Raw genomic sequence first — 288,358 nt, 5'->3', positions numbered from 1 at the left:
AAGATTCTTCCATCTTTAAAGTGCTTTTCTTTTATTTCTATGTAATAATCTATTTCAATATTAACAGGGTTGTCTTATCTTAATACATTTGGACAAGATTGTGACAGTTAATTTCCAGTTAATTCAATTGTAATCAAAATGTGGTCTCAGACCTATCTATTCAATTATAACTGGATCAGAACTAATTTTCAGCAAAATCAAGATATACTAGTCAAGAAAACACCGATGGCCATTTGATTCCATAACTTATTCACCAGCTCATCCTGACCACATTGCATTTTTTAGACATAAACCCCATTTAGAAGATGAATTTTGTCCTGAAAGGAGAAATTAAGCACTCTTGGCTCTTTCTCAGTCAGTAAAATCCTAAAGCAAACACTAATTTTTTTCCTGGTCTCCAATTGCTTTACTCCACCCCAGCCACCACAAACACTGTCTGACCATGTGGTCTGACTGGTTGTTGTTGGTGGTGGCAATTTTAATTCTGCTCCACTGCCTCCAAAAGGGAGTTTGGGATTCCAAGTGAATTTATTAACAAGTTCATGTTTAGCTCATAGAGTGTTTCTAACTCTGTTTGAGGAACTGAGGGATGGCGTTGCAAAGAAATATAACACACAGCCTATAGCCTTATAGGTGCTCCAAATAGTGACGGCACAAATGAAGCAGATAGAAATATAGAACAGTGTAAAATAAAGGGTAAATGATGTTAGGAACTCATAACTGTCATGGTAGAAATGAAGGGGGAAAATGGTAATCAAGGGCTGGGGTGGGGAAGAGAAAGACATTGGGCCAAGGTATATGCAAGACTTCGATCCATTGGAGAGAAGGGGCTTTCCACATAAGACAACTTTGATTAAGGTGACAGATGTTAACAAAACTTACTGTGGTAATCATCTTGCAATATACATGTATGCCAAGTCATTATGCTGTACACCTTTAACTTATACAGTGTTGTATGTCAATTATATCTCATTAAAACTGGAAGGAAAAATAAATAAATAAAATTAAGAAAAGAACCATGATGAGGCACAAGGAGGGAAATGAACATGACAGGCTATAGCACTGTGAAGAGACTTTCTGTGCTGAGAAGACTTCTAATCAAAACCTCTAGTTAAAAACTGGAAAATTCCATCAGAAAGGGTCATCGAGGGCAGAAACCACATTTTTTTTCACCCATTACCATGTCCTTGTGCCTATAACAATGCTCGACAGTATAAGTATTCAACAGTACTTATTAAATGAATAAATAAATTATTAATCTGCTTTCATTACCTGAATGTTGTATTTCATATAGACCTGCTGCTCTCAAAGTGTGGTCCCTGGACCAGCATCACTGACATCTTTGTATTTTAAAGAACCCAACTGTCTAAATTCAAATAAATAAAACTTAGATTTATCCATTTATTCTGACTGCTACTTTACTGTATGGGAGTGTCTCTGACAAGAAGAGGAAGTAGCACCTTAGACCTTGGTAAGGCAATGTTACTCAAAAATCAAATGATGAGGTACCAGTTTAAGATGGCCGCCTGACCCAAACATTTTCCCTGCCTTACAAAAGCCCAATAAAATGATGGCAAAAGGGTAACTGATGAGAGCCAAGAGAATGGGAGGAACACCAAGACAATACCAAAGATTTCAAGTAGTGTCTAAAAAATTGAACAGGACAGAAGACTATGGGACCTTCTTGGACCATCTCGAGGGTACTTGTGCTGAAGGCAGATTCCTGAGGAGCTGGGCCCAAACGATTAGCAAGGCTCCCTCTATTCCAGAAGTAAAACAGCATCATTCACAATATTTCACAGAATTTGAGAAATGGAAGAGACCTTAGAAAATGCAATCCTACAGCTGTTATCAAAAAAACAACAAATTACAAGTGTTGGTGAGGGTGTGGAGAGAAGGGAACCCTCTTGCACTGTTGGTGGGAATGTAAATTGATACAGCCACTATGGAGGAAGGTATGGAGGTTCCTCAAAAAACTAAAAATAGAACTATCATACAATCCAGCAATTCCATTTCTGGATATTTTTCCAAAGAAAACAAAAACACTAATTTGAAAAGATCTATGCACCTTTATGTTCATTGAAGCATTATTTATAATAGCCAGGATATGGAAGCAACCTAAGTATCCATCAATAGATGAATGGATAAAGATATGAGATATATATATATATATATATATATATATATATATATATATATTCACACACACACACACAATGGAATATTACTCAGCCATAAAAAAGAATGGAATCTTGCCACTTGTGACAACATGGATGGACCTAGAGGGTATTATGCTAAGTGAAATAAGTCACACAAAGAAATACAAATGCCATATGATTTCACTTATATGTGGAATCTAAAAAACAAAACAAATGAACAAGCAAAACAAAACAAAACAGAAACAGACTCATAGATATAGAGAACAAACAGGTGGTTGCCAGAGGGGAGCGGGTTGAGGGGGGTGGGCAAAATAGGTGAAGGGGATTAATAGGTACAAACTTCCAGTTACACAATAAATGAGTCATGGGGACGAAATGTACAGTATAGGGAATATAGTCAATAATACTGTAATAAATTTGTATGGTGACAGATGGTAACTAGACTCATTGTGGTGACTGTTTGGTAATGTATAGAAATATCAAATCACCATGTTGTGCACCTAAAACAAACACAGTGTTGTAGGTCAATCATACGTCAAATAAATAAAAATAAACATAAATAAAAAGCAAATGCAATTCTAACCTCTGCATTGAACAGGTGAAGAAACTGAGGCATAAGGAAGTTAAGAGATTGCGCCCAGACACACGTGAGTAACTAGCAGACCTAAGACAATAAACCACATCTATTTCCCACTATGCTTTCCACCATATCCCACTGCCTAGGTCAGATAATCAGGATTGTCAAGGCCTTCCATGACTAAATCCACTTCACCTTTCCAGTCACAGGCATCTCTCTAGAAAGTTCCCAGGTGATTGCTAACGCAAATACTTCTAAACATTTGGCTAAAACCACAATTCTACCATAATAAATTATCTTTAGCATTTAAACACTTAAGAAGAAGACATTTATACTATCAACAAGGTAAAAAGCTGATCTGTAACCTGAAACAAAAACTAGTTTCCCAAATGTTAATACCTTAGACTTAAATAACATTATGTTATTTGCATTTCTTCCCAGGTTTGCCTTCCTAAAGTTTCAGTAATTTTAGTATTTTTATATCTCATCTTACCAAAGGATAAGGACCAGCCTCAGAACCAGTCCTGATTATGGTACTGCGTAATCAAAGAATTGATATTTGACCTGTTGCAGTATCTAAGGTAGCTCTCATTCTTTGGTTATTCAACCAAGTTCCTTTTTATAACCACATTTTACTTGTTACATCATTGGACTTTTAATTTTCTGTCTTTCATCCAGATTTAAGATTTTCAAACCTAGTGCCTTTCTGAAAATGATTTATTCTTTAATTGGGCATGGCTGGTAGTACCTAACACATTGTCTTTGGCCTATTAGCATTACTGAAAACTAATATAAACCCTATTGGTATTTTATTTAATATAAGCCTAAGTGGTATGTTATTATACTTATGAGAGCAGAACTTTGCAACCAGTACACTGTGCCATTCCCTATTGTTACACATGAATCCCAGAGGTGCTGAGACAGAGACCCCCTGTCGCTCAAGCCACTGGGAGCCTGCGTGTCCAAGAGCCCCAGGGGGAGGGGAGGGGAGGGCAGGAAAGGGACACCAAACACAGCCTTTGTGTGTTATGAGTTAATGTGTCATTAGGTAAATGTTATCACTTTCTACATGTGCCATGAAATGCAACGTTTGGGAAGCACTGGTCCAGACAATTCATCTCCATGGAGTGGAGGGGTTGAGTCTGTGGTCAACACTCTTTTCTAGGACAGGAAGCTAATTCATCCTTTCGTAACACACTGTGACACGCCTTTTCCACTTGGTTATTTTGTGTGACCACCGGTGCTGATGAACCGTGGGACCCTGTTTTGCTAGTTCTGATTGGTCTTGTTCTGTTTACAGCACCTGCTTTCCTTGGAATTACCCTCAGTTCCCATTGTTTATTCTTTCCTGCTAATACAGAAAATAAAGGGTACTTAACTATAAAGAATAGAATGATTTTTTTCAGAGAAGAAACAAAATGTTCATTTATAATTATACTCCCTTAATTTACAAAATCAATAGGAAATGAAATATGACTTATTATATTAATCCTCTTTGTATTACAATTATGTTTTCATACCACTTTATATCAATTTTCCTTTTTTTGAATCATTAGGAAGAGTAATTTTTCCTAGACAGCTGCAACCTATTTTGATCACTGTTATTTATTTTATTTTATCTATTTTGTGGTGTTCAGCTTGGCTAAGGGAAGCCCCTTTAGGTGGTTCTTTTGTCCTTTGAACATTGCCTCTGGCATTTTATAAAAGTATGCATGCTGTCTGGCAGCACAGGCGGTCCCAGACCCATCCTGACTTTCCCTTGACTCCAAGATCTGGAATCAGCTATCTCCCAAAGGATCTTGGTGCTCTTTAGTGGAGAAAAGTAAGAGAGCCCCAAATCTGAGCGTTAGCAATGCACAATGAGAACAGCTGGTGGGAGTACTGACTAACAGAACTGGAAAATACATGTGCATTTTTAAAGAAGGCCATGAGTTTACACAGAATTTTGCACTTTGGTGTAGTATGTTTCCACATGCTTCTTTTCATACAGTATGTGGTTTTATCAGCCACTAATACTCCCTATAATAGCGGCAACAATAGTGGCAACAATATTCTATGATCCCATTATCATACCCCCCACCAAAAATTAATGTCTTGTTGTAGGTCCTGTGGGCTTTTTTTTTTTCTTTAACAAGTCATTTAGTATTTTCATCTTTAAAATAGGATTGATTCTCTTATTCTCCTAGTAGTTGAAACGATCAAGTGAAATGTTGCAAAAGGCCATGAAAATGAAAACTATTTGTCCTACCTACTCCTACGTATTCTAGTACTCATACACGATCTTCCCTGGGCTCCTAGAACACACCTATGTTTTCCCATTTCCTTATCTTTGCTCACAATGTGCCCTCTTGCTAAAATGCCCTTTCTCCACTTCTCTGGGCTCAGTTTAAATGGTGCCTCATCTGGGAGCATTCTAAGGCTTCGAGGCAGGATGAATTCTTCCTCTTCTGTGCTTCAGGAGTACCTCAATAATTCTGTTTTTTAAAAGCATTGGATTTTGTGATTTGTGTACACATTCATCTCCTCTAAAAAGATGAGTTTGTGGAGGGCAGAGATCATATTTTATATACCCAGAGCCTTGTGTGAAGTAAAGAGATGTCTGCTGAATTGAATATTGGTTGGGTTAAATCACTCACTGATTCTTCTATTCTTGTGCAATTAAACAAACCCAAAGAGTTACTGATGAGCAGAACAAATAATTATTTAGAACACTACTTACTCTGATAACATTACAGGCTCTCAGGATTGAAGTGTGGGCCTCTTAAACTGTGCAACAGAACCACCTAAGAGGCCTGTTAAAAATGCAGATACTCAGGCTCTACCCAAGATCTAGTGATTGAATCTGATGATGGAGCCAGGCGATCTGCATTTCTGGCATATGCTCAGATGGTTATTATCCACATCAATGTTTGAGAACCACTGTCTTCAAGAAATTCAGGCCCTCGTCTCATCCAAGGCAAGAATCCTACCCAGAGACTCTTGACAACTATCTTGCCCTCATTCACATATCTTTTAGTAGCTGTTTGCAAGGGCCTTGAAACAAGGTCTTTCTGATGCTACAATAGATTCATCTCCCAGGAAGGGAATCAAGGTGTGTGTGATAAAGAGAGGAAGAAGATCCTTTTGAATTTGTAATATTATCTCATACCGACTAGTGAGATTTTAGAATAAGCCCCCAGTGGAGCAGCAGTTCTCTCCATGTGACTGAGGTGTACTGAAATGTATGTGGGATTCTGCACCAGAATAGGTAGATTTAAAAAAAAAGTTTTTATTGGAGTATAGTTGATTTACAATGTTGTGTTAGTTTCTGCTGTACAGCAAAGTGAGTCAGTTACACATATACATATATGCACTCTTTTTTAGATTCTTTTCCCATATAGATCATTACAGAGTATTGAGAAGAGTTCCCTGTGCTATACAGTAGATCCTTATTAGTTATCTCTTTTATACAGAATAAGCAGATTTGATTCCTAGCATTATTGCTTGCTAGCTGTGTGAGCAACGGCAGGTTAGTAAGTCTCTCTTTTTATTTTGTTTTCCATAAAATGGAGATGTGATAGCCTCCTTTGCTCTCAAGATTGTAAAGAGGACTTTGTGAGAGGCAATGACATGTGTAAAAATGCTTTATTAAATCTCAAAGTGGTCTTTGTTTATTGTTATGTTCAATGCATAAGTCGATTTTAAAAGCATTCAGAGCATTTCTTTGACTTCTCCCAAGCTCTCCTGGCTGGTAAAGTGGACCCTGGGTGCAGCATCACTGTAGACACAAATGTAATCCATGGTGCACATGGTGACCCACCCCAACACTAGTCACAGTGCCCACTAGGAGTGACGGCTTGGTCCCGCTAGCTTTCGGCCATAAACGGGAGTTAAGTTACCCATTTACACAGATGAAAATGCTTTATACAAACCATGCCACGGACTGTGTTCCCGTTGTTTGCTAACATTGCCCTGCTTTGAAGGGTGTTGAGCTCTGCTTTTTTCAAATGTCTGACCTAATGCTCAGTTTGATTTAGAAGTGAAATGGGGCTGGGCCATACAGCTCAAAACAAACACTTTAGAAATTAGAGTAAAGGAGGTCATGTCATCTGTGGAATTAGAACCAGCCCTTTGTGATGGCTTAGCTCCTCTCTCTCCTGCAGGAAGCAGTTTTATCCCACTTAGTCACCTCAGTTACTGCCTTCTGTAAGCCCAGAGTCCCCAAGTGCCTTGCACAGATGGTCACTCAATATTTCTTGAATTGCATATATACTTTTTATTCAAGGTAGATCTTGGTGTAAGACATGCTGCATTGGTCAATGTGGTGGTGATCACTTAATACCTCTCTGTAGAACTCAAAGTTCCATATACAGCTTAGATAGTATCTCTTATTTGGAAGGGTCCTTGACAATCCAGCCTTTTCCAAAATGTGCTCCCATGGAGCACTAATTCTGTGAGACACTCCTTGAAGAAGTTGGAGCGGGATTCCATTGTTAACTAACTTTAGGAAACACTGCCCATTCCCTCTTGGGAGGTCTGAATGCACACGGCATATTGAACGCTGAGAAGTCCTGCAGTAGTTTCCCCTTTTGTTTTGTTGTTTGATAATATGTGACACGATTTGGGAAATTTTGCCCTCTTCTTACCTCAGCTTCCTACACCCTTAGTGGTGTGACACAGGCTGTATACACAGTAAGGGGAACCATCTCTTTTTAGGCTTTTAACTGCCACTCACTGCCTGTGAAAATTTGTCTCTAGACTAACCCAGCTCCTGACTGAATGATCTTGTGATGATATTGCAGCCTCTGATTACCTTCGAGGTAAAAGTTAAGAGCATTTGTTTTCTTCAGCATTATTTTTGAGTAGTCAGTAAGTTCTCATATTTCAAACACCAGAAAGGAAGAAAAGGCGCTGAGTGAGAGTCCTCCTTCCCACCTCAACCCCCATCTGCTCAGCTCCCATTCTCCATCACCACCACCACCAGAAGTAACTGCTGCTTTTAACTTCTTATTTAACCTTCCGGACAATCAATGCTTAAGCATATCAGTGCCAATTCATATATATATATGAACCTCTTTTTTAGAAATACTAGCTTATTTTACACATTTTTCAAAGAGCAAAAATTGTTCACCATCATTCTAAGGGCATAAATATCACAAAACTGGATTCTGCTTTGAAGCCTTAACTTGCTCACATGAAGAAGAGATAAGAAATATGCTTGTGGAGGGCCTAGAAATCTTGCGGTTGGCAAACCAGAGATTTCTACATGGCAGGAGGTCCCATTAGGATTTGCAGTGTGTGTCAAGTTCACAAGCAAACCAAAATGCAAAGCCTCCTTCCAACTTTGCCATGCAGAGATCTCTCCTGGATATTTCATTGCTGATATGAAATATGCATCATTCAAATGCAAAGAAAAAGAGGTAAAATACAAAAGGAAGATTTGAGAAATGAAAATTTTAAGTACCATTTGAAGACTAGCAATTAGAAGGCCAGAGGGAGGAAAAGGGTAGCCACAGATGACACACTGAGTGAAATATTCAGTAGTAACTGCTACTTTTCTTTGAGTTTTAAAAAAATTTTATTTATTTATTTTTATTTTTGGCTGCATTGGGTCTCCGTTGCTGCGTGAGGGCTTTCTCTAGTTGCGGTGAGTGGGGGCTACTCTTCATTGCAGTGCGTGGGTTTCAGTAGTTGTGGCACGCAGGCTCAGTAGTTGTGGCTCACAGGCTCTAGAGCACAGGCTCAGTAGCTGTGGCGCACGGGCTTAGTTGCTCCGCGGCATGTGGGATCTTCCCAGACCAGGGCTCAAACCCGTGTCCCATGCATTGGCAGGCAGATTCTTAACCACTGCGCCACCAGGGAAGTCCCTCTTTTTCAGTTTTAAACCACTGAGACAGGGTGTTTGCCCAATCATCAAGGCAGTGTAACAGAATGGCTAAGAGGATTTAAAGTCAATCAGGACCCTTTTCATGTCCAGCTCTGACACTTACTTTCTGCGTGATGGTGGGCAAGTCACCTAACTTCTCTGTGCCTTCATCTCATCATCTGTAAAATGGGCCAGTAAGAGTATCTACCTATCAGGACTATTGTGAAGGTTATCGGAGATGGTGCCTATAAAGAACTTAACCAAGAGCTTGACTCAGCTGTATTAGCATTTGCTGAACAGAGGTGACTTTTAAGGGGACTTTATTAGTAGATGAACTATTTAGGTTGTATCCTTCCCCATCCAAGTAGTGATCCATTCACTAAAAAGTTCAGACCAAGAGCAGGTCGTTGCTACATAGATTGGTTAGTTTGTACCTGAGTACTCTGATTTTTTGTCGTTAGTGATGCTTGTGATTTCCTTTTGCTACTGCCTTAGAAAGTTCTAATTTATCCAAGAGATTTGGAGCTAACTGGGTGTATTAACGACTGAAAGACAATTTCAGTTCCAATGAATGACAGAGTCAGATTCTTAGACTTTATCTTAGTCCCTGGAAATGGGTTAGTGGACCAGAGACATTTCACTAATTTGTAGGAATGGCTGAGAGAAAGATTCATTTCAAATCTTATCCATTAACTCAACAGAAACTGCATTAAATCCATGTTCTTTACATACAGTAGAGATGATACTTGAAAAAGATCACAGTCTGAAACCCAGCTGTATAATAAGAACCACATTGCTGATGTCAGCAACTAGGAAGCTGTAGCTTGTTGAAAGTCTTTGGGACTCTAGCATCCACTCATATTTATAACATTTTTGCTTTTTTACCCTTGAAATGACACATCATCTTAGAGTTTCAAAGAGAGTTCCAAGTCAGAGAGGGCTGAGCCTATTTTAGAGCTGATGGGAGAGTCATGGCATGAAAGTAGCTGTCACCCAACAAATGAGGAACAGAGTTACTTCAGAAACTACAAATTCACAAATTTCTTTAGAACTAAGATTTCCAGACAGCTCTCAGACACTGGAGGAAGACTAAGTCTTTGGAACCCACCACAATATAAGTGAAGCAGGGTAATTAACATATGGCCAGTGAAATAATGGCTAGCTGCACTTGACAAAATATCCAAGCATTTCCAGGGAATACGCAAGTTATGGATCATGGGTTATTAAATGTAGGTGTACATGTCTCATTGGGGCCCTCAAGATAAATAGTATGAAAAACAGTACTTAATATCTCTTGATGATTCTGCTCTAGAATCAGCTAAATGACAGGAAAATTGTCATCTGTTATAGATGAGAATAATAAACTCACAAAGTAATTTTTATCCTGAATTCAGATAACTGTCTGTTTCTCCCTCCCCTCCCTTTCCACATGCTGTAATGGGATAAATGATGCTTTCAATCAGGGAGGGATGGGAGAAATTAAGAGGCTTTAGGAAAAGTATATCCTGAATTTCCAAAAAGCTGTCTAGGTCAGTCTAGAGTCTAGTCAGAAAGTGTATTCATCCTGCCTGGATATTTCCATTGACAGTGGAAGCAAGGCAGGGACAGCTGAAAAGGATTACATTTGTGACCCTTCCCAGGGAAATCCTAAAGTTGAAGATACTTAGAGGCTCACAGCTTGTTACCATTTTCCCTTAATTTCTCTGGGTAAGCAGTCATGCTGAATGAATTTGTGATTCACTTAATAAATGCTTGGGGGAATGATTTCTTGCTTCCCTGAGCCATGTTTTTTAATCTGGTCTACACCACCCTTCAAAATATGAAAGGAAAAAAAAAGCCTTAGAAAACCAAATGACTGGCTTTTCTCAACATGGGTGAAGAATGTTTCCATTCTGTTTGTGTTATTATGGAAAGGAGTGGGATGGGCACTAAATTAGGTGTCAGCCCTACCTGCCAGTGGGGTGGCTGAGAGAATTACTACAAGTGGCTTAGAAAGTATAATAACGTCTAGAACTATAAAGTCATATTATTCTTTTCTGTTTGGTGAGCCTATCAGACTTCAAAATGCTACCTGACTAGCTTCCCCAGAACATTACTGTATAGTTAAGAAAATACTCAACAAGGCTATCTAAAGTGTTCACCTTAGATATGTGGTTTTTTTCTCATTCGAAAATTGTTACACAAAGCCATGTGGTCTAACCATTGCACGGTCTCTTTAAAAACCAAAACAAACAGAAAACATATATTCTACTTACACTGAACTGAAGGATTTGCTTGGCCCAGTCAGCTGACGTGTTATGCTCAGGTGGACCTCGGCCAAGTTGATCTGGCTGCTCTTCAGGTGAAACATCCAGATGGTCCAAATAACCAGCTTCTCCTGAAGTTGTTCGACTGTTCTGCATGGACAGGCTTAGCTTTAAGCAAATCATATAGCATATTAGTTTTAACATTTTATTAATGTTCAACAGGAAAATAAATTTCTGAGAACATAGTTTTAGTTTACAAAGAGGGGCAAAGTGCAAAGTCTTTCCAATGCTCTGTGGAGCACAACTTAATAGAGATCATTCTGTTGACAGAGCATACGTTGGTATGTAAAACATAGGTTCAAGTTCAAATGCAGTGTTGCCACTTTCAGGGTATCATTCTCTGTATATTTATATACTGGTATACATCACTAATCCTGGAGTAAACCGGTTGTTCAAGGATACTATAGCATTGCCAAATAGCCAATGTTTCACTTTAAGTTATAGCCCCTGAACTTTCTGCCAAAAATTCCTTATACATATCTCATACCTATTTCACTTAAGTCAGTAGGAAAGAAAAATTAGAATGTTCCCATGTCACAAGGTTCCTATGTGAAAAATGTATCTTTGTATCTGCAATAAGGTGTTGTGGACATGGCCTTCCTGTACAGGGAATGTTGTTGGCCTGCTTCATAGATACCTGTGTCAGTTCTGCAACTACAAACGTATGGTGCTGAGAGCATACAACATGCTTTGCATAGCCATTAAAGCACTATTTAAACAACCACAGTGAGGTGGTTTCAGTTTGGCAACTACAAAATGGATTACACATTGCTATTTAGATCACTTTTTAAAAAATTTTTAATTAATTTATTTTTTAAACATCTTTATTGGAGTTTAATTGCTTTACAATGGTTAGTTTCTGCTTTATAACAAAGTGAATCAGCTATACGTATACATATATCCCCATATCTCCTCCCTCTTGTGTCTCCCTCTCACCCTCCCTATCCCACCCCTCTAGGTGGTCACACAGCACCGAGCTGATCTCCCTGTGCTATGCAGCTGCTTCCCACTAGCTATCTATTTTACGTTTGGTAGTGTGTATATGTCCATGCCACTCTCTCACTTCATCCCAGCTTACCCTTCCTCCTCCCCGTGTCCTCAAGTCCATTCTCTACGTCTGTGTCTTTATTCCTGTCCTGCCCCTAGGTTCTTCAGAACCTTTTTTTTTTTTTTTAGATTCCATATATATGTGTTAGCATACGGTATTTGTTTTTCTCTTTCTGACTTACTTCACTCTGTATGACAGACTCTGGTCCATCCACCTCACTACAAATAACTCAATTTCATTTCTTTTTATGGCTGAGTAATATTCCACTGTATATATGTGCCACATCTTCTTTATCCATTCATCTGTCGATGGACACTTAGGTTGCTTCCATGTCCTGGCTATTGTAAATAGAGCTGCAATGAACATTGTGGTACATGATTCTTTTTGAATTATGGTTTTCTCAGGGTATATGCCCAGTAGTGGGATTGCTGGGTCGTATGGTAGTTCTATTTTTAGTTTTTTAAGGAACCTCCATACTGTTCTCCATAGTGGCTCTATCAATTTACATTCCCACCAACAGTGCAAGAGGGTTCCCTTTTCTCCACACCCTCTCCAGCATTTATTGTTTGTAGGTTTTTTGATGATGGCCATTCTGACAGGTGTGAGGTGATACCTCATGGTAGTTTGCATTTCTCTAATGATTAGTGATGTTGAGCATCCTTCCATGTGTTTGTTGGCAATCTGTGTATCTTCTTTGGAGAAATGTCTATTTAGCTCTTCTGCCCATTTTTGGATTGGGTTGTTTGTTTTTTTGATATTGAGCTGCATGAGCTGCTTGTAAATTTTGGAGATTAATCCTTTGTCAGTTGCTTCATTTGCAAATATTTTCTCCCATTCTGAGGGTTGTCTTTTCATCTTGTTTATGGTTTCCTTTGCTGTGCAAAAGCTTTTAAGTTTTATTAGGTCCCATTTGTTTATTTTTGTTTTTATTTCCATTTCTCTAGGAGGTGGGTCAAAAAGGATCTTACTGTGATTTATGTCATAGTGTTCTGCCTATGTTTTCCTCTAAGAGTTTTAGAGTGTCTGGCCTTACATTTAGGTCTTTAATCCATTTTGAGTTTATTTTTGTGTATGGTGTTAGGGAGTGTTCTCATTTCATTCTTTTACATGTAGCTGTCCAGTTTTCCCAGCACCACTTATTGAAGAGGCTGTCCTTTCTCCATTGGATATTCTTGCCTCCTTTATCAAAAATAAGGTGACCATATGTGCATGGGTTTATCTCTGGGCTTTCTATCCTGTTCCATTGATCTATATTTCTGTTTTCGTAGATCACTTTTGTTTTTGAAAGATGCTTACACGATCCCCTAGAACTCACCATTTCAGGCTTTGCTTTAACTTCACGTTTCATCCACTGCTAAAAGCTCTTTCATTTTGTTTCCTTCTATTCAGGATCCTTTTTCTCCCATAATAGCTTCCTATGATTTTCCCTTTTCCCTGGCTGTTAACCAAGTTGTTCACTAAATATTCCTCCAAGTTTTTGTACTAGCTGTACAGTGTAGTAGTAGTGGGGATAGTGGAAGTGCTAGTAGTAAATAATAAATAGTAAATAGTAATAATAATAGAACAATAGCTGCTGTAGTGGAAATAGTTTGTTTTTGCCTTCTTAACATCCATTCCTCCTTCTGAAAACAGCTCCGCCGTTTCCTTTTGGAGAACTGACTTCTCTTACTCTCAGCCTACATGGGCACACGACCTAGGCTTGGCCGACTGGAGCTGTCCATCCACCCTTTGGTCCCAGTGACTAACTCACTGCTGGACATGTGATCCAAAGAGGCCAATGAAACCCCATTCCAGGGACTTCAGGAGACTCTTGGAATCTCTTTTTCCTGTGGTTGCCCAGAAAGGAGGATGTCTCAGCAACCACCCTGCCATCTCACGGGGGACAGTCTGCCTGAGGGTGAAATTAATCAGAGGAATATAGAGAAAACCCAGAGTGAGGACCTTGGATAAACTCCTAGATCCAGACTGGGCTTCTATCACTTAAACTAGAAGAATCCTGACCAATACAGGATATAGTATTTATTGAGCACTGCTTGTGTATCAGGCACAGAGATAAATGCTTTTACTAGCTGTTCTCTCATTTAAGCCACACAACAGGCCTGTGTTTGTTCTTATTGTACAGATGAGGAAACAGAGATTTAAACAGGCTAAGTAACTTGTCTGAATTCATACAGCTGGTTAGGAACACCAAAACCTCTGAACTGATACTATTGATAAGGCTGATTTTAGCAAGATAGGCCTGTGACATCAACTCAGAGAAATACCCAGATTGGAGGGCTGCTGTTACCTAGGCACTGAGGCACTAAATTGAAAGCATCAATTTATGCACATTGGGGCTTAGAGTCTTTATCAAGCTGATCTTGTCAGAACTGACCACAGATGAAATGAAAGCCAGACAAAATTCTACTCACTTGACCATGGGGCGGGTTAGATCCTGGGATTCTCCACAGGGAACAGGAGTGAGGACAGTCAGTTCCAATGCCTCTGTGAAGAGACAGTATGTATGTCAGGCTATGTGTGTTATAGTTACTTCTAGTTACTTAAGAATTAAGGAGCCTCCTGAAAAGGGTCTTGGGATAGCCCCAAATGGGGTTAAGTAGCTGGTGAGAGGATGAGGTAGTGGTTGACCCCAGAGCCCATTCCAGCCAGCACTTGTGTTTGCAACTGATTTGTCATGGTCTGGCCCAGGACGAGGTGAAGTCATTGTGGTTGAAGGTAAAAAATGATCCAAGCATGCTCCAGGAGAGGCTTGTTTGCCCCCCAATCCATTCCTTGCCCTTCCCCTGCCCTTCTATGCTTCTCAGGGGGACTGACCCCTGCAGGTTATCTTTCGCAGGCCCGTATGTTAGTTGGCTTCTGCCTGGGTGCAGTCGATGGTAGGCACTGGTGAGGTATTGGCAGGGGGAACAAGGGTAAGTTAGGGTGTTTCTCTCCCTCATTCTCTGCCTCAAACTCATTCTCTGGCAACAGCTGCATCTCCTCCACAGCTCCAGCCCCAAGACAGACCCACCTTGGTTCCACTTGTGCCTCCTAACCCTTGCCCATGGACCTCTGGAAAGGCTGCCTTACTCCCTCCAGCCTGGGGGCTGGTAGAGGCTTCCTGCTAGCACTATCCTCTGCCGGTGTCTCAGCTCCTCCATCACCTGTAACCAATTCCCTGTTGTAAATGCCTGTAGTGTTTCCTGTTTTCCTGATTAGCCAAATGTCCAAAATACAACTACTTCCTGAGGACAGTGACCCTGCATTTGTGTACCCTCATGTAAACAGTATGTGCTTAAAAATAAGTTGGTTGCTTAGTTGGTTGGTTTGGACTCTCTTGCCAGCCTAACCCATCATTTGTACCTTCTGCTTTCACAGGACTGCTGTGCAGAATCAAAGATCCCATTTCTAGGCCTCATTTTAATGGGCTGGCTGGTCCCTTCGACTTCCTACTTACTCCTTTACAGGCTGTTAGGAGCTGAGCAACAGGAGTCTTTCCTGAAAACCTTTTCCATCTTCTCAGTAATCATATTAAATATCCGATTTTGTGTGGGCTGGTCAGAGAAAACATACTTCCCTTTTCACTAAAGACAAGGCATCTCAGCATGACTCGCTGCAATTTTTTTTTTTTTTAATTTAAGAGACAAGTCTGATTTCCTTTGAAAACAGTGGTTAATGGACTTAGCATACTAATTCCCATCTAATGCAGCAAACTTCAAGAGTAGGCTTTCATCTGAGCGCAGGTAAATCACAGAATTCTTATACCACGGTATTAAAAAACTCCCATAATTAAATAAAAACCATTTCTTTTAAGCCATTCTACAAAGTAAAGTCAACCTGAATTCCTTGTTTATACCTGAAAGAGTCCGGAAATTTATCTTCAGCTGCAGCTTATAAATGCCTACCCTTGCTTCCAGAATGCCACATTTCTGATACAAATCTTTCTTGTTGGTTTGTTTGACCATCCCCTGCCTCAGGAAGAAACCTAGAAGGTCCTGCATGGGCAAGTAGGGTCAATGGTGCAGCTGACTGGAGCCGACTGAGCCAATAGTGCCGTTTTGGTACAGTGTTTTGTTGGCTATATCATCTGCAGTGGAGTTGGCCAGAGTGGGAGGACTTGGGAGTATCCACAGGAAGTGGATATTTCCTGACCAGCTCATCCCTTTCTGACTCTCCAGCATTTTCTTGTCTACAACTAAAATGTTTTGCCTTGTATGTTCCTAAGACCTCTTGAGACAGTGGGCATTTTTTTCTTTCATTTTTCAACTTGTGCCAAATGTGTCAGGAGTTAAGTCCATAATGCATAGATCTTGGCCCCAGATCTTTTAAGGATGTGGCCTCTTTGTCTCTGGCTTCATAGTAATCAAATGTATCTGCAAATCTGACCCTTTAAGAAATTTTGGCTCAGTGCTTCTGGAGAAATGAGAACCCTGTTAAGAGGAGACTGAGAAGATAGGCCTGACAAACTCTCCCCTTCCAATGACCCAAATAAGAATAAAAGAGAGTGCAAGCCATTTGGATTGGCTGTCCAAGAAGAGGACTAAGATGAAGCACCCTCAGTCTCTTCCTTAGTACACAGCACCGGCTTGCACTTCACCTCAGGCTAGGTCCTAGACTAAGCAGGGCCACCACATCTGGCCAAAGAGGTCAACTCCACAAGGCGTCATCCTCATAAACTCTGAAGTTATGCAGTATGCAATCTGCCCAACTGTTCATGGTGGCCCTATTGTGGGAGTGAGGCTTCCCCGGTTTCTCTTGCTACACCTAGACCTAGACCTAGACGGTCTGCTTTTAGCCCCAACTCTCTCTATATATAAACTATTCCTGTTAGGCCTCAGTTTCCTTGCCTTAAAAAAGACGGGTGATTCCTACCTCAGAAAGCTTTTATGAGACTGAATGAGCTGGCAATAGGCAGATGAATTGCATTTCATCTGTGGTCAGTTCTGACAAGATCAGCTTGATAAAGACTCTAAGCCCCAATGTGCATAAATTGATGCTTTCAATTTAGTGCCTCAGTGCCTAGAGACTTAACATTACTTGGGAAAAGTCTTTCCCAAAGACAGTATAGCATTATTTTCAAGTTGGCACTAACAAAATAACTCTTTGGGAATGAAAAATTTACCCATATGAGCTAAACTAACTTATTCCATGTGCTGGGACAACCACAGAAATTAGCAAGGGCTAATGTGCTCAGGGTCCCCAAGAAGTGAGGTTGACTTCAAATCAACCATGCTTTCGGAAAATTATGGACCGTAGGTGGCCTTGAATTATTATTACCCCTTTGTACTGATACGATTCTTGAGTTGACTGAAACTTTCATTATTGTTAGAGTCAGCCTCATTAGGAAACACTGTAGGCTATAAGAGAAGGCTGTCTTCAAGTACCAGATGGGTTCAGAGAGCAGGGATGGAGGAGCAACTCAAAGAAAAGGAAGTTCATGGGACCAATGATAGTTCCTTGGGGAGGAGTAACTGGATTGGCTTTGAAGGGAAGATTCTGAGAGCTCAGAAGCAGATAAGACAGACATGAGAGATTGCACAGCAGAGTAAAAGTTTGGTATGTTAGTGGGATAAACAGTTGATTGGAATGGAGACCATGCATTTGGGGAGTGAGAGATTCTGGCTAGTGGGGTGGAGTCGTCACAGACCACAGAGGGCTAGGAAAGAACGATGGGGCCTGCTTGGCGCTCAGACACCACTGAATGTGTACTTTCCACGGTCATCAAACCAAGTATGCGGGGAAGAGCCTGTTCCTTCACCTAGAGAATCTTAAAACTTTTTTTTCTGCATGGTCTGGTGCTTCTCTCTCTCTATAATTTCCCATGTGGGGACACACACTGCTTTGTCAAATAAACAGTCCCTTCCTCAAGGGGTGTTCAGACTGGAACTTGTTTTCAAAAATGTGTTTGTCTCCCAGCAAAAAAAAAAAAAAAAATTGACCATCCTAAAACTGGCATCCTTCAAATTAGAAACCAAAGCAAGTTGCTGCAAAGTATGTCATTGATAATTCACACTGACACCAAAGTTTGGTTTCTTTAAAAGTTCAAGTTCTTAAACTCTCTTTTCAAGTGGCGTTGAACATTTAGTTAGAAGACAGACCTCCCTGAGGTGAGGTGGTTAATTTTCTGATGCAGCACCTGTCTCAGGAACACACCAGTGCAACCTCAGCAGCATGGACTTCATAGTGGCCGTGGACCAGTCCTCAAAGGGCGAGACCACTACATCTTTCCAAAGTTGCCTCCTCAGGAGAGGTAATGTATGGAGTATGAGTTTCAGCCAAAACTTTGTTGGTTGCAAGGAGAGGAAACTCAACCAAGCTTATATAAAAGTTGTAAAGATACTGAGATGCCACTGAATAAATTTCAGCCAGTCCTCAATGGAACTGAGCTTGAAACTGGGAGCCACCAGAGAGAAGGTAGCTTCTCCGTCTCTCTGGAGCAGCACAATCCCTCACCTGCTTTCCTCTGTGCTTGCTTCATTCTTTACCCCTCAACATACTTGATTCTCATTGCTCACAGCAGTTACATTCTCTAAAATTGACACAAACATCGAAGTAGCAAATAGAGAACCATTACTCCTAGGGGAAATACAGGATTAGGTTCCTGCAAGCCTCTGGTCGCAACACTTTTGCCAACCGATCAATCCATAACCTTGCTTTATGTGTATTTCTGTTTTAAGGCACCCTATTGTTGATTCATTAACACTGAACTCACAACCAACAGCACTACAACCTGAAGGAAGCTTATCTAATACATGTATTTTCTCTGGAAGGAGCCTCACAGCCTTCTTGAGCTTAGGAACGCTAGACAGCACTTTAGGACTACACTACACTTGGGGGTCATTTTTAACAGTGAAGTCACCAACAAAAAGTATGAAAACGTGAAAAACATGGTACTAAAGAAACCGTGGAAAGGACACTTGTTTATAGCACGAGAGCTGAAACAAGAAGGCAGAGTACCTCCTTGTTCGACCTCAGCTGGGAATGCGGCGTTGGATGACTCAAATTTTTCACCATTTTGCTCATGTCTGCAAATGACTGCAAAAGCACCGCAAGTACTGATTTGGGGGTTACAAATACATTTTAGCAAGTAAGCAAATGCACAAATAGAGAACAAGCGGATGATAAGGATCGATGGACTGCAGCCTCTTCTGGCTCAGGGTTTCTGCTTCCCCATACCTTCATCTTTCTCTGTGCCTTTCACGCCCCAACCTTCGGCTTCAGCCCTGACCTACATGGTCTTTCCACTGTTCCCACGGCTAAATGTCTCAGTCGCTTCACATGTCCTTGCCAAATCCCCTCGGAAAGAATCTGTGTGGCCTAGCCTTGCTTTTGAATTAGTTTCATTTGGCTTCATTAGTTTCATCTGTGGTCCAATCATCTATTGTACCGGCAGGGGTAGTGGAAGTGTTTTAAGGAAGTCATACGGTACACAGACTCCTTCAGGCCCGCGCGTGGGGCATATTAACGTGTCACTGGCAAAGCCCACTGGGGTGCCCGGAGCGGGGTGAGGGCGTGAGGGGTGGAAGGGTGCGGAGTGGGGAATAAGATGGAATCTACGTGGTAAGAGAAGGTCTAACCTCTTCTGTGCCTTGTCTAGTTTCACTTGCCTATAGGGTGTTGCGTTGCAGAAGCCTTGCCCCTGGCGCTTCAGACCGGAGTTACTAGCGCGGCCGTGCTGACACCTCAGCTCCGTGGGCCGGCGTGTGGAGAAGCGCTGCGCCGGGGACTCCATTCAAGATGGCGGCGGCGGTGGGCCGTGTGCAGAGACCGCTGTGCCCCGCGCTTAAGGCTGCAGTGCCGTGCGCAGCTCGCCTGTGCCCATGGCAAGAACTCCGCCCCCTCCCTGCTGACGAGACCCCTATACAGCAGCCCCGCCCACAGCCTGTGGGGAGGGCGTGGACTCTAGAACACCTGCTCGCGCCTCTCCATCTTTGATCAAAGAATAAAACTTTCCTTTGCTTCTGAACAGAACTTGGTCTCCTTCTATTGGCACGAGTGACACGGGGCAGCAGGACCCTTGCTGGGGCCTGACTCGAAAGGGTAAGTAACAAAACCAAAAAGAGAAGGTGGAGATAAAGTGGCTACTTTCCCCGTATATTTTAACCTCAGGAGTACCAGGAAATATCCCTTTTCCCTTTCTTTCTGAATTTTCCCCAAATTCTTACTGATGTCTAAAATTTCCTTCACAAGGACAAGGACTGTCCTTTCGTGGTTGGAGATAGGTCTTAAAGTGCAAAAATACAGTGGAAGTGTTAAGGAAGATAACGTTGATTCTCACAAAGGTATATAAATGGCTAATAAGTCATTTTTCTGAAATCAGGAATTGCAGAAGATAGGAGAGGAAGATGCACTTCGGAGCAGAAAGCAGCACAGAAAGGGTAAGCAGAGAGCTCTCAGGGGAAATGGCATCCGGATCCCAATTTTACCTGGGCCAGAATTTGCTTGCTTGTTTGTCTTGTTTTTGTCTTCTTGCCCCAACCCCCCAAGAGTGCCTCAGTGAGGGGGAAACCCCTGCAGCATCTAGTGGTCCATTACTATGCCTGTAGGAAGCTTTGAATGAAACCCCAGAGCAGTCAGGTCTGAACTTTTCCAAACATCACCAACTATCTCAGCAAAAACTCCAGACTCACATATCCAGCGATCATGGAGCTAGACAGAAATCCAGTTAACAGGACTCTGCCTCTTTAAATGCAATTTAGCAACTATCTTTCTCCTTTCATTTGAGCTTTCTCTTATAATCTTATTCCAACTACAGTGTATGAAAGTACTTCTTGTAAACAAACACAAATAAACCTAATAACAGATCTCTTTCAAAGATGCCAAAAGACTAAAAATTTTCTATATCTCATGACTCCAGAAAAGGAGGAAGGGAGAACAGCAAGATAGAGAAATCACCCTCATGGAGGCAAGGAGATAGGAAGTTAAAGCTACACAAGTGAAAATGGCACATGGATGGTCCTGGCTGGAAGAGAGGGCAAGCCATGGGGAGGTGAGGTGACTGGAGTTCAGGGAGGTGGGTCGGAGTCAAAGGGATGGAGGCAGGGGAGTCTGGTAAACGATTCCTGTTCTACCGGGTAGTTGTTTAACGGTAGCCTTTGATAAGAAGAATGATATAGGAGAACCAATGTCGAAGAAAATTTATTCCTAGAGAAGTGGGGAAGTTCAGGCTATGACTTCAAGAACTGGAGAGATTTGGAAGCCACTACAACCGAGAATTAACCGAGGTTTAAAATCCAGTGCCTGACAACAGGTCAGGCTGAGAAGGGCTCATAACATTATAAAGAGGTCTCATAGACTTTAGGGCTAGAACAACGATAATGGAAAAACCTGTTTCCTGGTATCAGTCAGTATTTGGGATTGCTTTACCCAATGTAAGTGACGGAACATTAATGTCAGAAAAGCATATGCCTTCTTCCTACAACACATCATGCGTCCCCACCAAAAACTTTTCTTCCCTATTCTCCTGGTGTCATATCCTGGCATCCTAAAAGGGTGGGAGGGGGGGAGAGTATATAACTGTCTGAAGTATCACAGAACATAAAACAATAAATAAGCTATGTAAATTGTGAAACATGAGTCATGACTCTCTTTGTTCTGCATCTTTATAACTGCATTTAAAAAATTACATTTTTTCCTTTCATGATAGAAATCTAAAACAAAACAAAATTTCGAAAAAACCTCTAAGTGCCCTCTCACAGAGAAACCTATTTTATCACATCAGATTATGCCTTGGCAACTGCTATTGAAATAATAGGCAACATTTTTGAGAGTCTGTTGTGTGTCAGGCACTCAAAACCTCCTACTTCTACACCTATTTTAGAGATGAGGAAAACAAAAATAGAGAGGTTAAGTGACTTATCCATGGTCACCCAATTACTAATTGTCAGAGCCAAGACTCGAACTTAGGGCTACTTCTGTCCAAAGTCCATGCTCTTACGCATTACTTGATACCATCTCCCCAGTCTCCCCTAAGAGCAGGATTCTCAAGAGACCAACAAAAGCAAGCCTGAGGTTGGCTACGTGCCCTATAACCGGCTGCCACTCATGTTACAAATGGAAACTTCCTGCTACAAATCTCCAGGCGTTACCAGTGTCTTTCTTCTGCTCACATCCTGATGACTGAAGAACAGACTTTGAAGCTCCTAGGCACAACCGACAACCTACTCTTGATAAGGAAAGAGAGATATTAAAATATAAAATAGCAGCAGGTCTTAGGGGAGAGTATTTGTACTCACATTGACTTTATTAAAAAATCTGTCTCTAAGAATAGGTTTGGAGCAAAAAGAATGAAGCCAAAACTTTGATAGAGATATAGATGACTAAACAGGCTGAAACTAATCTTGAAACTAAGGATTTAAAAGTATTAGGGGAGAAGAGATCTTCCGAGCCTTCAGATAAGAGTTAAGTTTTAGGGATAAATATTTTGTTTAAATCAGACCTGGGATAAGTGATAGAGATACAGTGACAAAAAGACAAAGTCCGTGCCCCTTAGGAGATTACAGATTGATTAGAGAAGGAACACAAGAATATAAAAGGTCAGCTCTGAAGTTTGATTGAAAATAAATATTTTTGGTTAAAAGATAAAATGATATGATTTCAATAGATTCAGAAAAAAACATTCAGCCAAAAAAAATCTGCTATTCATTACTAACAAAAAAGAAATAACTCTTGGGAAATAGGAATAAAAACAAACTTCCTTTAGGACTTCCCTGGTGGCACAGTGGTTAAGAATCTGCCCGCCAATGCAGGGGACACAGATTCGAGCCCTGGTCCGGGAAGATCCCACATACCGCAGAGCAACTAAGCCTGTGTGCCACAACTACTGAGCCTGCGCTCTAGAGCCTGCAAGCCACAACTACTGAGCCCGCATGCTACAACTACTGAAGCCTGTGCGCCTAGAGCCCGTGCTCCACAACAAGAGAAGCCACCGCAATGAGAAGCTCACGCACTGCAACGAAGAGTAGCCCCCACTTGCCGCAACTAGAGAAAGCCTGCACGCAGCAACAAAGACCCAACGCAGCCATAAATAAATAAATAAATAAATAAATAAATAAATAAATAAATGTATGTGACATTAAGCCTGCTACTTAAAAAAAAAAGAAAAAGAAACTTCCTTCATTTGAGAAAGGATATCTACTAAATCCATCCAAAATCATATTTAATTCTGAAATTTTATATACATCCTTATTTAGTTTAAGAATAAAACAAGAATGTCTACTACCACAACTACTATTCAACATTGACTTGGCAGTCTTTACCAATATAAGAAAATAAGAAAAGAAGCTATGAAATAAGATATAAGACTGCAAAGGAAGAGATTGTCATTATTTATATTGATAGTTTATTGCAAAAAGCTGAAAGAATCAATGTACAAACTTTCATAAATAACAAAAGAGTTTAGCAGGGTAGCTGAATACAAAAGCAAAACAGAAAAATCTAGTAATAATATTTGGCAGTTGTATAGCACTTCATGCATTCAAAGCACTCAGACATGTTCTCATTTACAAAAGGTATCCAAAACCCTGTGCTTGATGTATCATCATCATCATTATCAGCAGAAGAAGCTGCATCATTCCATTTGATAAATGTGTAACTGAGGCAGAGAGATTGCATTTTTCCCTTTTTTAAAACTGAGAAGTAATTTATATACGATAATATTCACACATTTTGATGTTATAGTTCTATGAGTTTTGATGAACATATAGTTACATAAGAACTACCACAGTCAAGTTACAGACTAGATCCGTTACCCAAAAATGTTTTCTGATGCTCATTTGTAGTCAAGCCCTCTGCTCATGCCTGGCCCCTGATACTCATTGATCTCTTTTCAATCCTATAGTTTTTCCTCCCTTCCTTCCTCCCTTCCTCCCTCCCTCCCTTCCTTCCTTTCCTTCCTTCCTTCCTTTTTAAGTTTAACCTATATATAAATGAAATCATACAATATGTAGCCTTTTACATCTGATTTCTATCACTTAGCATAGTACATTTGAGATTCATCTTTGTGGTAGCATGTAACAATAGTTCCCTTTTGTTACTGAGTAGTGAGTATTCCACTGAGTAGGTGCCCCAGAGCTTGTTTATCCATTCACCCATTGAAGGATATTTGATTGTTTCCAATTTTTGGTGATTATGAACAAAGTCACTTAAACATTTGTATCCAGGTTTTTATGTGAACATAACTTTCCATTTCTCTTAAGTAAATGCCTAGGAAGGGGATAATTGGGTCAAATGGTAAGAGTATGTTTATCTTTATAAAAAACTGCCAAAATGTTTTCCAAATTGGCTGTATCATTCTGCATTCCCACCAACAATGTGTGAGAGTTCCAGTTGCTCTGCATCTTTGTCAACACTTGCTATTGTCAGATATTTTTAACTTTAGCCATTCTAATAGGTGTGTAGTAGTATCTCATTATGGTTTTAATTTCCACTTTCCTAATGGCTAAGGATGTTGAGCACCTTTTCGTGTGCTTACTTGCCATATGTATATCTTGTTTAGTAAAGAAAGAAGAGATGGTGGGAAAATATCTGTTCAGTTTTTTTGCCCATTTTTAAAAAGTGGGTTGTTTTCTTAATGAGTCATAAGAGTTCTTTCTATATTCTATATACAAGGCCTTTATCAGATATGTGCTTCACAAATATTTCTTCCAGTCTGTGGCTTGTGTTTTCATTTTGTTAAGTGTCTTTTATAGAGCAGAAGCTTTTGATTTTGATGAAGTTCAATTTGTGATTTTTTCTTTTATGAACTGTGCTTTTGATGCTGCATTTAAGAACTGTGTCTAATGTCACGAAGATTTTCTCCTAAGAACTTATAGCTGGTTCCTGATGAAACCAGTCCTAAAAATTAGATTCTCAGTGCCTTCACTCATTATTCTACTTTACCACATCATGATCATATAAGGAAAGTTTCGTAGATTAAGAAATAAAAGAATAATTACAATGTGGCTTTTGAACATATAGACAGGGCTATGTCATCTAGCAATTAATTTTTCTCTAAATTTCTCATATGTGTTGCTTTGCCTCAACTACTCAAGTGAATTTCTTGAGAGTAAGGACCAGGGTCTGTAATGACTACCATGCCCAGCACTTTGGGCCCAAGGGGAGACACACAAACATATTATGTACCCAGTGATGCAGCAGACTTCATTCACTGACTGAAGGTAACATTCTGGACTCTTCTCACTCTGCTAACCCAGAAGTCAAATCAGTCCTTCAGCTGGATCGGGCACTAGACCAGAGTCACCCTACTCTCTGGATGGGGCCACCCTCTGAGTGACTGCATAGAGGAGTTAGCACCTCTTAGATGACACTAAGCACCCAGTAGTCACAGGCTCTCAAATCAACTTATTCATTGTAGCCAAAGACAAACAAAAACAGGTTTATTAATAACTTGAAGAATTTGAGACACTGGAAAGAAAAACAACAAAAATTGTGAGGAATCTGATAAATAGGCCAAGCCTGCTAGAAACAAAAGTAGGTAAATAAGAGTTTCCATGTAAGTATTATGGGAATAAATGGCCGAATTGAAAGTTCAATAAATTGTCCTAAAAGTATTCCAGGAGTCACTGTCATAACTTGGATTAGAACTCAAAACTCCTCATTCTGAGCCTGATGACAAATCACCAGAGCCAGGAACATCTGCTCTGGGGCTAACAAATCCTTCCATGATGTAATTTCTCAGAAAGTGAGCTCCAACATTACACTCTTTGGTGCTGTTGGATTGTTATCTCACTCAGCAAAGAAAAGGTGAGTTAATATTATCTTCATTTTCAGTTAGAGAGTGGAAACAAAAGGCAAATAGAGTAATAATGGTATGTGTGACTAGGGAGAGGGAGTGGGTAGAATGAAGGCCCATATTCCTCTTGAGAAGCATAATATATCACAAAAATCAACTAGATAAAACAGAATAGAGCAAACTCCTCCATTAAAAAAATTAAATCCTGGGAGAAGGCAGAATTGGGAAGCTTATTAAAAATGGCTTTTTCTATTTAAAACAGCCTTGTATTTCATCAATGAGAAAGTATGGTTTCAAAAATGTTTCGAAGAGCAGGGTTTACTGAGAAAGGATTTCTAAATAGACATACACTTGTAAGAGTACAGACTTTCTAAAAAGATAGACACCTTGTAAGGTAAAATTTAAGGTACTTCATAGTTGACATTCTATTATTACTAAAATGGTTATGGTTTGCCGTGTGAAAATAAAATTTCAAGCCAAGTGGAATTAGAACCATCGTGTTGACACATCCAGGAAGGAAATGAGAACTAGGCAGTCAACCTTATGGGTGTTACTATTAGGATGAAATTGTTTTGTAGTTTAAAAATGACTAAAGATCATCAATTTTATACGGTTCAACCTAATTCTGAACCACAGTTCAATTCCAGTGATCCATTTTCTAGCTATGGTATATTTCTGGTTGATATTCATTTTCCTGGTTGAAGCCTTTCCTGATGGGCCCAGTCATAGACCACGATTCATGGGTAACTTGAGGGTTCCTTCCTTCCAGTCCAGCTGAGGGACTACACTGACACCTTCCCCTGTCAACCACCATCATCATCTACTTAAAATAATGACAGCAAAAATATAGCCATGATGGCATATGGCATTAGCACCTCATTTAAGCTGAGATTTTTGGAAATGTTCAATTGTATTACTTCCTTTACTCTAAAGAGACCAAGGTGTCAGGTTTGAGCTGCCAAATGTTTTCAGTTTGTTAAGTAAGATATCTCTTATGGGGGCAGCCAAAGAATAGAAACCTCAAAATGCATATGTGACATTTTATAGGTCACATATGCAGAGGTCTATCCATTGCCTTTAATTGACTCATTTAATAGAGACTCGAGCAACTATCGCACGCCCAGCACTGTCAGGTACACTCTGGGGATTCCAAAGCTGCTGAATTCCCATGCAGGTAAACAGACAAGATATATATCTGCATGGGCTAAATCACATGAGTTGAAACTTTTTTTTTTTTTTTTTGGCTACACTGTGCAGCTTGCAGGATCTTAGTTCCCCAACCAGGGATAGAACCCGCGCCCTCGGCAGTGAAAGTGCGAAGTCCTAACCACTGGACCACCAGGAAATTCCTTTTTTTTTTTTTTTTTAACACGAGTTGAAACTTAAATAGCAAAGCAATGCTTTGGGAAGTCATGGTGTAATAAACGCACACATGCCAAGAGATTTGTGTAGATAGTGTTTTGAATTTAGGAGAAGGAGGATGGCTCTGTGGCTAGAGAAGTCTAGAGGTAGAATTTTAGCAGAGTTTGAAGAAAGGGTAGCATTTAGAGAGGAGGAGACCAGAGAAAAGACAGTCTACATCAAAGCTACAAGATTAAAAAAAAAAAAAAAAAAAGCATGGTACCAGGATGGTTTATGGGGATGATGAATAACAGTGTCCATTATTTATTATGTGGGCAGCCAGGTGTCATCCACCTGGAGCAGTCAGGTGTAAGTGATGGGTACCCTTATCATTTATTAGTGGAAAAATCCACAATTTCAGAAAAAAAGCAAAGCTTCCTTTGTTCTTTTTCCACCTCCCCCGCTCTCATCTCCTGACTCTCCCTTGGAGCCTGAGTCTGGGTAATTAATACTGAACCAAGTTGGGAACTCCTCAATATTTCTGGCAGTGATTCCAGGTTGAAAAGCAGAAGCCGCAACTAACTTTGCTGCGTTTATTATCTTTTTAAAGTACTAGATTTTAAGCATTAAAAATGTTGTATTCATGATTGATAACTTCTTTGGTGAATTAAACTTAAAATAAATGCAAGCTATTAAATAGTTTCAGAGAAGATTACGAAACACTAAGCTGGTCATCGCTTCCCTGTTCAACTCAGAAGCCGTACCCACAGGTGGTTAGCGACTTCACAGGGGAATCCTACCCCCCCCCCCAGGGTATTTCTATTTTAAGAGAAGTCATAGAGGAGAGGACAATGCTTACTCAAACGAATGAATTTCTCATGGCAGAATTTTAGACCCTGGGGCACCTAAGTGGGAGAGACAGTTTAGGACAGGAAATCTTTCAAATACCACCATATTCCAAATAACTACTTGAAGGGAGGTTAGCCTTCTTCTGCCTTCTCACATGTAAAGGACTAGTGCCAGAACCTCCATTTGACCCTGGACAAGTTTGGGGGCCTATTAAGATATAATTCTGAGACCCAGATTCCTCCAAGAGAAAAAATAATTCTGGCAGGTGAGCAAATGATAGTCACAGTGTAAGCACTGCTTCACAATGGCCAGTATCCATGAGAAGATGCTGCGACCCTTGGAGAGGCAAGGTGGCCCAAGCCTGACTTCAGTGAGCTGCTGCCCCAGCCTCCCTCACACCGATGCAGATTCACCTGGACCTGAAACATAGTTATTTGTGCCAGGCCAGGAGTGGCTGGGCTGCCATCATCAGACAACAGGACACTAAACAGGACTTTTCCTGTTGTCCCAGAATTGTCCCAAACAGCAGGCACTCAGTACCCTTCCTTCTAGAGACAGCGGACAAAAATGGGAGTTAGACATTCCCCCACCGACTTACTAAACGTCTGTAGAACCAGCCCTATCATCATCAATGCCAGTCATTCCCCCCACCCCACCCCACCCTGCAGTCCACTCCTCACAGGCAGAGTCCTTGCAGGGGTGAGGGAATCAACAAGGGCCTCCATCAGCCTTGGGAGAATCCGAGGGGCTTGCTACACAGCCTTGCAGGGACAGCACCCGTGTGAGAGGCTATTCCCGTCACCCCTTGGGATTCACCTAAGATATTATTAAAGGTCAGGAAATGGAATTGAAGGGAGTGCAGTTAATTGCAGCGATTGGGGAAAGTATATACTATTGTCCCATGTTAATACGTTGTTAAGATTTAGGTGGTTCAATAAACTGGTTATAGGCATAAATCCATCACTGCACACTTTATTACATCCATATCACATTCCATCTAAATAACATGCCTGAAACAACTCAAATGCAATGTCTGCTCAGGGCACTATGCAGAAACCTCTTTAACAATAATCATTTAGGGTTCTCCTGATCTCTTTCCCCTTAACAAACCTACCTTGGGTTCCTTCATTTATGCTAAAGTATAAAAGACTTTAAAAGTTAATATTAATGCTTTAAGCAATCAGGGGAGGATTACTAGAGCCTTCTAGTTGTCTGTGAATCCCTAATTATAGGCTCTCACTGACATCCCGGTGGTCATCCCCGACCTTGAAGGCTGTCAGCAAGTCTAAGTAATGCTTGTCAGAGCCACTGGGTGGCACTGGCAGGCCTGAGATGTGGGCAAGAGAAAGGACGAAAGAAAGGAAAACAGGCAAGGAGAGAGTCAAGGTGAAAGGGTGGGGACAGAGGGGGGAACAAGAGAGGGAGAGAGATGAAAGAGAGAAAAGAGAAGGACAGTGAGAAATGAAACACTAGGCCACAGGCAGCAACTGCCTTGTGTGGCTTCTCCCTGACACAGAACAATGAGTTGAGCACCTTCTATTCATCTTTATGTTCCCAGGACCTAGCTTGGTGCCTGGCACTCAGCTGATGCTCTGGGTCTGTCGACTGGTGGAATGAACGGTTCTGCACCCCCAGGAAGAGGTCCTCAAATGCGGAGGTTGAGGCAGTGTGTGTCTGAACGCTCCACTTATTGTTCCAGGATACTCAGTTGAAAATTCAAGGAGTAGTAGAACCCTCAGTGGGGTTCTCAACCAATGGTAAATCTTTGCCTTGTAAAGAGACAAAGCAGGGATATTGGCACACACAGAGGTAAGATTATCCAGGAGTTGACAAACTTACTCTGTAAAGGGCTGGAAGTAAATATTTCAGTCCTTGTAAGCCATGCAGTCTCTGTCATAGCTACTCAACTCTGTCACTGTAGCATAAAAGCAGCCACTCAAAATATAAATGAATGGGTGTGGCTGTGTGCCAATAAAACTTTATTCATAAAAACAGGCAGCAGGTCAGATTTGGCCCATGTTTTCCCAACCCTTCAGTGCTTTGGGTTCTAAGATAATCTTTCTGATTTCTCCAACCTTGCCCTTACATCCTATTTGATCCAATACCACTCTTTTGGTACACGACTGTTCACTGTTTTCTCTCTGAATCTCTGTTTTGCTGTATGATTTTAGATGATAAACACCTTGGGGAAAACTAAGACCCCATACTTTGATGCACCATAAGTATTCCTGTCTTCCTGTCTGATCACACTCAAGGGCTGTCTCAGGGGGTATTCATAGAGAAGACTCTTAGCTTTGAAATTCTCATGACATGTAGCTTCTGAAGATTCCGCAGAGGCATAGGTGAAGCAATGTGATTAAAAGTTGCAGAACATGAAGTCTTGGGGAATTATACTGCTCGGGCTACTGTGAATCAGACTCAAACCAGTCTGAGAAAGGTCAGTCCCAGCTCAAACTGTGAAGTAACTAGAGTTTGTCTTTAGAAACTTCTAGCCACATATTCTCTACCCCTCCTTTACCAATATGCAGTGCCCTCATTCATTCCCTTCCCCTCACTCCCAGCAAGAACTTGATTCTTCACTTTACTAAAGTGAAAATAACTAATGACAGATTAACTTGCTTCCCATTGAGGGATATTCACATTTTCATAAGGTTGAGAGCACTACAATTAAGGAATGCAGTACTAATCCTGGGACGTCTTACCCCCTGGTGGTGATGTTTTATTTGAACATGGATTCTACTTTGACCATGGTCAGTGGGAAAATCCAGGAGAAATATTAAGGCCACTGCATATAGCCTTGTGGCTCTGAAGAATTCCATGGAATGGGATGTGAGTGGCATCTTTTGAAATTGTGCACACAAGTGACAGCCCAGATGATGGGTTATTTGGTGTGTGTGGTGGGGCGGGGCAGTTCCTAAGAGAGAGACCAAGTTCCCTAAGGAACAGATAGCTGAAGTATGGCTTGTACTTTTGAGTTTTCTTCCTGGGGAAATGAAGGAAATTGGTATGGGTGAGAGTTTTGCATGCCAAATGGAATTAAACACTCTGGATCAGATAAAATCGTACTTTCCCAAGAGACAGATCGCTCATACAGTCGATCGTGACTAGATGTGCTGGAGGTCTCTCATGTATTTCAGAATCTCTGTGGCCCCACCTCTTACTCCAGGCACTAAAGCAGAAACCAGTTCCCTGAAGGCTTGGGCCAGCACCCTGCAGCTGCAAGCAAAGAGCACTGTGGTTATACTTCTCACCGCCCCTCTGACCTGCAGGTAGAAGCAGCTCTGCACTCACGCATGGGTTACATGAAACTGTGGAGCCCCCTTGACCAATAGGGGATGAGATCCAGTGGATAAATGCTCCTCCTTCACTCCCCTCATGCAGATGGTTCTGAGACCACATTCTACAAGGTTCCTCAAAAGACCCTGGAGAGATCAAGCACCAGTCACTCCTAGCAGGGGCCAACTTCCAGAAGAATCTTGGTATTGACTCTCTTCTTTCCTTGTTCACTCTCCTCGTCCCTCACCTGCTCCTTAGGATATGACAAATAAATCACTTGCATCAAAGCCTTTGTCTGAGGCTCTGCTTTTGGGGAAACCCAGGCTAAGACACTGTGTTTGTTCATTTGTCATAAGAAAAACTATTGTCTGACACAAGCTGCTATGGGTTATCCAGAGGCAAAATTGCATACTAGTAAAAACACCTTACTCTTGAACTGTAGTCTTCAGAGCACTTTGATGCAAAGCCCTTTTATATACAGGTCTCAAAGACAGGGTTTATCTGTGGTGCCCTTCCCCATCCTTCCCAACTGCTTACTCTCCCTGGGTGTCAGCATCTTCTCCTGTCTACCTGATCTCTCCAGTGCCAGTTCTGGACATAGGGCCCACCTGTTCAATATCTACTTCCAGCTACAACTGGCCCACTGGCAGCCCCTACAAGGGAAGCAGCTCTGGGCCAGAAGTGGCCACGGGCTGGCTACTGATCAGTCCAGAGCAACATCTGGCCCAAGAGTAGCCCATGTGTGGGCTGGTTATGGCCCATCATGTGGCCCATTTTGTGGCCAGGTAAGAAAGGCTCTACCCAACTAGACTGATGTAATTAGCTAGGAAAGGCACTCTGGCTCATTCAGAATTTGGACTTGAAGATTAGCTAGTCTACCTTGAGAGTGGAATGGAGCAGATGTGCAGAGAAAATCAAACTCAGCATGGGAAGGAGGCCACACAGACAAGGAGAGTGGTCCTGAGGTGTTCACAGAGCAGTATTAGGCTCTGAACAGCTTTGAAATTCCTGGTTAAGTTCAGATATCCTTAGAATAACTGTCCCTCAGTAGCCTCTCTTTCATTTTAAGTTGGTCTAAGCCTGTCTCAGCTTTCTTTTTTTTTTAATAAATTTATTTATTTATTTATTTTTGGCTGCGTTGGGTCTTTGTTGCTCTGCACAGGGCTTTCTCTAGTTGCGGTGAGCGGGGGCTACTCTGCGTTGTGGTGCACGGGCTCTCATTGAGGGGGCTTCTCCTGTTGTGGAGCACAGGCTCGAGGCGCGCAGGCTCAGTAGTTGTGGCTCGCAAGCTCTAGAGCGCAGGCTCAATAGTTGTGGCACACGGGCTTAGTTGCTCTGCGGCATGTGGGATCTTCCCAGACCAGGGCTTGAACATGTGTCCCCTGCACTGGCAGGCGGATTCTTAACCACTGAGCCACCAGGGAAGTCCTGTCTCAGCTTTCTTATAAGCAGAAAACCTAGAGGACCTGGTGCCCCAAACCCTTACCTTCTCCCCTCAAGATCCTGTTTCCTCCCAGGACAGTAATAAATAATATGTAATAGGTATCATCCCTCCATAGACACAGACTCTCTGCAGGTAGGGCCTCACCTCAAAGCAATGACACTAAGGCACTGGGGGCAGGCTAGCAAGTGAAAGATTTGGGGGGAGTGAGGACAGTTTCGATGCCCCTTGGCTGACCCTGTGGAAGCAGCTGCTCAGATTGCCTACGTGCAGCTCCAGCCCCATGGTAGGAATTCAGTCCTGGAGAAAATGACAGGGATCTATCCACATCTGGCAATTCTTCCACTTTGGAATGTACATTCCATAGAGGGCTGAGCTTGTGGCTTCTCAGCAGTCTCACCAGTGACTAATGTCCATGGTATAGGGAGTCTACATCCTGAATTTTCTGGGATTGTCCAGATTCAAATATGCCGTCCTACGGTTGCTGTAAATCACTGATCTATCCCAGAAGTTCCAATGTTTGGTAAATAGTTTCAAAATAATTCAAATCAGTGGGCATTCCAATAAGTATGCACATGGATTCAAAAGATGGGATTCACCCTGGCTGAAGAAATGTTAATTATTCATGGATACACAGATACACTATGTGTCTAAAGCTATCTAATGCAAACTTTCACTTCAATATCATTTGAAATACATTCAAAATCACTGAAATCATTATAGAATTTTATTTTACTGTCAAAGTGTATACAAAGAAAAGGAGGGAAAATATACTTTTAAAGCGATCCTGATATAGGAATATCCCTTTTGGAAAAAATGTGACAATTCAAAAGTAACATTTTGTCCCAATACACTGTATTTCATCAGTTTTAAGATGCACATTTATTTAGAATTTTACATCTGTGTAACTAGTGTGCATCTTTTTCAGTTGGTGCTATTGTATATTTTAACTGAAAGCATTTTTTTCTTTCTTAGTGTACATAAAATAATGGTGCATTTTATAATTAATGGCATCTTAGATTCAATAATATACAGTGTTGGTGATGTAAATGTCATTCAAAGTGGAAAATTTGATAATACTTTTTAAAAAAAATTCTTATTGGAGTATAATTGCTTTACAATGGTGTATTAGTTTCTGCTTTATAACAAAGTGAATCAGCTATACATATACATATATCCCCATATCTCCTCCCTCTTGCATCTCCCTCCCACCCTCCCTATCCCACCCCTCTAGGTAGTCACAAAGCACCGAGCTGATCTCCCTGTGCTATGCGGCTGCTTCCCACTAGCTATCTATTTTACATTTGGTAGTGTGTATATGTCCATGCCACTCTCTCACTTCGTCCCAGCTTACCCTTCCCCCTCCCCGTGTCCTCAAGTAGATAATACTTCTTATATTAGATAAACACAAGCTAGCTATCAGCCCTGTAGCTTTCAGTGTTATACTGAAGAAATTTATTATAAACATATCTTTAAAAATCCAGTTTGTTACAAATCACATGTCATTCTGTAAGACATAGTTATGGCTCCAGATATTTAGACCGCACCTCTTAAGTTCCACCTTGCTGAAACCTAATTTTTTACCATATGAATGATAAAAAAAGACACTATGCTTCCAGGAACTCGAGATATTGAGCAAAACATTGTGCCTCACAATTATGATAGATATAGCTTACCCTTAGCATTAAAAAGTTGCCTTTATCATAGTAAGTTACATCTTAAAAGTTAATACTAGAATACTGGCAGAAGGATAGGCATATAGATCAATGGAACAGAACTGAGAATTCAGAAACAGTTTCTTATATTTATGTTGAATTGATTTTAAACAAAGGTACCAAGGCAATTAAACGAGGAAAGAATAGTCTTTTCAACAAATGGTGCTGGGACAACTGAATATCCTCATCTACAAAGATGAATTTAAGCCCTAATTTAATGCCATATAAAAAAATTAACTCAAAATGGATACTATACCTAAATGATAAGTTTTAAGAGAAAATATAGGAGAAAATCTTTGTGATCTTGAGTTAGGCGGAGTTTTTAGATACGAACCGAAAGCATAATCCACAAAAGAAAAAACTGGTAAACTGGACTTCATCAAAATTAATTTTTTTTGTGCTTTAAAAGGCACCATTAAGAAAATGGAAGAGACAGTCCACAGACTGGGGAAAAAAAGTCTGCAAATTATATGTCTGACAAGGAACTTGTACCCAGAATATATAAATATGTTACAACTCAATAAGAAGAAGACAAACAACCCAAATAAAAAATAGAAGATTTGAGTAGACATTTCACCAAAGAAAATACACATATAATAAACAAGTAAATGAAAAGATGCTCACATATTTAGTTATTAGGGAAATGAAAATTAAAACCACAATGAGATACTCTCACATACCTATTAAGCTAGTTTTTTAAAAATCCCTGAAAATATGAAGTGCTGATAAGGATGCAAAACAACTGGAACTTATACATTTCTGGTACAGCCAATTTGGAAAACATCTTGGCTGTTTTTATATAAAGTTAAACATACGCTTACCATTTGACCCAACAATCCTACTCCTAAGTGTTTACCCAAAAGAAATGAAAACTTATGTTCACACAAAACCTGTACACAAATGTTTATAGTGGCTTTATTCATAATAACCCAAAACAGGAAAAATCCAAATGCTCTTCAACTGATGAGTGAATAAACAAACTCATCACACAATGGAATACTACTCAGTAATAAAAAGGAACTAACTACTATTACATACTATAAAATGGATGAATCCCCCAAACATTATGCTAACAAATTTATGAATACAGAAAATCGATTGGTGGTTGCCTGGGGCTGGGGGAAAAAATGGAGGTTGATGGCAAACAAAAATTAAGAATCATTTTTGAGTGATAGAAATGATCTAAAACTGGATAATGGAGATGGTTGAACAACTCTGCAAATTTACTAAAAATCATTTAACTGTACATTTATAATGGATGCATTTGTGGATATTTCATATAAATGGAATTATACAATTATATTAAATGAAGCTGTTTTTTTTTAAAAGTTAACACTGGAGTTAATATGAAAGTTTTTGACCTTGACATCCTGCCTAGTTAGACAAGTAACTAATGTTTTGTTTTTGTTTTTGTCTTCTATTATGAGTCGTACAACACTTCTTGATAAGATTATTGCTACTGTCATATACCAGTACTAATACTCATTTTGGAGGTGCAAAACCATATAAGTCTTATCTAAGGATATTTTTTGGAAATTATCAAACAACTGTAGCATAACATTGGTGAGAATAGATGCCAATGGCACAAGCTTGAAACAATTATATGTATAACACATCTGAAGTTCTTCCAGTTGATGTGGAAGTTGATATTATAAAATATTGAAATGTCTTCATATTTATACACTACAACTAGATACACTGAAACTTTTTTTATTTTATGTAACTGCTTTGCAGACAAATTTGATTATGTTTGAATATAAGATCTTCAAGATTAATGGCTATCCTTGAAGGATAGCAATAATATTTCAACTTCTTTAAGGTTAACTTTATCAGTTAAAAATGATGAATGGCTATTAAGAAAAATTTCAGAGATCCTGAGTCATAATTTTCAGACTTCTTGTATCGATTAGGTCACGATAAGTGTTGTAACAAACAACTTCCAAATCTCAGTGGCTAAAGACAATATAAGTTTGTTTCTCATTCATGTCATGGTTCAGTGGAAGTCACTTTTTTGTGATAAAAAACAAACAACTTCCAAATCTCAGTGGCTAAAGACAATAAAAGTTTGTTTCTCATTCATGTCATGGTTCAGTGGAAGTCACTTTTTTTGCGATAAAATTAACATACCATGAAATTCATCCTTTTAGAGTGTACTATTCGGTGTTTTTTTAGTGTATCCACAAAGTTGTACAATCATCATCACTATCAAATTTCAAACCCCAAAAAGAACCCCATATCCATTAACAGTCACTCTCTTTTACTCCCTACCCCCAGCCCCAGGCAAGCACTAATATACTCTCTGTTTCTATGGATTTGACTATTCTCAATGTTTCATATAAATGGAATTGTACAATATATGGTTTTTTATAACTGACTTCTTTCACTTATTACAATATTTTTGAGGTTCATCCATGTTGTGCCTATAATAGGTAGTTGTAATGTATCATTACTTTTATTATTTTTATTGCCAAATAATATTCTATTATATGGATATACCACATTTTGTTTATCCATTCCTCAGTTTATGGACATTTGGATTGTTTCTACTTTTCGGCCATCATTAATTACACCACTATGGATGTTCTTGTACGGGCTTTTGTGTGGACATTTGTTTTCAAGTCTCTTGGGTATATACCAAGGAGTGGAATTGCTGGGTCATATGGTAACTCTATATTCACAGTTTGAGAAGAAACTGCAAACTGTTTTCCAAAGTGGTTGTACCATTTTACATCCCACCAGCAATGTATGAGGATTCTAAAATTTCCATATCCATACCAACATTCATTATCTGTCTTTTTTATTTTAGCTATCCTAGTGAGTGTGAGTGGTGTCTCATTGTAGCATTGATTTGCATTTCACTGATGCTAATGATGTCAAGCATCCTTTCATGTACTAATTGTTCATTTGTTTATCTTCTTTGGAAAAACTTCTCTTCAAATCTTTTGCTCACTTTTGAATTGGGTTATTCTTCTTTTTATTGTTGAGTTGTAAGACTTTTTTACATATTCCAGAAATAAGTTACTTATCAACTTCCTTGATTTGTAGATATTTTCTTCCATTCTGTGATGGTCTTTTCACTTTCTTGATGGTGTCTTTTGAAGGACAAAAGTTTGAATTTTAATGCAGTGCAATTTATTTATTTTTGTCCTTTGTGCTTTTAGAAACCATTACCTAAATCCAAGGTCACAAAGATTTACTCTTATGTTTTCTTCTAGGAATTTCATAGTTTTAGCTCTTACATTTAGGTGTATGATCCATTTTGAGTTAATTTTTATATAAGTGTGAGGTATGAGTCCAACTTCATTATTTTGCATGTGGTTATCCCAGCGTCATTTGCTGAAAAGACTATTCTTTCTCCATTGAATTTTCATGGCATTCTTGTCAAAAATCATGTGACCCTAACTGTAAGGGTTTTTTTCTGGACTCCCAATTGCACTCCATTGACCTCTGTGTCTATACCTATGCCAGTACCACACTGTCTTGATTACTATAGTTTTATAGTAGGTTTTGAAATTGGGAAATGTGAGTCCTGCAAGTCTGTACTTTTTCAACATTGTTTTGACTATTCTACATCTTTACCATTTGTTTTTACAATCCAATTTACAAAATTAGAGAGGGAAAAGGGCAGGGTGGGGCAATATTCAGATGGAAAATAGAAAATGTTGGCATTAGAAGCCAAATATGAGTATGTATGCTGGTATAAGACTTTTAAAGAGAGAAGCCTATTTTTGCTTTACAAAGTAAAAATTCTCTAAGAAAATTGTTATTGATAATAATTACCATGATTTGGAATTTTACAGCTCTTTTCAAGGAAATTATATATGAATAGTTTTAATTATGAAGACCTTGAGGGCAGAAAACTTACTAGTCTTCATCAATTATCCTTGGTTTATTTGGATGCAAAAAGCCCTGAATGGAATAACTTCAAGGGAAAAAAAATTCTTTTTGCAAACCTTTAACTGCTTCGTTATAAAAATCCTACTGTTAAAGGACATCGTGTCCTTGATATAAAGGCAAACTTGGTAGCCAATTCACACAAGGTGAAATTATCTACAAATCAGAAGATATTGGTGCCTAGAATATTGGCATTCCAATATTCCTGAATGCTAAATCAGGAAACGTACACACTTGTCGCTTCACTTCTGAATAGAGGGGTAGACAACTCACTGGTGACCTTTGAAATGGTAAAATATAACTTTAGTTTTCCTAATGAATACTCAGAGATGTACCCAAAGGTGATTGTAAAGAACTGTGAACAAATAATATTGAGCAAGTGGAGAGGCTGCACCAAGTGGTAGGAAAAATACAGATGGGCTTTAGGATTAGACAGCTGTGTATTTCAAATGTGGACTTCTTATTGGCTGTGTGAACTTTGGAACGATATTAAGCTTCAGTTTTGTTATCTTTAAAAATTGGTAAATAGCTCTTGCAGGATTGCTCTGAAGATTAAGTGATTAAGTGAGGCAAGAGATGAATATGAACATGCCCAGAAAAATACCTGTCACAGAGCAGGCCCTCAATCTTAGTTTCTTTTTTTCAAATACATACAAGTGGATGAATGATGAAAAAGGCCATACAAATAATATGTTAACTGAATGATTACGATAAATTTTTGATTTCTTCCCATGAAGTATTATTCTTTTAAATTAAAAAAAAGAATCTGTCAAGTAAGATTCACAAAACATGATACTATTTTTATATCTTTCAGAATTTTCCTATAAATAAATCATTTTTAAAAAGCTTCTTTTGTCAGCTCAATTGCCCTAACTCTTGGTTAGGAAAATTATGTTCCTTTAAAACTTTGGGAGTCTGTGGACACCATATATTCAACAATCAAGCTTCAAGTTCTCTCGGGGAAGTGAGATTACCAGAAAACAGGAAGTTAAATGTGTGTAAAACTATACATCCTGGTTGCCATAAGATGAGGACGAGGTCTCTGTGTCTAAGATCAAGTCTATGGTGGAAGGCCAAATGCCCCTGATTTTAAACTATAGCTTATATTGCACAAGGAAATCTGTTTTTGTTTTGTTTTGTTTTTTGGCTGTGCCATGTGGCTTGTGGGATCTTAGTTCCCTGATCAGGGATCGAACCCAGGGCACGGCAGTGAGAGCGCCAAGTCGTAACAACTGGACCGCCAGGGAATTCCCAGGAAATCTGTTTTGTTGTTGTTGTTTTTTTTCTGGTGCACCATTGTTTCCTTGACAACAGTACCTGGCACACATCAAGCGATCAATAAATATTGTTGAATGAGTCAAATACTGTTGATGATACAGCCGGTATCATCTGGTCCAGTAGTTTTCAAACATGTTTTTAGCTGTGGGCTCTTTATTCAAACAAAATATTTAGTGGACACCCAATATGACACACAGATGTAAGAGAAGCCTCTCTGTCCATGAGACAGACTGAGGGGACCTCACCCCAAGATCCTCGAGATTCTGCAGGGCATTCCTGGGAACCCCCAATCTTGTCAAACTTCTCATTTCAGAAATGGAAAGAGTAAGGCTAGAGAGGAGCAGGATTTTTCCAGGGCTACACAGTGGAACCTAAAAAATTCACTCTCGACTTTGGGAATCCCTGTGCCTGTGGCGAAAAGGGCACATTGCACTGAGTGTTAGACTTATGGGAAGGGCATGTGGACACCCTAGGGCCATCCAGGTGGCCTCAAGAGAGGAGCTGGTATTGGTTGCTTATCCAATTTTTGGAAGTACAACTCATTGTATGGTGCAATCAAGGGCTTCAAGCTGTGTCACTGAGGGCTCTCTGACAGTAAGACTCTGTTTTTCGGCTATAACTGTGTGACCTCCCAGCTCTCCACACAAGAAGGAAAGTAGTCCCCAATACATACATCCTAAAGTTATCCCTAAGAGAAAGAGAATATGAATTATTTGGGGACTGCTTGCGTCAGATGAGTGGATGAGAATTTAGGAGCTGAATTAGGAGATGGATTTAGTAATTCTAGACTCCCTCCAAATAAGAGATTTTATGAGCATCCAGCCAATGATATTAATTAGTTAAGTGTGGAAGAGACATCTCAACCTTCTTCCTTGGGTCTCATATTTCCTCAGGTCATGCCATATTTGCCCCTTCACCCTCTCACCTTTCCTATTCCTTTCCTATTCCTATTCTGCTCCTTAGATGCAGCAGAGCGTCTGCACCACGAGGGCCCACACCCGGCCACTTCTTTTCCTTCTGCATCTTGTCAGCAATGGGTCAACCCACCCAGGGGACGCAGCTCAGGATCTGCCCCTTCCCTTTAGCCTGGCACTGACCGCCTCCCTCTGCAGTCTCTGCTGCCATCTCTGGCTCCTTCTCCTCCTCCTTATTCTCCATTATGATGGAGAAAGAGAAAAAGAGAGGCAATCGGATTCCCTCACAGGTGGGCACTACAAAGTCACAGAGCTGAGATCCACGTGTGATTCAATCCTAGTCACCAAAGCCATTTTTCAATTGCACCGTCCTGAATAATATATGGCCTCTTAACAGACACACAACAACACCCTAAGTCTAGCCTTTTTTTTTTTTTTAAAGAAATATGTGCCGTGCTAGTTTTTTTTGTTTTGTTTTGTTTTAACTTTTGGGTTTATTTATTTATTTATTTATGTCTGTGTGGGGTCTTCATCTCTGCGCGAGGGGCTTCTGTAGCTGGGGCGAGCGGGGGCCACTCTTCATCGCGGTGCGCGGGCCTCTCACTATCGCGGCCTCTCTTGTTGCGGAGCACAGGCTCCAGACGCGCAGGCTCAGTAAATTGTGGCTCACGGGCCTAGTTGCTCCGCGGCATGTGGGATCTTCCCAGACCAGGGCTCGAACCCGTGTCCCTTGCATTGGCAGGCAGATTCTCAACCACTGCGTCACCAGGGAAGCCCCTAGCCGTTTTAAGACATCCGCGAGATACCTGGGAGAGTTCTACCACCCTGGCAGGTTCTCAGTGTAGTTTGGGGGCAGTGTGCCTGGAGTCCCTGATGTTCCTCCAGTTGGCCTAAAGAGGGAGCTGTTTCCTTAGAATGCCTGAGGGAGAGGGCCTCCCAGCCAGCCTGGGGGTTTGCAGGACCAAAGCAGCTGGGGCTATTCTTAAACTTCCTATGTCACCAAACAAACTCCATCTGCAGTTTTCTCATCTTTAAAAAAAAATTGTGTCCATTAATTTGACAAGAGTTCTAGTAGATCTAGTAGATCGCTAAGAGTCAGGAGACCTGGATTAGGAGATTTGGAATCCTGTCCCAATAGTACTAACCAGGTGTCTTTGGGCAAGTTATGTTACCACTCAGGTCAGTGTCCGCACCTGTAAAGTGGGAACAGGGGCACAAGCCCAGTCTATTTCACTGGGCGATTAAGAGCATTGATTGTGCTTAGAAAGGGTGTCATGTCATAACTAAGAGGGTGAGCACTAGAGGCTGAAAGATCAGTTTTGAAGCCATTACTAGCCACATGGCTTTGGCCAGGTTTCTAACCTCTTCACCTCTTAGGTTTTATGTTTATAAATTTGTAAATCTCATCCGCACTAAACTCTTAGGATTGCTGTAAGGAATAGATGAAAACAATGCATGTGACAGGTTAATAGGGCTGGTACTTGGTAAGCTCTTAATAAATGGTAACTTTAAGAAAATATAGCTATTGAAGCAAAAATGTTTTCAAACTCTGTCATATTATGCACAGGTGAGGTGCATTATCTACTCCCTGATTTGCTTTTCCCACAAAAATAAAACAATATCTCAGAAGGAAAGAGCTATTTCCTATCCAAATGGAAACATACTACTTGGACACATCTATATCTCTTCAGGGTGTTTCACTGAAGGGGCAACACCTGGGCTACGTGTGTGTGAGAGCGGGAAGCTGATATTCTAGTCTCTACATCTTGAAGAGAGTCACTATCAACGTGTTTTCTCTACCAGCGCTGATCCTTCCTCCAATCTATAACCAAGTATTCATTTATTCATTCAATAAACATCCATGGAGCAATGACCAAACGTGCACTATTAGAGTCTGTGGAAATAGAAAGTTGAATAAGGCTCAATCTCTGCCCTCAGAAATTTAGTCTACCTGAGGAAGATGAAAAAACAAATGAAACAATAGTCACAATATAGAGAGATAACAAGCACGGGGTGCTGTGAGGATGCACAGGAGAAGCCCCTAGCCTGGGCTTTAGAGAGGGGGTGTCCCAAGCCTTGCTAGAAGAGATGATGAGCTTTTTTTTTTTTTTGAATTTAATTTAATTTTTTTATACAGCAGGCTCTTATTAGTTGCCTATTTTATACACACCAGTGTATACACGTCAATCCCAATCTCCCAATTCATCCCACCACCACCCCCTCCCCCGCTTTCCCCTCTTGGTGTCCATACGTTTGTTCTCTACAGATGATGAGCTGACTTTTAACAGGGAATGTAAATTTGCTATTTGAAGTGGGAAGGGAAGGTGTTTAAGGCGTGAGTTCTCCAATTTCCTCATCTATAAAATGAAGGAGTCCAGCTAGGTGGTTTCTAAGACGGTTCTCTGGAGAAAGGGGAGTGGGAAATAGTGAACAAGGAGCCTCCTTGCAATAAATCCTGCTTATGGAATCCTCATCGTGCGTGAGGACATGAGGCAACACAGCACTTTAGGGAGCTGCTGGCTTAGAAGAACAGGTTTAAAAACAAGGATGAAGCTGGACTGTGGTGTGGCACAGGTATTTAGAAAAATCAATCTGAGGCTGCGTGGAGAATGGGTTGCGGGGTAGAAGCAAAGAAATGGGTGGCAAAACGGTCAACTGAGGGAAATGATGAGGACATGACTAAGACAGGGTCAGAGGCAGATGAAAAGGTGATTTAGAAGAGGCGGCTGAATGCAAAGGTGTTTAGAAGGTCAAACTGACAGGATTCGGTAACCTGATGGAGAACAGGAGAGAGATGTCAAGAAAAATCCCCAGGATCCTAGCCAGGACCACAGAACCATCTCAGAGCTCCCCCATCAAGCATTTAATGAATGCTTCCTTTATGCACACAGAATCTATGTTTCTTGTTCTTTCCAGAGTGACACTTATAATCAAGTAGGGGAACTGAGACACATTAACATCAGGTGGCCTCCATCTTTGTTTCCAGTTGGGAGTTGTTCTGCTGTTGTTCTGGATGGGAGGACAGAACAGACCCTTGGAATGACCGCCTCACAACTGAAACCTTCAGAAGGAGAGAGCAACCACCACTGGAAAGATGGAAGGCTTTTCCATTTGTGACTGATGGAAGCATAGAGCAACAAGCCTTTCTGGCAGTTAGACAACACTCATTGGAAACCTTAAGAATGAGCATAGCCTTTCACCCAGCATTTCTACTTTTTGGAATTTAGACTAAGGAAATAATAATTAAGATGCACAAGGATGAACCCAAAGATTTATTTCAAGGATGTTCATTGCAGAGTTGTTCATAATTGTGAAAAGCATGACAGCACGAGCATGACATACAGAAATAGTGCCTGGCCTTAGAGGAAGCAAGACTGAGTCTAGCTCTGTAGCTGAGGACTTCTCAACTGCAAAAACTGGAAAATGGGATGAAGATGTCCCATGAACCTGGTGACGCTTTTGAAGTCGTGTAGTGACTAACATGTTTTTTTGAATTGGGAACGGGGGTCCCATGGACAACATGGCAGCCACACATCCCAAGAAGGACCTTCCTTTCCCTTTCTCCTAGCTCCCAGGCATTCCTAAGCTGAGTGTTCCCAGCTGAGCACCAAGCATCTGTCTGAGACTCCCGCCAGTCATCTCTCCCTTCATGGTCTCCCCACGCCCAGAAAGCTTTGCTTCATGTCTGAAAGCTCAAAGGTGTGCTAAGTCACACTGGGAAAATAGCATTGGTCTAGGGGTCAGAGAACTTCCTTTCTTTCTTGGACTTTTATTTATTGAGTACCTACTATGTGCCATACCCTACGCTAAGCCCCAGAGAGAATAAGTGAAACATAATCCCTGCGTATGGTAGACACTAATACTTGCCTACCCAATCTTAATTCTTCCCCTTCTGCCTTACTAACCAAACCCCGATTGTTATTATGCATTTCAATATGTCCAATTAAACAAATATATCTCCCATTCTTTTTGCCATTATGGGGTGTCTATAAAATACCATTCTGACCAACGAGATACAAGAAAAAGTCACTAAGTGGGGCTTCTAGAAATGCTCTGTAAAAGGAGCAGACTTGATTAGTGAAAACGTCATTATCCACTACCCCTACTTTTTTTTCCAGTCTGGAATGTAAATATAGTAAAGTAGCAGCCATTTTGTGACCACTGGGTGACAAGCATGAGGAAAAAAGCCACAATAAAGGGCTTCCCTGGTGGCGCAGTGAATCTGCCTGCCAATATAGGGGACATGGGTTTGAGCCCTAGTCCGGGAAGATCCCACATGCCGCGGAGCAACTAAGCCCACGCGCCACAACTACTGAGCCTGCGCTCTAGAGCCCGCGAGCCACAACTACTGAGTCTGCGTGCCTAGAGTCCGTGCTCTACAACAAGAGAAGCCACCACAATGAGAAGCCTGCACACCGCAACAAAGAGTAGCCCCCACTTGCCACAACTAGAGAAAGCCTGCGCACAGCAACGAAGACCCAACGCAGCCAAAAATAAATAAATAAAATAAATAACTTTATTTAAAAAAAGCCACAATAAAGATAGGAAACTGGGTCCCTAATGGTATCATGGCGTTATCACGGCAACTTTGGCTACCTAAAAAAAAATTAACTCCCTAATTTGTCTAAACTATGAGTTAACTGGGCTTTTTGTAACTTGCAACTGAACACAATCCTTACTGACACTTGACTCCATGGCCTAGGAAAGCAAGTAGATTTCTAATAAATGATGTAATCCAGGGCACTGGCAGTGATGTGAACATAGCACAGGTAGCACAGAAAACAAAGCAAAGAGCTCTGCTTTGATGAATGAGGGGGAGTGCTGAGGAGTGGTCAGGAAGGCTTTCTGAAAGGACAGAATGCTTGAGTTGGGCCTTGGAGAATGAGTTGTTCACTACCCTGGAGGAGCAGAAATAGCATTCCATGGCAAGGGGACACACATGCAAAGACAAGAGAAGCGAAATAATGCGGCACACTCAAGGAGCTAACATGACTTTATTTGACTGGGGAACAGGATACATGTGGGACGAGGTGGGGATAACGTAGGAGATGGTAGGAGCCAGGTCATGAAAAGACTTGTGAGACCTTGGGCAAGTCACTGAACCAGTTCACCCTCGATTTCCTCGTCTGTGAAGAGAGAAGTTTACCTAGAAGAGGGGGTAGCTGTGACTAGGAGGCTGCCTGTTAGCCATCCTTTGCAGAACCCCAGCTGGAGGCTCTGGCTACCTTGCAGGACATGGAAGTTTCCACGGTAAGTGCCATCCCACCCAGCCCCACCTCCTTTGGTTTCACACTGCATGGTGTATTCCAAGGACTGCGCTGGCATTTCAGTTTGAACACTAAGTGGTGACTCAGAATGAACAGAAGTGTGGACAACAGTTTACTAAGAAGGCAGCCTTCGGTGTGACAAATCAGAGTGGGCTGCTGGATTGTGCAGTACTCGTGAGCTAGGCGGCTTAGAAATAGCACATACCATTGCACTGGGCAATTGATTCATTTCTTGTCCTGTCTTGCTAGGCAGGGTGTCACATGCCAAGCCAGTCAGACCCACAGTCCATCCAGGCCAGGGAAAGTGTTTGTCCTTCTGGACAGTGCCCCAAATACCCTGGGATGTACCCCCAGCATCCCTTGAATCTTATTACTGTCATGCAGGAATACAATACTTCCTTGAGATTATTCATACTTTTACTTTACTTAACCTCTCACAGCCAAGAGACTGCAGTCTGTAGAGAGTTTAGAGTCAGCAAATGAGCTTCCAGATCATCAATCCTGTTGATCATCAATCATCAATACTGTTTTTTAATAGAATGTTAAAAACCAACAAATATATTGATATCTGTTGGGTACGAAGAAGCAAGGGGCTAGATACTGTTGGAGACGTAATTAAGACGTCATTCCTATCTAAGATATTCGAATTCATGGAAACAGAGAGTAGAATGGTGGTTGCCAGGGGCTGGGGGGAGGGGGAAATGGGGAAATGTTAGTCAAGGGTACAAAGTTTCAGTTATGCAAGATGAATAAGTTCTGGAGATCTAATGGCATGGTGACTACAGATAACAATACTGTATTGTATACTTGAAATTTGCTTAGAGGGTAGATCTTAAGTGTTCTTACCACAAAAAAAAAAAGAAAGACAAAAGGAAATGGTAACTATGTGAAGTGATGGATATATTAACTAGCTTGATTTTGGTGATCATTTCCCCATGTACACATATACCAAACCATCAAGTTGCCTACCTTAAATATATACAATTTCTATTTGTCAATACACCCCCAATAAAGGTGAAAATAAAACAAATAAAACATAGCAAAACCGTCAAAAAAAAAAAGGTTTCTTTCCTGGCCTTAGGTTGAGCATAACCTTAAGTAAAAGTACAGCCTAAGTTTATGCCGGAGGCTAGGAGGCCAGCAAAGCTGCTTGGCAGACAAATTAGGATTCAGTTTGTCTTTGACAAAAGAGGTGTCAAATGGCAGGGCGAGGTAATTGCTGTATTCATGATTTAAAGTGTCAGGGACTTCCATGCCTACCTGCTGTTCCTGTGGTCCTCAGTACAAATAGGACCACAGGATCAGCATGTAGGCATGTGAGAAATATCCCCATCTGCAGATGAGAAAACTGAGAGTGTAAAGAATTTGAGTGGCTTGGAAACACTTGATAAAAGGCAGAGCCAGGATTTCATTCTGTGTGCTTTCCACACTGCAAAAGCTTCCTGCCAGGTGACTGAGGGCTTCAGTTCAGAGGAGGGAGAAATCGTGAAGCTGAGCTGGGCTGGAAGGCTCAAAGGGGCAAGCCCATCATTTGGTCCACCAATAATTATTAAGCACCTACTCTGCGAAGCATTATTCTGAGCAAGACAGAGAAGATCCCTGTCTAGGTGGGGCCTGTGGAGGAGGAATTAAAGAGATAGGGGGAGAGAGGAACAGGGGAAAGGACACTGCAGGTGTATGACTCATTCTCTTAAGTGATCCTGGCTCACCCTCACATACCTGCTTAAAACGCCAACACCTCTCTGTCTCCAGTATGGTCTGGGACCACTTCCCATTTGCTGTTCCACCACTCCTTGCTTTGCTGTCCTGATTTCTGGACTCCCACTTTGCACCTTGCCCCCATGGCACTCTCTTCCCCTCAACCCCTCAGACGGTCAACTCACCTGGGTCTGCTGTGCGCCTCCAGACCATATTCTACGTACCGCATCTGCAAGTAAGAGGCCCTGGGACAGCACACTCCCTAAAACCCCTGTGGGAATCACCCCAGCTGAGCTGGCCCCACTCACTCACCATCTCACAGGGGAAGAGCAGCTAGACAAAGAAAATGCTGCAAGAATTTTTTGAGAATGACTGAACCCACATGCTGGAGTGAGAATGACAGATTTGCCCATTAACTTACACACACACGCAAATCAATCGCCAAATATGTGTCTGCATGTGTGTGTATCAGATAAAACTTTATTTCCCCTTATTAGAATGGAAGCTCTAGGAGCAGAGATTTTTATCTGTTCTTTCTCCAGAAGAGGGTCCTAGCCCCAGTGAGCACATTCTGAATGAAGGAATCTGTGCAGCGTGAGGAAGCCTTTCACAGGGAGAGCTGTCTGCGCTGAGATGTGCTTGGATGAACCTGCTCTGGGGCAGAAGTGAGCCTCCTGGCCTGGCTGCCAGGCTGATGCCCCAGCTCCATGAAGCAGTGGGAAACCACTCTTCAAAATAAGGGGATGGGAGGATTTGGATGTCACAGGAGAAAAAAAACATCCAGGAGAGAAGGGAGAAGGTGGGAGCTGGGCTCAGAACTGCTCTGGGGAAGAATCATGGGAAAAGAAGGCCCCGTTGAGGGCTCTGCAAGAAAGGGGTTAGGAGGAGGAGAAATTTGTCTAACATATTTTATGAACCATATTTTGAGTATTATGTGGTGTAAACCTCCTCATGTGACTCCCCTGGACCACGAGGCATGCCCCACACTGCTTCCTTCTCTTGTGGAGTTGTAATCAGTGGAGAACGTAGAAGAGCTCAGAGCAGGCTTCCATCTATAGCTTGTGGGCTCTGATATAAACTCATAGGTGCTCCCCCCAGGGCCTGGCAGGGACCACGAGTCAGCGTTTACAGAGCAGACTCTGCCGTGGCCCAGCGTGACCCTCTTCTTCCACACTCTTCTCTGTGTTCCACACTGTTCTTGTCCAGTGCTGTTGGGCTGGGATGGGCATTGTTCTTGTTTTAGGACCCTTATTAATATTTAAATCCATTAATTCGCTCTCTGCTAATGTGGTTACTCTCAGGTACCAAGTGTTCATCAACTGGGTTTGAAGTTTAGATGGTTCTCCAAATATATTCTGAAAGACACTGGCTGCTGGTCTATTACATAAGCTAGAAATGGTTTCTCTCTCTAAGATGACTACCCTGTGTCTTTCTGCTATCTGTATTACCTGCTACCTTGCGATGGTTAGAGACTTCTACCTTCTTTTTTGACAGAAAGAGACCCTTCCTGATCGGAGTCCAATGGGAACCTGGATCTCCATAATATAGCACCATAACTCTTCCCGCTTAAGCTTAGAAATGTATGTTCCCACAGCAGAAGCCTTGGGGAGTTATCATAACCATTCCAGGCCCAATAAGGAGTACAGCCTTCAGAACTCGCTTCAAAGAATACTTGAAGATTCACCACTTTACTCTGGTGCATTTCTGGGACTGAACACCAAATGATTACTGGATAGATCAGCTCAAGTTATAAACTTAAGTTTGATTAAAAGAGGAGTAAATGTTGAATTAATAGATAACTTGGACTAGAAGTTCTGCTGTTCTTTCATGGGCTTTCATTTTTCCTGTGAGCGTGGGGTGTCATGGTCCGAGATGCTATTGAATAGGTGTCCCAGACCACGAGTCTCTGGATCTAGACCCGAGCCAGCATGCCTAACTGCCATGCAGAGCCTTCTCAGAACCCATGTTCCAGACTTCAACATGATAAAACCCTGCAGTAAGAAGAATGAAACCCCAGGGGAAGCCACTCAGCTATCCAAGTGTGGCTAAGCAAGTTCCGTGCTGGAAAAAATGGAGTGTCTTCCACAGAAGGACAACAGATGAGATATCTGCATTTATCCTTCCTGTGTTCAGACTTGTAGAAATTCTTTTTTTTCTTCTTTCTGGGAGTTACTTAAATGGACTTCATTTTCCAAGTAGGTAGAGTCTGCCGCCTCTTTTATTGGGCCAGATTATTGCATTGCCAGGACTCAATAGCCAGGGCAAAAGGTTAGCTTTCGCCGTCAAAGTCTGAGTAACGTGCTGACAGCTGGTAGAGACGCTTCCCAGGCGTGGGGAGCTCAGAGCGTCATCTTGCTATGAATTCAGGCAGTGGGTTAGTCTTCATTCCTGAGCTGCTGGAGCCTCCTTGCCTTGCAGCCAACACAAAGCTTGAGGTGCATTGTCCGTTACAGCTAGTGGCCATCAGCTGAAGTTCATCTAATCCCCAGGGAGTCTGTGTGTGTGAGGAGCATCTACAAAACCCCCTCTAAGCTCCCTTAACTGCTATGGAAACCTGGACACTCATTAAACTGGCTTCTGACAATTCTGCATGAAGAAATCAATCAGACCAACTCTTCTCTGCTGTTGGGAAACAGCTCTTGGTTTTGGGTTCCCTAGGTCCATCCTTTTCCTCCCTCCCCTTAAGTTAGGCAACATTTTCCATTTCTGAGGACTTGAGAACCACAGTTTACTATGACAATACCGAATCATTACAAGACAACCACTATCTTGGGTAGACAGCCCTTACAAAGAACGCTGGGAACTCTTTCACAATAAGTAACATGCATTGAGCACTTACTATATGTCAGGTATAAATGCTCTATTTGAGTTATCTCACTTAATTCTCACAATTTAAGTCTCACAAGCCATATAAGTTGAGTTGTTGCCTGAGACTAAGAAAGGTTGAGTAGCTTTCCCACAGTCACATGGCTAGTAACTGGGACTCCAACACCTGATTTCTCTTATTCTAGCTTCTGCGCTCTTGCTCTCGTTTCTGGGAGGTGGGCTGCTGCCACTATGAAATGCCTTTTACTGGTAGGGCAACTCAAGGTAAATGACCTGCCCAATAGATAAGGTCAACCAGGCGGTAGTTCCCAACCCTGGTTGCTCGTTAGGATCAACTGGAGAGTTAAAAACGCAACAACAACAAAATGCCCAGGCTGCATCCTTAACAAATCTGATCTAATTGATCTGGGAAGGGGCCCCAACATTAGTATTTTTAGAAAGCTTCCCAGGGGATTCTAAAAAATGCAGTCAGGTTTGAGAATCTCTGACAAATCTACCAACTCCCAGTGCAGAGTTTAACCAACCAAAAAGCTTCACTGATCTCACATCCCCACCAGTCCAGCTGGAGAGTGCCTAGGGGGTGCAGTTAGGTCACCCCGACATACCTGAGAGAGCTGAGAACGTTTGCTTGGTTTGCTCATCTGTAAAATAAGGAGAATGAGAGCTTGCAGAACTACTGATTACATCTGAGCTTGTAAAATGCTCATCCTAACACAGGGTAAGTGCTCAGTGAATGGCAGTGGGGTGGAGACAGTTGTCACCATCTTAGGGGCAGTAGTTTCTGAACCTAGTCCAGATCTCACAGCCCAAGGGCAGAACCTCATCAGCCATAGGCACTTGGAACAAGTGCCATCACTTTTGTCAAGCTCTAGCTCCTTCAAGTCAGTCCTGGGGACACACACACACACACACACACACACACACACACTCTCACATCCCAGCATCTTCACACCTACGTATGTGTCCAGGAAGTGGCCCCTTCAGCAACGTTCTGTGTGGATAAGCCATGATGACAGATAAGTGAGGCATCCTGGGGTTATCAGTGGAATCATTGCAGTTTGCACTGTAGGTCTGAGTATGCAGAGGTCCACGGCAGGACCTCCCAACATGGAAGAAACACAGAGAGGAATCTCTTATTACTCACTTGCCTAATCATTTCCACTTAACACACAGTGAAAGCAGAACTTTGTGACACACTAGCTCTGTCTGGGCAAAAAAGTTCTGCTTTTTCTGGGAGATCTTGGAAAAAGAAAAAGTCCCAAAAACTTGGCCATGAGGGAGGGAGAGCTTCTCAACATTTCATCCGCTCAACTGGTGTCCGTGGTCAGTTTCCTCACCTGAGAGCCATTCGTCTGTGTGCCTGGCACTGTCCTCGGGACCAAGATCTGAGCACAAGTTAGAGATGTCACTGCCCTGGAGTTGGCAATGGTCCCAGGGAGAAAACAGGTAAAGAGGCAACGCCAGGGCTACCAATTAGGGCCCCTTTTCTGGGATACCTAAAAACCTTTCTATTCTGTCGGTGAGCACCCTGTTTCAGGAAGCTCGTGGCAATGCTGATATTCAGCCAGTATGCACCAGTATAGCCAGAATGGATACTGAACTATATTTGAAACACTTCTGAGTCAGCTGGCAAACTGCTGTTGCCCTGACCATCCCCGCTGCCTGCCCCCCACTACCACCTCAAAAATGCAGCACTGAAAGGGTTAACGCCTGACACACAAGAGGTCCCCAGGACAATGCTCTAGCACCACCCCAGCCTTCTGATTGGTTAGTGCCTGTGGTGAACATGTTGTCCAGTACTCAGAACTTGACCCCTGCCTCTTGGTAAGGGGCAGCTCTAGAGTTCTTATAGAGAGAGGTCTTAGGGTAATCTACTTGCAAGTTAGAGATTAGGGACCTATCTTGAAGCTGCACACGTACCGCAAGTTCAAGGATGTTACTTAGATTGTATGTCTACTTGGGATAGCTTAGGGTTGCTGATGGCTATTTTAAGGGACTAAAGTCCTTACCTATACAAACCACTTCTGAGGAATGCTCCTACTCTAAATTTAAAATTAGGATGCCGACATTTCCAGGAAGACACCCCCACACAAAGAAAAAGAAAACTAACTCAATATATGGAATTCCAAATGAATACATTAAAGAAATATTTGCCATTTAGAAAGATTAATAATAGGTTTCTGTTATATGTGAGCCTTCCCCTGACCGGGAAACGTATCAGGAATTAGCAAAATATGACACAGCCCCCATAGTTTGCACATGAGAGGCAGCTCTGATGGCTGCCTCCAAAAGTTACTATGTCCTACCAGGACAGTAGCATTGCCCAGGGAGTGCCCAAGAAATGATGATTTAATGATGGACAGTGTGGTCCTCATGCCTGAACCCTCAGACCCACTCCTTGCTCTTCCCCTGCTCTGCTCTGTGTCACGTCCCCTAACCCCACACTGTCTCTTGGCTTCCTAATGGGCCTAACCAATGGAAGCCAATTGAAAGGTAACTGGAGAGCAGAGTAAGGGGGAAGCCAGAGTATTTCTCCTCCTTCCTCTCTGCCTCAGGCGATACCCAGGGCTACAATCTATAACTGCGAAGGTACCAGCTCCCATAGGACAAAGCTGCCAGCTTCTACCAGGAAAATGGTCCCAAGGCTCTTGCAATTCTGTGTCTTCTGCCTTTTCCTCTCTGGCTTTCAGCTGTTGGTGGTAATCTTGGGTTGCCTCACTGGCTGGCTCCTGTTGGCTTGTCTGCATACCCATCATTTGTCTGGCCAATTCCCTGAATAAAATTCCCCCTGTTCCATTCTGCATGGTTTCTCTTTTCCCAGTTGGACTCTGACTGATACACTGACTAACAGGGCTCTTCAGAGCATTCCTTCCCCTCTCCAGTCCTCAGTTTCCTTGTTTGTAACTGAGACTGGAGGAGGCACTTAGCAAGCTTTATTTCAGCTCCCTGGTATCTAGCAATTGGGGCCCTGAACATTGGGGGACCTCCAAGGATTGAAATGCCTTTTGCACTTCAGGATGGTCTAGAAACAAGTACCTCATTTTGTTTTTCCTGAAGTCGTTTTCATTTTGAACTGCAGCTTCAAATTCTTTCTTTGGAAACAGGCAGGGTAAAAATATTAAAGAATGTATTTTGAACTATGCCATTTTAAAAGCAATAGGTTCATTGTCTCTTTCTTATGCATTTCACAGTTTGGCATTTCCTTATGTTTTCTTGAACTAAGTGCCGGAGGTTTAAATGGTTTTTCTCTCATCTTAATACTCCGTCATTTGCTGATGTGACGTGTTGTGGTTGTATTCCCAATTTTTCTTTTTGCTTTAAAAAATATTTTTTTTAATTTTAGATTTTGGCCATATAAATCATCATCTTTATGGATTGAGAGATTCTCATCGTTTATTTTTTCCTTAAGCCCCCATCTGTGCCCTGGATCATTTTAACTGCCTTTCTCTACATCCCTGGAAATACTTAGATGTCTTCTATGGCTGCTATAGGTGAACACTCAGAAGATATTCATGGCCTTGTGATTTAGGTGGAAAATGCTTCTGTTGGTTTCCCATTTTCCTTCTCTAAACATTATGTTGTATGCAGCCCCTCACCTCTACATTGACCCCATTCCCCAGGTAAGGTCCCACTAAGCCTGGCATGGAACAGCCCCTGTGGTCCTTGCTGAGCCCTCTGGAGCAATCTTGGTGGCAAGGCCTGTGGACTTCCTCAGCTGCCTCCCAAGCTTCTGGAGAGGCAAGACTCAGGCAACCGGAGAGCTAGAAGCACGTGTTATTCATAGCCAGATCCTTGTCAGGAGTGATTCAGCAGGCAGTGACGCATCAGCTTCTTAGAACTGGATTCTGAGAGGAAGGAAGGATGGCTGCACATGTGGCCTCATAGAAGCCGCCCAAGGGTTTTGGAATCAGATATGGCTCCATTGAATACTCAATGTGAAAACTTCTGTAATAATAATGATCAACAATATTTGTTAAGCTCTAACTATGTGACATGCACTGTGCAGAGTTTTCCTGCATGCATTATCTTATTTAATTCAAATAGTCATATGGTATAGATTTTACAGATGAGGAAACAGGCTGAGAGCAATTAAGCAACTTGACCAATATCATATAACTAGAAAGTGATAGAGCCAGGAAATCCCCCAGGTCTATCTGCTTTTGCAGTCTCTCTGCCACACTGCAAGTGAATTAAATTTTCCAAGCATCAGTTACCTTGTCTTTCTCATTAAGATATTAATATGACTCTCTTACAGTATTATTTCACATTTTCTCCCTCTGTCTCTCTGTCTTTCTCATTTAACATTTGCTGAGTTTAACATTTGTTGAGTTTCTATTTTATCTATGCACCGAGTTACATCTGGGTAACAACAGGATTTGCTAGTCAAAAAACTAAGAAACAAACAAAAAATCAAGCAGTTTCAAATAATTCAGTAAGTGTGCAAAATTTACCAGCTGAGTGGAAAGTATTTTGGAAGTCTCTCTTAGGTGGTATGTGGGCCTGGACTCAAATGGGTCCTCAAAATGCACATAAAGAATTCAAAACACTGTGAAACAATGGAGGCACGTTCTCCCCTGCCCCTCACACACCCTGTTCGCAAGTGTGTAGTACTGGAGTAGCAGAGCAGCTGCAGGAAGGGGCCCCAGTCTGAGCAGAGAGCAACTCAAAGGGCACAAGTGAAGGCATCAGATCTTGCCTGTGTCTTATTCGATCCAAGGCTCTGATGGAGAACTGCAGGTCCTGAGGCAGTGGGCTGGCACCGGAAAGTTATTTGGAGGTGGCTGGAACCAGACCAGCGGTAGCAAGACAGCAATCCCTTTCCATTTGAGAATTTAACACTCAAGATCTCAAGAGTTGAGGAGTATACTGAGGGGTCTTGAGGGAGAGAGGGATGGGAGGTTGGGCAGAGTACATGAGCAATATTTTGCAGGGCCACCATTTGACTCACTCTCTCTTGAAAATAAGTGCATCTCCTGGTTGCCTATACGGAGGAACACTTTAGATACATAAAACCAAACTTGTTTATTAGTGGGGGGAAAAGCCATCAAGGAAAGAGATAACCTGAATGAGGGAACTTGAAGCAGAAGTTGATAAGGGGTGTTAATGGAGAGATGAGGCTGACAATGACTGGGGCTAGAGCAGGAGCCGATAAAACATTTCTGTACTCAACTCTCTAGGCTTTGCTGCCTTATCTGATTATCTGGGTGATATTCCCACTGTTCTGCAGGAGAGTGAGGGGACACCTAGTTGCTTTCACGATAGATGTGTCTCAGCAGGAGGTCACAGATCTGGACCATAGATTGTACATTCCTCTAGAGTCCAAATGAGAGAAAAGCAGGTTAAAAGTTTGTCTTCTCTGATCTCTGGAGGTGGAAGCCTTCAAAGGGAAAGAGCAATCAATTCACAGCTTTGGAAGCACAATCAATTATATACTAATCTGTGATAAATTTATATTCCTCTTACAGTAGACAGTATCACCACTTGGCTTTCTTTTTTTTTTTTTAGAAATTCACGTTCTTTTATTTATTTATTTATGACTGTGTTGAGTCTTCGTTTCTGTGCGAGGGCTTTCTCTAGTTGCGGCAAGTGGGGGCCACTCTTCATCGCGGTGCGCGGGCCTCTCAACATCGCGGCCTCTCTTGTTGCGGAGCACAGGCTCCAGACGCACAGGCTCAGTAGTTGTGGCTCACAGGCCCAGTTGCTCCGTGGCATGTGGGATCTTCCCAGACCAGGGCTCGAACCCGTGTCCCCTGCATTGGCAGGCAGATTCTCAACCACTGCGCCACCAGGGAAGCCCACCACTTGGCTTTCTTAAGCATTTTGTCAACATTATCTGTGTCTTTGCCTTACATACAGCTCACAGCAGACAGAAACTGGAAGGAGAAGGCTTTCAAAAACAACCGCCACCACCACCACAGCAAGAACTTAATGGGCCTCTAGAAAGAGTAGAAGCCAGGGAAAGCAGCATTTTAGGCAGGCCTTAACAATGTTTAGACTATTTTCCACTAGTCTTCGAAGTAAAGCCATCTTTCCCCAACAGAGAATGGGGAGTCCTGGGGAGACGGGTGGGGAGGAGAGATAAATGGGGAATGATAGAAGAGAGAGAACAGGAAGAGAAGCATTATTTAGGGAAATATTCCTAGCATAGCAAACACGCCCATATTCAAACTAGCTCCCCTGAATGCCCCCTTCTCTGAGGAGACTTCCTGGAGTCTCTGGGGTCACTACTGCCTTCTTTAGAGGGCCGTAGCCCTCTCCTTGCCCTCTATTCTTTACTGGATTGAAACAATTAATTTCAACATCTGTCCTCACCTTTAGATTCTGAACTTCCCAAGAACAGGGAAACATGCCTTCCATGTGTTGATATTGCCTGTGCCCATCACTGTGCCTGCACAAAGAAGGGCTCCTGCCTTGACTGCTGACTGTGCTCTTGCCGCGTGTGGATGACCCCCTGGCGGGTCTGTAATCTGTCCGTGTGGAGCAGGTAGGCCACCGTCTAGGTAAGTGAACTCTCTCACCAAGTTAGATCTTTTATGTTCCCTGAAGTTCTTATCTTTGTGGCTTTAACTTCCGCATTAACACAAGCTACAAGTATCCCACATCATTGTTACATTTTAAGGATCAGTAAAAAGGTATTAGAAAGTGTGCTCAAAGCATGAGGGTTGTTTTCATCCTAATACTAAGTGAAACACAAAGGCAGACACCCACTTTGTATCTACAGAAGCATGGTGTGTACACACTCACACCTGCTGAAAACTCCCAAAATGAAACTGGTTGATGAGTTAAGATGGTAAGATTGCAGCTGTAGTTTTTCTCTTTAGGAAAAATTGCCTTTATGATGTTTATTTTGTTTGTACAAAGATAAATGAATAAATATACAAAGAAATATAAAATAGATCAGGAGGGAGGGGTAAACAAAAATCTCATTTAAATGTCCAAACTTCTGTTACTGAAAGAGCAAGCAATGTTTTCCTAGTTGCACAGAAAAGAACAGATTGTTTAGAATAGCACAGTGCTTGGGTGTGAGAGGTCTTAAGAGATAGTGTCTGAAATTCACTTTACCCCTCCCTTTGGGGTTGTGAACTAGGGTTTGTTCTTGCCCTTCTAGTGGTCTGACTACACTGGTCAACTCAGTATCAAGAAAAGGGCAAGAATTTTCTGTCCATTTCTGGTTGATGACGTGCCCATTAGTCATCTCCTCTCTCTATCTACTCAGAAACAGCAAATATGCTGGGTCGCACAGGGTCCCTGGGAACCTTGGCAGGGCAACAGTTTACTGTTAGCTGGCCTGGTTCAGGGTGTGAATCCTGAACAAATTCCGTGAAACTCCGTGGTTGCTAAGAGACATAGTATCTTTAAATGTCAATTACAATTTCCCTCAAAATAGCTCAAAAATCATCTATTGTTTGAGCTTTAAAAGTTGCATTATATGCTAGATTTAACATGATGTGGATGAAAATCTTGACTTCATCATTTACTAGCTGGGTAACAATGCTAAGTTACTTCTCTGAACTTCATTTTTCCTTCTCTGTTAACAAGGAGTGGTGATAGGGAACAATTTCATGAACTGCAAAACACTCTACCCATATTAGTTTGAACTACTTAATTCACACCAGATGTGAGAATGTATGTGAAAGAGACCGAAAACAAAAAAGACATCAGAATATAAATGATTATCACAGGAGTTCCTGTGCCTCTTTGCTTGTATATTATTTTTGCTATGTTTGAAGTAGATACTAAAATCTATGTGAAGTGAACATGAGGTGATCTGAAAATCAAAATTAATATTTAGCTCTTAAAAAGGAATTTGGGGATGATTTCTCAGTAATTATTTACTTTACAAAATAATTAACAATGGTTTATTATTATTATGTAATAGTATATATTATTATAAGTAATATTATTAAGGACCCAGATATCCTAGATTATTTTAAGTGTGATTTAATTCACAAAATGTTGTTTTGAGCCCAACTTGTAAAGGTATTGCAGCACACCAGGTGTATGCTAAACTTTCTGGTGGACACTGGAAATTGAGACTTTAAGTACGAGATAAGAAGAAATTGCAATTGACCCCTCCATGGTCTGTAAATGGATACCTCCAGTGTGCATATGCTGACATTAACAGCGGGGCCCAGCCATGGGTGTATGTGACTCTGTGCTCTGAACAAACAGAAAAACCCCTTCCTTTAGGATCCCTTCCTCACTGAGCCCTCTCTGGATTCATCCTCTGGGCTGTGCCCCTTACACCTGTGTTGGGGATCCTCTGGTGGTCCCAGACTCTGGCCCTGGGTACCTTTCTCTTAGTTCCAGCTGGGCACGGTAATGACACACTCTTTGAATCCATGGTTTAATGAATCCTGGCAGTATTCCTGCTCTTCCTGTCTGTGCCATTCTGACTTTAAATAACCAAACAGCAGCTGCTTGGAATCCAGCTGCCTGGACTTTGGGATTAGACAATCATGGCTCAGATCCTGACACTGACAGTGGCCAATTACTCACCCTGGGACCCTGGGCAAGATTACTTCAACATTCGAAGACCTGACCTTCCTCCTCTGTAAATGGGAATAATAACATCTAACATGTAATTTTTTTTGTATTAAAAAGGTAGGGTTTTTAGCACGGTGCCTATGAGGTAGCAAACTCTCAGAAAGTTATGTGTCATTCCTGCTGTTACTATTATTACTACTATTATCATCATCATATCTAGGATCATCTTAGAAGTATAAAGTGAATATCAGTTTGGTCCTGGTGCAATGACTGTAGTATAGGACTCTGTGGCTATAAGTTTTATACATGTTCACATACAAATGTATATGATGCTCTCAAGAGCACGTGGATAATCATCTATATTCACTTAGAAAACCCTAAGCTGGATAATTAAAAGTTAATTTCTTTTTGACTTTGGAACACCCTACATGATTTTTTTTCCTGCAGATTTACCTCCAAACCACTTTTAGCTTGGATTAATATGAAAGCAAAATGAGATCTATATTCCCTAACATGCAAGAACAAACTTAGGGAAATGGAGTGGTTCAAAGTAGTTGAGGGACAGAGGGGAAAACGCAGTTGCATGTAGTTTATACAGTTGCATTCAGTCCACATATAGAGAATCAAAAGCAGCTTGAAAGAGAAGGAAAGGAGTGACTATAATGCTCAAAAAATAAAAAATAAATAAACCCACCAAAAAGGAATTTAACTGAGCAAGAGATCAGGAGTTTTCCTGTGGCTATGTGAGAGAGCCAAGAATGTTTGCCCGGAGAGGAAAAGACTTGGAAAGCCCTGGTCTCATTCGTCTGAAGTTTGATGGGCCATCATGTAGAGGAAAGAGTTTGTTCTGTTTTGTTCCCAAGGGATAAACTGGACCAATAAATGAGAATAACAGAGAGATCCAGTTGGGTTCAACAGAAGGAAGAAATTCTTAACCATTTCAGTGGCCCCCGGAATGGAATGGATTGCCTCTGGATCCCTAATTCTTGAAGAGTTCAAGCAGGAGCTGAGTGCCCACATCTCAGGGATGTTGTAGATAATATTTTGGTGGTGGAGTGGTGGTGGGGGGAGATTGGTTGCAATGAGCTCTCTGATCCTCTGTAAGATTTAATAAAATTTTACCAAGATATAGAATTTCTATGTTTTGTTTTCCTGAATATTAAAAGACATAATGTCATTTACTAATCTCATCAAATGGACTGCTCCTTATTAAAGTGTGCAAAGAGATGGAATTTGCAACTACACTATATAAATAAATATTATCTTTGAATGCTGAATATACATAAATATAGAGCAAACATTATTTTCAACTTTCTGAAATAGCTTTGTAGGAGTTATGTAGGAGAAGAACTTCTAAAAATATCCTTCAGTTCTTTAAAGTTTCTTTTTTTTTTAATAATATGGTCCATCTCAAAAACATGACAGAATTACCAACTGTGAGTTATATGGGACAAATCTTTAAGAAATCCTGATTTATAATAATGCATTATGAATAATTATGTTCATAAAAAACTCCAATTTTGAGGATCTATATGCCATATGTGATGCTAACACCTCCCTATGAGGTAGATATTTTTAGTATTCCCATTTTATAGAGGAGAAAACTGAGGTTCAGAGAAACCTAGAAATTTGTTCAAGGCCACCCAGCTAAATGTGGAACTGACTCCCAGCCCCTGCTTTTTCCACTGTGTCACACTTCTTCTTGACCACTTCCTATCTTGCCTGAACAAACACAATTCAGGTCAAATGTCCAAACAACCATGACGTGCCCTGTCACGCCTTCCAATTAAACCCTGTAATTTCCAAGTCTGAGTTGGAAATCCTTTGGCTGTATGTTCTTGTCTGGCCTGCCCAGGAAAATGTTTATTTTGAGATATGCCTCTCTCAGAACTGTTGGATGTTTCTGACGGTCATTCATACATGGACCATGTTGAACTGGAGGTACAGAGTTACTACTTCATCTCACAACAGAGACCGCCCCTTTGCCCCATGCTCCCAATTTGGGTTCTGTTTCAAGGATGGTATTAAGGCTATTAGCAGGTCTGTAGAGACTATAAATAGAGTCCTGGGCTTTAGCCAATTCATCATGTTTATGTTTTGGGGTTGCATTGCAACCGTTGTTGGTAATTATAGACGCATGGGTGAGGATGGGTACTGATGAACAGTTCCTCCTCCCAGTTTCCTTTTTGCACAAGCCCAACACTGGGGGTGTCTGAACTCACAATCTCATCATAAGGTCCCTCATGTCTAGTCACTGCTGTATTTCCTGGCTTACTGATATAACCAGGGAGGATGAAATATCTGAAGGTATTCCACATCACCATCCAGGCTACAACCTGTGTAGTCAATGCCTTCTTTAAAAGAAATAATGTGACATCAAAGGAAAGTTGTTCCTCATCCTACCTGCAGATAGTAAACGCAAGAAAGATTTCCTCCTCTTTGTGATGACAAAGTATTTTCCACAGTCTTTGCAGATAAGTATGTAAAGAGGATTCATGGATCTAATTGAAATGATGATCCCCAAGGGAACTCAGTGAAATAAGAGGTGCACTGTTTTCAGTAAATTGTTGTAATCTGTAAAATAAGCTCTTTCGGTGCTCCAAAGGTAAAAGAAGGGAGGCGAAGGGAGGTGGGGAGGGGTCACCTTTTCCAGTTTTTCTCTTAATTCTCTGGTGTGCCAAGGGAAAGGGTTGGTCACAGACCAAGGATGCTCCCTGAGCTGCCCATGCAGCTACCAGAACAGTCAGGCACATCTGATTATAACCAGTCAACTGAACTTGGACTGTGAGAAAGAATGGAGTAGAAATAGCTGAGAGAAATAAAAGAAACAATGCTGTCACCTTCAAGGTATGCATTTTGGAGGACATTCTTCCCCACTCACCATTCTCACTGCATGCCTTCGGGCAACAGCAGCAGAAAGTCAACTAGAGGGAAAGAGAAATTGGGGCCAACTTCGGCGGGGGGAACTTGTCCAATTCCCTGTTACATGCCCCTGCCATGTCCTACCTTTGCCCCAACTTGTCTAGCTCATATACTCTGATGACAGGCTTCGTAGGTAGCTGTTCAAGCTGCTTAGAGCATCTAGTCAGGGTTGGGATAATATGGTGCATGAAGCCAAGAGGAAAATACCCATTTAGTATCCAGGGACAAGATTCTGAGGTCAAATAAGTACGTGACAGTTAATTTAAGCAAAAGGTAAGCAATGAAAGAAGCCATTCACAGAGGACCACATACTGTGTAATTCCATTTATATGAAATTTCTAAAATAGGAAAATCTATAGAGACAGAAAGTAGATTAGCAAGTGGTGCCTAGGGCTGAGGGGCATGGGAGGTTGGACAGTGATGGCTAAAGGGTATGGGATTTCTTTTTCAGGTGGTGAAAATGTTCAAAAATTGATTGTGGTGATAGATGTACAACTCTGTAAATACATCAGAGGGATGTTGGGTAAATTGTATGATATGAAAATTATATCTCAATGAACCTGTTAAAAAATACATTTGGGGAGCTGAGCTGTGGAATACCACAAATATTGAGTAAGGAACAGTGAGCTGGAGAATGCTATCAAGAGGTGGTCTGCTGGGCAGTCCTAGGAGGGAGGTCAGAGGTGTTATACAGTTCCAGCTACAGCTCAAGTATTTTGAAAAGGGCTGAGATAGATACTCCCCTCATGTAAAAGACCACTGGGGATCATGATTACTATAATCATGGATATGATTACCATAATCTACTTCTCCCATTGCAGTGGGATGAATCTGTCTAAAGTTGACCCCGGTGAATCTTGGTCTAGTGACAGGATTATAGCTATGGAAAAACTGACTTCTTTTCATTTCTTGAAGCCTCATTAGAAACTCAGTTTGTGTGTTATGATCCTTGGAGAATAACTGCTCTTCCAGGTGGCAGTATTTTTCTATGTTTGCATTTTTTTTCAGGGTTCACTCAAAGAGTTCCAAAGTTGGCTAATCATGGGAGTAGGAAGGTGGTTTTAGTTATATTTGAGGAAAAACCAAAAATTACTCCAGTATGTCTATAACAAATAATGAACGAAGAACCATCTGCATTATACATGGTCCACTCCTCGATACAGTGACATGAGACATTTCATCTAGTATTTAGCATGACCTGGTCCTTCTACAATTCTCCAACCTCATCTCCCACTCTCTGTCTCATAGAGATTCAGAACTGTGACCCTAAATGCATGTCTGCATTTTTGTTCACGCTATTCCTTCTATCTAAAACATCCTTTCTCCTTCCCCACACTGGCTAATTCCTACCTGGTCTTCAGGACTCTTCCAGGAAGACTTCCTTAAATTCTCAGGATGATCTGGGAGTCCTTTCTATGGTTCCATAGCACCCTGTTATACTCGATCAACACATTTACTACATTGTAATGGGCTTATCTATTTATCTGTTTCCCTACTGGTCTGAAGGCTCCTTAGGGATCATCACCATATCTCTTTGTCCTCAGCTGGGCTAGTTCCCAGCACCTAGTACATTCTTAATAAATGTGTGTTGAACCCCTTTATTTCAAAGAGACTATGCAGCAGTCACCTAGAAAGTTTGGCCAAAGAAATTTGGCACCATTCCTCTTAACCCCAAATATCACCTTAATAATCAGGTCCATTCAAAAGGATCATGGAGTGGCAGGCCATGCTTAGTGTTCCCAAAGCCTTGCACATGGCCAAGCACACATACTAAGCCCTCCTTAAACCAATCTATTTACAGTCCTTTGACTGCCGTATGTTAACTATCTTACAGACAACACTTTTAATACCATAGACAGTCCTACCCCTCAATTATTTTTCACACACTGAGTTCATATGTTCATTCATTATTTGACAAAAGAACACTAGGAGTTTCCCCATAACAGAGATGAACAACTGTTCAGTTTTGACAGCAGCACCATCTTGGTAATGGAAGATCCATGCAATTGTCTGAATATTCAAATATTCATTTACAAAAATGAGGGGGAAACAGAAAAAGAAAGTGCTGATATTAGTGAAAATAAGCAGAGAGGTCTCATTAATTTAATAAAATTAAGACAAAAATAGAAATCATTAGATGTGCTAAAAGTGGCCAGTCTTTAGCTGTGATTGGATACTCAAGGGAGGAGAGGTTGATTGTATGTTCAATTATGAATAAAAAGAACAAATTAAAGAGCATGGGTGGGACTTCCCTGGTGGCGCAGTGGTTAAGAATCTGCCTGTCAATGCAGGGGACATGGGTTTGAGCCCTGGTCCGGGAAGATCCCACATGCCGCGGAGCAACTAAGCCTGTGTGCCACAACTACTGAGCCTGTGCTCTACAGCCCGCGAGCCACAACTACTGAGCCCTCATGCCACAACTACTGAAGCCTGCGTGCCTAGAGCCCGTGTTCTCAACAAGAGAAGCCACCGAAATGAGAAGCCCACTCACCGCAAGGAAGAGTAGCCCCCGCTCGCCACAACTAGAGAAAGCCCACGCGCAGCAATGCAGACCCAACACAGCCATAAACAAATAAATAAATAAATAAATAAATAAATAAATAAAATAAAGAGCATGGGTAAAATTCTGGGACTGTAGTGCCAAATATAGTGTCCAGAAGGCAAAGCATAGTTAGCATTTTTATAATTATTTTTAAAATAATTAAGAGTCCTCCTCTGGAAGTCCTCCTCCATCTTAACCAAACCAGATAGCATCTATGTCTCTTGCTTGATATCTATACCCTTGATTTCCACGTTTTTCATGAATGCATTATATATCAAAGCAGGAAGTGACTTGTGTCACATTAGAGATTCTTGAAGCCTTTTCCAGTCCCAAAAAACTTTGTGAGGAGTAACCCTTTAAAAGGAAATAATAGCCAACTGAGGGCAAAACTCAAAGAGTATATCTTGGCTGTAGCTTTACTGCTAAGTGATTAAAAGCACAGACATAAGAGTCAGACACATCTAAATCACCTAGCAATGTGTCTTGATCAAGTTACTTAATCCTCCAAACCTCACTTTCTTTATCTGTAAAATGAGGATAATAATAGTACCCATCCTGTAGGGTAGCTGCAAGATGCAAATGAATGAATATGTTCAGTGCCTGGTACTTACTCTGAGTTTGTAATATAAAAGTCGTTGTCTAGGAGGGAAGAAGGATGCTAGAAGAAGAGATGGGAAGGGCTCAACTTGGACTACTTCACAAACTGTCAAGGGCCCCACTGAATCCTGAGTCCTACTGAAACCTCAATGCGGAAACATTACAACTTCTATTACGACTCCTGATCTACCCACTGGGTCATTCTGGCTTCTGCTGGAGTGAGTGGGAGTGTGCTATTTATTTACCTAATGACTCCTTCCAAATCAGAGAAGTTGGAAACCCTGATAGTTGTTCCACCCATTACTTTTTTTGTTTCACCACCTCTGCACTCAGGAAGGTGTGTGTCTGGTATTGTTGTCACATCTGCATTTTGATTTTTCAGTTGTCTGAGGCTCCCAGCTCTTTGAAATAGGTGATTACAACTCTACAATTATACAATTAGAAGCGGCTGGATTTAAGATATGCTGTTAAAAACAACACAGGGGCAGGCTAACACTGTGTGATGGATGCCAGGCACCACAACCTCCTAAAACACACATTTGCCACCATGGGCTTCTGTGTTTGCTCCCCTGACATGGTCGGGACTGTACCCCGACTTCCATTCTGACATCTTTCTTGCCTACATTCTTCTTTAACGGTTTACTAGGGTTTAATGACATTATTTATTGCTGTTTAACATTTATTATTTATTATTTTTAACCTTGCTTATTCAAATATTTTGAGAAAGTCTTGTACTTCTAATATTGCACCAAGACCTCAAACGCCCTCAAGGAGCAAGCCCAGTTACAATAGAGCGAGAATCAGGAAGGGGGGTGGGGGCAGCAACAAACATGGAGGAAAAGGAAAGAATGAGATAAAATACTCAAGACTATGATACAAAAGTACCCAGCCCAGCGCCTTGAACACAGTGGGAAGTGCTCTGTAGTTGAAAAGTCTGCAACCTTTCCTGTCTCATCAGGCTGCCCTAGCATTTCTGCTTGTGAAATAACTTCCAGACAAAATCAGTAGTCATATCAAAATTAGTAGTCCTAAATATTTTGCTGACGCTCTCTCCTTTCATAGGCAAACCTTCTGAATGCACTGTCAGCACTCACAGTCTCCATTTCCTTACACCTGAATGCTCCCCACCTACTCTAATCTGACCTCACACCTACTGCCCCTTTGTAGCCCCACTGTAGCTGCTCTCCTTCAAGATCACTGGATGCCTTACCCAGTGGGTGAGTCTCCACCTCCCTGGCCTCCCTGAAGGATGCGACACTGTCAACCAGTCTCTTCATCTCGAAACCCTCTTCCCTATCTTCCTTGCCACAGTTTTCCCTTCTCCTTCAGTTTCCCTTTCTGGTCCCTCTTTCTTTGCTCACTGCTTTCAGTTGATGAGTTGAAGGATCTATCCTTGGTTTTCTGTCCTTCTCACAGGATATAGCCATCCTCTGCCATGATTTTAACTACCACCAACATCCAAACAACTTTCCTATTTTTCTGGTCCTCTCTGACCTACTCTTTGAGCCTCAAACCCACATAACCAACTGCATGCTGTGCCTCTCCTCTTGGATATCCCACAGGCATCTCAAATTCAACATGCACAAAACTGAATTAATTCTCTCTTACACCCTCTTCTCTCCACATCATCTGTAGTCACTCAAACCAGAACTCTGGGTGTCATCTTAGATTTCTCATTTTCCTTTAACTTCCACTCCCGCCCCTGCTATATGTCCACTGGGTCTTGGGATTTATATCTTTCAAAACTTTCTCTAATCCGCACACCCACTGCCTTAGTTGCAATTCTTACATCTTTCTTGAATTCCTTTAATAGCCTCTAAACTAGTTTTCCTGCCTCCTGTCTTGCCATCTTCTGACACATTCTCCCCACAGATACCCAAATGATCTTTCCAAAATGAAACTCTGGTAAGTCACTACCTTACTTAAAGCCTAGCCATTGGCTCCCCATTGCTTACATGGTGGAATAAAAACCCATTTCCAGAGCCTGCCAGGGGCTCTTTGATTTGACTGCTATATTTCATTACTACTATTCTCCCTTCCCTCTCTACAACTTATATCCTGGGCATCAAGCTTCTAGATGTTCCCCCAAAGCATCATGCTGTTCCATGCTTTTCCATGCTGTTCCATATATTTGCAAATGCAAACAAATTTTTTTTTTTCCATTTGCCTTTCCATCTCATTCCCACCTACACAAGTGCCTATTACTAACAAAGGCCCCATCCCTCTCCCCCTGCTCAGAGAGCTGACTACTTTCTCTGATCTACCACAGTATATCTCTGTCAGGTATCTACCACACTTATTTACATGTCTGTCTCTCTGCTACACTGAAAAACTTAAGGGTGGGGAATGACGTCTTATTTGTCTTTACCCTCACTCCAGTGTGCAGGGCCTGCCATGAAACAGGCGTTTATTCCCTGTTTGATCAGTAAGAGAAGACAGCGCCTCATTATCCTTCAAATCAACCGGAATTGAAAATCCAAGAGGCCACCTTTGGTAGTGTCAAGTTGCAGTCTCAGTTGCTCAGTCTGAGCAGCTCAGCACAGCTTCCTGAGCCCTCCACCAGTTCAGAAAGCGTCCAACCTGCCATGAAGTGTGCACTGCATTTGCTGAACAGGAGTCAACGTCAATCCCGCTGATAGGGTGGTATTTGCCTCCTTTCGCCCAATCTCATACCCCACGAATTGTGCATCTTAAAGGTCACGGTCATAGGTGGTCCTTATCAATCAAAGCATCAGTAGAGACAAAAATCCCACTCTGGGATATGGTGAGACATGTTGGTTTCAAAACATTGCAGATCGTTAAATGAGTAATGTTAATGTGATCTCAGAATAGTAAACACCCCCCCACATGGATAATGATATTACTTGCATTATCTGGAAAGGAAAAAAAAGCAACATTTGGCTGAAAGGACTATGGAAGAGATGTCTGGATGGGTCATTCAAGTTCTATTAAGACAGGTAAATTGCATTTTTCTAACTGTCTCCCCCGAGAGTGGGCACACACACTCCCAAATCAAATCTTTCCTCTGGGGTAGGGTGTGTGATTTGGGGGAAGTTCAGGGAAGCGGGGAGCACACACATAGAGGAAGAAAACAAAGGCCTTCATTTTCTAAAACTGTCACTCACTGTGATTGAGAAAGAGTTTCTCAAGAATTGTGAATGTCCTGTATAGGAAGTAACACTTCATCACACGGCTAATAATCAGCCCTGTGCTTGTCAGGGATTGGTTTTTCCCTTCTGTGGTGAGAGGATGGCCCCAGGCAAGCTTGGACACCTTCCCCAACAGCCTGATAGTCATTTGAACGGATTCAGCATCCATCTTGCAGCATGTCTGAGTGCACTGGTCCCATTACTTTAATTCACATGGGAGACTCACAACAGTGGGGTGGAGTGGGAGGAGGGTTCTCCTGCAGTTTCAAAAGGTTTATACGGAGCCAGGCTAAAGTCCTGCCCCAAAATGCCTTTTCTACACCAAAGTAGCTTGCAGGGGGACTGCGCATGTATCAAGTCAAACAAAATGTACTTTCTTTTCCCCCTCCAGCACACTTGCCTTTGCTTCTTCTCTCTCAGAGAAGTTCTCCCCCAGAATTCAGCATCTTGAGGGCCTCTTATCCTTAAAGAAAACAACCCAATCAGTTAATTCACTCCAAGATGCTGGCAATTCAATAAGACCAGTGTTTACATTTAGAGGAGATATGAATACTTTACCCAAGGGAATGACTCTCTAGCGATGAAGTTTCTGGTCCTATTACGGGAGCTGGTGGGACTTTCCAGTGCCTCTCAATTCCTACTATATTGGTGACTACCGATGATGAGGGCATGTAAGCATGATCCTCATGCTTGGGTCATACTTCATTCCCTGACAAGAGGCTGGTAGCTTTCTTCATGTTATCAAGTTGCTTTTATGCAGTGCCTGTTTTAGCTTTTTTTCAGAAACACTGTGCAGAATAAGTTAAATCCCAAAGGTCCTTGTCTCACGCCCAACAAACCTTAGCATATTGGCACTCTATCCCAGACTTCTTCGACAGAGAAGACACAGGCCAAGGAGGGACACGGAAGTTGTCATCATATGAGCCCTTAGGTTGTGTCAGTTTTTAAGACCCAAGTCATTAGGTAATCTTACAACAGATACGTGAAGGTACTCATTCATTCATTTATTCAATAATCATTTATTAAGCTCCCACTGCATGCCAGGAATTGTTCCAGAGAGGCACCAAAGAACAAAATTGGCAAAGTCCCTGCCCTGGTAGAGCTTAAAGTTGGAAATTGGTTTAAACTATTTCTATCTGTCTCCAGAAAGCAGAACTGGAACAAATGGGTATGAGTCTCAGGGAAGCAGATTTCTGTTTCACATAGCATACAACCAAATATGGAATAATAATGAGCTCCCTGTTACTGGAGGGGTCTGAAAAGAAGATGCATGACTGCTTGCTGCAGAGAATCGTGCATACAGCTGGACTAGATCCACTGTCTTCAATTGTTTCTTTTAGCAGCTGGTGACTTTTCTCAAAATTTTAACCTGCATCGCCAATATATTAAAAAGCAGAGTAGCTGTGGTTGAAGTGTTACATATGGATCTAGAGGCCCCCCTAAAGGTCACTCTGTCCAGTATACTCTAGATATCCACAAGCCACTGGATGAGATGGTCATGAAGCTCCCTGCTTACCCAGTGTTAATTTGATAAGTTAAAACTGCCAACTAGTGGTGAGTTATGGGAAGATCTGTGAATCTAAGTAGGATGGCATATGTTTCTCACCAGAGTCTTCCCTTCCCTCTTTCCCATTTCCACCTCTTCCTAGGAGAGAGTGTGGTGAAGCCAGAGAAAAGAGGCAGAGGCTCCAGGAGTATAACAGGACACTTAAAGAATGCTATCTGAGAATCCACCTGTATTCTTTATCTTTTAACACAAGGTTTACTTTCTAGCAGTGGACTCTCTCATCACACCCTCTCAGATGTAACAGGTGTGTTAAGGGATTGCACATTATTCTGCAGTCTGGAGCAGGAAGTTGGACATGCAGTCTCCCTTCAGATTCGGTGCCTGGAAAGTCCCATCCCCATCGGGCATACTGTGCTTGGAAAGGAAAACCTTCAGCAGGTCAAAGGACTCTGGGCAAGCAGCTGTTCACTGGCGTGGGGCTGGTGATGCAATGTAGGACAGGGGAACCTGGCAACTTGAAAGAGCTTGAAGTCTTCCCAAGCACACAGCTACCACACAGAGCCTCAAGTTTGCCGAATCATAACCTTATCCTCCTCCCAGCTAGAATTTTCCTGACAGTTCCTAAAAAGTTCACCCAAACTGGACTCACATCATCTAGCTTCATAGTCTACAAAGCTGTGAGCTAAAATAAGTGAGTCAGTTGATCTTTTCTTAAACCCACGATTTTCCAAAGTGTGTAACATACAGGAAACATGATTTGTGGGAAGATGTTAATAGGTGTTACTCAAGAGAACTCTGAGGAGTACTACTTTGAGAAACTCTGCTTTAAACAAAACTAAGCAGGTTTCATTACTGCAGGACTTTTCAGAGCCTTGAAAATGCTAATGTGAATTATGACTCTCTGAGAAGGGAATACAGTATACAGTATTTTCTAACTGTATTTGAACTTCAAATACTTTTTCTCACAAGACAACTTAAAGTACTCCATTTTCCTGAAACACACTTGGGAAAATGCTGTCATAAGCCAAACACTTAACCAAATTATATGAAGTTAATCTTTTACTCAAGTAGGCCAGTATTTCCAAAGTATACCAATGTCTTATCCACCATTTTGGGAGAAAAGATTTCACATAGATGAATTGTCTACATAACTGAAGCTTCAGACCCCAAAACAATTAAGCCATTTTATCTGAAAATCTTTCTAAAGTGTATATACATCTTTACTTTTGATTATGAAAAACAAAACAATTCTGAGTATAAAAGTAAACATATGCTTATCTTTAAAAGCTTGAAAATTTGGAAAAGAAAAAATAAGGCAAAAGTTACTCACAAACCTATAACTCTGTTAGCATTTGATGTAATTTCTCTAATCTTATTCTGCATGAAATGTCTGCTTTAATATAGAAAAAATGACACAATTCACTTAATATTTTCTATATCATTAAACATTCTTTGAAAATATGTTGGGGCTTCCCTGGTGGTGCAGTGGTTAAGAATCTGCCTGCCAATGCAGGGGACACGGGTTCGAGCCCTGGCCAGGGAAGATCCCACATGCCGCGGAGCAACTAAGCCCGTGCGTCACAACTACTGAGCCTGAGCTCTAGAGCCCGCAAGCCACAACTACTGAGCCCACGTGCCACAACTACTGAAGCGTGCGTGCCTAGAGCCCGTGCTCTGCAAGAGAAGCCACCGCAATGAGAAGCCCGCGCACTACAATGAAGAGTAGCCCCCGCTCACCGCAACTAGAGAAAGCCCGTGCACAGCGACGAAGACCCAACACAGCCAAAAATAAATAAATAAATAAATACATTTATTTTTTAAAAAAAAAGAGAGAAAATATATTTTAATGGCTCTGTAAGAGTCTGTAATGTAAATGTATCATACTTCATTTAACCATTACCTTCATAGGATAAATCAGTTGTTTTATTATAAATAAGGATGAACATTTTTTTCATAAAGAGTTGTCTCTATTTCTATTTCTTTTGAATAAATACCTAAAAGTAGAATTAATATGTCAAAATATATAAGTATCTATAGGCTCTTGATACATAGTGTTAAATTGCCTTCCAGAGGATTTGTACTATTTATATACTCCCAGCAAGTTATGAGAGTGATATTTTACCACGCCCTCACCAACATTAAATATTATCAATTTTTAAAAAAACCAGTGTTAATTTGATAAGTTAAAACTGCCATAACTGTTTTCACTTTTCATTACCAGTGAATTTAAACATTTACGTATACTAATTTACCACCAATATTTTGTCCTCCTATGAACTGTCTAGATAAAATATACCATTTTTCTCTTGTGGCCTTAATATTTTTCTCGTTGATTTGTGTGAACTCTGTTAAGGTTACTGACGTAATTTTTGTGACAAATAATTTTTGCAGCTTGCTGTTTACCTTTTAATTTGGCTTATTATTTTTAATAGGTAAACATAAATATCTATTTATATTAAAATATGGCTCCCTTTCTGTTTTCATTCCTTCCTTTGTTTTCATGCTTAGAAAATCCTTCTCATTGAGAAATCAGATGAATATTCACTAGATTGCCTCTAGATGTTTTATGGTTTCATTTTTTTAAATCCTCTTTTAAAAAATATGGTGCACTGCTTGTTTCTAAAACTGAATAAAACATTTTCTTTCTTTTTTTTAAAAAAAACCGTTTTCTTAATGACTCAGGCAGGGTTACAGTTTTGAACAGTGTTTAAAGCTCTGTGTCATAGAACAGAACACCCCCAGGCACCATGGTAGAGAGAATTTTCCCCATTCTCTGTGACCTCAGCCTCTGTGATTTGTTAGTTCTGTGGCTGATTTTCAGTTCTGATCTCTTCTTTTGACATTGGGCTTTCAGCTCTCATTTCCTATTGTAGACGCTATTGTGCCTATTGTCTGCCACTCAGTGCTCCCTGCTTTTAAAAGCTCATACATCAAATAACCATAGTTGTATTACCATGAACTAAGGATATGTATAGTTGAGCCTGGGTGTGGAAGGCAGAATAATGGCCTCCCAAAGATGTGCATGTCCCAATTCCTAGAGTCTCTGAATATACTGTGCTACATGGCAAGGGAAAATTAAGGTGCTGATCAGCTGAGATGTGGAGATTATTCTGAATTACTGGTTGGGCTCACTGTAATCACAAGGGTACTTAGAAGTGAAAGACAGAGGCAGGAGAGTCAGTGTCAGAATGATGTGATAAGAGAAAGACTCGACCAGCCATTGCTGGCTTTGATGATTGGAAGGGGGCCACAAACAAAAGAATTCAGGCAGCTGGAAGCTAGAAGCTGGAAAAGGTAAGCAAAGGAGGTTCTCCCTGAGAACCTCCAGAAAGGAATGCAGTGTTTTTGACGCTTGATTCCAGCCCAGAGAGACCCATCTCAAACTTCTGACCTCCAAAAATTGTAAGACAATAAATTTGTGTTGTTTTAAGCTACTAAATTTGGGGTGATTTGTTACAGCGGCAATAGGAAAACAACACACGAGGCCTAGAAGTCTGTTAAACAGAAAAAATTGCATGGGCTTTAGTGCATGACCTTGATGTCTGCCAGTTTGGCTGCTCTGAGGTTTCATTTCCACCACTCTCCCTCCTAATTATTTCCATGGTTGCTGGAAATCCAACCTACATCTTAGATCAGAGCCTAAGTAGGGCATTTTTATTTTACAAGAACTGGTCCCTACAAATTAAGTTGCAAACATTGGGTCAAAGGGTGAAAGTAGAAGGAAGCTGTAGAGACACAGTATTTTTAAAGTTTTTCAGAGAAATCACAAGGCTGGACCATCTGCTCAGTTTGGAAGAAAGACCATCCAAGAGAGGGTCATGACCCCTGGACTGGGTGAGAGCATCACTGTTAAATTAACATCTGCACTGAGTCAGATAACCATCACTGTCTTTAGGTAAATCCCCTGTCTCTAAATACTGGGTACTTCATGGGCATGAGATGCAAAGAATCCACTTAGCAGCGTCTTCTGGGAGTAAGGCTGGGAGGTTAAATGGATTCTGTGCCACCAAGAGCCTTGGATCCAGACTGAATGATTAGAGCATGAACTAAGTCAATAAAAACTCAGGTACTCCTCAAGAATAGTACACAGATAAGAAATAAGGGAGGATCAGGGAAGAAGGTGCCAGCATTGGGCAGAGGGAACTTGCCTCTAAAATGCATCAAGATGTTTGCCCAGTGGCCTAAGTGGAGACTGCACTTGGATAATTTGTTGTGATGGATGTTGAATAAGAATCTGAAGAGTGTGTGTTATTTACCTCTGTATTCCTAATGTCTACCACAGTGTCCTGCATGTATAAGTGCTCAATAAATTCTTGTCATGAGAATGAACAAATGAATGAATGAATTTAGTAACCCTCTGCCATCTTTAAATCCCACCCTGGGGCTAATAACAAAGATCTCATATCACTCCTTAATAAAAGTTTTCAACCTTAACATAAAAGACTAATGATACATGCAGCTCTACTCAAGTTAAACTTCGGATGCAAAAAATGCAATGAGGAAGTATTTTATTAATATATTAGAATTATTTTTATTACAGGGAAGGAAAAAACTGGCTTTCTCTGAGTTATAAGATTTGGGGTGATAGTTGAGAAAGAAAAGCAAAATGCTTAAAGGTAGAGAATAATAATTATATCATAATGTCATAATGTAATATGTAGTTTTAATAACTTAATGCATGTATGGCATGTAGAGAGCAGTGCCTGATGTAAATGCACTCAATAGATGGTGACTATCATTTTACTCTTCAGTATTTTTACATGTTCTCCAATGGTTAAAATGTAGTGCTCAGAAAAAATAATAATTCAAAACCATTATTACAATAAGACCAAAGAATGTATGGGTTTGTTAATTTATGAGAAAGAAAAGTAACTAATGGATGATGACAAGACTATCTTTACATGCATACACTGGCATATATGATATGCACAGTTATAAAACTGGGGGCATTGATTTAAATATATTTTCTTGGCTGTGTTCATTACTTAAAGGATCACATAGTGAAGCCATTACTAAAGCAAAGAATACTTCTTCAAGGTGGTATTAATACTATAAGTTTTGAATATGTTGATCTTTATATATAAATAGGACACTTCAGGATAAATAAATCAAATAAGTTTAACTCAGGATCTAGAAACATGAGCACCAACATGAACGGTAACATACAGATCCGATATATAGGACAGTGTTGATTAAGCCGTATCCTTAAGGTAATAAAATTCACTTTCAAAGTACTTACTGGGGCATTTGAAGACTCACAGGGAATTACTAGACCCAAAAGTAAGAAAAGAACAACTCTTCTAAAAAATAAAATAAAAAACACAAACCAATTAAAAAAAAAAAACCCTCCCAGTTAGGAACTTTGACCTCATGTTTGCTGTGATGGAGGAGGAGAGAGGTCAGATCCATTTGTTGTCATCAAGAAAGCAATAGGATGGGTGTGGGTCTGAGGTTGCCAGTGTAGACTAACTAAATGATCTACATTTAATATAAATGACTATACAGCTTTCTCCTTTCTTGATTACCAAAGAAAGGTGGCAAATGTACAATTTTCACACCACTGGGTTAGAGTTATTCCAGCACTTCCTTCTCTCCAAAGTCCCTAGACATGCCGATAGCCCTTGTTCTGGAGAGAAATGCATCAAGACCTAAGTGATGCCATTTGAGGCCCAAATTGGTTTTACAATTGACTGATGTGAGCACCATTTTCCAGCTCACATTTGTGGAAACCTACAAAGAAGAGAGTAGGTTCTTTCGTTTCTCAAAAGAAGACTTCTGAGTCCTTGGAAAAGAAGTTGCTGATACTGGCAGCTAGTATGGGTTCACTGATAAAGTTATGCCAACGAATTGCACTTTGTTTTTGTTGGGGCTTCTAGAGAGTTTAGTGAAAGGAGCAGCAAAGACATTGTGTACCTTGATTTCAGCAAAGCATTTGACAAGGTCTCTCATAATGTCCTTGTGGAAGCTGTGGTCTGGAGGGTAGAACAGCTGATGGACTGTTCTTTCAATGGCCAAAGAACACTGACTGGTGGGCTGACCAGGAGGGAGTCTCTCCACTTAGATGCTTCAAGGCAATACTGTCCCAGTACTTTCATCAAAGATTCAGATGAAGCCTGGATTAGATTACCCAGCATGCTTACTACCATTGGGAAGAGTTATAATTCACGATCCTGGTGGTAACCAAGCAAAGGGAACAGAAGAGTTGCAAGGTGCATTATTAGTTTGGGCCATAGGGAGGTGTCCAAATCTGGCTGCAAATCAGAAACACCTGGGACGATGTTGAAAAATATAGACACTCAAGGCCTTACCCCAGACCTACTTAACTAGAATTTCAAGAGATAAAGTCCTAGCATATGTATTTTAAAAAAAAACAAGGTGAATTCACAGGCAATCAGCCCAGTTCCCCACTTTCAGAACCACTACATTAATGGTATTTAGTAAAGACATTTTTCCAGGGTCATAAATGGTCCTTACCTGGTAGTCTAGAGATCTTCATGGGCTTTCAAATAATGAGAAAATCCTTCCCTACACTCAGGCTCCATCCAGCCTTGACTCTTCCTCATGCGGGCAGGGCAGGGGAGAGGAAGAGCACAGTATCTGTTAAAGACAGCGCAGGTTGATGTCAGCCAGACTTGGAGTCAAGCCTTGCTTCTGTGACCTACCAGCTGTGCAAGAGGGTCTATGCCTCCATTGCCTCATCTTAAATTGCAAGGATTTAACGAGACACACATGTAAAAGTTCTGCCTGGCACATAGGTGGTCAATTAATGCCAGCTATTATTATTAATAGATTGTTTGGCAAACTCCTCAATTCTGTGGATCCCAAGTCTTCAGTTTTACCAAAACATGCCTTTTCGGCAGCTCTGTCCAGAGAAGGAAAGAAGCCACCATATATTGACCATCAACTGTGTGCTGGGCATGAGGTCCCTCTCAGATCTAATCTTATTTCCTTCCTTGTCACCAAAACCCTCATTTTCGCACATGTGGAACCTGAGGCTCAGAGAGGTTAAATGACTTCCCCCGAGTCACCCAGCTAGAAGGGGTCAGACACCAAGAATTTGGCTAATAACTTGCACTGAGGATTCCCCGCAGCACTTTTTTAATGGTTAATATAAGGAGTGGAGAAAGCTTTGCCCTTTAAAAAAATCTAAGAGAGACATTTTGAAACTGCGAGGGAGGGGGGAAGTTACACCACCTACACTCTCCATTATCTGAACACTCAGCAAGTAGCCAGAGGAAAAGCCCTACAAACAGGCGGTCATTGGTGGCTTGCTCGCTCTCTTATTCACACACACACACACACACACACACACACCCCACAAGGATCCCTGGCCACCTTATTTAAAATTATAAAACCTCCCCCATAACACTCTTATTTCTTCCCTTGCTTTATTTTTCTTCTTTCCACTTAATCACTACGTCACATATTGTCATTTTGGTTATTTATGTTGTTTATTGGGACTCTTCCCCACTAGAGCATTAGCTCCTTGAGTGAACGAATTTTTGTCTATTTTGTTTATTCTAATATACACACGCCTAGAACAGGGAGGCACACATTGACATTCAATAAATATTTGTGGCATGAATAAATGAATGAATGGATGGATGAATGGTTGAATAAAAAGTCTAGAAAAGTACCAATCATAATTTTGACAAAATTCAACACCCATTTATGATAAAAACTCTCCAGAAAGTGGGCATAAAGGGAACCTAGCTCAACATAATAAAGGCCATATATGACAAACCCACAGCAAACATCATTCTTGATGGTGAAAAACTGAAAGCATTTCCTCTAAGATCAGGAACAAGACAAGGATGTCCACTCTCGCCACTATTACTCAACATAGTTTTGGAAGTCCTAGCCATGGCAATCAGAGAAGAAAAAGAAATAAAAGGAATCCAAATTGGAGAAGAAGGAAAACTGTCACTGTCTGCAAATGACATGACACTATACATAGAAAATCCTAAAGATGCCACCAGAAAACTACTAGAGCTAATCAACGAATTTGGTAAAGTAGCAGGATACAAAATTAATGCACAGAAGTCTCTTGCATTCCTATACACTAACAATGAATGATCAGAAAGAGAAATTACAGAAACAATCCCATTTACCATTGCAACAAAAAGAATAAAGAACCTAGGAATAAACCTACCTAAGGAGGCAAAAGACCTGTACTTAGAAAACTATACGATACTGATGAAAGAATCAAAGATGACACAAATAGATGGAGAGATTATACCATGTTCTTGGATTGGAAGAATCAATATTGTGAAAATGACTATACTACCCAAAGCAATCTACAGATTCAATGCAATCCCTATCAAATCACCAATGGCATTTTCCACAGAATTAGAACAAAAATTTCACAATTTGTATGGAAACACAAAAGACCCCAAATAGCCAAAGCAATCTTGAGAAAGAAAAACGGAGCTGGAGGAATCAGGCTCCCTGACTTCAGACTATACTACCAAGCTACAGTAATCAAGACAGTATGGTACTGGCACAAAAACAGAAATATAGATCAATGGAATAAGATAGAAAGTCCAGAGATAAATCCATGCACCTATGGTCACCTAATCTATGACAAAGGAGGCAAGAATTTACAATGGAGAAGACAGTCTCTTTAATAAGTGGTGCTGGGAAAACTGGACAGCTACATGTAAAAGAACGAAATTAGAACACACCCTAACACCATACACAAAAATAAACTCAAAATGGATTAAAGACCTAAATGTAAGACCAGACACTATAAAACTCTTAGAAGAAAACATAGGCAGAACACTCTTTGACATAAATCACAGAAAGATCTTTTTTGACCCACCTCCTAGAGTAATGAAAATAAAAACAAAAATAAACAAATGGGACCTAATGAAACTTAAAAGCTTTTGCACAGCAAAGGAAAACATAAACAAGATGAAAAGACAACCCGCAGAATGGAGAAAATACTTGCAAATGAAGAAACTGACAAGGGATTAATCTGCAAAATATACAAGCAGCTCATGCAGCTCAATATCAAAAAAAAACAACCCAATCAAAAAATGGGTGGAAGATCTAAATAAACATTTCTCCAAAGAAGACATACAGATGGCCAAGATGCACATGAAAAGATACTCAACATCACTAATTATTAGAGAAATGCAAATCAGAACTACAATGAGGTATCACCTCACACCAGTCAGAATGGCCATCATCAAAAAAATCTACAAACAATAAATGCTAGAGAGAGTGTGGAGAAAAGGAAACCCTCTTAAACTGTTGGTGGGAAGGTAAATTGATACGGCCACTACGGAGAACAGCATGGAGGCTCCTTAAAAAACTAAAAATATAACTACCATATGACCCAGCAATCCTACTACTGGGCATATACCCTGAGAAAACCATAATTCAAAAAGACACATGCACCCCAATGTTCATTGCAGCACTATTTACAATAGCCAGGACGTGGAAGCAACCTAAATGTCCATTGACAGATGAATGGATAAAGAAGATATGGTACATATATACAATGGAATATTACTCAGACATAAGAAGGAATGAAATTGGGTCATTTGTAGAGATGTGGATGGACCTAGAGACTGTCATACAGAGTGAAATAAGCCAGAAAGAGAAAAACAAATATTGTATATTAACACATATATGTGGAATCTAGAAAAATGGTACAGATGAACCTATTTTCAAAGCAGAAATAGAGACGTAGATGTAGAGAACAAACGTGTGGACACCAGAGTGGAGAAAGGGGGGTGGGATGAATTGGGAGATTGGGATTGACATATATACACCACTAGGTATAAAACAGATAACTAATGAGGACCTGCTGTATAGCACAGGCAACTCTGTTCGGTGCTCTGTGGTGACCTAAATGGGAAGGAAATCCAAAAAGGAGGGGATATGCGTATGCATATGGCTGGTTCACTTCACTGTGCAGCAGGAGCTAGCACAACACTGTAAAGCAACTATACCCCAATTAAACAAAAAAGAGTTGAAAGTAATTACAATCTCTTTAAATAGCTGCATTGTTCTGGTTTTTCTATTATAAATATGTATTATTTGTATAATAATAGTTTTAAAAAATGTAACCACAATTGTCCAGGTTATTAACGATTTGAAGCTGAAGTGAGAGCAGATAGGACACGGTTTATCTTCTATAGCTCAAATGTGATAGATATTTTCCACAGGCCCCTTGAATCCACCCTCCATCTTTCCTCACTGCTCAATGCCCTGGGATGTCGACCTTTTTAAACTGAATCAACTAGCTTGCTTGACCTTTGCCTTCTAGCTGGGAAAAGAATAAGGCTGGGCTATTTGTCATGCAGCTCTCAGGCCCTCAGGTTGCTGGCAGATGCACTGTGTCCCTCTACTGGAGGCCCCAGTATATCCAGCACCTCCTCAATACCCCTAATCTCTCCAGGTTCTATAACTGCTCCCACTCTTGCCTCCCTCAGGCCTAGGAATGTAACAGCTCTCCATTTTGCATGACCTGGAATGCCTCACTTCCTTGCCGGTCATCTTAACTCTACCCACACCTTTTAAATAATCCCTTTATTAAATTTTCCTCAATTACCCAATTAGGTATGCCATCAGTTCCTTGCTGGATTTCTGACTGATAGAGTGAAATGGGGAAATGTGCTTACAGTTGGAAGAGCTGAGTCCTACTACCAGTTTCACCACTGGCTTGCTCAAGGCTAAGCAATCACTGGTCTACATTCAGTTTCTTCACCTGAAAACTAAGAAACTGGGCAAGACAACCTCCAACATTCTGTGATTTTTAAGCCCTTTGCTTAGAGAACCAAGTAGTTACTTCCCCACTGGTTAGAAAGTGTTAACTTGATCCAGATTCTGAAAGGGCCAGTCTTCCAGGAACTTATCCACAAGGGTTGTAGCTATACTACTCACAATAAAGCTGAGCTTGGCAATAATAAAGCCAGAAAAATCCAGGCTTATCTTTGCCCTCACTACAGCTTAAAATCAGTTATTTCCAGTTTCCTGGAAAACTGAGGCTACATTTTTTTTTTAAAACATCTTTACTGGAGTATAATTGGTTTACAATGGTGTGTTAGTTTCTGCTTTATAACAAAGTGAATCAGCTATCAGCTATATACATATATTACATATATCCCCATATCTCCTCCCTCTTGCGTCTCCCTCCCACCCTCCCTACCCCACCCCTCTAGGCTATGTTTTTTAACAACTATTATTATACAAATAACACAGATTTATAATAGAAAAACCAGAATTTGAAGCTATTTAAAGAGATGAAAATTACTTTCAACATTTACAATTGATACCTTTCTAGATTTTTTCTGTTCACTCCTTTATTCCACAAATATTACTGAACGCCAGTATATGCCTGGCTGCTCTGGCATGTAAATAGTGTTGCATTACTGTGAAGTACTTGTGTTGCCAAACCAGAAATCTGGATGCTACTTCAATTCTCCACTTTGCCTAAGTATAATATCGGAAGAATTATGTAATCCCTGCTCTTCTTTGGGCAGTGTGTACACAGGACACTTAAATTCCTGGAAAGGTGAATTTTTTTTTGGCTGGTAGGGCCAAGTCGAAACTTTCTGCCATTTGGCTTAGCTTCCTTGTCTTAGACACAGCCTCAAGCTTCTAGCCAGAAAGCCTTCTCTATCACCAACCCAAAAGTGTCAACAGTAAAAACAAATGACGAATAAATGGACCCTACCAGGAGTGGGAATTGTTTATCCAAATAACATTGGAGGTTTTGGAGTAGTATCTTTGAAAGTCAGAGTAAGTTCAAGGCAGTGAACTCCTTCATCGGGTGTGACTGGAAAAGGAGACCTGCCCAAGCAGACACAGTGATTGTTGGAGTAGCTGCACATGCAGCTGTGGTAGGACAGGGCTGTCTGACTCCCACCTTCATTTCATCTCTCTCCATCCCCACACAGTGAAGGAAAGTTTTGTTTTATCTTGAAAACATTGCACCAACGTTATGCTCCGAGAAGTATTAATATCAGCAAAAAACGGACTTGTCTATCTTACTGACATTCTGAGGCCTATCAAAGACCTAGGCTTACTTCTGTGAGAGCAGAAAACAACCAGCATGGCCCCTCAAGGATGAAATCAGGAATGATCATCAACTCGTTTTTGACCATTCAAGGCTTCCTGATACTGTTGAAAAAGTGTCTGTCACATAATAATGGTTCATGAAATTTTGTTAATAAATTAGAGTGAATAAATTACTCTTAATTAAACCATATTTTAATATCTAATATTTAGCAATATTTAACATTTATCAACAATGTTTTGAATTTATGAGGTATAAACAGACTGGGAAGGAAAAGGAGAAGGAGAAGGGGGTTCCAGAGTCCAACAAGTCAGACTGCACGGACCACAGGACAACCCTGCTCTGTTTTGCACCAGACTCCCCTGTAAAACAGGATAATGGTAACTTCCCCATAATGGCTGTTGTGAGTTTTAAATGACTTAATTATGTAAAACGCTTTAATAGGGCCTGGCACATGGTAAATTGTCAATAAACGTTAGCTACTACCCTCCTTTCCTCCTCCTCCTCCACTTCCTTCTCTCCATATACTCAAGATTTTCTGATCTGCCCTGGAATTCCATCCTCCTGCTGCTAATCAAACTGTACCTGTGGACCCTTCCATATATTATGGGATACACTGATGGTGCTTCACAGTACCTACATTAGAAGATATTGAAATTTTAAATAAAACTTGACACTGAAATTAGCTTCACTCGGCAATGATACCATCTCAGACATTCCCTCCTGGGTCAAATACTGTCATTGTGCAGAGAGAACAATGAAGCAACCATGGCCCACAGTCAATCTGGTGACTGAAAAAGGCAATTTAGGTTCTTATTTGTTAAATGGCAGGAACACCAGGCAGAAATCAGACACTGATCTCATCTTAATACAAATTTCCATCAGAGGGTGGGGAAAAAATGAGACAGAGATTGTTAATATAGGTAGAAAGTGATGTAACCACAGAGAAGCACAGCTAGAGTGCTATGGACCTCTAGTGTCAGGAGAGACTGGTTTCTGCTGGGGACTCAAGAAAAGAGAGTACAGTTCACACAGATGCAGGTCACCAACGCATGCCATGGGTAGTGACTCATCTCATCTTAAGACAGATGCATGAGGATTTGGTTTTGCCTAGGTGGTTTTTCTCTAGAATTGTAATGCAGGCCAAGTTTGTCATGCCTTATACCTTTATACCAGCAGTCCCTACCACCACCACCATAACTCTCCAGCCATTGCAGCAATGCATCCAGACCTGGATCTTGACCACACTCCTTAACATCATCATCCTGATGGAAATGTCCCCGTTGTATCTCCCTTGTTCTTCAGGGTCCATGGGTGGCAGTGGGCCAATCCTTAAAGGAGAGCTCACCAGCACCACGGGCATCACATATTTGACACAAGGGACCTCTGAAGTCACGAACACATTATGCCTGTGTTTAAAGCTGTGGCCCATGTATTGTGTATACTTAGTCAATGGTAATAACCAATCAATGGGTCTGACCAGCTCAATTAAAACAAAACCTGAATAACTGGCTGGGCAACTGCAAAGGTTAATGCAGCTTCAGTTTGGTTAACACACTGAAATCTCTATAATGGCATCAGCTAGAATTGTGCTGAGTGTAATCTGTTCACCAAAACTTGGAGGTCCTGACTAAGAAAGCCATAGGGCTTTAACAGCTTGACTTATCAGGCAAAAGAATAAACATTTTTTGATAAAACATATCACAAAGAAATAATGAAATTTGTTTCATGTTTTAAGCATGCTAATTGCAAAGATGTATGCATGTGGTTTTGCAGATGTCTTTCCAAGTGCATCTTTGTCTTTGTCAATATATATCATCTTATCTTGGTATACCATTGTGTGATTTGGGTAACATATTAGTCTCTTACAAGATAGTATTCTGGAAAGGTCAGCACTGTGCCAACCCACCCACAGCCTCTTCTGAGGGGATCCACCCTGCCCACACTTCCTGCCACAGGGGCAGGCCCAGGAAGCCATGTTTAGTACTGGGAGCCCCACATCCTCTGTCCATAAATGATTGGCTGTGGCCCAAGCACCTGAACCAACGGTACACAATCCATAGGCTTGTCAGGGAGTTACAGTCTGCCCTGGAAGAAGGACTGGACCAATCAGATCCTCTCTTAGGGCCCTGAGCATGAAGAAAAATAGCCATCAGTTAGCACTAGGACGAGATGAAGTAGACATATAGCATGTCACTTTAATCATAGAAGTCAAAGATCCATGAACTCCTGCTGCTGAAGGGCTGGGAGGCTTCTTGAATCTAGAGTCACCTTTGAGCTCTGGGCTCTTTGAGGCCAAGATTTAATATGGCTCCCGTTCTTGGATTTCCACAAACATTCTTTTACCATTTAAAAATAAAGTGACATAATACAACATGCTAAAGCCCTTTGTCTTGAGCTAGCTTAAATGACTTTCTGTTCCTTGCAAGTAAGAGAGCCAGACTAAAAATCAATGGGAGATTGAAACTGGGTTCCAACTGAATGCCTGGGCCACAAGGCCTTCTAGAGAAATTACAAGAAGAAAGACAAACTGACAATTGTCTTAGCCATACTGGAAGGCAACAGAAACCAAAAAAAGAAAAAAAGGAACTGAAAGCCTTTAAAGACGATTTGGAAAGTTTGTGTGTGTATACCTCCCTGTTGGGTATGCAGTGACTTGTAGAACCAGCACCATGAATGGAGAAGACAACAGTCTCACTGAGCTCTCTCTCATGAGCGAAACCAAGTATTTAACAACCAAACTTAAAATAGACTATGAATGACGGCTGGTTATGAGATATGCTAAATGTACAGGAATCACAAGTGATTGAAGCCAATTCACGAGAAAAACAGGATAATAATTGTTTGAGGCGGCCTCAAAAGCAGGTGCTCGGTTAGGGTGTGTCTATATGGCCCTGGTTTTTGTTTCCACTCAACTTTGGAAACTAAATGACACTGCTCTCTATTTTAAAATGGAAATGTATTGGTTCATATAGACTGGTGTCTAAATAAAACACAGTTTCCAAATATCTCCTCAATTGTAGCATTTCTTGGCCAATGTATTTCATGGCTTGGGGTTAAATATAATTTGGCCACTATCTAAATATTCCAGTTGATTTAGAAAGTGAATTATTATCATGTTTGATCTATGAAGACATTCCACCAGTTTAAAAAATAAACTATTTGCAGATAGAAGTTTTCACTACTTGAATCTGTTTTTCTATACCTGTATTATGTAAATTATGTCTTCTTGCCTGGTGGAAGCAGTGTGGGGAAGTGGTTAAGTGACGGACTTTGGAAACAGATAGGCCTGAGTTCAAATCCAGTCTCAGTGATTTTTTTCTAGTCATGTGGCCTTGGGCAAGTTAGTCCTGCAGTTTCTTTATTTCTCAGACAAGGATGATGAAATAATAGTACATACCTTACAGGATGTACGAATTAAATGAATAAAGGTACATAAAGTGGTTAAAGCAGTGCCTGGTAGGTTATTTCCTATAAATAATCTAAAAATGTTTACTACTATTATGTGTATTACTTTCATCGAACTAACAAACTAAATCATTGAGTGCATGCAAATATTGTCCTTGGTGTGTACTTCTGTAATCTTGTTTAAAACTCACAGTAGGAGGGTAGGAATTATCATCCCAATTTTACTGTAGTAGAAATGAGGTATAGAACACCTCATTAACTAATTTGCTAAAGGTTGCCTAGTTACTAAATGGCAAAGCCAGGATTCATTGATTTACTCATTAATCTATTCAACATGTTTTCATTGAGTACTGGCTACACACTAGCCTGGATGCTGGAATATAGACAGGAATCAAGCAGACATAAATCCTTGCCCTCATGGAGCTAAGCTACAGCTAGAGGAGAAAAACAATGGGAAGGGGAGAGGGAGAGGCATGTGTGTTGGGGAGTGGGTGGAGTTCAGAATGCAATTGTGGTTATAACAGGTAACGAGGGAAGGTCTCACTGAAAATAGGATGTTTGAGGAAAGGCCTGAGAGAGGAAAGGAAGCAGGCCATGGGGCTAGCTAGGGGGAAAGCTTCTGGGCAGAATAAAGAGCACGTGCAAAGGCTCTGAGGCAGGAGTGTGCCTGGTGCGTTCCAGGAACAGCAAGAGGTGGCCGAACAGAGAAAGAGGGAGAACAACAGGAGATGAATTCGAAGAGGGGAGAACTTGGCTGATACTGGTATTTTGCTTTAGAGGCCCCCCCATCTCACCACATTTACGTTAACTAGGGCTTTGCCTCCACAAAGGCAAACCATCTTAAGAAGCCGCTGATGGAAGAGTCTCCCCTTTGGAAAGGCCATCTCCCCTCCCATCATCTCCATTCCGTAGAGAGGAAAACCCAGGCTTGGTATTGGCAGTCAGGTAGTTCATCAGAACTGAAACCACCTAACAGCATCCCCCCCCCCCACCGCCCCTCTCCCGCCCCCCCTTGCCGACTGGAAGCAACCATGACGATGGTTCTCAGAGCCCTTGCAGAGGTGTGCTGTGGTCTCTCTGAGCTCATCACGGCACCTTCCTATGCAGGAGTTTCAATTCAGGTCATTTTTGGTTCCTTTTAAGTAGCAGACTCAGAACCAGATCTATTCAAGTGTAGAACAGTGCAAACACATTAATAGCCAGACCCTAGTGGGATTTTATTTTCCATTTCCTCTTCCCCATATTTATTTTTTCTCTTCATCTCCTCTGTGCAGTAAGGGTGACCCTGCATGACATTTTCAGATGAAACTTAAAAAGGTAGGGGGGGAGAATGGGAAGATGTCACCCTATGTTGGAGCCAGCTCTTCCCCAGACCCTGTCAGGGCTCTGGAGTTGGCTGCCTGGGTTCATACCTCTATTTTCACCACTTATAAGCTGTGCAGCTTAGACAAAACACTCAGCCTCGAACAGTATCCATTTTCCTGTATTTAAATTGGGGATGATGACAGTACCTGCTTAGTTAGGCTCATAGTGGGAATTAAATATAATCATTTAATGATATTTTAGAATTAGAGTCAAATAGGGAGCTGCCTCCCATTCCTGGAATGCTTTTCATTGCAATGAGAAGGATGTCTCAGGACATTAAGAGGCAGGTGTCCAAATGGATGTGGGTTGTCTCTGCATTTTTACTCAAAGCATGATTCAGATATTTCCCACATGCTTCCATCTCTCTGGTAAAAGTTCTATTTTTCCCCAGCTGGGTGGTCCCAGCCCCTCAAGCTGATAAGCCTCTTGAGTTCTCAGAAGCAGACAAAGGGAGGTCATAGCCCTCTCTGTGGTCCAGGCGAGTAACTGGCCCACTGCCTCCAATGGGGAAGGTGGTCTAACTGCACTTATTACATCCCCTGGGGCAGACTCTGAGCTTCTCCTACCTCACACAGGGCACTAAGGAAAATGTTGCAAATTCTCCCATAGAAAATCAACAACAAGCAAAGGTCCTTAAAGACAAGAAGGTTTTTTGGCAAGAGAATCTTCAGGGATTACATTTTTCCACCTCAGTGTAATTTATCTTTTGGGAAAAGGGCACACAGAATTTGGTGGATGTTGTGTAATGGTCACAGCCTACTAACCCTATGTGTTCCAGTAGAAAGGAAAAAAAATCAGTACACAGTTATGTCAGAAAATCTTCCACAACTGGGTTATAGTGAATGGTCAATATTCTATCGGCATTAGTATAAATCAGAGAGTAAATGACATATTAAGAATAGCTAAAGCATTTTATAGGAACAGTCAAAGCAACTGTCTTAGGATCATTGTAATTGAAAAAATGTGTCCTGGAAATGCTTCTGTAGCTCAATGATTTAAACATATATTATAACATTTTCTTAGTGTCTCAGATGACCATTTTTGAGATGACTTATTATGGTTCCTTAGTAAGCTTCAATAGGCAGAGTCACTTTAGAGTATAATTTTAAGTTGCTTGGACCTATCATCCCACAGACTCAGTATCAAATTGTTAAATGACATTGACACAAACCCCTGAATGCCATTACTAAAAAGCCATAGGAAGGATTCCCCACAAGTAAGAAGCTTAGTGCTACGTGGATAATCACCCCTGACTTAACCTCAGCTGTAAATTCAGATTGAGATGTGCCAGAATTTTTTGAAGGATGCACCACAGATCAAAAGAGCCTGGTTTAAAGATAGAACCCACCAGTTCCACTCCTCATTCTATCCCCAAAGACGTGTCCACCAAAACACACGTGCATGAATGTTCACAGCAGCTTTATTCATAACAGTCTAAAGTTGAAAATAACTGAATGTCGGACAATAGTAGAATGGATAAACTGTAATATATATATGTACGTATATATACATATATATATATACACATACATATATATATATTCAGTGAAATACTACTCAACAATTAAACAAATAAATCTTTTTTAAAAAAAACATACTGCTAGGGCTTCCCTGGTGGCGCAGTGGTTGAGAATCTGCCTGCCAATGCAGGGGACACGGGTTCGAGCCCTGGTCTGGGAAGATCCCACATGCCGCGGAGCAACTAAGGCCCGTGAGCCACAATTTACTGAGCCTGCGCGTCTGAGCCTGTGCTCCGCAACAAGAGAGGCCACGACAGTGAGAGGCCCGCGCACCGCGAAGAAGAGTGGCCCCCACTTGCCGCAACTAGAGAAAGCCCTCGCACAGAAACGAAGACCCAACACAGCCATAAATAAATAAATAAATAAACCCAAAAGTTAAAAAAAAAAACAAAAAAAAACCATACTGCTACACACAGTAACATGATCGGATCCCAAAACATGTTGAAAAAAAGAAGCCAGACAAAAACATACCAGCTGTATGATTCCATTTACATAAAATTTTGAAGCAGACAAAACTAATCTATGGTGATGGAGGTCAGAAGAGTGATTAACCTGCCCAGGGTGGGGGTGGGAGAGGGGTTATGGAATCAGAAGGGTACAAAGGAGCCTACTGGATGCTGGGATATTCTGAATCTTCATTGGGGTGGTGGTTCCGCGGGTGTATACAATGAAAAATTCACCATCTGCGCCCTTAACATTTGTGCAGTTTACTCTAAGTTATGCCTCAATTTAAAAAAGAAAAAGGAAACAAAAAATTAAATACAGAGGTAAACAGGATCTGTGTTATCTGGGTGGCTTTTGTAAGACTCTGGGATCACAAACTCAAGAACTATGACCCTGTGGGAGAGAAAATGTGAATCCCATCCAGTTAGATTTATCCCAGGATTACTCTGTATTCATTCATCATTAACTGGCACTGAGACCTGTGTGTGCGGGGCAGTGGGCTAGCTGCTGGCGATAGAGTAGAGGGAACAAGACTGTCATATTCCCACTCTGTAAGAGGAGACAACACTCAGAAAGAAACTACACACATAATTCCATAATTTTGAAATGTGACATAGACTATAAGAAAAGCATAGAAGAGCTCTCCTATGAGAAAGATAAGAAGTGGGCCTGATTTTGTTCCATCAGGAAAGTTTCCTTGAGGAAATTACATATGAACAGAGATGTGAAGCTTGGGTAGGAGTCAGACAGAAGATTGGGGCCAGGGGGAGGGAGGAAGAGAGAGACAGGGCGGAGAGAGAAGTGGTGGGGCGGGAGGAGAGAGGAGAGAAGCATGGGCAAAGGCCTTGAGTTCATGGATCCAAAATTCTCAGAGAGTTCTAGCATAGCTGAAGTGTAATGAGTTGTGGGGAGAAGAGGGAAATTAAGTTGAGGGAGGAGAGGTAGACTGGAGCCAGGATGTGGAGTGCTTTCCAGGCCAAGATTAGGGTTTAGATCAAATGCCAAGTAGAATTTGAAGAATCAATGGGTTTTAAATAAAATCTGATTTGCACTTTGAAAAGATCACTGGTTTCTAAGAAGAGTATAAACTAAAAAGAAATAAGAATACAGTCAAAAGAACCAGGTAAAACTATTGAAATAATCCATGAAGGAGAGGACAACTTGAATTGGAATGGTGGCAATGGAAGTGGAGAAAGGTAGATGGAAATGAGCCAGTCTTTCCAAACTTACTTATCTCATCTTCTGGTCTTCTGGTGACCTTTCTCTCTTCTAAAACACACACACACACACACACACACACACACATTCATAGCAGATACTTAACACTCACCCACTAGATCCCAACTGTGATAGGCGTGCAATAATGGTGATACAGACACAGTACCCACTAGTACCTAAGAATTCCAATGCATAACTCACTTTGAGAAAAGGAAATCAGGAGTAAATGCTAACATTTACTCAGTTTCACCTATGTGCCAGGCATTGTGCTAGGTACTTTCACATTTGTTTGCTTGTATACTGCTATGGATGGAATATTTGTGTTCCCCCAAAGTTCATAATCTCCAATGTGATGGTATTAGGAGGTGGGCCTCTGGGAGCTGATTAGGTCATGAAAGTGGAGTCATAAATGGGAATAGTTCCCTTATAAAAAGAGACCTTCCAGGGCTTCCCTGGTGGCGCAGTGGTTGAGAATCTGCCTGCCAATGCAGGGGACACGGGTTCGAGCCCTGGTCTGGGAAGATCCCACATGCCGCGGAGCAACTGGGCCCGTGAGCCACAATTACTGAGCCTGCGCGTCTGGAGCCTGTGCTCCGCAACAAGAGAGGCCGCGATGGTGAGAGGCCCGCGCACCGCGATGAAGAGTGGTCCCCACTTGCCGCAACTAGAGAAAGCCCTCGCACAGAAACGAAGACTCAACACAGTCATAAATAAATAAATAAAAGAACGTGAATTTCTAAAAAAAAAAAAAAAAAAAAAAAAAAGAGACCTTCCACCATGTGAGGACACAGCAAGAAGATGGCTGTCTATGAACCAGGAAGCAGATTCTCACCAGCCTACAGGACTGTGAGAATAAATTCCCGTTATTTGTAAGCTGCTCACTCAGTCTACGATACTTTTGTTATAGCAGCCTGAACAGACTGAGACAGCTTGAACTGGATATTATGATTATTCCCGTTTTAAGAGGCAGGGAAACTGTAGCTTGAAGAGGTTAAATAATTATTTTATTGCAGTCTCACAGCTATTCTAAATGGCAGAGATAGGATTTGAGTTCAGAGATATATGATTCCAGAAGCCATGTTCTTTCTATTACGCTCTGCTGATGATCCCTTTATCAAAGGTGAATGTCATTTTAATAACAAACATCAGGAAAAGTGATCCAAAGGAATGACTCTCTAATGGTGAAATTTCAGACATTAAAACACCTGGATGAAGACATCAGTCTTCAGAGCCTGTGGGATCATAGAACTTACTATAGGCAACCCCTTCCTCCAGTCTGACTGTGACTAATCACAAGCCCATCTCCATGCACAGGAGCCGGAGACCGGTGACGTTTGAGAGCAACCACAAAGGGGTGGGGGTAGCCCACAGCCTCCAAAAGCAGTGACAGTGAAGCTGAGTTCAGCTCAGGTTTGCATGGGCAGGTACAGCCTTTAATAACTCTGAGGCATCTTACACTTGGTTTCATTACAAGTCAGATCTGATTTAGCTCCTGCCTCCAGAAACGACACCAGTCTTGTGGGGAGGGAAAGAGAAAGGGTATGAGAGGCTCACCAGTCCTGCTTTGAGGGTGACTTGGCCCAATCACCAGGAACAAATTTCTTTGGGGTGGCCATGTGATCAAAGATACTGTATCCTGAGGGCCTGGGGAAGAGGGATGTATCAGCTAGGGTTTGATCAGAGAAGCAGAGGCGCTGCTTGATTCAGAAATAAAGATTTGTTATAAAGATTACACCCTGCAAAGCTGTGAGAGCTGGTGGACTTGATGGCAGGCTGTTGCCTCTGCATCCGGTGGGGACCTGAAGTCCAGTGGCTCTGATAATCAGGAAGGAACTCGGGAAAGTGGGGGAAGGAACGCAAACTGGAAGCGTGGGAAACACTGGAACCAATGAGCACAGGCCGGAGCCCATGGCTGTCTCTCATTACCTCCAAATTGGACAATGCAGGGGACCTGCAAAAGCTGGCACCTTCTCCATGGAACTGCACACACAGCAAGCTTGCAGCTCAGAGAATCTGAAGGAGAAGACCTGGTTGGAGTTGAAGGAACTGCAGGCCCAGGTGCTGCTCCATGCCAACAGGATAAGCCATTAGATCAGCATGAGCTAAGGGGGCCCGCCTGGCACCCCACACCAATCTGCAGAGAGTTGTGGCTGCATCCCTTCTGCCTTCCCCATCTCAAGCAAATTTCTCCTGTGGCAGCCCTAACCTGGAACCATACAGGGAAGAGGATTCTGGGAAGCACTGCCAGTTTAGCTAAGTCAACACAGTACAAAGGTCCATCAAGGGGAAAGCTCTAGAGACAAGTAATTAGATAAACTAAAGGTTTTATGATATGAGTGGAATGGAAAAAGAATTCCTATGTGAACCCATAGTGCAATCCTGGCCAGGTCCTTCCACAAGACACACTTGAAATTCAGGCATGCGGTGGGTTAGAATCAATGAAAAAACTATTAATGAGTGCTGTTGATGTGCAAGGCTCGGTCCTCAGCATCACTGGAGGGGTACAAAGAACTTCACGAGAGGCCTCTGCCCTCACTGGAAGGAAGCTAAGATGGACATGGTACCACATATGCATTTCCACACAATGCATCCTTGGATGCCTTCAGTAGACTTCCACAGGTTGCTTGATGTTTGGTTGGTAGAACAAACTAGCATCACCAGACCGGGTTAAAATTCAGCCTTGCTCCCCACTAGACATATGATTTTGGGCAATTTACTTAATTGCTCTGAGCCTCCATTTCCTAATATATAGAGATAGTAATAATATTTACTTCATATGTTGATTATAAGCATAAAAAGAGATCAAGTATGTTAAGCACTGGCACAGAGTAGGTACTCAATAAATGGAAATGGCAGTCATTTCAATTTTTATCATCCTTCTCCTCATTGTATCATCATCCTCATCACCAACATCACTGTTCCTTTTTAGACCCAAAGCCTATCTGAATAAGCATGTGGCATACAGACCCACTAATACACAAAATACACGTGAGTGCCCAACCCCTTAATGAATCAGCAGTTTGAATAAGCCCGCGTACTTCAGGTATTTGTTTGTTCATTCAATAAATGGTAAACCCTAACCCTACTGTGCAAGACACACGTGGCCCAAACATGATATATAAGTCTCAAATGACAAGTGTAAACAATGCCCTTAGGAGTTACAATTTCAGTTCAGCAAACATGTCCTGGGACTTCGTAGAGTTGACAGGAGGGAAATACCACTGTGGCTTATAGTGGTCAAGGTTTCAGAGAGCAAGTAGCATTGGGGTTCATCATGACAAATGGGTGGTGTTTTACACCGTGAGGCAGAAGGGGTCACTCCTGGAGCTGAGTACGAGGTGAGCATTGGGCTGGAGGCTGGAAAGCCCTTGCATATCCAGAAGGGAGTGAGGAGAGCAGAGAGGGTTTGTCAGGGAATAAATAGGTCAAGAAGCAGATTGTGCATTGCTTTGAATGCCAAGGTCAGGAGTTCAGATTCTGTCTTGTGGGCAGCAGAGTTATCAAAGGTCACAAAGAGAAGGGGCACAACAAAAGCCAAGATTCAGGAAAACTAACATGGTGAAAGTCTATGGGCTATACTGAATTGGGGAGAGACTGTAGAAAGGAAGGCCAATTGGAAATCCTGAGACAGAAATTCAGAAAGTACAGAGAGGTCTGAACTGAGACAATGAGAGTGCAAAGAGGAATGACGGAATTATTCTGAAGGGAAGAAGCACTAGTCCACGGTGCCTGCTTGCACATAAGGAGATGTTAAAGATGAGCCAAGACTCCAGCCTGGGCAGCACGAAGAGAAATAGGGAAGTTGGGGGCAGGGAGTGAAAAAGAGAAAAGAGGCTATGATCCATGTGGAGATTCAGTGAGTACCACTAAAGACACAGGGTCAGGAGGTGAGGCCAGAGGTAAAGATCTGGGATATGCTCCCTGTGGGCTGGTTGAGAGCAGAGTGGATGAACATGAGAGAAGGACTGACTGAACCTGGGGAGTGCCTAAATGCAGGGAGTTGCAGGAGGTACCAGAGAAAGAACAGGCAGAGACCTAGCCTCCCGTAAACCTAAAGAAAGCATCCATTTGCTGATGGGAAACAGCAAAGACCTCCAAATCCCTGTAATTCTTCAAGATGCAGTGATGCTCACTTCTATAAGAGAAGAATCATTTTGCAGACCCAATGGCTAAAGAGACAACACAGTCCATCTGAAAGAACAGAGACAATCGTTCACGCAGAAGAAGCTGAGTTAGTGTCCACATTTTGGTCAGGATGGCTACAGTCAGCATCCTCAGGAAACAGATGGCACATCTGAGATAAGGCATTAGGTTCAGCCACGTTGGTGACTGTTACCCTCCTCAACCTGAAGAGGAGGAGAGGTACTGATATTACCTGAAGCGCAGTGAGGGCTAAAGGAGTAGAAGAGGCTGTCCAATCAGAGCTGTGGCTGTAGGAGAACATAGCTGCTGCCAAACCTCTAATGGCCAAGGAGAGAGCAAGAGGTATAAACCTTTCTCTCCTCCCACCTTTTCATTTCTGATCAGCACGCCTCATGGGTCAAACTCAACCAGAAGCCACAAGATGAGGAAGGTCTAGTTAATGCAGTCTGTAGTATTCAGCCTCCCAGAGCAAAAAGCAGGGCAGAAAAGGGTGGAAGACAGATCTTGGGGAGAGAATGGAGAATCATCAGAACATTGACCTATTATAGTTCCTTAGTTCAACATTATCCTCTGAGTGGAAGTAGAAATAATTAATTTTCATCATTAATTATACACATTTGTACAACATTTTCTGCTTCATAAAGTGTTTGCACATAGATTATCCCTTTTGAGCTACACAGTATCCCTGTGAGGTAGATAAGACCATGCTATTCAGGTCTACTTAACTCTGAAGCCCAGAGAAGTTAAATGATTTATTCAAAGTTACAGTCAAATGGCAAGTGAACTGTGAAGTTCCTATTAGAAATAAGGCCCTCTGACTCCTAATCCAGTGCTCCTGCCCAGGTGTGAAATTAATTTACCTGGGAAGATGCTCCTGCTGTGAAAGGCATTAGGACGTAGCTGTCCCAAGGGTGGCATGCCTTGTAGCCCCAGCCTGTTGGGTAACAGGGCCTTCTGGAGTTGTTTTCAATAAGCAAATATTCCTGACACTTCAATTATCCCAAGCCAAACAATGAGCACACTGTACAAGAAGTTTCATAAATTTCATTCAGTTGGATGCAATGAGAATAATATAAGTCAAAGCTTTGTGTGTATCCCCTGAAGAAAAAAAAAATCACCCAACAAAACAGAGATTGTTGTAATGGAAACATCTAGGCCAGAAAAAAAGGCAACACAGGCTCTGTGTTTCAGGAACCTGGCTCTGATTCTTTCATCTCATCACCAGTCTCAGCAAAGAAACGTGTCTCTGTCAGGAACCCTGTACTTTCCATTCTCCTACAAATTAAAGCAAGGCATTCTTACATATGGACAACTCCAAAATTGTGTTTGATAAAGTGTTTTTGTTAACTTTCCCATGTTTGGTGTCTTGTCATTCCCATATATACCCTCTCAAGCCACTCCCTCTATCCCACTGTTATGGGATGACTTGTGTCCCCTAATAAAGATATGCTGAAGTCCTAACCCCCAGTACTTCAGAATGTGACCTCATTTTGAAATCAGGTCCATAAAGAGGTAATCGAGTTAGAATGAGGTCATTTGAATGGGCCCTAATCCAATATGACTGGTATCCTTTTAAAATGGGAAATCTGGACACAGAGACAGACACCCAGAGAGGGAAAATGATATGAAGAGACAGGGAGAAGATGGCCATCCACAAACCAAGGAATTTCTGAGGCCATCAGAAGCTAGGAGAAAGTCTGGGGACAGCTCCTTCCTTACTACTGTCAGAATGTGTACACACTTATACCCAAGATATAGCCAGGAAAATGGTAGCTATTTTCTTGGCAAAACTCAAGGTTTTATAGAAATATGTCCAAAGAGAGTCTTAGGAAATTTTATATAGATTAAATATTGTTCCTCTCTTCCATCTATGGAGAAGAGCTCTAGTGACATTAGTCACTAGACTAATGGATTAATTCTAGTGACCATGTCTGATATGTTGATACCTGAATTAATTAGAACACTTTTGGTTATAAGTAAGAGAAAATCCATACCAAAGTGGCTTATGCAATAAAGGCAACTTCTTGGCTCCCATACCTGAAAATGCAGGTGTAGTCTGGGCTTTAGGCATGGCCTGGTCAAGGCTCTAGACTATGTGATTCTTTCCATCTTCCTCTTTTGTGTGTTGATTCCATCCTCAGGCTGGTTTCCCTCATGGTACCAAAATGACTGCAATGGTTCCAGCTTGCAGTCTAAACCCAATACTTCCCAGAAGAAGAAGGCTTCTATGTCCCAGAATCCCCAGCAAAAGTCCTGCATGTGGTGCTGATTATACCATCCCTAACCAATCCTAGGGGAAAGCCAAGTGTTGACAGGCTTGTGCCTGACTTGTGTGGTCCAATCATTGGCAAGAGGCCTGGGATTCCCTGATGGCTTAGACCATTCATAGCCTACTTCTGGAGCTGGAGGTGAGTGATCAAACTACCAAGCTGCTACTGATGGAAGACAAGCAAAATGGGTACTAAGGAATCACCAAAATGTCCAATCCAGGACTAAACCTAACCTTTGCACATTAACCTTAACATATCAACTTTAACATAAAACCTTACCATATCGACATTGTGAAAATCTGACTTTTAGAAAAACATGAGCTTGGACTAAAACCATCTGCTAGAAAGTGAAATCCAGAATATGAAGGTTTCCTTTCATATCTCAGGAGGGGTTTTGAGTAGAGGAGGTGAGATTGTATTTATTTTATTTATCAAGCACTGTTCCAGTTACTATGGCTACATAGAATTTATCTCAAAACTTAGTGTCTTAAAATAACAATGATTATTTATTATCTCTCCTGGTTTCTGTGGGTCAGGAATTGAGGTCCAGCCTAACTGGGCATATCTGGCTCAAGGTCTCTCCTGCGATTGTGGCTATAAGGCAACTGTGGCTGAGATCATCTCAAAGGCTTCTTTGCTCACCCAGCAGGCACCTGATCTGGGACAACTCCAACAGCTGAGGCTCCTTGGCAGTCTCTCTCTGTTCCTACGTTGTCTCTTAGTGTGATCTCTCCAGAGTGGTAGCTTCAGGGTAGGGCTCCCAAGGTATGTGTGTATGTGTGTGTGTGTGTGTGTGTGTGTGTGTGTGTGCGCGCGCGTGTGTGTGCGCGTGTGTGTGTGCGCGCGTGTGTGTGTGTGTGCGCATACATATTCATATACAGAGAGAGACAGACCGAGAGAGACAGAGTGACAGGCAGACCCGTATGACCTAGCCTTGGAAGCCAGAGCGTCACTTCTGCAGCGCTGTGTTCATCAAGGCAGTCACAAAGTCCCACTGGGTTCAAGGAGAGGGGAAGTAGACTCCACTCCTTAATAGGGAATGGCAAGGTTCTTGAAGAGCATATGGGACCAGAAAATTTCTCTGTCTGTGTACGGAAAATACAATCTGCCACACTCAGAGCATTTGTATACCATACATTGTTCTAAGTACATTACAAATATCAACTCATCTAATGAATTGGGTACTAGTCTTTCTTTTCCAGATGGCAGATGCTTTCTGTGCCCCACCCATGTCTCCTTGGTCCTCACTATTTCAGCATCTATCAGTTCAACTTCTAAATGCCAAAACTTGGCCTGAGAGCTTCTGCCGGCCAGAAGCTCTCAGGAGCCTGCTGTGTTGCGGCATGACAGATGTGTTGGGGAATAAATATCCTCCAGGAGCAGCCATCACCTAGTAATTGGCAGGAGTTGGTGTATAAACCCCCTGGCTCCCTCGCCGCTTAGTGGCAGGGTGGGGATTTAATTCTGAGGCATGTGTTCTACCCTGACCCCCAGAGTTCCCCAGGGGGATTAAGCTCCAGTGGCTCACAGCGGTGACCTGCTTGATAACATAAATTGAATGGCTGCCTTCCTTTCCCTGTCATCTTCCCACCACCATACAGGTGTTTCCTGTACCTCCCAAATAAACTACTTGGATTTGAAACTTTCTTGGGGAACCCAAACTAAAACTTTAACCAACCCAAGATTACTCAGCTAGGATTTTGAACCCAAATTACAACTTCAGGTAGCTTTGAGAAGCCCTTTCTTAGTACCTTAAACTATGTGACATTAGAGAAAAGGCAGTGTTGAAGAGAATAATGAGCTCTGGGAGAGAAGTCAGATACTCCATTGCATGGGATGCTCCAAGGTTACATCCACCAAACATTTTTTTGAGCTTCTACTATGAGCTGGGCATTAGGCTAAATCCCAGGGAACCTCAGTTCTCTAATTCTGGAATGGGCATAAAAATTCCTGGTCAAATGCGCCTTCAAGGCTGTGATGGAAATCGTCGTGAGACTTTCAGATGAGAAAGCCCTCTTCCAGTGGAAGACTCATTTTGGTAGCACTGTTTCTGGGACTTCAGCATGAACCATTAGGGAAGGGACTGGAGTGATTGTATTAGTCAGCTTGGTCTGCCACAACAAAATGCCACAAACTGGGTGGCTTAAACAACAGAAACTGCTTTTTCTCATGGTTCTGGAGGCTGGAAAATCCAGTATCATGGTGCCAGCCAATTCAGTTTCTGGTGAGGGATCTCTTCCTGGCCTGTAGGTAGTTGGCTTCTTGCTATGTCCACACTGTTGGGGGTGAAGGAAGCAGGAGGGGAGAGAGACAGAGATAGAGGGGGAGAAAGAGGCAGAGACACAGGAAGAGACAGACAGACAGAGAGAGAGAGCACTGGCTGTGGTCTCTTCTTTTAAGGACACTAATCTATCAGATCAGGGCCCTTCCCTTATGGCCTCATTTAACCTTAGTTACTTCCTTATAGGCCCTATCTCTAAATATAGTCACGTTAGGGTTTAGGGCTTCAGCATATGAATTTTGTGGGGGCATAATTCAGTTCATAGCAGTGAGATTCTGGTACAGATTACTGCAGGGGTGTACACCTTTTAAAGCATTTTAATTTTGTTTGGTTAGCACTCATTATCCAAGAAAGTTGAAGGAAGAGGTGCTTTTGACTTCAAAGGATAGTTTTAAAATGTAAAAGGCATCATATTTTTGTGATTAGATGACCCATTACCCCATCTTAAGGAAGCCCTTTCAGAGGCCTTGCAGGGCAATTCACCCTGCTCCATTTGTAGGAGGGGGCAGTCTCTGAGTCCAAGTGCTTTCATTAAATCATCCCCCACTTTTTCTTAGAACCCAGAGTTGTTTTCCTGGGAGCATGCTGTCTCTCTTGTTCTCTGGACTTCTGAGCGATGCCTGTGTGATGAAAATGATCTAGATTAGAAGCATGCTGCTTTGGCCAAATAGCTGGATTTTATAGCAGGTAATTCAATCAGCACAATCTTGGGCTTTAAACAAGAAACTCCAAGTGATGAATCTAATCGTCCTCCCTTTTCTCTCTCTTCATAGGCTAATCAACAATCATTGACTTTATATTGACTGAACACTTTTTAGGTGTTAGGCATTGTGCATACGCTTTTCATGGGGCTCTGCCTTCAAGCAGCTAACAGAAATAAGAAGAAAAGCACTGAAAAAGCAGCGTGACCAAGCCATTGTAGCAGACCTGTGGATGCCCAGTCTATCTTCACCTGGCTTCACCTGAGAGAGACCCTTTATCACATTCTGGCAACTTTTCACTCAGGTGTTCGTACCGCTCTCATTCTCTGCCCGAGGGTTTGCTCTGGCACCACTGGGGGCAACCGTCAGTCAACAGGGGATGAGAGTGGGTGGATCAATGCCCAGCCTCCCAAATTCCAGTGGAGGGTCCTGAGGAGACAACACAGGTTCCCAGAGAGTCCTCAGAAGGAGTGCACTCCAGTGGTAAACCACATTTTACTTTTCTCCCTCTTTGTCTCATCTTCTGCATTGCGTCATTTGTGGTTCCCAGATAAACTACCTGCACCTACACCTTTGTCTCGGCATCTTCTTTTGGGGAACTCAAACTAAGATAGTCATTTATTATGGCCGGCAAATACCCAGGACATGGGCTACCCTCTCCACACCAGAGCTCTTGACAGACATGCATATCGACCATGGCTTCTTCCCACTGAATCTGGAAAATGTCTTAGATTTCTTCTCTGAGCAGCCACTGGGAGTTGACCAGTATTGGCACGTGGGATGAAATCCACTTCCCATCCCAGGCATGAAGAATAAATGCTAAAAAAGCAGTAGTCAAGAAATGCTTTAGGAGTTTACAGGCAGGAGAGTTAGACTGGGGTCAGCTGGAGAGCGGAGAAAGTATTCACAGAAGTAAGACCTGTACTGGACCTAGAAGGGCTGTCACCATCTTGGTAGGGCTTCCTGGATGGTGGGTAACAGTGCAGAGAGGGGAATGTGCCAGGTATGTTCAGAGGGAACAGAGTTTACATTGGCTCTGGCAGGTGGAATATGTTGAAGGATCTCAAGAATTTTTTTTCCTTGTGACAAAAACAAGTGTAGGTTTTAGTTTATTGACTTTCTTACTTCTGGTGACTTTGAACTTCTCCCAACCTCATCCATTCATCACCCTGTATCAAACTTTGAAACTGCTCCCTCCACAATCTTGAACTCAGAACATTGTTTTTCTTTTTTTCCTCTCTGTGCTCTCCCTTACACAGCTCTCATTTCCTCCTATCTACACCTATAAAGATGGATGTAAACTACGAAGAAGGTTCAGAAATTTCTGCTATCCCTCATTTTAGTTATTGGATGGACATTTCCAACTGGCTATCTTAACAGCATCTCAAAGTCAACATGCCCGAAGTCACACTCATCTTCATCAACAAAACAAGCTGGCTTTCTGCTTCCCTAGTTTTCTGAAGGATACCACCATTCCTCCATCAACCCCACTCTCAGAACCCTGGAGAGGAGAAAAGAAAACTAATCTAAATAGGATGCCAGGCACCACGCTGGGTATTTTCATACCTTGCCTCATTTAATCCTCACAACAGGCAAGGAGGCAGACAATATTATCTCCATCTTTAAATAAGGAAACAAAGGCTTAGAGGGGCTGAAGAATTTGCCTGGTTAGAAAACAGAGCTAAAAGTAGTTTTAAAAAATAGAACTGGGATTCAAACTCAGGTCTGTTTGACTCCAAAGTTTGTGTTCTCTTCATCCTTCACCAAGATCTTTTATTTTCCTTTGAAATATCTCTTGCATCTGTCTATCCCTTCCATTCCTCCGCACCACCACTACCACTCCTATTTAACGTCCCACCCAATGGGGAAATCTCCAATAGGTCACCCTGCTTACAACAGACAAGGGGGGGCAGCTGTACACAACACAGCAGTAGATGCTGGCTACGGGGAGCTGATGTACAACCTGTCCCAGGGCCTCAGGGAATTTACAGTCAGCATAGACAATAGGAAAGAGGTGGTGGGAAGAAAGTGAGAGGAAAGGGTAGGAGGTAGAGAGAGAGGAGGAGAGGAATTGGGGGTGGGCTGTGGAGGGAATCTGCCAGTCACGTGGTTTGCCATGGAAACCTTTGGTCAGCTCCACCCAGCCTACTTCTGGGCACTCTCCCTCACCCCTCCCTGCTCTCCAAGCAGGTACAACGTGAGCAATCACGATTGTAGATTGTGACCCTCTTCCCCTGACACTGTCCTAAATGCAAAAGCAAGCAGCCTAAAGAAGCTCTTATGGGGGTGAATGTTTGTAGATGTTGGTTGTATTTCCTTTCAATATTATTAGCTAACGTTGCTGAGCTTTTACTAACGGGCCAGACTCTGTACTAAGCACTTTGTAGGCCTTACGTTATTTAATCCTCACGAGAATCACAACGCACTTTGCAGAGTGGCAAGTTAGGCTCATGGAAATGTTCCTGGGGTCCCAGCGATGAGGTGGGTGGAGGCAAAGCCGAGTCTGACACCTCTGGAGGTGCCTACACTTCACCACTGTATTAAACTGCCAACCTAGTATAACCTTCAAAAAAAAAGGTTTCCTGTTACAAAAGTAACATAGTCATACTGTGTGTGTGGGGGTGTGTGTGTGGTCACTGTAAAGTATGGATAAACAAAAGAGAAGAAAATGAAAAATCCTATTATACCACCATCCAGAGATAACTACTGTTAACATGTTGGCATATGGGCTCCCACATTTCTCTGTGCCTATGCATACTAAAAATAGGATTATACAGTGTTTACAGTTTTGTAAATTTTGTTCATGAAACAATATATCATGTATTTCTTCTATGCTACAAGAGGCTATGTAGGGCTACTTTACTGCTTTGACTGGGTGTACCATAACTTATTTAACCAATTCTTTATTGTTAGACATTTAGGGTTTTGTTTTTGTTGTTTTAGCTTTTCATTCTTGTAAAGAATTACGTGATGGACATCTGTGTGGTTGAAGCTTTGCAACCAGACTCCTTGTACGCCCCTCCGAATCCTTTGCCACGTGGCAGCTGGGGGGATCACGGCCTTGGCGTACGATTCTTCATCTGTTTGGAGTGCTCCTTCAAGCATGCTGTGTCTCAGGACTTAGTCAAAATGCACCTTCCTCCAAGAGGCCTTCCTATACTGCCCAGGCTAGATCAAACCTCTTGGTTGTTTGTGGGCATAGTCCCTACACAGCTCCTTCATTACTTTTAACATAGGTATGATTAATTAATCGGTCATGTAATTCTTGATTTAATGGTGATCTTCCCTTCTAGATTATTAGTTTCATGAGAGCAGTGCTGTGACTCCATTTTTCTCTGTGCTATCTCCAGAGCCTAGTAAGGGCACATAGTAGGCACTTAATAAGCATTTTTTGAATAAATAAATGAATGAACCTTTGTGGACATCCTTGACTGTTTTCTTCAGTAAAGCTAAAGAATGGATCAAAGAGCATACACATTTTTAAGACTTTTTATATATTATTCAATTGTCCTCTAGAAAAGTAGTAATAATTCTCATTTCTATCACTAGTGTGTAGAGGGCAGGTCCCCCTTTTGTGTGTCTTCAGCCAAATCATGACTTATTTTTAGAAAGCCAACTTGTTAAATGGTTGGCCAAATTGCATCAATCAGTATTAGAGCTTCCCCGCAAAATCAAGCTGTGTATAGACAGGACAGTAAATTTCTATTTTAAAAATGTACTCTGAATCCATAGAGCTGATCTTTCTGCTTTTGTATTTATTGTTACTTTATGATATAAGTTCCACTCTCAGATCCTAGGTTTTCTAATTATTACAATGATGACTATCATTTGCTGGGAATCTACTGTGTCAATATGCCATGCTCCTCCTTTTCCTGCATTGTCTCATGTAATCCATGCACAGCCCTAATGAGATAAATATCATGATTACTCTCAATCACAGATGAGTGATTGAGACACAGAGAGATTAGGTGACTTGCCTGAGGTCACACTGTTATCCAGTGATGAAGCTGATATTTTGAATGCTCACAGTCTTTCTTTTTTAACTTTTTATTTATATTAGAGTAGAGCTGATTAACAATGTTGTGATAGTTTCAGGTGTACAGCAAAGTGATTCAGTTATACATATACATGTATCTATTCTTTTTCAAATTCTTTTCCCATTTAGGTTGTTACATAATATTGAGCAGAGTTCCCCTGTGGCTATACAGTAGGGTCTTTGTTGGTTATCCACTTTAAATATAGCAGTGTGTACATGTCAATCCCAAACTCCCTAACTACCCCTTCCCCCCTGGTAACCATAAGTTCATTCTCTAAGTCTGTGAGTCTGTTTCTGTTTCATATATAAGTTCATTGTATCATTTATTTTAGGTTCCACATATAAGTGATATCATATGATATTTCTCTTTGTCTGACTTACTTCACTCAGTATGACAATCTCTAGGTCTATCCATGTTGCTGAAAATGGCATTATTTTATTCTTTTTAGTGGCTGAGTAATATTCCATTGTATATATGTACCACATCTTCTTTATCCATTCCCCTGTCGATGGACATTTAGGTTGCTTCCATCTCTTGGCTATTGTTAGCAGTGCTGCAATGAACACTGGGGTGCATGTATCCTTTTGGACCATGTTTTTCTCCAGATATATGCCAGGAGTGGATTGCTAGATCATATGGTAGCTCTACTTTTAGTTTTTTAAGGAATCTCCATACTGTTCTCCATAGTAGCTGTACAAAGTTACATTCCCACCAACAGTGTAGGAGGGTTCCCTTCCCTCCACACCCTCTCCAGCATTTCTTGTTTGTGGATTTTTTGATGATAGCCATTTTGACTGGTGTGTGAATGCACAGTCTTGATTCTAGAGCCTGTGCTCTTAACTAAGCTTCCAGTTCCAACAAACGGCCCTGCCTTTTCGATCTCACTTTCAAGCTAGCCTGAGTTTGAAAAAGTCTGTATCCAACACTATTTCAAAATCGTTCTTCTAGGGACGGATAACTTAACTACCTAGTACATACTATATGGCTTACATCAACTCATTTTCAGTATTTTTATTTCAGTATTATTATTACTGCCATCTTACAGATGATAAACTGAGGCTTGTGTAACTTGCCCACACAGCTAGGAAGTGGCAGAACCAAAATCTGAATCCACAACCTATAACCCCCTTTCTACCTTCCCCAGCCGACTCCCGACTACAACGTTGCTTATTCATCTAGCAATTTTTTAGCTAAGACTTTCATGAGACAAACTCATTTGCTAGAAAAAGTAATACTTGTCTAGGAGATAGAAGATATTAGTTCTAATGTTGCCACTAACTAACTTTGTGATCTTGGGCACAGAGAAATTACGAACTCTAAAAGTCCCTTCCAATTCTAAATTCTGCAACTACATGCATTGGGCAGTGGAAAGAACACAAACTTTGATACATCAAAAAGATGTTTTCAAATGTGACTTGCCACTTTCTGGCTGAAGAATCTTGGTCAGGACAGTTAAACTTTCCGAACTTTGATTTCCTCATCATTGAAATTGGGATAATATCTTCCTTGCTCTATGACTATGAGAATGAGAGCTGACACATCAGGCAATTCCTAGCATGTAGTGGCATCAATAAAGAAAGTGATGCAGGTGCTGGTGCTGGGTATGCTGGATGTGACGGTGACTTCCTGGCATTGCCCGTGTAAGCCTCAGTCTCACTGTAGGACGCTATACATACATTCATCTCCAAGTAACACCTAAAACATGCTTACACTCTTGAACTTTCCTGTGACCTTGATATAAGAATTTCAATTTACCTTAAGGTGACCTTCACTTGTACCGAAAGTCAGAAAACGTACAGTCAGAGTTGCGTAACAGTGAGGCTGGCCTACAAAGGAAGCAGCTCTTCTCTTCCTGCTTCAAAAAAATTTTTTTCAGCAACTTGAGGCATTCCCCTTGTGGGCGTGTGATCTCCCCAACAGCAGCAATAGCTCAGGCAGCCACAACCACAGCCCTCAGCCGCTGCGGCAAGTGAGCGCACAGAGCACCTGGCCTCCCACAGGCCCAGAGCTCAGAGCAGTTCCATCTGGTGGCTGCCTGAGAAAAGGCTGGCCAAGCGCAAAAGGCCTCGGGGCTTGCCCAGAGTAGTGAATGCACCAGAGCTGGCTGTCCCTCCCTGGGGCAAAATGGACTCTGGGAGAACCTCTGGTCAAATTCTGACAGCTCAGGACCCCAAAGACGCCAGAACAAATGCGCTCAGATGAACCTTCCGCCCCGCTCTAAACACGCGGTTGTCTGTGATCCAGGTAGGAAGTAAAGTGTTACCATGTCACTGCAGGGCATGTTTACAGGGACAGCAGACCATTCAGAAATAGGATAGGAGCTGCAGAAATGCGCTCCCTTCTGCCTGGGGGTCCTCAGCCCTTGGTCATACTTCATAACACTGGGAGAGGAAAATGGACAAACGATGTAGGCAAGTATGATAGCTAATCCTTACATCAAGGTCACTATATGTTAGGCATGTCTAAGCACTTACCAGTCTCCAAAACCCCAAAGGGTAGATAGCCTCATTTTCTTCCAATTCACAAATGAGGAATGGGGGAAAAATAAATTGCCTAAGGTCACACAGCAAATAAGTGGCAAAGACAGGGTCTGAATTCACAAAGCAGTCTTGGCTTCAAACACCAAGCTCTAAACCACTATGTTTCACAAAAGAAAAATGACAAAGGACTGATCAACATATGAAAAGATGCTTAAGCTCACTGGTGACCAGGGAGAAAGACGCTGTGGTGAAATGGACAAGCTCAAATACTTTAGAGCCTTTTTGGAGTATACACGAAAGCAGATTGTCTATCAAAAGGTGAACTGTGAATCCCCCTTGGCACAGGATTCTACTTCCAGTAATCTATGCTACTGGAATATGCAGAAAGCTTTCCGCACAAAAATGCTCACATACGGCTCTGTCTGTGCAGGATCCTCTCCAGTGGTCCCCAAACCTTTTTTGGCACCAGGGACCAGTTTCATGGAAGACAATTTTTCCACGGATGGGGGGTGCGGGGGTGCGGGGGGGGGGGGATGGTTCAGGCGGTGATGCACGCGATGAGGCGGATGGTTCGGGCTGTAAAGAGAGTGATGCGTAGCGGCAGATGAAGCTTCACTTGCTCGCCCACCACTCACCTGCTGTGCGGCCGGGTTCCTAACAGGCGAAGACCAGTAGCGGTTCGCAGCCCAGGGGTTGGGGACCCCTGCTCTAGCCATCTTTGTCCATGACTCATAGTACAGCACCTGGCACTTGTTAGGAGTATCAGAGCTACTTGCAGGAATATACAACCAATGAATATTTATTTAGCTAGATAATGATACGTCTATCCAAGTACTTCAATAATGCTGCTAATAATTCAATAGTGCAAGTGTGATGAGACCCAAGTTCTGCAAAACTAAAAGAAATCAAAAAGAGGCTCTTCTCTTCCCAGCTCTGTGTGCTGGGAGGATGGCCGCTACCCCCTGTGTTGTCCTGGCTCCCCTGCTCTGAGGCCTCTGATGAGGGTCAGCCAATAGAGACACCAGCAGATCAGAGAGCAGGAGTGACGGGCTGGAGTCTTTACTCTCCCACTTTCCCCTTCTGCCCCCTCTCCCTCCATACTACGTTGTAGGTTCCTCAGTGGCTGAAATTCCTTATAGACCCAGCTCAGCCCCTGCTCTTTCATGGCTGTGGCTCACACTGGGCTTAGTGACACCTTTCCCTCCCCTCCAGGTCGAGAAGAGGGCATGGTTTCCACTGTTGCTAGTCTCTGGTTGCGTCACCATGCCCAATGCTTCTACTCACTTGCCCTCACTGCTGTAAATAGCCCCTCCACTAAACAGACTGTGATGGAAGCCCTTGATGTACCATCTATTTTGCTTCTACTCACTTGCCCTCACTGCTGTAAATAGCCCCTCCACTAAACAGACTGTGATGGAAGCCCTTGATGTACCTACCACCTATTTTCGCCAGGACCCTAAGTGATTCAATCTCAGATTTTCATCCAATGCACACTTGTTGAGTACCTACTATGTTCAGGGGAGCCAATCTGTTACTGAGTTTACCAGCATGAGGGAGTCAGTCCCTTCTACCTGCTGGCTCAGGGAAGTAGCTGTAGCATAGGTTTTCCATGGGCCCATGGGGGAGCTTTTCTTCCAAACTATGTAGGACGTGGCTCTTTTCTAGATGAAAATGAATTAGGATGGTGTACACTCTATTAAATTAGTTCTTGTTCAGGTATCAGTATTAAATAAAGCTGAATCCAGTCAAAACATCTATGTCTTTAGAAAGCACCTAACAATGTTATCTAATAGAGCAAATGTAGTGAGTTCAAGGAGACGGGGGAGGAGCTAAGTGGAAGTAAGCCTACTTCTCCTGGAGTGTCCTCCTTTCAGAGAAGGGCACCATCAACAACTGTCCCAAACCTGGAGCCCTGAATCTCCAGCTCTATCTTTCTAAACCTCTCCTATCCATCCCTGTTTCTACTGCCTTGGTCCAGATCCTTATCTTTTCTTGTCTGATTCGCAAGGGTCACGAGGAATGGGTTGTGTATTCATTTCTGAGTTTCCAGCCCAGCAGAGTGTCTAGCATATAGTGGGCCCTCAATAAAGGTTAATTGCATGAATAAAGTCTATCACAGTAGGTCCCCATCTTTCTTCCCCAACAACTCTATCCTCCCTCCTACCCCATGAGATCTTTCTTAATCAGAGATATGTTTACACTATTACTTAAAGCCCTTCAATATTTCCACCATGGCTTTTAGCCAGGGGTCGCCAAACTTTCCGTGAAAAGAAAGAGCAGGTATTTTAGGTTTTGTAGGCCATATATAGTCTATGTTGTAACTACTCAACTCTGCTGTTGTAGTGTGAAAGCAGCCATATATGACACATCATGAGTAAGTTTGGTTGTATTCCAATAATACTTGATTTTTCAAAAACAAATAGCAGACTGGATTTAGCCCATGGGCTGCAGTTTGCCAACCGTGCCCTAAGCAGATACGTCCAAGCTGGCTAGCATGGCCTATAGGGCTGTTCCTGACCTGGCTTCCATTTAGCTTCCACCTCCTGACACTCCTGCTTCACACTTTGCTTTCCATCACTGCCACACTTCTTAACAATCCCTCCAACGTGCTGTGTACTTTCAATTACCTGTGACTTCACAGCTGCAGTTCTCCCCTTCTAGAACCCCCGTCCCCATCTATATGTCTATGAAACATTGGCCTTTCAAATCTCCTTGATTGAAACCTTCCCTATCCACCCTCCCCATCACTGCCCCAGATGGTGACCTTGCCCTCCTTTTGTGGCCTTTGCACTTGTTCCATCATTGCATTTAACCCTCTGTCATGTTATTTATTTGTGGACATGTCTGTGCCCTATTACGGAAGGGAACAATGTCTGGTGCAGAGGTACTTAGGAAATGTTGTTAAATTTAATTAAGACCAAGGTAGCTTTCAGTATAGTGATCCCAGGTTTGTCAGACAACTCTAGTTTTTGCCTGTGGCCCCAACATATTTATAATTTACTGCCCCTTTTGACTCTCCGAAGTGACCCCATGTGGATAATAAATTAAGCAGTTGCCCTATCTTTCAGCATTCTTTGAACCGTAGCACCTAAGTGGCTGCCTGCTCAGCCTATCCATGGGGCCAACAAGAGAAGGACTCAGGATCTCCCTACCCAGTGTTGGCCAGCAGATCGGCGTCCCTGGCTTCCCCGGGCCTAGCCTGAACAGCTGGGGGCCAGGGTGGTGAGGTTGCCAATGCAGGCTGAGCTGCCTGTGTCCATGCAGCCCAGTGAGCTACGCCCAGTCAAGGCCCTGAGCACAGTCATGCTGTGAGGAGAGTACAATCCCATGGTGACCCGTTATCTCTGCTATATCTACGACCCAGAATGACTCTGACCAAAGCCAGGGCAGTGCGGAGAGAGCAACAGGACTTCATGCCCAGTGTAGAAAATCCTTCAAACCCAGGCCCCCTTAGGAATAGGGCATTTGTGGCCCCTTTATGCAGAAAGGGGAGGACTTCACTATAGTGACCATCCTTCATCAAGGGTCATAGGAATAGCTCCTGGACAAGGTACTCAGGAAAAAGAAAGATAAATGCAGAATGGCTGTTCCCCTCCGCCGCCCCCCCCCCCCCGCCGCCCCAACTCCTCCACTTGTTTGACAAGCAGTCTGGTTGCCCTAGACTCTTTCCTGAACTTCCTCCCTCCTCCCCCGCATCTCAGACACTTCCATCTCTGTTCCCTGGGCTCCTCACAGGAATACGAAATGGCCACCCGGAAGTGGGGCTGCATAAGGAGCCCTTGGTTCTTTGAAAGCCATCTCAAATTCTCAAATCCGGGAGCAGCGGTTCCCACAGCTCTCGCAGCTCTGAAGTCAGAGCAAAGGCAACTGAATGCATTTACCAAAAAATGTGTCCCTCTGCACTGAATCCTGAGGTGTTATCTATACAGCCATCTCCACAAAGCTGCCCTCCTAAAAGGTCAGCCTTATTATTTCCAATGGAACCAAGCTCCTTCTGACCTCAAGGCTCTAGCTCATGACCTTGAATCTATGCTACCGAATTTTTGTTTAGTAAGTCATTTGGTAGCTTTTTGAATAATTCCCACCCTAACCCCGGCTGCATTAAATTTTTCCAAAGAGACAGGCCTCCCTCATTGTGTATCAGGCAATGCCCTACTTTAAAAAAGAATATGCCAATAAACACAAATTCAAACTTAGAAAACAAAGTGATCATTAGCGGACAATCAGAAGGATTCTCAGCATGATGAGCACTCACTGTGGAGTTTCTTTACAAATTGAAAGTGCTCTTGAATTCAAGTGTTTATTTGTGACTCCTTAAAGCAAAGACTTCAGGAACCACTGTCAAATAAAGATCATCTCTCAAACTGTAACAGAAGGAATACAGGAATCAACTTATGCCAATCTTTTCAGAAATACTCCTCCCTCCCTGCCCACCCCCCATGCTTACATTACATAGAACACAGGTGTATGCTTGATATATAAACAGACAAATAAAATCCACCAAAGAACAAGGCAAAACAATCTAGTGGCAAAAATTGTGAATTCTGAGATTTTTCAGTAAATTGGTGATTTATTGCCCACCGTAAGCCTAGAACAGGTGATCATACCTGAGCAAGGAATGCTCCCTCTTCTCAGTGAGCTATCTATTTAGAGGAAAGAAAGAGGGTATACAAGTAATTTATATAAGACAGAAAATAAGCTAGGTGATATTGAACAATTTATGTAACCTCACAAAGTTGGCTTTCTCACCTGTAAAACAGAAAGTTCATATCTCATATGAACTTAAATGAGGATTAAATGAGATGATGGGAGTAAAGAGCACAGTATACAGTGCCAGAGAACAGAATAGGCCATTATCAGTGCTAGCTATACTGCTCTCGTAGTTTTCATCTTCACTTATATGTGCCTTACAACCGTCATTTCAGAAAGCAGAATGCAGAGAGTATTCAATTTGGAGAAACAGGAAAGGGTGGATGGAGGAGGTGGAATTTCAGCTGGATCTTAGAGGCTAGGTGGTATTTCAGGGAGAGAAGATGGGGCTGGGGAGGAGGAGTTCATGATAAGGAGGTGTGCCAGCTTTAGCAGGAGGAAGGACAGATTCAGCAGGAGTACAGGCTTGGCTGGCACGACAGATACCTAACAGGGAGAAATGGGAGGGAAGGCTGGGAACATAGTTGAGATCAAATTTTGAAGGAAGTTTTAATCTTCCCAGCTGAGATATTTGAATGTTACCCTATAGGCAATAGGGAGCCACTGAAAGTTCTTGAGGGGAGCAGTAATATTCTCTGAGTTATATTTGAGGTACATTTTCCTGGGAGCAGAGTACCAAATGGACAACAACAGAGAGGCCAATCAGAAGGCCATTTTAATAGCCTGGGCAAGAAATAGTGAGGGCCTCAACAAAACTCAGACTGTAGAAAACAAATGAAGGGGACAGATGGGAGCAACATTTTGGAGGAAGATCAGCAGGCCTAATTTAAGGGAGAAGGAGATGGTGGAGTCATATTTCAGTGACTCAAAGATTTTGAACTTGGGTATAGATGCCATTAAAAAAGTTAGGAAATGAAGAGAAACTAGTTCAGGGCCTAGGTGATGATAAGTTATCTATAACTAGAGTGCCCGATTCTAAGGCTTCTACTGGCAAGAAGGCCTTGGATGGAAATTAATCTTTCAGTTTCCTCATCTGTGAAATGGGGATATCTGGGTATAGTCCATAACTTCACACAAATAGCTTTACTGATTTCTAAGTTCGGGCTTCTTAGGGGCTGGAGTCTCTCTAGTCATGATTCACTGTAATTTTGGGAGTAAATGAATGAATCACCCCCTGTGAGCTTATTTATGTCTATTACTACTTAGCCAGGAAGCCTTAAATAGACTAGCAAAGTCAACTATGGACCCAACATTCTAAAAGCATCAACCTGGAAACCAGAAGATGGATTTCAATTGCTTGCCAAATGTCAGTTGCTTTGGTGTATAAAATTCCAATAGTAGTTATTGAGACCGTACAATTTCTTGGCAACGTAGATGAAAATTGAAGTACTATATCAGTCAGGGTGAGTGAGGAATATAAACCATGTTAGGTATTTTAACAGAGAAAGTATAATGCAGGGATTTGGTTAAGTAGGTGTTAGAGGACTGAAAAAGCAAAATGAAAATACTAAGCTAACACAAATTAATAACTGCAGGCATTTGACACTAGCACTAAGGAGATCAAAGAGAAGAGAGTGGGGTTATCAGAACCTACAAGCTTGGAGGAGGGTCCCACAGAGCTGGAGCTCAGACCTCCGTGGAGAGAGTACTGCCCACCTAGCTGTGCTCTCTGATGCATACGCTGAGGCTGGCTCTGGAAGTGCTGGGAGAAGCTGAACCAGAACCATCTGCCACTGCTAGGGTGATACTGACACGAACAGCCAGATAGGAAGCAGCAAGTGCCTTCTCCCGTCCTCCTGCCCTCCTGCCCCCTGATCTAACGTGAAGCCAGCGTGGACTGGAGCTGAGAACCGATACCTGAATAACCAACATGAGGACTTTTACATAGCGCAGGACTTGAGAAATATCAGATTGCTATATTTATTTTCTGAACAAGCAACCACAAAATATAAAAACTGATTAGATAATCAAGCACAGGCTAGAATAAGCTACTCTCCTGCAAGCCTCAAAAAGGATTTTGTGGAGTGAAAGTGCTTATGTTAGTGGAATGGGTTATGTAGAGACTGAGGCAGACCCACCTAACCCAAGGGTACTCCCATTGGCTTATGCCCTTGTATAATCCATCCCTCTGAGGTGGGGCAAGACCTGGGAATTGCTTTTTTTTTTTTTATTTATTTTTTTTAAGATGTCTTTTTTTTTTTATTTTATAGCTACTTTATTTATTTATTTATTTATTTTTGGCTGTGTTGGGTCTTCAGTTCGTGCGAGGGCTTTCTCTAGTTGCGGCAAGTGGGGACCACTGTTCATCGCGGTGCGGGGACCGCTCTTCATCGCGGTGCGCGGGCCTTTCACTATCGCGGCCCCTCCCGTTGCGGGGCACAGGCTCCAGATGCGCATGCTCAGTAGTTGTGGCTCACGGGCCCAGCCGCTCCGTGGCATGTGGGATCTTCCCAGACCAGGGCTCGAACCCGTGTCCCCTGCATTAGCAGGCAGATTCTCAACCACTGCGCCACCAGGGAAGCCCCTGGGAATTGCTTTTAACAAATAGAATATAATGCAGGTGATGGGGTGTCACTCCCTTGATTACATCATGTTATCTAAAGTCTGTGTCAGCCAAGTAGAGTGAGAGAGTCTCCTGACAGCCTTGAAAAAGCAAATATCCATTGTGCAAGTTACTACTGGCCTCCAGACCTGAGGGTGGCTTCCAGCGCATAGCCAGCAAGAAGCAAGGGCCACCCCCCCACCCCCACCCCGCAACAACCATAAGGAAACAAATTCTTTCAGCAACCTCAATGACCTTGGAACAAAACATCCCCCAGAGTCCCCAGGTGAGACTGCAGACCCAAGTCAACACCTGACTGCCAGCCTACTGAGACCCTGAGCATAGGACCCCACTAAGCCGTGCCCAGACTCCTGACCCACGGAAACTGTGAGATAATAAATGTGAGTTGTTTTAAGCCACTAAATTTGTGGTAATTTATTACACAGCAATACAAAACTGATACAGGGATGATCCTTATTTCTCTATTTCCCATCTACATTCAACACTGACCTAATGTTTATGGAGCATCTAACACAGGCCAGGTGTTTTCAGTCTTCAAGAAGCCAGTTTAATAGAAAGACAAGTAACCAGGCCATTCCAGCTGAGTGTGATGTGTTCAAGAGGTAAGTGTGCCTGAGGGGCTGCGGAGCCTGGCCAGAGCAGGGGCACAGGAAGCTTTCAATGGAGAAAGTCCTAGTTAAAGGAAGATTAACTAGTTAACTAGGAAGGGGAGCTTTGGGCAGAAGTCCAAAAAAATTAAATTGTCCTTGATTACTAATCAATTTTCTTCAACTTCATACATGTAGCAGACATCAGAAATGGTTCTTCCTTAAATTGTTTTTCTTCCATCGAATTTATACTCATATTACAGCATTCAACTGAAAATCCAAAATCCAGAAGAGTCAAAAAAAAAAAAAAAAGTGTGCTTGAACTTAAATACGTCTCCTGATAGAGATTAGATTAGCAATTGTTTGTCTTAATAACCAGCACTTCCTCTTGAACCTGTGCCCAAAACAACCTTAAAAAGCTCCGATTTCATGAAACGTGTCACTTCCTCTCCACTCACAGCCCCCTTTTTCCTTCCTTCCCTTGGTCTCTTTTTTTTTTTTTTTTTATTTAAATGCAAGACTTTAGCTTTGAAATAATACCCCTCTTTGGCAGGCTGATATAACTCCCATTTTTCTGGGGAGAGTTTAGAGCTCGGCCAAGGTCACGGAGAGGGTTAGAAACAACAGAGCTGAGATTAAATTCCTCGCCTCAGGAACTTCTAGATGAGCCCCATAGCAGTTTTCTTGTCATTGTCTGAACTTGGAACGGCCTCCCACCCACGCCCAGTCTTCTCAGGCGCCTCCTTCCCTTCCCATAACTTCACAGAGACAGTTCTTCAGGATCCACATGCATGACCAGCTCAGCCATGCCACTCATTTTCATGCTACTCAGGGGAACTCTGGGGCAGAACCATGATGGTGGGGACAAGTTTTCTCAGCTCAATTTGGACCTGATTGCACTGAACAGAGGAGTAGAGGACAGAGCAAATGAAAGAACAAAGAAAAGGAAAAAGGTGACCACAGCTGGCTTTCAGCAACACAAGTGCCCATTTGAGGGATTTCTTGAGTGTTTGGACAAGGACATATGTCCCCATCCCTACTCCCATCTATTTCACATCAGACTCCCAATCATCCGCTGATCAACTGTATCTGTTTCAAGTCATCACGGAAGCTGTTTTGGGAGGAACCCTGTCTTTTGTGGGTTCTCTAAAGCTCCATCTACTCCTCCCACAGTGCAATACAATTAGTAACATAAAAACACTGCAGGACTACCATCTCCTTTAAGGTGGGCTATTAACTTTTCAGGGGGTGTGGAAGAGCTACCACTTTATTTTAAATAAAGCTAATGCCAAGGAACCCACATTTAAAGTTCTAAAACAGCAGCTACTCACCCACCACCACCCACAGATCTAACGATTGAGATTTTTTTTTCAGCTTGGCCTATTATTTATTTAGAATCAGAACTGATTTCTATCTTGATGATGCAGTCATTCAAGCTGACATCTCAAAAGCATCTAATAGTCTCTCTCCCTTAAAAACACACCAGTGAGGTTCTGTAACAGTGACCTCCGTAACTGTGGGTACACCTGTCCCAAATACAAGAGGGCTCATGGACTGACCTGAATCACCTGCTTCTCCCTACCTTGCTGAGACCCTGCTCAGACCAGAAACATCTCAACTGGAGGTTTCAGAATGGGAGCAGAAGCAACAATTCTTTCCCAGGCAGTGAGGGCTCGTTTCTGTTGAAGCCCTGACCTTGGACACGTTGATAGCCACTGGCAGTGCCTTTGAAGCCAAAAGGATGACTTAACACTTGCTTCAGTTTTCCTCTTAATTTCTTAAGTAGAAATATTAGGGAGGGAGGTTGAGGGGAGGAAGATGAATGGGTAGAGGGGAAAAAAAAATAGAGTTTCTCCTTAAAAAAATACAAACAACTTAAAAATTAAAATTTAAAAAAGCAGGCACTAAAAGTTTCCTTAAAGAACATCTTTGCTGTATGTCAATTAGGGAGGCTGTTCTTGCTGTAGATTTTCTCTGCCGCCTCAGAGCCAAATCTTCAGCCTCCCACACAGATCTGTGAAATCAATTGTCTTCCCCAAACATGTGGTAACCACAGAGAAGTGAAATTAATAAAACTGCTCCAAAAGATGATTTCTAAAGATGACATTCCTATTCTAGTTTTAGGCTTTCTTTCCTGCAGCCAAGCAGGGGCCTGAAGGGGGAGTGGGAGTGGTTGGGTAATGATCTGGGGGTTTGGTTTTTTTTTTTAACTTTAGAGTTTTTAGTTTAACTTAGTTGTTTTTTATTGGGGGTGGGGGGGCACAAGGAAGAGTTAAGGGTGGAGGCCAAAAAACCCCAGAAGCCAGCAATTATGAACAGATCGAGTGAGGCCTGTCATTCCTGACAAACAGGCAGGTCACAGCCAGGGGGGGTGAGGCCTGGACTCAGCGCCCCCAGAAACCCCCTCCATTTGTTTCTCCCACCACCCCCGCCCTGGGTGAAGGCTACCACAGAGGGCGGCGTGGATGCCACATCCAACCTGCCGCCAAACGAAGAAGGCCTGGCTCAGCCCCAGCCCTGACAATGCCAGGAAGACAAGCAGAGGCCATCAGTCTCCATTGCAAAGACAGTACTTTCCTCCCATATTATCCCGTCTGTCATGTCCTCCTCGGTCTCCAAAGGCACTGCTGTCTCATACATCATCATCATCATTTCCTCCCCACAAAGATGGAGAGCCCCGGGGAGAGGTCCTTTTCGCCAAACATCTCTCCTGATGGCCAAGGGCCTTCCCCTGATGATAGAAGCTACCAGGGGAGACATTTGCATCCCAATTAGGCCCAGGGCTTTGAAGAGTCTAGGAGGAGGGCACTGACAGTCAGTTTGTCAGTTTAAATAAACTTCCACAATCTCCAGAGGCCTGGACTGAGAGGGGAGGGAGAGGAAAAACCCTCAAATCTAGGGCTCAGGAATATGGATACACTTAGTCTTGACAGAGCAAAGGCACGTTGCCACTGAAAACCGGAATGTTATTAATAGTAGTTCTGTTTAATTAAGCGTTGGGTATACTATTTTACTGAATTCTCACAACAGTCTTATTCCACATTTACAGGACATTTTTCTGGGGACAAAACTGAGGATTAGAGGGTCGGCCAAAATTAGAAGACAAATTGGTCAACCTATTTGTCTGATTCTAGATCTGATACTGACTACTACAGTGTATTAATTGGTCATCTATGGATCACTCTAGAACTTTTGCATATTTCCTAAATAATAATGTTGATAGTTTCTATTCATTGAGGTCTACTATGTGTCAGGCCCTGTTCTCACCACTTTACGTATATGTTTTCATTTAAGCCGCATAGGTAATACCACTCTGAGAGACAGATATTACTATATCATTATCCACATTTTATAGCTGGGGAGACTAGCGTTTAGAGGAATTAAGTAACTCTTCAGGTCCCCCACTAGCAGTTGCTGGTGTCAGGATTCAGACTCAGTCTCCAGTGTGTATTATAGATGATATAAACACTGACTTGCAGTCCAGAAGTCTAGACAATTGTAGTAGAAGGAACCAACCATGGAGCGTAGGCGTGGGGCATTCATCATTGGGTTCCTCACCAATGGTAATCTGGATGAAAGCTGACAATGAACCTCATGGCCAAGTCTCAAAGTAGAGAACATGTCACCAAAGCAGGGGTGAGGAAGACCCAGCTCCTTTCTTGGTTTTGAGAGGGAAAACTTACCAGCTGATGGTAGGTATGAGCTCAGTTCTTTCTCGGCATCAGCTTGTGGGGCCACTGCTTGCTCTCCAGCAGGCACTGCCACTGGGCAGAGCAAGGAGCACCGGGGGACTGCCTGCCAACAACCAGCATACAGGGCTCCAGCTCCTGGGCCTGCCAGTGTGGTGGGGTAACCCACCCTTTCAGCCCTGTCTCAGCTTGAAGGAGGCACTAACTCATCCTGAGCCCCTAGAAATCCAACTGAGTAATCCTGCAGCATGGAATCTGATCCATTTGCTTAGGGAAGGGCTTCTATCATGCCGAGTGGTAAGGCAGCAGCAACAGAAACTCAGCGCATCTCAAAATAGTTTTAAGAGACCCTGCTGGTTTCCTAACTACCTGTCAGTCATCCCCCCTTCTTTCTGTTAATAGAACCCTGATTTTGTTCAGCTAACCCTCTTCCTCACAGACCAATGTTTCACTATGCCCATAATGGTAACCCCATTTCTCTTGCCAATGAGTGACTAAGGAATAGACAAGTGACATAATTCTGGCCAATCTGTTGTAAGGGAATGTATGCAGAGGGGTTCTGGAAAGGTTTCTACACTGGATTAAAAAAAAAAAAAAAAAGACACACACAGAGAAAATAATGATCTTTTTTCTTTCACTGGAATTTGTCATGACATGATGTGATTGCAGGAACTGCAGCAGCCATGTTGGTAGCTACCTCAGGCTATCTCCCCTGAGGACCAATCCAACCACCCTGAGAAGGGCAGCCTGGAATGATGGAAAGAACTTGAATCACTGAAGACACTGTTTACCACCAAATTAACCAACCCTTAGAGCTGTCCTACCTTGGAATTTTGGTTACATAAGATATATATTTTTCTTATGTAGCAACAGTGTTCAGTGCAGGAAATACTGGTTAAATGAAAATAAAGATAATCCACATTAAGACTTTCAGCAGTACCTGCCGTATAGAAAACTTTAGCTATTATTACATTCATCATATGTGTATAAAGCTTCCAGTTCTGTTTCTTCTTCCCTGCCCCCCAAATAAAAAGGCTAATCATGAAGGCAGTTGGTCTGTGTAACCCATTTCAGGTCTTGAAGAAGTCTCAGAAATGTTCAACCTCAAAACACATTAGTTGCACTCTGGCAATAGTCTGAATGGAATCTATACAAAGCAAAGAAGTTCAGAGATTTGAGCTAAGACTACCACCTGATCTCACTTGACTACAAAATCATAAAAACCCACAGTAAAGGACATGGTTTAGAGGTTTGTTATGAATTTCCTGGCCTTGTTTATTAACTGAATCAAAACCGAAAGTAGTATCTCTCCTCTTCCTTGTAAACTGTACACTTTAGGAAGAAAGAGCAATAATATTCCTGGCCATCGTGTGTATGTTATATAATAAATACATGTTATAGGTTCTTTGAAAAGTGTGCGATTTACGGTTGGATCCTGGCATCTGCTTTGAAGCATAAAATTTTTCACCCAAGTCTAATTAGAGGATTCTCAATTAGCAAATCTTCCCAGCTGACACATTAGACAATGAAGATTTTTCACAACAACTGTAATATTTAGTTCACTTTTCCTCATTTTAACAAAACAAAGTAGAAAGACATCATTTATAAAAATCTCTGTTCAAGGCTCACAGAGCTTATAACCAGGAGAGGGTCAGGGAGAACTGAAATATGTGCCCTGTCCCCCAACCCTTGACTCTGACTTGCTTTGGGATCTGGAGCAAGTCATGTCCTTTCTGATCTCAATTTTCCATCTATGAAGAGGGGAGGTTACATGAGATCGGGGCTTCTCAACCTCACCACTACTGACATTTTGGATCAAGCAATTCTTCAGATGTTTAGCAGCATCCCTGGCATTTACCCACTAGAGGCCAGTAACACCCCTACCCACACCCTAGTTGTGACTATCAAATATATCTCCAGACATTGCCAAATGTACCCTGGTGGTGGTGGGGCAAAATCACCTCAGCTGAGAACCACAGAATTAGACCTGGAGTCATAAATGCCAACAATAATCAGCTGTTATACAAATGAGAGAAGATCAGATGAAAGAAAGGCAAATTCAAGAGCATGTGTCCTATCAAAAAAGGAAGATACTCCTCATCTCCAGTGGACCCTCACCATATGTTTATAATTGTTTCAAGAGAGGGCAATGAATCCCATGATTCTGTAAAGTCTTGACTTTCTCCTTTTTTAATGTTGGTAACTCATTCTTTGTAGCACATAGGACGGTGGGGTCTGGAGCTACATTGCCTAAATTTGAATGCCAGGTTTACCTCTCAACTAACTTAAATATTGGGCAAGTTCTTTAACATACCTAAGTCTTAGTTTTCTCACCTAAAATAAAAACAATAATAATACCCACCTTATAAGGTCAAGATCATCAGGATTACATGACACAACACATGTAAAGGTCCTAGGATAATGCATATAGTAAGTGCTTGATAAATGTTAGCAATTATCCCTAGATATAAAAACACATATATTAAGCCAAACTAAATATATCTATAGGGCAGATTCAACCTAGAGGCTACAGGTTTACAATGCTGAACTACAGGATTTCAAGTGCATCTTCAGGTTCTCTAAAGTTTTAAAATTCCATTCTGTGGAAGCAAGAACACCAATTAGCCTCTGATTAACTCTATAAAATCTAGTTGAGAAGACAGAGATCTGACATTGGCAAAGATCAGGTTGTCAGAAGAGAATTCTAATCAAATACCAAAGTATGTGTTCTCAGAGGTCAGAAGGGATGAAGAGCATTCTATGCTTTCCATTCAAGAAAAGACTGTTTTTTGTTTCTCTTTTTTAAAAAGTACATGAAGGAGAAGAACATCAAATTTGGAACCTGCCATCCTCAACTGTATCCTCTTAGCAGATGCCATAACAATACAATGAATTACTGTTTACTTTCTAGCTAAAAAATCAACAGTTATAAGTTGTATCATTAGCCCAATTGCTTTTCAGTGAGATAGCTGATAGAGGCAATAATAGACTGGTTTCTTTCTTCTCCATTCTTATCCTCCCCTGGAAAACAACATATCCCTCCTGATCAATACCTTAACCTGTGTTACTTATAACATTGTCAGACATGAGTGTCTGCTTCACTCCAGGGTGGAGAAATGAGATAGTTTGGGAAAATTCAGGTCAGACATTAAATTGTCTTGGGTGAGCTGTTATTCTAGTCTAGATGCACATAACCAAATCAGCACCATAGAGGACTACCAGAAACTAAAGGACTTACTTGAAAAAGTCCCGCTGCCTTTACTAAAACTATGCCATGGAGGCATGGAGTAGAATGAGGTCCTAGAAGCCTACATCTGTGGATTACATCTCAGGGAAATGACTTGGGAACATGCCGTGAATGCTTTAAAATAAAACTTCACACCATTTGACCCATAGTTCCCTCCTGGGAATCTACCATAATGAAATATTCAGAAGCTGGAATCAAAATGTACACATAGAGATGTTCTATGCAATGTTATTTAATTAAATAGAAAAAGTGGATACCAACTCCAATGACCCATATTAGAAGCCTGTAAATAAATTAAGAAATAGTCTTACGATGGACTATTATGCAGCCAATTATAAATGGCATTTCAAAGAGTATTTCACTACCTGGGAACATAATATATAATGTTATGCAAAAAAGGTGATAAAAAATTGGATATGCAATGTGATACCAATTGTGTGTGTATGTATGTGTGTATATATATATATGTGTGTATATGTATGTATATATATATATGAAAACACTGTACATCAAAACATGTACTCTGGTTATTTTGGTATGGGATTATGAGTAATCTTCATTTCCTTTTATAAACCTCTCTGCATTTTCTAAATCCTTACATGGACCTCAGGATTGCCACATGCAGTTGTATGGGATGCACCCTGCAGAAGGGGGCCAATCCATGGGGCACTCCAAGTCATGTGCCCATGCACCACATCTGTTCAGAGAAGATGCCATTTTAAATTCATACAAAGACACCATGCAGGATACTGGTGCCCCGTTATAATTTACAGTATTTCAATTTAGCAAGGGCAGTCAATAAATGCTCATTAATATGTTTATTAAAACTGGGGATGTTTTCTGCTTTATCCAGGGACACAGCCACCTTCTGTTTAATATCAATTTGATATTTTTAAGTTTTATAATAAAAAAAGTTAATCTCAAGAGTCCTCTGCCACACCTAGAGTTCTCCACTGGGTCAGGAAATTTATGAAAACCTTCCTCAGGAGTCCAGGCCAGCTTCTTAGGGCAGGGAAATGGCCTAGGATACAGAGCAGATCTGTCCCTAGTGAGCCACTGGGGATACTGAACTAGGTTCCTATCACAGAGGGGTAGCAGCAGAAGAGTACTCCTTCAATTAAAACAAAATAAAACAGAAGTCCAAACAACAATCAAAACAGACTTTCATATAAATACTACCAGTCAGAACCCAACCCCCAAAGTATCATCTAGACCAATGATTTTTCGACAATTTTAGAAAGAGATTTTTTTTTTTGGAACAAAGTCTTACAATGAGTTCCAATAAATAAATGAATAAGTATTTTCAGTGTTACCCAAAATGTAAAAGATACCCAGAATTAAAACTAACTTCAATATGTCACCACAACATGGCATGCTATGTGTTTCTATCTCAACTGACTACATTAAACTATTTTAAAGTTGACAATGGCATATGTATGCTACCCAATTTTACGTGTTGGACATACATAAGCCTGAAATTTCTTTTAAAAGTCCAGTATAGAGTTATAATATTCTTATTCAGTGACATCTATATAAGACATTCAAATCTGTGCACAGAATGGAAAATGACACCATGAATAAGATCAAAAGACAAATGATATAATCTGGAGGGAAATATTCACAACACACACAAGACACACACACACACACACACACACACACACACACACACACACACAGTTGGGATTCCAGAAGGAGAAGAGAGAAAGCGATAGAAGAAATTTTTAAAAAGATAATGGCAGGGGAAAGTGCTGCAGGCTGAGGAACATCAAATGCAAAGGCCCTGAGTCAGGAACAGGCTTTGCCTGTGTGAGAAACAGAGAGAAAATATCAGAGTTGAAGCAGAATGAGTGAGGTGTGTAAGGGGTGGGGAGAGTGGAATGAAGGGACCAAGTTCTATAGGACTTTCTTGGCCATGAGTCCCTGTGACGATTCCAAATTTGTCAAAATAATAAGAGAAAACCTCCTTGATACCACTGACAAAGAAGACACTTTGAGGGAGACCTTCAAGATGGCAGAGGAGTAAGACGTGGAGATCACCTTCCTCCCCACAAATACATCAGAAATACATCTACATGTGGAACAACTCCTACAGAACACCTACTGAACGGTGGCAGAAAACCTGAGACTTCCCAAAAGGAACAGACACCCTCAGGGAACCTACACGCAGAGGCGGGGTCAAATCCAAGCTGAACCCCAGGAGCTGTGCGAACAAAGAAGGGAAAGGGAAATTTCTCCCAGAAGCCTCAGGAGCAGCGGATTAAATCCCCACAATCAACTTGATGTACCCTGCATCTGTGGAATACCTGAACAGACAACGAATCATCCCAAAATTGAGGCGGTGGACTGTGGGAGCAACTGTAGACTTGGGGTTTGCTTTCTGCATCTAATTTGTTTCTGGTTTTATGTTTATGTTAGTTTAGTATTTAGAGTTTATTATCATTGGTAGATTTGTTTATTGATTTGGTGGCTCTCTTCCTTTTTTATATATATATATATTTTTTTCCTTTTTCTCTTTTTGTGAGTGTGTATGTATATGCTTCTTTGTGTGATTTTGTCTGTATAGCTTTGCTTTTACCATTTGTCCTAGGGTTCTGTCTGTCCGTTTTTTTTGTTTTATTGTTTTCTTAGTATAGTTTTTAGTGCTTGCTATCATTGGTGGGTTTCTTTATTGGTTTGGTTGCTCTCTTCTTTCTTTCTTTTTCTATGACTTTTAAATTTTTTTATTTTAATAACTATTTATTTTATTATTTTTTTCTTTCTTTCTTTCTTTCTTTTTCTCCCTTTTCTTCTAAGCCGTGTGGCTGACAGGGTCTTGGGGCACTGGCCAGGTGTCAGGCCTGTGCTTCTGAGGTGGGAAAGCCAAGTTCAGGACATTGGTCCACCAGAGACCTCCCGGCTGCATGTAATATCAAACAACAAAAGCTCTCCCAGAGATCTCCATCTCAACACTAACAAACAGCTCCACTCAACGACCAGGAAGCTACAGTGCTGGACACCCTATGCCAAACAACTAGCAAGACAGGAACAAAACCCCACCCATTAACAGAGAGGCTGCCTAAAATCATACTAAGTTCACAGACACCCCAAAACACACACCGGACGTGCTCCTGTCCCCAGAAAGACAAGATCCAGCCTCAGCCACCAGAGTACAGGCACCAGTCCCCTCCACCAGGAAGCCTACACAACCCACTGAACCAACTTTACCCACTGGGGGCAGACACCAAAACCAACGGGAACTACGAACCTGCAGCCTGTGAAAAGGAGACCCCAAACACAGTAAGTTAAGCAAAATGAGAAGACAGAGAAACACACAGCAGATGAAGGAGCAAGGTAAAAACCCACCAAACCAAATAAATGAAGAGGAAATAGGCAGTCTACCAGAAAAAGAATTCAGAGTAATGATAGTAAAGATGATTCAAAATCTTGGAAATAGAGTGGAGAAAATACAAGAAACGCTTCACAAGGACCTAGAAGAACTAAAGAGCAAACAAACAGTGATGAACAACAAAATAAATGAAATTAAAAATTCTCTAGAAGGAATCAATAGCAGAATAACTGAGGCAGAAGAACGGATAAGTGACCTGGAAGATAAAATAGTGGAAATAACTACCACAGAGAAGAATAAAGAAAAAAGAATGAAAAGTACAGTCTCAGAGACCTCTAGGACAACATTAAACGCACCAACATTCGAATTATAGGGGCCCCAGAAGAAGAAGAGAAAAAGAAAGGGACTGAGAAAATATTTGAAGAGATTATAGTTGAAAACTTCCCTAATATGGGAAAGGAAACAGTCAGTCAAATCCAGGAAGTGCAGAGAGTCCCATACAGGATAAATCCAAGGAGAAACATGCCAAGACACATATTAATCAAACTATCAAAAATTAAATACAAAGAAAAAATACTAAAAGCAGCAAGGGAAAAACAACAAATAACATACAAGGGAATCCCCATAAGGTTAACAGCTGATCTTTCAGCAGAAACTCTGCTAACCAGGAGGGAGTGGCAGGACATATTTAAAGTGATGAAAGGGAAAAACCTACAACACAGATTACTCTACCCGGCAAGGATCTCATTCAGATTCGACAGAGAAATTAAAACCTTTAGAGACAAGCAAAGGCTAAGAGAATTCAACACCACCAAACCAGCTTTAAAACAAATGCTAAAGGAACTTCTCTAGGCAGGAAACACAAGAGAAGGAAAAGAACTACAATAACAAACCCAAAACAATTAAGAAAATGGTAATAGAAACATACATATCAATAATTACCTTAAATGTAAATGGATTAAATGCTCCAACGAAAAGACACAGACTGGCTGAATGGATATAAAAACAAGACCCATATATATGCTGTCTACAAGAGACCCACTTCAGACCTAGGGATGCATACAGACTGAAAGTGAGGGGATGGAAAAAGATATTCCATGCAAATGGAAATCAAAAGAAAGCTGGAGTAGCAATTCTCATAGCAGACAAAATAGACTTTAAAATAAAGACTATTACAAGAGAAAAAGAAGGACACTAAATAATGATTAAGGGATCAATCTAAGAAGACATAACAATTGTAAATATTTATGCACCCAACATAGGAGCACCTTAATACATAAGGCAAATGTTAACAGCCATAAAAGGGGAAGTCAACAGGAACACAATAATACTGGGGGACTTTAACACCCCACTTTCACCAATGGACAGATCATCCAAAATGAAAAAAAATAAGGAAACACAAGCTTTAAATGATACATTAAACAAGATGGACTTGATATTTATAGGACATTCCATCCAAAAACAAGAGAATACACTTTCTTCTTAAGTGCTCATGGAACATTCTCCAGGATAGATCATATGTTGGGTCACAAATCAAGCCTTGGTAAATTTAAGAAAATTGAAATCGTATCAAGTATCTTTTCCAACCACAACGCTATAAGACTAGATATCAATTACAGGAAAAAATCTGTAAAAAATACAAACACATGGAGGCTAAACCATACACTACTAAATAACCAAGAGATCACTGAAGATATCAAAGAGGAAATCAAAAAATACCTAGAAACAAATGACAAGGAAAACATGACGACCCAAAACCTATGGGATGCAGCAAAAGCAGTTCTAAGAGGGAAGTTTATAGCAATACAATCCCACCCCAAGAAAAAAGAAAAATCTCAAACAAACTAACCTTACACCTAAAGCAATTAGAGAAAGACAAACAAAAACACCCCAAAGTTAGCAGAAGGAAAGAAATCATGAAGATCAGATCAGAAATAAATAAAAAAGAAATGAAGGAAACGAGAGCAAAGATCAATAAAACTGAAAGTTGATTCTTTGAGAAAATAAACAAAACTGATAAACCATTAGCCAGACTCATCAAGAAAAAAAAGGGAGAAGACTCAAATCAATAGAATTAGAAATGAAAAAGAAGACACTGCAGAACTACAAAGGATCATAAGAGATTACTACAAGCAACTATATGCCAATAAAATGGACAACCTGGAAGAAATGGACAAATTCTTAGAAAAGCACAACCTTCCAAGACAGAACCAAGAAGAAATAGAAAATGTAAAGGGACCAATCACAAGCACTGAAATTGAGATTGTGATTAAAAATCTTCCAACAAGCAAACGTCCAGGACCAGATGGCTTCACAGGCGAATTCTATCAAACATTTAGAGAAGAGCTAACACCTATCATTCTCAAGCTCTTCCAAAATATAGCACAGGGAGGAACACTCCCAAACTCATTCTATGAGGCCACCATCACCCCGATACCAGAAACCAGACAAAGATATCACAAAGAAAGAAAACTACAGGCCAGTATCACTGATGAACATAGATGCAAAACTCCTCCACAAAATACTAGCAAACAGAATCCAACAGCACATTAAAAGGATCAGAAACCATGATCAAGTGGGGTTTATCCCAGGAATGCAAGGTTTCTTCAATATATGCAAATCAATCAATGTGATAAACCATATTAACAAATTGAAGGAGAAAAACCATATGATAATCTCAATAGATGCAGAAAAAGCTTTCGACAAAATTCAACACCGATATACAATAAAAACCCTCCAGAAAGCAGGCATAGAGGGAACTTACCTCAACATAATAAAGGCCATATATGACAAACCCACAGCCAGAATTGTTCTCAATGGTGAAAACCTGAAACCATTTCCTCTAAGATCAGGAACAAGACAAGGATGTCCACTCTCACCACTATTATTCAAAATAGTTTTGGAAGTTTTAGCCACAGCAATCAGAGAAGAAAAGGAAATAAAAGGAATCCAAATTGGAAAAGAAGACGTAAAGCTGTCACTGTTTGCAGATGACATGATACTATACACAGAGAATCCTAAAGATGCTACCAGAAAACTACTAGAGCTAATCAATGAATGTGGTAAAGTAGCAGGATACAAAATTAATGCACAGAAATCTGTTGCATTCCTATACACTAACTATGAAAAATCTGAAAGAGAAATTAAGGAAACATTCCCATTTACCATTGTAACAAAAAGAATAAAATACCTAGGAATAAACCTATCTAAGGAGACAAAAGACCTGTATGCAGAAAACTGTAAGACACTGATGAAAGAAATTAAAGGTGATACCAACAGATGGAGAGATATACCACGTTCTTGGATTGGAAGAATCAACATTGTGAAAATGACTCTACTACCCAAAGCAATCTACAGATTCAATGCAATCCCTATCAAACTACCAATGGCATTTTTCACAGAACTAGAACAAAAAATTTCACAATTTGTATGGAAACACAAAAGACCCCGAATAGCCAAAGCAATCTTGAGAAAGAGAAACGGAGCTGGAGGAATCAGGCTCCCAGACTTCAGACTATACTACAAAGCTACAGTCATCAAGAGAGTATGGTACTGGCACAAAAACAGAAATATAGATCAATGGAACAGGATAGAGAGCCCAGAGATAAACCCACACATGTATGGTCACCTTATTTTTGATAAAGGAGGCAACAATATAAAATGGAGAAAAGACAGCCTCTTCAATAAGTGGTGCTGGGAAAACTGGACAGCTACATGTAAAAGAATGAAATTAGAACACTCCCTAAAACCATATACAAAAATAAACTCAAAACAGATTAAAGACCTAAATGTAAGGCCAGACACTCTAAAACTCTTAGAGGAAAACATAGGCAGAACACTCTATGACATAAATCACAGCAAGGTGCTTTTTGATCCACCTCCTAGAGAAATGGAAATAAAAACAAACAAAAAAAAAATGGGACCTAATGAAACTTAAAAGCTTTTGCAAAGCAAAGGAAACCATAAACAAGATGAAAAGACAACCCTCAGAATGGGAGAAAATATTTGCAAATGAAGCAACTGACAAAGGATTAAACTCCAAAATATATAAACAGCTCATGCAGCTCAATATTAAAAAAACAAACAACCCAATCCCAAAATGGGCAGAAGACCTAAATAGACATTTCTCCAAAGAAGACATACAGATGGCCAAGAAGCACATGAAAAGCTGCTCAACATCACTAATTATTAGAGAAATGCAAATCAAAACTTCAATGAGGTAACACTTCACACCAGTCAGAATGGCCATCATCAAAAAATCTACAAACAATAAATGGTGGAGAGGGTGTGAGGAAAGAGGACCCTCCTGTACTGTTGGTGGGAATGTAAATTGATACAGCCACTATGGAGAACAGTATGGAGGTTCCTTAAAAAACTAAAAATAGAACTACCATATGACCCAGCAATCCCACTACTGGGCATATACCCTGAGAAAACCATAATTCAAAAAGAGTCATGTACCAAAATGTTCACTGCAGCTCTATTTACAATAGCCAGGACATGAAAGCAACCTAAATGCCCACTGACAGGTGAATGGATAAAGAAGATGTGGCACATATATAAAATGGAATATTACTCAGCCATAAAAAACAATGAAATTGAGTTATCTGTAGTGAGGTGGACGGACTTAGAGACTGTCATACAGAGTGAAGTAAGTCAGAAAGAGAAAAACAAATACTGTATGCTAACACATATATATGGAATCTTAAAAAAAAAAAAAAGTTTCTGAAGAACATAGGCGCAGGACAGGAATAAAGACGCAGACATAGAGAATGGACTTGAGGACACGGGGAGGGGGAAGAGTAAGCTGTGATGAAGCAAGAGAGTGGCATGGACATATATATACTACCAAATGTAAAACAGATAGCTAGTGGGAAGCAGCCACATGGCACAGGGAGATCAGCTCGGTGCTTTGTGTCCGCCTAGAGCGGTGGGATAGGGAGGGTGGGAGGGAGACGCAAGAGGGAGGGGATATGGATGTATGTATATGTATAGCTGATTCACTGTATAACAGTAGAAACTAACACACCATTTTAAAGCAATTATACTCCAATAAAGACGCTAAAAGAAAAAAATAATGGCGGGACTTCCCTGGTGGTCCAGTGGCTGAGACTCCAGGCTCCCAATGAAGGGGGCCTGGGTTCAGTCCCTAGTTGTCGAACTAGATCCCGCATGCCACAGCTAAAGATCCTGCCTGCCGCAACTAAGACCCGGCGCAGCCAAATAAATAAATAAATAAATATTTTTTAAAAAAGTTAATGGCTGGGGACTTCCCTGGCGTTCCAATGGTTAGAACTTTGCCTTCCAATGGAGGGTGTGTGGGTTCAATCCCTGGTTGGGGAGCTAAGATCCCACATGCCTCAGGGTCAAAAAACCAAAACATAAAACAGAAGCAATATTGTAACAAATTCAATAAAGACTTTAAAAATGGTCCACATCTAAAAAAAAAAAAGATAATGGCTGAAACTGTCCAAAAATGTTGAAAGATATCAACTCACAGATACAAGATTAGCAAACTCCAAACAAGCTGAAAACAAAGAAATCCACACTTAGACATATTATAGCCAAACTGCTGAGAACAAACAAACAAATAAAAACAGAAAATCTTGAAAGCAAATGAGGCCTCGAAAGGGTGGGAGAGAGGACCTATTTCATATAAGGAAAAAATAATAAGAATGACAACTAGCTTCTCATCAGAAATAGTGGCCAGAAGACATTGGTATGACATTTTTATGTGCTGAAAGAAAAAAATACCCCTGCTAATTCCAAATTCTATATCCAGTGAATAAATCCTTCAAAAGTGAAAGTAAAATAAAGACATTTTTGAACAGACAAAAGCTGAAAGAATTTCTTTCCAGCAGACCTGTACTACATGAAACACAAAGAGAAGTTGTGTAGGCTGAAGAGAAGTTGTATCAGAAGAAAACCTGGTTCTGCAGGAAGGAATGAAGAACTCCAGAAAGAGAAAACATGTCAGTGTATCAAACATTATTTTAAAAAATTTCATATATGTGCATGTATGTATAGATTTCTTTAAAATACTTTTACTCTTTTAAAGTAAAATAATAACGCATTGTGGGGTGTATAGAATAGGTGAAAGTACTATAAATGACAACAAGAACATATAGGGTTAGGGATAGTAACTGGAAGCTTAGTATTCTGAGAACAGAGAGAATGGAAGGAAGGCAACGTTTGTAGAAATTATCACCAAGAGCCAAAGAAACATAAGCATCCTCAGATTGAATAAGTGCCACTACCACAACCACAAAACGCCCAAGTACCCAAAAGGATATTTTAAAAACTCAATCTACAGACATCATAGTGAAATTTTAGAACCTCAAGAACACAAAGAAAATACAAAAAAAACCCCTACTTTTTAAGAGCAAAAAAATTTTTTTTTAATCTTCAGAAATTCAAGCCTCAGAAAATTTAGCACTCACAGATGATCTTCTAAAGAAACACTACAGAATGTACTCCAAACAAGGGACAAATGAACACAGCCAAAGGAGTGGGATTTAAGAAAAACTTGTAAGTAAAGAATACAGTAAACGAATTAATTCTAAAATAAGTATTTATTCCAAAAACAAAAAAACTTTGTCAAAGCATTTTAGAAGTAACCTTCTGGATTATATGAACATTGAAAGTGGAAAAAGCTCAAAGAGAAGTAAAGGTTCTTGTCTTCGTCCAGAGAGGAATATAGATTAACTGATTAACTCTTGTCTTTATTATAAAAACATATGTTCACGTGTATGTAATAAAAACTGAAATGTAAAAAATAATAGAATTGGAGTATATAACTTTAAACCAATAGAAGAAAAAATGGAACAAAGAGCACAGACTAATTTTATTTGTTTTTAAAAGCATAGAAAATTATATAGAAGTATAATATCAGTGTCTATGTGTATGTCTCTGCATAAACAGTATGTGTGTCTGTGTGTGTGTGTCTGGTATGCATCTATGTGTATACATCTGGTCTGTATCTGGGTACAAATACTGTTACATACTTTTTTTCCTTCACAAAAATAGAATCATACTGTACTATTTTGCCTTTTCTATGCCATAAATGTTGTAGTCAACCTAACTGTCAAACAACCTTGAGGGGCACAAAGCCAGGAGGCTTGATCATCCTGGGACTGCCAGCTCACTACCAATGGTCCTGGGAGAAGTAGTGCAAGTGGGAAAGTTGCCTGATTTTCCCCGAGGAACAACACTGTAGATAAGCTGCTAACGTTGGGTATAGATCCTGAGCTGAAATATCACTAGTTCCAGCCCTTTCATGGGGAGGAGAGGCCCTGGTGAAGGAAAAGAAGGTGGCTCAGGTTCCCACATCTTGATCAGCTGGGCAGTACAGTCCAGTGAGTCAGAGCATTCTCCCCAGAGACAGACTGCCCTGTCTGCTGGGTTCAAGTACCAACTCTACCCCTTCCAAGGCTGTGACTTTTAGGCAGGTCACTTAATCTTTCTGTGCCTCTGTTTCCTCATCTGTAAAATGGTGATAATATTGGAGCCTCCCTAATAGGGGCATGGTGAGGATTAAATATGTAAATCACTCAAAGAGTGCCTGGCTCATAAACAGTGTTCAGTGAACTTGGTGTCTAGGACTCAGGGGAAGTACACAGAGGTGTGAATGAGACAGGATGAGACATGGGCTGATGCTTGTTGGGGCTGAGTGATGGGCACACAGGGCTCTACTTGTAGGGTTTGTTCAAATTCTCTATAATAAAAGTGCTTTGTAAAAAAATAGTTTATAAATATTAACTGTTATAATAGGCAGCGCCAAGGAAACAGCACGGCTTCACTGCGGTCACAATTTTGTTATAACAAGAAAGATAAGGTGTCAGTACACAAAGCAGTTGTTAGACAATGATACAAATGTCATCTATTCTTGCTATGGTGTGATCTTAGAGGCTTTGTCAAAGTGTTGACCCTCCTGCCCCTCCCTCACACCCTAAAACTCTCTGAGGCAGCCTCATGGGTGCCTGAAATATTTTCATTAAAACCTTAGCTTAAGTTTTTATAACCCAGTCAAAAAGCAGGGGTGGGGAGGTGGGAGAGCAGTAGGAGGGAGAACTAAATAGCTAAAGCAAAGCTGCTATGCATTGTCCTTCTAAAACACACTTAAATGTTGATTCTCTTCAGAGGTTAGATTTTGATGGGAAGGAAACTGACACAGAATGAGGAGGCAAAAGGGAGGTGGGGCCGCAGGAAGGGAGGGGGACCCAGGTAGGGAAGTAGACCTTTTTGTCGAAATGGGCTTTATGTCAGCCCTAAAAGAAGCACAAGAAATTGCTGCAGGAAAGAGAAAAAGGGCTTTCTTAGTCTTGGTACTCAAAGTGCGGTGCCTGAACCAGCAGTCCCCGTATCCACTGGGAGCTTGTAGGACATACAGAAACTCGGCCCCACCGCAGACCTGGTGAGCCAGACCATGTATTTTAACAAAGTCCCAGGTAATTCTCAAGTACATTAAAGTGTGAGAATTTCACTGCCTAACCGAGGACCTAGACATGACTGGCCCTTAGTAAATGTCTGAATAGACAGCTGTTGAACAGATAGAGAAAAATAGTGCTAGCTATGCTTTTATTCAGCGATCCTGCATTCATACTGCATCCACAGGGTGTACAGAATTGTGTAAGATTGTGGTTCTTTGGTTCTCAGCCTTGGTTGTAAGTTAGAATCACCCAGGGTGCTATTAACAACAGCTGTGCAGGTCCCTCCCATCTCCAGAGATTCTAATTCAACTGGTCTGGAAGGGACTTAGCCTAAGATGACTTCTTTTTTTGCAAGACACTGTACCAAGTAATAGGACTCCCTGCTGAAGAACCAGGGATGAGCCATCGAGGTCACTCTTGCTGAAGACAAAGGCAACAAAGATGTCAAGAGTCAATACCTAGAGGAGGGGAATATTTATCCCCAATGAGTATTGTCTTTTTTCCTGCAGATGTCCCAGAATATATAAAAATATAGTTTGTTAGTGTGGGTGGTTGGAGGGGAAGGAGGCTGATGTGTCTGTGATGGGTTTTATACTGTCTGACAATTTTCCAAATAGATTAACCTGTTGCCTGAGTCATGACCCCCTTAGGGATATGTTTCCTCTGGGCTCTTTCTCTCCCCCTACCCCTTGACCCCAACACACACATATATGGGGGTCAAAAATTGTCACACAGAACCTGGGTAGCCTCAACTTTTAGTAAGCCTCCTTTCTTTGGCTTCCTTGAGCTCAGGGAGGTTAAGCAGAGCAAGACTGTCAATCAGTCTTGAAGCTGTGCCATATGTGGCTGTCCCTGAAGCAACCTCCAATGTGTGGATTTTAGTCAATCCCTTTCTGGTTGGGAACTACTTACTTCTGAACCACCCCACAGTAAAAAGGTGACCTTTAGCATAACTGGTCCAATTACACCCCTTAGCATCCACCACCAGAAAATTTAATAATCATGTCGTCCCTCTCTCTCTCTCTAACTTGACTTAATTAAAATTACGCCCATTTCAAGAAGAAGACAACGGGTAGGTGACGCTTGGGCCATGGCCTGATTATGCACTGTCTTCTCATTAAAAACTTTTAGTGAAAAGTTCAAATGTCTTCACAATAATTCAGAATTCATTGAGGCGATTCAGACAACTCAATCCTTTGTCCTTATGGGTCTCATTCAGGGAGAAGAAAAATGGGAAAATGAATGATGAGTGAACAGTCAAAACTAAGTCCAAGTTAAAAAGAAGTAAATTAATACACAAAAGGTACAACTTGTGTTGAAGGCACATCTGTAGGTGAAATTAGCTCTGACTTCCAAATGCTCTGATCAGTTTGAGCATTTGAAAACTTCTAAGGGCATGAAATGCGTGCGCTGAGGTGGCATCACGGAAGGAAGAGATGTGATTAAACTCCAGGCTGCCTGTCAGAGATGTTCCAGTCTCTCCTCACTTGTGATACTTCTATGAAGTTTTCGCATGAGAGCAGGCTGTCACGTTTGGGAAGAGACAGCACCCTCGTGCTAACTCCTCCTCCCTTTGATGTTTGTAGAACTTGGCCATTAAAATCTGCCTTGGGCTAAAACTCAGCAGGCAAGTTTCCAGTCCAGGAACAGCTTTGACAAAATTTTAATAAAATTAGAACCAGATTGGCATGAGGGATTTGAGTTAGAGAAAAGTTTATCTATATATGTAGATAGACATGTGAGGAAGGCCAAACTGTCATTGTGGAATAAATGATACATAGCAGTAACTCTTAGCCTGCTGGCATTTTGCACACAACTACTAGTGTCCTTGATCCATGAATAAGGTAAGAGATTATGAGTTTTCTTAGGCATTGTTAAGGTATTTGAAACATCCTATATTTGGGTGAATTTTGCTAATTTCAGTATTGTTTTGTACCAGCTGCCTAAAGTGGGTTAAAATCTTTAAAAAGAGCAAAAGGTATTTTAAATCTTTTTTTAAAAAGTGCAGCATTTGATTGCTTTGTTTTAAACTAACAGAGTAATTACATTGTTTGAAAACACTAAAGAGTTTTCTTTTGAAACCTTAATTTTGTAATATTTAACCTCTCTACGTGATTCTTGGTACTTTAAGCAAAGATTGGCTTACTTCTGAATATGGGCACTACACATACCTCTGTGCCTACTGTAAGAAATGTGGAGCAGAAGCAAGAAGAACTACAATCCTGCAGCCTGTGGAACAAAAACCACATTCACAGAAAGATAGACAAGACGGAAAGGCAGAGGGCTATGTACCAGATGAAGGAACAAGATAAAACCCCAGAAAAACAACTAAATGAAGTGGAGATAGGCAACCTTCCAGAAAAAGAATTCAGAATAATGATAGTGAAGATGATCCAGGACCTTGGAAAAACAATGGAGGCAACGATCGAGACGATGCAAGAAATGTTTAACAAAGATCTAGAAGAAATAAAGAACAAACAAACAGAGATGGGGGCTTCCCTGGTGGTGCAGTGGTTGAGAATCTGCCTGCCAATGCAGGGGACACGGGTTCGAGCCCTGGTCTGGGAAGATCCCACATGCCGTGGAGCAACTGGGCCCGTGAGCCACAACTACTGAGCCTGCGCATCTGGAGCCTGTGCTCCACAACAAGAGAGGCCGCGATAGTGAGAGGCCCGTGCACCGCAATGAAGAGTGCCCCCGCTCGCCGCAACTAGAGAAAGCCCTCGCACAGAAACGAAGACCCAACACAGCTAAAAATAAATAAATAAATAAATAAATAAATTTATTAAAAAAAAAAAACAGAGATGAACAATACAATAACTGAAATGAAAACTACACTAGAAGGAATCAATAGGAGAATAACTGAGCCAGAAGAACGGATAAGTGACCTGGAAGACAGAATGGTGGAATTCACTGCTGCAGAACAGAATAAAGAAAAAAGAATGAAAAGAAATGAGGACAGCCTAAGAGACCTCTGGGAAACATTAAACACAACAATATTCGCATTATAGGGGTCCCAGAAGGAGAAGAGAGAGAGAAAGGACCCGAGAAAATATGTGAAGAGATTATAGTCAAAAACTTCCCTAACATGGGAAAGGAAATAGCCACCCAAGTCCAGAGAGTGCAGAGAGTCCCATACAGGATAAATCCAAGGAGAAACACGCCAAGACACATAGTACTCAAACTGGCAAAAATTAAAGACAAAGAAAAATTATTGAAAGCAGCAAGGGAAAAACGAAAAATAACATACAAGGGAACTCCCATAAGGTTAAGAGCTGATTTCTCAGCAGAAACTCTACAAGCCAGAAGGGAGTGGCATGATATACTTAAAGTGATGAAAGGGAAGAACCTACAACCAAGATTACTCTACCCGGCAAGGATCTCATTCAGATTCGATGGAGAAATCAAAAGCTTTACAGACAAGCAAAAGCTAAGAGGATTCAGCACCACCAAACCAGCTCTACAACAAATGCTAAAGGAACTTCTCTAAGTGGGAAACACAAGAGAAGAAAAGGATCTACAAAAACAAATCCAAAACAATGAAGAAAATGGTCATAGGAACATACATATCGATAATTACCTTAAACGTGAATGGATTAAATGCTCCAACCAAAAGACACAGGCTTGCTGAATGGATACAAAAACAAGACCTATCTATATGCTGTCTACAAGAGACGCACTTCAGACCCAGGGACACATACAGACTGAAAGTGAGGGGATGGAAAAAGATATTCCATGCAAATGGAAATCAAAAGAAAGCTGGAGTAGCTATACTCATATCAGATAAAATAGACTTTAAAATAAAGAATGTTACAAGACACAAGGAAGGACACTACATAATGATCAAGGGATCAACCAAGAAGAAGATATAACAATTATAAATATATATGCACCCAACATAGGAGCACCTCAATACATAAGGCAACTGCTAACAGCTATAAAAGAGGAAATCGACAGTAACCCAATAATAGTGTGGGACTTGAACACCTCACTTACACCAATGGACAGATCACCCAAAATGAAAATAAATAAGGAAACAGAAGCTTTAAATGACACAATAGACCAGATAGATTTAATTCATATTTATAGGACATTCCATCCAAAAACAGCAGATTACACATTCTTCTCAAGTGCGCACGGAACATTCTCCAGGATAGATCACATCTTGGGTCACAAATAAAGCCTCAGTAAATTTAAGAAAATTGAAAACATATCAAGCATCTTTTCTGACCACAACGCTATGAGATTGGAAATGAATTACAGGGAAAAAAACGTAAAAACACAAACACATGGAGGCTAAACAATACGTTACTAAATAACCAAGAGATCACTGAAGAAATCAAAGAGGAAATCAAAAAATACATAGAGACAAATGACAATGAAAACACGATGATCCGAAAACTATGCGATGCAGCAAAAGCAGTTCTAAGAGGGAAGTTTATAGCTATACAAGCCTACCTCAAGAAACAAGAAAAATCTCAAGTAAATAATCTAACCTTACATCTAAAGGAACTAGAGAAAGAAGAACAAACAAAACCCAAAGTTAGCAGGAGGAGTGAAATCACAAAGATCAGAGCAGAAATAAATGAAATAGAAACAAAGAAAACAATAGCAAAGATCAATAAAACTAAAAGCTGGTTCTTTGAGAAGATAAACAAAATTGATAAACCATTAGCCAGACTCATCAAGAAAAAGAGGGAGAGGACTCAAATCAATAAAATTAGAAATGAAAAAGGAGAAGTTACAACAGACACCACAAAAATACAAAGCATCCTAAGAGACTACTACAAGCAACTCTATGCCAATAAAATGGACAACCTGGAAGAAATGGACAAATTCTTAGAAAGGTATAACCTTCCAAGACTGAACCAGGAAGAAATAGAAAATATGAACAGACCAGTCACAAGCAATGAAATTTAAACTGTGATTAAAAATCTTGCAACAAACAAAAGTCCAGGACCACATGGCTTCACAGGTGAACTCTATCAAACATTTAGAGAAGAGCTAACACCCATCCTTCTCAAACTCTTCCAAAAAATTGCAGAGGAAGGAACACTCCCAAACTCATTCTATGAGGCCACCATCACCCTGATACCAAAACCAGACAAAGATACTACAAAAAAAGAAAATTACAGACCAATATCACTGATGAATATAGATGCAAAAATCCTCAACAAAATACTAGCAAACAGAATCCAACAACACATTAAAAGGATCATACACCATGATCAAGTGGGACTTATCCCAGGGATGCAAGGATTCTTCACTATACGCAAATCAATCAATGTGATACACCATGTTAATAAATTGAAGAATAAAAACCATATGATCATCTCAACAGATGCAGAAAAAGCTTTTGACAAAATTCAACACCCATTTATGATTAAAAACTCTCCAGAATGTGGGCATAGAGGGAACCTACCTCCACATAATAAAGGCCATATACGACAAACCCACAGCCAACATCATTCTCAATGGTGAAAAACTGAAAGCATTTCCTCTAAGATCAGGAACGAGACAAGGATGTCCACTCTCACCACTATTATTCAACATAGTTTTGGAAGTCCTAGCCATGGCAATCAGAGAAGAAAAAGAAATAAAAGGAATACAAATTGGAAAAGAAAAAGTAGAACTGTCACTGTTTGCAGATGACATGATACTATACATAGAGAATCCTAAAGATGCCACCAGAAAACTACTAGAGCTAATCCATGAGTTTGGTAAAGTTGCAGGCTACAAAATTAATGCACAGAAATCTCTTGCATTCCTATACACTAATGATGAAAAATCTGAAAGAGAAATCATGGAGATACTCCCATTTACCACTGCGACAAAAAGAATAAAATACCTAGGAATAAACCTACCCAGGGAGACATAAGACCTGTATGCAGAAAACTATAAGACACTGATGAAAGAAATTAAAGATGATACCAACAGATGGAGAGATACACCATGTCCTTGGATTGGAAAAATCAATATTGTGAAAATGACTATATTACCCAAAGCAATCTACAGATTCAATGCAATCCCTATCAAATTACCAATGGCATTTTTTACGGAACTAGAACAAATCATCTTAAAATTTGTATGGAGACACAAAAGACCCCGAATAGCCAAAGGAGTCTTGAGGGAAAAAAACGGCGCTGGAGGAATCAGACTCCCTGACTTCAGACTATACTACAAAGCTACAGTAATCAAGACAATATGGTACTGGCACAAAAACAGAAACATAGATCAATGGAACAAGATAGGAAGCCCAGAGATAAACCCACGCACCTATGGTCAACTAATCTATGACAAAGGAGGCAAAGATATACAATGGAGAAAAGACAGTCTCTTCAATAAGTGGTGCTGGGAAAACTGGACAGCTACATTTAAAAGAATGAAATTAGAACACTCCCTAACACCATACACAAAAATAAACTCAAAATGTATTCGAGATCTAAATGTAAGACCAGACACTATAAAACTCTTAGAGGAAAACATAGGAAGAACACTCTTTGACATAAATCACAGCAAGATCTTTTTTGATCCACCTCCTAGAGTAATGGAAATAAAAACAAAAATAAACAAATGGGACCTAATGAAACTTCAAAGCTTTTGCACAGCAAAGGAAACCATAAACAAGATGAAAAGGCAACCTTCAGAATGGGAGAAAATATTCGCAAATGAATCAACAGACGAAGGGTTAATCTCCAAAATATATAAACAGCTCATGCAGCTCAGTATTAAAGACACAAACAACCCAATCCAAAAATGGGCAGAAGACCTAAATAGACATTTCTCCAAAGAAGACATACAGATGGCCAAGAAGCACATGAAAAGCTGCTCAACATCACGAATTATTAGAGAAATGCAAATCAAAACTTCAATGAGGTATCACCTCACACCAGTTAGAATGGGCATCATCAGAAAATCTACAAACAACAAATGCTGGAGAGGGTGTGGAGAAAAGGGAACCCTCTTGTACTGTTGGTCGGAATGTAAGTTGATACAGCCACTATGGAGAACAGTATGGAGGTTCCTTAAAAAACTAAAAATAGAATTACCATATGATCCAGCAATCCCACTACTGGGCGTATACCCAGAGAAAACCATAATTCAAAAAGACACATGCACCACAATGTTCACTGCAGCACTATTTACAATAGCCAGGTCATGGAAGCATCCTAAATGCCCATCGACAGACGAATGGATAAAGAAGTTGTGGTACATATATACAATGGAATATTACTCAGCCATAAAAAGGAACGAAATTGAGTCATTTGTTGAGACGTGGATGGATCTAGAGACTGTCATACAGAGTGAAGTAAGTCAGAAAGAGAAAAACAAATATCGTATATTAACGCATGTATGTGGAACCTAGAAAAATGGTACAGATGAACTGGTTTGCAGGGTAGAAGCTGAGACACAGATGTAGAGAACAAATGTATGGACACCAAGGGGGGAGAACCACGGTGGGGTGGGGATGGTGGTGTGCTGAATTGGGCGATTGGGATTGACATGTATACACTGATGTGTATAAAATTGATGACTAATAAGAACCTGCAGTATTAAAAAAAAAAAAGAAATGTGGTGACAGGTGCTGCACTGCATTCAAGAACATAGGAACAAAGATCAGAAAACCTCAAAATATTTAATCCATCCATTCAGCTCCTTTTGCCACTCTCCTTCCACATGCTTGCTGCACACTGGGGAAATGCGGGCTGTAGTCCTGTCCCCTATAATTTATTAGGAATCTTTCAGTCACTTTGAGTCCTGTCTCACATACTCAATACGTTACCAACACCTTACAGAGAAGCACTGGAAGCTTCATCTCTAACTTAGTCTTATCTAAAAGGTTATTAAACAGAGCAGCAACCATTTGACATATACAATAAAGACCCTCCAATGACTTTTTCAAGTATGCCTTATAGATGTATTATGCCAACAAAGACTGAAAGATCCCCATAAAAATGCCTCATGTATGTCCTGTTCTCCTTGGCCCAGTTGTTCATTTCATGAAGGTCAAAGAGAAACCATGTTCTAGGAATGTTATGCAAATTATCTAAAATTAGTGTGAGCCTATTTTTACCTTGCCAACCCCTACTCTATTGATGCTAAAAAAAAAAAAAATCAGAGACTGTAAGCAGTGTGGCTCCCATGGATGCCTGTAGCCTAGTACCAATGAAGAAATATATTTGCTAAATACTTTCCAAAACTAGAACCACGCAATTACTATTTGATCCTTTTGGGGTTCAAACTGGCATAATAACATTAAAGTGGTTTTTGTTTTGTTTTTAATGCACAAAGGAGCCAACTCTACTGTCTCGGTTTAATCCATATTTTCTTCCTGCACTAGCAGATTTATTTTGTGTATTTATGTATTTTTATGCCATTTTTCCTGATATCACAGATACAGGGAGTATGCTTAATCTCTGACATGCATTGCAATGCCGGAGCTAAATAGCAGTGAAAGCCTTCCAAGACAAGCTCTCCTAAAAGCACATGCTCACTTTTTAGGTCAGCTCTTCTCCGTAAAGTGTGTACTGACTCCTAAAAGAAAATTTTTGTTTAATGTTTCCTGGTTTTTGTCTCCAGGAGATCATTTTGCATAAATGCTGTAACTACCTTGGGTCAAGGTCAGGAAAATCCTCATTGTGAGTCTCTTGGGTATGTTTCATTTCCTGGGTGTATTTTGAGAGCTGACTCATTGTCCTGACTTGACAAAAGTCTATCAGTTGATTGTTTTCTTCCCATTGCATTTTGGACCAGAACCCTCAAGACCTCATGTGCCCATTAGTTCCTGCCCAGGGCCTAAGGTCAGATGACTTCCCACAGAACCAAACTGGGAGAAAACAAAACAAAACAAAACAAAACTCACTGAGCCCTACGGCAGAGGAAAAAGAGGGATGTTCCACTTTCAGAGCAGCTTAAACTAGACTGTGTTCCCACAGTGCAGTACGAATCCTTCCTACATCAAGCACATGTTCAAAAGAACTATGGCAGGTGGTCTTTTGGCATCAGTATGCTTAGCTTGTGGCCTATAGTAGATGAGATGTGATCCCTGATCTTAGATTGCCTTCAATCTAGTTGAGGAAATAAGCTACAGACACATAAAATGACCAGCAAATTGCTGGCAAACAGGAGCTAAGATGTCTGTCTGAGGGCTAGCTAATAAAACACACCAAATCTATTTTTCAAAAACTCCTCAGTTCCTAATGGTTCATCATGAAGTTATCTACCATAAACACAGCATCCCTAATAATAGCCCTTGTCTCCAATATTAATTCAACAAGCCTAGTCATCACTAATTTCTCATAACCTCCTAGTCAATAAGATTGTTATAGATTTACTGAATGATTTTTTTAAAGATAGAATGGTGGTATCCCCAAAAGATACTATGCTGTATCAGTATAATCTCTTCTGCTGTCAGCATACTGTCTTCTGGTTATTTTGACCTAGAGATGACTATTATGACTCAATAAATCTATTATTGGAGTCAAAACTTCTTTAAAAAAAGTGATTTACTGTTGCAACTGAGCAAAACCCACAAATCCAAAAAGTCATGTGGCCAGGGTATCACATGAGGTGGTGAAATGTCAGCCATAGACACCCACCAAAAAACTCTGTAATGTTCACTTGCACAATCAAAACAAACTTTTATTAAGCACTTACACTATGATAAGACCAAAGTATACAAAGATAAATGAAAATAAATGATTAAGAAATATACAAAGGAACAAATCAATAAAATACAGTGTGATAATTACTATTAGCAAAAGAATCTGGAAAGTATTATGGGAGCACTTACAGGAAAGAAAAACTCTTTTAGAAGGAATCAGGAGAGGCACTACAGAGAAGGTAATTTCTGAAGGATGGGTCTTGACAGATGAATAGGAGTCATGAGTGTAAGTAGCAGGCATAGCACATATACTAAACAACTATATTTAACATTTTGAACAAAATGAAGTCTAGAAGTATAAAAATACAACATTTCCAAGTGAGTGGCTTGGCAGAGCTGGAAAGGAGGGCATGAGGGACGCCCAGAGGCCAAGTTTTGGAAAAGATAGTTGCAAGAACTATCCCACTTCCCCTAAGTTGTGAAGGGCCTTATATACCATGCTAAAAAGCAAGGAAGAGAACTATGATATGTTTTTAAGGAGAATGACATGATTAGTAAGTAAAGGATATATAGGAGGAGAGATATGAGGTAGACAAGGATGGCCAATATTATAGCCAGGGAAAATAGGTAATGAGAACCTGAACTATTTTTATGTTTGTTTCCCACCTTGTTGCAGAGAAAACTGCAAGTAGCATTCAAGGATATATAAGACATAAAGTGGCATAAAATAAACGTGGAACCAAAGAAGAATGAAAAACAAGGTCAAAGGCTCCATTTGAGATGGAGCCACAAATCAAGAGTTAAAAATAAATGCTCTATATATTTGCCACTGATTGCCCAAGACAAGTACAACTCACTCTTCTTGGTTACTGACATTTGACAGGAACGTCTCCTGGGTGAAGGAGGACTCTGTGAAGTCATGAATAGCACCCTTGATAATCTAGCTCTCTGCAGATCTGGTTTGATACAGGGTTAGATTTGATCTGGAGGAGCCCTCAAGTCATCCTCCCTTGATATTGCTTTTCTGGGTCAAGCTCTTGATAAAAACTGGATGGTCCAAAGCTAGAAAGGGCCCCAAATAACAAGAGCCTCAAGCTACTCTGTGCTGCCCTTGATCACAGGTCTTTTTGCCTTAGCAGATGACCAAGTTGGAAAAAGGACTGGTATGTCTTATAAAAGTTGAAAACGTCTCTTCATAAAGATAGGGGAACCTAAAGAGAAAAACTTTCTCCACTGGAAGTAAGCCAAGGAACAGTATACAGATAGGGAAAGTCCTGAACAGAGGCAGAGGTGATGAGGATGAAGAAGAGAGGAGATGTTGGAGAAATATTTCCAAGGCACAATTAATAGGACTGTTCACTAATCAGATGCGAAAAAATGAGAGAAAGAGAAAGTAGGGTTGAAGCTGTTTTCAAAGCTCCTTGCTTGGGTACTTGGATGAATGGTGATGATAAAAAGAAACAAAATAGGAAAGAATAGGTAGGATTTCTGGAAAAGATGATTAAATCCAGTTTTGGTTAAGTAATGTTTGAAGTAAGGTGTTCTGCACCTTGCTCTATTGCAGTTAGAAATAGCAATCTAAAGCTCTAGTGAGAGGTGTGGAATGAAATTATAAATTTATAAATTATTGAACTCTTGAAAGCAGGTAGAGACCTAGTAGTATATGAAATCATCCTGGGAAAACCTAGAGTGAAAGAAGAAGGGGAAGGGGTTGGGAGGATAGAGGGAGAGGACTAAGGGGAGTACACTGGAGAAGAAACGGTGAGAGGCAGATGACAAGGAGCTATGAAAGGATCAAGAAAATAATTCGGAAGCTGAGAACTTCTACTAGAAAAGAATGGTATTGCAGAAGCCCATGAAGGAAGAGAGGAGGAAATGGCCAGTTGAGACATCCCTATAAAGGTTTAAAGAGGGATAAGGACTAAAAAAGATGCTATGGGGTCATCAATAATCTTAGTTATGACAGTTTCTGTAGGAGTTATCTAGAGATCAACTCTAGTGGCCTGGTGCATGGTGAAAGGTGAAGGAGTAGAGAAAGCATGAGTGGGATACTCAAACAAGATATCTGACAGCAAAGTAAGGCGGTAACTTAAAGAAGAGGTAGAGTCAAACAAACATTTTTGGTTGACAGTTGTATCAAAATAGTTACTCATGTAAGTCTGTGAAATTCCCTCTTAAATCCAACTGACCAGCATTTCTATCTTCATAAGAAAGTAGCTTTATGAGTTACAGAAGCAGTAAGTTACAAATAACAGAAATCCAAATTAATGTGCTGGCCTCAAGGAAGAGGGATTTGTCTCACATGACAAGAACATGTGACAAGGACAACTTCCAGAGGTAGAAGCTGAGGGCTGGGCAGTAGCTCAACAATGGCAACGGGGACCCAGACTCTTACTTTCTGTTCTCCCACCTTTTGTGTGTAGGCATACTTGGTGCTTCATACTTGTCACGATTACAAGATGATTCCTGCACCTTGAGACTGACCATCTGCTTTGCTAAAAGCAAAAGAGGCAGGAAGGGCAAGGGGTAAAAGGGAAATGATTGCTGAGTCTGTCTCTTTTTCTCAGGAAAGGAAAAACTTTCTCAGAAACCTCACTCAGTTACTTCTGCTTGTATTTCATTGGCCAGAATGGTGTCACAATGAAATGAAAATGAAAAAGTAGATGAACCATCAAAATTAAGACAAAAAATATAAAATCTACCTGAAACAAAAAGACAAAGGTAATTTTACTCTTCCTCTATCTACCCACTTGATGAAGAAATCTCCCAGAGACACAGTTGAGGAGAGTTAGTGTTAAAAAGACCATTGCCATTGCCTTGACCCTGACAGACAATCACTATCCCAGCCCCCAGCTGTAAAACTTACACCCTTAGACTATACCTTATACTCTTCTACTTCTTGCAGACATCTAAAGACCCATGGTCACCAGCATTCCTATTCTGTGAAGATTTGATTTCCAGGCTTAATTATTATCATTGTCAACATTACTCCTGACCTAATTCTAACTCTCAGTGATTTCAGTATCCAAGTAGATGATCCTTCCAAGAGGCTCACCTCCTTCCCTCTGATGATCTTACTCTCCACCCTAACTCAGCTCCTCTTTCTCATGGCTACACTTTAACCTAATCCTCACCAATAGCCACATCCCTTCCATAATCTCTACTTAACCATCCTATTCTTTGTCCCCCACCTCCTATCTTTCTAGCTGTCTCGCTCCAGTGCTTTGACTCTGAAAAATTTCCCTCTATACCAGAACCTATAATCCATTGGGTTCTTCCAACTTTTTTACTGTCTACACCACCTTCACGGCCTCATTCCTTTATTTTATTCAAATTCCATAGTTAATCAATTATTCCCTTGCGTCTACCCCCAGTTCTCTTGCTTGGTCCTCTCTTCATCTTACCTACATGGTGAAACCCAACCCTGATTGAATCTAGCTCTTCACCTACTTCAGGTCTACATCCAAAGACTTGAATATGACTGGATAAAAATATAACATTATGAATAGATTCATTTTAAATGTTTGAAACTAATCCCAAGAGGGCCCTGAATGCTACCTGGCAACTCTACTGCATATTGAATTCCATTCAGTCTCCCAATGCTAGACAACCATTGAACACCTTTTCCTCTCTTCTCATACCTCCAACCTCTTCTCCCCATCCATTCTTACTCTTAGTTGACTACCATGTCTCTTATTTCTCTTGAGAAAATAGTGGCAATCAGAAGAGAAATTCCATGTTTCACTACCACCTCTACCCACAATACTCTGCCCATATACTCTGCCTTCCCACCTGTTACTATGGGTGAAGACTTCAGGTGCTGTTTAAGGTCAACCCCTCTGCTCTTCCACTAGTTGCCACCCATCTCTTATCACCTAAGACACTGCTTTAACAATGGTCTCTATCTCACTTGGATCATCTGTGTGATCTCTTTTTAAAATTATTTCTATCATCATCTAAATATGCTGAAATTTCTCCCATCTTAAAAAAAAATCATTTGAGCTTCATATTCCTGTCCAGCTATCATCTAAATTTCCTGTTTCCCTTTGAGGGAAATTCTGAAATGCACTTTCTATTCCCATTGTCTCCAATTCCTCTGTCCTTATTCTTCCTTGAACCTATTCCAATAGGACTTTGGTCCTGGTCCTTGGCCAAAACTCTCTTCTAGGTCACCAATGACTTCCAAGTTGCTAAATCCACGGTCAACTCTCAGGCCTCATCTTACTTGACCTATCAGCAGCATATAGCAGGTAATCACTTCTCTGTGAAACACTTTCTTCCCTAGGGTTCAGGGACATCAAACTCTCCTAACTTCCCCCTAAATCACTGGCTACTCTCCTTGGCTGATTTCTTCTCCTCCTCACAAATCCTAAACATTTAGGTTGCCCCAGGTCACAGCCATCAAAACTCATCTCTTCTCCATGTGTACCATTTTCCAGGATGACGATCTCATCCAGTCACACAGCTTTAACACCAGGTATAAACTGATGATTCTCAGCTTTGAATTTCCAGCCTGGACTGCTCCTAGTAATTCCAGTCTTATATCTCCAGCTGCCTATATGAAATTTCACTTGGATACATAATAGTCATTTCAAACATAAGATGTCCAAAAACTAAATCTGATTTTCTTCATCTCTCCTCCCTGACCCTCCTGCATAGTTCCCTACCTCAAAGGAAAGCAACTTCATCCTTCCAGTTGCTCAAGCCAAAAATCTCATGGTCACCCTTGATTCCTTTTCTCTCTCAGCTCAAATCCAATCCATCAGAAAATCCTGTTTGCTCTACCTTTAAAATCTCTCCTGAATTATTGTCATAGCTTCCTAACTGATGTTCCTGTTCCTACCCTTGTCCCTCTTTAGTCTATACTCAACATAGCAGCCAGAGTAACTATTTATTATCTCACTCAGAGTAAAAGCTGAAGTCCTGCAATGGCTTAAAGGCCTTACATCAGTAATTCTTAACCTTCTTTGTGATGTGAATCTTTTTGGCAGACTGTTGAATTCTCCAGATCCCTTCTTAAAATAACATTTTAAAATGCATAAAATAAAATATATAGGATTAAAAAAGAAACCAATTATGAAATACAGTGAACAAAAATTAAATAAGTCCAAATTTGTGATTAATAAGAATTCCTTTATTATATTAAATAACAATATCTAGTAGACCCCAAGTAAGAGATTTTGCTCTGGACTATCTGGTCCCCACTACCTCTGACCTCAGCTCTTACCATGCTCTCCTCTAATCATCTGGCTTGGGTCACCCTGACTTCTTTGCTGGTCCACCAAGCTTGCTTCTACCCTAGGAACTTGGCATTTGCTGTCCCTGCAAATATCTGCATGGGTTATCCCTGCACTTTCTTTAGGTCTCTGATCAAATGTCACCTTGACAGTGATGCCTTCTCTGGCCTCTCTCTTTAAAAAGGCAACTCTCCTCCCATACACATACCCTGGCACAACCTTTCCTGCTTTATTTTTAAATGGTGATAATATTTATCACCATTTAATAGATAGATAGACAGATAATGTCCTGGTTAATTTTTTTGTTGTCTACACACACACACACACACAAATATAATTTCCCTGAGAGCACAGATTTTTATTAATTTTGTTCAATGCTGTGTTTATAGCATCTGGCCTATTACCGGCACGTAACAAATATTTACTGAAAGGACAAACAAATAAAGTGAATTCCTCCCTCCCAGAAGAGAGTCTCCGAGGGCTGTCTTCTTCGGAGTCAGGCATCAGGCAGTGACCATGCTCAGGGATGTGACTGCCAACTTTGCCCAAGATTTTGTAAGATCAAAATACTCACTATCATATAGTCCCCCAGTTGAGACTGATTACTTTGAAAGCCACACCCTAGAGGAGCAGGCACTAGACTGGGTCCTTGACTTGGGTGTTTGACTACTTGACAACTTTCCTTCATGCCCAAGAAGAATGGCCTGGCCATGGTCATTCTTTCTCATATCAGGGCCTTTTAAAAAAAGTTCCACTTCAGAGATCAAATATGAAAGGAGAGCAAAGAAAACTTGGTGGTAGATAAGATACTACAAGAGACTGTCAGAATCTCTGCAACAGAATAAAATAATGCTCAGGGTACTGCTGATGAACACAATCAGGAAAGAGCACACCATTTTCTTAACTGAGGAGCCATCCAATCTATGCACAACACATTTCTCCTCCAAAGATGCCGATTTCTAACTATGACTATTGATCTCTATCTAACCATGAAAATTAATGGTCCCAAAGAGAAAAAGTGACACTGAATCGTTGGAGAACTTCAGACAATAAGAACAACACTAAAGGGGTTGCTGCAAGGTCTGGACTTGATAAGTGTGGGTGTCACAGTATTAATCCATTGTGTCTAGCACAACATACAGGATTAGAACCAATGGGATTTGTTTGTTTTAGTTTAGTGGTTTTGTTTTTGTTTTACCCAAATCACTTCCATTTTAAGGTTCCATGGAGCCAGGCTGCTTTTCAATGTACCTTTTAGTGATTAAGCCATGGGGACAGATTGGGGGTGGGCAAGAAATGAAAAAGAAAAATGAATGAATCTATAGAGTACAGTTTACTCTCGGGGAAGCATATGTTAGCATAAAGGTGGTGTAGGTCACTGGGAAAGGAGGTGACTTCTACCAAATGATATTAGAAATATCCAGGAATACAGTATCATTAAGGAAAAGATCTTTCTTCTCTTCTCTCTGGAAGCCCATGTTCCTGCAAGGCTGCAAGTTTTCTTCCTGTGATGTCTTTCTACCCCTATAAGATTTCTTTTGGTATTCATTTAACTTGATCCAACACAGCAGCCTGATTACAGTTTTCTAGGAATGCCTTTAATACTTTAGGCTCTGAGCAGGTCTTACATGGGTACATATATAACATTAGGCATGAAATATTCTTTGAGGCTCCTTCTTGCTTCCCCAGGTTACCTGACTAGCCTGCTAGCCCCTCATCCACTGGTCAAGCACATGTTATAGGAGTTACTGAAGACAGAGGTCCCAGAGTCAGATCCACCTAATCCCATCAAGGTGTGACCAAGGCAGAAGAACTGGTTTAGCAGCTGTTCCACCTGGAAAATAAAAGCACCTGGGAAAGAAAAGTGAGGTGAGGGAGGACATTTGTGGAGCTTCCTACATCTTGACCTTCTCCCCAGCAAATCTTGTAGTGGGATGGGAAATTGCAATTCCTGGACATTTCTCCTCTGATTTTAGGTGGTTTTCTAAGTATTAGAACTGGAGCCAGTTACTCATCTGAGGTTTCCTGGGTGACAGGATCTGCCAACCTGCCTTGGCACAGCAGCATAGTGAATGTTGGCAAAGATCACCCTTGCATTTTCCATAGAGCCAAGGTGAGTGTGGAGGGGTTCCTAATGTTCCCATTGATCTAGGCCAGACTGGGCCTACACATAAAGAAAAACATAAGGCACTTAAGTATTTATTACAGAAGAAATTAGGCAGGGAATTGGTTATACAGGTGGTAAAGGAACCAAGAGTCAAACAGACAAACTAGAAATTAGCAGCATAGAAATGAAAACTAGCTCTGTGATGGAGAGACAAAGGATAGAGGTGGTGTTCTTGGTGTGCATGGTCCAGGGACCATGGAGCACCCTTCCAGTGGTTTTGGAGCCATAGAGGACACCCCAGGGTTGCCAGCGATGCCACTTGCAACCTTCAATCTCCTGTCAACCCTCCCATTTGCTGAATCTGGACAAATTCCAGCTGACCTAGGAGCCTGGGCAATATAGCCTATAGGATTAGCCCCTTGTGATAACAGAGGGTAGCAGGAGAAGGATGAGAAATGAGCCCAAAGTAAAATGCCTGAGACTGGCACAGGATGACAGAGCAGCAGAGGCCAGCTAACTACACCCCAGAGATTTCCACTGTTGGAAGGAGAAGCATAGTGGGATCCCTGGAGACTGCTCTCCAAGGCTGAGAGAAAAGAAGCAGCACTACCCAATGGCGCCCTGACACTCTCAGGCTAGAGTGTACCAGTCAAGCAACTGATGTCCATCAACATGCTCCATGAGAAAGCACCAGCAGGTATCATCTGGGCTAAGAGAGCCACCTGTCAGGACAGCTGGCGTCACCAGCATCTGAGAGCAGACCAGCAGGAAACCTATGGCTGGGCCCTGTTGAAAAATCTGACTCCAGCCCAGCTGATCAATTTCCTTTCCACTCATGTACCCTTACCTGCAGGAGCACTTCTTTCTGCCCCCTTCCTGCAATGGAGGTGTACAGGCAAGCCCAAGGTCCCAGAGGGGAGAAAGGAAAAATTCAAGAAATGGACAGAAACCATGAAATTGGTGTTTTAAACTGGACAGTGGCCAATTAAAACACTTGATTTGGATTGAATATTTATTTGAAAGAGACTATTCTAAACCATAAGTGACTCAAAATGTTTAGGATCAGACCTAATTTCACAGTTTGGATGAAATTTAGTGAAACATTAGTGCTTTCATAAAGAAAATTAAGCAGTGTGCACATAGCTGAGAGGTGACTACAGGCATATCTCAGAGATATTTTGAATTCCATTCCAGACCACTGCAATAAAGTGAATATCACAATATCACAATAAATAAAGAGAGCCACACAATTTTTTTTTGGTTTTCTAGTACATATAAAGTTATATTTACATTATCCTGTAGTCCATTAAGTGTGCAATAGCATTATGTCTAAAAAACAATGTACATGCCTCTATTAAAAAATACTTTATTGCCAAAAATATTCTAGCCATCATCTGACCCTTTAGCGAGTTGTAATCTTGTTGCTGGCGGAGGGTCTTGCCTCAATATTAATGGCTGCTGACTGAACAGGGTGGTGGTTGCTGAAGGGTGGGCGGGACTGTGGCAATTTCTTAAAATAAGACAGCAGTGAAGTGTGCTGCACTGATGGACTCTTCCTTTCATGAACGATTTCTCTGCAGCATGCAATGCTGTTTGATAGTATTTAACCCACAGTAGGACATCTTTCAAAATTGGAGTCAATCCTCTCAAACCCTGCCATTGCTTTATCAACTAAGTTTATGTAATATTCTTAATCTTTTGTTGTCATTTCAACAATCTTCACAGCACCTTCACCAGGAATAGATTCCATCTCAAGAAACCACCTTCTTTGCTCATCCATAAGAAGTAACTCTTCATCCATTAAAGTATTATCACGAAATTGCAGAAATCCAATCACATCATCAGGCTCCACTTGTAATTCTAGTTCTCTGGCTATTTTCACTACATCTGCAGTTACTTCCTCCACCAAAGTCTTGAACCCCTCAAAGTCATCAATGAGGGCTGGAATCAACATCTTACAAACTCCTGTTAATGCTGATATTTTGACCTCTACCCCCGTCCCATGAATCACAAAATCACGTGGGTTTTTTTTTTTCCATCTTTATTGGAGTATTATTGCTTTACAATGTTGTGTTAGTTTCTGCTGTACAACAAAGTGAATCAGCTATACATATTCATATATCCCCATATCTCCTCCCTCTTGTGTCTCCCTCCCACCCTCCCTATCCCATCCCTCTAGGGGGTCACAAAGCATCGAGCTGATCTCCCTGTGCTATGTAGCAGCTTCCCACTAGCTATCTGTTTTACATTTGGCAGTGTATATATGTCAATGTTACTCTCTCACTTCGTCCCAGCTTCCCCTTCCCCCCGTCCTCAAGTCCGTTCTTTACGTCTGCCCTGCCACTAGGTTCATCAGTACCATATTTTTAGATTCCATATATATGCATTAGCATACAGTATTTGTTTTTACCTTTCTGACTTACTTCATTCTGTATGACAGACTCTAGGTTCATCCACCTCACTACAAATAACTCAATTTTGTTCCTTTTTATGGTTGAGGAATATTCCATTGTATATATGTGCCACATCTTCTTTTAACCATTCATCTGTCAATGGACATTTAAGTTGCTTCCATGTCCTGGCTATTGTAAATAGTGCTGCAATGAACATTGGGGTACATGTATCTTTTTTTTTTTTTTAATTTATTTTTAGCTGTGTTGGGTCTTCTTTGATGCATGCGGGCTTTCTATAGTTATGGCAAGCAGGGGCTACTCTTTGTTGTGGTGTGTGGGCTTCTCATTGAGGTGGCTTCTCTTATTGCGGAGCACAGGCTCTAGGTGCACGGGCTTCAGTAGTTGTGGCACGTGGGCTCAGTAGTTGTGGCTCACGGGCTCTAGAGCACAGGATCAGTAGTTGTGGCACATGGGCTTAGTTGCTCCGCAGCATGTGGGATCTTCCCACACCAGGGATTGAACCCATGTCCCCTGCATTGGCAGGCAGATTCTTAACCACTGTGCCACCAGGGAAGTCCAACATGTATCTTTTTGAATTATGGTTTTCTCAGGGTATATGCCCAGTAGTGGGATTGCTGGGTCATATGGTAGTTCTATTTTTAGTTTTTTAAGGAACCTCCATACTGTTCTCCATAGTGGCTGTATCAATTTACATTCCCACCAACAGTGCAGGAGGGTTCCCTTTTCTCTACACTCTCTCCAGCATTTATTGTTTGTAGATTTTTTGATGATGGCCATTCTGACTGGTGTGAGGTGATACCTCGTTGTGGATTTGATTTGCATTTCTCTAATAATTAATGATGTTGAGCATCCTTTCATGTGTTTGTTGGCAATCGGTATGTCTTCTTTGGAGAAATGTCTATTTAGGTCTTCCACCCATTTTTGGATTGGGTTGTTTGTTTTTTTTGATATTGAGCTGCATGAGCTGCTTGTATATTTTGGAGATTAATCCTTTGTCAGTTGCTTCGTTGGCAAATATTTTCTCCCATTCTGAGGGTTGTCTTTTGGTCTTGTTAATGGTTTCCTTTGCTGTGCAAAAGCTCTTAAGTTTCATTAGGTCCCATTTGTTTTTGTTTTTATTTCCATTTCTCTAGGAGGTGGGTCAAAAAGGATCTTGCTGTGATTTATGTCATAGACTGTTCTGCCTATGTTTCCCTCTAAGAATTTTATAGTGTCTGGACTTACATTTAGGTCTTTAGTCCATTTTCAGTTTATTTTTGTATAGGTGTTAGGGAGTGTTCTAATTTCATTCTTTTACATGTAGCTGTCCAGTTTTCCCAGCACCACTTATTGAAGGGGCTGTCTTTTCTCCATTGTATATTCTTGCCTCCTTTATCAAAGATAAGGTGACCATATGTGCATGGGTTTATCTCTGGGCTTTCTATCCTGTTCCATTGATCTATATTTCTGTTTTTGTGCCAGTACTGTCTTGATTACTGTAGCTTTATAGTATAGTCTGAAGTCAGGGAACCTGATTCCTCCAGCTCCATTTTTCTTTCTAAAGATTGCTTTGGCTATTCAGGGTCTTTTGTGCTTCCATAAAAATTGTAAAATTTCTTGTTCTAGTTCTGTGAAAAATGCCATTGGTAATTTGATAAGGATTGCGTTGAATCTGTAGATTGCTTTGGGTAGTATAGTCATTGTCACAACGTTGATTCTTTCAATCCAAGAACATGGTATATCTCTCCATCTGTTTGTATCATCTTTGATTTCTTTCATCAGTGTCTTATAGTTTTCTGCATACAGGTCTTTTGCCTCCTTTCGTAGGTTTATTCCTTAGGTATTTTATTCTTTTTGTTGCAGTGGTAAATGGGAGTGTTTCCTTAATTTCTCTTTCTGATTTTTTGTTGTTGGTATATAGGAATGCATTAATTTTGTATCCTGCTACTTTACCAAATTCATCGTTTAGCTCTAGTAGTTTTCTGGTGGCATCTGTAGGATTTTTCTATGTATAATATCACATAAGTGTTCTTAATGGCATCTAGAATGGTGAATCCCTTACAGAAGGTTTTTGATTTCCATCAGAGGAATCACTATCTATGGGAGCTATAGCCTTATGAAAAGTATTTGTTCAATAATAAGACTTGAAAGTTGAAATTACTCCTTGATCCATGGCCTGCAAAATGGATGTTGTCTTAGCAGGCATGAAAACAACATTAATCTCGTTGTACATCAGAGTTTTTGGGTGCACAGATGCATTATCAATGAGCAGTAATATTTTGACAGAAAATTTTTTCCTGAGCAATAGGTCTCAATAAACGGCTTTAAATATTCAGTAAAACATGTTGTAAACAGATGTGCTGTCATCCAGGCTTTGTTGTTTCATTTATAGAGCACAGGCAGAGTCAATTCAGCGTATTTCTTAAGGGCCCTCAGATTTTTGGAATGGTAAATGAACATTGGCTTCAACTTAAAGTTACCAGCTGCATTAGTTCCTAACAAGAGAGTCAGCCTGTCCTTTGAAGCTCTGAAGCTAGGACTTCTCCTCTCTAGCTGTGAAAGTCCTAAATGGCATCTTCTTTCAATATAAGACTGTTTCATCTACACTGAAAATCTGTTGTTTAGTATAGCCACCTTCATTATCTTAGCTAGATCTTCTAGGTAACTTGCTGCAGCTTCTATATCAGCACTTCCCGCTTCACTTTGCACTTTTATGTTATGGAGATGATTCTTTCCTTAAACATCATGAACCAACCTCTGCTAGCTTCAAACTTTTCTTCTGCAGCTTTTCACCTCTCTCAGCCTTCACATAATTGTAGAAAGTTAGGTCTTGCTCTGGGTTAGGTTTTGGCTGAAGGGAATGTTGTGACTGGTTTTATCTTCTATCCAGATCATTAAAACTTTCTTCATAGCAGCAATAGGCTGTTTCACTTTGTTATCATTCATGTATTCACTGCAGTAGCACTTTTAATTTCCTCCAAGAATTTTTCCTTCGCATTCACAACTTGGCTAACTGGTACAAGAGGCCTAGCTTTCAGCCTATCTCAGCTTTCGACATGCTTTCTTCACTAAGCTTAATAATCATTCCTATCTTTCGATTTAAAGAGCAACTCTTCCTTTCCTAAAGAGAGACATGCGACTCTTCCTTTCACTTGAACACTTAGAGGCCATGACAGAGTTATTAATTGGCCTAATTTGAATATTGTTGTCTCTCAGAGAATAAGGAGGCCTCAAGAGAGGGAGAGAGACAGGGAAGAGCCGTTCAGTGGAGTACACAGAACACACACAACGTTTATTAATTAAGTTCGCCATCTTATATGGGCGCAGTTGCTGCTGCCCCAAAACAATTACAGTGACATCAGAAATCACTGATCCCAGATCATCATAACAAATATAATAATAATGAAAAAGTTTGAAATATTGTGAGAATCACCAAAATGTGACACAGAGACACAAAGTGAGCAAATGCTGTTGGAAAATGGCACCAATAAATTTGATAAACTTGCTCGATGCAGAGTTGCCAAAAATCTTCAGTTTGGTAAAAACAAAACAAAACAAAGAAAAAAATCAAATGAAAACGAAACAAAAACCCCACAATAGCTGTGAAACATGATAAAGCGAAGTGCAATATAATGAGGTACCCCTATACTCAGTCATTCCCACAACAACAAATATACAGATACCCTTTAACCACAAAGGAAACACAGATGTAAAGTAAGGATTTCATCACCGTAAACATTGGCAGATAATGCTGAAGGGCAGTGTATGGAAGACAATGTGCAAGGACAACCTTCCTTTTTTCTCTGGTCAAGAAAGATCTCATGAAAGAAACGGATATTTAGGACTTTTTATGACTAGGAATAATGACTTGGCAGGCTTGGGGAATGAAAATTCTGAGCAAATGATGCTTCTTAAAGAAAAGTTCAAAGACCGTAGTGAGAGGGAATGGGTGAAGGGGCTCTCAGAGGTGTGTGTTTATTAAGCTCTTATCTCTTGGCTGCAATCTACTCTCCTGTGCTCTGCTTTGTGATGCTAGGGCTCAAATCCGTCAAACCATATTTCACCTTTGCCTGCTGAAGTCTTTAAGGTGTGACTCATGGGGGCGGAAGAAGGAGACTAGAGGGGATAGGAGAAGGGATATTTCTTTCCTGTTTTGCTTTTCATTTCTGTTTCTAGTCTGTGGCATTTATCCTAGCAACAGCTGTTGGTTCTGTTTCCAGAGTTTCTTCTACCCTCTCAGAACTCCCTCATGGGTACCTGCATCAGCTGGCCACGGCCCCTCCTCAGTGGCCTTGGTCTTCACTCCCCTTTACTAAGCTTCTAGGTTCCCAATCATCCCTACCTCTCCCCTCTGTTCCCTTAGCTGCTTCCTGTGGCCAAGACTTCTGTGATACTTCAGTATTCCCCTTTGTGTATTTTCAGTCCTCCAATACCTGTTTAACTAATTGTTTATTAAATTCTCTTTGTTTAAAGAATTGGTATAATTTCTGTTTTCCTGACTGATGCTGATACAGTCATGTGGAAGACAGGAGAAGGGAGCAAACCAAGATTTAACTAAGATTTAAGTCAAGGCAAAAGAAGTGAGTACCAGAGTACCAAGGTGATTCAATGTACAACCAAGATAAACATGGTCATTTCATCACAACCAAAAAGCTATGACAATGGTAGATTCTTAGAGCAAAAGTGAGGGAAGATGTACTGTGCTTGCCTCAAATTGATGGCAAAAATCTGTATATCAAAGTTCAAAATATAAACATAGTTCTACAGCAGGTTTACAATGGGGCAAAGGGTTATAAATAGATATGTGTGTCAAGAACTCTTTTTGGACAACCTTTATGCAGAAGTCCGGCCATTTATATAATTCTTAAGATTTCCTGTTGAACCTATCTGATGGAATTCCTGCATACTGAACACACAGGGACAAGTGGAACTGCTCAGGTCCTGTTTTGTCATTAACACAGTCATCAGCCTCAGATGGAACACTTAGGAACTCCTACAAATTATGAGAAATGCCTTAGAAATGTCCGGAAAGAGAAGACAGCCCAGCAGCGACGTTATTGCTTGCTAGAAAGGATACTGAGCTTCAGAAAGTGGTCCATCAGATCAAGCACCACAGAGACCAGAAAGAGGCACAGAGAAGAATTTCTGCGTAGGTTTAGGAGTGAGAGGATCTTCAGTGATCTTAGTAAATGTGGTCTCTGTGGAGCAGGGGTGGCAGAGGCTGGTGTGGACAGCCTCCAGGAGTGAGTCAGGGCAGCTTTTTGGCATCATTTCATTAGTGCTTGGGAGTCGCTGCTAGGCAGGTGGAGAGCCAGGTGGTGTCTGCCAATGCTGACCTCCAGCACTCTCACTGGCACTGATTGCTGTTATGTACAACTCAGTGCATAAACTGGATCTAATAAGAGGCCTTGGAAATCACTCAAAACTCATTTTCAAATAGGCTACGGTGCATTTTTCCCTTTACTCTCAGTGGCTCAAATCCAGTTGATGCTCCAGAAATGCTAGTACTATTCTCCCTTTCCTATGGCAAAAGGTATAAAAATGCATCCTAACACTACAGAGGAAAAATTTTCTCATCTTTGCTGCTCTCTTATGAAAGGAAGTTGGATTTTCTCAGCACGTGTAATCTCACAGAGAATGTAGCTTGGCTGTTAATGCCTGGAGCTCTGAGGTTAAACAGGGTGGGGCTTGAATCCTTGCTGGCCCCAGAAAATTACTTAACCTCCCTGACCTGCAGTTTCTTCATCTGGATTGTAAAGGAGATGACAGTATCTTCCCCAGTGGGCTGGGTTGTTGTCAGAAATAATTAACCAAGCATCTATTACCAAGCCTGGCATAGAGTAGGTTTTTGGTCAATGGGAGTTCTTGTTAGTTATTTTCAGGAGCCTGTCTAAAAACTATTAGATCGTATAATTCTATATCCCAAAATTCCTTCAGAAAAAATAATTATTGAACTCTTTTTAATATGCTCTGCGAAGATTTGCAAGCAACTGGAAGATCTCTTTTTTCAGAACAAACCTGCTTATTACATGCTAGTTTATCCCTCACAACAGGGTTATGGCTGTGACTGCCTCTCCATGGATGTCTGGGTTTAAAAGAATCTAAGAATCTTTGTAGTTTGCTGGAAGAGATTAAGGCAATACCTCAGGGCAAAGACCCCACTGCCTCTGTTATCCTTGGGGTCTTCAGATTACAGTTAGAGGTGCCTCAGACTGTAAAGAGGTGCAATGGGCATTTGAAAATTTCCTCTTCAGCAACTATTTCCCTTTCTTCCTACAACAGCGCTGATTTCTTAGGACTGTTTGTTCACTGATTTGTTTGTGGTGAGTCATCCTCCCTGACTTTCAGCCCCACAGGGTGTAAGATTCCACCTTTACCTTGTGCACAAGCCAATGAGATCATGGCCCTTCCTGGTCATGGTGTTTCTTGCAAGGGTGGGCATCTGACCTAAATTGATCCAATATGGTGAATTTTACAGAGCTGGCAGGAAATTCTGGGTCAAAATGTTTGCTCTCCTCTGATGGGTTCACCCTTGTGATGGGATAAACCTGGAGCTTCTGGGGGTATGAGGTGGAAATGAATCCAACACAGGAGAGGGAAGAGTCACTAGGAGAGAAACTTGAACTCCAAATCCAGTCAAAGCAAAATCAGAATCTTGAGTTTTCAATAGCCAGTAAATTCTCCATTATGCTTAAGCCAGTTCATGCCTGGAAACTGTCACTGGCAAGAGTTGTGACTGATACTAGAAATAACTCAAGAGTATTTGAGCCAGTATTCACCATAAGAGAGAAAATTCTGATTCTCCCAAAACTACTACAGAATTTGTGATTGATTGCTTTCTTTCAGACACTACTTTGCATAAATCTGTCACAGGAAGCCCTCCATTGGTTGTCTCCAACAGGGAAATGGAAAAGAAAGCAAAAATTTAATTTAAGTGAAAAGAATTCACATAAATGCATAAGGCACTTCCCTGCAGGCTAAACTACCAAGGTCATTTTGCAGGGAAATTCTGATAATAGCAATATACACAATAATGAAAATAACAATAAAGCTTGGTAACTACCAATAACATCCCAGGAGAACCAAGTGTTTTCAATGAGATGCCACATCTATGAAGAGGGGAACCCTCCCCACATTCCTACATTGAGCAAAGCCTCTTCCTTCATGAACTGGAGTCTCCAGCTTTCTGAGGGCACCACGTGACACCCCTCTGCAGCCTAGAAAGGGTTTGCTTGGTGGTGGTCCAGATGCTAATTACCTTGAAGAGTAAATGGGTCATAATTTGTATCAGAGATGTTGCTGTAATTACAATACAATGAAAAAGCCAGAGCTTTTAATTGTTTCCACTTCAATAATAGACCTTGGGCTTATGGGCTAGAAGCTAAGAAGCTCAGCCAGCTGCAGACTCAAAATCTGACATCCTCGTCATCCACATTTCTACCCTGAGGGCCAGCTGGGTAAACTGTCAATGCAGAGTGGTCTCTGGTGGATTCCTGCTGGGTTCTGTGTGAAGCAGCATCAAACAGTTTCTTTTCTCCTGAATGCTGTATGTAATAGCTATTCTGTGGAAGAAGAGACAGAGGCCGGCCAGTGGCAGAGATTTAAATGATACCAATGGGTTTCTCCCTGCAAACCCAGCCATTCTCAGGAATGTACTTCGTATCACGCATCTATCTGGGAAGATGCCTGGTCACAGCGTGATTGATAAATTAATCTATCTTTCTTTCCTTCCCTCCCTCTCTCCCTCCCTTCCTTCCTTCTCCTCTTTCTTACCTCTTACCTCTGAAGAGTTTAGAAAATTTTCTGAAGGAGCTGTGGAAGATAGAGTAGACTTTCTAAACTTCTATTTATAGCTTCCACCATTGATTTTTTTTTTTTTCTTTTGTCAGTGAGGGTTTTGTAGCTGCAAGCTGCAGCTACTGATTCTGGATAATGAGCAAAAAAGATTTTATTGGAAGGATGTGAGACAGTTCACAGAACTGAAGGGAAAACTACAGAATCAGACATGGAAAAGTCGAGAACCAGAACACGTCTGGGATCCATGTAGTAGAAGCTATGAACAATCTTTTCAGGACTCTGCAACAACCATTTTCCTTCTTTGCAATAACTGGGCTGAAGAATCAAATTCCTGGGCAAGAGAGTTCCACAGACCTAGGTTGGCTCAGTTGCCTCAAGCTTAGATTTCAGAGCACCGGCAGTTCCACCAAGACAGCTCCATATAGAGGAGGGGTAATTCCCCAAAGGGTTATCCAGGAAAAGAAAAATGGCATCTGGGTGGACAAAAAACCAACAGATTCCATTTATAGTACCTTTGATCAGGCTGCTTCCTCTACCTGAAATGTCCTTCCTTACAGCAGACCCTACTCAGCCTTTTGAATCTAGCTTAGACATCCCCTCCTCCAAGAAGTCCTCCCTGACTCACACACATACCCTCACTAGCTGCTGAGTTAGGCTCCTCACAGTCTCCTGGGTTCCTTTCTCTTACTGCCCTTAAAACATTGGAGTGTAATTTATCTGAGCATCTGACTTGCTTGAGAGAAGAAACAATTTATTATTCAATCTTCTATCCCTAGCACCTAACACACAGTAGGCATTCAACCGATGTTTCTTGGATGACTGGTTGGAAGGAAAAATGGACCACTGAATGAATCTGATAGTTACAGAATCTGGACTGTACTAACTTTAAGTTACAGCTGTATCTTTATACAGAGAGAATGAATCAATTATAATGTGTTGATCCAATAAGTATCATCTTCAAGGTAGTATCAATACAAATTTCTTAAAAGATTTGTTGCAGCTCTGGGGGCACAGAATATAAATACCTGTTTATTTTGCACCTAATAGCTCACTGTTCATCTCCTATCTCCTGCTGTTCCAGAGATACATATGAAGAGTGAGGGTTATCACTATCATTCTCCCAAGCCAGGGAATGGATATGGAGATGTGCTGTGTCCCTAAGTACCATTAATTTATTAGCTTTGTGAAGATTATTTTATGGTCTGGCTTACATAATACCTAATCCAAAGCAGATGCTAAGTAAACACACCGGTGAAATCAATTCAGTCATAACAATTCACCTCAAATAGCTGCTATCCAGCACGTATGTCTGCCTTCCCAGCCAAGGACAAATTCATCATTCAACAACCACGCTTTCCCACTCAAGGTCATCAGAAAATGCCCACAAATTTATTTAAAAATTTGCAGGTGGTTTTCACATGAGTGCTTCTTGGTTAGGAGGGGGAAGGTTAATAGGACCTGGTTTGCTCCCATGTGCTGCAGACTTAAGGAATGTTGAGGAATGTTAACTGCAGTAGAGACTAGTAAACAAGTTGGATCCTCCTCCACCCTCTGTCTGGCTGTCTTAGCGTAAGCATGTTTTCGACCTTACTCTCAACAACTTAGTTAATACCTACCCCAACATGGGTGGGAAACCCTAGGTGCGGCCTTAATATCCTAGGTCAGGTCTGCTTTTAGTCTAGAATGCTTTTGTACAAATAGAAAAAGGCACCACCCACTACATAATCAAATTAGAAACAAGTCTTCTCCCCAGGCATCTGAGTTAGCAAAAGATGCCCACTCTGGTTGGATGCAGCCAGACAAGGGATGCAGCCCTGTGCCAGGGGTCATAGCCTGGGAAGCAGAGCACAGACTGCACTTCAGGCTCTTTCACCTCTCAGCCAGCAGCACCTTTGTGAAGGGAAGGAACACCCACACATGGCATCCCTTACATAGATAAACCTGGTCTCCAGCAAAGAAGAGAACATGACAAAGAGTCAAACTACGTATTGCAAATCCATAAGGTACTGTCGGGAATAAATCGACCCCCACACTTATTATCTACTTGGAAAGCTAACTGGAAAAGCTATAAGGAAGGTCAGCCTCAGCATCAAGAAAGAGAACCAGTTCTTTTTCATTTTGTTTTTAAATTTTAAAACATCAAACCTAAGGAAATGTATAAATATTTGTGTATATACTATCAACCACCTAGATTTAGCAATAACATTTTATCATATTTGGTTCAAATCTTTTTTAAGCCTTCCCACACCAAACCACCGCCATCCCCTTTTCTTTCCTCCATCTCCAAACTGTCCTCCAGTTGATATTTGTCCTGCCCGTGCCTGTTCTTGATACTTCCCCTATGTATTTTTACATAAACAACATACATGTGCTTTCTTAAGTATATGATTTAGATGTACATATGTAATAAATACATAACATAAGCAACATATATCACATATAAACATATAATAAAGATATAATGTAACATAAAATAAATATATAATGTAAATGACATAAAGTTTGGTTTTTAAAATTTTACCTAAATGGTATATATAATTCAGATCCTTCTATAGATTGATATTTCTACTCTAATATTATCTTTTAGAGACTGATCCATATTAGTACATGTAGCTCTATCTCATTCATTTTAACTGCTGTACAGGATTGCATTATATGACTAATTCACAACTTATGTGTCCATCCTTTTATTGATGGGCATTTAAAGTTTTCAATTTTTTGCCTTCACAAAAATGATGCAATGAACATTCTTGTGCCTGGCACTTTGTATATATGTGCAAGAGATTTTCTAGGTTATATACCTACAAGTACAATAGCTGGGTCTTAGGATATAGACACTTCCAACTTTGATAGATATTGCCAATGTGCTCTCTAGAGTAGTCTTACCCATTTACATTCTCACCAGCAAGGTGTGAGAATGCTTGTTTCCCTATATCCTTGGCAAACTGGTTTTATCAGATATTATCCTTTTGGTCGACCTCGGGAGTGTAAAATGGTATCACAATATGGTTTTAATTTGAATTTCCCTTGTTATTAATGAGACTGAGTTTCTTTTTCCTTTTCCTGCACTGTCCAGTTTCATATTATTTGTCCATTTCTCTTGGATTATCTTTTTTCTGATTTGTAGGAATCAAAAATACAAATTTTCATTAAGAATGTTACTTACAAGAATTATAAGTATCTTCTTTCAGTCCGCAGCTTGTATTTTACCTTTGCTTATTGTGTCTTTGTTGGTATAGAAGTGTAATATTTCAATATAATCATATTTTAAAACCTCTTCCCTTTGGTGTATACCTTTTGAGACATAGTTCCCTATGTTTAAAAGTTCTCTATGCTTTCCCCTCAAAGTTTTAAACTTTCCTTTTAATATGTAGGCCTTAATTCCATCTGGAATTTGCTTGTGTATATAGCATGAGGTAGGGATAATTTTTTTTTTTCCACAGCCAATTATTTCAGCACTTGAATAGTTCTTTCTTTCCCTGCAGATTTGTATTGCCATCTCTGTTATGAACCAAGTTTCCATGTATTCATGAATCTGTTTCTGGGACCAGTCCATCAATCTATCTGTCTCTCCTTGCACAGATACCAAACTCTTTCATTACTTCCAGAAAAGGCAGTTTTTACTGATACCTGAAATGGCACCATTCTTTGGGTGAGATGTGAAAATCTCCAGGAAGGGCAATGATCTAAATCAATGATAATGTGACATGCATATCTTGCTTGGATTCCTTCCAGTCTGTCAATCTACTGAGAGAAGCACTGACAGGGAAAATCAGAGGAAGATCCAGAGCACACAGGGCTTCCAGGAAAGGGGAGGGAGATAGAGTTGGATAGAGGGGCTCTCGGGCAGATAGTAAAAAATATGATATCTCCAATCTCTAATTTTTTCTAGGCGTGGCCCTGAACATAAATATATTTGCCTAGAAATATGATATTTCAATATATAAATGTGCCACAGCATTCCCCACTCTTATCATAAAATAATAACCAGAATCATAACTTACATTTATTGACACATGAGCTAAACACTTAACATGCATTACTTTATTAAATCCCATAATATGGGTAATTTCCTTGAAATATAGATGAGAAAACTGAAACTCAGAGAAGGGAAGTGACTTGTCCAAGGTCATACAGATAGTAAAAAAACTCAGCTTATGTTCCTTGCTAGATTACATTGCCCTCCATGCTGTAGAATGTACCACACTATAGTGGGATTAAGTACTTTTGAGGGGAGAGAGTGAATCTTATTTTACCGTTACGTCCTCAACCCAAGCACTGTGTTAGTCACACACAATAGAGTCTCAATCAATATTTGTAGACAAGAATGAATAGATGCATGTTGGCTGTGGGGTCTGTGGTTTCTGAGTCATGAAAGGCCTAAGTGGTTTACTTAGGAGCCTGGTGGGGGAGAAGAAACTTACTTCCTCTGAAAGCCACGCCAAGTCTCTTTTCTACTTACCCTCAGATGACGAGCTGAGTTATGAACACACACAATGTACTTCTTTCTACACAGATATCAGGAATGGGCAAATAGAATTGGGGATGGGGACACACAAAGGCCAGTGCCTGCTACACTTCCAGCTTGAGCATTTGCTTCCAACCTCTAGAAATAATCTTCCCATTTCCTAGATATTTCAGCATCACTGGCTTTGGTTCTCATCAGAGACGACACAACTTTGCCTCCCCATGAAGTTGTGTGCTAAATCTGAAAAGCAGTTTGCAGCTCAACCCCACAGTGACTGCTGCTGCGGTGGGGATTCCCAGCCTGCACAGAGGCCCCTGCTGCTAGTGGAGTTCCCCGAAATGAGAAGTGAGTGGGCCACAGAATCCACTGGTCTCTGGGGGACTGTCAGCACCACGACATCTCCCCTAAAGAATTGTGTTTTGCGGGGGGGTATCTGCAAGGTGTGGGTTATAGTATGTGGGGAGATGGTTTTGGAAGGCTTGAGTCTCTCCCCATACTCCACAGAATTAAATGGATTGATCAATGATGGTTTCCTGGCAGGTAAGCCTCTATCACCTACCTCTTTGGATTAATCAGTTTACCATCTCTGAATTCAGCTCAACTTCAGACCCTACTCAAGCCCTACACTGTGGCCCCTGTTTCAACCATAAGCATTTAGGAAGCTTTCCACCTGAGACAGAAAGTGCCTCAGTGTGAACTTCTTTGTGCAAGGAACTCACAGCTGCTGTAATGATCATTCACTTGGATTCTGGCATTGATTCACAATTCCCTAGAAGCTCTGTGCTTTCTGATGGCTCTGCTGCCTTACGGCTCCTGCATCAGCCCTCACCATCAGCTGTCTGGACCTAGCCTCAGGTGCCACACTCCTTGCTGAGGATTCCTGCCTAATCTCCCCAAGCACCACTGTCTTGAGCGTCCACATGACTTGATGTGCAATCCTGCGGCCTAAAGAAGACCCCTTACTTTCAACAATCCATTCATCCTTTTGACAAATATTTCCTGTATATGTACTATGTTCTAGACATTCTTCTAGGCATTGGGATACAACAATAAACAAATAAAAGTTGCTGTCCTCAAAGACTTATATTCCAGAGGAAAGAGAGAAAATCTACACATAAACAAAAAATATTTAACATAATATCCAGTAGTAATGAACAACACCATAAAAAAATAAAGTTAGAAAATGGGGAGTAACATGGGGAAGGGGTGTCACTTCAGACAAAGGGGCCAAGTAAGAAGGTAACATTCGAAGGAGACCTGGATGAATGAGAGAGAAAGCCACGTGAAGATCTATGGGGAGGACATACCTGGCAAAGGGGCCAAGGTGGAAATGAGCTTGGCAAGACAGAGGAACAGAAAGTAGACCAGGGTGGCTGGAGGAGCAGGACAGAGGAAGAGAGTGGCAGGAAATGAAGCCAAAGAGACAGGAAGGGGCCAGATCAAAGACTGTGTGGATATTCGAGGCCACGGTAAAGCATTCTGATCTTACTGCAAGTCTGTTGGAAAGCCATTGGAGGGTTTTAAGCAGGTGAATGACATTTTTTTATGTTTTTAAAATCTGCATGGAGGACAGACTGAAGGGAGAAAGAGTGAGAACAAGAAGCCAGATGGGAACCTATGATAGCAGGCAAGATAAGACATGGCAGAGGGTGGACTGGAGTGGTGACAGTGGAGGTGATAAAAAGTGGTCATATCAGCATATATTCTGTCAGGTCTTACTGACAGGTTGGACGGGGAATGAGGGAAAGAAAGGAGTCAAGGATGACTCCTAGGGCTTCTCTCAGACCTGACCTAGTTTAGGAGTATGAAATGAGAAAACAAGCATATGAAGATATGCTCCTCATCAGCCACTCCTTTTGGAGACCAAGCCTCTTGGGCCATCAGACCTCAGCCTAAATCCTCAAACCATCCACTGGCATCTAACCCAAATTATAGACATAATCATAGGAAGAAATGAAAAGTTTCCTGCATATACGCCTTCCATGCATATACTGATCCAGTGACAGTAAACTCCCAGGATGGAGATACTAGGGATTCTGAAACTAGTCTAAGGCCCTTGAACACCCCGAAATTACATTTTGATTACGGATTAAAGGGGCAAAAGGCCCTTGCTAGGCTTGGCAAATGTGCGGCACATGCATCACCTCCCCCTATTAAGCCCATGAGCCTATCGCTAATCAACAACGTCATTCTTATTCGTTGAGACTGGATGCTACCTCACACTCCTTATCAACACAACACTTCACCCAACCACTACCAATTAATCAGTCAGCTGACAGATGATTGCCACTCTGGCTTCTGAGTTATCATAACAGTTTAGTTCTTCAAGATCAGACACATCCTTAGGTATCCTTTGACAATCTCCTATCGGGGACAGTTTTCAGCCACATTATGAATGAAGCAGGAAAGGAAATATATTTATTAAGTTTTGACCTGAACACTTTACATAGACTGTGTTGTCATGTTTCAGTAGAGTTCATCTTTGATGACAATGTTAATCACACCCAGGCACACTCAGGCATCCAGTGCTTTCTAGTCACCTAACTTCCCACTGTGCTGTCCCTAGGGGGTCTGCCATTGCTGAGTGATTCTGTATGCCTCACACCTTTGCTTACCTCCTTCCCAACCAAGACTCCCATTTCTCTTTTCTCCCTGCATGTGATACTAGTTGGTAATAGGTTAAACCATATACATTTAATCCTGACGTCATCTGGCTGATATGTAATGCCCCCTTTCCCACAAAATGATGCCTTAACCCAGCAAAATGGACCACTCTGTAATACCTTTAAGGTTATCATGCTAATAATGGGGATTTCTGGAAATGTGACAGAACTTCTGCGCAGAAAGGTATTTCAGGGTGTGAGGGACATCTGGGAGAGAAGGGGTTTTAGCACTTTTATGAGCATGACACTGGAAAGGCAAGAGTCCAGGAGGGTACCCCATCTAACATTTCATGCCATAGAAAGCCAGTCCAAAATAAAGGAAGGGAGCCCTGCTAAGAACCACTTTTAACAATCTTCGGGGCAGAAGAAAATTAATATGCTATCCTGATTCTTCCAAAACTCTTCTACTAATTCTGCACTCAACTTCTAGGTATTACTTGGAATCAATTTCATCCACACCAAACTACAGGATAAAGAAGCTCAGAAGGGAAATTTCTTAACCGTGTATAGTACTCTGACCACATCCTGCCCAGAAAGGAGGGGCTGAGCTGTGGGTCACTGCCCAAGGCATCTAAATGCACAGGCCTTTTTGGCTGTTTATTTTATTTGGGGCCCATGCACTTGGACTTTTGAGAAAATTCTGTCACCATTATCAAGATAATCTTTCTTACACTTTGGGGAGTTTAACCCTACCCACATAGATAGAATGACTCACCCCGGAGGGGTCTGAGTTGGTGTCTGGTAAGGCAGTGAGATTAAACAACTGCTTTAAACAGCAGTGTCCTAAATTATCCCTGTAACAATTGTCTTTAAGAAGAAAGGCCCAGAGAGAGCATCTAGATATTATTTCACAGATACCTGAGACAAAGTCCCAGCAGAAAATAACGGCACACTCAAATTGTGTAATATGAAGAGAGTTTATGATAAAGAGACTCTTTTCAGAGAAGTGGCCTCGGTATGGGGAAACAAGAAATAGAGTAGCACTAGGGGCTAGAAATGGCTGTACTCCCCTTACTGTCCCTAGGCCTGAACAGGCAATGGGAAGGAGCCGTTTCCAAGGAGAGAGAGGATTGTGAAGACAGGGTCCCTAACAGGAGGCAGGGGCTATGACTCACAGTATGGGGACCCAGATAGTCCACAATGTCCCCACAGGAAGGGAGTCAGGGGAATAAATACTCCAATTTCACTCTTATCTGATTGCCAGATCTCCTGCTGGTGCCTCCAACTGGCCAAATCCAACAGGAAGCCCAGGACAGGAAGCCCAGGGCAAGGAAGCAGTCCACAGGTCAGCCTCCCAGGGCACAGAGCTAGGAGGAGAAGGGTGACCATTGGATCTAGAAGGGGTAATCAGAAGACATGCAGCAGATATGGTGCATGTGTAACTCAAATTCAAGAAACTCAAATCCAAGAAAAGTAAGACATCTCTTTAAGCCTCCTCTAGCTTTAAATATATTTATCATTTTATTACATAACTTGGTATTCTTCTTTCCAGATTACCCAAGTATTCCTTTAGAAGAATGTATCCAAATCCAGGGTGGAAAATGGGCTTTATCTCACATGTCACATGTTATCTCACATATCTCACATGTCAGTATGGGTCATACCTGCCTTCACTGTCTAGTTGAGGATTGGAAGGTCCCACTGGGCTCAGGACGAAGAAGTGCTGTGTTTGTTGATTAGTAACGCCTGCCATGGACTCTGGAAGGGCAAGGTGCAGAGAACTCCTCATATTAATATGAACCAAAGCAAAAGGAGAAATTGAGATAATTATCCAGATAATCTGGTTTAAAATAAATTTATCCAAAATATTCCCTTTAAGTGTATGTTTATGTGTTTGTGTATAAATTCAATCTCTCTGCTTTCTCCAGTACAAAAAACATTTTTTATGAGTATTGCATACACTATATCATGTCAGTTTCTAGAAGCATGAACAGTTGAAACGTTTGACTTTATCCTACTTTTATGGCTTTTGTGTTCACATGTTCAAACAGCATTGGTGATCTTACAAAATGACTTGTTCCTTTTATGTTTACTCTCTAGATTTACACAGTCCAATGTGGTAGCCATGAGCCATGTATAGCCACTTAAATTTAATTAGAATTAAAAAAAATTCAGCTCCTCAGCCATACTAGCCACATTTCAAGTACTCAGTAGGCACATATTGGACAGCACAAATATAGGCTGGTTCCGTCACTGCAGAAAGTTCTATTGGAGGATGCTGCTGTAGATCCCAAGGCTAATTGTTGGACACAATGAAAATGATGTGTCTGTGAGTATCACTTAGGCATTTCAATAATCCCATTACACCAGGCAACCAGCTAAATGCTTTATAAACATTACCTCATTTAATTGTTTTTTTGTTTGTCTTTTGCAGTGAGACCACTTAAGATCTGTTCTCAGGAAATTTCAAGTATACAATATGGTATTATTAACTATAGTCATCATTCTGTACATTAGATGTACATTAGATCCTTAGAACTTCATCTTATAACTGAAAGTTCACACCCTTCGACCTAACATCTCCCTATTTCCCACTCTAGTAGCCCCTGGCAGCCACAATTCTACTCTCTGTTAATATGAGATGGGCTTCTTTTTTTTTAGATTCTACATATAAGTGATACCATACAATATTTGTCTTTATCTGGCTTATTTCACTTAACAGAATGCTCTCCAGATTCATCTGCATTGTCACAAATGGCAGCATTTCCTTCTTTTTTATGGCTGAGTAATATTCCATTGTATATATATACCACATCTTCCTTATCCATTCATCTGTTGACGGACACATAGGTTGTAGCCATATCTTGGTTACTGTGAAAAATGATGCAATGATCATGGAAGCACATTCCTTCAAGATCCTTATTTCACGTGCTTCAGATATATATACTCAAGAGTGGGATTTCTGGATCATATAGTAGTTGTATTTTTAATTTCTTGAGGAACCTCCATACTGTTTTTCATAGTGGCTATACCAATTTACATTCTGACCAACAGTGCACAAGGTTTCCCTTTTCTCCACATCCTCACCAACATTTGCTATCTCTTGTCTTTTTGATAATAGTCATCCTAACAAGTAAGAGGTGATATCTCATCGGGGTTTTGATTTTTGCATTTCCCTAATGATTAGTGATGTTAAGCACCTTTTCATGTACCTATTGGTCATCTGTATGTCTTCTCTGGAAAAAAGTCTATTCAGGTCCTTTACTCACTTAATCTTCACAACCATCCTATGAGGGAGGAATTCTCACTCTCACTTTGTTGACAAGGCCAAGAGAGGTAAAGTAACTTATCTCATAACCACAGGTAGTAATTAAAAGAGCTCAGATTCAAAACTAGATCTTTCTGACATCAGAGCTCATGCTCTCTACCATTATACCTGCACCTGCAAAAGAAATAGCAATTCTATTGAATAATTCACTTGGTTTTTTGTTTAACACCTGATACTCCCTAGAGATATTAACTAAGTTAATATACAATTTGTTTTCAAAACCAGCTTACTTCCTTACATTATATATTGTCATCTGTTGTTCATAATATATGATAAAACTATGAGATGTCCTTGAATTAACTTTTTCTCCATTTTTCGTATTGTGAATATGAATTAATAAGTAAATAAATGATTGTCTTAATACTTGTTCCATCAGTATCAGTCAGGATCCCATCAAGAAACAAATGGCATATTCAAACTGATTAACTGAGGAAAGTTTAACAAAGTGATGACTATTTATCAAGGTGCGGACAGCATTTAGGAAAGCAAACAAGGAAAAGTACATACCCCATGGCAAGCAAGAGTGGGAAGCCATTACTACCTAAAGCCTGTGGTAGGGGAGGAGCAAGGAAGGGAGCACTTTCTGGAGCCAGAGAAGGCAGCCGTGTGGAGAAGGCAACGGATGGAAGCTGTGGCCTTTTGTAGAGGGACACAATGAACTTAGAGTACCTGAGCAGAGAGAGCCACCTCACTCACCAACTATCCTCCGAGGTGAGGGCAAGGCTGTCCATTGAGATAGTCCATATAGTGCAGCTTTCTGGGCTACCCAGAAAGATGGAGAAGAGTGGAGAAAGGGCACATACAGAAGATACTGTACATATTATCTGTTACTGTTGTTCGGAAAAAGACTAAGAACTGTGATGTGTGAGGCTAATGTCAATGGGAATAAGTTGACTAACAACAGACTTCCTTATCTCCTAGAGAGTCACTTATGGACAATTAGATCCTTAAGGTAGAAGAAATGCCCAACCTCAGGCCCAGGAAGGCCATGGGTCTCTTCCCATCACCAGTTCAAGTACAGTAACTGAATACTGTACTTCACTATGGGATTTCTTTCACGCCATGGCAAAGGACAGGGTAACTATATCATGGGGCTAATCTGAAGCAAACAGGGACTTACCAAGAACATTTGCCTGACTGTAAAGGCTGTTACATTAGTGGCTCAAGAATTGGCAATAAGAGTCACAGTACTGAGAATAAGGACCATGGGTGGTCTTAATTCTAGGGCCATTTCTATGAGCTGCCAAATTTAGCTTTGGGGACTAATCTTTAACTCACTATTTTATTAAGTGCCTACTAAGTTGCAGATACCGGCAACCAGTCACCCAGTTCATCTCATTATTCCTGGGCATGCCATTCCCTTTTCTTTAGTTATAACTTGGTACATGCTGCTCCCTCTCTCTAATACTCCCTCCTGGACCTGGTCCGGAAAGCTCCTACCCTTACTTCAAAACCCACCTTGGGGATCACATCCACTGGGAAACCTTTCCAATTTCTACCCTGAAGGCTGAGGGGCTCCTTCCCTGGGATCCCTACAGCTCTTGGCTCATCCTGCTATTACAGTGGGTATCAGAATATTTTTACATGTCTGTCTCCTCAGCTTGGTGGAAGCCAGTGTTTAGCTTGGGAGAGGTTGGTTTTAATTAAATTTTAGCATATAAGTATCTTTCAAAGGCACTGTGTTAGGCATTGTGGGACTAGGTGTGGGAGTAATGGCAATATGGGAGGAAAGAAGTAGATAAACAAAGAGTAAATAGGGGACTTTCCTGGTGGTCCAGTGGTAAAGAATCCACCTTCCAATGCAGGGGACGTGGGTTTGATCCCTGGTCAGGGAACTAAGATCCCACATGCCACAGGGCAACTAAGCCCACGTGCCACAACTACTGAGCTCACGCGCCTCAACTAGAGAGCCTGTGTGCTGCAAACTACAGAGCCCACGCACCCTGGAGCCCACGTGCCACAACTAGAGAAGAGAAAACCCACACGCCACAACTAGAGAGAAACCCCCGCGCTGCCACAAAAGATCCCGCATGCCTCAATGAAGATACCGCGTGCCACAACTAAGACCCAACACAGCCAAAAATAAATATTAAAAAAAAAAAAGAGTAAATAAAGTCCCTGACCCCTGCCCTCAAAAGAAAGACAATCAGATAAAATACAGGCTGTCCAGATAAATTTGAATTTCAGATAAGCAACAGAATTTTTAATATAACTTTCAAAATATATCTCATGCAAAATGGAACATCATACACTAAAAAAGTATTTGTTTATCTAAAATTCAAATTTAAGTGGGTATTCTGTATTTAATTTGTTAAATCTGAAAACCCTGTGTTCAAAGGACTCATCCACTAGTTGATGATATAAGATGTGACTACATGGGCCATTAGTGCTATCAGGCAGAGCATACTAAGAACACAAGAGTGGTGCGGTTTAGGGAGTGCTAGGAGAAACTCTGGTGACACAGGCCTGGATCAAGCCCTCCCTTTTTTTTCACTACAAAGAGTTCCTGCCAATAAACTTGGCTTCTCTCTGGCTACTCCAGCTTACAGAAGCATGGTGTGATTGAAAGCACCCTGGATTTGAAATAGAAGATCTGGACTTAAGTCACAGGCAAAACACTGACCAGCTGTGTGACTTTCAGGAAGTCACTAAACTTCTCTGAGTACCATTTTCCTTTCCCATAACTGAAAAACTCAGAACCAACTTAAAAAAAAAAAAAGGAGGGGGGAGTCCTTATGTACTTGGGGATATCTCTTATGGGACATACTCTGAGAAAAATTAGAATTTTCCTGTAGAAGATTCATCCATTGCCCCCCCTTTCCTTGCCTCCCATTACTGACAGACACTGGCCTCTAGGCATGAGCCAAAAATTAATACTATTCCATGTCTCATCCCTCAGAATCTTCTATATCTGAGGTCAGCAAGCTTTTTCTGTAAAGGGCCCTACAATAAATATTTTAGGCCTGGCAGGCCATCTAATTTACAAATTATCAACTATTTTAGGCTTTTCAAGTTTCTGTTGTATCCACTCAACTCTTCTATTGTAGCGTGAAAGCAGCCAAGGATGATACGTAAACAAACGGGTGTGGCTGTGTTCCAACACAACTGTATTATGGACACAAAAGTAGAATTTCATATACTTTTCATGTGTTGTGAAATATTATTCTGCTTCTCCTGATTTTTAAAAATCTTATAAAATGCAAATAACCATTTTTAGCTCCCAGGTCAGGCCGCAAGAAAACAGACAGTGGGCCAGATTTGACCCTGGGGGTGGGTGGAGGGGGGTATGCCCAGCCCTGTTCTATGTAACTGAATTGTTAACCCATGATAAACATTTCACCCTGGAGGGATGGTCCATCTTCTACCGTTTGTGCCCTAGAGCAGAGCTGGGAAAAGAGCTGGTCTGAGTTCTTAACCAGCCCTGGCCTCTGCTGTAAACTTGCAGTGTGAATCCGGAGAAATTATGTCACTACTTCCTGTCTCATCCTTCATCTGTTTAAAAAAAAAACAAAACAAAACAGGGTGAGGGGGCATTATATTTAGCAAGCTGCTAAATAAAGTGGTTGGGAAATACAAATGAGGTAAGTAAGGACAGACACTTAGCAGGGACGGTCCAAGTGTTGAGTAATATTGAAAATATATGGCAAGAGAAATAGAGAAATCAAATTGCTTTCCTTGTAAATTTTCCACCACGATGTTTTTACTTCATGGAAAGCAGAGTAAGGTGTGAGGTCATTTTTCCTTCACACACAATTCACTTTCATGGAGTTTGTAAAAAAGGAGAAGTTTCTCTCAACAGAGAAGTCTCGATGCCTGACTGAGCCAGAAGGGAGCATTTTCTCACAAAGGCCATTTCTGTCCCTCCCTTGCTCCTCCCCTGTCTTCCCATACTTCTCCCCACCCCCATCTCAGCTACTCTGAGCACATCCCACTTTTCCTAGTTATAGAGAGACCCCATCTTGAGTCTTTTCTTCTGCAGGATTGTGTTGCTAATAAATACCAGGTATATCGTGAAGCCAGGAACCCAACACAAACACACTGCTTAGAAATCATTGTTGTTTTGATGAGATATCAAAAAGATAGAAAAAAAATGTTTTTAATTCTTACATTTTTTCAATTCTTAATTTAAAAATTCTTAATTTTTTTTAAAAATTCTTAAAAACTTTTTTAAAAATTCTTTAAGTTTTAACTCTTAAAACTTAGAGTACAAAGTGCCAGGTAAACAATGATACAGAAAACCCAAGTATAGAGAAGAAGGTGCTTGTTTCAGTAACCTGGGAATCTTGTGCTGGTGAGACATGGCAATCAACTTTAAATGACAATCCTAGGCAGTTTAGGAAAAAGGGCCCTTCAGGTGACATGAGGGGAAAAGATCAGGTTTTTATAGAGGTAGAAAGCAACCACCAGAATGGAATGATAATTAGAGATAATTGTAGTCAAGTATAAGGGTGCCAGAATCCTGGTGTCTACCCAGCAAGTACAGTCGAACCTCTCTTTTAATCACTTCAAACACGCCATTTTCATTTCTTAGCTGGTGAATCTTTCACAATCTCAGTGTATCTATAGAGCATTTTGGTTCAACCAAGGTCACAGAAAGTAAGAGGTGCATCTGCCATAGAGCCTCCCATTCCCTCTCAGACACTTAAGTAAGTGGCTTAAGAGAAGCAGTGTGGAGCACAAAATGGATCACCAGGATTCAAGACCTGGTCTTGCCCCTTTTAAGCCAAGTGAATGTCAGCATTTGAACTTCTTTGAGCCTCAGTTCCTTTATGCGTAGAATGGGGATCATGCTGTTTTACCTAACACACAGCTCTGTTGTGAAGCTCAAACAGCATGACACATAAAAAGGGCTTTGCAAATTATAAAAATAGACGTGCTTTCTATGATTATTATTGTTATTGAAGAAGAAATAGTTTGGATCAACTGCTAAGCTACTGAACAGCTGCTTCAGTTAGTTGAACAGATGGTTTTAAGGGTTAATAAGCACATGTCTTGGTCATCGCTTAGGCCTAATGAGTCAGTGCCCAAGAGCACGAGGCCCAGATCGTGGGCTGCATGGGACCAGCTCATCTGACTTGAATAGCAGGAGCTTCCAAGTTAAAGAAATCTGGAATTGAATTCCATATCTACCCCTTAATTCACTAGGAAAGTCCCTTATCCTATCCAAGCCTCACTTTCCCCAACCCTAAAATTGGGACATAAATACTATCTTGAAGGGTTGTTGTGAGACTCAGAGATAACATAAATAATCTCTGGTACATAGTATGTTTTTCATAAATAGGAACAAGTACTGTAAAGGGAAGAGGCAATAGCTTTAACCCTTACCAGCTATTTTATAAATGCATGTGGAGTTTGCATATGTGAACAATCTGCTCAAATCTATTCCTATTTCTTGAAAAAAAATCCAAAGGCATGGCCCACTGATGATGGTATTTGTACCTAAAAATGACAGCACATTATAAACTGACTTCTTTCAGTTACATTTCTTATTATAATAGTCTGTGAGATACACCAAAGAAAAATTTGATAATTTGATCTAAACTTGCCATAAGGCTGCCCCATGATTAAAACTGCCGATGCTCCACATGCCCCAACACTGCCCCTTGTCTACCATAGTGAATCCTTTCCAAACTTTGCCCATATATGCAACCCAACACCCTAGCCAAACTGGACATCTTACTATTTCCCAAAGTAACCCTCTGCCTGGAAAGCCTAACACTGTACTAAACCAGTTATCCCAGAAACAATGAGACACTGAGATTTGTGTGCAAGAGGCATACTGGGGAGTTCTCAGGAAGACCTATGAGGAAACAAGGGGTGCAGGATTGGGCAAAGGGAGACGTTAAATCACGGTGAGGTTCCACAACTGAGGTCTTTAAATGATCCCACGTGAAGCTCTAGAGCTGGCATGGCCCTTCAGGGATGTCATGATTGTGTCCAGGGGCTGTGTGCTCTACCCCACATTGACCAGTCACTGCAGATGCGATTCCCTCAGGGAGGGGTCATAACCTTTGGCAAAGGGCAGTTCTCAGAGAGGGACGCTGAGATCTGTCAGCGGCCAACCTTCCCTGCAGCTGGGCAATGTGTGTGTCCTGCTGAAGGGGCTTCTGCGCAGCACCCCACCACATCCACTACTCCAATTTCCAAACTACTGTCCAGTCCTCAAGGCCCAAGTTCACCACTGCCTCACCATGAAGTCCCTCTGACCCTGTATTCTCTCTTTTCATACCTGAGATACAGCCACCATACCTACAAGACACTTCCAGGTGCCTCTTCCGTTACCACTGAGTTCAGAGGTCACAAAGCTCAAAACATATACTTGGTATTACTTCTCAAAATTCCGGTGAATGTAGAGAATGAGAAAGTTATACCCCTTAAACACATGCAGTAATGTGTGTTCTTCTTATAGTTAAAATTTCCAAGACCTCAGCACATTTAAGCATACTTAATTCTTCCTAGTCTGTCTGGTTCCTCATTTTGTTTATAGGAAAAAATATTTCATTGGTAACGATACACTTCTATTCTTACACAATATCCACTGGGGTTTTCATTTCCTTTATTTGCTGAATAATTTTTCTTTATAAGTATTCTCTTGAAAATATAGCAAGAAGTACTATATACTGAAAGGAAAAAGTAAGACTAGATGGGGCTTCCCTGGTGGCGCAGTGGTTGGGAATCTGCCTGCCAGTGTGGGGGACACGGGTTCGAGCCCTGGTCTGGGAGGATCCCACATGCCGCGGAGCAACTGGGCCCGTGAGCCGCAACTACTGAGCCTGCGCGTCTGGAGCCTGTGCTCCGCAATAAGAGAGGCCGCGATAGTGAGGGGCCCGCGCACCGCGATGAAGAGTGGCCCCCGCTCGCCGCAACTAGACAAAGCCCTCGCACAGAAACGAAGACCCAACACAGCCAAAAATAAATAAATAAATAATAATTAAAAAAAAAAAAAAAAAGTAAGACTAGATGAGCAGGGTCAAATTAATAAGAAATCCTCCAAATTACACAAAAGTATCAGCCATGAAGAAAATATGATTGTAACAAGAACTCAGTATTCACTGTAAGTATACCTATCCAGCTCCCTTTAGAAGTGAAGAAATGAAGATTAGTGTCATATTAATGCCATTATTTCACAAATCGAAATGATTTATTGGATTAAAAACATGAAAATGGTTGCTTTGCAATAAGTAGGTTATGTGAATGAATAAAATTGTGTAAAATGAATGAATGAAGCCAAATCCTTCTACCAAATGGAAGAGATATATGTGTGAAAGATGTAAGTATATTTATGTTTATATGCATTTTTATACATAATAAAATATATAAAATAAAATATATGCTTATATTATTTTGTATGTATTTATATATACATATGTGTATATGTACACATATGCATTAAGGAAATACACACATACACATGCTTCCCTAAAAAATTATATATAGCTGTTGTCTTTTGGGTAATTACACCACTTCACTCTGACAGCCCATTGCAAAGTGAAGGGCTTGAGTATCTCCAGCTCTAAGTCAACAGTATGGCTGCCTGCATATGATCCCTCCAATGCTTCCAAATCTACAACACCCTATACAGCATCACTGTTAGACCCAGGCAAGTGGCCCACCCCCGTAAGACTGGGCTGCCAGAATGGTGTTGGCCTACTGATTTTGTATGATTTGCTCACATTGGACATAGGATCATTCGGGTTGTGGAGTAACTGTCCACTTTTGGGCTTGAGCCTGGCATTTGTGGGTCTGCCAGTGTCCCCACTGCAGTGCTGCCTCCAGTCTACAGAAGCCCAGGTTTGGGGAGGGGGCAGTAGGCATCCTTTACCCTGTGTGAGCCACCCTTCCATCCTCGCTGCTGGCCCAAGGGTGACTACCCCACTCCCACATGCTCCTTGCCACATGTCAGCAAGTCCTCAGGAGTGGCCTCACTCATCTTCTCCAAGGTTTTTGGAGACTGTTACTCCACAAATGGAGTAAAATGGCCACAGACCCTTGCAATAGATCATATTGCATTGTATTTTCCAAGGTTGGCCATTTTGTGGGAATGGGACCACTCTTCTCACTGGGCCCAGAGGACCCTCTCCTATCATCAACACTGAAAGAGATCAGTAGGAATGCACTAATTGCATCCTAAAGTAATCAAGAGAAGATATGGATGAAAAATCTGTTATTCTACATTTATACTATAAAGTTACAAACAGTAAATTTAACATGACCCAAAAAATGAATTATTGTTCCCATTTTTCTGTATACTCTGGGTAAAACTTACATTTGTGGTCATCAGCAAAAAAAGCATAGTAATGATCCTTTAGAGTCATTGGAGGCCAATACTTATAGGCAGCACGATGGAGGATGAAGTGCCATGAGTGATGATACAACCAGCACTAAATAAATGGTTATTAGAGACCTACCCACATTGCTTCAATACAAACAGACGCCAAAGAGCTATGGCTTTGTGAATAATAACATACTTCTCACCTTTTTCCCATTGTGGGAGATACGAAGTTAGACAGGAATGGTGTATTTGACAAAAAAGAAAACAGAGAGGTGGTTCCTAAACCTTAACAGGAAGACGTGGCGCCTAGACACCATGAAGAATCTTCACATGCACTGAATGGACAACAAACAAATATGGAAGTACCACTTCTTTACACATTATTCTAAATCTTCACTGATAAATGATTATGCTTCAAATGGGCCCATTAATTTTATGTTTTTTAGTCAAATTGTTTAAATAGACAGGGCCCTGCAAAAAAATATTTTCCCATGTACAGCCTCAAGATGACCCTAATCCCATACGAATTTTAAAAAATCACCCTGAAACCTAGAGATCCTGAATGAACAATAACTTTCACAAGCCCTTTTTTTAGTGCAGCAAATTCTCTAAACACTCCAGATTGTGATGAATATCATTATTAGAGTCAGCCGATGATATTCTGTATCAAAACAATAAAATGTCTTCCAATGGAATTTTTGAAAAATATATTGACTCTTAAAATCAAATGTTGAGACCAATGAGACCATCTCCCTTGCTCCATATGTCAGTCATATTCCCCCATGCTCTCCATTCTTACCTATTTTTGTTATCCACTACTTAAAGCAAAACTTCTATAATTATTTTAAATTTCAAATATAGGTAATTCATATTTAAGACAACCTAGAATAGCACTGACCCAAAATGCTCATTACATCTGACTTGGCTGCCTCATTTCTTCTTTTGTCCCTCCCACCTTCAAGTAATCTAAATAGACCAATGAAAATGTTTCCTCGTTTTCATAACATCCTGAAAAAAGGCTTCATCACTCTGTCCAGTCACTCATTCCAAAGTCTAACAATGTTCACACTGCTTCCATATGAGGCACTCATCCTTGATCTGATGAACATATCTCTGGATTGATTGTTCAGGTCTCTGAAGCCCTAACCAGAGACATGCAATGACTCCATCCTAGTCTATATAGGCAAATAAAACATTTTTTAAGGAGTATCTTTTCCACAAAGATCATCCCTTAAATTCCTCTGAATTTATCTGCTACTTTCAAGCATAGACTCAAAATACATAAAGTACTTCTTAATACTCTTAAAAATTCATTCCTAGACATGCTGATAAATACCTTCCCCAGAAGATTATTTAAGCCCTTTTGATTAACTCTGTGGTAAGCTATGAACATCAGTCCATTTCCTTTCTATTATTTTTGTTTTGGTTTTTATTCTTCTTCCACTTGCTGTTTTTCCTATTTGAAACTGAGGTCTCCCAATTTTAACCCATGTGAAAGAAACATATTATTCAGCCTCTTATCTGCTGTGGGGTTTGCTTGACAGATTTTCTCAATCTCTACAAAGTAGGAAGTTAAATTCCACTATGCCAGCTTGTAAGTCCAACTCCACTGTAATATCCAATGGTAATATCACCATTGAGTCCTTCTCCCTAAGTCTCAGTCCTTAAAACTACAGAAGGACAGTTTCCCCTCAGACCTCCCCAAGATAATGCCTGATGGCTTTAGAGACTTTGGGGCACAGTCAACATCTAGATATGAGAAGTGAAAGCCAGAATGCAGTGATTCACATTTGCAGCAGTTATGAAGTTTACATGGTAAAAAATCAAGCTCTCTTTTTATTCACTGTAAATGAACTTAAATCAGTTCACTGACAACAGAAAACTTAAGCCTAACAATCAAGGTAAATGTAGTCAGTGGTTTATTCTAGAGTCCCGGAGAGGGAATCATCAGTCATTTCAGGATGCTCCCTTCCCTTTTTTTTTTTTCCTTATCCCTAAGGGGTGATCCTAATTGGGGGAGGGGATTTTTTAAACTTCCCGCCATCAGGCCGAGGTCACCAGTAGGTGTGATACTCAAAATGTTTAACAAGCAACAGGGTACAGGCACCAACCAGTCAAAACAGATACCAACTGTCACAACTGACAGGGCCTTGCTAGTGAGTACCAGGTGATGTCAACCCTGGCCATGAGCATCCATCCACACTGACTTCTAATGGAGCTTGTTCTTTGATCCTTGGAACCTACCACTATGGCATCCATGGTTGAAACACCTGCATCCTGCTCTGTTTTCAGGTTGATGGGTCCTCGAAGGTCACACAGAGGACTCCAGAGACTTTTGGATCATCTGACATCTAAATACGAGAAAGAAAAATTAGACTGTAATGATTCAAATTTGTAGCAATTATGAATTTTACACATTAAAAAATAGTAAATGCGAAAGACCGTTCTTACAAACTACCTCAGGGGGATGAAAAATTTTTTTACTATCTGGCATTTCCTGGGGTTGCAGGCATTTTGGCATGCTGCTTTAGACTTTCTCTGCCTAGGCCTTCTTGCTGCCTTTTATTATACTTTGCTGCTGTAGCGCCATGATGGAGTGGGAGACAACCTACAAGAATTGCTTTCTTTCTCTTGAGCTTCATTAGGAAGCAAGCTACATGGCCCCAAATTCATCCCACCCTAACCTATCCTATCCTATCCTTAGGTTCTCCAAAGTCTCAGTAGGGGGAGAACAGGGCACTAAACACTTGCTGCAGCTCCTCACCAGCCTCTAACCTCTATTCTCCTCCTGGATGACTCCTGCTCAAACCTGCTCTCCCTTGAGGAGGAAAACACTCATGAGCCATTCCTTCTCACTCTGTGGTTTGGCATAAACTCTATGCACTGAAACTTCCAGACTCTCAAGCTTTTGAATCTCAGGTTCTTGTAGTAAAAGTCTCAGCTTTCAAAAGTCACTGAGGACTTTAAAAAGTAAGCTCAGAAACTCAACTGACTTTTAGGGATCAGCTATGTTAGCCTTCTCCTAAAGTAATGAATTCCACTGATACAGTGGGTAGAGGGCTGCAAAGAAGGAAATTGTGAAAAAGAACACACACACACACAAATTCCTCATTATCTCCAAACTGTATCCTTTGCACACATCTTGGGAGAAGTTCTTTCAATAACCAAGATAGAGACCTAGAGGCCTATAAAATAATTTACACTGGTAAAAACCAATTAATCCTTTTTGGCTTGTTGGAATTAAGATATACATATTGATACCTAATCAATAATTTGTGATAAAGATATTTAAAATACAAAATATCTTCATTAAGAAAATTCTACTCCATTTAATATACTACTTGTTCAGTGACCTCAAGGAAAATTCAAGACAGTACATCTATCCTCTACCGTTGTTTTTTTCCCCAAGAAAATATTTCAAGAGACCACACTCCACATTTGTATCACCCTGTTCTAAAACCCTTCCTTCTGTAGAAGGAAGGAGGTGGCTTTAAGGACAGTTAAGGTTTTTCACACTGAATTTTAGGAGCTGATGGCATAAGTCAACACCTAGGGATGCTGACAATTTGCTTCTTTGTTTTTAACACTGGTTTAAAAGGAATACATTCCATCTTAGTCCCCCCCACCAATCCAGGAAATAAAATACATTTTTTATATATAATATAAATATTCAGTGTCTGAGGGAAGACTGAAAACAATGTTTAGTCTCCCAGTAATGTAGGCATTAGCATCTTTCTCTGTCTTCCTTATAGCCAGGAGATGCAACATATCTTCGTGGCAGTAAAAGTGGAAAATGGACCAAAGAGGAGAGGAGGAGGGAAAGGAGGGGCACTTAATTTTGAACAGCATTTCACAGAAAACAATAACTCTTCCTCTGACCTCGGTTGCCCCTGAAAACAACCTATGCATAGTTGAAAACAATATTACCATCACCATTTTACAGTTAATGAAACTGATGCGCATGAAGAGTGTGTCTCATGCAAGCCACGGAGTTGAAGTGATAAGCTATGAAAACAGAAATCCACTTATTCTGATTCAAATCCCATACTCTTTTCACCAAAATACAACGGCATCCCCAATTAAATTCACATAGATTTGGGAGCCGTGACAATTCCTCTGAGAGACCATTCTCATCTATTAAAAAAAATTGTTTTTTTTATGTATCTATTGAAGCTTACGGTCGAGAACACTTCTCCTCACCTATATGCATGTTTCTCCTCTTCCTTTAGAAACGGAGACGTGTTCGAAATTTCTCAGCTTCTTTAGGTGAAGGGATATGACTGAGTTATGGTAAATGGATTGTGGACAAAAATGATGCATACCACTTTTAGGCCTAGCCTCTTATGATCACTCTCACAATTAGCCATGTTCTTTTTCTTACCCCATTGGTTACCCAGATGCAAAGGAACCAGGGGAGAAAACTAGATGGAAGAAGTGAGGGTCACTGAACAGCTGCATGGAACAGCAATGGCCTGTGACACAAATGAAAAATAAGCCTTTAATGTGAAAGCCACTGACATGCTGGAGCTCTTTGTTAGACCACTAGTGATTTATCCTGACCAGTACAAAGAGCAAAGAAAATATCATATTTTAATGCCTAGGATACAGTGACACTGCATACTTTAAATGATAAAGAGAAGATGGGGGAAACTGTCTTCGATTTTTAGCATGCTCATATTTGACAATGAAAAATCCTAATGACTAACTAGTCCAGGATTGGTGAGTTTTATACAAACACACACATTTTGCTTTATATTACACCAAATCATTCTTGGATAGAGTAAATTCAGGCTTTGAAAGGACAGAAACTAATATAAGTGGGGGAGGGGTCTTCTTGAAGAACAGAAATTACAAATAAAATTAGGTACAAAAGTAAATATTTATTGAGAATTAGAAAATAAGTTACAACAAACTGAAAAATTTTTAAGTGGACAAATACCATAAGCATCACAAAATCCAAAAACATAATATTTTATTATTAACTGCCTGATAAACCTATACGATATTTACATTTTTTAGGCTGCATACTCTTTTATCACCCCCTTCCTCGATTGATGACTTTCTACTTTTTTAATAGAGGAGAACAGAAAGATAATGTCTTTCTTCTAAAATAGTTGGTTGAAATTTGTTTTCATTATTGATGGTAGCATCATATGCATATTTAGGATTATTGTGAACTTTGGGAAAATCTCTATAATATTTCTGCTGTACATGAGTGTAAGGTTTAAAAGAATTATCCACTGACTGGCTTCCAACTCTGTAGATTTCAGACCTTGTTTCTCCTCTTCAGTCCACATGCTTCCAGTGCTGAGGGCCATCAGACACAATATCAAGACAGAACCTCTGCCCTGAATCTCTGTGTCATGATGTTAGGTGAGCTGGCACAATGGGCAATAGAAATTTTCCTGGAAGACGTGCATATACCAGGATAACTAGCTATAATATGGAAGTGACTGAAAATATAAATATAAATATATCCCACTAAACCTACTCTAAGTATACCTCAATTGTATTTTTCTAAGCCAGATTTTAAAAATATATAAAAACCATGACTTCCCCTATACCACTTGACATGAGGAAAAGTGTAACATGAGAAATGAGAAAGTTGGAGAGCGAAGAGTGAGCTTAATTGATTGCAATTAAAATATCTAGAAATTTTTCTAAGGGGTTAATGTTTAATAAACCTCAGGCTGATGTCTAAAGCTAGCATGATCCATGGCTTTGGGTGTTAAATGCTCCACTCCCAAATTGCAAATGTGATTCTGGAAATCCTAAGTCAGCTTCATGACCATATTTGTTGAAAACTAAACTTTTTTTTAATGATTTCATCAGGTAAAATAAAATAAATTCTCTTTTTAAAGTTAGCCCAATCATGTCCCAGGTATCTCTCTCTCTCATTGTAACATAGACAGTCCAGCAGTTACGCTGAATTTTGTGACCACTCATAGGAGGCAAGACCATACACCAACGTGCCTAAGGTACATTATAAAGACAGACATTGCTTATGGGCACATAAAGGTTTTAAGGCAGTCACATTAGCTAAAATATGACCCTTTGAATTTTTTAATTACTTAAATGAATTGAAATGGAAGATGAGTTGAGATTATCCATGTGAGTTAGAAGTTGAGTGGAATTAATCTAGGAAAGCTCCTAGGGGAAGATGTATAATTTGGGGCAGTATTAGGATAGTGGTTAAATTCCATGAGGGCATGGACTTTGTTTGCTGTGTTCACTGCCATCTCCAGTGCCCATAATACTGGGCAGCACATACTAAGTGCTCAATTAACATTTTTTACTTGAAGGAAGGAAGGGTGGGAGGGAGGGAGGGAGGGAGGAAGGAAGGAAGGAAGGAAGGAAGCCTATCAGTATGTCTCAGGTGAAGATAAAAATAGTCCCTCCCTCATAAAGTTGTTGTGAGGATTAAATGAGCTAATACACATAAAACACTTATAAGAGGACCTTCATTACTACAATGAATATTTGAACTTCACTTAGTTCCTTGGAGCTATTATAATATTCAAGGTATTCAACAAGAGAAGAAAGTGTTACTGATTGGCACAGAGAGAAGGGAGCTGAATTAGAAGAATAATTAATGTCAAGGGGTCTGAAATCTCTATTCTGAAAATTCACAATTTCATGGGAGAGTCCAAAAGATCTGGGACTTGATTCTCAGGCAGGAATGAAAAGAAGAGCATGTCCTGTGATGCGGCAGGAAGACTCATCTTAAGCCCCAATTGGGTAAATGCAATCAATAACATCCTGTTAGGAACTTTTTGTGGTCTCATGTAAATATAGGCTACCTGAATAAAAGATAAAAACTGTCATTTCCTCTCTCGTGTTGTAGCATGATGATTTATCTATTCCTTTGAAAGAACCAAACCAAACCTAACAATTGCTTTAACTTCTCCGGTGTATATGTATCCATTGTGAAATATAAGAAAAACTGGTCCAAGATGACTGGACATTTTTAGGATATTTGCAGAGCGGAACACTAGAAAGAATGAGGAATAATTAACTCAATCCAATGGGCAAGTCATTATAATTACTCCTAAGACAAACTATGAGGGAAAAAAGTGTCACGGGCTGTTTAATCAACCCTAAACTGTGGGGGTGACTAGTTATAATTTAGGTGTTTTCCAATTAGCTAATACAAAACAGTAATAAATTGCCAGCTGCATTCTTAACCTAATGCTTCCATATACTTAATGAGAGTTATTGCAGAGTTCTTTTAAAACTTTGAATTTGACTTGGGATGGTCATTAAAAATTTTATTTCTCAAAATTATTATTAATTATTTATCAAACCCATGATCTTAAATGAAATTTAGGTTCACAAAGGCAATATGAAATATCACTGAAGCAGGAAGCAGGATTTTAACATACAGGCAAGCCACTGTGAATAAGGAATCCTTTAAATTGGGGAGAACGTTGAGGTCCAGGCATAAAAGAGCAATGCACAACTGGTCTCCCACCATTTACAATCTGCTCTTGCTCTGAAGGGCAGGAAGCGTCATAGTCAACACTATCCATGTTAAAAGCCGCATAAGATGTAGGGCAGGGAGCTTGCTGTTTCAGATGATTCCATGCAGAAGACAGTCTGTCTGGTCAGGCAACTTATGAGCAGTGATGGCTCCCCAATTTGCGCTCAGCCCAAAGGCTCATCTCACCCCAATTGGCAAGGTGAAAACAAAGGTTGACACTGTCTAGCACAGACCTTCAGCTCTAAGTACTCCAGAATACATACATAAATAATCTTACTGTGATCAAGTACAAGGGTGGGATTAATACTGTTTTCCCTAAGCCTCAACCTAATTTCTGAAAAATCTACCCTTCAGCTCATTTGTGTAAACACTAACAATTATTTTCAAAGACATCTTTCTGAAGTATCTGGATACTATTTTAGAATAATCTTTACTTGTTTTTCCCATGGGCCAATATTCATTAAAGTAAAATCATATCCACTCAAATCCCAATAACTAATGAGCAAAAAGCATAGAGAAAAGAGCTTGACCCTTAAAGTCAGACAAACCTAGAGTAAGATCTCAACTCATTAGAAATAGGACCTGGAATAAGTTACTTGACCTGAAGAAGCCTGAGTTTCCTCAACTATAAGTGTGATTGAGAAGCTTCACCTTATAAGGTAGCTATAAGAAATAGTAGGGGCTCAATAAATACTCTCATTATTATTATGAGCAACATGAAGATTTTGTGGTAATGCAACAGAGAGAGAGCATTAGTAGATCTAAGTTCCACTCCTCAAGGCCCCAAATTTAGCTGTATGATATGAGGCAAATCGATCCAGTTCAGTTTCCTCATCCTTAAATGAAAATAACAGTTGCAATCTTTGTAGAGTATATAATTTTAATGGCGAAAAATTAAAATGTATAAATCTTTAAAAATTAAAAGCACTATACAAAGTAATATTAATGTAATTGCTGGTACTGTTAGAAAGGCCAAACACCCTCTGTGTTTTTGTTTTTGCTGCTTTCCCTGTGCTGCTTCCAGTTGAACGCATAAGAGTTCTATGCTCATCTAGTTCAATTCTGCCAGTGTGTTAGGGGCAGCACCAAACCACCTTTGCTCCCTATCTGGTTAAAACATGACATTTTTCCCAAACTGAAATTTGGCAATTCTAGACAGGATGTGGTAGGTGCTGCTGAGTAAAAAGATTGAAGCAATTTCTCTTCCTGGGAATGTCCAGGAGGAATCCTCACCTACTGAATGAGGTTTTTTTTTTTGTTTTTTTTTTTAAAATTCACGGTCTTTTATTTATTTATTTATTTATTTATTTATTTATGGCTGTGTTGGGTCTTCGTTTCTGTGCAAGGGCCCTTCTCTAGTTGCGGCAAGTGGGGACCACTCTTCATCGCGGTGCGCGGGCCTCTCACCATCGCGGCCTCTCTTGTTGCAGAGCACAGTCTCCAGACGCGCAGGCTCAGTAATTGTGGCTCACGGGCCCAGTTGCTCCGTGGCATGTGGGATCTTCCCAGACCAGGGCTCGAACCCGTGTCCCCTGCATTGGCAGGCAGATTCTCAACCACTGCGCCACCAGGGAAGCCCCTGAATGAGGTTTTAATTGTCTGGGACACCTTCCTCATTATCCCGCTAGTTTCCCTTCCCAGCTGCCCTCTGAGCTTGTTCACTGGCCTTTTGACTGTCTCTGACCCTTTCTGAATGTGTCTTGTCTCCCTAACAATGAAGTACTCTTCTTGAGGCCAGGATTTGTATTTTAATTATCTTTGAACCTTCCACGTCACTTCTCACTCTCCTTTTCACGTGCTATTGATTAATTCTAATCTTGGATAAATCCTTCTTTTTAACTACTTACTACCTCTCTTGAGTTTAGCAAAATGACTGTCCAGCAGAATTATGGAGAAGTCTGAGTTTTTCCATCTGATGAACAGCATAACAACACTTCATGATATGATAATAATAGTAATTATGATAACTAACACATATTGGAAATTTATAATATCCCAGGCGTTATACTAAGTGCTTTACAAACATGACTTCATTTCATCCTCCCAGTAACCTGATGAGGTAGCTATGATTATGTCTCATTTATAGAGATGGAATCAAGGCACAGAAGAATAAAGTAACTTGCTCAAGGAGTATAATAGCTTGCCCAAGTTTGTGGGTAGCAGAACCAAGATCTTGACCCAAGGCCATACCACCTAAATATTTGTAACACTTCTGGCTTTTGTCCCCAAACCAAAGTTTCAAAATTTACTTGGAATGCAAAGTAGCCTATTGCTAATTGTGAGACCTTGATTTACAGAGTTGTATACACATTTAGTTTCTCTCTCCCATTTTTATGAACCAAACCCATTTACAGCTTGCATTGTCATTTAAAGTAATGAAACTGCCCTAATTCATAAATATTCAGTTTCTTCAAATTGTACCAAGGAAGAGTTTGCTTCCTGTTGGCAGGGCTGATTTATCCATTAGGTACAGCAGGCACAGTGCCTACACCCCACAAAACTTTTAGGGGCCCACGAAAATCCTTTCACTTCCTTTAAAATAATAAGAAAAAAATTGAACTTTCAGGTCAAAGGAAATGTTGTGATACATAACATTAGTATATTTGTCTTCATAACAACATAATCATGAAATATAGTTATTTATGTATTTCATTTTTTTGAAGGAAAGGGCCCACTATAGCAAAAATATCTAGGGTCCCCTGAAAGTCCTCCTATGGCCCTGCCTGTTGACTGAGCAGGGTTTATGGGCACTTTCTGTCTTACTGTTTCTCACTGCACCCTCCCTCATTACCCCCAAGGTCACACTGCTGCTGCTTTGTGGCTTCTGGCTCTTCCCTGTGGATATCAAGTGTGACAGAGAGGTCTGGTTTGTAAAAAGAATGACAGCTGCTCTTTAGCATAAATAGCACATACTGAAGTGTTAGAAAGGTGCTTTCCTTCTCCCTTTCAGTGTGATGAGGAAACGTGGCTATACCAGGGTATCTACATCACCCATCAGATGAGGGTTTCCTGGCCACAAATTGTCTAGCCACAAGAAAATGGTTCACAGCAAAAGGATATTACAGAGAGGAAATTTAAAATGTCAGGAAAAAACAACCTAACTGCTTACTGGAGAGCATTCTTAAATCTGGGGTTCTAAGAAGTGTACCTGTAACAACTGATAACAATGACAGTTCTAGGTCAGCTGGGGGCCAAGGCCCTAGAAGGGAAGACTTTCCCCAACTTAAGCCTGCTTTGTGTCAATTCTTCCCCCGCCTCATGCTCATATTCTTGAGTTCTTTTTGGAAGCTCAGATTCCAAATGTCAGTCTGAAATAATCACAAAGCTTAAGGTAAGCCTCAGGTTAAGACAAGGACCCTAGTGAGAGGATGAGTGCCATTTTGACCCCAGCTAGGCTAGAGACCCATTGAGACGTGGATTTTAACTTTTGTTCCATTTGAACTGTACGTAATGACCTTTATTCTCAAGTCTGGCTTGTGAGTAATGAATATGAAGTCCTCCTTTCAGCCTCTTAGTTTAAAGAAAGAGGAAGGAAACAGTCCATTGTTTTTCTAACCTTGCAGTTTCCTAGAGTAAGATGGAAAATTGAGGATGGCAAGTGAAAGCAGCAGGCATCTCTATAGAAGGACATCCGGTGAGGCCAGCCCGCTCTTGAGGGGGGTATATGTTGACTATGGGGCAGTGGGGGACAGGCATAAAGACAAACTGAAATAGTATATATATATATATATATATATATATATATATACGTATGTATGTGTGTGTGTGTATGAATGGCAATTTTCTCCAATTCTGAGAGAGATTTTGTTGTACCCAGAAGAACTGAAAAGGGTGACCAAAAAAAAAAAAAAAAGGTGTGTGTGTGTATTTAATATTCTGTTCTGTTCATCCACTAATCTGGTCAAAAATAGCTCTCAAGTTTGTTCAGCACAATTTGACCTTCATAATTATGCAGGTGATTACGGGGCCCCATTAGAGTTTTCAAAGCACTTTGTACACAAGGGGCCTTTAGACATTCTACTATAATAAAAACAAGCTCATAAAAATCCCACACGTTTCACACAGGCCTTTGATAACCCATCACACAATAATGACCTTGAGTAACTAACAGCCTGTACTACATTCAAACCAGTAGCTTAGAGGTAAGTTTTTGTATCTTACTATGTCTGGCTAGAGTTACACAGGGCCTCAAAAGAAAAAACCCACACACACACTTGCTTTTGCCCTTAGATGAGCATATCCATGAGTGAGCAGAAATAACCCCCCCTTTCTTCTCTGGCCACCTTCTCCCAGGTAGCTTTGTCAGAGCAGACAGTCTGGATCAGCACTCAGGTGATGGGGGCTCCAAGCCCAGTCCTGCCTATCTGTGGGATCCTCAGTTCCCTCCTCTCTCTGGGCCTCAGCTTCTCTTCTGTAAGACAAGAGGGTTGATCTAGAATCAGTGGAATTCTCTGCATGTGCTCTAGGGCTTTTAGGCTGGGGAAAGCTGAGCATGGAGGTGCTGCCCACCTCCTCTCAATCAGAGCAGACCCCTTTATGTTTTATAGGTAGGGTTCTGAATTATCTTTCAGTTGAAGAAGAAGTTTGAAAACCATAAAGCCAGATGATCTCTAAGGCACCTTAGAGATGCCTTAGAAAGAAAATACATTTCACTTGCCAGACAAGTGGGGAAAAGATCAGAGGAGACTGAGTGCATGGTAAGGCCTTGCTTGAGGACAGGCTTCAGTGGGGCAGCTCATCAGACAATGATGGACACCCAAGGGCCTCAGAGAGGGGCCCCACTGGGAAACAGTCAGAGCCATAAGACTTTATTGACCAGCGTCTTTCACACATGCCATCTGATTCAATCTTTACAAGGGAGTAATAACATCCCCATTTTCCAACTGCAGGAACTGAGGTTTAGAGTGGCTACATGATTGTTCAGGATCATCCAGATAATCAATTCCAGAGACGGGATCCCAACTCAAGGGGAGGAGAGATGTGCCAACTGGGTTGCGGAAGAGAAGACCAAGTTTTCTGGCCTCTTTCCCATTTTGTTCCCATCACATGCTAAGCTCTACAGTCTACCTAACATTTATCGCCTTTCTACTGCAGGCTGGTGTCAGGAGAAAGGCAAAGAGGAACATCACTGCTTTTACATTCAAGAAATTTATGACTAGGAAGATGTGTGTAAATGCAGTATTGTTAGTGTGGTTCACCCAACATTTCTGTTCTCCAGCCAAAAACAGAGTAGGACTGTACTTTTACAGTTTCTGCTTCCTTACAGTTGAGTGTGTCCATGCTTCTGCCAGTGACACTCGAGCTGAAGGGACAGGTGCTACTTCCAGGTGGAAGCTTTAAGAGCCTGGGCTGCTTCCCTGGGCCATGATAACTGGCAACATCTCCCATGGTGGCTGCTCCATCAGCCAAGGTCCCCAGGGAGGCTAATTTGGAGCAGGGCCCCAGACAAACTGATATGGGCATGTCTCATAAGGAAGATATAAATCTTCTTGTTTAAATCACTGAGTTTTGGAGTTGCTTGTTACCTCAGCATTACCTGGCCTATGCTGACTAATGCAGTAAATATCCACCATGGCAGAAGTATTATGAAGCCAGAGGTTTATGTCAGTCATTACTCACGTTAGTTAACCTATAGCAGCAATTCTTTTAAAGAGAGTTAGTGGTTAGTAGTTCATTTCACTTGCCTACTATACTGTGGCCAGCAGGCTTCCATATAATTGAAGAGTATCAATGTTAATAAACTCCAGTGATGTAATTTATTGTTAATTAAAACTTCTTTAAAGTTCCTACATTGTAGGCTTATAAACATAGAAAATTCTAGAATATTTATTTTCATACCAATTTCTTAAATAGTCATAATAAACTCTGAGGGAGATGTGGGCATGTGGCGGAAGGGGAGGGCCTCGGAAAGCAGGAATATGTACAAGGCACTTCCAATTTGCAGAGCTATTGCCAGTTTCTTTGATTTGCCCCATAAGGCCATACCATATTTTCAAGCAGTTCTCAATTTCAGCTTTACCTTTCTATGATATTCAAAATGCTATAGCATTATGCGTTACAAATTACAATTCTCTGTTCTCATTTTTATCCCTTCCATCAAGAAATTCTCTGTATCCTAATTCCTCTCTAAATTCATGAAGCATCAATAAAAGTTAGCAATAAGCCACCATTTGTAGACTATGGGACAGGCCCTTTGCTTTGTGTAAATTTACTCACTGACCCTTACCACAACCCTGTGAGGTAAGCATTCTTGTTACAGATCTTACAAATGAGAAAACTGAGGATTTTCTTATGGGCAAGTATCTTATCCAAGTCTCACAGCCTGGTGAACCCGACAGTCTGCCTTCAGAACCCACACATTTTGCCCCCACACTTCCCAGGCCTCCCGGTTATCTCGCTACTGAGGAACACGCCCCTCAAAATGTCTCAGGCATCTTCGGCCTCAGTCCCCCATTCATACCACCACATAGCTTAAAAGCAGTGAGGGGGCCAGAGCTCAGGGCCCTACAGGGCACAGACACAGGACCGGCCAGAGCGCAGAGGTCATACGCCCGAGAACAGACTGTGCGGCTTAAGGCAGCCAGCCAGAGCTTATTGTCCTGGGCCGTTCTGAAAGACGGTCTTAAAATGGTATTTGATGATGTGGAAACACACAGGTATCTCACGTAACTGATCTCTGGAACTCCACAGATATTACAGAAAATGCAGGGAGTCGGGAGGTGCAGGTCTAGGCCTGGCTCTGTCATTAACTAGCTCTGTGACTTTAGCTAATAACAGTAAACAGCACCTTGGCAAAGAGTGCTAACACTGGTGCCAAATGCTGTGCTTGGCACTTCATGTGCGTGCTCTTGTTTCATTTACTCTTCCCCAAAACTACAAAAAGTAGACATTGTAATTATTCCACATTTCAGAGATGATAAGTAAGTGCCCTGTACAAGGATACACAGATAGGAAGCAGCAGAGCCAGGATTTATTCCAGCCATTTCCTCTCTCTGGGCCTCAGTTTATCCATCTATACAATAAAAAGGTTGGGTTCGATTAACTCAAAAACCTATTTTAGCTCTCATATCTGGGCTCTTTCACAAATATCCAGGGAAAGCAATCTATTCAATCTATACCACATTGAATTTGCAGGAAATCATTTGTACCGCTTTCCCCTCGGCCCAACTTTGTTAGAACTCGCAAGAATGGACCACATTCTGATCAACACAGCTCCTCTTTTCTGCAGTTCTAAGTATTATTAGAGAGCACTTAGCAAATCCACTACAAAATTAATCCCAATGACAGAGGTTATAATGAGAAAAAGATTGATGCTTAAACATATTCTCTTTTCTTGTAATAAAATGATGCAACCCTTTATTCTCATGGGTGGGCTTATAACATGGGGAAGCAGTTTGGAATTAAGACTAAATTCATCTTCTTTCCACAGTGCTGACAGAGGTTAACACTGCCCCTGGGGTTAGTCCACTGGTCCAAGTTCTAAAAGTATTTGTCATTTTAAATAACAAACCAACTAATAACAAACCCCAAATAATGAATTTTCTCTAGGGCCTTAGTGTTTCCTTGATTCTATGCATCTAATCCCAGATGTCCTCAAACTTTAGGGTGCAGCAGAATCACCTGGGGGACTTGCTAAATATGCCAAGTCCCGGGCCCATCCTCTGAGGAAGATTTTGAGGTCTGGGGAAGAGACCCAGACTCTGCATTCTTAACCTCCCCCACCACCCCCAGGCAAGTCTGATGCCCATAGTCTGTGGACTACACTTTGAGAAATGTAGTCTAGTCCTTGTACTAGATTCATTTACTTCATTTTCCTCAAGAGAGATAGGGACTGACCTTGCCATTCTGGCCAGACACAAACCAATGAGGTCAATTCAGACGACCAATTCAATTGTGGTTTGTTTGGTTTGTTGAGGAGGTTTTATTATTTGTTTTTGTCAGTTCAGATTTTTAATTGTGGCACCCAATTGGTGCCCAATAAACATTTGTTTATGTTGAACAAAATCACTATTTGATTTTTTTTTTTTTTGTGCTGTACAGTGAATGGACAAGTTTTTCATTGAATTACCACACTCTACTACTTGTTTTGGGCCATTAGTCATTGCCTTCACACCATTTCACATGGTTACTCAATAGTGTTTCACCCCATTCCCTTGAGAAAGTTCAATCTGAAAGTACCACCTTAAGGTGACCATGTAATTCATCGTCCAAAATGAGGCTCTGTTAATAACTTCCCCAGGACAACAGGCATAAGCCAAGACTGTCTGGGAGAACTGGGAGACGTGATGCCCCCCACTTTCACCAGTTAGAAAAGAGATCACTGGAAGGCTACCTACTTGCCCAAAACTCCAAAGTGACCCCTCCCCTCTATGAAGGGCCACAGTACTGGATCAGACACTGCCTTGTGTTGCTTTTATCTTTCCATGGGACTTACAGCTGCCTAGCCACCAAAATGCTTGCCACTGCTGTAAAGGCAGGGGCCATGTCTCTTTTCATCTCCCTCACAGCACCTGGCCCAGGTACTCAGCACGTATGTCATCTGATGGAGAGGTGACCTAGGTAGCAGAATTCACTGTTCATATGATACTGCAGGAGTGCTCATCCAGCCTAGGGAGGCCTCACGTGTAGAGGAAATCCTTTGAACCACAGAGTCAGAAAAACTGGGTTTGCTTTCTAGCTGTGTAACCTTATACAAATCACTTAACCTCTCTGAGCCTTAATTCTCCATACATTAGGGTTGATAATATTAATCTCCTAACATTGTTAGGTAGATCAAATGAGATAATATACGTGAATCACCTAACAGGGCCTTCTAAACAATGATAATTCCCTCCCTCTGCTCTCTGCAACACTGAACCTGCTGAACAGAGAGAGATGAACTAGAAAAGGCCACCACTGCTTACGGTTCTAGTTACTACCACAGCATAACAAGTTACCCCAAACCTAGCTGCATAAAATAACCATTTTATTATCCTGAGTCTGTGTGCCAGGAATTTGGAAAGGACACAGTGGAGGCGATTTGCTCTGCTCTGTAACATCTGGATCTCAGCAGGAAGGACCTGAATATTCAACTTCTGTGGCCAAGAATCATCTGGGACATTTTTCATTCACATTTCTGGTGGTTGACGCTAGCTGTCACCCAGAAGGGCTACAGTGTGGCCTGGGCTTCCTCACAGAATGGAGGCCCCTGAATTCCTACATAGGGGTTCAGAGCTCCAAAGGCCAACATTCCAAAAAAACTAGGAGGAAGCTGCATGGCCTTTTATGACCTAGCCTCAGAAGTCTTATGCTGTCAATTCCACCATAATCTCAAGCCAGCCTAAGGAGGAGAACATAGATCCCAACCCTTGACAGGAGGAAAGTCAAGGTCACTGTGTAATAAGATTATGTGGGATGGAAGAACTTGATTTGGTCATTTATGGAAAATGTAATCTGCCACATTTACCCTGTAAATGATCACATGAAAGACGGATAAATTTAAAAAAAGAAAAAATAAACCACCACACACATCTCAGAATCCCAAAGTGTTTAAGGATCTCCTGAACCTCATAGATAATCTAGGCTTTGGTTAAGCTGGGCAAGCCCCTGCCTTTAAGACACTAAGAGATGGGTTTGTGCCTTAAAGATGCCCCTACTTTTAGAAAAAGTTTGTTGGTAAAAAATCAATCTTTATCAAGCAGAAGTTTTAGGAGATGGACATTCATATTTGGTGAGTTGTGTGAGGAGTTTACCCGCATACCAAATAAAATCTTAACCTGGCATTCATGGTCTCTTATAACCTGGCCTGTACCTACTGTACCCATTTTATCTCTAGCTACACTGAATCACATGTCATTTCTGGAATAATAGGGTTGTATTTTTTTTGTCATGACATCTTTGTTTGGGTTATTTTCTTCTCCTTGGAATGTTCTTCACCCATGCCTATCAAAATCCTACCTATCCTTCCATGCCCAGTTTCAATGTCACCTCCTCTCTGAAGCCTTTTCCTGGTTGTCCATGAAGGTAATCTCTCCTTCAGAACTTCTAGAGATCTTTATTTATATCCTTCCCTTATTTATAACACATTCCGCCTCACATAAACTTTGCCATTTCCCAAGGCCCACATCAAAATTTCACCTCATTGTTTCCCTCTGTCCTGATCCTTACCCTTAACTGATGCTAAGAAGAAAGCAAGATTAAAATGTTTCCCCCATTTTGGAAGTAACCGGGTTCCCACCTGGGCAGAAAGTGTTGGCACTGAGAGGTGGTAAGGAGTCAAGGTACTAATGGCGAAGACGAGGTAAGTCAGGTATGACTGCCTCTACCCAAATGATCTCCATCCTCTGTCTCATGATTTCTTCTTATCTGACTACTCTGTGTTCTGTCACACACACACACACACACACACACACACACACACTCACCTCAGCCACTTAAAAGCATTATGAATCTCTATGGGGAGTGCCATACTTTTTTCAGTCACTTAAATTATCATTTATCTCAGAAATGTGGAGATCCATATTTTAATGAGGAAATCTGTCTACTTATTGATTCTTTCCTGTTTAACAAGAATCTCTCAATCCTTGGATTCCTATTCTTTCTTCAGAACCACATTCATCTAACTTGCCATGGACACTCCCAAGCACGCAGAATTATATTTTAAATTACATGGATTTACTATATGTGGAATCTAGAAAAATGGTACAGATGATCTTATTTGCAAAGCATAAATAGAGACACAGACATAGAGAACAAACCTATGGATACTAAGGGGGAAAGGGGGGGTGGAATGAATTGGGAGATTGGGATTGTCATAGACATAGTGTATATGACATATATACACTATGTATAAAATAGATAACTAATGAGAACATACTATATAGCACAGGGAACTCTACTCAATGCTCTGTGGTGACCTAAATGGGAAGGAAATCCAAAAAAGAGGGGTATATGTTTATGTATAGTTAATTCACTTTGCTGTACAACAGAAACTAACACAACATTGTAAAGCAATTACACTCCAATAAAAATTAATATAAATAAATAAATTACATTGACCTAGACTTCAAGTTACATTGTGTTTCTTTCTACTGGGCCAAATAGTAAATTTGAGCAACTATTCTCCTGTTAAATATGGCCATCAAAAGGGAGAAAATCCTCCTTTTTATAACTTTAATCTGAGGAAGAAAACTCTCATGAATTCAAGCACAAAAACTCTGTTGCACTATTTGGCCTGACCTTCATGCCAGAATTATGACTCTCCTTCACATCCCATTATTTGTTTCCTCTAATCTTCATTGTATCATGACTTCAAATTTCACATCTTAAATTTCAGCTAGTACTTACTTAAGCTCCTAAAGCAGGTTAATTAATTGCTGTTAAGTATTCATGATTTAGGCCACAGATTCACTCTATGAAACAGCACCCTCCAGAGTGAGGAAGAACCGGGAGTCTCCCCTGTTCCAATTTACCCCATCAGCTAAATGGTCTCTTCCTTTATGCGTGTTCTCTTTTAAAATTCCAGCAACTGACTAATAACAGCTGAAAACAAGCACCACTTTACTAAAGACAACAGCACTATTTTAATATACTAAATGCCATCAAAGAAAGTGCCACCACTTAATCAGACAGACTACCTACTCTACTCTGTTGAATAGTCAAGAGTGGCCCAATCCACTAACTTACCACACATATGTGGACCTCAGTCTATCTTAGCATTACTCTTTCAAGAGATATCAAAGTGAGGTAAGCAAATAGAGGACAATTCAACCCTTAGCTTTATGTGATACAATTCATGTCTCATTTAATCATTCATTCAATATAACTATAAATATTCCTTGAGTACCTACTTTACCCAGTCAAGGATACTGTAATCCAATAGTTCCCAGTATTTAGATTTTACAGACTAGTAAAATTCCCAATATATTTGATGGACTAACAAATGCTTCCAACTTTTTATTCTGCTGAAGAATGTCAAGTTATGAAAATCAATGAGTCTCCCAGTGAGAGACTAGAACAGAATTCGCTGATGGTACAGGAGCGGCAGGTTAAAGGTAACTGAAAATAAATGGACAAATCCACAAAATGAGAAAAGGTAAAGAACATTCTCTGGTCTCAAAGTTAATGTGTTAAGAAGATTTGAAAATGTTAATTCACGCCCATCCTTAGCCAAATGACTAAAGTTTTGAAGAGGGATAACACCAGAGTTGCAATACCTAGGCAGATTCTTTGCTCAGCTCCCTCCTTCCTACCAGATTCCCAGAGACAGGCTCACATTGCCCTGCCTAAGGGCTTAGCCCCTGCTAGGGTCTGAAGCCAACTATCTCACAGACCTGAAAATCTTGCTGAGTAATCCTGAGCCCAACCAAATCAGCTCTAACCCTAGTTGTAGTTACTGGGCTTTCTTTGTGACCTAGCCTTTACCTTCTAGCCCAGTTTCAGTTACTCGTCTCTTCTACGATTCCTGATGCTTTCTCTTGGCTCATTTTCATAGTTCAAGAGTCTCCAGATGGGCATTATACCCCTAAATCTCAGTCCCCATGCAGAGGCTCTGATACCTACAGCTAGTTATTCCTAGCACCAGCTCCCACCTCAATGAAACATGATTTGTTGCTTGTTCCCCTTGTTACAGCTGGGAAACCCCTGCTAGGCTCTCTCTGAACTTCCTGCCAGCCATCCTCTCTGCCTGGACCTAAAGATATTACCTATTACCAGACTTTACTGATGCCACATTCCACCCACATAAGACGACTGGCTCCAAGAAAGCTGGGAACCCCAGAAATCATGTGTAACATTTTGCTTACATATACATGTGTGTGTTTTTCTTGAGAGAGAGCCCTTAGTACTTAGCTTCTAAGAGTTCCATGATTTTGAGAAGATAAACAAAACCACTGCTATAAGGCCATTTTGTTGACTGATCAATCTGAATTATATATTCCAGGCTGGTACTTATTCTTATTTTATAACAAACACAGGCTTTACTGAGGGGAAAGTATACCAAGGACCCTCAGTGTCTAGAGAAACCTGAATTTAAGTCTAGCTCTATTTCTTTTCTAGTTCACTTCTGGCCTATGCACCATCTTCCATCAAACTACTTTTACATTTCACTCTGCTGGTCATGCTACCAACTGACATCTCTATTTTTAAATAAGATAATACAATGCTTGGCACAGCGTAAGTACTCAACAAAGATGTCAGCTGTTGAGCTTATTTCTCAATCAGGTAGGGCCACTTAGTACAGAAAAGTGAAAATTCAATGTTTTCATGGCTGTTTTCCCTGGAAAATAGTACCAATTTAATTCCTAGGCAAGTCACTTTTCCCAAGAAAAGGTAAACTCCTCCAGATATGTCCTTAGTTCCCACAAGCCTAAGAGAGGCATAGGCCAACAGCAAGGTGCAGACTGGTCTCAGAGATGATGCTTGTGAAGCTATGTCACTAGTATGAAGAAGTGAGTGGATGATGTCCAATGTCTGTCTGGGTAAAATTGTGAGGTGGTGTGGAAAGTTTGTGGGGGGCACTCCAATCACTCTGGGAGTCTTCCTTCATGCCCTCCTGTTTTCTCCCTCTGTCCTTATCACCCTGATGGCTAATTGCTGAAGCATTAGCTGGTAAATGAGAAGCTGACAAAGTGAGGTATGAGAATTCATTAGCACTTTCAAAGGGAGCCTCTCACGGTCTATGCTGAGTTTTCCTCAGATCATCAAGCTGACCCAACAGCCTACATGGCCTATGAAGAAGCAGCCCACCGCCACAATGTCCAGAAGGCTGGGTGTCCCGGGTCTGGGATTTGATCCCTGGAGTATCTCAACTTCACCTCTGGAAACGGACTCCACTAGGTGGGCTTTCCCCTGTGTAGTGCCACATGGGTAGCTCTGGCTTCTCATTCCCAAGGTAAGCCTTGGCATACTACATCAGAAAGATCTAAGACCTTAGATCTTAATCCTTTGGCAAAGACCTTTGATCCACGGTCATTCAAAATGTGTGCAACGTGATGTTACAGCTCAACAGAAGGAGCTCCCCTCACAATTTGATTTTTTTCTGATTTTTACTCAATTTTTTCCTTTATTTATATATATTCTCCAAGATATCTCTCACACTCCTACCTTGAATTAAGTCTGTCAATTAATTCTTTAAAGAGACAATAAAACTGACAGGGTACAGAAGTGATCCAGACAGTTCTTCTTGTATGCAAAACCTCAATCTCAACTAGGAAATCTTTACAAAATTATTAAGTAAATTACTGTCATGAGAATTCTAGTCATGAAGCAATACCTACCATTTCTGGAAATTTTTTTAACCCCATGATGCAGTAACACGTCTAACTTATTAAGCTTTTTGTATTTGATAACAGCTGTGGTATCTAATCTTTTTCATCATTCAAAATGGAAACTGTCCTTATTTCAATACAGTCAAGTGAATCTAATTTAAATAGCAGGGCCTTTTGGAAAACAGAGACTCACCTCTCAATGCAAAGAACAAATATTTGCATTACCTATTTATATTAAAATATGCAGAAATTTCCCAAGCATTCAGCCAACTTATAAATTTTTATAACTTCTCTGAATTGTTAACATTTTTTTAACACACTGCATTATTTCAGCTTTGTGAAGGGCTCAATAACAATCTCTCTGGTCAGGAAAAAGGAAAGGACATTAGAATAAAGAATGCAGAATAAATAAAAACAAAACAGTACAGCCCGTACATCCACTCATACAAAGACAACCTTTATGGTGAGCTATAAGCAATTATAATAACACAATGTGCTTCATGTTGATTTCAGCAGTGAAAAGAATTTCTCTAGTTATTGAAGACTTTCCTGGCCAAGTTTCAGAAAAAAAAAAAAATCTGATTCTATCCCAATCTGACTTCTGTGCAATGCAAGTCATGCACATTTTAAATGCTGGTATATAATGCTGCCATTCTTCTACGAACTGTTAACAGCTGTAGAAACTATTATAGCCAGCTTCAAAACGCGTCTGTGTAGTCACTGCTCTCCAGACACTTAGCAATCCCAAAGCTATTCCTGGACTCACTCAGATTGCAGTGCGAACACAAAGTTTTGATTTATGTTGGTAATGAAACAACAAACTTCTGATCTTTCCTCTAAATGGCCATTCAGATTACATGAACAGCATGTGCTTCAGGGGAAAGTGGAGGGCAGAATTTACAGAAACAAAAAGGAAGCAAGAAAATAAATGGAGGGGCCACCCACAGTTACCTTAAGGAAAACCCACAGTCATCAGTATAAAGCACTGTATTGGAGTTACATCTTGTGGCCACAAAAGGCACTTGTGCTTGGACAGAAAGAAATAGCAGCAGAAGCTTTAGATGAGGAGAATAACCCAGTGAGAGCATGTGCCCTAAGCAGGGACATGTGCAAAGCTGGTGATGGACATTAACACACCTAAGGTGCTACCCTGGCTATGAGCAAAGATGCAAAAAGGCCATGAAATTCTCATTTTAACTGAAAGTTCCACTTCGCTGAATCATGACCAAAATCCCCTGAAACTGACAAACTCATGCAAGGGAATTTTTTAGCTGTAGCAATCCAACCTCCCCCCAAAACACAATGTCCATTGGAGATCTTCCTTAAGTTATGAAGTTCCCTTATTCCACATTTGCCAGCGATAACTCAAATACATGGGGGTGCTTCCCTAAAACTGCTTTGTTTCAAGCTAATCATTAAAGGATACCAACCAATTCTGTATCTAAGTTGTTTATAAAGAATGTAAATATTGATACGTAACCAAAATTCAAATAACGTCCACTTGTGATGATAGTGATGTAACATGAAAGAAATCTCCATAGGATATTCCATATCTTCTGTTTTCCAATTTAGAGACCAAGAAGGTGGTAAGTTTGTACCTTAAGATAAGTCACTTACTTAATTCCCTCCCTGCTGGCTGAGATAAAGAATTGAAGCCACAGTATTTCATTAACTTCCCCATCACTGAGAACCCTCTCTAGGCTGAGTACAGGAATGCACACCAGAAGAGTAAGAGGCTCAACAAACACATGAAAGGATGCTCAACATCACTGACCATTAGAGAAATGCAAATCAAAACTACAATGAGGTATCACCTCACACCAGTCAGAATGGCCATCATCAAAAAATCTACAAACAATAAATGTTGGAGAGGGTGTGGAGAAAAGGGAACCCTCTTGCACTGTTGGTGGGAATGTAAATTGATACAGCCACTATGGAGAACAGTATGGAGGTTCCTTAAAAAACTAAAAACAGAACTACCACGTGACCCAGCAATCCCACTACTGGGCATATACCCTGAGAAAATCATAATTCAAAAAGAGTCATGTACCACAATGTTCACTGCAGCTCTATTCACAATAGCCAGGACATGGAAGCAACCTAAGTGTCCATCAACAGATGAATGGATAAAGAAGTTGTGGTACATATATACAATGGAATATCACTCAGCCATAAAAAGAAACGAAATTGAGTTATTTGTAGTGAGGTGGATGGACCTAGAGTCTGTCATACAGAGTGAAGTAAATCAGAAAGAGAAAAACAAATACCATATGCTAACACATATATATGGAATCTAGAAAAAAAAAAAGGTTCTGAGGAACCTAGAGGCAGGACAGGAATAAAGATGCAGATGTAGAGAATGGACTTGAGGACACGGGGAGTGGGAAGGGTAAGCTGGGACGAAGTGAGAGAGTGGCATGGACATATATACACTACCAAATGTAATATAGATAGCTAGTGGGAAGCAGCTACATAGCACAGGGAGATCAGCTTGGTGCTTTGTGACCACCTGGAGGGGTGGGATAGGGAGGGTGGGAGGGAGACACAAGAGGGAGGAGATATGGGGATATATGTATATGTATAGCTGATTCACTTTGTTATAAAGCAGAAACTAACACACCATTGTAAAGCAATTATACTCCAATAAAGATGTTAAAAAAAAAAGAGTAAGAGGCTCAGCCTCTGTCCTGAAGATGATTCAAATATAGTTGGTAAAGAAAACATGAATATGTATAAAAATAAGTAGAAAATCAAGTAGATCCAAAAGTGTTGAGGGTGTATAAGATGGTGTAATCTGAGCAAGATGGAGTTGAAGGGCTATATAGCTACGGGCAAGTTATTCAGGCTCTCTGAACCCAGAGTCAAAGTATAACTAAAATGCTGGAGGAAGAGTGGTGACGGGATAGCTGTGGTACCTACATGAGATATTGTTCATTGCTCTTGTACCAGTTAGTATGTATTAAGTAATGGAATACCCAACTCCAGTCATTAAATAACAAGGCCATTAAGTTATCTCACATAACCATAAATTTGAAAGTAGGTAGTTCAAGCCTTGGTCTTGTGACTCAGGGTGTTTTTATCTTTCTCTTCTACCATTTGCTAACATGAATGCTTTGTCCCATGTTGCAAAGAAAGCTGCTGTAGCACCACCTGACACCACATTTACATTCATGGTAGAAAGAAGAGGGAAGGAGAGGTCTCAGTGAACTCTTTTCTAACACTTGCCCCTTTAAACAAGAAAACGAAAGCCTTTGCAGAAGCCTCATCCCCAGAGGATTTCTACTTGTTGACCAGAATTGTATCATATGGCTACCACTAACAGCAAGGAAAGCTGGAAATGTGTGTATCTGGTAATGAGACTACTATAATAAGCTTGGATAATCATGATTCAGCCCCAGAAGTCAGTACAGTGCTGCCAAAAGAAATCAAGTTTCATTAGCAAGGAAGAAAGAGCAAAGAGGGTGAAAATGGCAGCTGAGTACTCAATGAATAGTGTCTTCAGTGTTCCCTTGTTTTTGTTTTCTATCTTGATGAAAAACCTAAGATTTTCTTTTTTGCTGTTACAGAAAAGCAGAAATATGACTTCTATTTTTTATGCAGAGTACTTGTTTCCATTGATGGTATGGTATAAAACAAATTGCCTTTTCTCTTTCAGTGCCATAAAACCATTTTATGAAATGAGATAGGAGGTGTGCTATTCAAGCATAAAGGACTTGTAACAGACAGTATTGGCTGTCCACCCTACAAATATCTGTCCCAGTTCTTTGTTAATTGAACCCTGATCTTTATCATCCTCCACATGGCCATATGCTCAGTGAAGGTGTCCCTTTAAATATCTAGGGGGTGATTCTTAAACTAATCTAATCATAATAATTTTATTTCTCAAGTCAGTAATTGGTTTAAGAACGAGCATGCAACATAACTCTTTCTGTCCAATGATTTGTGAGGGGATGTCTGCCAAGGATCTGCTAGGAAAAGTTTTCCTCTTTTGAAAGAGATGAACTGAGAAACTGTCCTTTTCTTCATCTCAAAGAAAATAGGTGAGGATATGATACTTAGCGCATCAGCAGCCATTTTGCAACCATGAGAGGATAAACCTAGGGAAAGATCAACATGTTGAGAATAGTAAAACAGAAACTGGGGTCTTGATGTCATTGTTGAACCATTGAATTAACCAACCCTGAAAATGTCCTACCTCTAGGTTTTTTATTATGTGAGATAATAAATCCTTCCTTATTCACTTTGTTTCCTGTGAACCCAAAGCATCCTCAATGACATGGTGCTATCCTTATCAGCATATATCCCAGGTTCTAAATTTTCAATAATAAGCTTATTTCACCAGCAGCAGCATCAAGCTCTTATCAGTTCCCAGTTATCTGTAGGAACACTGTGCAGCTCTTTGATAAGCTCAAGCTGATTTATCATCATACTCCACGCTGCCACATCAGCCTTAGCAGAACCAGATATATGAAGTTTACGTGGTCAGAAAATCCAACCTCAGTCGTGGTGAAAGAAGGCTTTGAGGCTGTTCAGATTCACCACTTAAAGATTCTCTATTTCCCCTCAGCCACCCACAACATGCCTACAGTGAGGTGCCTCATTAATTTTAAGAGAAGCCCCATAAAGTGCTCCTAAAGTCACAGGCAAAGGGGAATCAGAAGCTTAAAGGAGTAGAGCTACGGAAATCATGAAATAGTTTGACAGAAAAAAAAAAGAGCTTTGTTCATTAAAAAAAAATGGCTATAATTTTGGGCTTTTAATCTTATAAACTAAGATATGTCTTGTACTTAAATTATATGGCGAGATAAAAAAGCTACAAAAGATACAAAAATACATCCAGATACAAATGTATATAAATCGGAAAAATAGTATTTGGCCCTATTATGGTTTATCATAATAAATGGTTTATTTATGACGGTTCATCATAAATTCTCATATAAAATCTTTTTATAGAAAAGATTTTAAATGGTTAAATGTCTAAAATGTCAACTAACACACACACACATTTTTTTTTCCAGAAGTTGTCATGCACAGCTGCATGTTTGTTATATAAAATCTTACAAAAGAAAATCCTGTATCATCCTTATTACCCAGGACTCCCACAGGTAATATATCTCTCCTGATGATCAGTGAGTGTGCCTTCACTGAACCCCATTTCAGACTTGCTTTAAAAATGCCCTTTCACTTACTCCTTCTTGTATGACAGTACCTTAAAAGAGCTCTAAATAAACTTTCTACCTTGGCAGGGGGAAAAGTACATGGCAAGTTTTTGTCCCAAGTTTGATATGCCTTAGCAGAACTTAGCAGAAGAAGGACTTAGGACCAGATTCCCAACTAGATGGGGCAAACCACTTTGCTTATACCTTTATAACATAGTTTTCCATGTACTTCTAAAACCTGAGCTTGAGGATATCTTAAGAGAAATCTCCAAAACTGGGGCTTCCCTAGTGGTGCAGTGGTTAAGAATCCGCCTGCCAATGCAGGGGACATGGGTTCGAGACCTGGTGGGGGAAGATCCAACATGCCATGGAGCAACTAAGCTTGTGTGCCATAACTACTGAGCCTGCGCTCTAGAGCCTGTGAGCCACAAACACTGAGCCCGCGTGCCACAACTACTGAAGCCCACGTGCCTAGAGCCCAAGCTCCACAACAAGAGAAGACACCTCAATGAGAAGCCCACGCACCACAACGAAGAGTAGCCCCCACTCGCCGCAACTAGAGAAAGCCCGTGCGCAGCAACAAAGACACAGCAGCAAAAATAATTAATTAATTGATTGATTAATTTAAAAAAAGAAAGAAATCTCCGAAACTGAAAAGCAAAAAGAACAAAGATTGAAAACAAATAGAAGAGAATATCCAAGGACTGTGGGACAACTAAAAAGGTATAACATACGTGTGATGAGAATACCAGAAGGAGAAGAAAGAGAAAAGAAGCAGTATATGAAACAATGATAGAATTTCCCCAAATTAATGTCAGACAGCACACCACAGATTCAGGAAGATCAGGGGACACCAAGAAGGATAAATATCAACAAACAAACAAAAACTGCACATAGGCATTTCATTTTCAAACTACAGAAAATCAAAGATAAAGAAAAAAATCCTGAAAGAAGCCAGAGAGAAAAGACACTTTATCTATAGAGCAACAAAGATAAGAATTACACCCAACTTCTTCTCAAAAACCATGCAAGCAACAAAGAGGGGAATGAAATATTTAAAGTGTTGAGAGAAAATACAGCCAACCTAGAAACCTGTATCCTAAGAAATTATCCTTCAAAAATGAAAGAGAAACAAAGACTTTTTCAGACAAACAAAAACTGGGGGGGAATTTGTTGCCACAGACCTGTCTTGCAAGAAATGTCAAATGAAGTTCTTCAGAGAGAGTGAAAATATATAGGTCAGAAACTTGGATCTACATAAAGAAAGGAAGAGCATAAAAGAAGAAATAAGTGAAGGTGATATAAGAACTTTTATTTTCCTTAATTAATCTAACAAGTCTGTTCAGAATAATAATAGCAACAATGTATTTGACTATGCATGCTTATGTATATCATATATATATGCTTATGTATGCTTATATATAAGTGAAATGAATGACAGCAATAATACAAGGAATGAGAAGGAGAAAATAGGATTATTTTGTTATTATAAGGTACTCACACTACCCATGAAGTGTTATAGTGTTATTTGAAAGTGGACTTGGATTAGCTGTAAATGTATACTGCAAACTCTAGGGCAATCACTAAAAAAAGAAGTATCACTGATATGCTAAGAAAGGAGATAAAATGGAGTCATATAAAAATGCTCAATTAAAACCACAAAAGGCAGAAAAAGAGTGGAAAATAAAAATAGGAACAAAGAACAAGAGCAATAAATTTTTAAAAAGTAACAAATATGGTAGATATTAATCCAACTATGTCAATAATCACTTTGAACGTTAATGGTCTAAATGCACCAATTAGAAGACAGAGATTGTCAGAATGGTTCAAAAACAAGACCAACTAAATGTTGTCAAAAAAAACCCCACCTTAAATATAAAGACACATACAGATTAAAAGTAAATGGATGGAGAAAAATATACCATGCTAACACTAATCAAAAGAAAGCAGAATAAACAAATGGGACCTAATGAAACTTAAAAGCTTTTGCACAGCAAAGGAAACCATAAACAAGATGAAAAGACAACCCTCAGAATGGGAGAAAATATTTGCAAATGAAGCAACTGACAAAGGATTAATCTCCAAAATTTACAAGCAGCTCATGCAGCTTAATATCAAAGAAACAAACAACCCAATCCAAAAATGGGCAGAAGACCTAAATAGACATTTCTCCAAAGAAGATATACAGATTGCCAACAAACATATGAAAGAATGCTCAACATCATTAATCATTAGAGAAATGCAAATAAAAACTACAATGAGATATCATCTCACAGCGGTCAGAATGGTCATCATCAAAAAATCTACAAACAATAAATGCTGGAGAGGGTGTGGAGAAAAGGGAACCCTCTTGCACTGTTGGTGGGAATGTAAATTGATAGAGCCACTATGGAGAACAGTATGGAGGTTCCTTAAAAAACTAAAAATAGAACTACCATACGACCCAGTAATCCCACTACTGGGCATATACCCTGAGAAAACCATAATTCAAAAAGAGTCATGTACCAAAAAGTTCATTGCAGCTCTATTTACAATAGCCAGGACATGGAAGCAACCTAAGTGTCCATCAACAGATGAGTGGATAAAGAAGATGTGGCACATATATACAATGGAATATTACTCAACCATGAAAAGAAACGAAACTGAGTTATTTGTAGTGAGGAGGATGGACCTAGAGTCTGTCATACAGAGTGAAGTAAGTCACAAAGAGAAAAACAAATACCATATGCTAACACATATATATGGAATCCAAGAAAAAAAAAAAAAGGTCATGAAGAACCTAGGGGCAAGATGGGAATAAAGACACAGACCTACTAGAGAATGGACTTGAGGACACGGGGAGTGGGAAGGGTAAGCTGGGATGAAGTGAGAGAGTGGCATGGACATATATACACTACCAAACGTAAAATAGATAGCTAGTGGGAAGCAGCCACACAGCACAGGGAGATCAGCTCCGTGCTTTGTGACCACCTAGAGGGGTGGGATAGGGAGGGTGGGAGGGAGGGAGACGCAAGAGGGAAGAGATATGGGAACATATGTATATGTATAACTGATTCACTTTGTTATAAAGCAGAAACTAACACACCATTGTAAAGAAATTATACTCCAATAAAGATGTTAAAAGATAAATAAATAAATAAATGAATGAATGGTTTAAAAAAAAAAAGAAAGCAGGAATAGCTATATTAATTACAGGCAGAGCAGACTTCAAAGCAAGGAAAGTAAGCAGAGATAAAGAAGAGCATTACATATGAAAAAGGGGTCAATTCTCCAAGAAGACATAACAATCTTTAACATGTATATGCCTAACAACAGAATATCAAACTACATGAAGCAAGAACTGAGCAAGGAGAAACAGATAAACCCACTATCACTATTGGAAACTTCAACACCCCTCTATCAGAAATGGACAGATCCAGCAGGCAGAAAAACATAGTTGAACTCCATAACACCATCAATCACCTGGATGTAACAGACATCTATAGACTATTTCATCCAATAACAGCAAAATACACATTCTTCTTAAGCTCACATAGAATATTCACCAAGACAGATCACATTATGTGCCATAAAAAGGCAAACAGTCTTAATCTGGAGTGAGTGACCCCATCCAGAGGATTATGTTCCATTCCCAGCCCTGGGTTTCATGAAGGACCTCCATAAACTAAGTCAGTCCAGAAAAAGACTGACAGTGACTAGAACAGTGAGAGAAACATAAGAAGAGCTGAAGTATCTGATATGCTGAGCATGCAGAAGAGAAAACTTAGAAGTTATAGGATGGTTAATTGTCTTCAAATATTTTTGGAATGGGTCGAGAGAAAACATGTTGTATGTCAAAGGAAGAACTCTGGCTGCTAAAGAGAGGAATGAAGCTTCATCTTGACATGAAGAAGTTTCTTACAAACTTTACTTTCCAGCCAAGGGATGATGGCCTCACCCACATATGGCCAACAATGGGCACTCCAGCACCACAAGGGCGAGATGGAAGTTGAGTGACCATCAGTCAGCGAGCCCTTGAGAGACATTTCTGCAGCTGGGGCCAGAGAAAAACCAGATGATTTCCAAGAGCTCCTTCCACAGTTAGACTTGGGTTTTGTTCCCAAGTGGTGTGACCATGAATTTTGAGACTGATTTTATCTCACATATCATATACCATCTCCTTGGGTCATTTAAAATAAATGACCTGAGCAGAAGCAAGAAGAACTACAATTCTGCAGCCTGTGGAACAAAAACCACATTCACAGAAAGATAGACAAGATTAAAAGGCAGAGGGCTATGTACCAGATGAAGGAACAAGATAAAACCCCAGAAAAACAACTAAATGAAGTAGAGATAGGCAACCTTCCAGAAAAAGAATTCAGAATAATGATAGTGAAGATGATCCAGGACCTCGGAAAAACAATGGAGGCAAAGATCGAGACGATGCAAGAAATGTTTAACAAAGACCTAGAAGGATTAAAGAACAAACAAACAGAGATGAACAATACAATAACTGAAATGAAAACTACACTAGAAGGAATCAATAGGAGAATAACTGAGGCAGAAGAATGGATAAGTGACCTGGAAGACAGAATGGTGGAATTCACTGCTGCGGAACAGAATAAAGAAAAAAGAATGAAAAGAAATGAAGACAGCCTAAGAGACCTCTAGGACAACATTAAACGCAATAACATTCGCATTATGGGGGTCCCAGAAGGAGAAGAGAGAGAGAAAGGACCTGAGAAACTATTTGAAGAGATTATAGTCGAAAACTTCCCTAACATGGGAAAGGAAATAGCCACCCAAGTCCAGGAAGCGCAGAGAGTCCCATACAGGATAAACCCAAGGAGAAACACACCGAGACACATGGTAATCAAACTGGCAAAAATTAAAGACAAAGAAAAATTATTGAAAGCAGCAAGGGAAAAACAACAAATAACATACAAGGTAACTCCCATAGGGTTAACAGCTGATTTCTCAGCAGAAACTCTACAAGCCAGAAGGGAGTGGCATGGTATACTTAAAATGATGAAAGGGAAGAACCTACAACCAAGATTACTCTACCCGGCAAGGATCTCATTCAGATTCGATGGAGAAATCAAAAGCTTTACAGACAAGCAAAAGCTAAGAGGATTCAGCACCACCAAACCAGCTCTACAACAAATGCTAAAGGAACTTCTCTAAGTGGGAAACACAAGAGAAGAAAGGAACCTACAAAAACAAACCCAAAACAATTAAGAAAATGGTCATAGGAACATACATAATGATAATTACCTTAAACATGAATGGATTAAATGCTCCAACCAAAAGACACAGGCTTGCTGAATGGATACAAAAACAAGACCCATACTTATGCTGTCTACAAGAGACCCACTTCAGACCTAGGGACACATACAGACTGAAAGTGAGGGGATGGAAAAAGATATTCCATGCAAATGGAAATCAAAAGAAAGCTGGAGTAGCAATACTCATATCAGATAAAATAGACTTTAAAATAAAGAATGTTATAAGAGACAAGGAAGGACACTACATAATGACCAAGGGATGAATCCAAGAAGAAGATATAACAATTATAAATATATATGCACGCAACATAGGAGCATCTCAATACATAAGGCAACGGCTAACGCTATAAAAGAGGAAATCGACAGTAACACAATAATAGTGAGGGACTTGAACACCTCACTTACACCAATGGACAGATCATCCAAACAGAAAATTAATAAGGAAACACTAGCTTTAAATGACACAACAGACCAGATAGATTTAATTGATATTTATAGGACATTCCATCTAAAAACAGCAGATTACACTTTCTTCTCAAGTGCGCATGGAACATTCTCCAGGATAGATCACATCTTGGGTCACAAATCAAGCCTCAGTAAATTTAAGAAAATTGAAATGATATCAAGCATCTTTTCTGACCACAACGCTATGAGATTAGAAATCAATTACAGGGAAAAAAAGGTAAAAAACACAAACACATGGAGGCTAAACAATATGTTACTAAATAACCAAGAGATCACTGGAGAAAGCAAAGAGGAAATCGAAAAATACCTAGAGACAAATTACAAGAAAACATGACGGGGCTTCCCTGGTGGTGCAGTAGTTGGGAGTCCGCCTGCCGATGCAGTGGACATGGGTTTGGGCCCTGGTCGGGGAGGATACCACATGCGACGGAGCAGCTGAGCCCATGCGCCACAACTACAGGGGATGCACTCTGGAGCCCACGAGCCACAACTAATGAAGCCTGCACATGTAGAGCCCATGCTCCATGCACCACAGTGTGAAGCCCGCGCACCACAGCGGAGACTGGCCCCCACTCGTTGCAGCTAGGGAAGGCCCGCGTGCAGCAACAGGGGCACAACTCAGCCAAAAATAAATAAAAGAAAATAAATAAATTTATTTAAAAAAAAAATAAAACACGATGATCCAAAACCTATGGGATGCAGCAAAAGCAGTTCTAAGAGGGAAGTTTATAGCTATATAAGCCTACCTTTTCCAAGAAACAAGAAAAATCTCAAATAAACAATCTAACCTTACACCTAAAGAAACTAGAGAAAGAAGAACAAACAAAACCCAAAGTTAGCAGAAGGAAAGAAATCATAAAGATCAGAGCAGAAATAAATGAAATAGAAACAAAGAAAACAATAGCAAAGATCAATAAAACTAAAAGCTGGTTCTTTGAGAAGATAAACAAAATTGATAAACCATTAGCCAGACTCATCAAGAAAAAGAGGGAGAGGACTCAAAGCAATAAAATTAGAAATGAAAAAGGAAAAGTTACAACAGACACCGCAGAAATACTAAGCATCCTAAGAGACTACTACAAGCAACTCTATGCCAATAAAATGGACAACCTGGAAGAAATGGACAAATTCTTAGAAAGGTATAACCTTCCAAGACTGAACCAGGAAGAAATAGAAAATATGAACAGACAAATCACAAGGAATGAAATCGAAACTGTGATTAAAAATCTTGCAACAAACAAAAGTCCAGGACCACATGGCTTCACAGGTGAATTCTATCAAACATTTAGAGAAGAGCTAACCCCAATCTTTCTCAAACTCTTCCAAAAAATTGCAGAGGAAGGAACACTCCCAAACTCATTCTATGAGGCCACCATCACCCTGATACCAAAACCAGACAAAGATACTACAAAAAAAGAAAATTACAGACCAATATCACTGATGAATATAGATGCAAAAATCCTCAACAAAATACTAGCAAACAGAATCCAACAACACATTAAAAGGATCATACACCATGATCAAGTGGGGTTTATCCCAGGGATGCAAGGATTCTTCAATGTACGCAAATCAATCAATGTGATACACCATATTAACAAACTGAAGAAGAAAAACCATATGATCATCTCAATAGATGCAGAAAAAGCTTTTGACAAAATTCAACACCCATTTATGATAAAAACTCTCCAGAAAGTGGGCATAGAGGGAACCTACCTCAAAATAATAATGGCCATATACAACAAACCCACAGCAAACATCATTCTCAATGGTGAAGAAATGAAAGCATTTCCTCTAAGATCAGGAACAAGATAAGGATGTCCACTCTCACCACTATTATTCAATGTAGTTTTGGAAGTCTTAGCCACGGCAATTAGAGAAGAAAAAGAAATAAAAGGAATACAAATTGGAAAAGAAGAAGTAGAACTGTCACTGTTTGCAGATGACATGATACTATACATAGAGAATCCTAAAGATGCCACCAGAAAACTACTAGAGCTAATCCATGAATTTGGTAAAGTTACAGGATACAAAATTAATGCACAGAAATCTCTTGCATTCCTATACACTAATGATGAAAAATCTGAAAGAGAAATTAAGGAAACACTCTCATTTACCACTGCAACAAAAAGAATAAAATACCTAGGAATAAACCTACCTAGGGAGACAAAAGACCTGTATGCAGAAAACTATAAGACACTGATGAAAGAAATTAAAGATGATACCAACAGATGGAGAGATATATCATGTTCTTGGATTGGAAGAATCAATATTGTGAAAATGACTATACTACCCAAAGCAATCTACAGATTCAATGCAATCCCTATCAAATTACCAATGCCATATTTTACAGAGCTAGAACAAAAAATCTTGAAAGTTGTATGGAGACACAAAAGACCCCAAAGAGCCAGAGTAGTCTTGAGGGAAAAAAGCGGAGCTGGAAGAATCAGACTCCTGGACTTCAGACTATACTACAAAGCTACAGTAATCAAGATAATATGGTACTGGCACGAAAACAGAAATATAGATCAATGGAACAAGATAGAAAGCCCAGAGATAAACCCACGCACCCTATGGTCAACTAATTTATGACAAAGGAGGCAAGGGTATACAATGGAGAAAAGACAGCCTCTTCAATAAGTGGTGCTGGGAAAACTGGACAGCTACATGTAAAAGAATGAAATTAGAATACTCCCTAACACCATACACAAAAATAAACTCAAATTGGATTAGAGACCTAAATGTAAGACCGGACACTATAAAACTCTTAGAGGAAAACATAGGAAGAACACTCTTTGACATAAATCACAGCAAGGTCTTTTTTGATCCACCTCCTAGAGTAATGGAAATAAAAACAAAAATAAACAAATGGAACCTCATGAAACTGAAAAGCTTTTGCACAGCAAAGGAAACCATAAACAAGACTAAAAGGCAACCCTCAGAATGGGAGAAAATATTTGCAAACGAATCAACGGACAAAGGATTAATCTCCAAAATATATAAACAGCTCATGCACCTCAATATTAAAAAAACAAACAACCCAACCCCAAAATGGGCGGAAGACCTAAATAGACATTTCTCCAAAGAAGACATACAGATGGCCAAGAAGCACATGAAAAGCTGCTCAACATCACTAATTATTAGAGAAATGCAAATCAAAACTACAATGAGGTATCACTTCACACCAGTTAGAATGGGCATCATCAGAAAATCTACAAACAACAAACGCTGGAGAGGGTGTCAAGAAAAGGGAACCCTCTTGCACGGTTGGTGGCAATGTAAATTCATACAGCCACTATGGAGAACAGTATGGAGGTTCCTTAAAAAACTAAAAATAGAATTACCATATGATCCAGCAATCCCACTACTAGGCATATACCCAGAGAAAACCATATTTCAAAAAGATACATGCACCCCAATGTTCATTGCAGCACTATTTACAATAGCCAGGTCACAGAAGCAACCTAAATGCCTATCGATAGATGAATGGATAAAGAAGTTGTGGTACATATATACAATGGAATATTACTCAGCCATAAAAAGGAACGAAATTGGGTCATTTGTTGAGATGTGGATGGATCTAGAGACTGTCATACAGAGTGAAGTAAGTCAGAAAGAGAAAAACAAATATCGTATATTAACGCATATATGTGGAACCTAGAAAAATGGTACAGACGAACTGGTTTGCAGGGCAGAAACTGAGACAGAGATGTAGAGCACAAACACATGGACACCAAGGGGGGAAAGCGGCAGGGGGTGGGGCTGGGAGTGTGATGAATTGGGAGATTGGGATTGACATGTATACACTGATGTGTATAAAATTGATGACTAATAAGAACCTGCTGTATAAAAAAATAAATAAAATAAAATTCAAAAATTCAAAAAAAAAACATGAGTAAGTTCTAAATACCTAACATATATCATGATGACTACACTTAAAAGTTATGTATTATATTAGAAAATAAAATAAAATAAAATAAATGACCTTATCTTCTCCCCAAAATTGTTACTCATACAATTCCCTTCCACATATGTGAACTAACATCTTTACCCAATTTCCATACTGCCTCATTCACTGATCCCCCTGCCTCTAAGATGTTTTGTTTGGTTGGTTGATTGGTTGGTTGGTTTTGTTCGTTTTTTTTCAGTTATACATGTATTTATTCTTTTTCAAATTCTTTTCCCATTTAGGTTGTTATATAATATTGAGCAGAGTTCCCTGTTGGTTATCCATTTTAAATATAGCAGTGTGTACATGTCAATCCCAAACTTCCTAACTATCCCTCTCCCCAACCCTTCCCCCTGGTAACCATAAGTTTGTTCTCTCAGTCTGTAAGTCTGGTTTTTTTTCTAAGATATTGAGATAATTGTTAACTTGGTCAGACTGCCAGCTTTAGGTATTATTTCCCTATATATGTCTCCTTCCTATAATTGTCTCTCTGTGGTTCCTTAGATTCTGAATCTTCTTAATGAGGTGCTGGGTCTAAAATTGGCTCTTTGCCCAGTGTGGGGTTTCCCCAGCCTAGATGTGTGAAAAGACACATCACAACCTGTGGCACTGGGGAAGTCCCAGGGCCCCCAGAGAGCTGAACTATTTTATGTTGAATATTAAACAGAAGAGAAGCTTGACTAGTGGGTGTGAAAGAGAGGGGGACTTTCAGTTGTGAAATAGTGACTAGATACTATTTTCACAATAAAAGATAATTTATCTTCACTGACTCACTCATACACACTTCCTTGACTGATCTGTTCTTTTATCAACTGTCTAATATTCTGGCAGCACCATCAAAAGAGTCAGGTCCAGGGTAGGAGCATTACAACTGGATTACACATTAGCATCTGAAGCAAGCAGAAAAACTGATTGCTTTTCTAAAATACTGAAGAAATCTTAGTTGTGGGCAATGCCTAAATGTTTACCACATACCAAAGATCTTGGACAAAGTTTTGAATACCTTTGATCCACTAACCTTCGCTGGAAAATGCCAGTGAATTTTGGAATAAATTTGCTCACTTCCCATGGATTAAAATGTGATACTCCTCAAGTCATCCAGGTTATTTTTAAATGTTTTCATAGTAACAGTCACCTTTAATAAACCAGAGGAAAAGAAAAATCTAGGAGAGAGTCTATATCTAGTCAGGGCTATATCTACTCATAGCCTAAGTGCATGATATAAAGAAACAAACAGTTTGCATGGGTCTACTCATCTTAGCTGTTAACAACTTGGGACAAAGAACCAGAATGAGTTCACTCTGGCATGTGGAGATGGAGGAGAGAGGAGGTGGAAGATGTTAATCCCAAGCATCTGGATCCACATCTGGGTGCTGAACTTTAAAATCCTGGCAAGGAGGAAGAAGTGGGGTCCATACAGGTTAGCACCCTATGAGCCCACAGCCTCCTCTTTGCTGCCCCATCCCTATTTGTAATGTGTGTGTAAATTGAGTCTACTGACAACAACAAATTTGCCTATCTGCTTTGGTTCTTCCTAGGCTATACCATCACCAAAGGGATGGAGGGTTCTCTGGGGATGACCCACTGAGATAGTCAACAGAAAAAAGAATAATACCAGGAAAAGAGAGGATCTAAAGGATAGGAGGTATGAATTATCTATTATTAAGATAATTAAAAAATTATCTTTAGTATATCCTAAAAATTAGCATGCCCCAAAACTAGTTTATTCAAGCTACCAAGCTTATTCCTGCCTTAAAACCTCTGCCTGGAATGTTTACCCAGATCTTAACTGGATCTGGATCCTTCTTGTCTTTTAGGTCCAGCTCAAATGCTACATTCACCAAGTAGATTTGTTTCCAGACTAAAGTAGTCATCCAGTTACATTCACTATGTTATTTTTATCCCAGTACTTGGGGCATTTTGAAATTATCTTGTTCCTTTGTTTTCTTTCTATTGTTTATTCCCCTCTTTTAGAGTAAATTCCATGCAGGGGCTTCCCTGGTGGCGCAGTGGTTGAGAGTCTGCCTGCCGATGCAGGGGACATGGGTTCGAGCCCTGGTCTGGGAGGATCCCACATGCCGTGGTGCGACTAGGCCCATGAGCCACAACTACTGAGCCTGCGCGTCTGGAGCCTGTGCTCCGCAACAGGAGAGGCCGGGATAGTGAGAGGCCCGCGCACCGCGATGAAGAGTGGCCCCCACTTGCCGCAATTAGAGAAAGGCCTCGCGCACAGAAACGAAGACCCAACACAGCCATAAATAAATAAATAAATAAATAAATAGAGTAAGTTCCATGCGAACAGGAATCTTGCCTGTCTTGTCACTATTATATCACTCACCCATAGACATGTACCTAATGCATGGAGAGGGTGTTTAATACACATTCGCTGAATGAATGAACGACCAAGTCAATGGTGGAAAGTTCCGAGTTTCTGGTAACTCAGAACTAATAGGTTTTTTGTTTTTAATGGATTTTATAGCAAATTTTCTTGTGAGAACTCCATTCCCCAATAATATCAGGTAAATGAAGCATGTAAATGAGAAAGCCTGTTGTCACTGAGATTATCTAAGCAATTTAAAAAACAAAATTTCTAAGTATAAGCTATTATTAGAAAGTATGAACTACCAGACTATGAATCAGAATCATAAAACAAAATTCTCTATTACTGTTTCTGACAAATACACCATTACTTCATCTTTCTTCTGACCCCCAGGGAGCTGCTATACACAAGGACTGCCTCTTTATTTCAAAAGCAACTTGGTAAGAGTAAAATCAGTAACTTTTAAAAGTCTACAAGGCCCTTTTCTTTGCTCCCTGAGCATCTCTTTCACCACCTTCATTGTGTGAAATGATTCCTCTTCAACCTCTCCCCTCACCCCTGCTGAAATCTAAGCAGAGTTCCAAATCCTACATCCAGAAGTACCAAGAAGACTGGTGCTACAAAAATCTATTATCTCCACCAACAGCATTTCTCGCTGTACCAATGCAATTTTAACATGCTACAACAGTCACGTGCTAAAATTTGAAAATTCCACAACCAGTAAGAAATACCAAAAAGATTTTTCTTCTCAGACAAAATAAACATTGCAGTATGAAGTGTACTTTGTGAATTAAATAATTAGAAGCCGGATGCCAAAGGGCCAAAATAGTTGCGTCCACCAGGCTTCCTACATTCTTCACCATAGACTAAGTCGTACAGTGGGATTATGGCTAAATGGAAAATTTATTTTCACTTATCTTGTTCATTTAGGAATTCAATTCTCTTTGTTTTAGCTTTGGAGCAAAAATCTGCACCATTACCTGAAGTCCGTTTTGCACATTTAAAAATACAATGTGTCGACTAGGGACTTGCAGCCTGTCCCTGGCTTTCAGCTGCAGTGCGTAGCTGTGGGCTTTCCCGAGCAGGAGAACAAATGTCTGAGAGGGAGAGAACACACACTGTTGACTGTATCAGGGGAGAGGCCATAAAAGAGGAGACGCTCTGCTGGGAAAGTTCAGGCAGGATTACCAGGAGATTGGAGAGAATGCCATTAAGTAACCCAGACTGTGCCTCTATGGGCTACACAATGCACACAAGCCCAACAGAAAAACGTGTGACTCTCCTGTAGAAGCACAAGTGGGAGAATACGGGCTGAGCCTTTGCATCATGTTTTTCCACTGGAGTCCTCTGCTCTCTCCATTCTATCAAGTTGGTCCCAATTCTTTAGTGGAGGTCAAGCTGCACAGCCTCAGAAAAGCTTCTTCTAACACATTTTGCTTAGGGTTGACTTCCATGTATTTTGTGAGCCTCTACTTGTCTTTATTAATAAGTAATGATGCTACACAAATCCCCATAGCCTGTTTCTGTTCTCATTCTAGCCCCTCTGTGTCCTGTTTCGAGGTAGATTATAATCTCCCCACCAGCAGAAATGTATGCCCCCTACTCTCTCTCCACAGAGTTTAGTACAGTACTTTCACAAAACAGTTATTTAATGAAAGCTGGAGGAATGACTTAGCAATTATATTCTTATAGGGATTCATTTCACAAATCAGGGGGTGTCCATACATAGGAATTGGAATTTACGGAACACTGAAATGTGATGGGAGGAAAAAAGATTAACCACATTAGGCTAAGGAGGAAGAGGTAAAGAACAGGAGAGGGCAAGAAAGGCCCTCCGGACCAAACAGCACCATTTAAGGGCCGAGGAGAGGAGAGGAAGCATGAAGGGGATCCAGAAGGAGCAAAGACTCAAGGTCAGGAGAGAATATCGGCACCAAAACCAAAACAAGAAGAGGGTTTCCAGAAGAAATGTGCCAAATACTGAGCCAAGAGTGAGATAAAGTGAGCATTTCTGGGTGTGTGTAAGGAGAGCACTGTGTAGAGGGAAGGTGGAAAGGGGGGAACAGACCACAGTTACAGCACAACCAAGTTCATTTGCAGGACACTGAAGGAGAACTGTTAGGCAGTTTGTCCCCAAACTGCTTTCTCGTACCAAAAGCAGTCCCAAGGTGCTTATCTTCCCAAATCGCACCCAGCTCTGAAGATGTGTGATAACTGAAACCTGAGAGTTTCTGAGGTCTCCACGGTGATTAATGTGCTCATTTCCATGGTGATACTTTTTGGCACTTCACCTAACTCTCTTTTAAAGGTAGAATAAGAACTAAGTAGATAATTCCCTCTAGTTCAAAATCTCTCAGGGAATCAAAGTTGTCATGACTGGGCTCAATTCCCTCAGCATCCACTGCTGGCCATTCCAGAGCAGCCTTCCCAGACCACCTGACTAACCAGTAGAGGGGCCCAGGAAAGCGCCCGGCTTCCCTGTGGAACCCAAAGGACCAGCAGAAGATGTGAGGCAGAGGCAATCTCCTCCTAGGACCCTTTCCAGGCCTCCGGTAAAGCTCATCCCGTAGGCAGTAGCTCACATGGGGCAAGATGCTATCTTCTTAGTCAGTGTCTATGTCCAGGGTCAGATGTGCTTCCTAAGGCACACCCCTTACCGGGGAAAGGAGAGGAGGGGAGTGACAGTGCCATCAGATTATTTATCTTCCCCCCACCCTTTTTTAATAGAAAGAGGAAAGCCATTCAGAATCCATCCTTCCATCACTTGGGCATGTTATACATTAAATCAGTATCTCTGCACCAGATTTTCTTTCCCGCTGCAGTGCTGTCCTCATTTCCCCAGAACATTCCCCAATTACCATCTCTTCCAGGAGTATATTCCAGAATGTTCCTGCTTGAAAGAGTGCAAAAGGAATAAGCCTCTCAGTCACTAACACGTTAAGATATTCATGGCATTATCCTGGGTTCTGCTAAAAATATGTTAATTAGATGTAGTCTTTGTCAAGAAATGTGTAATCCAATACATGAATTCCCTCTCCCATCCCTGCCCACAATAGTGAGGAAATGGCCCAGGTAGCACCATCCTGGATCCCCACAGTCTGCCTGAGCTGAGGGGAGGGGGGGGTGGCGGAGTGGGCTTCTGTCTCTTTACCTCTTATAAGTTTGGTGACCATATTCATCAACCCCAGTAAGACGCACAGCCCGAAGCAGGAGTTTTTCAAGGAACTAAATGGTGCAGGTTCATTTCTGCAAAATTTTAAAACAAATATATCTGTCCAGAGACGTCTTCTAAAATGTTTGTAGGAAGTTTTTTTGGTCAACAATTTATTAAGTAAAGTACTTGCTATCAGTTATATCATTTAGGGAATTGCTGCAAAATATATGGAGTTTCAAGATAGTAAGAGACCACTTGTTCTGGTTTATGGTATTTCATGATTGTTCTGTTGATGCCACCAGATAATTCCTGTAATACACACTGTGTATGTTTAGAGAGATATAATCTAAGAACAGTATAGCATGATTCTGACTGTCCTGGACATGGCTAAAATGGGTTTACTTAGTTTAGATCAGCAGTTTTCATATTCAGTCCCTGATTTCTATTCACCTTTTTTTATTGGTGATTGTTTACAAATGTCTGTCTGAATAAATAAGGGCCAGGGTAGCTAACAATAAAGAACAAAAGGTAATTTAAGTAAAGATAATGTGAATTCAAAAATCATTAAAGATTTTTTTCCTAATTACTATTTCTTTGGAACAATTTAAACTTCTATTCAGTGTTTTTACCTTATCTGTAAGTACCACTCTGGGAAGTCATGTATGTCTATCAGAATTAGAAAAGCATATGTCTGTCTGATATTGTTAAAACAACAACAACCTTAAGGGGAACAAGGAAACTCAATATTTGAAAGCAGGATTGGGATCACTTTCATAGATTCCTACATTTTTAAGAAGAAAAAAGGCTAAAGCAAATTATTAAAATGCGAACACATATGGCCATCAGTATTAGTGTACTATTGTTACTCTTATCAATAATAAAACACTATCTTCATGTGAAAGCTTGTGGGAAAATCTGAGTTGAGAGAATAAAGGTAAAAACATAATTCTAAATTGGAAAAATTATGCTGAAAGGGATAAGTGTGAAATTTATCAGTCAGGTATAATATTAAGACAACTGCTTATATAATATGTGTAAGTCAAAACTAAAAAAGAGGAACCATTTAGTCCAGTTTGAGGCAAAGAACCTAAAAAAAATAGTAAGGTCAATGCAGAATGTTAAACTGCAGCAAGAACTGGTGAAACAAACAAGAAAAAATGTTTTATTTTACTTTGATGTTCAATTGGACTTTTGAATACAGGTTGGGTTAACCACTAGAAGGTATAAGATCAGTAACTAGTCAAGGAGTCCATAACTTTACATAGTGAGCAGTGAAATGGTCATAAATAAATCAGGCTCTGCGAAGGTCCCTGTGAAGGAGATGCCTGTTGTCTAAATCTAGCTGTGATCTGTGATGTATTTTGGCTCCCTCATCTTAGGAAGAAATCAGGAAATGAAAAGGCAAGGGACACTGGATGGAAAAAAGAAAAATAAACAGAACCTATACTTAAAGGTTTGGTCTTGGTCTGAGTGCCATGAAACAGTAATTCCATTAAAAAAAAAAAAAAAAAAAAAGTCAACCAGACAAAAACCCACCCTGAGTAACTGAAATCCTATAACTACATGGAAACTCAGTGTGGAAGCTACTAAGGCATTTATGAAAATATCCTAGAACTGTCTTCAGCATGCTTGCCATCAGATCTCCATGTCTCCTATGTTTTAGACAGTTCCTTTTAATGGACCATTATTTTAATCTTCAGAAAGTTTTTTAAATTGAATATAGCCTGAGCATCTACTTATGAGGGGTTGTGAGTTCCACAAGCAGTGCCATCCCTTATGGTACCCACTGAGTGATGCTAGAAGGTCCAGGAAGCCCTCTTTTTTTTTTTTTTATAGCTAACTTTTTTTTTTTAATTATTTATATATTTATTTATTTATGGCTGTGTTGGGTCTTCGTTTCTGTCCGAGGGCTTTCTCTAGTTGCGGCAAGTGGGGGCCACTCTTCATCGCGGTGCGCGGGCCTCTCACCATCGCGGCCTCTCTTGTTGCGGAGCACAGGCTCCAGACGCGCAGGCTCAGTAGTTGTGGCTCACGGGCCCAGTTGCTCCGCGGCATGTGGCATCTTCCCAGACCAGGGCTCAAACCCGTGTCCCCTGCATTGGCAGGCAGATTCTCAACCACTGCGCCACCAGGGAAGCCCAAGGAAGCCCTCTTATAGGCCTGAAACTGCCAGTCACTGACTGGCAACGATGCCAGACAACAATGGAGGAAAAGCAGGCTCGACATCATTCACACCTCTTCCATCAGCGTGGATGATAGGTTTAAATGTCAGGTAATCTAGTCAATGTTTCTCCAGACTTTCAGATTTACTCGTAACTTTTAAAAATTAACCTGGGATACCCAACACAGAGGGGCAAAGAAAGTACACAAAAAAAACAACTATTGGGTTGGCCAAAAAGTTTGTTTGTATTTTTCCATAACATCTTACGAAAAACCCAAACGAACATTTTGGCCAACACAATACTTCACAATCTACTAGAGTCTTTGCTGCTTAAAAAAAAAAAGAAAGAAGAATGGAATTTAAAGATACAGGGAGTAGTAGAAAAAAACAAACACTGAAACATGGCAAGAGCAACTCAGGCTGACCCACTAAAAATGTGGTCTAGAGGATCTTTTTTTAGTGTTTTCCACCTCCCTTTAATCATTCCTTTTCCCACACATGATGTTTGCTTCCCATTCACCCACTAACTCTCAATTCCCCAGGTAATTTTCTTCTGGGTCCTTTTCCTGAAGGTCCTTGTCATAAGTAAAAAAGTAGGTATATGTTAATAACATGCTAGTGTTTAGCTAAAAACTAAACTTTCAGTTTTAGTGTAAAGGGATGCTCCTCTCAGGAATATCTGCATTTTGACAGAAAGAACAAATTTCTAAGAATGCAAACTTCCAACCCTATAGCAAGGCATTAGGGAAAGTCAAGTGGAATTTGGGAGCAGGAGTGTTCTTCCAGTGCCCCCCAAAACCACTCCAAACTGGAGGTCAGCAAAGCTCTGATTCATTTGTTCTATCTCTATTAAGACTTCACTGACTAAAGACTACCTAGACATCCAAATTCAACACACTTAATTTTTTTAACATTGAAATACCTTTAAAGAAAGAAGTTGCCAAGGTCTTATTCTATATTATTATCAACCAGGGGTAATTTTGCCCCCCCCAGCCAATATCTGGAGATATATATGGTTATCACAATGGGGTGAAGTGGGGGGCAATTGGTGCTACTGTCATCTACAGGGTAGAGGCCAGGGATGTTTCTAAGCATCCTACAATGCACAGGACAGCTCCCACAACAAAGAATTAGTCAATCCAAAATGTCAGTGATGTGGAAGTTGAGAAACCCTGCTCTTACATGATTTAACTCCTATAAAGTTGATATTTAAATGATTAAAAACATTAATGCCAGTGAAATTACTGCGCCCATGGTAAGACTAAAAATGACCATAATTGGAAGGATTTGCACTATTTTCTAAGCATTTCTGGAACATCTTAATTCTGGCTCTGAATTATTTAAATTACTTTTTCAAAACAGTCAATTGAATAAAATGAAGAGTCTTTATATAGTTCACAAAAGTTTTTCTATTTTGGAAATGAGAGTTTTGATTAAAATTGGCATTTCTGAAACTCTAATTGCTAGTTATTGCTGGGGGAAAAATATTTCTAAGACCAGCCAGATGGGACACTTCAAGATAAGAAATTATAAGCCAATGTTCATATTCCAATCAGAAGAAAAATTCTGTTTATACATTTTTAATTCTGCTTAAATAGTAAGCAATATATTTCTTCAATTAATTCCTAAACTGCTATTAACTGGCTAGCTAATTTTCTAACATTGGGTTTAACTCCCCCAAATCTTTTTAGATTATTAATAAGCAGAACAGCATCTTTATAAGAACACTCTGTATATCAGGGACTCTATAAATTCTAACGGAATCAGATTGGTTTCTGATTACGACAAATCATATCTCTTTGTAGATGTACAATGTGCCCATAGAAACTTAAAATGTCCGTTTTTCAAAACCCATTTCTGACTGAAATATAATGAAGTGTTTCAGTTTACATGCCCAGAACCAGAACAACAGAAATGTCTTCTTGACATTAACACTTAGTAAGTCTTTGGAACATGACCTCTACCTCTTTGGTAACTTCTGCTCTCCCACATCAGAAAGCTCCCTCTCAACCCTTTGTCACTCCCCTCTCTTCTTCCTTTTCCTTTCTGCCATTTTGGATGGGAAAGACTTACAGTGGAGGAATGTGAGGAAAACCATAATGATTCCTTCTGCCATCCATGAGACTAAAAACTGTCCCCAAACAGGAAAAGATGGCCAAGTGAAGGCTTTCATTTACTGAATTCTATCTCAAGCCCTTCCAAACATAAGACTCTTCAAGCCATATACACACACACAAAAAAAGTTGTTTTTTGAGGGTTTTGCTTTTGGTAGATTTATGGAACTGTTTCCTTTTATTCAACTTTGCTGAAAGCCAACGAGAAAGAACTCTAAATTAAGGTACATCTCTTACTAGTTGCTTGGGTTTGACAAATAAAGCAATCCTCAAAATCAAGTAGTGTGCACTTCTTTTAAAAGCTCTATTTGTCTGACATAATATAACAGCAAGATGGTTAGGCAAATAAATGGCATTACTTAACATAATCACTTAATGTTGTGCAACCAACCTCAGGTCTCATTGTTTTATCGCTTGCAAAGTGTTTGATGATAATAAAGTTGATTGTTAGTGTGAAGAGATAAATTGTTCAGTAGTTAGAGTTGTTAATGAAAGCAAAAGAACACAAAAGAGGAAAAATAGGTTTTAGCAGCCCAAATTCATTGCTAATTGCTTGTGCATTCATTATAGGCTGACCACAGCTAATTACCTAATTAAACTAAAGCTCTGCTACCTTAGAGGAATTTCTAGAGCTATGATGTTGGTTGTCAATTACCTCAGCAGGTCTGATTGAAATGAGTAGTTAACTCAAGGCATGTTTTGCTTTTCCCAGTAGCAATACACGGCACTCTTGTTGCATAATATATGCTTAGAATGAAAAAAAAAAAGTTTTCCTTAAAAAATACTATGGAACCTTAACAATAACGGTAAACCTTATTTTAAACAAGAGTTCTTGCTCATTTTATTCAATAATTTATATTCAGGAAATGTCAAGATAATCTACTTTAGGTAGACAACACAGACACAAAGGAGAAATCAGGTATCACTGTATGCATGTTACTGAGTGTCTAGTCACATACTGTTTTTAAAAATACATTTTAAAAAGTGTCTTTTGTGATGCTCTGCAGTATTTCACAGGATGAAATTATACTACTTAATTTTATATAATATTTTAGATTCATAAGTTTTTTTTTTTAAAGCTGGAAGAAAAGTAGTAAATCATCTAGACTAAATTATTCGTTGTATAAATAAGGGAACCAAGGTTCCAAGAAGTGAAATGACTTACCCAAAGTCACGCACTGGGTTCCTAGAACCAGGAGTAGAACTGGTATCCTGCCAGTCTATTGTTCTTTCTTCTTTGATTCCTGCTTTCCACTTTCAAATTGTACCATCATTTCTCAGGCTTCCTCTAAATGCTGTAACAGAGCATCTAGTTGGACAAGGTTTTTGGTTTGTTTGCTTATGTTCAAAAGGCTTTGATTAGTAGCATTTTACTCCTCCAAAGAAACACATGTAATACTGTCCCTATTTATTTCAAGTCAGTCAAATGTCTCAGGATGTATTCTAAGGTGAACACTCAAGGGAGCAGATTTTTTTAAAAAGTTATTGTTCGCCTTGCCCAACTAAAAAGGAAAAGATGATAAACTTATGGTGGATTTTATTAATCAGAGTGTTCAAGCAATTGAATTGCACCCGATATATTGTTCCTAGGGAATTTGATCCTAAATCAATGGACCATAAATCATCAAGCAATATTTACTAAGCATCCCTTGAGAAAGGCATTTCCCAAGAAAGTATGATTTCATTCTCAAGAGTTTTCCCACTTCCCTTGATTCTGGGCTATGGTGCCTGTTCCTTGCAAGGACACAGAATTCTGGAACCCTCCTCTGCCCCTTTCACAGCCATTTTTCAGGTAGGCACCAGCAATGAATATCCAGTTCTTTTCTGCCAAGTTAAAGAGGATGATTTTCCCTTTCACTGCCTCTTGAAGATGAACATCAACTGTTTCACTACTTGCGATTCAAATCCATTAATTAAAATAAATATAAAGTAAAAAACATCTCTCTTTCAGCCAAGAGGAAAAGGACAGATGGGGAAGCGGAGGAGGTGGAGATACCTCATGTCTTCTTAAAGGGAAAAAAAAAAGGGAAAGAAAAACAAGAAGCATGAAATTGGGGGAAAAAGTTAATTAAGAGAGGTAAAGGGTGTTTAGATTTAATTTACAGTTCAGAACTATTTTGGGTCTTATAATAATTGCACTACTTAAAGGAGAAGAGGAAAACCTCTCTAATATCAAATTGGTAAGGGGAGTGTTAAATCACCTCCAAAAATGGTGACTCCTGGCCTTTGGCTATGCTTCACCCTGAGCATAGCAAAAACTTCTCTACATTATTGACTTGCAAAAGCCGCACCTTTTTTTGCTTCCCCCTCAACCTCTCTCTGCATGCTCCCAATTTTTAATTTCTTTCTCCCTTGCCTCCCATTGCCTGAAAAAAGACACTGGCAAGGAAGAGAAAAAGGAGTTAGTTTAAGTCCTTCTCCATCCCAACCCTACATTCATCAGTATGTAGAACCACACAGAAAACAAAGCTATATCACACAAAACAACCTCTGCAATTTTTTGGTGCAACGTGAACACCTAAAGTCTGACCTGAACACTACATACTACTGGGCCTGGCATACTTAACGGAACAGCCCATATACCAAAGTGATCTGATTTCAGATAACCACGCAAAGTTAAACCAGAGTAGAGTGGAGCAGAGTTACTTTATAAGACCTTAGTGGAGATGGACAGAGCTAAGAGTTACACTGTAATAATTTTAGATAAATGAGAAGAAAGAAAATACGTATGTTTGCCATGCCTAGAACTAGTTCTTCTGCCTTCACAACTATTTATTTTTTCTTACAACTTGACATTCATTCATGATAATGGATGGAAAAATATGCTAAATTTCTTAAAAACTGAAAGGAAAGCTACAATAGAAACCCAAAATATTTCAAATATAAATAAGTACAACTGAGTCCAAAAGTAGAAAAAAATTTTTATCAATTTATTTATCATGTTCTATAGCAAATTAAAAGGCAGATATAGGAGTAAGTTGGCAAGAGGTACTCGGAAAAAAGAAACCTTCCTGCCCACTTTAAAAAAACTACTAGCCTACTGTAGGCTAGGAACACTGAGCATTTGAGAATGTCAGTACTTTTGTACTCTTTTGACTGGGTCCAAGCGTGATCAAAAGAGATGGACAAAATGAATTCTGAAAAATGATTTGAGGGCTTCCCTGGTGGCGCAGTGGTTAAGAATCCGCCTGCCAATGCAGGGGACACGGCTTTGAGCCCTGGTCCAGGAAGATCCCACATGCCGTGGAGCAACTAAGCCCGTGCACCACAACTACTAAGCGTGTGCTCTAGAGCCCACGTGCCAGAACTACTGAAGCCCTCATGCCAAGAGCCCAAGCTCCGCAACAAGAGAAGCCACCGCAATGAGAAGCCCGCGCACTGCAACGAACAGTAGCCCCCGCTCACCGCCACTAGAGAAAGCCCGCGCGCAGCAACGAAGACCCAACGCAGCCCAAAAAATTAATTAATTAATTAATTAAATTTTTTTAAAAAAGAAAGAAAAATGATTTGAGAAAAAGTCAGAACATGATCTATCCCATGAATTAAGGAAAATAAGTCCTCATAAAGAAGAGGGCCAGGGGAAGAAGAATGAAAGATAAACTATAAGCCAAGTTCCCAAAGAATGAATAGATCATATAAATGAGCAGGTAGAATTAAGAAAAGATGTGTGTGTGTGTGTGTGTGTGCATGCTGGGGGCTCTTCCAATTCTTCTTGCTTCCTGATTAATTAAGCAACTGTTAAAAAAAAACCTCAGCTTTACTCATGCTTCTGTGTGCTTCCCTCATTCCTAAATTTAATAGTTAGATGTGGGCAGGAGGTGAGATTTCAGCTTTATCAGTCTTACCTATCACCACGTAGCTGTCAGCTCATGAAAAAGAATATATGCGAACAGAACATACTTTAAGAAACAGATTGCCAGAGCAACAGCTCATCAGCAAGCCCTGCAGCTCCACCTACAAAGCAGATTCCTAATCTTTACGCTAGTGTTCTTTTCTCTAGATTACTGCCTTCAACTGGGCTTTCTACGCTGTTACATCGCCCCCCACCAATCTCTGAAAAGCGCAAAACAGATCAAGTCATTCTCCTGCCCAGTGCTCTCTGAAAGCTTGTTACAACACTTATAATCCAACTCCCTACCATGGCCCTCAACTCCCTGTAACACCCCAATCAGGGCCTATAAGGCCTGTGGAATATGTCCCTTGCCTACCTCCCCAACTTCATCTCCCTCCAGGAACTCTGAAGGTCACTACATAGCCTATCCCCACCAGCCTTCATTCTTGTTCCCAATTATACCAAGCTCCTTTACATCTGGTCAAAGTCATGGTCTCCAATACTCTGTTTGACATCCTTAGGGCTATTTTCCTAGTCTTGGAATGCTCTGACCCCAGATTTTTCCACAACTGACTCCTTAATATTCAGAACCAAACATTATCTTCTGGTCACACCTGACAACTCAGTAACACACACACACACACACACACACATCACACCACCATCCTGTTTGTCTTTATAAACTCATTTCTGAAACTATGTTGCTCATTTATTTGTATTGTGTAACAACCTCCAACCCCAAAATACACACACACAGACACACACACACATGTAAATTCCTTGAATTCCAATATTCTTTGCCAAATCCTCAAAGCCTAGAACAATGCCTGGTACCTAATAAATACTCACTATTTATCGAATGATAGATTCCATCTGTCCCAAACTTTTCCCAAATCTTGTTTCTGTCTTGTATTTCTACCTCTTGTTCACTATCACTTCTCTTTTGTCTGTTCTCCTTTCTGAATGTCTTTTGGTCTTCATTCTGCTTACTGCAACACAAAGGAAAACAGAACAAGGAGCATAAAAAGAAGGACGTTATTGGTAATAGAAACCCAGTCAGCCTATGCTACTGGCAGTGGGGCAGAAGGCCAAATATTGCAAAATGCTTCTTAAGGGCAAAAGCCATTAGGATGGATCTCATCCATTAGAGCAGCTCTTAAGGACAGTTTCAAACAGGAATTATGGAGGTAGCCTGTCTGTGGCCTAAAAAAAGTACCATATGCCTTATGGACACTCAGCAGTTCTTAAAAACTTTAATGTGCAAAAGATTCAGATGAAGATTCTGAGATGATCTGAGAAGCTGCACTTTCAACAAATACCCCCAGGTGATTCTGATAAAGGCAGTCTTAGGAAACTTTGAACTCTCAGGCCAAACAATGAACAGCAAGGACCTGAGGGATGATATTACCAGGTGAATAATTAACCAATAAAAATAATCTTTTTTTTTTAAATCTCTACCTTGAACCTAATTCTCAAGACAAGCAAATCCCATTATTTGCTCAATATTATTTAAATTCATTGGTCCTTACAGCTTTTAACAATTTTGAAAGTATAATAATAGCTACTATTATGAGACAGCTACTATGGTATCATCAGTGTTTTACACATGCATCTTAATATCTCATTTTATAGATGAGCTTCAGTTAAATAAGTACGGACAACTACTAAGAAGTAACAGATGTGTTAATAAAGTCTGTGATCTATGGAGTCTACACCTCCCACTAATTATACCTTAATAGAAATAAAATCAATAAATAAAAATCCAGATTTTTAAATGAATAGAGGGCATTTTTTTTCTCTTAATTTAAATATTACTCACTTTAGAAAAAGATTGCATGGGATTTCATTACATGAACTTCAACAGTACATTTAAGTACCTTAACAATGGCATGCCAACCTCTGAAAACGAATAAAACTTGAGTCCTTTTCTAAAACAATCACCCTCTCAATCGAAATCACCAAATATTAAGAACTGGTTCATTATTTACAGATCTAGCAGTGGTTTTCAAACTGGGCTGATAATTAAGAATCACTTAAGGAGCATCTTACAAATTAAAATTCTGGGCTTCACACCAGTTCTTCTGAATCAGAATCTCTTGGGTTTGACCCCCAAATCTTTATTTTTATAATGCTCCCCAGGGTCTTCTGATGAGTAAGGAGAGTTCAGAATAACTGTTACCCTAACTCCAGATTCTACAAGTAAATAAACTGAGGATATAAAAGGGTAGAGTCTGCTAAAGACAGACAACTTTAAGTAGCAGTAAGTAGCACAGTAGGCTGGAAAAACAATATCCTAACTCCACATTTAGTGCTTTTAACACCAATTCAAGCTGCCGGTTTTGGTAAAACTGTACTTATTTCTGCTCTGCTTAGGCACTGTCAATTATTCGCTATCCTCTTGCAACTTATTCCCTCATCTGCAAACTGGGAATAATAATAATGCCTACCTCTTAAGAGTTGCTGTGAGGATTACTATAATATTCATTAGGTAATGTACTTAACACAATGCCTGGCAAATACTGAGTGCTCCTTAGATAGGTTACATAGCCCACTAAAAAAGCATGCCTTTTTTTAACTGGAGAGAATTTACTGCACCACTCCAATTACAAAATGAGTAAGAAACCCTTATTTAGCTTTGGAAATCCAAAAGGACTTTAAACTCAGGGTAAGGTTAAGGTCAAGAGTTTGCCTGATTCTCCCACAACAAGGTTTCTCACAGGAAGCCTCAGAATCATCTAATGAACCAATCTCTGGATGAAGACCAGGCATCTGTATTTTTAAAAAGCTCCCCTCCCCCCCTAACCAAGTGCTTCTTGGGCAATCTAAGGTTTGATAACCATTAGTATACGGAATCGGTGACCACAGCAAATAGCCTCTCAAGTTCCCCCCAAAAAACTATCGTACTCTGTAACCAGAAGAGCAGCGTCATCAGACCCTGATGCAAACAACAGCTGGGGACGGCTGGGTAGAGTAACTGTGGTGCTCACCAGGGACAGTCTCGACCCTCTCATCTCCTCAGAAACTTAGGAAATTACGAAAGCGCGGTCCCGTAACCCCTGTGGCAGACAGTGCCGCCTGGACGGCCACAAGGAGCTAAAGTTAACTCAACAGCCTCATTCCCAAGGCTAAGGCCACAGGAAAGCGACCTTGGAACGCTGACCAGGCCCGAGCGGCGTCAGAAGGTTAACAACCCCCTTGCCTGGTTCCTTGAGACTGCCAAGAGCCTCCACCACACCACAGGCCAGACGCCGGAAGTGCGTCACCCCAACCTGCTGAGGAATGCCGGGAGTTGTAGTTAACTGGCTACTTCTCTGGTGCCCCAATTCGCCTTTCTTCAAACAAGCAAACACCTTGGGACCGTACTAAAGGTCGCTTTATGACCCACCTATCTAATCCTTCCCTTTTCCAGCTGACAAAGGGAACTCTCTGAGAGCGCATGCGGAATACCGGACTACAAGTCCCAGCATGCTCTGAAAGGCGCCGGGAACGCCTGAGCACCGCCGTAGGTGCGGGCCGCATGAATGGAGCTTCGGGCGTAAGGCAAAGCCTACCACCGTCCGCGCGGCCGGTACCTGCTCCCGGAGCGTGAGTGCGGGGTGTGGGCCGTGCGCGTGCGCGCTCAAAGGGAGCGCGAGGCGGGCGTGCCCGGCCGTAGCGGGCGCGTGGCCGCTGAGGCGGGCGGCAGTAGAGCCGCTCGCCCGACTGGCCGGTAGTTGCGGGGCCTCCTGCCTCGCCGGGTGTTGCGGGCAGCCGTGGCGGCCGCCGGGGACCGCAAGGGGCGGAGGAAAGCTGGGGGTGGAGGGGGCCGGCCTCGGCACGCAGAGGAACAGCAGGGCATGCCCCGAGACAACATGGCCTCCCTGATCCAACGGATAGCCCGCCAGGCGTGCCTCACCTTCCGGGGCAGCGGGGGCAGCCGCAGCTCTTCCGACCGCGGCGAGGCGCCAGGCCCCGAGGCGCCGATGTCGCAGGGCTTCCCGGAGAACCTGAGCAAGCTGAAGAGCCTGCTGACCCTGGTCCGCGCGGAGGACCTGAACATCTCCCCGCGCAAGGCCACGCTGCAGCCGCTGAGGCCCAACCTGCCGCCAGTCACCTATATGCACATCTGCGAGACAGACGGCTTCAGCCTCGGCGTGTTCCTGCTGAAGAGCGGCACCTCCATCCCGCTGCACGACCACCCGGGCATGCACGGCATCCTCAAGGTGCTCTACGGCACCGTGCGCATCAGCTGCATGGACAAGCTGGAGGTGGGCAGCGGGCAACGGCCGCGGGCCCCGCCACCCGAGCAGCAGTTCGAGCCGGCGTTGCAGCCCGGGGAGCGGGACGCGGTAAGGCCGGGTGTGCTGCGCTCGCGGGCGGAGTACACGGCGGCCAGCGGCCCCTGCGTCCTCACGCCGCACCGGGACAACCTGCACCAGATCGACGCTGTGGAGGGGCCCGCCGCTTTCCTGGACATCCTGGCCCCGCCCTACGACCCCGACGACGGCCGGGACTGCCACTATTACCGGGTGCTGGAGCCTGTCAGGGCCAGGGAGGCCTCCGGCTCGGCCTGTGACCTGCCCCGAGAGGTGTGGCTCCTGGAGACCCCGCAGGCCGATGACTTCTGGTGCGAGGGGGAGCCCTATCCAGGTCCCAAGGTCTTCCCTTGAAGCCGCTGGCGCCCGGGATTGGTGGGCCGAAGACATGCCCTACTCGTATCTGGGCTTGGCTGGCCGCGTCCCATCACAAGGGCTCTCTTCCTTCCCCCAGGCCTGGGCGTTGGATCTACTGGAATGGGCTGTAGCCGCTTCCTCGGGAGCCTTGCGAAGCGCGGCGACTGGACTGCAGACCCTGGGCACCGTTTTGGGGGCGGAGTAGGCGGGGAAGCTAGGTTGCTTCCTGGCTCTGTCACTGCCACTGGGGTTTTGATTTGTGGGGAGGGGGCAGGGGTCTTATTTGAAGCGCTTCCATCCTCAAGCCATAATGAAGTTCCCCATCCTATACAAAATACACTAAGTGATTTTCTCCGCCCCCCTCTTTGGGTAAATAGGGTTTGTTTTCCACTTACGTCCTTAAGCCCTTTTACTTCTTATTGTTATAGTTCTAACTTACTGACTTTGCATGACCTAGTGGTTTGAATTGTTTTTAGTTCAAGTCATTGATAAAAACTAGGTTTAAAGAGATGAGCTACTATTTAAAGTGAGCTGTCCGGCCTAATTAAGTCGTTGTGAAAATTAAAACCATTTTTCCAGAGTTGGGGGGTTACCCCCAAACGTAACGATGCATGTAGAGGGCAAGATTTATTTTCTTTCCTCCCCTTGCCCAGTAACCACATCTGGGTTACTCTGGCAGCATCTACTAAGAAATTCAAGCACCTGCATATCTCAGTGACAAATGGTCACTTAGAGCTTCCCGATGAGTCTCCAGATCTCTGAGTTGAGCAGATTTCTTGTTGCAGATTCACCTTTAATGCAAAAACTGTATTATCCTCAAGTGACTTTTTTTGTCTTAGTGTACTTTAAGAAGTAATAGGGTAATTCTGTATTTTCTAACCATAAGATTCAGAGGAGCTGAATCGGTATGCTTCCAAACAACTGAATGTAAAACACCCTTAGCCAGCTGTTAAATTCTGTGCCCATATTTACTTCCAGTATTTTCCTGCAAAAGTAGAGGAAAATGTTCATGACTGTTTCAGATTCTCTCAGGAGTTCTAACGTTCCAGAGGGCTGCTGATTCCAGCTGTGTTGTTGGTGGCAGTGTTCTCAGAACCCTGTCCCTCAAATAGGAGAGAGCCAGTGCTTGCTTCATCTAGGGTGAGTTTTCTGCAGGAAGAGAGAGAGGCACAGATGATCAAGGCTAGAAAATTGAGAATTAACTATACTGCTGGCCACTTTAGGGCACCAAAACTTGGGACAAAACACTTCCCACTCCCAACCGCTTGAAATGAACAGCTGTGTTGTGACTAGTTTTATTTTTGTCCTTTTAATTGGCTGAGCTTTACCTTGTTTACAAATGTATTGACACCATTTGCTTCAGGCCAAGGAACACTCCTGTTTCCCCCTTTTTACTATTTATAGGACTCTTTTTTCCACAAAACTTTTAATAAAAACAAACTGTAGAAATAAACACATTAAAATTTGTCCAGCTGTTGTCTAAGCCCTCTTGATTGACTTGCCCATGTGGCAGTTGAGTTCTAATATCTGTAATAAAGGGAGATTTGCTATTGGTGGGAAGTGATGACCCTGTAAGGAAGCAGTATGTGCCTTTGCCTCTTTCTGCACACTGGGTTAGAGGCCCAGAGTGAAGGAATATTTGTTCCCAAATTTAAAAATAGAATGAAAAAGCAAATTCTTAATGACTTTTCTTAAAAAACAAATTACAAAAAGATGCTACTAAACATGATATGCCACTGTGTTGTAAAACCTGACACAAGCGTAATGCATTTCTTCCAAGTTTGCTAAAATTGTTTTATGGTAGTGTCACATTCTGGTGTGGTTTAGTATACCATAGGGGCAGTTTGAAGCAGTTCTTCAGGCCATTCAGTTTGAAATTAAATTCTAGATATGCAAATGATGATTTTCTTTAAAATTGTTCACAAAATGGGTTTTTTTCATAGCACAATGATGAATGTGTATGGTTATCACATACCTACCTGTTTTGAATTATATTGTAGCAAAAAGTTGATCAACTTACAACAATTGTTGATAATGATGTATAGGTTATAATACAATCTGGAGTACATTAAACCTACAAAAACTCATGCTGGCAACAAGACAGTAATAAAGGAGAAATTGTTTTTTCAAACTTCATTATAAAAAATTTTTAAGTTCTCAATTACAAGCAAGTTGAATGAAAAAGACTTAAGGTGCTTTTCAAAAGAGTAACTGAAATTATCGCAGGCCAAAACAGCAATATATCTCTCTAATTTAGTTCAATAAGAACAGTGAAACTTTTGGTTCACTAATAATTCTGAGTAAATTAATGGTGAAAACAAAATTAACTTGTTTAGTGAGCCACTAAGGAAAGAATATTCTTAATACAAAGACAGAATGTGGTGCAGAAAAGCCTTGCACCTTTCTGCGTAAACTGTTAGATGTGACTGCTGTTGTGTTTCCATATATTCCTGCAATATGGGTAACAACTGTGGGGAAAAAAGTTGTCTTCTACAAAGACTAATGAGCACAATGATACTAATCACTTAACTTTCTGTTGAATAACAAATGCAATAATTGCCTCTCATGGGTGAGAAGTTGTCTAATACTTCTAAAGCTTTTTAATTCTCTGGTTATATCAATTCAGAGTGTTGTATATCTACCTACTACTTTATGAGAATTGATTTTTTTATTAAGCCTAATTTGCATGGATTGAGTTTACACCAGCTGCTGTTTATCAGTGAAAATGGTGAACCTTTTTTTAAAGTAATGTGTGTTTGTCAACAGGAGTGGGTTATCTGATCTTTTAATGCTAACAGCCCTTAACTTCTCCCAAAACTCACAACTTATGTTCCTTCTTTTGCATTGTTCCCTTGTAGGTGCCTTAGTCTAGGCATCGCAGGACTCTCATCACTCATTTATTCCAAATGACTTGGAATCTTGTGCTCTAGCTCTACTGTTCAACAAAAAAGCAATATATCTTTAATTCAGGGCTCTGCCCATTGCTATTCAACTCTAACCTGAGGGCAGTGCCACTCCTGTAACTCTCCTGTTCTGAATTCAGAACTTCACGTCACAAACAGAAGCTGACCATTGATTATTCCAGTGCAATGAGTGTCAAAGAAGGAAATCATTTGTTAAGCCACATATAGATACTGAATCTTCTGATCCAGGGATGTTTACATTTCTAGATTAAAATCAGTGTACTTGTGGAAAATAAAGTCATTTTTGAAATTGTTTAGAGGTAAATCTTATTTGATTATTGCAAAAGGGAAAAGGAAAATATTACTTGCTATGATGCCTACATTTGAATTGCTGTTAAACGTTCACAGTCTGTATAGTAAGATTATGTTGTACTAAAAACTGGGGGCCTTCTGCAGATTCTAAAGTCCAAGTAATAATATAAGCTTAATAGTTTATCTCCCTGAGTGTGATCTTTGAAACAGCCTGATTGACAAAACATCTGAAATTATTTAACATGCAATCATAACTATTTTGCTGCAACGAAAATACTCCTTTTATATTTAACCTGAGGAAAATAAGCTAGTGTAAGAAAACAAAAATACTTTCATTCATGGAGGAAAGAACCTTTGGACTTAAATATTTTCTTGTCTTTCCTTTTTCTGTAAAATGTATTTAATTGTAATTTGGATTGGCAGCATTTTAGGCACTTGTGATGATACTGACTATTCTTTCCCACCACCACCCCCCCCCCAAAGTAGTATTGAACTGTTAAAGCATCACTACAGCCATTTCTAATATATGCCAGACAATTTGCCTTAATTTCATTAGCAGTTAGGATATTGAAATTAAATAGCCTGGTTTATGAATAATTGGAAACCTTATTTAGGTTTAATAGACCTATTTTTAATGTGTACTGAACCATCTCAACTGCATTATGATCTTTAAGGAATTACTCTCCAGAAGTTTATTTTTAATAAGAATTCCTAGTAACAGCTGAAACATCAATAATATTATGTAATAAAGCATACTGAATAAAAGAAAGCAGACAGCTTTATATGCTTTATTTCTTGAGCAAAGTAAAAAATGAGACACCTGTGAACAGTACCCTGAATGTTTCAAGCAGATAATAAAATCTGATTAAAGATTGACCTAACCTATTGAAATCAAGGAATAAAATCCACAAGGTTGGCTCTGAGAAAACACCAAGGTGTGTTCCTTATGGTATGTATGTTATGCCACTTCACCAAGCCCACATCAAGGCGAAAGTGATTATGTAATCAATTTGACTATCACCAAAATGTATTTCATCTTATTAAAAAGAGATTTTTAGTCTGTTGCTTTGTTAACAATTGTTTACGTTGTCTTAATTGAAGGTGCTCTGAAATTAAAATTTGGCAAGACAATTTAAATCACATAAAACTTAGGTGTATTATATTTTAATATAATGACATTTTGGTAGGAGAGTAGTATCATTAAAAACACAATTATCAAAATGTGGCATTGTTTTATACATATTTCTTTAAGAAAATTGGCCAAGCAAGGATGATAGTATGCTGACAAGCTAGGAAATATGAATCTAATGGAATGACACCAGGCACTAGAACAATCTGACACTGACGTTTAGAAACTTCCATTTAGTAGTTACTAGAGCTATTATGCATCTTTGAAATAAGGACAGGAAGGAAATAAGGGTTAGTTACCTTCACAAATTAGATTTCGAATTCTAGTGATGGTAAGGGCAAAAAGTAGTTTCCAGGAGAAGCTGTCACTGTCTGCTGTTCTAAAATACAGGCCATCTATTATCAGCCACGCCTGAGAGAGTCTAACAGTGCCAAAGGACAGACGACAGGGTTTTCAGATGATGTAGCTAAACAGTGGGCGCTCCAGTGTGTTACATTTGTGTAAGGATCCAGAGGCAGCAAGTGACGTTAAATGATATTTAGGCCCAATTTTAGAGTAAAGAAAGATAACTTCACAAAGACAGTCTGCATTGTATGATACGTAGTTAACTATGGGGGGGGGGGCGGTGAATTTATATTTTAAAATCACTACAAAAGGCTTGCAGTAAAATGACCCTTATAGTGCATTGTTTTGCAAACCATTATCCAGTGCCATGGAGGACCATTTTTGCCTATTTGATTGATTGTCTTTGAGGTTTTCTTAAGGCTGGTACACACTTATCTAAAAAGGTGAATAGTCTCCAGACCCACCAAACCTATGGCAGTGTAATGATCCTTCTGAATAGGTGTAACTGGGGAGACAAGGCTGGAGAGAAATGAGTCCTGGGGTAATTCCTTTGGCAACCTATTAATGCTGTCATCAGCAGTGTCTCAGTTCATTTTTGATCTGAAGAGGCGATAGCGCTTTTCAAAAAGTTTTCTGTGGTCATGAGACTAATCCTGGAACCTGAAAGTCATTTCCAGCTTGACCACGCCACCACACTTTCCACAAAGCCACATCTCGTCTGAGTTCCTGGCCCTGGTCAGGGTTCTGAAAACAGCCGCAAATGTGTAGTCTCCGAGTGGGCACTTGTTTGTAAGTATTTATTTTCCGGAGCCCACTCAGGAGCAGAGAGAAGTTATAGGCTGTTATAGAGGACGGAACAATGAGTCAAAACAACGCCTCCCCACTTTTACACTAACGCATGGGGGAAATCCCCGGAACGCTAGCGTTTGATTATGAATGGAGATTGCTTTGGGGCGAGAGGGCTGGTGTTGAAAGGCTAGCAAAGAAGACTTGGAGATCCTGGCTTGGTCAAAGTACTAAAACCCACTGACTGGGTACTGTTGAAGTCCCACCCAATAAATCTTTCATAAGTAATTTCTGCAGCAAAAATATTGTTGAAAAGTATTTATTTACATCATAGTCATAAACCATTCCTTATCTGAACTTTAGTTAGTGGTTTTGTGTTAGAATAAATCATTTATATTTCCACAACTATTAAGAGCTAATAACCAAACAAGTCAGCTCCAGTAACATTATGTACATTCCTGCAATTTGACTACAAAGGTAACACTTTTAAGTCACAAAACAGAGCATACAAAAATATACTTTCTAAAAAAAATTCCAAATATTAATAGGCAGAAATATACAGCCATACTAAACCCAGGGAGTGATGGTTTTTTTTTCTATAGTAAGGCAACCCATTTACATGCAGACCCTGTAACATTGTCTACATCACACAAGGCACCAAGGACATTTCCAACACAACTGCATGCATCCTAGTTTCAGAGAATATATATGTACATCCCCCTTTAAATAAGTTAACCTTTGACTCATTTTGAGATCATAAATGCTTTACTTTTTTTTCCCAAAGGTTCAGAACTTGGAGAACAGTGCACATCAAAAATACACAAAATCTGAATGGATATACACTGAAAAAATAGTCTTTACATTTCTCAACCACTCAAAAAGGAGCAGATATTGCTATGTCCCTCCCATCACATTGCACTTCTGTTCTCTGAGTTTATAATACATATTGCTTAAAGGGTTGAGATGACTAGATAAGCTTTGATTCACTGTTCTAGGGCCACAGAATGCAGCTTTATAAAGGCCATGCTTCACCCACTGTACAGCATCCCCCAAATCAGTCCCAAGCCATAAAGTGCACATCAGTTTTGCTTCTGCCTTTTTTGCTCTCCCCACCTGAAGGGATGAGCATCTCCCAACCTACTGTAGAAAAAGTCTCAGATCAATTCTGACATCCAGAGTCAAAAACCTGTAACCAGTCAAAATAAGAGAGGGGAAACAAAACCTAGTCAAACAACCCTTTAAAGTAGGGTCATGCCTCAGCCCTCTAGGCCAGGGACCCCCACCCAACCCCCTTCTGAGCCTCCCCATTACCTTGGGGTGACAGTCAACTCACCTAAGAGAGACTAAGGTGGGCTAACTTTTAGGAAGGACCTGCTTCTAAGTGGAAAGGGGTGGGGGCAGTGCTAGGCTCCTAAGGCCCTTTGCCCAACGAAATGAGGGAAGGGCAGGAATGGGTGGTAGTGTTTGTCGTGCAGCTCCAGTGGATGAAGGGCCTCAAGGAGCTGGTGTGTCAACCTGAGTCTCATCTCAAGGTGTCCGGGTCCGAGATGAGCAAGGGCCGAGTGACCCTCCACCAATAGTGCTGCTGTTGCTGCCGCACAGGGTCCCCCCAGCCTGCGCGCCCCCAGTGCAGGAGGTGCTGGAGGCGGCCGGCACCGTCGAGGAGGGGGCACTGCTCTTGCGTTCCTTCTGCCTCAGGTGGATCTTGGTGTGGCGCTTCCTCTCATCACTCCGGGCAAACTTGCGGCCACAGTAATCACAGGCAAAGGGCTTCTCGCCAGTGTGGGTGCGGATGTGGGTAGTGAGGTGGTCGCTGCGGCTGAAGTTGCGCATGCAGATCCGACACTGGAAGGGCTTGTGCCCCGTGTGGATTCGGATGTGCCGTGTTAGCTCGTCGGAGCGGGAGAAGCGCCGGTCACAGCCTTCTGCTGGGCACGGGTAGGGCCTCTCATGCACTGGGGTCTTGCTAGGCCTGTTGGGGTACTTTCGAGGCCTCAAAATAGGCCGCAGCGGCAGATGGTGTGGGTTATAGGCAGCAGCAGCGGCAGCTGCGGAGCCGCTGCCAGGTAGCCGGGGTCCCTCGCTGCCTCCACTGGCCCCTGGCCCTGTGGCCCCAGCACTGGGCCCTCCCAGGGTAAAGTTGCGGATGGTGGAAAGCGGAGTGAGTGGAGGGGGGACTCGCAGGGAGTCCAGGGGGCAGGGAAAGGGCTTGCGGTCTGGGCCAGCTGCACCATGTAGGTCTCTCTGGCACTGTGATGGGAAAAATCCAGGATAGTCTGGGATCATGGGGAAGAGACCTGGGTCCGTGGCTGGCTTGGGGGACGGGTAGGAAGGAGGTGGTGGGTAGGCCAGAGAGGAGGAGGTGGAGGTGGTGGCTGCCGACAGGAACGCCGAGGGGTCCTGGTAGAGGTCTCCTGCACAGCCAGAATAAGGAGGAGGCGGCGGTGGAGAGTAGAGGTGGTCCAGGTCAGGCTGGGTCTGAGACATGGTGCATACACCCAAGGGTCCAGTGGCCAGTGGGTTGGGGGAGGCAGAGGTGACGCTGGATGAGGCTGTGGTGGAAGCTGGGGAGGTAACCCCTTGCAGGATGCCTGCACTCACAATGTTGATGATGCCTTCTGGGTAGCAGCTAGCACCGGGGTACTGGGGGTCGATGGAGAACTTGCCCATGTAAGTGAAGGTCTGGTTTCGGGGTGCAGAGACGGGAGCAAAGCTGCTGGGATATGGGAGATCCAAGGACCTCTTCTCTCCAGTCATGTCAATGTTGATCATGCCATCTGGGGAGGGGAAAGGAAGAATGGAGGTGGAGCAATGAGAATGCAGCCAAGAATCCCTTCTCACCCCCGTCTCACATGAGTCCAACCCCAAGGCCCAGGATCTTAGCACTGTAGAACTGAGGCAGAGTTCAACAGGTGAGGAAATTGTGGCCCAAAGACAGTTAGAAGAGGCTAGCCCAAGATCCTACTGTGGCAGCCAGTGACAGTCTAGGACGCAAACTACCTCCAGGAAAGCAGATGAGCACTCCCAACCCCCATATACAGCCATCTGTGGCTCTAGTCCCCAATAAAAACACCCAAAAATAGCAACAACAGTATTAAAAATTCCCCATCTGCCTGGAACTTCTCTCCCTTTCCTTTGCCTGGGGCGGGTCTCACGGCTGGGGCAGACACCACCCAGAAGACTGATCCCAGCCACTGCCGCGAAGGTGTCAGCCTGAGAGGTGAGCCAAAGAAGGGGGTCAATGATTTCCCGGCTGCTCCCCATCCCAGGTGCCTTCCTTTCCTCCCTCTCCCACTGCTGGAGGGAATCGGGCTCTGCGATGGAAGGAGGCTATAGATTTCCTTCCCCTCCCAACCTTTTCAGCCTTGCCCGACACCCGCGCGTCCTCGCCCCAGCCCAAAGACAGTGGCAGGGCTTCGGGGAAGGCGCGGGGGTTGCGGGAGACCACTTTCCACCGCATCGCCAAGGAGACTCGCGGCACCGGTGCCCGATGGGCCTCCCTAGGCAGCCAGGGGGCCGCTTCCCGCCGTTGCCCGCCCTCCACCTCCTCCTCCCCGCCTGGCCAACCCCCTCAATTTCGCGGGCGGCACGCAGGTGGGGGCGCTCCTGCAGGCCGCAGGGGGAGCGCGCTCCGAGATGTTCCCCGGGTCTCCCCTGCCGAGGAGGGAGCGGCGGACGCTTTCCTCTGGGGCTTCTCCGCCGCTCGGCTCTCCAGACGCGCAGCTTTCCTCCAGAGCCCCGAACTTTCCCGTCACTTTGCCCCTACCCCGGGAGAGGGGAGGCTGGGGTGCGGCCGGCGGAAAGGCCCGCACAAGCCCAGAAGCCTGGTGGGGCACCTCTCCTACTCTCACCCCTCGCCCGCCGGGGGCTGGGCGCGCCGCGGCGCACGCACGCTCGCTCGCTGGCAACCTGGTGCATCTGCCCGCGCGTCCAGCTCCAACGCCTGGATCCCCGCTCACGCGGGCTCCTCCTGCACCCCCTTCCATTCTTCAAAGCCAGCTGAGTCAACATCGTCCACCTCGCGCCCCGACCCTCTCCTCCAAGTCCTGCACATGCACCGAAACCCCCCCACCATCTCCGAGCTGCGTGGGTCCTGGTCCGCGAAGGGGGCACGCGGCTTACCTCCGGCCACTCCGTTCATCTGGTCAAAGGGGCCTCCCAGTTCGGCATTGGGGAAGATGGTCACCGACGTCGCGGCGAGGTCCTCCACCGGGTAGATGTTGTCAGACAGCTGGTGCACAAAACCACTGAGAGTTACTGGGATTTTGTCTACGGCCTTGGCGGTCATCATTTGCTCCTCGCACAACCTGGAGACCCAACTCCCTCGCTACCTGGAGTGTCAGAGAAGCCGTTTTGGAGAGGGATTGGACTGAGCCTAGGTAGGTATCTCCTTTTGCCCTCCACACTTAAAAGCAACTATCCACCTCAAAAAAAAATCTAACAGAAACAAAACTAGCAAACAAGTTGCTTTTTTTTAAGAAGAAAAATGGCTATTTGCCACTGACTCTCTCCTGTGTTCCGGCTGGGAAGCCAGGAGTTGCTGGTGTAGTGTTATTATAACAGTCAGTGTGTCCCCTCGCCGAGCTATTAATCAATTGCTGCTCTCCGGGTTAGACGGAAAGTGTTGCTCTAAGTATTTATGGGCAGGTCCTCAATGCCCGTGACGTCACTGCCCATATATGGACTGAGGAACAGGGCTGGGCCAGGCGGCTTTTGCCGTCACATGGCCGATTTGCATAGGGGCTCGGCTGCGCGGGCTCCTCCGGGCTCGCGACTCCCGGCTCGCAGCCCGCGAGTATCCGCGGGGGTCTGGGGCGCGGGGCCCGAGCCGCAGCCCGGGTCCAGAGCGCAGGGCCCGACGGGGATAGGGCGCGCCACGGGTCCGGCTTAGGCCACTGTGGGAGAGCGATCGGTCCGGGCTGCGGCGCGGCCTCCCGGGCGGGGAGGAATTCCGGTTCTCCGGGACTTTCCAAAAAAGGCGAAGATCCGGTGCCAGCAGCTCCGCCTCCCCAGCCCTTGTTTGGGAGCCATTCCGGAAAATTAAACTTCGGAAAGAAACCGAGCGGAGCCGAGACACTACAGTCAAACCCCTACTCACTTTCTTGGCAGCTCAAAACCGCAAGCAAAAGGAGGCAGAGAAGAAAAAAAAAAAAAAAAAGCTGCATGCATTCACGGAAGCTGACTGCTTTTTTCTGAATTACTTGGTGGAAAGAAGTAGCTGGTGATAAGAGTGAATGCGGTATTGCTTTTTTGGAAAGTCTGTTCTATTTATACAGGAGCGAAAACGGAACAGGTTTGGGGTTGTTTGTTTGTTTAAGTATTTTGGGCACCTTGGGGCGGGGGGGGGGGTAGACCCTAGGAGGAGCAGATAACTGCGGGGAGCTTCGAGAGAAATCCTCAGCCGGAGACACCCCCCACCCTTCCTCTGCCCGCGCGCTCCCCGCCCCCCTTCAGCTGCTGCGCGGAGCGGGCGCCCTTCCCGGCGCGTCTGGGCGGTCGGCAATGTGGGGGCGTCCAGATGGAGGCTTGGACACTCACCCTGCCCCGCCACACACGCGCACACACTCTTACACTCACACACGCTCCACTTCCGCTGCACACACTCCTGCCCCCGCCGCCTTCTTCACACACCCACTCGCACACCTTACGCTACACACCTCCCTGTTGACAGCGCGCCCGTGCGCTCGCCTCGCCAACAGAATGCCTGGTCGGCAGAGCGGGCGCCTGGGTTTGCTGAACAGGCTGCTCTGCGAAGACACCCATCCTCACCTTCACTGCCTGTACCTGCCGCCACCGCAGTCATCCACCCCCGAAAGCCTACCCTCCGGAGGTGCGCTCTGCCCGCACCCGAGCGCTACTCCAGAACACACAACAGGAGGAGGAATATTCTTCCTGTCCCTGGCCAAAAGCCACCTCGGGGAGCCGATCGAGGTCCAGAGTGACAGCAAACGGTGACGCTAACGCCAGTTTCGAGTCGCCATCACCGTACGCGCTTTTCCCTTTGCGTGTAAAAAAAAAAAAAAACTGGCCCCGATGGGAACCTTTCTGCTTAGTTCCCAAAGCAATTTTAAAAAACTTTTCAGAGGTCCAGATAGCGGTGGGTTCTGGCTGGCTGCACAGACCGCTTCTATCTCCCGGCGCGCCCTGGCCCACCCCCGGAGCGCTCCTGGCCTGGCCGGGGCCCCGTAGGAGGTTGGTCTCAATTGCTCAAACCTGGCGAGCGGCCGCCTGCCAGCCACTTTCCCGCCCCCAAAGCAGCCAAGGCCTGGCGTAGAGCGCGGGACAGCCTCTAGGGCCCGGCCCTGCCCTTTCCCGCGGCGGGCCAGGACTGCCCCAGCCTCGTGGGGGCCCGGGCGGCCGAGAGCCACGGCGCCACGCCGTGGAAGAAGCGCAGCGCTGCAGGAGGCTCTCCGGCCGCTCACCTGCCGCGGCCGCAGCCGCTGCGCGTCCGCTCCCGCCCGGCCCCGCGCACGGTGGTCAGGACCCCGGGGCGGCGGTGAGCTGCCTCTGCTTCTCCTCCGGCGCTCCGGTTCTCCCCCTGCCCGCAGCGAAATTGGTTCTCCCGCGGACGGCCATCTTCCTGACTTCAAACGCCCAGAGAAAATTTGGGAAAGTTTCTCGCTTGCGCTGCGCGCTCTTTTCCAATTGGAGATAAAAATTAAAGGGGAAATCGCAGCAAGATTAGCACCCTTGTAGGTACCCCACCCTCGACAAAAACGTGGAAAGTCCCGTTTCTGAAAAAAGAAAAGAAAGCTGCACTCTTACCACGTGCGCCGGCCCGCTCCGCCTGCGCTCCGGCCGGTCCTGCGGCCCCCGCGCTGACCACCGGCAAGACGACGCCTCGGAGGGGAGCCCGACTCGCATCTCCAGCCCTGAGTCTGAAAGAAGGGGTGGGGGGGACCGAATTATGCAAATATGGGTCGTGGCAGCGGGGCTCGGGTTACGGCCCCAGCCGGCCTCCGAGGTAAGGCACCCACCGGTGGCAAGCGCAGGCGCCGCGACTGGTTGCGCTTCGCTCCTCTCCACGCACGTGGGCGGGCGGGTGAGTCGCCGGGGCCGCCGGGCGGTGGGCGCCGCTGCCAACCCCGCCGGCGGCCACCGCACGCCGCCCGGAGGGGGAGCTCCTGGACGCTCGAGCACGGAGCGAGCTGGGCGCAGAGGGCAGGGCGCAGGCTGGGGGCGGCCCGGGAGAGGGTGAGCCGCGCGCTCTTCGCCTGCTGCTCTTCCCGAAGGAGGAGGCTGAGTGGGGGTCAGATGGGGGATGGGACCCCAAGGAGGAGAGGCGGGCTTACCCGGCCGGTCAGAGAAGCACGTTAGAGTAAATGGGAGTGACTGACCCTGGAATTATTCGCAGTTTTCCAACAACTCACACCTACTTAAGAGCTGCGCTACGTCAAGCCAGCCGTGCGCCGGGGGTGGGTTGGGGGCAGGGGCAAGCAACAGTTGCAGGGAGGCTATGCAGGCTACCGGGCAGGTGCCTGGGGCCAGTCCTGGGAGGGCTTCCCTGAATCTCCGCTGGAAACGGGTCAGTAGATTCCCTCTCTCCCCCTCTCTCTCCCTCTCCCTCCTTCCCTCTTAAGAGTGATAATGGAACAAAATTTAGGCATACTCATTTCAAGCCAGCCATCGTGAGGATGGGTAATAAGTTCAGAAAGCTGAAGTAACTTGCCTAAGTCGCGCAGCTGATAAGGGGTGGTGTCCAAACTTGCAACCGCGTCTTCTGACTCCAAGTACGATGCGCTGGATGCTACATCATTCATATGGGAAAACCCAGTTCCGGAAAGTGAACGGCTCTTTGAGGACTGGGAGCGTGGCTTAGCCCACTAGGGAAGAAACAGGTCACCTTAGACAACTTCATTTCTTTTCTCTGGCATTTCGGAAAGGAGGAAAGCTGAGGTCAGGGGTTTCAAAAGGAAGGGACAAGGGACTGTCATGGACATATCCCCCCCCCCCTCCCCAAATGAGGGAGAATTTGAGTTCTTGGCCTTTCGCAGCCTGTGTTATGGATGGAGTGACCAGGTTCACACAAAACCAGCATACTGATAGGCCCTGTAATAAAATAAGCCAATCCCGCAGTATCCTTCCTGGAGTGAAGAAGTGAGAAAAAAAGAGGTAGAGACAAATAAAAATCACAAAGGTGTTTACAGAATAAGATACTGTGCTGGGGAGGGGAGGAATGGGGGAAGGGGGAAGGTGGCAGTTGAATACAGAGATGTACCATGGTCTCTACTTTTAGGCACTTGAGCTTATTCTGATCAAAAGCTGAACAAATAAATGCTTTTCTTTAAAATAGATTTGTCAAAATGCTCAAGTAAATGGAGTGCTCCAAGATGTATTAGGGTTATTAAAAGAGTAACAAATCGATGCCAGATGCTGATTTGCTTTGTCCTAATTCCAGACCCAGAAAGTAAAAGAGGAAGGAAGCAGAGGTGCCCCTTACTAGGCTTGCCCTGTGGTGGGGGTGAGGAGGAGGGAAGGCAGCCTGAGGCTCCTGGCTGGCCCTCAGGGTCCACCCTCTGAGTGCTTTTCAGCTTTTTTTCCACAGTGTGGACTTGAGAATCACAATCAGCCATGAGGCATGTCACAAATAATTTGGTAACATTTGCGTTTTGATTTATTAAGAAACATTTTTGAACATCATTATAGACTATTCCTATTATTATGTCATTTTCACTCACTTCCATTCTAATACTGCCACTGGAGTGAGAAAGAAGTGTCAGAATTGCTCTTAACCGTGGACACACACAAGGGTGTGGATCCTGAACTCAAATGGCATAGGACATGTGAACCTCAGTGATAAACAGGCTAATTCCCAACTCTGCCACATGACGAAGCCTTCCTTAAAGGTGCCCCTGTGTGCTGAGAAAACTGATAAATGCCTCCCTACCTTCAGCATCTCACTACAAACCTGGTAATCCCAGAGGCTATAAACCAAACCGAGATTATGCCAATCAAAGTTGTTGGGAAGCCTGAGAGAACGAATGCTTCACACCAGTCCAATGTGCAACCAAAGTCTTGTTGGCACAAATAATCTGGACGGGGGAAGTAAGACCCCTGTGATCTTATTTTGTAGCAGCGGCAGCACTGGCCTAAGCAGAAGGTGCTCAGGTTCCCTTCAGGGTGAACTATTGTAGGTCAACAGGTATTTCTTGAGCATCTACTATGTGTCAAGACTGTGCCAAACCCTGGGCTACAGTGGTGCCTAAAACCAGGCCTGGTTCCCACCCTCCATGGAGCTTGCAGTCAATCACACAAATATACAGTTGTAAACAATGACAATGTTTGACCCCAATGAAGAAAAAGGACAAAGGATCCAACTGAATCTAGGAGGTTGAGGAAGGCATCTCTAATCTAAGCAGAGATCTGAAGAATGTGCAAGGATTAGGGGAAGGTCAGTGGCTAGAGCATTCCAGGGAGAAAAAGACCTGTGCGGAAAGGCCCCGAGGTGGGGGGAAGCAAAGTGCATTTGTGGAATAAAGAAAGTGCCATGTGGGTGGAAACCTCTGGTCAGTCTTCCGTGCCTGGTGTACTGGAGCTGAGGGTAGCCAATACAGTCAGGGTCCTTGAAAGCCCCTTCCCTTTTCCCACCCCTCAAGAGATTTTAACCTCTACGACTCTCCTTTTTCTCTGCCATTATCTTTTCTGGATAATGACAATGGCATTATAATTTTTACATTTGCGATTTTTTTTTTTTAACCACTCAGCTTCTGCAACATGCCAACAAGATGTCAGCAAGAAAAGAGAACATATACAGAAATGCTTATTGGCATCAGCATTCTGCTTCAGTGACAGTCTTGATGAAATAACATTCCTTAGTTGTCTATTTCTCAATACGGAAATGACAGACAATGTGAATTTTGTCCCATTTAAAATGAATAGAAGGGAGAAGTGCAGTCTTTCTAGTAGAAACACATCACGTCAAATCTACAGATCACTTTAGCATTGCTGGCAAAGAATAAAAGGTAAATTAATGCATTACTTATCACCATTAAGACAAGGTACATATCAACTTAGGGTCCAGGTTAATAAGTGATAGTCTGTCAGTATGGTCATTAAGGCTTGAAGCAAAATCTCCATTCCAAATCACACCTTTTTATGCCCTTAAATTTAAAGTCTTTCAGCTTATATATTTAATTGTACAAAAAATGAAGTTCACTACAACTAGGGTATTCCTGGATTTTTTAAAAGCACATATCACTAGCCTGCTTACATTACCAGATTACAGGAAGCAATTTTTCTTTTTCCAAATAATGCCAGACATCCTATAGAAGCTTTGTTTTTATATTGAGAAAAGGACGGAGCAAATCGGTGCATCTAGTTGTCAGAGCAGTTCTTTTTCAGCATTTAAACCAAAAAAGAAAAAAAAAAAACCCAAACCTTTCATTTTTCAACTGAATAATCTTGATAAGAATGGTCACTATTTCTTGTGGTTATTAAATGAGCTCTGGAGGCCCATCTGGTCTGGGTTCAGATCCTAGGTCCTGCGTTCAAATCCTAGATCCTGGGTTCAAATCCTAACTCTGACTGTACCTGGCTGTGTGTTCTTAACTAAGTCATATAATTTTTCTGTGCCTCAGTTTCCTCAACTATAAAGTGGACAAAATGATTATACGTATCTCATGGGTGTACTGAAGATTAAATACAGTGATATACATAAAGCACAGAGCATACTGTTTAGTACATACTACGTATCCACTAATCGTTAGCTATTAAATTATTACTATTATGGAACACCCACTTGGCAGACAGACACTGAACTCTGTTTTTCTCAGTTCACTGCCTTATTCCTCACAACCACCTTGAAAAATAAGGCTATTTATTCCTATTTTACAGATGAGGGAACTAAGGCTCAAAGGAGATACCCAAGCTCGCACAGATAGGAAGTGGCAGAGCCAGAATATGAACTCGGTTCTCTCACTTGCCAGAGCCCACGTCTTTCAAGTACATCATGTGATGCAGAGCAGCCTACAGTAGACAAAGATAAAGCAGATAAAGCATAAGAGTAGCTATACTTCAAATATTGACATATGAAGTATTCATAATGTTTATTCTTGAATTCTGAGTTTCCTCTTCCAAGAATAATGATTCTAGTGTTACTGAGGAGGTCCAGGTTTAGGTTGTAAGGAGAAAAGCTAACCCAGAAATCAGCACTTATTTGCATGTAACTTATAATAAGCTGTACCCTTGTGGAAAACGTCATCTAAACTTGGAAAGCCAAGTTCCACATTAATAATTATCGAATTGACATAACACCCTTTTTTTCCAGGGAGATCAAAATGACTAACGATTACACTGTCGCTTTTCCAAGGAGGTTTGTAAATGTGGAATAGAAATTTTAGATTTAGGAAGAGTGGGTTAGTGAGTGACCTGCAAAATCTGGAGATGGTGTTAGAAAAGAGACATTCTTAGCCTTGGTGTCACCCACATAGGGGACTTGCCTTGTGCTGGTGTCTCACGTATTCTCTATGCTGTTACTTTTTCAACTCTCTTATAAATCCCCTAAAGGCAGGGACCTTGAAGGGTGTTCTCCCTGTCTGTACTCCAGTAAGCAGAGTTCTGGATAGAAGCCCAACATACACCTTCCCAGCAGTGAGAGGGAATGAAGCCTGGCCATCTGAGATTTTCCTATGCTATCTTGCCAGAGAACTCCTAATTAACTAATTCTACCCAGTCCACAGCATGTTATGTCTAATGAATGGTTTCTCCAGGAGATGTTGGATTTCAGAGCAAGGACATGGACCCCAGAAAACATCCTCTGAAGGGTTTGTCCTCAGATACACCCTTTATTGGAGATTTAAATCATGAAGTTCTGAGCGCCACCCTCTGATGTCAGCATAGGGAGTGCCACTGATGTGGTGGCAGCCAGCAGTGAAAACCACTTCACAGATGTCTACCCAGAGCCCTGTTCAAGCCATCCCGCCCTCCTTCCTGACTCCTCCCTTCCTTGTACAACTGGTCACAGATGCAGGGCGATGCAAGGAGCTGGTGAATGGAAAGGACTCAGGGCAAGGAACCCCAAGACTCCCTTAGCAGTTCTGCCCCTGCCACTTGACTGATGGTATTCTCCTGGGTTGGTGGTTGATGCTGGGAGGAACCAGCTCTGCTTGCTCCACTCACACCACTCAAGCCTTTGGTGGCAGCCTTTCCCCGTGTCTGATGATACGTCTTAACTATGTGCCACAAAGATACAGAAACATCACATCCCCTCATGCCTGCCCAGAATTTTAAACAGCGTCCAAAGAGGCCACAATGTTTAGAAAGAGTTTGGAAGTTTTCACTATTTTGAATGAGAAATGTGGTAGGGGCAGAGATAAAGGATTGGTTAAAGGGGAATACCAGCAGCTGTGCTGAGGGCAGCACTGTGTAGTGGGAAAAGCACTCGATTGGGAATTAGGCTCAGTGGTGGCTCTCCATAATAATAATGTTCTCAATAATAATAATAATGATGCCTAATATTTATTGAGCATTTAAGGGTACTAAGCTCTCTGCTGACTATGTTCCCTTATCTATTATTAGTCTACCAACCACCCCATGAAGCAAATATCATTACTGTTTTCACTTTGCAGATGAGGAAACTGAGTCACCAAAGCCCACACTACAGAGCTAATTAAGTGGAGGTTCCAAGATGTGACCCCAAGCAGTCTGACTCCATCACTTGGGCTCCCAGTACCTACCCTAGCCCGTGAATTAGACAAGCCACTTAACCTCTGTGAACCTCTTTACACTGGGGCTGGACATGTCTACCTCAACTGCCCTTGGCCAGAGAATTGTGGTGAATCAAAAGAAAAGGACTAAAAACATGTTCTGAAGAGCAGGACACACACTTCACATCTAATTGTCTCCCAGGGTGATCGTTTGGGATGCTGGACCTTCAATGACACAGGTGAATGTAGATTGGGATGGGATAGGAGGCGACGCTTATGATTCCAGGACAGGGACAAGCCATCAGCTATTGACCTGAACTTCTAATCTGTTTGCTTGCTGACCAGTCCTAAAGCCCTTCAAAGAGATCTCTTTATCCCCCCTCACGTTGGAGCGTGGTCCAGATCTGTGTTCTCCTTTTCATCTGGAGATGGGGTTGGAGAAGGTGTCTCCTGGCACCTTGGGACCTTTGGAAAGAGTCCTTGGCAGGTCTGCTTCTCCTGATGCTAATCACAGGCCTAGACACATGGTCACACTCCTTCCTGGATGCTAATAATTAACTAGAAAGCATGTTTCTGCTCAAGGGCTGTTGTACCTGAGAGAATATTGTGGTTACAATGCATTCACCACTGGGTAGCAGAATCATTTCGATCAATGGCCTTGTAAGCACACAATCAGAGACTCCCCAGAGACCTGGCAACTCTCAGCCTTTTCGAATTCGAAAGGTTGCTTTTTTAAAATATGATTATTTAATCAACAGCCCGTGGAAACTTCAAAAAGAAGAAAATGAGAACAATTTAGATCCTTTCTTCTGTTTGGATTTTATGAAACAAGATACACCAAAGAAATGACCAGAGTGACCATTTTAATCCCTTCATCTGTTAACTCAGAAATCCTAAGGATGGAAGATGCCTTGACAGGAGACATATTTCCTTGGTTTTCCTGCATTTCAGGCCTGTCATCAAAAACTCTCTCATATAATGGCAACTTGAATGGAATGTTACCCCCAAAATGGAAAACGATATCCGGAAACCCAGTATGTAGGTATCCTAGGTAAAAGCTGGGTGGTTCTAGTTGAGCCGGAGTGGGCTTGACTCCGTCCACTCCATACAAGTTACCTGGGGTTGGAAGCCACTGCTGTGACGTGTAGAGCTAGCCCACAACGTGCTGGGGCTGGCTTAGAAAGGTGAACCGGAGAGCAAATGAAGATTTAGGGATGGGCCTATGTCGATTTCAAATATCAGGACAAGCTCATGGTGTTTTGTTAATCCATTCAGTGAGTATCTGTTAAGTACCTAGTATATACCTGGTACTATGCTAGGTGCTTGGGATGTATCAGTGAACAGAACTCCCTGTCTTTATGTAGCTTACAGCCTGAAAATTCTTGTGAATTTAATTCCAAGAGCTAAAAAAAAAGGAAACCTCTGTAGTTCCTTCCCTGTCTTCAGCCAGAACCATGTTTAAGCCACCCACACTCAAGCACAAATCTCTCCTAAGTTCATTAGAGAAAGAATACCAAACTTGCTTTAGTAACACATTTTGGTGTTTAATATTCTTGTAAGACATTCTTCAGAGATAGAAAACACCACCCTTTTATTATGCATTTATTTTGTTTTCTCCTCAGGAGACATGAAAGAAGTTAGTCATGATAGTCTGAGCAAGAACCAGTTACAGGCTGGAATATAGCCCTCAACCTTTTCTATTTCACATGGAAAAATCTCCATTTCTATAGTTTATTCTTAGAATTTTTGCCTTTTGATCCTTTCGTCTCATCTCTTTGATGAATTTCCTAATTCCTCAAACTTCCCAGTGCTCATAAAGCCTAATAAGACATTTTATGTGGCACTCTACCCTTTCCAAGTCCCTTTCACAAACATTACTTCCTTTGGGCCTCAAAATATAAGCCCGTGATGTTGGCAAGGCCACTTTCACCTTTCCCACTGTCCACAGAAGCCAAGTGAGACCCAGAGAGACTAAGTGACTTCCCTGAGGTCGCACAGGTAGTAAGCAGGCAAAGCTGGCATTCCTAGCCAAGTCTCCTGGTGCTGATGTTGAGAGCTCTGTCTGTCTAATGCAAGCCTCAACTACTGGTTGGGAAGGCCCAGGCATGTGAATGCTTGTGAAATCCCTGAGACACTTTTATGGCTGCTGGCCAGTTAACATTTAGGTCATGTGTCTGTTCCCCAGGTGTGTACTGACTCTGTTCTGTTCCTCCATGTCATTTTATTCCCAGTGGGTAAAGACTGGTAGCATGAAGTTAAACAACAACAACCAGATGCTAGGCTTCTAGGTCATCGAAGGCAATTTTGGGCCACCAGCCTCAGGTCCATCCCCTGTTGCCCTCATTTGTCTCATTTCTGTGAGGTTGGCAACTGACTCACCGATCACCACCCTCTGGATCATCAGCCTGTGGTGCAGTCAGAAGGGATTCTCATCTCTGTGGGGTGGGTTAAGTGTGGTCGGGTATACCCTGCTGGGGTGACCAGCCTGACCAGGGGAGGAGATTAATTCACCAGCTTCATCCACAGAAGGCCTTGGTGGTTTTGTTTGTTCTAGACTTAGCTAACCTATGCCACCGTCTGCCCAAAGATGATCACAGTAGTATTTTTAGGTAAAATCTTTTGTGTTTGTGGCTAAAATTTGGCCAATTTTAACTTTTTTGTCCAAGAGGTAACACTGCTAACACTGCCCTCTCTTCTCATTCTTGCCCAGAAGGGTCATTAATACACTGGGAGGAGCTGACTTGCAGACCCAGGAATTGGCCAGTAACTGTCCTGGTCCCTCTTCGGATCTGGCTCATCAGAATCCTAGTCCCAAGAATCTGTATTAAAACAATAACAACAAAGAAAATGCCCTTGTAAAAAGCTAAATTTGATGAGGAGCTGATTGCCTGTTACAGTTTTTTAAAAATCCACACTCCTTACCACCCCCTATACATCCTTGCATCACCTGGCCTTGACCTCCCCGCTAATTACAGCTCCTTCGTCTTTCCCCACACTCACCAAGCTCAGCCACATCTTAAACAGCTCAAGCTGCCTCCCATCTCAGAACCTGTGTGCTCACTCCTCCCTTTGTCTAGGATGATTCCTGCCCCGACCCTTTGATCATCCCATGTCTAGTCCTTCTGCTATAGACGAAATGTTTGTGTCCCCCCCACCCAAGTTCATATGTTGAAACCCAATGCCCAATGTGATGGTATTAGGAGGTAGGGGCTTTGGGTGGGGCTTAGATCATGAAGGTAGAGTCCTCATGAATGGGTTTAGTGCTCTTATAAAAGAAACCCCAGAGAGCTCCCTTGCCCCTTCCACCATGTAAGGACACAGTGAAAAGACAGCCATCTGTGAACCAGAAAGTGGGCTCTCACCAGACAATTTGTTGGTGCCTTGATCGTGGACTTCCCAGCCTCTAGTACTGTGAGAAAAAAATTTTCTGTTGTGTATCAACTACCCAGTTTACGGTATTTTGTTAAGGCAGCCCAAAAGGACATCTTCTTATTTAGATCTCAGCATAAGCCTTCCCTTCCCGGCCCTCTCCACTCTTCCCCAGTCACCCTGTCCATTACGTGCACTGTTCTTGGTGCCGAGCATACAAGAGGGTAAGGAAATGGAATGATTGAGCGATGATCAGCCAAGTTTGGGATCCAATGACTTAGTATGGTCCCTTTCCCTCCCTGCATGCCAGTCGCCTCATTTGTAGAAAGGGGGTATTAGCCTATGTGATGTCTAAAGCCCCATGCAGCTTTGGCTGTATGGGGAGCACGAGGGCTGTAGCCTCAACATCACCCCACACTGGACTGTGCTTTCCTAGGTAAGGCAGCATCTCAAATCATGATAAAGCAAAGCAGATTAGGCCCATAGAAGAGGCCTCCCTCTTTCTACAAAGAAAAAAAAATCAGTCTCTGCTTTTCCTAGGAATTCTGACAGGAATTGTTCTCCATGAAATCTTTTTGATTGAATCCTGTTGCCTTGCTCATGCCAAGGCATTTGCAAATGGATGGAACAAATCCATTTTCAGATATATACATGACCTATGCTTAGAAAGTAGACTTAACTGAGTTGCAACTGCTGGGATCTTTTTTTACTTTTATAAATAATGGTGATTTATCGTTTTTTGATCTTCAGGTAAGACCTTAGGATTCCATTAACTCTTTTAAGTGGTTGTTCTGTTTAAAATGATATAGAATATAATGGAAAGGAGACAGTTAATAAGAGGAAAAGAAATTATTTTCTACCTAATTAGAGCACAGAAACTTAAAGCAACTTGTATTCTTTGGCCTAAGGCACTTAGGACTGCATGTTGTTTTTGAATGAATACTCCTAAATTTCAGTAAGTAAATGCCATTATTATCAACATTTGGCTTTGAATACACTAATGGCACTCCTGTAGGATTACTTTAATTTCAATGATGTATTTTAATTTGGGCTATAGAAATGAAACTACAGCTTATATAATTTTTTAAAAATCAAGAATAAGTTGATCAAGAATAGGGTGGCTTAATTCGGGCCTGGTTACTTAAATACACGCACACAAATCAAAAAACGGATGTGCAAAGAAAGAAGTCAATTTTTGTATTGCCATGTTCCAAAAGAATCAGAAATGTCAGGTGTGAATTATATTGTAACTGACAGTTTTACAAATGTCATCTGTTAGAATTAGGGGGCCAGTGCTGGCAAAATAATCCACTAAATATTTTTGAGACCTAGTGGGTGCTAGGCCCTGTGCCAGAAGTTAGGGAATGGGAGATGAATTAGACGGTATCCCTGTCTCTTGGGACAAATGGTCCAGGAAAGAAGAAAGGCAAGTGCACAAAGAAAAAGAATGCAAGAAGGTCATGGTAGGTATTATCAGACAAACATTCAAAATGTTGAAAAATTTTGCTATGGGGTCCCAGGAAGGGCAAGAACAGTCACGCATGTGGTAGTGGGGATCAGATAAGGCAAAACACTTGAAGGTCACTCATTTTCCAGACTTAGCCATGTCCTTCAGAGCTCAGTACACCTTTCTACCCTACACCTACTACTGTGGCATGGCTGTGAGAGATGACCAATAAACACTGACAGATCAATTGATCGATTGATTGATTGATACTCAATAAAAGATAAAGAAACATACTCCAAACATATGCTGTAGCAGCCAGTTGGTAGAATTAGTGGATCCTGGAGACTTAAAGATGGATAAAAAGTTTGGCTACTGTAGTTGCAGACCCATAAATGCAAGTTTTGTACGTATTTATCATCTTTAGTTTTCTGGCCAAAGATTATTGAACCCAATCAAGAAAGGAGAAATATGCATTTGTGCAGCCTACTCAGAAATGAAGGAGGTTGCATTTAGCAACAGCTAAACTTTCTTTTCCATCAGAATACGCTGAGAATTACTTCACAGATACCTCACCAAAAAATGGTTATGTGGTCTGTGAGGGGAGAAGATGGGCCCTGAATTGTGCTGGCTTGGTTTTATAAAGTAGATAGATAGCAATAAGAGTTTAGCCTTATGCACAGGGCTGGCAGTCCAGAAGACCCCCCCAGGATGTGCCAGGCCCTTAAGGACAGGGTTTTCTCACCCACCCAAACACTGGTCCCAGGACTCTCCACAGTTGCTCCCCCATCAGCTGATCAGCTTTGACCTGCACACACTGTGCAGACAGCTCTCCCCTGGGATCCAGAGCCCCTGTTAGAAATGAACCATGAGGAACTTTCAACCTGCACATTTTAGTTTATCACCTCTGCTTGCACATCCACAGGGCTCCTGGATGGAACGGGAACCCAGAACTCACTTGAGCTGCAGCTGGGGAAGGGGGGAAAGCCCATTCTATGGTGGGTGGTCTTTTGCACTAGGCTGAGGGACCAGAAATCAGAGACTTGGGGGACACAGTGACTTAACCCTTACCCTACCACTGCCTTTTACTCTGCCTCAATGAGAACCAGGGGAAGTTTAGCAATGAGAGTCTCATGATACGGCAGTTGACAGGAAAGAAAAAAACCTGTCTCTGACCCTGGATCTCAAAGTTTCCATTTGGAGTAAATTTTCAGAATGGAAAATTGATTATTTAAACTTCAATGAATTTTTAAAAAAAGAATGGACTTTTGTTGGTTCTGTCTCAGTGATTTTAATTAACTTTCACAAGTCTACAGTAATAACTGTTACCCATGATGCTATTACAGATAAAATGTGATGGGCATAGATAAAACTAAATGTTAATTGGCATAATTACCAGCTAATATTTTAAGATTTGTTATCTATATGTCTCTTCTTTTACCTTATTGTACATTCTAGTTCAATATGAAGATTAAGAAAAAGAACTTTCTCTTCATCTGCACTGAGTTATTTTTCACTTTGAGTTTGCTAGTTATTAGTCAGAGATGATAATAATAATTTTTCTTAAAGTTCAGGCTGCAGCTGAGAATTTCCAAATTTCTGTGAGTCACCTCTGGAGCAGACAACTCATTTATCCCCAAACCTCAGACTCAGACACTGTGCCAGGAAGGGGATCCAGGATTCCCCACCTTTAACACCAAACACCAGTACCATGACCTCCTCACCATGTGAGATGGCTCTCCTTGGCTAGTCAGTGTGAGCTGCTGGGTCCCTTTAAGCAGGACTCTGAGAGGGTTCTAATTTTCATGTTCCTCAAACCAGTAGCTTCCATGTTCCTACCTCAGCATCACTGGACACCTGATGCCCCCAACCTATGTCCTACTGCCCAACAGTGACAGACATTCATCAGCTGCACAGGAAAATAGGTACAGGTTACTGTGCAGAAAATGCCCAGTGTAAGGGCTTGGACCATTAGGAGATCCAGCTCCTAGTCCCTATTCCTCCAGTAGCATTTGAATCATGGAATCTCAGTGTGGCTTAGTGCTAGGTCATTCAAATGTCAGTCATTTTTATTTTATTCTGCCCTATTATTAACTTTGTACTTTTCTTTAAATGATTTATTTTAATAAATAAATATATTTTTAAAAGAAAGCTTTATGTTACTACTGCAAAACAGAAATTTGTCTTGTTTGATGTAAATTTTTTAAAAATCATAAGAATAAATATATTGGAGTTTCCAGCCAACACAGTAAAATGGCTATTGAAGTTCAGCCTCTGGGAGTAAAAAGGATTAAATATGAGGAACAGGAACTGACTCACTGCTTAAAACCCAGGGCTGAGATAGGTTCTTCACTACCATTTTATATAATGTATATCTTTTAAAAAGTTGCTGACTTACTATCTGAGGTTATGACTTAAAGAAATGTGTAAAGATAGACACAGCCTAAAGACTAGAACTTTAACCAAGCCACCAGCTGACTAGTGGATCTGATTTGTGAATGAAATAGCAATAGAAAGAGAGAAAAAAATAATTGATTAAAAATCTTGGAAATGAAAAATATGCTAGTGGAAGTTATAAAACAACTTAATAACATAAAAATCAGGGCCAGAGACCATCAGAGAGAGTATTATTAAAGGGAAACATACTAATGAGGAATTCAGCAGAACACAGCACAGACAAAAAAGATGAAGAAGAGGTAGAAAAGGAGGAAACAAAACAAAAGAAGAAAGGAAGCTCACATGAAGGATAGATTGAGACCCTTCAACAAACTTTTTATAAGTTCCAATAGAAAAGAATGGAAAGAATAATGGTGAAGCATTATATGAAGAGTTAATACTTACAAATTTTAGCAAGACCACCTAAGATCAAAAGTATATTGTAGAGCACCCCAGATCTTGGTTTCTAATACCATTCTCCAATAAAAGGAACCAGGGCTCCTCAGAGAAATTGCTGATTCTAAGACTGGAGCAGGAAAGATACAAGATGAGCATGGAGTATCTTGTAGTTCAAGAAAGTAAGAAAATAATCAAACAACAACAACAAAAAAACCACATTGGTGGAGGTATGTCAAAGGGATACACAGGGCACCAACTGAAGGAGCTGCTCCCAAGGACCAAAGTTGTAACAGCTCAAACAACAAAATAAATAAAGTATTGGTTTATAACCCAAAGTATAAAAATACCTGTGAGTCCATATTAATATAAACAAATTATTGAATAAATAAACAGATGGGGGAGAATAGACAAATCTCCCATGCAGAAGAATTCCAAATAATTTATGTAGATACTTTGCCCCTGAGGAGGTGGAACATAACCCATTACTTAAGTGTGGGCTGCACATAGTGACTTCCTTCCAAACAGAGCAGTGTGGAAAGGAAGGGGGAAGAAAGAGTAACTTTACAATGGAGAAACCTGCAAACGCTTTCTTAAGTCAGGCGGTCAAGGTTAATATCAACAGTGATAAGTCATGTTGATAGTATGTACCTTTGATATGATATGATGAGAATGGCACTTTATCTGTGTGATCTTCTACCAAAAAACACATTACTCCAGGCTAATTATGAGGAAAACATCAGACAAATCCCTTTTGAGGTCCATTCTTTAAAACTGTCAAAGTTATAAAAAATGAGATGAGCCTGAGAGATTGTCACAACCAAAAGAAAGCTAAGGAGACATTTGACTAAACATAATGTGGTATCCTGGAAGAGAGAAAAAAGAACATGAGGGGAAATTTGAGAAAATCTGAATAAAGTATGGATTTTAGTTAATGCTAATAATATATCAATATTGGTTCATTGTTGGGGACAAATGAACCATAACAATGTAAGAATTCAGAATAGGGTAGACTTGGTATGGGATATATGGGAACTCTCTATATCAACTTCTCAATAGCTCTGTAAATAAAACATTGTTCTAAAATTTTAAGGTTTTGTTTTTTAAGTGCTAGTGACCAAGTGCAAGGATAAATATGGGAATAAAACTTGTAGAACATCAAGGATAATGAGACCATCCTAACAGCAACCAGAGTAAAAAGACAGATTATCTATGACTATAAGTGAGTTACAGTGAAACTTACTTTAATCAGCAGTACTAATAGAAGCCTCACAACTATGGAGATAAATCTTAAAAGTGCTGATGGAAAACAAAATAACAGTCAACTTAAAATTTTATACCCACATAAACTATTATCAGAGAAATGATAAAATTAAGCCATTTTCAACATAATGTTTACTATTTACATAACTTAAAGAACAACTAAAAGGTGCATTTCATAAAAGACAATTTTGAAGACAAATTTAGTTGGAGGACCTGCACTTCCAGATATCAAGACTTATAAAACTGCACTATGTTAAAAAAGAAAAAAACAGTGGTATTAGTAGAAAGATAGGCAAACAGACCAGTGGAACAGAATGGGATCTAAAAACAGATTCACATATATATATGGTCACCTGAATTATGACAAAGACATCGCTGCAATATAATGGGAAAATGATAGTCTTCAATCAGTGGTACTAGATCAATTAGTTATCATATGTCAAAAAGGAACCTTGACCCTGCTTCACACCATATACAAAGATCAATTCAAAATGGATCATAGAACTAAACGTGAAAGGTAAGACAATAAAGATAACAAGCAATTTTTTTTATGAACTTGGGGTAGGCACAGAATTCTTATATAACCCATAAAAACACTAACCACAAAGGAAAATATTGATTATTTAAACTCTGTTAAAATGGAAAACTTGGGAATTCCCTGGTGGTGCAGTGGTTAGGACTCTGAGCTTCCACTGCAGGGAGCATGGGTTTGATCCCTGGTCAGGGAACTAAGATCCTGCATGTCAGGTGGCAATTTAAAAAATTAAAAATAAAATTAAAAAAAAGAAAACTTGTGTTTATCAAGGACACTTTAAGAGAATGAAAAGATGGGCCGCAAAGTGGGAGAAGATATTTTTCATATATATGTCTAACAAAAGACTTGTATCTAATATATGTTACTTTCTAGTGGAAAATCACTCCACTAGAGTGATTTTCCACTAGAAAACCACTCATTACAATAAAGTTTAATGAGCACTAAACAAGGGAAGTTCCAGGGTACTTTGGGAATCAGTAGTCTAATTAATTCCTGGCATGACAAATCCCTTCTAAATCCTATTATGTTTATATGTTAGACAGAGTAGGGCACAGTTTGGACAATCAATGAGCATTCCACATATCCACCTCATGAGAGAAGCAATCTCTAGTTGTTTCTTATTCAGTGGCTGTCATAGCCAGCTACCTTGGCCAAAGATTGGACGAGGACCTGCCAAAAGTAGCTGTCTTATGCAGTGGTTGTCATGCCCTGGTACTCTGAGGGAGAGAAAAAGAGGGAGATGGGGCTGAGGATTCAAGCAGGAATAACCTAGAAAAAGAGAATTAAAGGAAATCCACCAAAATGCCACTTCAAGATAATTTGATTGGTTAAATAAACTCCTTCCAGATAGAAGGAGTTAGGTAATGTTATTTTCTTTTTGTATTTTTATATTTTCCACATTTTCTACAGTGGATAATGTGTTGCATTTGCATTTTACAAATTTTCTATAGTTGATAGTGTTTTGCATATGTAGGTTTCAAAATTGCAGACCACTTGTACAATGACAGCAACTTGTAGAAAAGATAAACTAACAAGTTAAAGAGATTTAGGATCTTTCTAACTAGAGGAACCAAAATACTACATCCTGCTTTTTTTTTTTTTTTTTAATTGTGGTAAATCCGCATAGTGTAAAATGTACCATCTTAACCATATTCAAGTGTACAGTTCAGTGGCATTACATATACATACTCACATTGTTGTGCAACCATCACCACTTTCCAAGTCCAGAACATTTTTCGTCTCCCAAAACTGAAACTCCATACCCATTTACTCCCCATTCCCCTTCCCCTAGCCCCTGACACCCGTCATTCTATTTTCTGTCTCTGAATTTTACTAATCTATACCTAATGTAAGTGGTACCTCATACAATATTCATCCTTTTGTGACTGGCTTATTTCATTTAGCGTAATGCCTTTAATGTTTATCCACATTGTAGCATGTGTCTGAATTTCCTTCCTTTTTAAAGCTGAATAATATTCCATTGTATGCGTATACTATATTGTGTTTACCCACTCATCCTTCAGTGAACACTTGGGTTGCTTCTACCTCTTGTCTATTGTGAATAATGCTTCTATGAACATGGGTGTACAAATACCTCTTTGAGTTTCTGCTTTCAGGTCTTTTGGATATACACCCAGAAGTGGAATTGCTGGACCATAACATAATTCTATACTTAATTTTTTGGGAAACTGCCATACCATTTTCCACATTCTCACCAACACCTGTTATTTTTGTTTTTTTTGATAATAGCCATCATAATGGGTGAGACAATATCTCCTTGTAGTTTTGATTTGCATTTCCCTGATGATTAGTGATGTTGAACATCCCTTCATGTGCTTATTGGCCATTTGTATACCTGCTTTGGAGAAAAGTCTGTTCAAGTTCTTTACCCATTATTTTTTTATGTGTGCATTGAGTTATATAGTTTTTTATATATATTCTGGATATGAACCTATTATCAGATATATTATTTGCAAATATTTTCTCCCATTTGGTGGGTTGTCTTTTCATTCTGTTGATTGTGTTACATCCAATTTTTAATTAAATATTTTCATGATGGGTTGGGGTATGAAGGGAACTGTAATTTGTTGTTCCAGGCCAGCAATCTACGCTGGGCCCACTGAAACAGGGATGGCCTCGGTGTGTGTGACCAAGCCTTGAGAGGGCTAGATCTGATGCTTATGATTTTGGGTATGAAGGAATACAGCAGAAGTAAGTAAATCTCAGACTAGTCTTTGGCATCTCTCTCTGTCTGACCCCACATGCAAACAGCATGCCAAGCCCTCCCTATTCTTCCTTCTCCAGTATGGTTGCATCTGTCCTTCCTTTCCATTGTTCTACTGCCACCCTCATTCAGACTTCTACAATTCTGCTGTAGATTTCCAAAGAACTTGCTGTTGTTTAGAATGCCATTGTGAAAAATATAGACTGCAAACTAAATGTTCCATGTTCCAACAAATTTGAGAAATGCTGGGTTAATAAAACTTAAACACATTTTTCTTGCAGGACTTCTCAGAGCATATACTATGCAAGGAGTATTGCAAATCTTCCAGAAGAGATTTAGTGTGCAGGTATTCCAAGATTATTTAGCTGCTGAACACATTTAGGGAGGTGGGTAGGGAAAGCACTATGAGCTTTGAATAGGACCTAGAAAAATGCTAATATATGGCAATCACTTCCTAAATGGTCTCTCTGCCTCCAGTCTCATTGTCCCTCAACCTTCTGATCCCATCACAGTTGAATTAATCTACATAAGGTGTCACCCAGAGGTATTTCCTATGGGCTACCAAAAGAAGGACATCAGAGCTTTAGGCCCAACTTATCTTTCTAGACTTTTGCTGACTGTGCCTCACACAGACCTTACACTTCCAACAAACTAGACTGAATGTTCTACCCAGAGTAGGTGCAGCCTTTCCCACCTTTTTAGAAAACCCCCCTCATGCCATCCCCTGTCAAAACCTTGCTATCCACTGGGTCTCCTTTTTGACCTTCTCTCCTCTCTCCAGGCAGAGGGAGTCTCTCTTTCATGCATATTCTCCAACACTTTCCATGGTATCAGACCATCATTATCTGTATGTTGCATTATTCCTCCTATTGGATTTTACTTTATTTTGAGGGAAAGAGACTGTGCCTTCTCCATCTTTGAATTCTTTATCTTTCTTAATATTTACTTAGGGTTTATTTCCTCTGTCTTCTAGAAAACTTTTCAAAATCACACAAGTTAAAAAAAAAAAATGAGTACATGCTTGTAAAAATTCAAATACCACCAATATATGTGGAAGAAAAAAATAAAAACCATTCTCTACTCTTACCCCCTCTTTCTAGCTCTTCTAATGTGAAACTTCCATTAATAGTTGACGGTGTATGTTTCAAACCCATATTTACATTTAAATATATATTTAAATACAAATACTTTTTGAATGTAATTTAGTCTATTAGAACACAGATGAGATTATAGTATTCCCACTCTGCTATGACTTGCATTTTTCACTTTACAGTAGGTCTTGGAGATCTTCCTGTGTCATCACGTATAGAACTAACTCATAGTTTTAATGGCTTCACAACATTCCATTTATGGAGGTACTGTACTATATTTAACTATTCCCTTTGGAAATTCAGTTTGCTTATTTTTCATAATTAAAATTAATGCTGTAATCAACATCCTTGTGCATATATCTAGATTTATTATATGAGTGATCTGATCTGGAAAATAAGAGTAGAAAGTTGGACAAATGCTGAGAACATATGAAATTTTGATGCTGACAAATTGTCCACTAAAAAACCAGTACTCATGATAAGCATGTGTTGAATACATAAATTTCAAATTATAATTCTCTAAAGGAATTATCTCTCTGGTCCAGTGCCCAGCACAAGACCACATACAAATAGATAGTCAACGTACATTCCTGTTTAGCAACAGTGATAACCAGTTTTACAAATTCCTATCAGTTGAATACAGAATGGGTAGTAGCTTATGTGAAAGCAATCTAAGGGTCTTAGTTGATTACAAGCTTAACACAAGGCAAGATAAAGCAGCATCTTAAAAACAATGACTCTGGTTACATAACAGAAGGGTAATTAATTTCCAGATCACAGGATCAAATCATTAATTTAATTCCACAAGCATCCATCCCCTAGACTTGTACAAGTCAGACTACATGTATTTCAATTTGGAGCACTGGTCATAAGTCACTGGCAACCTGGGGTTTACTCAGGATCATAAAAGCTCTAGTGCCAGTCACATGAGGCAGAGTCAAAAAACTGAGATATTTAGCCTAGAGAAGAGAAGACTTGGGAGGCCCATGATAGCCATCTTAAACAACTTGAAAGGCTGACATGAGGGAAGAGGAAGCAGACATGCTCTATGAACCAGAACTCATGGGTGGACTTGTCAAGCAGAGAGATTTCAACTCAGTGTGAGCTGACCACTTTCTAACCACTTAGGTCATTCAACAATGAAATGAGCTGTCTCATGAGGTAATGAGGTTCCCATCACCGAAGAGGTTACAGAAGAGGGGTGTGGACTTTTAAGGATCTTGCAAAGCCTATCTTGAAGAGTAAGGCATCTCCAGGTGTCCTGTAAGCATGGACACAAACCAGCTTCCTCAGGGCAAAGGTATGAGCTCTTGCTCCGCTTCCCAATTATTCCAGCACCTCAGTCTGTAGTACCCTGAAAAATTCTCTCCTAACATTCTGACTCCTGGTGGGAAAAGACTCAGAATGACAGAATTCAAGGATGAAGGAAGCTCTGAGAAACTGAAGGGAGAGTTACAAAGAAGATAAAACAAATAATACTGATAACAGGCATTGTCTTTGCACGATTCTCTTATCTCCCTGTTCTCTGCCTCTTTACCGCTTTCATGATCCCCCATAACTCCCTCTTCCACCTTCTCCCAGGACTTTCCTGTCCAAAAGGAAAAGGTCTGATAGTTCACCTTAAGTTAGGGGTGACAAACAGGGTCCATCTCAAGAGCTAATTCCAATCAATTGGTAGTGCCTGCCTAAAGCCTTGAAGTGAGAGAGATTCTGGTGATGCATCTGGGTTCAACAGGAAAGAGCAGAGCAATTGATTAGTAGTGTCTGCTCTGAACTTAGTGGGGTGAGTAATGGAGTGCATGCCATAGAGGTGATAAGCTTGCACTAAGATGTCAGTAGTTGCAAATCCCTGGGAAGGAATGAGATATTATTTTTACAAAAGATCTGTGGGAAGAAGGCAATGCTTAAAAAAAAAAGAGGGGGCTTAAATCAGAGGCGATTACAAGCACAGTAACATTTTAGTGGAGGCCACATCCGAGGGCAAAGAAGTAACTCCTGGTACCCCTATAATCCTATCACAGAGGTAGCCTCCAGTTCTGTTCCCTGTTGGGCAGACTCTAAAGGCCAGAGAGAGAAGGTGGACATCAACATCTGCTGCATGAAGTGTTTACAATGTAAGGTCCAGGAGTAAGGGCGAATGGATTTTTGCCTAGAGATGACCATGCTCGTTTTTCCCTTCCATCTTCTATTCCAAGTCCCAAATCGAGGAACAGAGTGGAGAAATGATTTCCCAAATTTTACACATTTTCCTCCTGCCTTCAGGTCCACGGCTGCTTATCCCCGATCCTATGAGTGTCTTTTCAAGTGTCCCTGTTGCTCCTGGGCCAGACTCAGGTAACTCTGCCCAGTCCCTGAGCCTCCCACCCACCTCTCAGAGGTCTATTCCAAGTCTTACAGTGATTTCAGTAGTTGCTCGCTCCCTGCCTGCAGCCCACACTTTCCTCCACAACGAAAATGCTTTCATTCTTCTGCCCCCATCACCTTTCAAGTTGTCAGTCCCCAGATGGCCACAAAGGGCTCTGTTCTCCTCTTGCTGTCTCCTCAGCGTGGACTCAAGACTGCCCCAGGGCATGGGTTGGGGTTGGTGGAGGGTGGGTGATGAGACACTCAGGGCCTCTACATACACCTTCCACTGCATGTTGAGGAAACTGAGGCCCAGAGAGGAAAGGAGGCTCCCTCAAGGTGACACGGAGTCAGTGGTGGAGGTGAGACTGGAACCCAAGTTTCTTTGCATGGTGTCCAGTCTCTTCACCCCATGAGCCTCTGGGTGGCAGCTCAGGCTGGGATACTTGAGTTGGTTTACACTTTATACCTTTAAAAACAAAGCTCCCTCTCCTCTTCCTCCTCTTCCTCTCTCTGCTTCTCTCCTTCTGGTCCCTCTTTCTGGCTCTCCCCCACTTTTCTCTGTCTCTCATCTCCATCTCTCTTCCTGTTCTCTCCGCCTCAGTCTCCTCTCCTCTTCTCTTCTCCTCACCCCTTCCCTTCCCTTTCCTTCCTTCCCTCCTTTTTCTCTCTCTCTCCCCCCCGCCTCCCTCCCTCTGAAAGGATGGAGGAGGACTGCTTTCTGATACAAGCTGTGTGTCCTCCATAGGCTGGGGAGGGGGCGTTGAGCAGGGCCAGAGGAGGAAGACTGAGGTACCTGCCCCCACCTTGGTTAACGGGGTCACATTCCTCCAAACTCCATTCTCCAACCCCACAATCTGGGTAGTCTGCCTATTTTCTTTTGAAGGGGTGCAATTTTATTTTCCTTCATTTTTTCCTTGACTGGATAGAGGAGCAGACATATCAAGTAAAGGAGGGGTGATTTGCTGCTAATTGAAGTGTTTTCCCCTGTTGAATTTCTGGGGGAGTGAGAAGAGGGGTCACCAAGAGAGAGGGTGGAAGTCACCTGGAAAGGGCGCACTCACTGAAATGCCGATGTTATCTGATGAAGCAGGTCGGTGTGTTCTGCTTCAAACGTGGTTAACAATGAGAGAAGAGTAGGAGTGCGGGTTTTGCAACCAGATACCTGGATAATGTGTAATAAATAAGGAACACAGATAAGATGGCCTTTTATTATTTTTCTAATCTATGCTGTCAGGTTTCACTTATGAAATGGAGGAGAGACACAGCAGACCTATTTCTCTATGGGATCCCCAGCATGTCCTCTCAGGTGGGCCTGGGGTACTCCTCCCCTTGAAGATTCACATTTTAGACTAGGCTGGGTCACTGGGGGGTTGAGAGAGAAACTTCCCCAAACCCACAAGTGTTGGTCTTCTGGAAAGAACACCCAAGGACGAGTTAGGAGATGGCAGTTCCTCTCCCCAGCACAGCTCACCTATTCTGTGTGATCCTGAGTAAGCCATTTTACTTTCCAATGTCTGGATTTTCTCATATCTGAACTGAAGGAATTGAACTAGATAAGTGGTTTTCAAGTAATATGCCACACATCCCCAGAACTCACTACAAATGTGTTTCAGAGCTTCTCCACACAGAAAAATAGTGCCAAACGACAGAGATTAAGACTTCCAGAGAAATCTGCCCATTGCTTTTTATTTGTTTAATGCATTAGGGTTTCAGGTAAGATTTAGTTTGAAAAAAAGAGTTCCCCTAAAGTATGAAAATCACTAAAATAGGGAATTCCCTGGGTGTCCAGTGGTTAGGACCCAGCACTTTCACTGCCGTGGGCCCGGGTTCGATCCCTGGTCAGAGAACTAGGATCCCACAAGGTGTGCGACGTGGCCAAAAAAAAAAAAGCAAATCACTAAAATGAATTATTCTCTCCTTAGACAAAGGCTGCAGGGAGGTGTCTAGATCTGGTGTATAACATTGTCCTCTGAGAGTGAAAAGATAAGCCAGCCCCAAATGGTTCAGAGCAGAATTACACAGTCATGTCAAATACACCGGCCTGCTCTCAGACCCACACACTTAACTCTCACCTGACTGAACATATCCACAGACAGGATGCGCTGGTCAGAAGAAAGATCTACCACGTATGGAAGACCTGAAAAAGGATGCTGGTGGTTGCCAACGAAGCACTGCCCAGGGTGCCTGAGCCCCCAGTTCTAATGATATGTGTACGTGTGTGTACGTGCATGCACGCATGTCTGTGTGTCTAAGAATTCATAAGGCTATCTTTGTCTGATGTTTTTACACTAGGGATGGCTCAAGTATAGTGCACATGTCACTTCCTCCTGATCCTGTGCCCATGGCAGACATGACTAATCAACTGTTGCTTTCCCACCAAGTCTAAATGTGGCCTTATACTCCTTCTCAACACCCCAGACAGTCCTTAACAATCAGTAAGAGTTTCAGGAAATGAAATCTATCTTTCATCCCTGCATTGAAACATTTGAATCATGTAAGTAACTCCTTTTGTTTAGATCTCTGACTCACCAAGCAACCTTCTGATTATAACATAGTTTCCCATGGAAGTAACAGATACCAAATGGGCTTTTCAGAAGACAGGAGTGCTAGTCCTCTTGAAAGTTATATTTTTCACTAGATTTATAATAAGCCTTATTAATTCAGTCATTGACAATCTTTTCTCTAAAGCAAATTATCTTTCTTTCAGTATGATGACAAATTAGGTATCTTGATACCTTAAGGTCTGAAGACCAGACCATGGACTCTGGCAGATCCACCAAGATAATGTACTTCTGTGGAGCACTATCTGGACCACCAACATTCTCCAGATAACTTACTCATCATCTCTGTACGATATAATAACATGTGTCTTTTTTCCTTTCAAATTTATGTGATGAGACCTACAGTAACTTCAAACTGAGGATTCTATGACTTAGATATTTGCCATTGCAGAGTGAGTTGAGGTTCAGAGAACAGCAGAGTGTTTGCTTAGTATTCGTTTAGAATATGTCTGGCCAGCTTGATGGAAAAGGGGTGAGAGTGTGGAATTCTAGAAACCAAACCATTCCCCTCCTGCAGCCCTTGTCTGTCAGACCATGTTCAAACTCTAAATCAAAATTCCTACACACCAGCAGCCACAGGGCATCTGGCCATGAATGTCTTCTTTCCTGCCCTGGTTTCTGAGAGCATCTCAGAGTCATCATTAGAAAATAAGAACTAAATTCCTTACCAAGTAAGGCCCTTTCAGAGTATACAATAGATTGCCAGACGACCACTTGTCCTTCAATCACAGTTTTCCCCACTTGGCTTTGTTTCTTGAGTCAGTTAGTCAGAGAAACCACACTAAGGCCAAGGTTGGCTCAGTCTCCAGTGTAAATGAGTTCTATAGCCATAGCCTGCACCCAAGGGGCTTAAATGAAAGGGTACACAATTGCCATTCCTTCTCTTGGAAAACTAACTCAGACTTGCGTCCTGCCTACAGCAGGTCTCATATTTTGCACAGAAAATCAGCTCCAAAGCATATAAGCTTCCCTTGTGGAAATGCCTAAATGTTCCTGAGATTTATACTCGAACAATTGAAACTATCCCATCTGCTTATGGGCTGAATTTCCGCCACCTGCCCCCCGCCCCCTGCCAATTCATATATGTTGAAGTCCTAACCCACAGCACCTCAGAATGTGACTGTATTTGCAGAAAAGTGTGATTAAGTTAAAAAGAGGCCATAGGGGTGGGCTCTACTCCAATCTGACTGGTTGTCTTTATGAGAGAGGGAATATGGCCATACAGAGAGACATCAGGCTACATGTGCATAGAGGAAAGACCATGCGAGGGTCTCAGGAGAGAAGATACCATATGCAAATCAAGGAGAGAAGCCCAGGAGAAATCAACCTGCCAACAACTTCATTTTGGACTTCTAGCCTCCAGAACTGTTTGAAAATGAATTTCTTTTGTTTAAACTATCTGGTATGTGGTTATGGCAGGCATTAGAAAACTAATATACTATCTGATTCTCTTTCTTTTGAGGTGGGTTATACCAACCCTACAAAATGTCTTTAGCTCTCCAGGTCCCCAGGTATGCCTTTTGATGCTCCTGAGAAACACATATCATGCTCAGGTTTGACCTTGCTTTTTAGGTCTAGACGTAATGGATTGAAAACCTTAAATTTTCTATTCAGCTACCACCATCTTCCATCCTCTCCCCTACCTACATCCCTCTTGGAGGATGATTAAGTGAGAACCCAGCACTTTATAGAAATGACAATTTAGAGCTCATCTGCTCATCACACAGTGACCAGGACAAACTGAACTCTGCTCCAAGCAAGGGTCATGCCACCGCCAATGTAGCTTCGTTTGAGTTCTTACAAAGATTTTCATCCCTAAAAAATGGAATATCTTGAGAAAAGAAGTGAGCATCTGACATACTTCAAGGAGATCTATCATCTGGAGATGAAGGATCTAAATTTTGGAGGGGAGGGACTACAGGAGAGGTTAGAGGCCACATCTTGCCCCCCTTTGCATCCTTGACTCTTATGCTCTGTGACTAGCATAAGACTTGGCATGAGAAGATAACTTTTATTTTAGTGCAGCAGGTGAAGGAGAACAACAACTCCAAGGGATTTTGGAGGAACGGTGATGTCTGTTACAAGTGTGGATAGAATGGTTATTTCAATCAAGCTGCATGGTAGCACACCACGGTGACGTTCTGGAAGTAGAATCCAAATGCTTAGCTTGAATGTGGTATCTTGTGATTCTTCTTGGAGAAATGTCTCCTATTATCAGGTTTCAGGTCAAATTTACTCATGCAGCCTAGGTTTGTCTGTAACATTGTCCATTCACAACACTGAAATCAAAGTAATCCTTTAAAACCATGCAAAAACTGTGCCACATCTTGTGAAAAACCCTACACTGGCTCCCCATATCACTCAGATTAAAGCCTTCCAAATCCCCCATGATCTTCCTCCTCCTACCTCCTACTTCTCTCCCTGGCTCACTCTGCTCCAGCCACGCTGGCATCCTGTCATTCCTCAAGCAAGACTGGCACATTCCCATCTTAGGATCTTTGCACTGGCGGTTCCCTCTTTCCAGAATGCTCTTCTCCCAGACATTTGCTGGCTAAACTCCCCAACCTCTTTCAAGTCTTTGCTTAAATATCACTATCTCAGCGAGACCCATCCCTGAGCACCCAAGTGTCACTTTCCTACTTCTCACCCTGATTTACTTTTCCTTTTTTTTCCACAGCACCTGTCATCTTGTAATATATTAGATAAATCTACTTATTTACGATGTGCATTGCTTACGCCTGTCCTCTTCCCACATAGAATGTAAGCTCCATGAAGGCAGAGATCTTTGTTTGCTTCAGTGATGTACCCCAGATACCTAGAACAGTGCCTGGCACATAGTTGATGCTTAACAAACACATTTTTGGTAGAATGGATTTGTTTTGCACAAGCTAGATGTTGATATTTTCCAAGACTAGGTTAGAATGACTCTAAACTCAAGTTTTACCATCAGTGATCAAAAGCACAGTAAGATCTCTCATGGCTTTATTCTTATGCTGTATGGAAATCTAGATGAGATGACTGGCTTCTACGTCTAGATCCCTTGCTGATATTCTAAGATTCTATCAGAACACTACATGGTAAACAGTCCCCTAGTGCACTGATGGCGCAAATGCACTCATATTATTGGCAATGACCCCAATGTTAATCAAAACCACCAACCAGTTCAATCACACTAGTGAGAAGTTTAGTAAATAGGTTGTTTATTATCATAAAGTCAAAACACTATGGAGTCCGGTGACAACATTTTTCCACCTTATTATGGTAGATGGTGTGTGGAAACTCTGCCTTATCCACCAAGAAGAACCAGAACTTTTGGAAGTTTCTGACATCCCTTATAGATGCATGGGCCAAAAACTATTTAACACTTAAGTTGGGACACCTGTTGACCACCAGGCTAGTTGGGGACAGACTTCCAGCAGAGATAATATCTTAATTTTCCTGGCTATACCACTCCTTGGTTAATCTCATGGCATCTAATATTCAGAACGAACCTGTTCTTTTCAAGCAAGGGTTATTGATTATTGCCTAGGCTGAGATTTCAGACAAATCCCCTATCCCAGAGAAGAAGCAATTCTAAATGCAGGCAATCTTTCATGCCTCTATTGTCTAGGAAACTGTGGACACTGGTCTTTCAGAACAGAAGACCATCTCTCTTAGGTATCTGACAAAGTTAAGGTCATTGCTTTTTTTCCCAGAATCTCTACCTCTCTTAATGAATAACTTGGGACACCCAAAGACAAGCCACAGAGGAGTCAAGTATGGGGGAGCAAGAGAAAACCAATCATTCAGTAGTACTTTTGCCGCAGCTGGTTCTTCTTACTTCACTGTCAAAGATGCTCATACATTTTCTAAGCACTATGGCATTCATATCTCAGAATAGGGGAAGGAGAGAGAAGGGCAAGAACTGGACAAACAGAAATGTTTCCTTTGCTCTACTCTCCTCTTTCTGTCCCTTCCTCCTTTTTTAGGTTTCGTCTTTCCTTCATTGCATTTACTTTCTTTCTTTCTTTCTTTCTTTCTTTCTTTCTTCTTTTCTTTCTTTCTTGCTTTCCGTTCTTTCGGACTTCTAATTACGTCAGTCCTCACTTCTTTCCCTTCCTTTCCTTCTTTCTTCCTTTCTTTTGGAATATTCTCACTAAGAGTAGTTACTATTATAGGCAGAGAGACACCAAAACCAGACCAGGGACACCTCTTAGCAGATAAAAATAACTCCTCTACCAGACAATGATGCCAGGGAAAGAGATGGGTGTACAGCGCCCATGAGACAGCACAGAGAGAACAGAGGACATAAATTACTTCTGCCTGAGGATGGAATGTCACAACAATGCTACCAGTGGAGGTTGCTATTTGAGCTTCGCTTCCAAGTTATGAGGCAAAGTGTGTCAGGCAGTAAAGAAATTAAAGGCCCTGGATTTAAGTGGCCCTTTGCAGAAAGCAACTATGGAAATTTTTCCATAGGCTAATATATGTGGCATCACAGATAACTGGTTAATGAAGGGAGACGTTAGCCAAAATATTATTTTGACCTTGGGCAGATCAAAAAGGAAAAGCATTGGACTGAATTTTTTTTTGTCCACATATGTTGACAGTCGGAGCCAGGTAGAATGGAAACATGATCTGGATAATCCAGCCAAACTCGAATGATTCTCTTGGCCCTCCCAACATACAACCAAGTAGTGGAACATTCCATCTCCTAGCTTTCATTTCCTATGTGACACATCTCTAGAGAGACAGTGCAGAAGCAGATGAGTCAAGAAAGTGTGGTCTCTAGAGCTGACACAGTTGTAGAGATCCAGGAAGGCTGAAGGTACTGGGGACCTTGTTTTTTCTCTGTGAAACACATTCCAAGATCCAGAATGAAGGGTCCTTGAGTGCATGAACTGTTTTGTCAAACAGGCAGAAAGCTCAAGATGGTGGTGCTGTAGTTATTAGTCTAGCCCTTAAGAGAATCACAGAACCTGAAAAGTGGAAGTGACCTGCAGCATCACTCTAGCCAAGTGTTCTTCATTTTACTCTGAGGAACCTGAGTCTCAGAGACTTGATTGAGGTCACACAAAAATCAGCACCAGAGTCAGGAATAGAACAAAGTTATTTTTTACTTCTAAGGAAGAGCTCCATTCTGGAAACTTCCCTCTACATTCTACTTCATAACTTTACTCATACTCCATTCTCCCGGGGAAAAGAAGCAAGAGGGTGTGAATGAAGATGAAATACCAACATGTAAGAAGATATTCCAGTGGAGTCAGAATGCAAGGTGAAAACTGCCTTGTTCAACTTTACCCTTTGAAAATATCTCAGGAGACACCCCCCCTGGGGGCCAGAAGACTCCCTCTCAGTAAGTCCAACCCAGCCAGTTTTTCCATCTAATGTTGGAAAGATGTGCTACTTTTTCAGTTGAGCACAGATAAATTATTTAGCTTATGTCTAGGGGCTGTGCTGGATGAAAAATACTTAACTTGTAAAATCAACCCAGGCAGGGATGACTGAAGCTACTGCAGGACCAAGAGCTGCAACCCCAGTTCTCCTAACCACACAGGAACCACGTTGCCTTCCTCCTTCTCAAGGCAGTTCCATTCTTTGCCTCAGTCACATTTCACCTTTGCAAGATTTCCTGCAGAACCTCTGTAGACTCAGCCTTTCCCCTTTCTGTGGTCCCCATTACTCATACTTTTAGATTCTGTTTCTAGTGCTTCTTCATCAAAGTATTTAAAAATATTTCCACATAATCTGAACACGTAGAGTCATACGTATTACCAAAGCAGTGTATGAATTTGGAAGTATAAAGGAAAGAGCACTAGACAGGAGTCAGGAGACCTGGATTCCAACGTGTGTGGCCAGAGTCCAGGTAAGAAACCCATGATATATTCATTGACTTAAAGAAAAAGAGACTACGTGCAAAGACATTGGCAGGGTTAAGGGGAGCCAGCAAAATCTGATGAAGCACTCTGATGTGAGCGACAACTGGAAGCCTTATCACCCCTGGGTCTGAAAAGACAAGGGGAGGAAATGGTTACTAGAATTGGAGAGAAGGCAGCCAACAAGAGCCTTCCATCGAAGAATGTACCCTAGCCACTTAGCCCAGTACGGAGGTCGTTGAGGGAATAAATGCTCCAGCCTCGCCTCCCCTCACCCTCTCCACTGCTTGCCCCTGCTGTCCCACCCCGGAAACACAAGGGAAAGCCAGAAGGCAAGAGGGAGTTCACAGAGCAGGGTGGAGAAGGAAGAGCAGCAAATCTTTGGGGGGAAAGGAAATATCCAGCACAGGACGTGAGTTCAGCGCCTTTAGATGAGTCTCCTTACTCTCAGATCCTCATAATCTTTAATAGTAAAAATGAGTGGGTTGATTATTAGACAGTCTCTGTGTTCCCTCTCTGTATAACACCCAATGACGCTATGAGTCTAGATAAAATAATGCTCACATATATATATTTTAGAGTTCCAAAGGCGGATGGTCTCAACAGACCAGGGTACAGTGGCTGCTATAAAATACTTCTTGAAGCAGTATGTGGAATTAGAAATCCATGCCTCTGTAACATAATTCAATGCTAAATAAATTTCTAAGAAAAACAAGCTATTACTATTCATCATTTCTTAGTTTTAAGAAATGTTACCTTAGGCAGCTCTGTTTATGCAACATACTAAGGTATGTCCTGGGAAATTACTCAGTTCTCTTTTCTGGTGAGGCCTCTGCTCAGCCCTTGGTCTCTAAAAGATCTCAGTTACCTTATCTGACCACTGTGGGGCTTCTTTTAATCAGCTGTAAAAAAGCTATAATTTACCTGAAGCCATCTATTTTGCTATGGCAGTCAGGAGGCAACCCTTTCCAAAAAGTGTTAGCACCCAGAGGTGGTGGAACTTTAAGAGAGATCCTAAGACACCTTGGCATCTCCCAAGCAAGGGTCCTTCGTGGATGGCCTAATGCTGGAGATGGGGAACGACCATCACAGCTTGTCAGGTTTGTTTCTCTCTTTCAACCAGTCTGTACTGAGTTTGTGTTTGTGCCGGCCCTGTTCTAGGCATCCAGGAACAGCTGTGAAGAAAACAAAGCCCCTGTTTCTGAGTGAGAAGAATCATGTTGCAAAACACATACATACAAAACACACAGATATGTAAGATCATTTATATAATGATAGTGTAATGAAGAACATACTACAGGATAATGGGATACAATGACGGGGGTAGGGGGTGGGGTGGACTGGGGGTGGCACCTGAGACTTGAGTCAGTATACACAGCCTTGGGAGGAGGTTGACTTTTTTCTTTTTTTTAATTTATTTTGGCTGCGTTGGATCTTCATTGCTGCGTGCAGGCTTTCTCTAGTTGTGGCGAGCGGGGCTACTCTTCCTTGCGGTGCACGGCTTCTCACTGTGGTGGCTTCTCTTGTTGTGGAGCACAGGCTCTAGGTGTGCAGGCTTCAGTAGTTGTGGCGTGTGGGCTCAGTAGTTGTGGCTCACGGGCTCTAGAGCGCAGGCTCAGTAGTTGTGGCCGCACGGGCTTAGTTGCTCTGCGGCATGTGGGATCTTCCCGGACCAGGGACCGAACTCGTGTCCCCTGCATTGGCAGGCGGATTCTTAACCCCTGTGCCACCAGGGAAGCCCCAGGAGGTTGAGTTTTGGTAAAAACTTTTATTTCAACTATTTTGTTCCTTTTTTTGCATAAATATAAAAATGTTCCAAAACTTTCAAGATCTTAGAAGAATCAATCTGAAAGAATTGATTGATTTTTCTAAGAATCAATGACTGAAAGAATCAATCAGTGACATTCATTTTAAAGGATTAAGAAAAAGTCCAAGAACTACAAAAGATGAAGCAGCCTAAGCTGAATAATTTATTACAACAACTGTAAATGTTTTGTGTAAAATGTCTTACAAAGGGTTCATTGCTGTGTCTGTGGGCACCCAGGGGTGAGGGGTGGGGACAGGGAGCAAGGGGCCAGACGTGTCTCAGGAAAAGAAAAACAGCATGAGGATGTTGAGGGAGAAAGAGGAAAGAGAAGAGGGAGAAGCTGTCTCCGGTGAGCACTGAGGCAGGTATTGGTCCACGTTATGTAAATCTGAAGCTAAGCACATATTTATAAGTGTGGAGCAGTTATCAGGCAAAACAGATTCTTGTCATATGGGATGATGATTACAGTGGCTGTATCTACTGTTGTCTGTAGTTCAGAGATGTTTGAGGTATGCTTAATATTATTTTATCTGCTTTATTTTAGTATCAAAATGATTGTAAAAGGTGGGGTCAACAAGGAAAAATAAACTTTAATGAGGTTTGCAAAAGGAAAGCTCTTGTATAAAATAAAGTGTCAATCCACACAAAATATTTTGCTTCTTATGTGGTAGTGAGAAAAATGTGAGGCCAATCGGCTATCTTTTTGCACTTTCAATTTAAGGAAACGGCCCTTGTCTGTCAGATCTGGAGTTTCCATGACTCAATGATAAATAGCTCAGAAAAGAAGCAGTAATTCCATATAACACTACAGAACACAGTCATGGCTGCAGACTTTAAACTGCACCTTTTTTTTTTTTTTGAATTATATTTTATTTTTTTAAACAGCAGGTTCTGATTAGTTATCTATTTTATACATATTGGTGTATATATGTCAATCCCAATCTCCCAATTCATCCCACCACCACCACACCCCTGCCGCCACTTTCCCCCCTTGGTGTCCATGCATTTGTTCTCTACATCTGTGTCTCTATATCTGCCCTGCAAACTGGTTCATCTGTACTATTTTTCTAGGTTCCACATATGTGTGTTAATATATAATATTTGTTTTTCTCTTTCTGACTTACTTCACTCTGTATGACAGTCTCTAGATTCATTCATGTCTCTACAAATGACCCAATTTTGTTCCTTTTTATGGCTGAGTAATATTCCATTGTATATATGTACCACATCTTTATCCATTCATCTGTCAATGGGCATTTAGGTTGCTTCCATGAGCTGGGTATTGTAAATAGTGCTGCAATGAACATTGGGGTGCATGTTGTCTTTTTTGAATTATGGTTTTCCCTGGGTATATGCCCAGTAGTGGGATTGCTGGGTCCTATGGTAACTCTATTTTTAGTTTTTTAAGGAACCGCCATACTGTTCTCCATAGTGGCTGTATCAATTTACATTCCCACCAACAGTGCAAGAGGGTTCCTTATCTCCACACCCTCTCCAGCATTTGTTGTTTGTAGATTTTCTGATGATGCCATTCTACACTGGTGTGAGGGGATACCTCATTGTAGTTTTGACTTGCATTTCTCTAATAATTAGTGATGTTGAGCAGCTTTTCATGTGCTTCTTGGCCATCTATATGTCTTCTTTAGAGAAATCTCTGTTTAGGTCTTCTGCCCATTTTTTGGATTGGGTTCTTTGTTTTTTAATATTGAGCTGCATGAGCTGTTTATATATTTTGGAGATTAATCCTTTGTCTGTTGATTCGTTTGCAAATATTTCTCCCATTCTGAGGGTTGTCTTTCGTCTTGTTTTGTAGTTTCCTTGGCTGTGCAAAAGCTTTGAAGTTTCATTAGGTCCCATTTGTTTATTTTTGTTTTTATTTCCATTACTCTAGGAGGTGGATCAAAAAAGACCTTGCTGTGATTTATGTCAAAGAGTGTTCTTCCTATGTTTTCCTCTAAGAGTTTTATAGTGTCCAGTCTTCATTTAGGTCTCTAATCATTTTGAGTTTATTTTTGTGTATGGTGTTAGGGAATGTTCTAATTTCATTCTTTTACATGTAGCTGTCCAGTTTTCCAGCACCACTTATTGAAGAGGCTGTCTTTTCTCCATTGTATATCCTTGCCTCCTTTGTCCTACATTAGTTGACCATAGGTGTGTGGGTTTTATGTCTGGGCTTTCTATCCTGTTCCATTGATCTATATTTCTGTTTTTGTGCCAGTACCATATTGTCTTGATTATTGTAGCTTGTAGTATAGTCTGAAGTCAGGGAGTCTGATTCCTCCAGCTCCGTTTTTTCCCTCCAGATTGCTTCAGCTATTTGGGGTCTTTTGTGTCTCCATACAATTTTAAGAATTTTTGTTTCTAGTTCTGTAAAAATGCCACTGGTAATTTGATAGGAATTGCATTGAATCTGTAGATTACTTGTGTAGTATGGGTCATTTTCACAATATTGATTCTTCTAATCAGGAACATGGTATATCTCTCCATCTTTTGTGTCATCTTTAATTTCTTTCATCAGTGTCTTACAGTTTTCTGAGTACAGGTCTTTAACCTCCTTAGGTAGGTTTATTCCTAGGTATTTAATTCTTTTTGTTGCAATGGTGAATGGGATTGTTTCCTTAATTTCTCTTTCTGATCTTTCATTGTTAGTGTATAGGAATGCAAGAGATTTCTGTGCATTAATTTTGTATCCTGCAATTTTACCAAATTCATTGCCTAGCTCTAGCAGTTTTCTGGTGGCATCTTTAGGATCTCTATGTATAGTATCATGTCATCTGCAAACATTCACAGTTTTTACTTCTTCTTCTTTCCAAATTGTATTCCTTTTATTTCTTTTGCTTCTCAGATTGCTATGGCTAGGACATCCAAAACTATGTTGAATAATAGTGGGTGAGAGTGGACATCCTTGTCTTGTCCTGATCTTAGAGGAAATGCCTTCCATTTTTCAACCATTGAGAATGATGTTTGCTGTGGGTTTGTCATATATGGCCTTTATTATGTTGAGGTAGGTTCCCTCTATGCCCACTTTCTGGAGAGTTTTTTATCATAAATGGGTGTTGAACAATGTTCATGGCAGCTCTATTTACAATAGCCAGGACATGGAAGCAACCTAAGTGTCCATCAACAGATGAATGTATAAAGAAGATGTGGCACATATAAACAATGGAATATTACTCAGCCATAAAAAGATACAAAACTGAGTTATTTGTAGTGAGGTGGATGGATCTAGAATCTGTCATACAGAGTGAAGTAAGTCAGAAAGAGAAAAACAAATACTGTATGCTAACACATATATATGGAATCTAAAAAAAAAAAAGGTTCTGAAGAACCTAGGGGCAGGACAGGAATAAAGACGTAGACGTAGAGAATGGACTTGAGGACACAGGGAGGGGGAAGGGTAAGCTGGGACAAAGTGAGAGAGTGGCAAGGACATATATACACTACCAAATGTAAAACAGATAGCTAGTGGGAAGCAGCCACATAGCACAGGGAGATCAGCTCGGTGCTTTGTGACCACCTAGATGGGCAGGGTAGGGAGGGTGGGAGGGAGATGCAAGAGGGAGGGGATATGGGGATATATGTATATGTATAGCTGATTCACTTTGTTATACAGCAGAAACTAACACACCATTGTAAAGCAATTATACTCCAATAAAGATGTTAAAAAAATAAAATAAATAAAATAAAATAAAAAAATAATAAATGGGTGTTGAATTTTGTCAAAAGCTTTTTCTGCAGCTATTGAGATGATCATATGGTTTTTCTTCAATTTGTTAATATGGTGTATCACATTGATTGATTTCTGTATATTGAAGAATCCTTGCATCCCTGGGATAAATCCTGCTTGATCATGGTGTATGATCCTTTTAATGTTTTGTTGGATTCTGTTTGCTAGTATTTGTTGAGGATTTTTGCATCTATATTCATCAGTGATATTGTCTGTATTTTCTTTTTTTGTAGTATCTTTGTCTGGTTTTGGTATCAGGGTGATGGTGGCCTCATAGAATGAGTTTGGGAGTGTTCCTTCCTCTGCAATTTTTTGGAAGAGTGTGAGAAGGATGGGTGTTAACTCTTCTCTAAATGTTTGATAGAATTCACCTGTGAAGCCATGTGGCCCTGGAATTTTGTTTGTTGGAAGATATTTAATCACAGTTTCAATTTCATTACTTGTGATTGGTCTGTTCATATTTTCTATTTCTTCCTGGTTCAGTCTTGGAAGTTTATACCTTTCTAAGAATTTGTCCATTTCTTTCAGGTTGTCCACTTTATGGCATTGAGTTGCTTGTAGTAGTCTCTTATGATGCTTAGTATTTCTGTGGTGTCTATTGTAACTTCTCCTTTTTCATTTCTAATTTTATTGATTTGAGTCCTCTCCCTCTTTTTCTTGATGAGTCTGGCTAATGGTTTATCAATTTTGTTTATCTTCTCAAAGAACCAGCTTTTAGTTTTATTGATCTTTGCTATTGTTTTCTTTGTTTCTATTTCATTTATTGCTGCTCTAATCTTTATGATTTCTTTCCTTCTACTAACTTTGGATTTTGTTTGTTCTTATTTCTCTAGTTCCTTTAGGTGTAAGGTTAGATTGTTTATTTGAGATTTTTCTTGTTTCTTAAGGTAGGCTTGCATAGCTATAAACTTCCCTCTTAGAACTGCTTTTGCTGCATCCCATAGGTGTTGGATCGTTGTGTTTTCATTGTCATTTGTCTCTAGGTATTTTTTGATTTCCTCTTTGATTTCTTTAGTGATCCATTGTCTGTTTAGTAACATATCATTTAGTCTCCACTTGTTTCTGTTTTTTAAATTTTTTCCTGTAATTTATTTCTAATCTCATGGCCGTGGTTGGAAAAGAAGCTTGATATGATTTCAATTTTCTTAAATTTACTGAGACGAATTGTGGCCATATAGGTGATCTGTCCTGGAGAATGTACCATGTGCACTAGAGAAGAAAGTGTATTCTGCTGTTTTGGATGGAATGTCCTATAAAATATCAGTTAAACCTATCTGGTCTATTGGTTCATTTAAAGCTTGTGTTTCCGTATTAATTTTCTATCTGGATGATCTATCTATTGGTGTAAGTGAGGTTTTAAAGTCCCCCCACTATTATTGTGTTACTGTCAATTTCCACTTTTATAGCTGTTAGCAGTTTGCCTTATGTATTGACGTGCTCCTATGTTGGGTGCATACTATATTTATAATTGTTATATCTTCTTGGATTCATCCCTTGATCATTATGTAGTGTCCTTCCTTGTCTCTTGTAACATTCTTTATTTTAAAGTCTATTTTATCTGATATGAGTATTGCTACTGCAGCTTTCTTTTGATTTCCATTTGCATGGACTATCTTTTTCCATCCCCTCACTTTCAGTCTGTATGTGTTCCTAGGTCTGAAGTGGGTCTCTTGTAGACAGCATATATATGGGTCTTGTTTTTGTTTCCATTCAGGAAGCCTGCGTCTTTTGGTTGGAGCGTTTAATACATTTATGTTTAAGGTAATTATCGATATGTATGTTCCTATGACCATTTTCTTAATTGTTTTGGGTTTGTTTTTGTAGGTCCTTTTCTTCCCTTGTGTTTCTCACTTAGAGAAGTTCCTTTAGCATTTGTTGTAGAGCTGGTTTGGTGGTGCTGAATTCTCTTAGCTTTTGCTTGTCTGTAAAGCTTTTGATTTCTCCATCGAATCTGAATGAGATCCTTGCCGGGTAGAGTAATCTTGGTTGTACCTTCTTCCCTTTCATCACTTTAAATATATTGTGCCATTCCCTTCTGGCTTGTAGAGTTTCTACTGAGAAATCAGCTGTTAACCTTATGGGAGTTCCCTTGTATGTTTTTTGTCGTTTTTCCCTTGCTGCTTTCAATAATTTTTCTTTGTCTTTAATTTTTGTCAGTTTGATTGCTATATGTCTCGGCGTGTTTCTCACTGGGTTTATCCTATCTGGGACTCTCTGCACTTCCTGGACTTGGGTGGCTATTTCCTTTCCCATGTTAGGGAAGTTTTCAACTGTAATCTCTTTAAATATTTTCTCGGGTTCTTTCTCTCTCTCTTCTCCTTCTGGGACCCCTATGATGCGAATACTGTTGAGTTTAATGTTGTCCCAGAGGTCTCTTAGGCTGTCTTCATTTCTTTTCATTCTTTTTCTTTATTCTGTTCCGCAGCAGTGAATTCCACCATTCTGTCTTCCAGGTCACTTATCCGTTCTTCTGCCTCAGTTATTCTGCTGTTGATTCCTTCTAGTGTAGTTTTCATTTCAGTTATTGTATTGTTCATCTCTGTTTGTTTGTTCTTTAATCCTTCTAGGTCTTTGTTAAACATTTCTTGCATCTTCTCGATCTTTGCCTCCATTCTTTTTCCAAGGTCCTGGATCCTCTTCACTATCATTATTCTGAATTCTTTTTCTGGAAGGTTGCCTATCTCCACTTCATTTAGTTGTTTTCTGGGGTTTTATCCTGTTCCTTCATTTAGTACAAAGTCCTCTGTCTTTTCATTTTGTCTATCTGTGAACGTGGTTTTTGTTCCACAGGCTGCAGAATTGTAGTTCTCCTTTCTTCTGCTGTCTGCCCTCTGGTGGATGAGACTATCTAAGAGGCTTGTGCAAGCTTCCTGATGGGAGGGACTGGTGGTGGGTAGAGATGGGTGTTGTTCTGGTGGGCAGAGCTCAGTAAAACTTTAATCCACTTGTCTGTTGATGGGTGGGGCTGGGTCCCCTCCCTGTTGGTTGTTTGGCCTGATGTGACCCAACACTGGAGCCTACCTGGCTCTTTGGTGGGGCTAATGGTGGACTCTGGGAGGGCTCACGCCAAGGAGTACTTCCCAGAACTTCTGCTGCCAGTGTCCTTGTCCCCACGGTGAGCCACAGCCCCCCCCTCCGCCTCTGCAGGAGACCCTCCGACAGTAGCAGGTAGGTCTGGTTCAGTCTCCTATGGGGTCACTGCTCCTTCCCCTGGGTCCCAATGCACACACTACTTTGTGTGTGCCCTCCAAGAGTGGAGTCTCTGTTTCCCCAAGTCCTGTCGAAATCCTGCAATCACATCCCGCTAGCCTTCAAAGTCTGATTCTCTAGGAATTCCTCCTCCCTTTGCCAGACCCCCAGGTTGGGAAGCCTGACATGGGGCTCAGAACCTTCACTCCAGTGGGTGGACTTCTGTGGTATAAGTGTTCTCCAGTTTGTGAGTCACCCACCCAGAAGTTATGGGATTTGATTTTATTGTGATTGCACCCCTCCTACCGTCTCATTGTGGCTTCTCCTTTGTCTTTGGATGTGGGGTATCGTTTTTGGTGAGTTCCAGTGTCTTCCTGTTGATGATTGTTCAGCAGTTAGTTGTGATTCTGGTGCTTTTGCAAGAGGGAGTGAGAGCACGTCCTTCTACTCCGCCATCTTGAACCAATCTAAAGTACACCTCTGAGCTAAGTTCCATGGCATTTGAACTTAAATTTCCATCAGCACAAACCAAATGTATAATGTAAAAGAAAAAAAAATTTTTTTTTTTGCTCCAGTACCTCAAAAGATTTAACAACAAGAACTCGGTAAAACCTTTATGTCTCAGCAATATGACAGTTTCAGCTAACCACAAAAATCAAAAAGTTGTCCCTATATTAGTAAGTTATTTTAATTAAATTCCTGGAGATAATGTAAAAGTTCTTGAACTTGATGTCCTGCCAGGTGCAGGACAAGTGACCAACTAAATGATTATACCTTCTCTGCTCTGACTGCAGTACACTGGTTGATAAGATGATTAGCATGTCAACTGATAACATTAACTTCAGAGATGGAAAATCCTACCAGTTCAAAGACTTTTCTTCTAGAAACTGATGACTAACTTCATCAAAACATTGATGAGGATTGATTCTACTAGTACACTCATATCAACTCTATGAATAATAACATATCCGATGATTTTCCAGTTTTTGAGGAAAGTTGTTCTTGTGAAAATACTTCTATATTCATATGATATGAATAGTCACTATAATAATTTGATGATTAAGTCAAAGTGCAGAGCTAATAGCATTATATTAAACCCAAGATTTCTGAGATGGATGCCTTCTCTTGAAGAAGACTAAAAGTGTTCCAAATAGTTCATGAGTCTAAGAAAAGCAAAAAAATTAAAGATTCTAATTCAAAACATTGGTTCTGGTTTTATGTAAACTGTTTCTACTATTTTATGTGATGCTCTTTCTTAAAAAAGAGAGGCAAAATATATCATTACTGAAGACTGTGTGCTTTTCTAGCAGTATGCAAAAGTCATAAATAATTCTATGTTTTCACTTTCACTTCAAACTAAGAGAACTGTGAAAGAACATCACTAGCAGTGGCTTTCACTCTGGTTTACTGCTGCTCACAGATGAGTTACATATAAACTGTTTAAATCACAAAACTTTGGGAAAGGGAAATCTAAATAGGGTCTATCATTAATACTAGATTCAGCTGGGGGAAGTTAGAAATAAAATCATCCAGAGGAACCATAAATCCCTTTCAAAGTGCTGTTCCTTCTTTATCATGCAATGATCTTTTTAATGAACACCATGTCCTTAAATCATAGTTTAATGAGAACTTACTAGCCTAATGGGCAAAGAGAAATTATCTACAAATGAGAAACAACCGAATACACTGGGAGGTTTTTTTTTTTTTTGTCCGGTGTATATTAGCATTTCAGCCTTATTTTAAAAGGGCAAATTCATCCTCTCTACTGGCTACACCACAATAGAAGGACAAATTTCAGCAAATAACAATTTTGGAGGTCATGAAACATCTTCAGTGAGCATCAAACCTGCAGACTCTCTCTTAGTAATTCTAATTAGAACTCAGAGACAGAGATATTTGAGAAAATTAGGCAAAATACACAATTATTGAACAAGCTGAGTTCTTCAAAAAAAACAAGGAAAATAATTTGCTGTTAGCATCATTACTAGATAAATGATAAAACTGAGAAAGCAAGTATTGTATTAAATTATAAAATTTATGTTTTAACTATCCAAACAAATTATGATTCATTGAAAAAATGTTCTCTATGTTTTTTCTTTCAACACCGCAGTCAAGTTTGTTTTCTTTTTTAAATTAATAGCCTTTATTTTTTAGAATAGTTTTAGGTTTACAGAAAATTGAACAGCTAGTATAGAATCCCCATATTGGCCTTTCCCCCCCATTTATAGTTTTCTGTGTTATTAATATGTCGTACTAGTGCAGTATATGTTATAATTGATGAGTCAATATCGATGGATTATTATTATTAACTAAAATTTATGCTTTAGGGTTTATATCTTGTGTTGTACAGTTCTATGGGTTTTATCATAGATATTTTTTACCAAATTTTGTATTTATCTAATTTTATTCTTTCATATAAAGAACAAAGATTGATAAATATAAATACAATGCAATGTCTGTATGTCGTAACACTTTTCAAATAAATTCTAGGGGAGAAAAGTTCTTGGTTCCTAGTTCTGGATTAGAACAGGAGGACAATACAGATAGAGGGCATAGGAAAGAGCCTGAGTAGTTTTGTGAAAAGAGCCTCCAGAATGTGAAGGCAGAAACTACTTTGGCCTCAGCCTTGATCACCATAGTGTAACACATCCTTAAGTCTTAGCAGTTAGGTGCATGCCTGGCCCTTTAAGTGCACCTCTGACACCAGGCAGCCTGGCCATAGGAAACTCTGACCATCAGACTCGGCCACCCACAGCCAGTCAGCCTTGCCAGCTCCCAGCCCAAAGCAGAGATTCTGCTGCCTCTCCCACTGTGCTCCAGGGACTGCCCTCAGCTTTGCCATGTGCCTCACTCTCTGCCTATTGCCTTTACGGTCGATGCTCCAGTGTCATCCCAAACACTTGGCTTTTGCCCAGCAGAGATGAAGAAGACACATTTCCTTTGCTCAAGGAGTACACAGTGGAGTTAGCAGCAGGGGTATGGGTACAAAGTGATGGCCCAGGAGCTGCCTCTAGCCTCGGGATGTGGTCAGTTTTGCAGCACAATGTTGTCTCACATGCTGCTTTAAATTTGAATTGGGTTTTCAACCATTAAAAAGTAGAAAATTTCACACACACACAAATCATGATCTCTAGCTTCTCCTGAAACCTCAGAAGCAACCCCACACTCACGTTGCTAACAATCAGCTAGCGATGAACGGCAGCTGCCCTCCTTTGGACGAGGCATTTGCTCCCTAGTGTGACATAGCCCCCACCTCTCTCTTCTGTGTTACTCTTACTGCATGTACGTTATCTACTTGGCCTCTGTAGACAGTTGAATTTGCAACCCTTGGAACTGTTGGCTATTTTTGTGTCTCCAGTGGCCAAAAAAGCCTGGGAGAATCTAAGATATAACCCTATACCAAGTCCTGCCCCTCACCATCCACTGATGGGAGAAATAAATGTTCAGGTATGTCCACCCAAGTCTTTTTGTGCCGAGAAAATCCCAAGGCCACATTTTTCTTCCTCATTGTACTTCTTTTTTAAAAATTCCAGCCAGTTCAAGAAAATGTCCTTTGATGGAAAGGAGCTCCTGACAACCAAGCCAAATGTGTGGTCTGGAAGCATTATCTAAAGTGTTTCAAACCTGGAGATGATCAAGATGAACCCACCATGCTTGGCCTTGGAGTACCTTAGCCCCCTTAGGGGGCTCTTTGTTTCAGGGATTTCATAAGCTCTCAACTCACTGACCTTGTGAATCCTGATTTGTACCTTGAGAGAGTCTTCATCATTGAAGGTACCTATAAGGGGGGTCATGTCATTTCCTTGCCTCTCAGATTTACTGAAACATAGGAGAAAATAGCGAAGATTCTTCTCCATGCCTGCCTTCCTCATCCTAGGGCTCCCTGCCACTGGCTCTCAGCCTCACAGAAGCACATACTTCATGCCCAGCTGAATCCATGTTAGCCGAGCCCAGAAGGATCATCCAACCCTTTCCTGTTCTGCCTTCACTGTAATAATCAAAGCATCAAAAAGATGTTCCAAACCATAGACTTGTCTGTCTCTTTTGCCTGGTTATTGCAAGTTGGACTTGCAAGAAGCTGCTCATTTGCACCCTGCAGAACCTAGACCTTATCCAGTGTGAAGGGAAAGGCTACCTAAGGGGGACAGGAGGTGCATTAGAAGCACCTTTAAGGTAGAGCACCAAGTGAGCATGCCTCCGGAGCAGCCGTTAACAGATATGCCTTTGTTCACCTCTGCATCCCCAACGCCTGGAATGATGCCTGCCATATTATAGACATTCAGTACGGATTTGTGGAGTAAATGAACAATCCTTGCCTTCTGTAGCCTTACTTGCCCCTGATCCTTGGCTTCTGGTCTTTTCCTCACACTCTGCCTTTGGCATCTTTCACTTACAGACTGATTCAAGACTGACTTCCCCACATTTTGATCTGACATTTACTTTTTCCTTTGCCATAATAGTTCACGAATACCTCTGTTTTCAGTTTTTTTATGCTCTGTATTTTTCTAGGCAAATGAAAAGAGCTGGAGGGGTCAAGTTATCTGGCTTCTGGTTCTAGTTCTGACCATAGGTAAATCTTGTAACCTCTCTGGGCTTTCCATGAAAATGGGTTGGGTGACCCAAGCGTGGGAAATGGATACAATATCTCTTACTTGCTCTTGAGGAATATTACAAGTTCTAGGGAGTCTTGCAGTAAATAAAACTGGTTCAATATTGTTTAAATGCAGCATTTTCAACATTCTTTTGATTAAGGAGCCTCTGCCTTTTTTCTCCACATGAGGCCTATTGACACATATGGAATTAGGATTCCAGGGGGTAGACACACTTTGGGAATTGCTGGAGTAGAGACCCTGGAATCTGTTTGAGGACTAATATTATCTGATTAAATTCATTTGCATTAAGGTGAAAGGCAAGGACATCTTATCACCAAGCAAATGATATAAAATGAAGAGAATGACAGGAGGTCTGAGAGCATTCTCCAAAAGGAAATTATAGTGTCCCTCTTTGCCAACTTCCTTTTGTCTGTCCTGTTTTATGGGTCTGCCATTTATCAGCAATTAATGAGCCCAAGTGGAGTCAAAGCCTCCACCTTCCGTATAGTGGGGATCTAAGCTGTACTGGGGGGGTGGGGTGGAGGAGCCAGCTGCAGCTTTTTATCTTTGGTGACAACAAGCAGTTCTGTTCCTTCTTGGGCAGTCACCGGGTTCATGAATAGTGCCACAGTCTTTTAAAGCTAGGACTGCTCTTTTGATGTACAAGTTCATATGACTCCACCATGGGCAAGGCCTTCTGTCCTATTCCACCCCTCCCCCTTCCTGTGTTTGTCTTTGCCCTTGCAAGGGTTTTGGCTCCCAGCCAAAATGAAACCAGTGAGTTGCCCAATTCAGAGAAATAAAGGAAAACAATCCCCTCCTCAATTTGATGGTCAATAGCTCTGGGGGAGATATAATAAACCTCTTCATTAAGTAAATGCAGCTTTTAGATAAGTGAAGAATTATATCTCCAAAGCTATTCTTTAGAACTTGTGACGGCTGGACATAGTCAGAGGCTGCCGGCTGCCATGGAGATGGAATTTAAGTATAGAATTTGAGGGACTTTGGCTTGCGTGGTTTTGTTCTTCCCAGCCCCACCTTGCAGTTTGGTATATTTTAAAAAAA

At 41.3% G+C, this 288,358-nt stretch overlaps 2 protein-coding genes and 1 long non-coding RNA gene across 3 annotated transcripts; 1 reads left to right on the top strand and 2 right to left on the bottom strand.

Annotated features, from left to right (window-relative positions):
• Positions 1-75,829: 75,829 nt before the first annotated feature.
• Positions 75,830-230,909, bottom strand: LOC118882971. Its single transcript, XR_005016899.1, has 5 exons — positions 230,675-230,909; positions 228,537-228,676; positions 225,021-225,150; positions 179,791-179,897; positions 75,830-75,946 (listed from the first exon to the last, which is right to left on the bottom strand). It is a non-coding gene; the product is annotated as an uncharacterized LOC118882971 (long non-coding RNA).
• A 243-nt stretch (positions 230,910-231,152) lies between these two features.
• ADO (2-aminoethanethiol dioxygenase) lies at positions 231,153-235,559 on the top strand. Its single transcript, XM_036829049.1, has one exon. It carries the CDS (start codon positions 231,524-231,526, stop codon positions 232,334-232,336), a length of 813 nt encoding a protein of 270 aa, XP_036684944.1. The 5' UTR covers positions 231,153-231,523; the 3' UTR covers positions 232,337-235,559.
• A 2,613-nt stretch (positions 235,560-238,172) lies between these two features.
• EGR2 (early growth response 2) lies at positions 238,173-242,392 on the bottom strand. Its single transcript, XM_036827784.1, has 2 exons — positions 241,937-242,392; positions 238,173-240,591 (listed from the first exon to the last, which is right to left on the bottom strand). The coding sequence occupies exons 1-2, from the start codon at positions 242,103-242,105 to the stop codon at positions 239,342-239,344; spliced, it is 1,419 nt and encodes a 472-aa protein (XP_036683679.1). The 5' UTR covers positions 242,106-242,392; the 3' UTR covers positions 238,173-239,341.
• Positions 242,393-288,358: the final 45,966 nt, after the last annotated feature.

This window comes from Balaenoptera musculus, chromosome 16 (genome assembly GCF_009873245.2).
Source record: "Balaenoptera musculus isolate JJ_BM4_2016_0621 chromosome 16, mBalMus1.pri.v3, whole genome shotgun sequence".
In the NCBI taxonomy this organism is placed as follows: domain Eukaryota; kingdom Metazoa; phylum Chordata; class Mammalia; order Artiodactyla; family Balaenopteridae; genus Balaenoptera; species Balaenoptera musculus.
The sequence above is the reverse complement of the archived record's forward strand: the minus strand, read 5'-3'. Positions and strand labels throughout refer to the sequence as shown.

Excerpts from the sequence above, each read along its gene's own strand:
- ADO (XM_036829049.1), top strand. The coding sequence starts at position 231,524 with ATGCCCCGAGACAACATGGCCTCCCTGATCCAACGGATAGCCCGCCAG.
- EGR2 (XM_036827784.1), bottom strand. The coding sequence starts at position 242,105 with ATGATGACCGCCAAGGCCGTAGACAAAATCCCAGTAACTCTCAGTGGT. Across the intron at positions 240,592-241,936 it reads GATGAACGGAGTGGCCGGAG|ATGGCATGATCAACATTGAC; the intron begins GTAAGCCGCGTG and ends TCCCCTCCCCAG.